Source organism: Miniopterus natalensis, chromosome 9, assembly GCF_054644295.1.
Source record: "Miniopterus natalensis isolate mMinNat1 chromosome 9, mMinNat1.hap1, whole genome shotgun sequence".
NCBI classification, from domain to species: Eukaryota; Metazoa; Chordata; class Mammalia; order Chiroptera; family Miniopteridae; genus Miniopterus; species Miniopterus natalensis.
The window spans coordinates 54401301-54689658 of NC_142089.1; the positions used below are offsets into that span (position 1 = coordinate 54401301).

General features: G+C 39.0%; 2 protein-coding genes and 1 pseudogene across 3 annotated transcripts; 1 reads left to right on the plus strand and 2 right to left on the minus strand.

The window, feature by feature from the left end:
- Positions 1-1077: 1077 nt before the first annotated feature.
- Positions 1078-29756, minus strand: SELENOF (selenoprotein F). Its single transcript, XM_016220642.2, has 5 exons — positions 29652-29756; positions 22123-22290; positions 8647-8710; positions 2445-2494; positions 1078-1957 (listed from the first exon to the last, which is right to left on the minus strand). Exons 1-5 carry the CDS (start codon positions 29739-29741, stop codon positions 1826-1828), a joined length of 504 nt encoding a protein of 167 aa, XP_016076128.2. The 5' UTR covers positions 29742-29756; the 3' UTR covers positions 1078-1825.
- A 783-nt stretch (positions 29757-30539) lies between these two features.
- On the plus strand, positions 30540-180637 carry HS2ST1 (heparan sulfate 2-O-sulfotransferase 1). Of its 2 annotated transcripts, none has more exons than XM_016220640.2 (7): positions 30540-30812; positions 145478-145716; positions 156261-156346; positions 166211-166349; positions 173593-173690; positions 175427-175584; positions 176721-180637. In XM_016220640.2, exons 1-7 carry the CDS (start codon positions 30689-30691, stop codon positions 176948-176950), a joined length of 1074 nt encoding a protein of 357 aa, XP_016076126.1. In that variant the 5' UTR covers positions 30540-30688; the 3' UTR covers positions 176951-180637. The 2 variants fall into 2 exon arrangements, with proteins under 2 accessions (XP_016076126.1, XP_016076127.1); XM_016220641.2 differs by having other exon boundaries at positions 176724-180637.
- LOC107543164 (small ribosomal subunit protein eS24 pseudogene) lies at positions 54969-57844 on the minus strand (annotated as a pseudogene).
- Positions 180638-288358: the final 107721 nt, after the last annotated feature.

Genomic DNA, 288358 nt, shown 5'->3' on the forward strand with positions numbered 1-288358 from the left:
GGCTTCTCTTCACTTTTTAAAAAATCCCAGTGCCGGATACTCATTTAACAAGCTCTTCCTGCCTGCAGACCAGCCCAATTAGTTTTCTATGCCAACCCCATAAATTTTGCAGGTTTAGTCCTTCTGTCCCACTATTCTTGTGTGTGTGGCGGCAACTCCTCTCAGTATTTTTCCACTGTCCACGACTGACTTCACTTCCCTCTTGTTCTGAATAACCACCATTAGGGATTAGTGCCAATTCATCCAGGGCCTTGTGCTCTGCAGGTGATGGCCCTCTCCATCACTCTAGAAGGATGATAAAAAGTAGACTATAATCTGTTTGCCAGGACTTCCCATAGTATTTTATTTTGACTAATCAAATTGCCCAGGGCTTAATCATTCTCTTGCTGGCTTAAAAAATATACTTCTTAATTTTATATATAACATGACACAAAATGCTGATCTCTATTAAAAATAAACATTTTAAAAACATTTCCTAGTAGAGCTGTCTTTGAAGACTTCCAAATATCCTTCAATAAGATGTTTTAATTTAAAACAAAAAATTAAGAAACTTTCCAGATTATAAGAATTTATCCTGACATTAAGCTACATAACAGGATTTTTTATCAATTTTTAGTTAGCAGTTGAAATGACCTAAGTCATTTGGATGAATGTTGTTTTTAGTGAACAACCTTTTATGAAGCGAAAAGTCACTTTCACCAGAAAGAAGGTTAAGCAAAGAAAAATCATTGTTTAAAATTTTTTATAAAAGAGTTTGAATCAAATTGATGACACATGCCAGGGAGCAAGATCTCAAATGCTCCTGAAAAATTATCATTTTTAATAGCTCAGAAAATTTCTATATTTTAAGAGATACTCTTTATGTAAGATAAAAATGTGTTCATAAATTAAAGCACTTTGAAAAGTAAAAAAGTTGCTAGACAAATATGAAGCACTATTACCCACAATATGAAGTTATAAGTTTTAAACAGTGCAGCCATTTAACATTTTGGCTAAAGAAAATAAAGGCTTATATGAAAAGAAAAGTGTACTGAGAAAGGTGTCATTTTTAAAACATGAAAAGACAAATCAGAAGAATTTCAAATTCAGATTTTTGAAACTTTTTATTTATATTTTGGTCTTACAAATAAGCATTTTTAAATGACTTTCTGTAAGAATGTAAAACACAAGAATTTGCCAACTATTAGAGCCACACAAATCCTCAAAAAGGTTTCTTGTGCAGTCTTCATTAACGCAAATCTGTGAATATTTCACTCTTACAGATCATGAATCTGTTTCACAATAAAAAGCCATAAAGTTTTTATGCAGTTCATTCATTATATGCTACAGCGTTTCTATTAAAAGGAAAGCTGAGTAATAAAAATATATGAGAAAGTCTGAGGCTCGAGCAACCTGTTGAGGCTCTGTCTACCTTATTTGCTTTGTAGTTTACTGTCATCACTTTCAAAGAGCACAGAGCACATGAGGCACAGTCGTAATCATCTCCCTTATTAATCTCCCTAATTTAATAACCTGTTGTTCATAAAACTGGACCAGTGATCTCAAGCTATCATTTACATAATTCATCACAAGTCTATTACAAAGCATATGTTAGTGGTATCAAAAAATGTAGGAGGATGGAAATTTATAGAACAGGAATTTTGTTAAACTTGCCATGTCCTTAGATGTCACAGGCTGTGCTGCCACTTCAACTTTTAATTAGATGTTTAATGCCTCACAGTAAAAGATTGATTGAAGAATGGAAGCAAAACTAAATTATTTTCTAGGTGTTGTAATATTTCATTTGATAAGGTAACAAATGGATAGGACACAATTTAATCAAGATTTATATACGTTCCAACTTTTCACTCAGAAATTCTTCGACACTGTCTGTGTTCCATTTGAGGATGCTTAGTTCTTCAGCAATGTTCCCATTGTCATCCAAAAGCTTTAGTACAGGGTCTGAACCACGAACATACTACAAAATAAGAGGGACAGCATTATAACCCGCTTAGAAGAGCCTTTTCAACCTCCACCAAAATCCAAACCAATGCAATCCAGGTTAACTAAATTTAATGGGAATACAAAAAAGCTTTATGGATATAACATCACAACAGGTCTTAAAGGAAGTCTTTTGGGAAAGAATTGCATAGAATTTCATAAAAAACGACCATTTACAAAAGAAATCCTAACTCTGGGTAAATGTAACAACAAACATGACTTCATTCCTTAAGACATCAATCTTAAAAAAAAATTAATTCTGGAAAAAAGGGATTCCATTAAAATCACCTTACCTTGGGGGGGGGGCGGGCAGGGATCAACAAAGAACTTATGTGCATATGTGCATAGCTTAGGGCCACAGACAACAGTGTGGGGGAGGCCTGAGGGGCTGGGTGGGGGGCTACAAAGAGGGGAAATGGGGACATCTGCAATACTGTCAACAACAAAAATAATAACCACCTTACCTTGATTTGTAGTCCTCTGAATAGTTTGGGTTTATCACTTCTGACAAAAGCTTGAAAGAAAAGAAAAAGGTTTGAATCGTTCATTTCCAAATCCAAGTTAGTTACAAAGGTCAAAACACAAAGCAGAAACTAACTCAGCAAGTGAAACTTTAGGTCCCATATGGGAAAATGAAGGAGGCAAACAGAGATACACATATGGAAAGACACATAATACACTTCAATAGGAAAACAAAATATTTTAAGGTGTTGTTTTAAATTAATCAAAATCCCAAATTCCAATGGGATTCTGAGGCCTTGACAAAATGATAGTAAAGTTCAGCTAGAAGATAAGTATGTGTGAGGAGAGTCACAATTTAGAAAAAGTAAAATATGGAAGGAAAATTTGTTCAATTGCTTTTTAATGTATGATACTGATACCTGAATAGGTAAATCTAGAGAGATACAAATATCTGTAGGAATTTTCCAATACAGTTAAGCTATCAAATCAGAGGGAGGGAGACACTGATTATCAGTGTGTGAGTCTGGGGTATGTGTGTCTGTGAATTAGTAATTCATACTTCTAAGAAAACTGCCAAACAATCTGAGGAAAAAAACATGGAAAAATAGTGAGGTGCCTACATAATATCTTATATCTAAATAAATTACAGATGGAGTAATGTTTTAAGTTTATTCAACAAATATTTACTGAATACCTACCGTATGTTGCACAACAGAGATAAAGCTATATAAAACACATAATTTCTGGTCTTAAGGAGTTTACATTCTGGAGGGGAAGATGCTAAACAAGTAATCACACAATTAATACTTTCAGTGAAAAAGTTTAAAAAAAAAAAAAAGAGAGGTTCAGAATACTACCCAGAATTTAATACAGACAACGTCTCTGGGGAAAAGGACTATTCTAATATCTGCTGTATGCATCCATAACAGAGCCTAGCACATTTAATAACTTTGATTCATTTAACAGATTTTTAACAGGCTGGCATGTGTCAACAAATTTAAAAGAAATATTAAGATGAGTCACTAATGACTATTTTCATAGTTCTCTGCCCTCTGCTAAGCATAGATTCATAAGCCTCCTAATTCTGAATGAGGAGAATATCTGTTAAATGCCCTATAGCAGCAAATCATATATTACAGGCAGTAAATTAATCATTTAACAGATATTTGAATACTTATTATATACACACGCCACTAGCATAGGCTATATGAGACTATAAGGACATGCAAAAAGACCTCAAGTAATTTATTTTTTAGTTTACTTTCTGCTATATAAAAATAGAACAATGATATCAGTTTGGAGATTCCTAATCTAATTTCTAGAAAATGTTCTTATGCCAATTCCATTATTTGTCAGTTAGATAGGCAGTTTTGTTAATAACATTTCAAAGTAATGAAAAAATACAGAAGCAATTAGAAAACATTAAATATTTCAGAGTTTCCCTTGGGATTCTTATCAGCATCAGCACGTCATTTGTGCTAAACCCTAGAAGAAGTTTTGCTAGTCACGCTGCCTGGGAAGTCATGGGACTCTTCTTGTAATTCAGAGACTCTTTAGAGTTAACTATAAGGAGTTGTAAAAAAAGCCCCATCCTTTTCTTTGTTCAAGAAAGAAGATAAAAGTGGGTATAAAGGGGTAATAGAAATGATATGTCTTGAGGTTAAAGTTAATGATATTTTCAAAGTCATAAACAAGTGAAAATAGAAATAAAAAAGAGACAAAATATACTCAGTTAGATCTAATAATACACCTCTGATCACACTGTAAGTAGCCCTAAAGTGTTCTCTATTGGTTTTAAGATTTAGTTTGATTATAAGGGCTTATGGCAGATATGATTAAGACTTGTGAACTGTCACATAAAATTACATGGAGTGAAAATTAGATGTCTTCCTGTTGATTAAAAGTAAATATACTTGAATCAGAAGATATTCTAAATAAAAATGTCATATCATACCCAGAAACAACAATAAAAAGAGAAGAACAACAAACAACAGTGGAACTGAATTCTCAACGGTGTTCAATGAAAGCTACTGGGTACCTAAAAGAGTATTTCTAAAATAGGAAAATTTACTATTGTATACAAACCATCTGGAGCGCAAAATTACATAAGTCATTTGGGTCCTACCAACAAGACAATTTAAAAACACTTAAAAACATTCAGAGAAGGGCAATTTAAATAATTAAGAGAATTTGGGGAGACTGGAGGTACAATAATGAAAACAAGACAGACTAAAAGGATTATGACTTCTCGGTCAGAATAATAAATCCAGAAAAGGAATGTTTGAAGACTATAAAATTCATCAAGGGCATATCACCAATGTAAACAAAGGCTTTTCACCAGATTCATGTCTGTCAAAAGTGGGGGCACCCTTTGATAAAATAAATTTAGTAAATCCATTCATTCATTTAATATTTGAATTCTGATTAGTAAGACATACATTGTTAGGTAGAGTCAAGGTATATTAATAATAATAAAAAATTAAATTCTGGGCTGTAAGGTGTTCTTAGCTTGGTAGAGGCAAAAGGACAGTAAGCCAAAAAACAAAAACAAAAACAAAAAAAATCATATTATGTGAGGAATTGCTATGGAACATAAAGAGGAAAGTGAAAAATTCTGTTCAAAGGTCACCGAAAATTAATGCTTGAACTAAACTTTGAATGAATAGGAGTTTGCCACAAGAAATAGGAAGAAGCGTAAGTCAGGAGGTACACGTAGTTTGTGCAAAGACTTAGAGTTCAGAGAACTACAAATAGTTCTGCACAAGGTCTAGAAACATGAACCTAAAAAAAAGTAACCATGCTGACCAGCCAGGTGTGGCTCAGTGGTTGAGTACCGACCTAGGACCAGGAGATCACGGTTTGAGTCCTGGGCAGGGCACATGCCCAGGTTGTGGGCTTTATCCCCAGTCAGGGGCGTGCAGGAGGCAGATCAATGACGACTTTCTCATCATTGATGTTTCTCTGTCTCTCCCTCTCCCTTCCTCTCTCTGAAATCAATAAGATGTGTGTGTGTGTGTGTGTGTGTATGTATATATAAAATTAGAAAGGAAGAAGAAGTAACCATGCTGTGATGGGTCTCATATATGATGTTACTGAGTTCGGTATTTACTCTGTATGTGAGAGGAAACTATAAAGATTTTAAGCAAGAAGCCACAGAATCAAATCTGTCTTATGGAAAATGTCTTTTTGTATAAAGAGAAAACAGAAGTGAGAAAAGGAAACAGGTAGATCAGATAATAAGTAACTAATCCTAGTTGCTTATAGAGCTGAAAATTTTTACCATCTAGCCCCCTACAGAAAAAGTTTGCCATGACCTAAAAAATTAGAGAAAATGCACATTTCTTTGGAGAGACAGACCTATCCTTAACATGGTAAAACTCCTGCTGCTTGAGAAGGAAAACATACTTATTTACATTATTACTTTTGATGTCACTACAAGTGATGGAATAGTAGGTCAAGTCTATTGAGAGAAATTATTATACATACTGCTTTAGGAGGCATACCTGGAATTGGCTAAGAATATGAGAATATGACCTGGGACCCCCACCCCCACCCCAATAGTTGTTTAATGTGGATAAAACATTTCAAAATTTAAATCCCCCTCTCTTCTGGAAAAATTTAACATTAATTTACTCTTCTGTTTTATGACATGGATAACTTAAGTAAATTAAAAAAATTACAATGTATTGTAAGTTAAAGTATAATGAAAGTTATCATGCTAATCCCAGAAGCTACCTGATGTTGAAAACAAAGAATATGAAAAATGATGATATGAAAATTAGTTCAGTATTTGTAATTATTGTAAAAACTGGCAATTCTGCTTCATTCCGTATTCCAGAATATGTTTAAGACAATGAGTATGAAAAGTGGGAATGGTTACCAGCTTCTCATGGGCTCAGAAAATATTGGTGTTATATATAATTATATTAAATATGGTTATGCACTATGTAATTAAACAATCATTTTCATTTTAAGTAAGCTTGTAATAATTAAAATATTTATACACAGAATTAAAATTCAACTGTTTTGAAAGGAAAAGACAGTATGACTATATGTACCCAAAGGAATGATAATTTAATTGTACATAAGAAATAAATATAATTAAGTTCAACCTCAAAGATTGAGAAACTATACTCAAGCTTTTAAAGACAACTACAAACTGTACAAATTATTATCATGGACATAATAAAATATGATATCACAAATAGAAGGGATAATTGTAGTATCAAAGCTACTCTTGACTTCATGAAAAGCTGAGTAACAGAAGATTATTAATAAAACAGGTCAGTAAATATTAATGATCAATACAATTAAAAAGCAACCTCCAAACTTCTAGGAATAAGAGAGATCAGATTTTCATTCAGAGAACTGATATAAGAACAACTATGGTACAATTCTGAATTTAAGTGTTTGAGGACAAAAATACAGAGTAATGATTTGTTTTCCCTAAGCAGATGTAGATATTATATATTCTCTGCTATGTCGGAATTTGTGATTATTCTAACAAAGAATGTATTTAATTAGATGTGTATCTGCTTTGGGCCTCATACACAATGTCCCGAGTCAAATTATTCTGTTTCATTTTTGTGCCAAAATGAGCAATATTTTAATATAAACAATTCTAGGTCAGCAATAAAGGGCATATGCTAATACAGGTAATTCTATAAAAAACTAAATCCAAATGATTCTCTTGCCACAAGGTAAACAAGACAAGAAATCATGGGAAAGCCAGCAGAAATAAAACTAGAATGAGGCATGTAAGTACAGACCTTATATATTTCAGTTAAAAAATAAATAAAAAGAAGTCCACTACCTTTGTTGACCTTGAGAATACTTACCATAAAGGGATCCTGGTGGCTAACAGGGCTCAAATTTAAAAACAGAACCTAGCAGCCATTTCTAAATGAGCCTTTCATGCAAACCACGCTGAAGGGAGAAGCCTGCACTAAAGCTGCCTGCCTTCTGCACTGAACTGCCCGCCTGCAGTTTCCTGTCAACTGAGTAAGCCCTTATAAAGGAGTTCCTAGAATCCTATTTTAACCCATAGGACTGAGACTTTCCCTGTCCAAATGGAGCTGTACAACTATATCACTGTCAGCATCTTTACAGACCATTCCAAGTGGCTCCATTCTGCCCAATCAGGACAGTGACTTTCGGACCAAACTGTGAGGATTTGGAGTCCTCCTTTGCCCAAGGATGGACCAATCAGGTACCAGGGGCAGGCACTTCTCTCTAAGTCAGCCCCCCTTTGGTGCAGTGAAGACTTTCCCTGGCTGGAGCTGAAACACTGAAGACATTTTGCTGGACCAGAGCAGAGCAGATAAGAGTGGATCGGACCAGAGAAGGGCAGAGTGGAGCAGAGCTGTCTAGCCTGAGAGGGCCTCCTCCCAGCTGTGCAGTTCCACAGCTGTGTTATATAACAATGGAGTTGTTTGCACTGAACAGTTTCCTGCTTCACCACACCCCAAATTGGGATTCCTGTTGGCACTGTACTGGTACCAACCATATTGACTGACACCTTTAGACGAGTTCAAAGTTCAGTTTCATAAAACTGATTTTCAAGTGACATACAAGGACAGAATAGACAAAAGCTTTAGCCCAAGTATTTCTGGAGCTGCAAAGCTCCATTACTGTTTGATTATTCAACCGAAAGAATAAATACACTTTTACAATTATCCTTTCACATACTTCTCCTAAAAATTTCCTGCGGAGATATACAACATGCATGACTTCCTCTCTTCTGCACCTCAGGTTTTATGGTAATTAATTCTATTCTTGGCGATTTGTCATTTAGGACAGGTCTAGCCTCACTAATGCAATTGTTCCTTAGGAGTTTTATATAAATCAATTTACATTTAGAATATATTCCAATGAAATGCTATTTAAAGGGATGACATTTACATCTGGTAAAAAGAAATGTTCTTGTAAAAAAGGAAAGACTCTCCTTTCAAAAAAATAACCACCTCATCATGTGTAGTATTTAAATCTAAATTTCATATATTATGCTTGCTTAAAGTAACCTATTATTCAACAATTACTATAAAACTCCACCTCCATGAAAAAAGATGTGGAAAAAATTCATATGCTGTTGAGAAAGTATAATCCTAAAATTCTAATTCATGGGAATAGCTAATAAAGTTATTCTTGCAAAATGTTGATTTTAAACTCTAAAACTGAGAATTTACTAGAGTTAATTTTACATACCTTGGACTTGTGGGAACCTCCCCAATTTTCATCCACAGACTTCAAGAATAGCTCCTGCATATAGCTGCCAAAGAAAAAACCAGAAATTAAAAAAACTAGTATAAATGTAATTTGAATTTGAATAGGTAAGATGCTCTAGAGAGTTCTTCACATAATCTTAAATATTTCCTACAGTATTTTTAGGATACTAAACTGAACACAGGTATGTATCCATGTAGCCAACATAGATACTTAATGAGAATTCATTACAATTGCTTTAAAAATTAAATGATCATTGTTTTAAATTTAAACAAAACAAAAACACAATACCTTTAAAAAGTAAATATAGTGTGTACTATGTAAAGATATTATAGGAAAGCCAATAAAATCTTATTATAAAAAAACTTAAATGCAAATATTTTCTCTTAAGGAATTTAAGGTGAAATGAATTCAGTGGTAAATATTGCTTTTCTAGCTATAGACCTGCGTTCTGTTTACAGTAAAAGCTCATTATAAAAAACTCAAACACAAATTTTTATTGCAATTAATTTAGCTGAAATGGATTCAATGGTAAACATCTTTTTTTTTGGTAGCTATAGAGCCTGCCCATTCTTTTTGTAGTGACTTGGGAATGCTGTGACTCTATGAGAAGGCAGACAATGAATAATAGGAACACATTATATCCGTTTAATTTTTAATTGGCGTTTAAACTTGTTTTTTTAATTGTACATCCATGAGCTAAAGAAGGATTTTACCTTTAAAATTCTAAAACAGCATAAAAATCACATGCACTATGGTTACTTTAGGTACTTTGGAAAATAAAGAAAAGCACAGAGCAGAAATTTAAAAATCACCTTAATTATATCTTCCCAAAAGGTATTGACTTTTTCACATTTTGGTGATTCTGGGATATATCAATTATTCTTAAGATTTTTAAGTATCAAAATACTTTTGAGAATCTGATGGAAGTCTGCTTTTTTTTTTTTTATATCTTTATTGATTTCAGAGAGAAGGAGGGAGAGGGGGAGAGAAAACCAATAATGAGAGAGTCGCCACTGATAGGCTGCCTCCTGCACACACCCGAATGGGGATGGAACCTGCAACCTGGGCATGTGCCCTGACTGGGAATTGGACCTCGATCTCCTGGATCCTAGGTCAATGTTGAGCCATGCCTGGCCGGGTGGAATTCTGCTTTAATTCAGGCTATTCATGGACTCTCCTGAACCACTGATGGATTTCAGATGAAAAACTCTGAAGATCTCTAAGATTCTTTGTAGCAATAAAAACTTAAGATCAGGCTAACTTAATTCTATAAAATAAGTTGCTTTTGAATAAGATTTGGTTAATCTTAGTTAGACAAGTCTCCCCACCCACAAATATCTTTAAAAATATCAGGCAATATTACCAAAAATATCATAAAGATGTTCAACATCACTAATTATTAGGGAAATGCAGTTCAAAATCACAGTGAGACAGCACTTCACTGGCTATTATAAAAAACAACCAAAAAACAAGTGGTGGTGAGGATGTCAAGAATTTCATCAGAATTAAGAAAATTTAAAAAGGCCACTTTAAAATTTGGTTATTAGATTTATCTTTCATTTGCAAGTCTGTGACCCCTTAGGTCTCTAGTGGAGATTCCATTACCTTATATAATAGCATTTCTCTACCCCACTATTTCCAGTGCTCTTCATATCATCACACGTGGGAAATGGTAACAACCGTGGAGCACTGGGCTAAAAGGAGGCTGCTTATAACTGGCCCCTGCTCACTTAGTCCCCATTTGGTTGTCCTAAGCACTGAAGGACTCAGTATCCTAGCACATTTATAAGTCATTCATGGAAAGCACTTCTCTGCACCACAAAACACCAACTAATTAATTAAATTACAATCTCTAATGAACAGGCAGCAGCTCAGATGTGACCATCTCCAGGAAAACTTTCTTCGGTCTCCTACTCTCAGTTGGGGACTTTCACAGAATTCTGTTCTCATCATAATGTACTATAAATAGTCTGTAACTTCACTGTGGACAGGAAATGTCTTATTTATCATAATTCCCTCAGAACAAGACACAAAGCTGCTCAATGTATGTGTGCTGAATGGAGAGAATTATTCACTTAACAGAATTAAACATTTCTTTTTTCATCATGTAACTTCCAAAATACTTCAAGTTCCTTTAACATACTTTGTAAAGTAGATTGTGCTTAGTTCCAGTCTTCAGTAAACAAAAAGAAAATGTAACTCAAAGCTGCGTAACATTATTAAAGTAAAATTCTAAAAGATTTAATATGTGATGCTAAGTTGGCATTTTACTTATGAATCTGTAGTGTTTATAGGAAAATGTTTGTTTTTCATGGTGAATAAATGAATTAACTACAAATTGTGGTAAATTTTCAATGCCTTTAAAGTAATCATAGGAATCTTGGGCATCACACAAATTCACACCCAAGGAAATACATGCTATGTAAAACAGGAATTCTCAAAGGCATAAACTATGAAAGGAGCAGGAAAGGTAAAAACAACTTTCAATTCCTTGACTTTCACCCTTATCATTTTTACCCTTTAAAAAAAAAATGACTTCAGAGAGAGAGGGGAAGGAGGGGAGGAGGGAGGGGAGAGAGAGAGAAACAGCAACGAGAGAGGGGTACATCGATCGGCTGCCTCCCATATGTGCCCCAAGTGGGAAGCAAGCCAGCAACCTAGGAAGGTGCCCTGAGGGAAACTGAACCTGTGGCCCTCTGGTGGAAGGGGGGACACTCCAGCCAACTGAGCCACACCCCCAGTGCTCATTTTTACCTTTCTTTTTGTTAATCCTCACCCAAGGATTTTTTTTCATTGATTTTTCAGAGTACGGAAGGGGGGGAGGAAAGAGAGAAACATTGATGTGAGAGAGACACACTGATTGGTTGCTTCCCACACGCGCCCCAGCCGGGGCTGGGGATTGAGCCTGCAACCGAGGTACATGCCCTTGACCGGGAGCTGAAGCAGGGACCCTCAGTCGTGGGCAATGCTCTAACCACTAAGCAACCTGGCTAGGGCTAATTTTTACCTTTTAAAGTAACATCACTGGCTTACAAAAATGCTGACCTTCAAACATTTATGCAAAAATACCAATAGAAGAGAAATCAAAGAAGCAAGTTATATAAATTTTATATAGCAAATTTGTATTTTTTTATAGCAAGTTGGTGGGCCTCTTTTCTATATGCATTAGAGAAGCCTTATTTGTATAGAAACTCTAACTCTAGGCACTATAGGTCATTATTCCATTGGGCTTCTATAGTACTAGCCAAATAATTTAAATGGAAATACACAGATACCTTTAGAAAAATACAAAAATGATACTCCAAATTGCATTTTCCCCCTTTGGAGTTCATAACTATTTCCATATTACTTACAATTTCCAAGTTTTCCTAAACTTCTGATAGAATCCTCTAGGTGGGAAGAAGACATATCTAACTCTTTCAGCTCTATAACTAATTTACCTTATTTGTAACAAGATTTTTGTATATACTAATTTTCCTCTCATTTAAAAATAAGTGACTTTTATTTATTATTCTTAAAATAACTTCAGCTTTGCAGTTAGCTAATTTTCCCCTGGTTTAAATAAATATACCTTCAGTATAATAAAGATTTATTTGTATGCATATCAGTTTTAGCTTCTGTACATTTCATATATTTTCACTGTAGAAAGGTTTCCCTCATGAATTACTGTTGGAATATATGATCACCAACCCCCCCATACCCACCTGAAAAACCTCTTGTTTATAAAATTTTAGTGAGGGCTTACAATGAGGTTTTTTATTTTGTGGTGATAACTTTGTTGTAAGTAAAGCCTAACTGTGTTGCTACCAAATAGTTCAGATTAACAGCAAGACAAAAAAATGGACTATGCTATTTCTCATATAGCTAGATTCCAAAATAAATTAATTCATAACACTGAGCAAAGGGAACACTTGTGAGTTATGTACATTTCCTGAATTTTTAAAAAAGTGCTGCATTTGTTAACTTTTACTGACACTATCACACCACCAACACAAATCTATAAACCTGGTCCAAGTCAGAAATATTCTACTACTTTCCAACACTAAGCACTTAATATATTTTTGTTGGTGACGATATCTATGGCTCTAAAGAAACATGACAGTAAGGAAATCTTGAAATAAACTAAGTCGAACTAAATATCAAAATTTTAATACAGTACGGTACTGTTAAATTAAACAAGGAGGCCGTTAGACTGGGTTGGCTCTAAGGCATTAGCAGCCTATGTAAGCAAACCACACCCTAAGTGTGTAAATCAAGGGTGGGGGAGCCCATGGCCTGCCAGTGAATTGATTTCTGCTCAAACTATTAAAAATTTTAATATGCTTGTTTATCTTTTAACAGTATAGTGAAAAGAACTCAAATTATAAAATCAAATGTGTATGTAATTCAATTTTGGCTCCACTATTTACAAGCATGTCCCCTTGGATGAGTCACTCTCTCTGAGCTTCAGTTTATTGTTTGAACAAAATATATTCCCTACCTCCCAGAGCTGGTGTAAGGAGTCAACAAAAAGCAAAAGGCCTGGAATGTTTAGATGCTCAGTAAGTAACAATAGCTATTATGATAATACTTTCATACTATTGGCTAAGTTTAAGATGTGTATTCGAAATCTGTTTTCATAGTTGATAGTTTTCTGTTCTGGGACTATTCAGGGCTATCATTTGTTGTTCTGTAATTAGAATGGCCATTCCAAAAACTTCTCAAGCTTTCAAATTCAAAAATATGTTAGAGCAGTGTTTTCAACGTTGACTGTACACTTGAATTAGCTGGAAAGATTCTGAAAATTGCTGATCCCTGGAACCTACCCCTAGTCCCACTACATTTGAGGGTGCGATCCAGTCATCAGCATTTTAATTATTGTTATTACTTTAAAAGCTACCCAAATGATTGTAATGGGTAATCAGGGATGAAAATAGAATCATTGCCTTGGACTATAGCCAACTATTAATGAGGCAAAAATCACAAAACAATCAAACAGTAGGCTTTTGCTCAACAGACTAAAGAAATTAATTCTAAAATTTAAATCAGGTAAGGACTGACTAAAGCAAGACAGCTGCTGCATGATCTTGTCTCCCTTTATAAAGTACCGCTTATGGTCATTCTTATTTTCAAAGTCCTCTTTCATTTAAAGGCAAAACTTCAGTATTACTGAAATTCAATGGTATGATTAGAGAAAACTGGAAACAAGTTGCAATATGAAGAAAATGCTCTAATATTAGGTGAAACAAAAGGAAAATTTAAACTGCTGAACAGAATTCAGATCTGAGGAGTATCTATTTTATAGGTCTACTGAAGGCTTGCCCTTGCATGAAACGCAGGAATTTAAAAATGAGGAAATATGACTATCGCACGATGAAATCTGAGTATTAAGTTACTTAGAGATCCTAAATGAAAAACAATTATGATATACTCAAATATAAAAGTGAGCCACTCCTCCAAACATTAATCGCATCCAGTGTAATTTGTCAAAATCAACTTTACTCCTTTCAAACACGCAGAAGCTATTCTTAGCAAAATCTGGCCAGTTAATTCTCAGGGCAACAAAATAAATGCTGATATTTTAAGTTTTAATTCATTATTTATTATCAAATCATTTCATATTTTCTGATATTTTAAAAAATGCCTTGCATGCTAGAAACAATATGCTACAATTACACATGGACAAATAATTAGGGTAATATATTTTTTGTGATCCAATAGCAAGCTTCTGTCAAGACTTCACTTTAAGTCACTGAAGAAGCTATATAAGGCGAATGGTGGATCTGTTGACACTGCCATACGCACCCTGACTGATGGTATTCTTGCACAGGAACAATAAGTGAATATGGAGGATTAGGGAAATAAATTTAAGTTTTACAATTTTAGCAAACCAAGCTGGAAAATAGAATTCTATAATATTATACCCCTGAGATTACACTTTTCAATTTTAGGTGCTTTCTACTGAACTCTGAAAAAATATAAAGCAATGAATCACTATGCCTAAGGAAGCTCCTTAAATTTAAAACTTATTCTTCTACACTATTAAAATGCTATTCCTTTTTGTATCTTAGGTTTCTACCTTAAGATTGAGAAAGCTGCGAAACAAGCAAGGTAACATTTACTTAACTCAGATTAGGCTCTAAAGAAGGCATGAATACACTGGGAGAATTGTTCCATAAACGTACAATCACTGTTCCACTAAGAAAGCTCAATAAAAATGTACCAAAAAAAAAAAAAAAGTTCTTTGACATTACCCCACTCTAAATTAGAACATCAAAACTCTAAAATCTGAGGGAAAAAAAGAACAAGGTTTCTTTCAGTATTGTGAAGCGGAATAGAATTTACTATATGCACCTAAAACAATTTCATCAGCAAAAGGTGAGAATGTTTGATTTAGTCTTTCAGCCAGAAACAAAAACAACCCATAGATAAGGACATCCATTCATCCATACTTCAGCTGCAAGTTTGAATAATCCAGGCCATCACTCAGGAACAACGCGTTCAATTCTACAGATACTTAGGAAATATACAATGAAAGGAAAGAACTAGACACATCACCACCAGGTCAAATTATCCAAAGATTTGGTCAAAATGAGTCTAAGCTTAAATATCATAGTAAGTCGTTTTTAATAAAAACCACTGAGCCCTTTCGTAATAAGTAAAAATATTTTAGAAAATGGCAAACTATTTAGTATAGAGTACTCAATAATAGAAATTCAATGTCTTTTTGCTCCTAAATGTTAAAAAATACAACCTATCTCCTCTTAATTTGAAAAACTAAGATCTAGATAAAATACGGTTCAACACCCAAACTTTCAACAGCCTCAACAATGGAACACGAAGGTCCTACATATGGCAGCAAAAGCTGCTTTTCAAAAGAGAACATATTTCTTTGTGTTGGTGCTGCTATTACCACTCCATTACTGAAAAAACTGTCATAAAAAAGAGGCAATTATGATCATCTTAAAGAAAGTTTACAAATATCTGAAATAACAAAAAACGAGCTGGCACAAATTATGGTTTCTCTCAATCTACAGAAAATAATCACCTAAGATATTCCAAGTGGAACAGACACAGCCTGGCGGCGGGCCCAGCGGGTCCCACAGGGTCGTCCTCTACAAGGATTCCCTGTGAGGCGCGTGCCTAGGTTGCGGGTTAGATCCTCGGGGATCGTGGGGGAGGCAACCGACTCATATTTCTCTCTCACATCCATGTTTCTCTCCTTCCCTTCCCCTTTCTCTAAAAATCAATGAACATGTCCTCAGGTGAGGAGAAAAAAAATTATTAAAAAAAGATACAAAAATAAGCCTATAATAATAACAACCCAAAAGCTTAAATAGTATTATTCAAAATTTAAGAGCAACGATAACGATATAAAATTTGAAAAGACTAGACCACTACACATTTTACTTTTGCCCACTGGTTGACAAGTATACCATCAATTTTAGAATTCCTAAATTAAAACTTTTAACATATTTCTTCAAAAAGTAAACTGAAAAGACAGTCTGTTGCTATGGAGTATGCTTTATTAAAAGTTACCCTCTGTGGCTGCCGTTTCTCCCACCCTCCATTGCTTTACGGGGCTGCCTTGTAACTAGCTGAAGTCTATCACAGCTTTCTTGTGTTGGGGTGGCCAGTTTCTAAAGTAAGAACACTGGGAAGCATCCTCACTCATCCCTTCCCCCTCCAATCCAGGTAGGTCAATAAATCCTTTAAGTTTTATTGCCTAAATCTTTTCCAGAACTGTCTCTTCTCCATTTTTACTATCAATGTGTTGGCTTAAGCCCCTATATAATGCTATATAAGTTATTTTTCTAGCAACAGTATTCCCCTCTGCCCTATCAACTATAGTTTACACCAACAAATAAAGTTATTAAATTACAAATCTGATGCCAGTCTATTGTTTAAAATTCTCCCCTGCCTATAGGATAGAGTTCAAACTTCTTATTGAGCAAGAAGGCACACAGGTCCTACTTAAGAGTCACCATCTTTTATCATAACCAAGCTATCTGATTTATCTTAGATGACTATCTTTCCCATGTCTCTGCCTTTTCATTTATTTTTTCTTCTGCCAGAAATGACTGTTCCCAGTTATTTTCCAACTAATCATAGGCATCAAGTTCTATATAAGCAGGTGGTAATATTTACCTGACCAGTAAAATGGTTATACCCTTCCTTCTGTGTTTTCTTTTTTTTTTAAATATATCTTTATTGATTTCAGAGAGAGGAAAGGAGAGGGAGAGAGAGAGAGAGACAGAAACATCAATGATGAGAGAGTCATTGATCGAGCCTGCAACCTGGACATGTGTGCTGACTGGGAATCGAACCCCGATCTCCTGGATCCTAGGTCGACGCTCAACCGCTGAGCCACACCTGGCCCGGCTCTGTGTTTTCTTTTGTGTTGATTTTAGAGAGAAGGGGGCGAGAGAGTGAGCGAGAGTGAAACATCAATGTGAGAAAGAAACATCAACAGATTACCTCCCACACATGCCCCAACTGGGGATAAAACCAGCAACCTGGGTACCTGACCTGACTAGAATAGAACCCACCACCTTCTGGTGTACAGGAGGAAGTTCCAACCAACTGAGCCACACCGGCCAGGGGACCTTCCTGTGTATTTTCATAGCACATGAGTATTTTTTTGTTTACAGTACACATCTCATTAAATTCTTTAAAGAAATCAATGCATCTGGAAATAACAATTAAAAAAACCACACAACGGTACAGAAAGGTATAAAATAAGTAAACATTTTCCTCTGCCCTTCCACACCCACTCAATAACTTTTAAATTGTTTATTTTTGGTTCTTCTGTTGGTCAGTCCCATAATGATTAACATGGTTTTATCTATAGTTCTCAATATGTCAACTTTAAGAAATTTATGGATTCCCCCATTCTTCCAACTTTTATTTCTGATTGTTTTGGTGGTTATCTTTATAACATTGGATATTAGGTTTTAGCTCAAGAGAATGTGCTGCTAACTACATTCTAGCAGTCCAATTTCCATGTCTATTTCTTCTACTTTTCAAGGACAGTGACTATTGTCTTATTTTGGCATTCTCAGAGCGAATAATGGAAAGTTTATTTTGACTCTCAGGTAGATATGTCTAGGAAACATAGTTGTAAGATAATCCGAGGATAGATAATGAATTACTTTAAGGGCTTATGTCCTTTTAAAAATTATAATATGCAAATGTGCCAGAATGTTTTAATATGCTTAGAAAGCAGCTGGTCCTAGTTTGTAAATACCTAAAAAAATTTACATTTATTGTTCATATTAAAGCCAGATGAAATGCCACATTTAGAAAACAAAAAATTTAAATATTTTCAGTTCAATTAATTAACTACACAAATAAACTTGAAAACTTCTGTTACACAAATATATGATACATATATTTATTATAGCCACTTATTAGCTATGTGACCTTAGGCAAGACTTCTATGCCTCAGACTCAACTATGAAATGGGAATAATGGTACCTACCTTACAGAGTTGTTACAAGTACTATATAAGTTAATTTACATAAAGTGCTTAGAAAGGAGCCTTCATATAATAAGCACTTAATGAATGCTAGTGGCTATTATTATTAAGTAAATATTTGCATCATTACTTAGTATTGTTGCTATTCAGGAGCTTCAGTGATTCTTACATGGAATTTGAACTGTTGCCAACCATTATTTAGATAATTAAAAAAAGCTTCTTTGTGAATGTTTTTATATTTTAATTAGAATAATCTGTTGAAGACAGTTACATTTAGTTTCCTTTAAAGAAATCAGTTCATGTAGAGATGCTACAGACAATACAAAAAAGTGCAGCTATTTTAAGCAACTGTGAAATTTCTTTAGTGGCTACAATTTCATGCATAGTTACCTTAACCTCCATTGCATCCTCCTGGTATATGGTTTATACACTAGTAGCATTCTATTTCTGATAGGCTAAAGCTTAAAATTTGCCACTGTGTTGAATAATGCTGTTTAAAATTACTTCTAAAGTACTCTGAAATTGGCTACACAATTTCCAAGTAAACTGAAAGTAACTAAATGTTTTGATTCTTTTACCAGAATTAAAAAAAGTTACATGAGTTATTTAAAATGTTCCGTTGGTTGGGACTTAAAGCCAAATAATAATTTTAAATAAGAAGTAGTAAAGGAATTGTGTTAATAAAATTAACTATAAATGCTACAGGGAGCTTCGGAAAGCCAATCTGGTGTTTTACACTTTATTCATTCATTTTCTTACAGTAACTCTTGAAGTAGGTATTACTACTAACATTTTCAAGATAAGAGGCAAAATAGTGTAGAGGTTTAAAAACTTGGGGCTCTCTAGAGTCAAATATACCTGAGACAAAGCCAAGTTGTGGCACCCAATTGCTGACTAAGTTTGAGCAGGTTACACCCTAGTTTCCTCTTCTGTTAAACAGGAATACAGTATTTACATTATTAGAGTTATTGTGAGGATTAAATAGATAACATAGGTAAAATACCAGCACATAACCAAGATAAGAGAAATACTAAAGGTGAGACAATGTAAGGACTACAACAAAGCTGAAAATCTTGGAATGATTTGCTGGCTAGAAGTCACAAAGCTCGTAAGCAATGAAGCTAAGATGAAAATTGCACTCTTCAAAAACTCTCATAAAAGGAGAGAAAGGGATAAACTTCTAATGAACTATATACATGTTAATATTATCTCTGGACTCTCCCTGTCTTGCTTGAAGTGCAGCTAATGTGAAGGCAGAATATTATATATATAGAAAATAGGATTACTACTATATAAAGGTGGCCAATGAACATCAGTCTAACTCCAACTAGGTAATGAAATAAGAAGTGGAGAGGAACTAACTATGTTCTTAAAATTATTTTATATACTACATACTTAGGTCCATTTATTCAAATTTAGTGAATTATAATAATTATTGAGAATAAGTGCTTTTATTTTTAGTATTATCTATAAAGTAGATTTTTAAGTGAAGAAGAAAGGGAGGGGGAAGCCCTACATTAAATGCCTGAACTACTGAGCTATTTTCCAGAACCAGTAACGGTATAATTTGGTGATCTGCAGCCTAGGCTTCTACTGGGTATTCTGTGATTGAGACCAAGATGCTCCAAAATTCAAATAAAAGAAATCTCTTCTCAATCTGTAGAGTTAAAAAAACCCACTTTTAAGTTTTCTCTTCCAAAATTTTCTTAAAACTTCTAAAACCTGTTATCATGTATTAGATTAAAAATACTACTGAGAAAGGGCAAGAAGTAAAAACAGCTTTTAGATGCACTTAGTTTACAGCTGATTTCAGTCAAAGGGTAGAACCTCTCAACTGACTCTTAATTACAAGAGTGTGTGTCGTAAAGATTGTTTATCATAGAACACCCCTTGTTATTCAATCCTTTAAGTTTTATGTCTCAAGAAATAATAATTGTTGGTTGGACAGTGTAAGGAGCATAGAAGGCCGTAGATTAATAGTTTAAAGATGAGAGGATAGCTCTTACAGATTCCTTCAGCAATTTATCCCATCAAAAACCAAACAAACAAAAAACAAGGGGGAAGGGTCCTGCCAAACTAGTAAGTCCCGTGCAAACTTGTTTAGATTTCATTTTCAGACAAAAAGACTAACATAAGCATGGAAATCGTCTAAACATTAAACTATATATTGGTATATTTGAACCAAGAAAATGAAAACCACAAAGACTTGAAAGCCAATTTTGGGACACTGGGAATTTCAGGTTCACAACTGAGAAATCAAGTATTAAATTACGGTTGAATACTAACATTTTTAAAGTTTGTCTGCTTGTTTTTCTTTTAGAAATATAAAACTGTACTCAGTGTTAGAAATAAACTTTTACTACCTAATGAGAAGATACAATTACTGTCTGAAAGCTTTACAAACATTAACACCTCAAATGCATGTTAATACCTCAGTATATACAAGTGAAAGAACATCAAAAGGAAACATAGCAGAGAGATGCCACCATTTGTCTTCTCACCTCAAACACACAGATCTCACTAATTCAATTTTATTTGAATAATATAAATGATCTTTTCAGGCTACTTTACAATTTAAAGAAGTCGAAGAGCTGTAATAAAAAGATTTAAAAATTAAGGCAGTTTATTAATGTATTGAGAAATATTTTAAGTTCACTGTATTTTTTTCAATGAATAAGGCTGTTTAATGATTTAGTATAGATTAAGAATGAATGTCTTGTCTAGAAACATTAAACAGGGCATCCCTCATGAAGATGTCATTTTGGATAACTGGAGTGCTAATCTGAATGTTAGACAATGCTTGTACATCTACACCTGTTTCTGTATAATGGCACATCTGGCTCTACGGGGTGGTTTTAGGGCACAATACGACCATGTTAGGTTCCTTATATGTATATTTAACCAGAACCATTCCTATGTAAAATGTGAGTATATGGTCCGACTGGTGTGGACCTATGATACAGGAGATCATGGTTTGATTCCCGGTTAGGGCACATGCCCAGGTTGCAGGCTTGATCCCCAGTTGGGAAAATGCAGGTGGCAGCTGATCAATGAGTGAATGACCCTCTCATCATTGATGTTTCTGTCTCTCTCTCCCTCTCCCTTCCTCTCTCTGAAATCAATAAAGCCATATTTAAAAAAAAGTGTGTATATGGATACATTCTTATTGTGAACCTGTACACTGTGAAGAAGTAGTTTGGAAATCTTTAAAGCACTAAAGCACAACCACAAAAGAAAATGGTGTGCAGCTATTAAACTTGATGTAGCTTAATTGCAACGTTTAGTTTACAAAAGGTTCTTCCTGTTTTCTATGGCAAAGACTTTGGCACCTGAAAAACAGAAGCAATACTCGATTTACTTTTGTATATATTTAGGATATTTTAAATAAATGATTGTCCATTAACAGTAAAAAGAAAAAAATTAAGGAGTTTACTATTAATTTCAACAGTGGGTCAAAACATAGCAAATTTTATTGAACAATTAGAGACACCTAACCTTGGCTATTTTCAGGTGTTTAAAGTTGAGGTTAGGTACCTGGAAATATTAGTAACATGTGTAAATTAACAGACCATATTCTTTGTTAACCAGATTAAAATTTATAATTTATTGTCTATAATTTTGTGCCAGGTAATGGGTGTTTTATTTTCATCCCAAATTTCGTTATAAAAGTGGGTTCTTATTACAAATGAATAAAAGCATCTATTCAATTATTCTTTGACTTCATGTGGCCATAATTTAAAAAGAATGGGGAGCTCTAGGATCCAAGCATGCTATAGTTATTCTGTTCCCCCTCTGCTAGACAATCATGGTAGCATGGGGTCCCGGTAGGTAACCCTGCTTTTCCTTTCTATTTGCTTTTATGGGCAGGCAAGAAATCCATCTGATTTTCTAAAACTACAAAATGTAAAAGCTGAAGACTTCTGTATATTAAAGCTAATCTAGTATTTTACCTTATCTTAACTAAACCATCTATTGGAAGAGATACTAGAAAATAACACCTTTTTGGTTTCAAATTGTGCTTCTTCCTGACAGCATCCTCTACAGTCAGGATCCAGCTGAAGAAGGTTGAACTGTCCAAGAAGATCACAGGAGCTACAGAGCAAGTTGCTTGAGAAGCCTAACTCTCTGCAAGCGTCCGATGAAAACTCTGCCCCAAAGGCAGACACCTGAAAATAAAAAATAGAAATAAAAACTTAATTCCATATTTACATTATAAAGCTTCTAAAAAGGAAGAAACCAGGGTTGTCAAAATCTAACACACTGGAGATAAGTCACTCTATAACCTTATATGACTTTTTGGTCCACCCTGCCCCCCAAACAAATTTTTCTTTAAAAATGTGTCATTGTTCAGCTTAGGTAAAATAGGGATTAAAAAGATACTGTATATTATTTCTTTAGATAGGTATATTACATAGAATACCTTTTATTAAACATTCAATAGTTTTTAAAAACAAATTTCTATTACATTTCAAAAACTTAACACCTGTTTATATGGGTCTATGAACATTAACTTCTAGTCTAGGCCCCGACCACACCCTTCAGACTTATCTTCACTCACAGGAAGCAGGGGATGGGGTGGGGAGAACAGGAGCACATCAGAAATAAAAGTCTGGGGTTTATGTACTAGCTCCACCACTTACAAGGTGTGTGACACTGGGAAAGATAACCTCCGTGTTAATTTTCTCACTGACAAAGGAACAGTACTTCCTAAATAAAATGAAACAAACGCCTCAGGCACAGTCCGAATGACTGGCAAAGGCAGGCTCCCAAACTCAGTCCTCTTCTCCCGGCACTCCTTTCCTGTCCCAGGGAAGTGGCACCTCTGTCCGTCCACACGCAATCCCTCTGCCTGTGAGTCAGTTTCTGGCTTCCGCCATCTCCACAGGGACTGAACTGTCATGATGATTCTTCAGTGTATTCAAGCCCTAGACTCTAATTGTTCTCTCCACATTCCATCATTTCTAAATCCCTCCTCTAGTCTGGTTTCTGATCCTACCACTAGACTAAACTTGCCCCAAATCACTAAATGCAACGGCATTCAAAACTGTTCTCCTCCAGCTGCCCCTTCCATGGGCTTGTCTCCCCTCCTTCCTCTCCTATGCATCTCTTACATGTCCCTGTTTGCCATTTCTATTTTTGGTTCTCTCTTTAGTTTACATACTTTCATAGACAACAGTATCGTTTCCATGGCTTTAAATACCAATTTACTGAAACCTCCCGTCTTCTTCTTGAAATGCAAGCTTCCAATGCCAACAGCCTACTTGAAGTCTCATTTAGACGGTGCATAAGGCATTACAAATGCAAAATCTCCAATGGTGAAAGAAACCATAACAAAGCAAAAACCTCCCCAAAATATCCAACAGTGGAACTTAAGTTTTCTCCTTAAATCCATTCCTCTCCAATGTACTCAGTGTCTTAATAAAAAGGGTGTCATTTTCCCTGACCATGAAGCCGCCCAGGTCAGTCATCCTAGATTCCACACTTTTCACCATTTTTACAACCAATTAGTTAACAAGTTTTGATAATTCTCTTATAGAACTCTCAAATCTTCTCCTGCCTCAATGGCTTAAATGGTCACTGACAGTCATACCTCTAATTACTTCTCCAATCCCATTCTACTTTTTGGCTATAATGAATTCCTATAGTACCTGCAAGTATAAACTCCTACTCAAGCATAGACAATCCCAGAATTTCCCAACAATACTGTCAACTCTTGAGGGCAAAAATTAAGTTATTTCTCTGTATTTCCAGCACTGTGCTAGTTCTGATGTGTGTGTGAGCTTCAAGTAGGGGGAATTTGTTTGTTTGGCTGCAACTGTTTGATCTTCTAGACCAAGGGTCTGCAAATTTTATATAATGGGCTAGATAATAATCACGTAAGGCTTTGGTGGCTATTATGGTTTCTGTTGCAACCACTCATCTCAGCTATTGCAGCACAAAAGCAGTCATAGACAATAATAAATGAATAAATGAATGGGTATCTGTGTTCCAAAAAACTTTATTTACAAAAACAGGGCTGGCTGGATTTGGCCCACCAGCTTCAGTGTGTCAGCCTTTTTCTAGACTAAGCAGACAGATTAAAACCCAAAGGCATTTTCCAATGTAAAAAACCTTAAGTATTTTGGCATATTCCTTCAAAATACTGATCATCCATTGGTCTTATGTTAGTCAACACTCTAATCTGATACCTTATACATCTTTTACCTATATCAGTAATAATGTGGAATGTATATAATCTTCAAAATAGATCAAGTTTCCCAGCCCCGTGGAAGGAACCTAAGACATCTGCTACTATACTAGTACTCTGAGTAATTTCTCCACTATTAAAGTGATCTGCTTGATCTACTTCACAGAATAATTTGTAGTTTCCAAAGATAAATGCACCAATATATATACACATCATCCCACGTGTTCTTCCAATGTGACTGGCAGTTCTCCACTGGGAAGTGGGAATCTATGTTTCCTTCCCTTGAATCAGGGCAGGGGCTTGTGACTGTTCTGACCAACAGAGTGTAACGGAAGGGATACTGTGTGATTTCTGAGGTAAGTCCCTAAAAAGGAAATAGTCTCTGTTAGGCTAGTGCTTGCATGTACTCTGTGTCTCTGTCTCAGGACACTCAACTTTGAAAATTATCTACCATGTTGTAAGGTAGCCTAAACTAGAGAGCCAAGAAGAAGACGCCCATGTAAAGAGCAACTGAGACCCCCCAGCTGACAACCAGGATCACTGACTATTAGACATGTGAGTAAAGGGCCTTCACATTTCAGTTGACGTCCCAGTATTTCAGCTGAGGTCCGAGACACCAGGGAACACACAAGCTATCCTGCTGTGCCCTGAGTTGCTGACCCACAGTTGAAAGTAAAATAAACAACTGTTTTATACGACTAAATTTTGGATGATTTATTTTGTAGCTATGGTAACTAAAACAGGTAATAAAAGTGAAATCACTTTGAAACTGTGAACTGCTTAACAAATGTAAGAAATTGTTACCAAAGCATGTTTTAAAAACAAGAACCTCAGCCCTGGCCAGGTGGCTCAGCTGATTGGAACACTGTCCCGTACACTTAAAGGTTGTGGGTTCGAATCCTGATCAAGGCATATATGGGAGGCTACCGACCCATGTTTCTCTCTCACATGGATGTTTCTCTCTCTCTCAAATCAATTACAAAAATACCCTTAGGTTAGTATTAAAAAACAACCAAAAAACAAAACAAGAACCTTAAATGAATAATCATGTGATTATACTACTTGGTTTTACTCTGGCACTTATTGAGCACCTACTGACAGGTGGCGTGACTATACAAAACATGTATTGAAGTCTGATGACATCTTGATTCAAATGCCAGCACAGAGCAACCTTACTTTTTGAGTTTATGAATAGGAATTACCACTTATCTCACAGTTTTGAAGACTAAAGGAGAAAAAGCACTAAAAGCATCTAGTATCCTACCCAGCACACAGTGGGTACTTAATAAATGTTGGCATTATTCCCACCTTCCACTGTGAAAGTACGCTTAAAAACTACAGAACACCACTGACGGCCCTGACTGGTGCGGCTCAGCTGATTAGAGCGCTGTCCGGTGCATGGAAGGGTCCTGGTCAGGGCACATACCCAGGCAGCGGGTGCGGTCCCAGCAGGGGGGGGGTGGTGCGGTCCCAGCAGGGGGTGTACTGGAGGCAGCCAAGCAATGTTTCTCTCCCATATGATGGCTCTCTCTTTCTCCCACATCGATGTCCCCCTCCCCTCCCCTCCCCTCCCCTCCCCTCCCCTCCCCTCCCCTCCCCTCCCCTCCCCTCCCCTCCCCTCCCCTCCCCTTTTCTCCTTCTCTCTTACTCTCCTTCTAGAATCACTGAAAACATAACTTTGGGTAAGGATTGAAAAACAAAACCAGAAAGCTATTATGTTTTAATCAGTGTAGACATGGGAAAGGGTAAGTGCATGGGAGATATACGGCATCTTGAATTTCATGAGTGAAATGTTTTTTTCCTGGTTCTTCTACCGTTGGTTCGGCAGACTCAGGCTTTGAATCCAAGGGCTTTAGAACGTATCTTTAAGCACTTCACAGATAAACACCAAATGCTAAACAATACAGAAGAGGAGCTCCAAGTTATAAATTATGCCTGCCCAAGTTTTTATTACCAAAAAGTAACTGAACAGCATTTAAATGTGCACATTAAGGTCAAATATTAAATTTAAAAATAGACACACTTGTAAAAAAAAGACATAGACTCTAAGGACAGGGTAGGATAACCCTGAATGGGATAACCATTTAACAGTTTAACTTTCAAAGTAGGATTGACAAGCTAAGAGACTCCATTCTCTCCTCCCTGCATTATTCATTGATTTTTTTCTTTCTTTCTGGTGTTACTGAGTTCCCTGTGGATGAGGGTTGTTAGCAGGGAAACTGTGTTAACTATACTGTAACGTTACCTTTTCAGAAAAAAGTCTGGTATCACTATACACTTCGTTATACTTACACCTACATATGGTTAGCCATCTCTTAATTGATCCTCACTCTAAGAAAAATAATAGGTTTCTCACATAATTTCAAAAATATTTCAAATTTGAGACAAAAGTAAACAGATGAACACCATGAAAATGAACACAAGAAAAATCAAGCCCTTACACCACTTGTCTCGCTAAGCACTTTACATCATTATTTTATTCAATCTTAACTACCCCATGAAGAAGGTATTATTATCTCCATTTTATGGAGAAGTAAATAGAGGCGTAGGACAGTTCAAGTAACTTGTCTAAGACAACAGTGCAAACAACAGGTGGCAGCATCAAAATTCGAATCCTGGCCTGCCCGCCAAACCCTGAGCCACTGTTATTAACTACCGTGTTTCACGGAATCCACGACGCACCATTCAGCGTGTACCACTAAGAACAACAAAACCGCTGACAATTATAATTGTGCCACCCACTAAAATAAGACTGATGCAGATGTTAACTTGTGAAGAAAAGGGGCTGGAGGTGGGGGGTAGTGCCAGAACCAATGACACAGTATCGTCCATACTGCTCTCAGTGCAACGCCTTTCTGAATGCAGAAAATTAGGTATGAGCTGAATGAAGAACTGAATACCACTTAGTTTTGGGGAACTCTAGAAAACAGCTCCCTTAGGCCATACTAAAATATTACTTTCCTAATGCTTAATCATACTCAGAAAGTATTTTCAGATTAAATCACTTCATATCCTCCCAGTTGTCACCTCATTGAAATGCTGATAACTACGCAAGCTATTAACTTTAAATTACAGCTATTCAGAGGCAGAGACAGTGATAAAAACTCAACTTGTCTAGTTTAAGGACTCAGAGGTGTGAATTAAAGTAAGAGCAAAATTCTCTATTCATACCAGTAGCTCAACCTCAAGGCGCTGAGAAATTATTCTCTTATTCTTTTTTTATTCAATCTGCACCAGTCAGGTTCCAGATACTTGGTTTATTTTTATTAAGGAAAACTACTTATTCCACCTGGTCTTTTCACTCCCTTAGGCTAGCTGTGAAATGCAGTTTTTCTAACTTCTAAGTGATTTTTCAACAATCCTCCTCCCACACTTTTCATTTTCAAGGATTTTACTGCCTTCTTTTCTTAAAAACACTACTCATTACAGAAGAGACAAGAATAAACCTTAGGGAAGTCAAAACAGTTCAACAACGGCAAATTGCTCAGGACTCTCTATTTTCAGAGTCATTCTGTATTTGCAGGAGTCGGAGGGGTTCATTACCACTCTGTACTTACCACTCTACTATACTCATGGCTTTACACAAACTACAGATACCCTGATGACTTTAATAGCAAGGGGCAAACAGGAGGCTATTCACACTTCGGGGGATTTAAATGAACAAGTACGCGTAAGGTGTTATATAAAAGAAAACAGTTCCTGTATTCCCTATTTCTATTTCCCCACCCTTGAAATCTAGACGGGTCTTGTGATTTGCTTTGACAGATATTGTGAGGAGGAAGTGATATAAGCGATTTCCAAGGCTAGGCTTTAGGGGGCATTGCAGCTGTTGCCTTTTAGGGGTGCTGCCCTAAGGCTGCCACGGAAAGAAGGCGGTCTGGCCCGTTGGAGGAGAGGTCACATGCTGGAGAACCAAGTGGCCTTAGCTCACTGCAAGCACCACCAAAAATGAAGCCACCTTGGACCTTTAAGTCCAGCTGACCTACTAGCACAGCACAGCTGCAGAAATGAGGCCAGAGGAAATCCACGAAGGAACTGATCAGCAGACCCACCCAATCATGAGAAATCATTACTTCAAGCCACTAAGTTTTGGGGTAATTATACAGCCAAAGATAATGAAATAGTCAGAGACAGGGAAATCAAGAGAAGGCAACTTGGAACGTTACTCCCCTTTATCTCTGCACGAGGGTGAACTCAAATCGCCTAACATTTGCAAGACAAAAAAAGAAAAATCTTGAGTAGAAAGTTTAGAGAGGGGTACTTCCAGTAATTTGTAAGGCACCAAACAGTTGGAAGCAAACAGGCAGGATCCCCAAACTCCTTGATAAAGGAAAAGGAGAGGTATTCAGAGAGGGCTTCGGTTGGCCCTAACTCGCCCAAATCTTGGATAAATCAGCTGAACCAGGTCTTCTAGGCGAAAACTTCCCAGCAGGCTCAGCAAGGAGAACACCTGAAGAATTAGGCTGATACAAGAAATGTGTGATCGCAGCACAGTGTCTACTAAAAAAGTTCTATTCACATAGCAAAACACAGATTGCAAACTTTTTAGGAGGAATTAGCCAATATTAAGTTGTTCGTGGTGAAAAGGTAAATAAGTCAAAACTAGCCTTTCCCCCTTTCAAAGACTAAGAACTCGTCTGCTCTCTTAAAGAAAACGAAATTAAAAAACCCCCACAAACAACAAATAAAAAAACTTGGTTAATACCGCCCGATTTTAAACGAGGTGAAGACTATCATTTTAGAAAATCAATTTCAAAAATAAGTTATGCTTTAGTACAGAGTAACCCCCCTTTATTGCAACAACGTTGTTTAAAACACAAAGTAACACTTAAGTGCACAGAGGTATGTAAATGCCAGAGAGCGGAGGGCAGAGGCTAACAGTGAATTAAAGGAATACTAATAATTGGGAGAAAGAAATAAATAGGACGCACACCCTGGACCGAAGACTTGAGGGCTTTCCTCCAAGATCTGGGAACCTTGTCATAAGGAACGGTTTTACTTCTTCCCCTTAAAAAGCAATTTTCACTCCTTTCCAAGATTTATTGCCTTTCTCCCCCAACCGTGTGATTTACAGATTGTTTTCAGCAGGATCTGTGCAAGAGAAGATAAGTACTCGATAGTCTGAAGCCAGGAGAAAAAACCGTTAGAAACCCCGAGCCGAGGATAAGCATCAAACGAGGAAATAAGCCACGTCGCACTCCGGCCGCAGGAGTGGCTAAGGAAACCCAGTCTTTCCACCCTTTTCAAGCGTCGCTCCCAAATGGGGCCGAATGACCCGTTTTCCTCAGCGCAATCGCTTCCACTCGCTCTGGGGCGGCGGCAGAGGTGCCCTCCACTCACCGTTTGCAGCACAGCCACCACCAGCAACCTCAGCGCAAACGCCGGCCCCAGCCATGCCCCCGGCCCAGCCGCCATCGCCAGCGTTACCATCTTCCGTAGGTCTCTGGCAGCTCGAAGGACCCCTCAGCCAGGGGAGTCCACGCCAGAGCCTGATCTAAAACAGGCTGCGAAGGGCGGTGGCGAGCAAATCTTTTAGTCTGTAGAGAAGGATTACCCAAGGGTATACGGAAGCTTAAAGGTGATCAAATATCTTTACACTTGATATAAATATAAAGTCGCGGGTTCTTTCGATATCCCATGTCAGGCACTTTCCTAAACTCCCCAAATATGTGCTTCTCCGGGTACCTTCCTTTCATTCACGACATTTCGTCAAGCAGCCAAGAAGCTCCGCCTTCGTCAGTTTCGGCCAGCCTCCTTCTCCAATTTGCCCAATCGAATGCCGCTCTGGCTGACGCGTGTGGCAAAGGAAACCAACCATAACACGAACCGAGAGCGAAGCGCCGGGGTGCTTCGACCCAATAAGCACAACTGAGCGGGAGCAGGGGGTGGAGCCTCTGGTTGCCAAGCAGCGTACGTCGATGCGTGCGCCTGGTGGCGGAGGGGGATGGTCGGGGGGCGGGGCTGGGGGCGGCGCAGCCGCAGCCGCAGCGCTGGTGGAGGAGCGCGCGGCCGCGAGCAAAGGAGGGAGGGAAGGAAGGAAGAGAGCGAGGTAGGCAGGCAGGCGGGCGCGGGGTCGGTGACTGAGGCAGCGGAGGAAAGCGAGAGCCCGGCAGCCGCTTCGCGCCGCGTTACGGCGCGGGCTGTTGGAGGGGGCGGCCGTCGAGTCCGAGAAGAAGCGGGCACCGGCGGCGTTGGTGCTGGCGCCTGGGGGCGGGGGACTGGGGAGGCAGAAAGGGGGGTCGCTGCGGTGCTTCCCTTGCTGTCGCGCTCTCCTTGCCTTTCTGCCGGCTCCGCGGGCTCCTCCCGGCGTCTCCCTCGCCTCCGGGGCCCCGCTCCCCGCCCCCCGCGGTATGTCTTGATCCCGAGCAGCGGGTTTCATGGGGCTCCTCAGGATTATGATGCCGCCCAAGTTGCAGCTGCTGGCGGTGGTGGCCTTCGCGGTGGCGATGCTCTTCTTGGAGAACCAGATCCAGAAACTGGAGGAGTCCCGATCGAAGCTAGGTGAGGAGCAGAGGCACGCCGGGCTGAGCGGGCGGCGTGGAAGGGGCCGGGCCGGGGAGGCGGCGCGAGCGGGGCTTCGTCTCGCCTGGGGTCTGGCTCGCGGGCTGCCGGGGGAGCTGGGGCTGGGGACGTCGAGAGCACGGGCTCCGAGGAGAGTGTGAATTCAGCTTGAGTGGCGCGCTGGGCTCGCGCGGCGCGGGACAGAGGTTGCAAGGTTGGGCTTCCCGGAGCCAAAAGGTTCCCCCGAAGTAGGCATTCCACGGGGAGAGGGCGGGAGCGGAGCGACGGCGGGGGGCGCTGGAGGGGACCGGCCCGCGCGGCCCGGGCGTTCCCTCGGAGCCGCCCGGAAAGCCCCGCGGGGCAGGCGAGGGGCGCGCGGATTTGAGCTGCGGGCACCTGGGCGCGGAATCTGTCGGGGATGGGGAGGCGCTCCAAGGGGTAGATGCGCGGACATGGAGGGAGATGCTGGGCACCACGGAGAGTAGGAGCAATCACACTGTAGTGAGTTGCACTCTTGTGCTGGGGGCAGCAAGGGACCACACAACGGACGGGAGGAATGAGCTGCCCAGGTAGTACAGGAAAGCAAATAACACGCTTCAACGAGGTGCTGAAGCGAGGCGTCCAGGCTTTTAAGTAGATTTTTAGTGGCACTAAACCGATTCGTAGTTTTGGGCTTAAGATAGGGATATGAATTTAGAAGAGGAGGGAACGCCGAAGGGGAATTTTTGAGATTCTAGTTCGCGAAGGGAAAGGTAGGATTATGCAAAAAGTGAACCGTACGGTTAAGTACCTTAAGGAGTTAACAGTGTTTGCTTTGATGGTTCTGAAATACAAGAAGTTGGATAGTGAAGTTGCAGGAGACCGGAAAAATGCACAGATATAATAAGTACTTTCAGAATAGTAAGGAATTTCGGCATTTGGGAGGAGCTCAGGATGGGAAGGGGGTGTTAAAAGAATGTGATACATTTTGATACAAAAATGTACTTGGCACTTAAAAATCAGCTCAAGAGGCCATACTTTGAATATGGAAAAGTAATATGAAGTGTTTTTATGCATATATTTTCACCTCAGCGTCGTTTGAAATACTTTTTGAGAAGCAAGCGATAAAATACCAGCAGCAGTATCGTTTAGACTAAGAAGTAACAGCTAGATGCTACCGTGGGTGATGATTAGTATTTAAGACAAATGTATCAGAAAATAATTGTAATATTACCAGTGGTAGCTATTTGTTGTTTTGGTAGGCTTTGCAAAAAGCCTTGGAGATATTTTGAAGAGCATTCTGGCAAAGGGCATCAAATGTAATGGGAGCGCAAGAGGAGCTAAGGATAATTCCAGTCCTCAACTCTAGGGTAAAACTCACCCTGTACAGTTTTGAAGAGATGTCAAATTTATTTACTATGATTTTATTAATGAGTCTTGTATGATGGAAAAATACTCACTTTAAATACTGAAGATTGGTCAATACACCTTTTCTTTTTGTTCAGGTCCATTTAGCAGCATCCAGGGTCATATTCTGTCCTCATTAATGATTCAGCTTTACAGAAAAAAAGTAAGACTCTTAGGGAAATTTGCCTTATATTAAAATTTGTACTTATTCTTTGTATTGCTATGGATTTCTTACATTACGGTGGGTTAGGATAACTTCAGTTTTTTTATTTTCTTTCTTTGCCTAATATTTTTTTCATAATACCTGAAAGTGGTTTTCATAGACACAACCTGAATGATTTTAAGAAGAGAGTTATCTGAAGGTGTAGAAGGCCACAGCTAGAAAACGTTGCATTTTTATTTGTTTTTTTGTTTTGGGGGTGTGTGTGTTTTTTTGTGTTTTTTTTTTTACAAGAAAGAAACTTTTAAATTCCATGAGAAATAATAAATATGCATCAAACTAAATACTTCTAAAAAATGAGCCAGGAAAAGGAGCCCCAAGTATAACACACTTGAAGGAACTAATACTCTTGAGATGCAGAAATATGGCAAATAAAATGTGGTGCTTTATATCAGCAATCTTTGATTTAAAAAGTCTTATAAAAGGGCAGTACTAAAACAGGTGTTGCCAGTTAGTAATCTTCCGTAGGAAAGGAAGGCAGAAGAAGGCATAGTTTCACAACTGGACTCTGTACTAGGCACTTTTCATATGTGATATTTTTATTTAATCTTCCAAGAACACTATAGAAAGCCATTTTTACAGATGCAGAAACAGGCTCAAAGATTTTGTAACGTGACCACATAGCTAGTAAGTGTCAGAACCAGTGTTGGAATCCAGGCTATGTCTGATTTCAAATCAAGTGTTCCTTTAATTGTACCAGGCTGCTTGGGACTTTATAGTAACATTACACTAAGATTTAGCAGTTTGAACAGAATTTTTTTAACTGTAGTACCATGTTAATTGCATTTATTGTGAAGAATGAATATCATTTTGAGAAAATCCAATTTCTGACACAAAGGAATTGGTTTAGTGTAATGTCTGGCCCTTGTTTATATCTGTATAATGAACATAATTATATTACCCAATGAAGCAACTGAAATAGCTTATTTCTGTTATAGGAAAAAAAATCTAGTTCTTTTCTGTAAGTGTAAAATCACAGTATTAAAAAGCATTTTTACTTTGTCATTAGAAAACCTATTAAACATTTTTGCTCCTTATTTTTTCTGTTGTGTCGTTAGAAGATTCTAAAGGAATGTATTGTCTGATAATGCCATATGCACCTTGATTTGAGAGTATTTTGATGGTGATGCCCCAAGTAGAGCAATAGATGTGCTCAAAACTTAGGTGTATTTATTGACTACTTGGGAAATTAAGTATATAAACAGGAGTTCCTAAAAAAGCCAATATCACATAATATAGTTTAAAAAATGAATATGGGATCATGGTATACATGTTACTCTGTATTTTGCTTTTTTTCATTTAATATCACTGACAGCTTTCCAGGTTCATACATAGAAGTTTGACTTACTTATTCTAATAGCTGTATAATATTGCATAGTTCGCATCTACCATCAATTAGTAAGCTGCTATGCAAATAATGAACATTCAGTCCTACCCCACCCCCACTTTTTTTGCTTTAAAAAATTTTTTTTGTCTTGGTATTATATACAGTGTTACAAAGAAACATCCTGATATGCCCAGCTAACTCCTTGTGTGTTGGTATCATTTTCACTAGGATAAATTCTCTTATCTATGGGATTGCTGAGACCAAGGATATATGCATTTTATAATTTAAGAAATTTAAAAATTTACTTTTCAGAAAACTTGTTTTCCAAAAGTTTACAGTAATCCACACTGCCAACACACACTCACAAACACTGAATACTGTAAGCGTTTAATTTTTGCCAGTCTGAAGCTGTGAAATATGTTGTTGGATTAATTTACATTTCCTCAACTTCTAATTAGGTTGAACATCGTTTACTTGTTAGTTCATTTTCATTTGTCTGTTGGGTAGTTTATCTTATCCAATTTTTGTTTTAAGTATTAGAATTAGTAATATATTTTTAAAAAATATTTTTATTGATTTCAGAGAGAGGAAGGGAGAGGGAGAGACAGAAACATCAATGATGAGAGTCATTGATCGGCTGCCTCCTGCACGCCCCCACTGGGGATCTAGCCTGAGATCCGGGCATGTGCCCTGACTGGGAATCAAACCCCAATCTCCTGAATCCTAGGTCGATGCTCAACTTCTGAGCCCTGCCAGCTGGGCTAGAATTAGTAATCTTTTATCTGTCATATGTTTTACATCTGTCTTTTTCCAAGTCTGTCATTTGCCCTTTGACTTAATGGTACATTTTGATTATACAGAAGTTAAAACATTTACACAGTCAGATACATCAATTTAAACAAGATTTCTTATGTTGTTTAAGAAGACTTCCCACAATTGAGATTATGTACATTCTCTATATTTTGTTATAGTATTTTATAATTTGTATTTTTTACTTTTAACTCATTAAAGCAGTCATGTTTATAGAGATTTATTGCAATATCTCTCAGTGAATAGCCACTTATGGCAAATATTATGTTAATAAATAATCAGTTTTTCTCACTGTATGTTATGGTACTTCTTTTATTTACATACTAAGTTTTTGTATGTTCTTGGATCAATTTTGGACTCCATTCTTTCCCACTAATCAGAGATTCTTTAAATGTTAGGGACCCATAGGTAGATTTCAAGGCATCCATTAATTCCCTGAAATTATATGCATAGCTTTCATCAGATTTGCAAAGGAGTATGAGATCCCGTTAATGTTAAGTCACTTATTTGTAGTAGATGGTTCATGTTTAATGGAGTATGTTTTTTGTTTGTTTTGATATTAACATGTTACAACATGTAGCTTGTGAGTTACATTTAGGATATAAGCATATGAGTTAAGAAAAAATTTCTTTGGATGTTACATAGAAAAAACTTCAGTTTTTTAAAATGTATACATAATTTTCCTAATGAGATAGGGAAGATGACATGAAGTCAAAATGAAAAGTTACTTAGTTTACTAGTTACTTACTTAGTTCTTTACTTAGAACTGTGTGTGTCAGAATTTGATGCTTTTTTTACAAAGGAGTTCTTTGTGAATCTCAGGAGCACACCTGTTGCTAATGCTCACTGTTGGAACAGTGCAATGAAACCGTTGTTTATGTAAATGTTAGAATTATGTGCTTGATAATTTTATTTTCTTTCTATAGGGCCTAAGAATTTAAGATAATATTTTTTGTTCATATGCTTAAATACTACTACATAAATTTATAAATGCTTTAGGACATAATCTTTTCAGTGAGGACAGTAATTCAGAATGGGTTATGTAGTTATTTTCATTGGTGAAAATTATGTTAGTCACTGTTTATAAAACCCTGCTAAATTAATGAACTAATCATTCCAGGCCACGGTTGAGACTGCTCTTTGGAATTTCGTAGTTTTTTCAAGTGCCTGAAACCATACAATACCTCTAAAATGTTCCTGGGAATAATAGATTTCTCTACTTATGAAATTGTTTGGAAACCTCACAGTAGTGACTGTTTAGAGGACTTGGGATAATTTGAAATGCAGTTATTCTAGATTTGCTCATTGGTGCCTCACTTATGAGTTCTAGATAGACTATGTAGTGCCTTGGAGTAGTTACCTGAAACAGTTGATTTCAATTAAGGTAACCCCAGGATGTCTTTCTACCACTCTGTTGAGCCTTCAGAGAGGGCTTTTTGGCAGTTAGTGAAATTGAAATAATAATGAATATTCAAACACCACTCTCCAGAAATATTACTTTTGAGGGATGTCCTTGTAGATGGACTTTATAATCATGGTTCACGATGGCCTAATTATTTACAATTATCTATCCACCTGCTTGTAACAGCATTTATGTACTCTGCCTTTCTGCCTGTTAGCTACAGATTAAATGCTTGTTGGGCCACTTGTGCATCTGATCCTGTTCCCTTACCTACTTAAAGACATGGTTCCAGAAGTTTTCCGTCATTCTCCTATAATCATCATTTCCTCTCTTTGTGCTGGATTATTCTTATTAGCATATGAATATGCTATTACTTCTCCCAACCAGAAAAAACAAAGCAGTACTTTCTCTTGACCAATGAGCAGTTTTTGGTCTTTGTTGTATTGGACCTGTGAGCAGAATTTGACACAATTGATCACTTCCTCTTTTTTGATAGACTTCCTTTACTTTCCTTCCAAGATACTGTGCTCTTGGTTTTCTTCCCACTTCACTGGTCACTTCTTTGTTTTCTGTGTTAGATTCTTCTTTTCTCCTGAAGCTCCTAATGTAAGAATACCCCAGGGCTCAGTTCTTGGAAATCTCTATTTACTCTCTCTTTGTTGGTGATTTATATGCTCACAACTTCCAAATATGTATTTCTAATTCAGACCTATTTCCTAAACATTAGATTGATGTAATTTGGCTGCCCACTTTAAATTTTCTTTAATTGGTAGACTTCTCAAACTCAATGTACAAAATGGATCTTCTGACATCTCTGTCCACTACCTGACCCCATCTAACCCTAACCCATTTTACCTCTGACCTTCCCTATCTCACTCGATGGCAACTTCATTCATGTAATTGCTAGGGTTTTACTTGTGTCAGAAAAATCTTGTTAGTCTTATCTTCAAAATATTTCTAGACTGTGACTACTACTCAGCACTTTCACTGTTATCACACTAATTCAGGACCCTGTCATCTCTTCCCTGGATTACTGCCATGTCTTAACTAGTTTGTCTCCTTCCATACTTGCCTCCCTATAAACTATTTTTTTAAATTTTTATTATCCTCGCCCAAGGATGTTTTTTCCATTGCTTTTTCAGAGAGAGTGGAAGGGAGAGAGAAACATCATTGTGAGAGAGACACATTGATTGGTTGCCTCCCACATGTGCTCCGACTGGACTGGGGATTGAGCCTGCAACCGAGGTACGTGCCCTTGGTTGGAATCGAACCCGGGACCCTTCATTCCGCAGGTGGGTGCTCTAACCACTGAGCAAAATGGGCTAGGGCTATAAACTATGCTTAATAAAACAGCTAGAATAATTCTTTAAAAATGTAAATCAGCCATAGCTGGTTGGCTCAGTGATTAGAGCATCAGCCTGCAGACCTAAGGGTGCCAAGTTCTATTCTGGCCAAGAGTGTGTACCCGTTGCAGGCTCCATCCTCGCCTTGGTCTGAGCTCCTGCAGGAGGCAACCAATCCATGTGTCTCTCTGTCACATAGATGTTTCTCCCTGTCTCTCTCCCCTCCTAACCCCAACTCTCTCTGAAAAGCAATGGAAAAAAATATCCTCCACTGAGGATTTAAAAAAAACAGTAAATTAAATCATATTACTCCTCTGCATAAAATCCTTAGAAGCTTCCTGAATTAGTTATGCTACCTGCTTTTTAAAAACAAAGTCTGCAATTTTATTGGCTAAACGCAATAAATAACTTTTAAATTCTCACTTGTGCATTAGATGATCATTTGGGGATGATTTTCCTCTACACGGGTGATTCAGGGTCTTGGGTGCCTTCTGTCAGGTAGTTCTGCCAGCCCCTCAGACTTCAGATTTCTCTGCCGTCAGCCTGGAGAAGAAGCGAGACAGGGTAAGGAGGTCCCCCTTTCTAAACTTCTCTGGCCTCTTTTACTCTCAGTTTATTGACAAGGACTAGTTACCATCTACATGCAAAGGGGAAGGCTGGGAAATTGTTTTTTTAGGTGGCAGTCACTAGTTAAAATTGTATGCAATGAAAAGGGGGAGCATATACGTATTTGAATCCTTTTGAATAAATATATTGTAAATATATTTAGTCTTTTGTTTTATGACTCAGAATGTAAACCGTCTTGGTAAATGTCCTGTGTGAATGTGAAAAATGTATATTCTGTTGCTACTGGGTGGAGTATACTGTAAATGTCAGTTGGGTCCTTTTGGTTGGGAAAATTGTTCCGGCGTTCTATATCCTTGATTTTCATTCTGCCGACTTGTTCCTTCAATTATAGAGAGAGTGGTTTTGAAGTCTCTGATGATAATTGTGGGTTTATCTATTTCTCCTTGAAGTTCCATTACTCTTTGCTTCATGTATTTTGAAGTACTGTGATGAGGTGCATGAACATTTAGGAATGTCATGTATTCTTGATTAATTCACCCCTTTTTCATTATGAGATGACCCTCTTCATCCTTGCTAATATCCTTTGCTTTGAAATCTACTTGGTATGATGTTAATATAGCCATTTTTGATTAGCATCAGCATGGGGTATCTTTTCTCATTTTTTAAAATATTAGCTTGTTTGTATTTTTTAATTTAAAGTGGATTTCTTGTAAACAGTATGTATTTGGAGCTTCCATTTAATTTCACAATCTCCCTTTTAAAGGGGGTGTACTTAGAACATTTTCTTTTCTTTTCTTTTTGGAATGTAAACAGAGTTTATTGGAACTGTGCAATTACAATGTATACACAAAACTAGAATTCCAGAAACACTTTACAGTTATGCTCCACATTTTCATTTGTTCACACAACAGCTCTCTTGCTAGTGAAGCAAAATGGTGGGGGGAGGGGGGTGAAGAGAAAACAAAATGAGAAAAACCTTCCTCCTGTTCAAGTCATAGGAGAATTAAAAAAAATAAAAATGGGTGCTTATTTTATTGATAGTTGTACAAAATTCCACATAAATTACAGCAAGAAAATTAAGCAAATTCACAGTTCATCCTTCATAATCTCTTATAAGTATTTACTTTGAATGTAATTATTGATATGGTTAGGTTTATATCTCTGAGTTTTTATTAGCTTTCTGTTTGTTCCAGTTGTTCCCTGTTACCTTTTCTTTTTTTCTGCTTTCTTTAGGATTAACTGAGTATTTTTAAATTCCATTTAATCTCATTTGATGATTTATTAGCAGTGCTCTTGTGTGTTTTAGGTTTTATGGCATATGTTATAGTACTTTATGTGTAATATGAGAACCTTAATCATTGTACTTCCATTTACTCTCTCCTGGCCTTTTGCTATTATTATATATTTTACTTCTACATATGAGCCCTGCATATATTGTTATTGTTATTATTTTTGTTTTAAGCAATGTCACCTTTCAAAGAGATTAACAAAATTTTTAAGTATTTTAAATTTATCCATACATTTTTCATTCCTAATGCTCTTCATTCCTTTGTATAGATTACAGTCTGGTACCATATTCCTTCAACCTGAAGGATTACTTTTAAAATTATAATGAAAGTCTACTGGTGATGAATTCTTTTCACTTTTTGAATGTGAAAAAACCTTTACTTGCCTTAGTGTTTGAAAGATATTTTTGCTAGGTATAGAATTCTAGGTTGACATTTTTTCTTTTAGTGCTTTAAAGATACTACTCCATTGTCTTGTTTTGTGTTGTTTCTGATGAGAAGGCTGCCATCATTCTTGTCTTTGTTCAGCTCTACATAATATCTTTTTTTTTTTTTTTTAACTTTCACTACTTTTAAGATTTTCACTACGTTGTAAGTAATGTAATTATAATGGGACTTGCTGCAGGGTTTTTGTGTGTGTGTGTGTGTGTGTGTGTGTGTGTGTGTCTGTGTGTGTTTTTATGTTTCTTGTACTTTGGGTTGGTTGAACTTCTTGGACTTGTGGTATTATAGTTTTCATTAATTTGGGAATATTTTGGCAGTTTTTCCTTAAATTTTTTATGCACTCTTTCTCCTCTCCTTTGGGAACTCAGTTTCTAAGGTATGATGTAAAGGGATAATATCTTAAGTATTCAGTGATAAAATATGTAATATAATATTTTGAATTTAGGGAGGAATGTTGGAGCTTTGAGTAAATTGAGTTGTTGAATTAAAATAGAATCAGTAAAATTCTCCTTCAACCTCATAATTGACTTTGTTGGTTATGTTAAACCCATGTCAAAGTGAAACTGGTTCAGCCATTAGTTTTGACACTAAGGTTCTCGATCTAATATGACTAAGAGATTTGTGATTATTTTGTATTTGGAGTTAGGAAGCGGCCTCTAATTGCCAGCATTTAAAAAAAATTCACCCTAGTTTTATTACTTTTTAACAAAACACACCCATCTCTTTAATAAAGTGTTGCACGTTCCTGGTGTGTTATATACCATTATCAGAAAACCAGCTTAGCTCAGGTGTTTTCTCTGTAGAAGAGCTGATAAGAAAGACTGGCTTGACATGATCTTAAAGTATATTTTGATAGACATCGTCTGTTTGTTAAATAGGATAGAATAGATAATTTCACTATTGTCTTCTAGAATAAATTTATCTTCCCTTCATGTTTTGATGGTTAAAAAAAGCAAACAAACTCTGATGATATTTTAGTGTCTCAAAATAGGTTTCTCAGTGAGGAGAATTAGGGTTATTTGTGACTTTTGCTTCCGAACCTGGGAATTACTAGTGATAGTCTCTGAGTAGGGATGAGCCTGTCCAGGAATGTCTGTTGGTAAGATGCCATTGTATGCCCTTTTCCTTTTTTCTTAGGTTGGAACTCTGACTAATTAAGCCTGTGACTAGGTACAGCCTCATTCTTTCTCATGACCACTCTGACTTCCCTTTGGCCTTTTTTTTACTTGTTTAGAATATCTTCCTTCTTTATCCATGTTTCTTAAATGGTATTTTGCTTTTCCCACCAATGCAATCCATCCTGACCATTGAACCTTCAGCTGTAACAGACCTTAATAATGAACCATTGTTGAATACTTATTGTGTAGTGGGCATATTTTAAGAGTTTTACATGTATAAATTTAATGTAAATTATGCTTATTCTGCTGTCCTCAGAGAGTTATTGGGAAAATCAGATGATCTTCAAAAGATATAATGAATATGAAAATGTAAACTACAAAAACTATAATTATAAGTTGTTGATAGTGATGATAATATATCTATTTTCTCTTTGGTGGTGTTGCCTTTTTGGTTTAATGTAGTTTAGAGTTTACATTTCTTGCTGCGATCCCTAGTGCCTCACCTAATAGGATCACACTTGTCTGATAAGTGTTCAGGTAAATCAAGTGATGATGCTACATGAGTTATAGATTTAACATTATGATTAGTTGTTTCTTTCTTCTCTTAGGAAAGAGTAAAAGTCACTGGTGATTAATATTATTTGCTCCTAAAGATAAGCGGTCTCCATAAGTTTATTTTTATGTAAATTATCAAAATGCCCTGTTTTTTTTTAACAGCTTGAACTCTCTTCACTCTTTCCAACTAATCCTTGCCAACTTGGCATTTTAAGAATGGATTTTTATAAAATGCAAAATAAGTTTGAATTGTGACGGGGAATTTCCATGTATGTGCATACATGTATAAAATAACTCCTTAGCTTCTAGATTTTTTTTCAAGCACTAATGATAGTCAAATTAGTGAAGGAAGAGGAACCCACGCCTGTTTCTTTACAGTGGAAAAAGTTTTATGTGATAGTTCCTTTACTGTCAGTTTCCCCACAGTGATTCATTGTCATATCCTCAAACAGAGGGGGAAAAATGTGTTATGTATCCTTCATTTTAATTTATGAATTTCAACTTTAAAAAAAATTAAAATATAAAGAATAGAATAGGTTGTACTTTTAGAATTATTCCTAGGATTATGAGAATCCCAAAGAACAGAGTTCTTGAATCTTACACAGCTTCAAAGGCTTTTTAATCAGGTCAACAGTGATTTGCCATTCTGCAGTCAGAAATTTGTTAGGCCAGAATGATAGAGACAATGTGAGATAAATTGTGTTGTGATCACCTCTTTCATCATATAGTTTGTGAGTATCTCTTAGTTTTCCTAATTAGCAGTGAAAAGATTTTGAATGAGATGCTGGATTTGTTGTGAGCTCTATTTACTTGCATTTCAATTGTGCCTTTAAGACTTTTCTTAATTCACTTCTTAGTGAGTTTACTAATCCAGAATTGAGGATGACAGAATTAAACAACTTTCATTTATCCTCATATGAAGTGTAGTACCCCATAAGTTCAGAATATGTCTTAATTTTCATTTGAGTTCCCCCCAATTTTTTTTTTTTAAACATGTCTTTATTGATTTCAGAAAGAGGAAAGGAGAGGGAGAGAGATAGAAACATCAGTGATGAGAGAGTCATTGATCGACTGCCTAGCCTGCAACCTGGGCATGTGCCCTGACCGGGAATCGAGCCCCTATCTCCTGGATCCTGGGTCAACTCTCAACCGCTGAGCCACGCTTGGCCGGGCTGGGTTCCCAAAATTTAAGCATATGTTAGTCTAGGCCTTTGAGAATTACCATCTAGAAATTGATCAAGGGACCCTATAATTTTCTAAGTAAATTTTATTCTGAATTTATAACAACATTGGAAGAGTGGGCTTTGTTTTGTTTTCTCCTTAAGCAGTGTCATAGAACAGTTGTCTTCTACCTTGGATTACCAGTTTAATTAGAAAACTTTTACCTGCCTGCCTAACTAAGTATGCAAGGTTTTGTGTGTTCTTACATGAATTAACAATCTCTTAACCATCAAAAATTGACTATTTATTTGTTTCATCTACTTAGGTGCTTATAGTAATATTGGCTCTTATAGGAGAAATGTTATGAGAGATGAGGCAAAGAAGTAAAGAAGAGAGCTTTTTCAAACTATAAAATAAATGATAAAAGTAAAACTTATGGTATGTTGAATGAATGCTTTTTGGGAATGACCAAAGAATTAATGGGGGAAAATAATGTTCCTGTCCCTAAAAATAATGTTCTTTGAGATAAGAGGTAGTTTTAAAAATTACTTAGTAAAATTAGTAAGTTATTTTATAGTCTCCATAAGTGGAGTTCTATGTGATGTGTGCTATAGCTGGTTTTGAGATTTTTGACTTATTTAAATGGTGTTCAGTGTAGTTAAAAGTTTGCAATTGACTTTCTAATTTGAATTATACATTTTTTTCACATTTAGTGTGCATTTTAATCCCATCTTTCCTGAAAAATTGTTGAGAAGAGTTACAGATGTACATTTAATATGGAATGCATGAAAAAGGCAGAATGAGGTAGGAAAATAAGTTAAATATTTGTGTAGATATTAAATAACTGCCAGCTTAAATTTTTTAGCCTATTTTCTTTTCTTTTGATGGTCATTGAACTGTTAAAACACTAAAGAGATGTCTATAGATTGTCTTTTCAACTGCAATGAGATGTAACACTTCACGTTCTGAGATAAATTTTGGAGTGATAGCATATTTGTTGCCTTTAATTTATGGAGCCAGGGAAGGCACATTCCATACTTTCATTTTGTTCACAGAGTAAAAGTGAAGTGGGAAAGTCTTGCTAATTTTTTTTTTTTTAAATATATCTTTATTGATTTCAGAGAGAGGAAAGGAGAGGGAGAGAGAGAGATAGAAACATCAATGATGAGAGAGTCATTGATCGAGCCTGCACCCCGGGCATGTGCCCTGACCGGGAATCGAACCCGATCGCCTGGATCCTAGGTCGACGCTCAACCGCTGAGCCACGCCCGGCTGGGCGAAAGTCTTGCTAATTTAAATTTAACTTAAATCTAAAACAAAATCTCCAAAGCTTAAATTAAAGATAGTTTTGAGGAGAGCTGTTGCTTTTTTTTAAACCATTGCTCTGGTTGTATATGGTATAGTACATACAATATCACATTGTTAATGTAATGTACCCATTTATTTTATACTCAAAGCAATGACAGCCCAAATCTTGCCTGGAGATTAACAAAAAAAACCAAACAACAAAAAAATCCCTGCCCTAGCTTGTGTGGTTTAGTTGGTTGAGCTTCGTCCCATGCACTAGAAGGTTGCTGGTTTTGATTCCTGGTGAGGGCACATGTCCAGGTTGTAGGTTTGTTTCCCAGTTGGGGCACATGCAGGGGAGGCAGCCGATCAATGTTTCTCGCCCACATCAATGTTTCTATCTTTCTCTTCCCCTCTCTCTAAAAAAATCAATGAAAACATTAAAAAAAAATTCCTGCATAAATAAAATGATGCACAAAAGTCATACAACATTTTATTTTAGGTTAGGATCATGATCAAATATATTAACTTATGATTTATTAATTTAAAATTACTGATTTAATAAATAGTAATACCCATCAGTCTTTTCCACTGTTTATATAGAACAGTAATAGGAAATAAGTAGTATAGGTACTAAAGGCATTTGCACTGTCAGGCATAAGAAATGGGAATACTTTTAAAGGGAGGAGACAGAAGAAGTCAGGAAAAGTGCAACAATGTATGTTAATATGCTGAACCTGTCTTCCTTAAATGCTTCTGAGTATAGTTCTGAAGAAGGTACCATAATTATGGTGTGTTCATAAAATATGGAACAAAAATGATATTATTTGTCAAAGTAGACATTTAATAAAGTTATACATTAAAAAAATACAGTTGCTAAAAACATTTTGGAACTCTTTATGGAATGTTTTCAGAACCTTTAAAACTACACAAGATTATTTTTATTTCTTTATAGTCATGGTTTAAAATTATAATTAAAAAATTTAAATTACAAAAGTAATTAGAATATTGTGAAAAAAAAAAGAAATAAGAAGTAATCATTATTGCACATACTAAAACATGCATTATTTTTGCAAAGTTCTTTCATAGGGGTTCCTTAGATAGAAGTGATTATAATATTTTATCTTTTCATTTAACATCAGATCATAAAAATTTTCCTAGGTTGCTACCGTAATAGCTAACATAATACTGGAATAATAAACCCTCTTTTTGAGGAGGGGAAGTAGGAGTCTTGTCTTTAAACAGTTTCAGCTTTTTATTGTGGTAAACTATGAAGTCACCACTTGGACTGATTTTGTTTCATTTAGCTATAATATTCTATAATTTTGATAGTAACTTGTGTGTTTCAGGAACCTTCTTAGTTGGACTAAAATTAAAGATTCCAATCTAGAATGTATTTGACTTTATTCTGCTTTACTCCTGGGTTTCATCCAGAGCTGATTGAAATTTTGTGAGAGTTTCAAGCATTTATAATTTTAGGGGTCTTTTTAAAGAATATAAAATCATGTCTAGGACTTTTGGAAGGGGTCCATGCCACATGTATGGCCCTAAATGTTGAACTTGATTAGCTTCAGAGTGTAAATCCATCTCTGATTTCATCCTTCTGATACCTCAAGATACTCAGTGTCCAAGAAGAAAAATGCTCTTTGATGTCCTATAGCATCTTTTTTGTTTAAAACAAATTATCTGTACTCATCTATATATTTTTCTCTATATATCTACACTTTAGCCCTCTTAATTGTGAATACTTGGTTTGTGAAACATTTAGATTAAGTTATAAAACGTGGCTAATATTGGAGATAACTGCTTGGATCTGGGAAGCAGATAATTGATACCTTTCCCGCTATGAATTCTGTACCAGTTGAATAGATATATAAGGGAATCAGATGTAGATCAGAATTTTGGTTGGGTAAAGTTGAATTTGGAAAAACTGGCTTAAATATGTAGCCACAATGGCTTTCCCAATACTTCATCTCTGATTAAGATTTGTCTAGCCAGTCACTGCACTGGACAACTGCAGGCATCTTTATAGGGCCAGAATGTGGTCTTTTAATTGTTTTGACCAGAGCAGGAGAATTGTGGGCATCTGCAGATAAGACTGGCTGTAAATGGAAAGGAATCTATGAGACACTGAACAAAGCATGCTTGGTTTCATCTCCCAGATTCACTAATCAGAGAAGTCAACCCTTTACTCTTCAACTCCCCGATCTGTGGATGATTTTTAAAAAACAATGTATTAAGACTGCTATTTGTCATAATTTTTTCTATATAGTAGCTGGCTTTTCAATTTGGTTTATAGTATTTTTATGTATGCAATAGATTTTGATTTGCATACAGTATTCATCCTTTAGACTTTTTGCTTTTGGTAAAAATACATATTTAAATAAAGATATATATAAATATAGCATAAACACACATAGTTTTATAAATGTGTATGTGCTTAATGGTATCTTATTTTACCTTCATTTATTTCTTTTAGTGTGTTCCTTTCTTATGTAAATCTAGCTCCTGACATATATAATTTCCATCTCTGAAGAATTTGTTTTAATTTCTTGTAGTGCAGGTCTACTGGTGACAGATTCCCTCAATTTTTTTCCCTGAGAAAATCTTGATTTGTCCTTCACCTTTGAAGGATCATTTTGCTGGATACAGAGTTCTAGGTTGGTGGGGGTTTTTCTTTCTTTCAACACTTAAAGTGTTATTTCCCTTCAGTGTCTTCTTGTTTGCACAGTTTCTGAAGCGAAGTCCTATGTAATTCTTAACGTTGTTCCTCTTACATAAGGTATTTTTTCCTCTGGCCTTTTTCAAGACTTTCTCTTTCATTGATTTTCTGGAACTTCAATATCATATGCCTAAGTGTAAATTTTTTTAGTAGATATCCTGCTTCATGGTCTCTGAGCTTCATGGATCTATGTCTTTCAGAATTTTTAGAAAATTCTCAGCCATTATTACTTGAGATATTCCTTCTGTTCTTTTCTCCCGATATTCCCATTATACATGTATATACATGCTACACCTTTTGTAATTGTCCCATGGTTCTTGGTATTCTCTTTTTTGTTTTGTTTTTTAATTATTTTTTCCCCTTTGCTTTTCAGTTTGGGAAGTTTCTATTGACATATCTTCAAGCTCACTGACTTTTTTTCTCCATAGTTTCCAATCTACTGATGAACCCATCAGAGGCATTCTTTTTTTAAATATATATATATATTTTCTTTTATTATTCATTGATTTGAGAGAAAGAGAGAGTGAGAAAGGAAGGGAAACATCAGTTTGTTGTTTCACTTATTTATGCATTCATTGGTTGGTGCTTTTATGTGCCCTGACCAGAGATCGAACCTGCAACCTTGACATAGCAGGACGATGCTCTAACCAACTCAGCCAGGGCTGAGGCATTCTTCTGTTACTGATTTTTGTCAATTTCTTTTGATTCTTAGGTTTTCCATGTCTCTGCTTACATTGCTTACATTATCTACTTGCTCTTTCTTGCGTGGTGTCCACTTCTTCTATTAAAGCCCTTAGCATATTAATCATAGTTATTGAATTCTCACTTTGGTAATTCTGAAAATCTGTCATATGAGTCTGGTTCCGATGCTTGCTTTGTCTCTTCAGAAGAGAGAAACATAAGGGGATTTTTTTTCATTTTAATATAGGTTGTAATTATTTTGTTGATAGTTGGGCATTATGTGTTGAGTAAATGGAACTCAGGCAAGTAGACCTTTAGTGTGAGGTTTTATGTTATCTGGCTAAGGGTTAGGCTGTGTTTACCGATTATTGTAACTGTGGTGTCAGAGACTGAAGTTACCTATAGTGTCCCTGTTGTCTTTGAACTTCCCTAGCTAGTTGCTGAGGCTTGTAGTTTTTTCAGCTGTACCCTTTTGTTATATAGGAGACTTATTGATGGTCAGTAAGGTGTGGGGAAAGAGGAAGAGTTCTATAATCCTGTGATTAAGTCTGTCTTTTAGTGAGCTTGTGTCTCTTGGCTGTGACTTTCCAGAAATAGCTCCCCTATTTCTCCGCCCCTCAACGCTTACTTCAGTGAGGCAGGAAGGCTAGAGAGGACCAAAATTGGTTATTGTATTTCCCTAACCCCAGATAGATAAGCTTTGGTAAAATAGTTTCCTTTGAGGGCAGGACTTTGCTATGGAGAACAGAGAAAGCTCTGGGCTATTTCAAAATGGTTACTTTCTCCCACTCTTACAACCCTTTGCTGGAGGTAAGAGGGAATTTTCCTCAGATCTTCATAGTGTGAATCTTTTGGAACACCTGGATGTAAAACCCAGGCAAGTTCCCCTCCCCAAGACTCCCCATTTCCTGAGTTTTTAGCTCTCAAGCTAGTCCACACTTAGTTTTCATCAATTCATAAATTCTAGTTTAAGTGCCCTTAGGGATACTGGACTCAACTGTGGACCTCTGCTTCCTGTAAGCTGTGATTCTGTGTTCACCTGTCTCTCCAGTTCTTAGGCTAGTGGTTTGCCTTGGACCTCAATTCTCTGATGGATGTAAGAAGAGTTGTTGATTTTCAGTTCAGCTTTTTTCTTGTTGGTGACAATGACTTCTATACTCTTTACATGTAAGACTAGAAACCTTTAATAATATTTTTATAAGTTGTCACGTAATTTTATTGTTATTTTATTTTTTTGACTTTTATTTTTCAGTCCATCTGGAATTTAGGTTTGTAGGAATATAAGGAATAGGGTGTGTTCTGGGCCATCTTACTACACTGCTTTGTCTAACAATTCTTGTGTTAGGATTATACTACTTTCAATTCTTAAAGCATTATATCCTTTCATACTTGGTAGGGATAATCCTTCCTGCATGATACTTTGGTTTACTTGTCTATTATTTCAGTTGAGCCCCAGATTCATTTTGTTAAATTAAGAAAATACATTAGGATTATAAATTGAACCGCTTAATATTAATAATATGATTAGAATGATGGTGTTATATTTGGACTTCCCCATATGGAAACATATTTCTCTTTATTCAGGTCTTTTTTTACATTTTGAAAATATATAATTTACTTAGTTGCACAGATTTCTTGAGAGATGTATTTTCTGCATTTTAGAAATCTTTTTATTTTGAAATAATTTTGTACTCACATGGAAGTTGCACAAATATAGTACAGAGAGTTCCTGTGTACCCTTTACACAGCTTCCCCCAATGATAACATTTTATAAAACTATAGTACAATTATCAAAGCCAGGAAATTGATATTGGTCTAATACTATTAACTAAACTAGAGTTTACTTGGATTTCACCAGTTTTAACATGTACTCTTTAAATCGCTTTCAGTATATACATATATATCTGATATTATTGGAATGTCCTTCCACTACATACCTTTCTCCTTCCACCTGCTGACTGATACCCACCTCTCCCTCTTTCTGCTGTAGAGTGAGAATGCTGTTAATTTCCAGGAGGCTGCTTTGCTAGTAGATTTTAAATTCTAAAATATTTTCAAGTACTTTTGTGAAATTTTTAGGAAAGTAATCTTATTTACTGATAATGTTATTTTTCTATACCATTGCATTAGCTAGATTTTGAAATTATACTTACTTTGTGCCTGATTTTTACATAGTTTTCATTGGACTTCACTGTTAAGAGGAAAATAAGAGATATATATATAATTTGTGGTATCAGAATTAATCATTGATATGTAATGAATGCTTTTACCATGTTTTGGGAATTCTAATCACTATAAATGAATCATCTCATTTAATCCTCACAGCCTTCTAAGACAGTTATCAGTGTTTTCTCTTTTTATAGATGCGTAGTAAATTGGCTTAGGTTAAATAATTTGCTTGCTTAAGTTCACATAGCTTAGGCACTAGCTCAAACCTAACTTTAAAAAAATTTAATTCATTTTGTATTTAACCTTTTATATTTCCTCCTATAGCAATAGAAAAGATGAATTTTAAGCTACTCAGATGAATTTGATTCTAGGGTGTGCATTTATACCATGGAAGTGTCATTCTAGAATTGATTAAATTAATTCCATATTCAGATTGAACACTTTTTGCAAACTGATATTTCAGTGTTTAAGTAGACTTATCAAAATTGTATGTTTTTAAATGATAGCAGTATTAAGCCTGCTCCTCCCTCCTTCCCTTCTTTCCACAGGTACTTTTTGGGAGGTATAGTCACTATTGAGTATCTAAATGTGTCAAAATTGATTTAGTTAGATGTATATGGAACTAATTGTAGGAGTACAAAGAAGTTAACATGTAATTATGAAGAACAATGTATAGTTGGCCTTTTGAAGAACATCAGATGTTAACTCCTCTGCAGTTTAAGTTTAGTATGCATTCTTTTTCATTTCTCATGAGTTTGATGACTTTAAGATGATGTCAGTTTTACTGTGACTTCAAGTGAATGAATCATAAAATAATAGAATCTTTTATTTGAAAGGAGTCTTGAAGGGTTTTTTAGTTAGGTTCCTTCCCAAAGTAGGAATGCTTCCCTCTATGACAATTTTTAGCATGTTATTTGTGGAGAAAGGGTTCATTTTTTATTCCTAGCTACAGTCTTTAGCAATTTTCTTAACTCGGCATCACTCTTATATATTTCTTGTCAGGGGTTGCTTTTTCTTTTATCTTGTGTGTGTATATATTCCTTTCAAATCTGAGCCAATCCATTTTAGTGTTGCTATATTGTTTTCTTTAGGTACCTTTATCTTCTGCATTGGCATTCATTGGTGCCTGTCCTACACTTGTTTCAGTAACTTAAGTAAAAGCTATAAAACCACACTTACAGATATTAACTATATAATAATTCCTTTAAAATGCATTTTATTTTTGTCATCATCCTTTGTTACATGTGTACTCAAACAGCAGCCATTCTCTGATATCTAACTAGATCACTTGTTAAATATTTTTAGCTTGCATGCCTTGCACTATGCTGTTACTGTAACATTAATACTCTGAAGTCCTCTGGAAGAAAAGGTAAGGTTGATTTCCTCTGGTCAACTGGAAGGTGCGTTGGTAGAACGGTGTATAAAGTATATTCTGTTTTATGTTTGAAGATGGATTGTATCTAGAGACATTTTTTGAGGAGTTCTGTTCTAAGTTAATGAGAAGTTGGTGGGCTTATTTTCTTACTGAGGTAACAGCTTGAAAATTTGAAATTAAAGTATACATAGACCTTTCTGTGTGGGAATGGGGTTATTTTCTAGACTCAAAGCACTGTTGCTTAATATTTTAATTAGAATCCTTTTTCCCAGTCCTTAAAATATCAATCACTTTTAATTAAGTTGCTGTGAATAATTCCTCCTGCCCATTTCGCCTTAGTTTTTTTATTCTCTTCCCAGTTGAGGTTTTTATATTTGCTCTCCTTGACAGCATTTTGGGCGGGGGGGCACTCAAGGGAGACAGGGACTCCCTAGGTAGCTTTTGTTGTAGCCAGTTATGAAAAACAGTTGGATAAATGATCACATGTTATAACTTTCTTTTATTGACTGGGGTGGGATGGGGTGGATTAGTGTAAAAAAAACCCCAAAAAAACAACACAAAAAAACCCTCCAAACAGTGAATGTTGGCAAGTGTTCACTTCTTTTGTCTCATTCACCTTGGCTCAGCTCAGTAACTGCTTATGAGTAAGATTTTCACAGTCTTAGAAATAAGGAGTTGAGAACAATATGGTAACTGATTAGTATCCACCTCACAGAGGTGTTGGATGGATTAATTGATTCTTAGAGAGCATAGGAAATGTCAAAACAGTATAAATGCAAGCTACTATTATGATAAAGTAAAAGCTGCTTTGAAGAAAAACATAATTCAGCTGGTAGGAGAGACTTCCTTTAAGGGAAAGACTGAATTTGAGTTTCTGTATGGTCTTTCATTCTGAATACTAATTAGTACTTGAACATATGTATAACCTAAGTGTTATTTTAAAAAAAAATATGTAGTTATGAACTGTTTATGCAAATAAATTCAATGTAAGTTTTTTGCCATATAGCATGTAGCAGGGCTTCTTGAGATTTGCTTTCAAAATTGGTGTTTTCTCATTGATAGGGATGAACAGTTTTCATCATTACCATTTGGTCATTTATTTTCATTAAGGACAAGAGCTAAATGTAAGTCTTTAGGAAAAATAAATGTTTATTTATTTCAGGGTACAGATTAGTTGCAGCTATGTACAATGATCAGTTGTAGAAAGGTGTTTCTATTGCTACCAGTTTTGTGGCCTCTTTTACCTGATCAATTTGCTGTGAATTTTCCTTTGTGGTGGGACAATTAATTTGTTTGAGCTAAAATATGTCAGGATGACTTAGAAGAGACTTACACTATGTTGTCCCACCAAAAAAAGCAGACTACTTAAATTTTTTTACTCCATGTCATGTATGTGTTTGTATTTTCTCTTTGTGGAATACTGAATCAAATTTATACTGTGGTATTTTTACAGCCATGGTTCTCAGTCTTAGTTATTTATTGGAATCACCTCTGAAGCTTTCAAAAATACTTGAGTCTGGGTCCCACCCTCCGAAGATTGATTTGATTGATTTGGGGCTTGGCCTGGGCCTCAGTTTCCCAGGTGATTCTCTTGTACAGCTAAGGTTGAAAGCCTCTGTTCTAGAGACTCAGACTGAACCTACTCAGTTCAATACAAATGCACAACATTTTCTTACTAGCTCCTGAAAATAATTTTGATAGTTACAAGACTAATATATCATGAATATTTTAAATTATGCTTTTGAGTTTACCATGGTCACTGTAAAATGAGCATTGTTAATTCTGCTATATTTTGAACGTTTGTTTTTTTAAACCAAATTTGGCCAAAGACCAAAAGGCTTAACAGTGAACTGCTTTTAATGGTGAGCTGTTATTGTCTTCAAAATGTAAGAAGTGGGGTGAGGTGGGGTGGGGATGGAGGAGATAGAAATGGGGATGGGGTTGGGTATAGAGGGGGTAAATGGTAATGGAAAAAAAATAAAAAAAGTATAAGAAGTTACAAGATAGAGAAATACTGCTTTCTTGGTTAGCTACATAACTTACTTAATTCAGGGGGATGAATGAAATCTCAGTCCCTTTCTGCTAGCAATGTTTTCTTCATAAGATGTTTTATAAATCCATTTGCATTCCGGTAATTTTTCTCTCACATTCTTAAAACTGGAACAGAGATTTTTGAAGTTGCATATGCAGGTATTATTAAAATAGATCCATTATTCTAATAATTACTGTTTACTAAAGCTGCATGTTTAATATTTTTTTAGGTGACATCACATGTTATTCTTAAATTCAGTAGGCTACGGTGGGAAGTACAATTAGATTTAAACTGATATTTAATGTTCTACTTAGAGTAATTGATGCCACTTAGGAAAAGGTTGGTTGCTGTCTATATATTTCAGCATATTTGGGTATGGGGAAGTTAAACCAAAATTCTCATATGCCATTAAGAATACATAGTAAGTTAGAAAAGCTGCTCACACAATAAACAAAGGTTGTGGCCCAAGCATCTGTATCAGATATAAAACAAAAAAAAAAATGATATTAAGGATAATTTTAGAAGCATCTCCACGACAGTTACTGATCCAGGCTGATTCTTGGCAAAATCATAATCATAGTTTGTATTTGGTGTGGGCCTGTTTTCTGGAGTCTTTCCTAGACTGTTTCTTTTGCTGGGACACTGTTCCTCTCATTTACCTTGTATAAAGTATTTGGATTTGCCTTCCTATGAAATGTATAATATTTCCAAACTATTTCTTCTCTCCTCTTGACCAACATTTTTCTTAGCCATAGAACTTTCATTGGGGGGTAGGGTCTGGGATTGTTAAAACCTTCTAAAGTGTGTCAAAATGTGATTATGGCTTGTTGACAAGGAACGAGTGGGTGAACAGAATTCAGTGTTTATCTGACGAGGTTGTTGGTAGAGACTTACAAAGCAGTTTATACCATTTTCCCCCTAACCATATAGCTTGTGCACCCACCACTTGGCTCTATTAAATATTAATATTCCACATTTATAGTAACACAGGTATATCAAGGCCTCTGGTACATCTCACTGGACTCATTTTCCTCCTTTCTTCTGCACAGGTAACTACTGTGTGGAGTTTATCTTTCCCAGAAATATTTTCATGAACCAAATCAATTTCTTAATAAAATCAAAATGAGTGAAATTGGGGAAGGAAATGTTTATGAACAGAAACTTGAAATACCACTTACAGGTATTAATAGTGATAAAACCAGTTCTTAATCTAGATTTTTTTCATCCTTCTGTATCTGAATGTTCAGTACTGATTGTTTAAAGACTTTCCTGTTAAAAATTGTAAAAGCTTGTAAACCTAGGCTATATGGGGACACAAAGGATTAATTCTACTTTGTTAAAATCTACTAAAGTGTGTCAAAATGTGATTATGGCTTGTTGACAAGGAACCAGCGGATGAACAGAATTCAGTGTTTATCTGACGAGGTTGTTGGCAGGAACAATGAACAGTGCCAGCAGCACTGAAACCAGCCAACTCTTTTATCTTTAGTAAATCCTCTGTCAAATAAGAGATCAGTCTCTTTAAATTTTAGATAATGAATAGAATTCAGTCAGACTTTAATTTACAATGCACAGCTAAAATAGGTTATGTTGATTAGATTATTGTGGTCCTTTATGCTTTTTGGTTCACATGAAAAGTGCTTAAGTGATGTTGAAGAGGGTGGAACAAAGATTGTACGTCAAACCTTTTCAGAGTTCAAAAACATAAAATTATTTCAGAAGTAATGAGAACATTTTGTATTATTTCTAAGAAAAATCAAGTTTTTGGAGGACTGTTCTTCTGGGGCACTAATTCATTTATCTATGGAAAATGAAAAAGGATCTATGTATGGAATGGAGACAGAGAACTCTTACTTGAAGCTGAGGCAGTGAGTAGCCTGTTTTCCTCTCCACCCTTAGCCCACCATCTCTAAGAAGAAATAAACTTTTCTTCATTGATAAGGTAAGGTGTTAATGTCATACTCAGTATATTTAAAACAATAACAAAACCACCTTTTCTTACTCCACTCTTCTGTCCTCAAAATTAGTTTCCTTCTGAATACCTCTGTCAGCAATTCTTTAGTATTTCCATGTCTCTTAGGCTTGAAAATTCTAGGTGTCATCCTCAATTCTTCTTTCTTTATATATTGTTGATCACAAGAATCTCTAGGCTCTACCTTTTTGTTTCTTCTGGGCTTATTTTAAGCTTTACATTTTTTTAAAGTTCTTAGTTTATTAGTCCTCTCATGAAAAATCTGCACAATCATCACAGATCAAGTCACTGAAGAATCTTTACCCCTTTTTGCCAGCACCAGCATTGGCCTTTGTAGGCCCCCTGACCTTCTTCGTTCTGTTCTTGCATTCCTCTCTCGGTTTCCTGGAGGTCATCTTCTCACACAGGCCATGCATTGCAAGTCTGTTTGGGTTCATTTTTCCTTGCATAATCCAAGGAGTCATAAATCATGCCAAAGCTAGTTGTCTTGCTACCACCAAAATGGGTTCTGAATCCAAACACAAAGATGACATCTGCTGTGGTCTTATACATTTTGGCTAGTTTTTCCTGAATTTTTGCCTTAGGTACTGTTACCTTCCCAGAGTAAAGGACATCAATGACCGTTTGTTTCTGCTGAAGTCCTCTGTTGGTCATGAACTGCCTGGTCCGAATAGTTACTGTGTTGTTTATGATGGTGGCTGATCATCAAGCAGCCAGGGAGGAAAATCTGAACTTTACATTTTATAACAAGCATGAGATGTTCAAGGTTTCTTCCAGCTTTAAAATACTATGATGACCTTTAAAATCTAAAATCAAATGTAGTGTTAAAAGCTTGTTGAAGGAATATTAATAATAAATTTTTAACAAAAAGTACTGATCTGATTCATCTAACTAAGATTCTAAAAATTCAGAAAAAGACATTTAGAACTTTGTATTTAGTTTGGTCTTAGTATTAATATTACATATGAATAATTGAGTATTTATTAATGTGGTTTAAATATCTCTAATACTGAGCTTTGCATATTTTTCTGAAGAAAAAATTTTGGGTTCTTATTGAAGAAAGAAGAAAAAATTTAATATCTTATCAATCAGCATCTGGGCAAGTGTGACCCTCCAGCTCCTGAACCTGGTCCCCAAAGATAAAGATTTTAAGTCATAACTGTTATTTCTGAACGCTTCTTAGAAAGGATTTCAAAAGTTACTTTGAATGATTTTCTGTTATTTATTTCCTTTGGGGATCATAAATTGTAAAGAGAGATTCACAGCTTGGTCTTGTGCAAATACTATAACATTAAGAAAAAAAATTATTTGATAGTGGAAAAAGATTTTGGGAGAGTGGGTAGGAAGCATAAACAAAGTTTTGAGGACAGATAGCTTTTGAGGATTTGACTTTTGAGATAGAGTGAGAGGTAAATTTGGGTATATAGATTGGAAAATACTAAGTGCCAGAATGATATAAAAAATTTTGACTTAGTGATTTAAAAAATGAAGCATTAGTAAAAATTGACATGTTTTTCTAAATGATATCTTGGTATTTAGAATTTTTTTTAATGGTGGAAAACATTTGTTTGAAGGCTATAAAGGCTGTAATGAGCCTTTTTCTCTAACATAGGATAGAAGTGTGAAAAAATAGCATTAAAAAATTTTAAAGGCTTTTCCTTACAATCATTAACTCAAAAATAGTCATGAAGCAACTCCTGTCTGTACTGGACAGTCTGCTGTCTTTGTTTTGCTTTCATTATAAGTTTAGCTTCAAAGTGAAGATTTATTCCTTTGGCCTATTTCCAGTGTTCAAACTGCTAGTTTCTACTTTCTATGAAGCCAGCACCTGTTATCTCTTACAGCCTTCTAAATTTTTATGGAAGTTAATAATTTGTTTCCCTTGAGCACCAGCTGCAAGCACCAGGGGTCTGACTGACTTTCTGAAAGGAATACATATTTGAAGTTATCTTGAAGGAGAATGAATTGATCAAGGATTTTAAGAATGGATAAGGATCTGACAGGGAAAATTCAGGCTGAGAGTATGACATGATCAAAGGCATGAAAATGGAGGCCCATAAGGTATATTCAGCATATGAGGTATGATATGGTGGATGAAAAAGTATTGATAGGATATTGTAGGGAATAACATTGGGAAGATAGGGAAAAGATCATGGAACTCAAAGAGTTCCAGGTCAGTTAGTAATATTATCTATCATTTATTGAATGCTTACTGGATGTCCAAGTCTGTGTTAAATCCTGTATAAAATAATCTCATTTGTTTTTACAAACAATAGTCCTCTGTGTCAGATATCATTTTCTGAAGAAACTGGGGCTAAATGAGGTTAAACAGGTTGATAAGACTCAAAGAGCTAGTAAGTTAAATTTGAATCCACATCTTTCTTAAAATAAGCTGCTGTCATAGGCTTCTAGCTAATTAAAATTGCTTTGCAGTGACCTATAGATTTTATACAAGAAATTTATAACAATCTTGAACTTGTTCTCATAGAGTAGGTAATTACTTTTATGTTGGATTGAGGGAAGAACCATGATTATTAATATGCAAAGTTTTAGAAGGACTTCAAATATAAACCCACTATTACAGGAACATAAACCAGTGACCCCCAAAAGAAGACTTTTTATTTTGAATTACAAAATAACTTCTCGATATCTGAGACTCTTTAAAAAAGTAGAAATCCTCTGAGCCAAATCCTCAAAGCTGTATGTTCAGGGAGACCCTTGTCACTCTATCTAGTTTGTAAGTATTTGACAGCTTAGGTCTGGGTCAAAAAGCATCTAGCCAATATTATGGCTACCTACCTCTTGGTTCTTTGAATTTAGAATCTCATCTTATGTGTTTGTTTTAATTTTTTTCTAGCCCATTGTTTGTCTTGAAGAAATGCCAAACTGAGATATATTTGCCATTGTTGTAGGAGGTGAATGTCTTCCATTGAACCACAGCAATTTTAGTAACTAGTAGCATGTGAATTAAAGAATTTTAGAGTTGAAGGGATCTTAGTAATTGTCCAGTGAAGTCTTCTTGTACAGGTAAGGCAAATGAAGCATGGAATAGATGACGTGGCTGCAGTTATTTATTTACTTAAGGTTGTTAGAACTACAAGTAGGAGGAGGACTCTTTTTACCAAATTGCACTACCTCCAGTGTTTATCAGAAGGTGTATGTGGACCACCTCCATAGCAGTAGGAGTCACTTGCTGGTTATGAGGCTGGATTCCTAAAGCAGTGGTTTTAGCTGGGTGAGATATTGGTATTTATATATATCGGAATCTCGGGAACTTTCACAAAATACGTCTACAGAAAACTACTTGGCTGAAAAGTCCTTCATATCAAAGGCATCTTTAATGTAAGTATAGGCCCTGTGGCTAGAAAACATGCAAAATATTCTTGCCTTTTGGAAACAGGTGTCTAGAAAACAGGTAGCTTAATAACCTAATTAAAGATTGCATTGCAGATGGATACCAGAAAGTTATCCTTTCTAGTGTTCACAAAAGGCATTTGATTGGGTTATCATATATGTTGTGAAAAATTATTAAGTAAGAAAAATTAGACTTGCAAGATCTGATTTTTCCACACGATTGTTTTGATTGATGTATAGATGCTGAGAATTTTTTGCAAACTAACAGATTAGCTTGACATTGTTCATGGGTGTTGGTAAGAAGACATGATTATCAGTATTTTTCCACCAGTTTCCTGAGCTTCACTTACCATAGGGCGACACAAAGTGGCCTGGATGACTCCTGCAGACCTAGTGTGATGCATTGCTGGAGAGGAGCCCTGAGTTTAGGGAGCACAAACTTTTGCTCCAGAGGAAGATAGTATTTCTCTCTTCCAAGGCTATTGTTTTTACAACTACCCTTGAAAAGAAAGTTTGGAGCAAAGAGAGGTCAGTGCTTCTGCTCACAGGGCATGCAGAAATGCGAGAGACCAATGGAGAGTTGTGTCCCAGTACGTATATTATATTAAGCAAACTAGGTCATTGTTTATTCTCAGTGTAAAGGAAATACGTTAAAAAAAACAAATGGTGTCAGAAGTGTGACTTCTGTGCACTTTGTTTTTATTTTAAAACTTGCTGCTGTTTGCATATTACATGCCCCTATAAGTATAGTAGCATGAAAGTTAACTTACTTAGCTTTGGCGAAGAGTATTCTAGTTAACAGAATTTTCTTTCGACGTATTCAGATTCCTTTATGCCATAAAACATACCCTGTTTCTTTATCTTCCTCCTTTTTACCTTAAAACATTTTCCCCCTGTGTTTTTATTTTAGCAAATGCTCAGAGTGTGTGCCTTTCCTGGACTAGATACTGTATGCTAGCTGGGTATATAGATATGAAAGATTGTGTGTCTTTTATTCAGAGTTGTTATATGCCAGGTATTTATATTTTTATTTAATCCTCACATCAGTCCTGTGCCATTTGAGGGAAGGAGACAGGGTAGGCTAAATGTTAAATGGATGTTCCTGGTAGAGTGAACAGCATATACAAATGATTTGGAGAAGATGAGGGATAGGCAGCAAAGGGCATTCCAAGAAGGAGAGCAGTGTAGACTATGTGAAGAACCAGAAGAGAGAAGCAATATGGATTATGAATACTTCATGATACTGATACTAATTTATTTTTTATTGGGTTATATACTTTTATTTTTGCATTATTAAACTTTTTCTTCCCTCACCCGAGGATATGGTTGTTTTCTTTCTTTTTTTTTTTAATAGATTCTAGAGAGGGAGGAACCTTTAAAAATATTAGTGCCATGAACGACTAAGTAAATAGGGAAATTGAAGGAGACTAAAGAGACCTGGCAGTTAACTATTTTGTGCTGGATTCTTTAATTGGATCATGGATTGGATGGTGAAACATATAAAGGACATTATTGAAATGATTGGTGAAATTGAGAATGAATGGTATAATAATAATAATAATAATAATAATAATAATAATAATAATAATAGATTTTCTGAGTGTGATTGTATTGTGACTATAGAGGAAAATAGCCAGGCTCTTCAGTGGGTACATGGTGATATATTTAGGAGTCAGATGTCATGATGCTGCAAGTAAATTTCAAATGGTTCAATAAAAAAAAAAAAAATGCTGTGTGTGTGTGTGTGTGTGTAAAGGGAGAAAGCAAATGTGGCAAACTGTTAATGGTCAATGTAGACTTCTCAATTTTTTTGTAATGTCTAAGATTTTTTCACTCGCCTCCAAGAACCAGTTTTGCCCCCACTGAAATGAAATGAGCTAGATGAAGGATGTAAGGGTTTTCATTGTGCTTTCTTTCAACTTTTTGTGAAGTTTGAAAATTTTCAAAATAAAAAGTTAGAGTGAAAGCTGTGACTCCTTACTTCTTCTTAGCAGACAATTCCAGAAATGCCCCTTCATCTTTTCTGCTATATGACTGCAGTGGATTGGACTTGTCAAGTTTCTATAGCCCTTCCAAAAGAGAGCATTGAGCTGAACCTCCATAAGGAGTTGTAAGTGGTTGAACCAATTAGTAGGAGGACAGGCATTTCAGGCAAGGAAACAACATAGTAAAAGCATTTTTGTAGTTTATATGTTTTAATAATTTGTTTCAGCCAGAACTTAGACACCTTCAGATTCCTTCTTTATCTTTATGGCAATTTGGAATGCATATTAGAAGTATTTGCATATATCAGTTTTTTTAATAGTACTTTTCACTGACAGATGCCCTGAGTATCTCAGCAGGTAGGGAACACACATAGATTCAATTAGGGATTGCCTGTTTCTGCTTTTTTTAAAAAAAAAATTTTATTGACAGTATTACAGATGTATCTCCCATTTTCTCCTCCTTTGCCCCCCTCCACCCAACCCCCACCCCTCTCCAGGTTTCACTATAGTATTGCCTGTGTCCATGGGCTATGCATATATGCATGTAAGTTCTTGATTAATCTCTTACAGTCCATGCCCCCCCTTCCCTCTGAGATTTGTCAGTCTGTTACATGCATCCATGCCTCTGGACCTATTTTATTCATTAGTGTCCACATACAAATGAGGTCATGTCTCTCTCCGACTGACTTATTTTGCTTAGCATAATAATCCCCAGGTCCATCCATGCTGTTGCAGAGGGTAAGAGAGCCTTCTTTTTTACAGCTACATAATATTCCATTGTGTAAATGTCCCACAGCTTTCTTATCCACTCATCTACTGATGGGCAACTTGGGCTGTTTCCAGATCTTATCTGTTGTAAATAACACTGCTGCGAATATAGTGATGCTTATATTCTTTCTGATTCAGAATTCTTAGGATATATTCCCAGAAGTCGGTTTAAAGTCAGTTCCATTTTTAATTTTTTGAGGAATCCCCATAATATTTTATGTAAGTGGCTTTACAAGTCTGCATTTCTATCAGCAATATACTAGGGTTCCCTTTTCACCACATCCTTGCCAGCACTTATTTATTGGTTTATTGATGGTAGCCATTCTGGCAGGTGTGAGGTGATATTTCACTGTAGTTTTAATTTGCATTGCTCTGCTGATTAGTGATGTTGAGTATTTTTTCATATGTCTGTTGGCCATCTATATGTCTTCTTTGGAGAAGTGTCTATTCATTTTTTTTCCAACACTCTGTAGTTTTCCACGTACAGGTCTTTTACCTCCTTGGTTAAGTTTATTCCTAAGTCTCTTAATTTTTTTTGTTGCAATGGTAAATGGGATTTTTTTTAGTTTTCCATTCTGAGAATTCATTTTTGGTATATAAAAATGACATCATTTTCTGGATGTTAATTTTGTATTTGCTGAATTCATTTATTAAATCTAATAGTTTTTTGGTGGAGTCTTTAGGGTTTTCTACATACAATATCATGTCATCTGTGAATAATGACAATTTTACTTCTTCCTTTCCAGTTTGGACACCTTTTATTTTTTCTTCTTGTCTGATCACTGTGGCTAGGACTTCCAGTACAGTGTTGAATAAGAGTGGTGAAAGCTGACATCCTTGTCTTGTTCCTGTTCTTAAGGGAAATACTTTTAGTTTTTGACCGTTGAGTATGATGTTGGCTATAGGCTTGTCATATATGGTCTTTATTATGTTGAGGAATGATCCCTCTATTCCCACTTTGCTGAGAGTTTCTATCAAAAATGGGAGGTGGATTTTGTCAAATGCCTTTTCTGCATCTATTGATAATGATCATGTGATTTTTATCCTTCATTTTGTTTATGTGATGTATCGCATTTATTGATTTGTGAATATTGTACCAGCCTTGCATCCCTGGAATAAATCCCACTTGGTCATGGTGTATGATCTTTTTAATGTATTGCTAGATTCAATTTGCTAGTATTTTGTTGAGGATTTTAGCATCCATGTTCAGGGATTTTCTTTGTAGTGTCTTTTTCTGATTTTGGAATTAGACTAATGAGGCCTCGTTAGAAGAGCTTGGAAGTCTCCCTTCCTCTTGAATTTTTTGAAATAGTTTGAGGAGGATAGGTGTTAATTCTTCTTTGAATATTTGGTAAAACTCACCTGTGAAGCCGTCCAGTCCAGAACTTTTGTTTTCTGGGATTTTTTTTTTTTTTAATTCTTCAATTTCATTAGTTGTTACCAATCTATTCAGGTTTTCTGATTCTTCCTGATTGAGTTTTAGAAGATTGTATGTTTCTAGGAATTTGTCCATTTCACTCAGTTTGTCCAATTTGTTGGAATATAGTTGTTCATACTGTTGCTGCCTTTTTAACATTTTGGTGACCACCTAAATTCAGATATTTAGAGCAAATAATATCGTTTTAAGATTCTTGAATTGGAATTTTAAGATAAAAATACATTTACTTGATAATAATGTCACCATGCACAATATGAATACATTGTTTATAGGCTTATCAAATTACTTATTCAGTGTTCAATTAATTATAAATATTCTGTATACTGTAAGTAACCAGTTTGAATTTTATTTTTCTTCTCTAGGAAACTGATGGTAGTTTACTAGTCAGGATTGGTTATGTCAAAATTCTAGTCTGTTTTGTTCTGCTTTCCTCTCTTGAATGTTACAAGGGCATTTTTATATTTTTCTCTGAGAGCGTCTCAGTGAAAGACAAAATAGATGAAAGAGAAAGAAAGTTTTAGAATTGGTAAAATACATACATTAGAATAGAATGTCAAGACCATAGGAACAGTGAGAAAACATATATGCTGTCTTAGAGTCCATAATCATTTGCCAAGCTTGAGCTGAAAAGTTTGAGTTAAAATTTACCTACAGTAAAATGTGTAAATATTAAGTATACAGCTTAATGAATTTGAGCTGGGGATTTGGTTATGAGGGTTTCCTTCTGTTGGAAGCCAAAAATCAAAACAAACCAAGAAAAACAATTCCACACTAGTTCCTTGGAGGGGGGGGCAAAACTTTTCCTAGTGTATTTTCTGAAAGAAAGTTCTTGAATGGGGCCGCATATAGGGAGTATTGAATATAGTGGGTTTCACAGAGCTGTTTTCTTACAGTATTCTAAGTGAAAGCTGAGGTGTGATTTTTATTGGGAGTTAAGGATGGGGTACTAAATAAGCAATCTTTATCTAAAAATATACCTAGAGTCTATCAAGAAGTGTTTGACCGGTATATCTTTCAAATAAAAGTTCTCTCTTTCAGTATATATATATACACACACACACACACATATATTACATATATAACACACATCTATAAATTATATATGTATAAATATGTTTGTATAATATTTATGTATAATATGTGCACATATGTAATTTAACTTTTTTGATAAAAATTGGGCAGAAAAAGGGCTTGAGCAGTAATTTTTTGGGGTTATCAACTAGGAGTGTACTTACTGCCTTAAGGAATAAATATGCAAGCGATAATTTCCTGTTCTAAAATTCAGGACTTAAAAAAATTTTTCATTTTGAATCCAAGGCTGCTCCACATTCATAGGAAAGTAGGCCAATAGAGAACCTGCAGGTAAAGCCAGAGTTTTTCTGAAGGAACAATTTTATGTCTGACTCAGTGCTGAAAAGAAATCAGTCAGGTCCTCAAAGTTCTTTAAAACATAGCATGACCTACATATTTTTAACTGGAAGATAATTTCAAACAAATATTTTCAGTTGGCCATTTGTCTGTAGAAAAATATCAGTAATGTTCCCATTAAAATCTGGTTTTGAGCAATGTGAACCTACCCAAAAGGAACTAATAGTAAACGGAACATTTTCCCCCCTTCAGATTATCTCCCTGTGATGCCTTTACTTCCAGTCAGTTTCTATGATCTGACTTTTTGCTTAGCTTTCTTGAGTTGTGATTTTTTAAAGGAATACATATAGTTTAAATATTGCTTCTTTAAAGGGTGCTACAAAGAAGATTTTCCTACTAGGAAAAATATCTCCTTACTTTATGGTACCTGATACATCTCTACTGTAAATTATCCTGCATTTAGAAAGATTCATACTGCTACATGATGTTTTCTCTTCAGGCTTTGAGTAATATTTTCTTGTTAATTACATACAGATCCTTAGTAGTTGAATTTAAGGAATTTGGGAGTGTATTCAGAAACTGTCAAATAGAAGTTTTCTCCTCATTATTGAATCTTAGTACAGTAAAAATGCATTGTATTTAACATTGAAATCATTTACAGTTTTGTCATTTGAAATTACAGATGCTAATGTGAAAAGATCTGCCACGTTTTGCTCCTTAGGTTAGGAAGGGGGATGTATTAACCTAAATTAGCAAGAGAGTGTGGACTCCAAATTGTCAGTATGTAAAAAGTGAATTTTAGGTAACTCGCAAATTTCTGAACATGTAGAGTCTTAAGTTTTTAAAATAAATTTTGTTATCTTAAAAAGCAATGGCAAATTATTTTAAAATATCTGAGTTTTACTTAAGTTCTTTACATACGCTAGGCTATTTAATTTGATAATTTAATCCTTACAGAAACATTTGAAGGGCAAGTAATCATGCCATTTTACAGAGAAGCAAACGTGGCTCCCATAGGAAAAATGGCCCAGAGTCACACTTGTAGGAAGTGATTAATTAAGATTTAAACCTGAGCAATCTTACTTTTAACCACTGTGTTGTATTTCTCAAACTCTATGGAATCAACAGTATTGTGACATGTTACTTCCCATTACTCTCCTAAAGCAGAATTGCCAAGGTGTCTGCTCTTTCATTCCCTTTACTTCTTTTGCTTTTTAACTCCCATTTTTTTCTTGTTTTAATAATAATAAAATCTAGAGGAAATAGAGGAAATGTTGAATTAAATATACTTAGGTTAAAACACCAAATCTTTATATACTAGCTGTGTGACCATGGGCAAGGTACTTACTTTATTTGAGGTCTCTTTAAAAAAATTGTATTAAGGGAGTTAATAACTCATAAGTTTGTTGAAAATATTACAAAGATACCATTTTTTTAATTTTGCTAATCCTCACCCAAGGATATAATTTCCTTTTTTTTTTTGAGAGTGGAAGGGGATGGGGAGAGACAGAGAGAGAGAGAAAGAGAAAGAGAAAGAGAGGGGGGAGAGAAAAACATTGAAGTGAGAGAGACACATTGATTGGTTGCCTCCTGCCCCGACCAGGGCTGGGAATTGAACCTGAGACCCTCCAGTGTATGGGCCGATGCTCTAACCACTGAGCAATGCTGGCCAGGGCAAAGGTACTATTTTTAAAATATTAGTACCAATGCCTGGAGGATATTAGGGGTTTAAAAATATACAACTACTGTTGCCTCCACATTTCTGCCTGAAAATCTAAATGTTTTATTTTTTTTAATGCTCTTGACTTTATTAAACATTCAAGGAAAAAATATAACAATTATCTACACTCTCTTCTAGAAAACAGAAGCAAAGGGAATACTTCTTACTTATTCTATGAGGCCAGCATTAACCTAATCAAACCAAAGACAGTATAAGAAAGGAAAACAACAGGCTAGTATCTCTTGTGAATATACATGCGAAAATCCTCAATATTTGCAAATTGAAGTAAAAAATGTAGAAAAAGAATTATATATTATGACCAAGTGGGGGTTTATTTCAAGTGTGCAAAGCTGGCTAAGCATTTAAAAAGCAGTGTAATCCATTACTATTAACAGGTGAAATAAGAAAAATTATATGATCATATTAATAGATGCAGGAACAGCATTTGACAAAATCTAACCCCCATATATGATAAAAACTCAGGAAACTAGGAATGAGGGAAACTTCCTCAACTTGATAAAGTACATCTACAAAAACCCCTACAGCTAACATCATATTTTGTGGTGAGAAAGTGGATGCTTTCCAGTTAAGATCAGGAAAAATGACAATGATTTCCCCTTTGACTACTCCTATTCTACATCATCCTGGAAGTCCAGGTTAATGAAATAGGACAAGAAAAGGAAATAAAAGATATGCGGATTGGGAAGGAGTAAATAAAATTTTGTTTATAAATGACATGATGGCTTATGTAGAAAATCCCAAAGAATCTACAAAAAGTCTACTGGAACTAACACATAATTTCATGAGGTTGCAGGATACAAAGTTAATGTACAAAAGCTCATTGTTTTCTTATGAAGTGGCAGTGAAACACTGAAATTTGATATTAAAAGTGCAATGCCACTTATAGTAGCACAAAAATGAAATAGGTATAATTCTAATAGTTGGAATTTGAAATCAAAGTGTGAACATCATTTATTTACATTAGCACAAAAATTTTTTAAGTCCTTAATATAAATCCAACAAATTGTGTAAAAGATGTACATGAGGAAAACAAAATTCTGATAAAAAGATCAAAGGAGACCTAAGTAAATAGAAAGATATTCAATGTTCATGGATGGGAAGGCTCAATATGGTTTGGATGTCATTTCTTCCCAACTTGATTTATAGATTTAATGTAATCCCAGTCTAAATCCCAGGAAGTTATTTTGTGGGTATTGACAAACTGATTCTGAGTTAATGTGGAGAGGTAAAAGACTCAAAATAGTCAACATAATATTGAAGGAGAAGAACAAAGTCAGAGGACTGATATTACTGGACTTCAAGACTTACTATGAAACTACAGTAATCAAGACATTGTGGTATTGATGAAAAATAAACATGTAGGTCAATGAAACAAAATAGAGAGCCCAGAAATATGCCCACATAAATATAGTCAACTGATCTTTGACAAAGGAGCCAAGGCAGTTCCATGGGAACGGACAGTTTTTTCAATGTATGGTGCTGGAACAACAAGGTACTCTCATGCAAAAAGCCAAAAAAACAAAACACACACCTTACATCTTTTCACAAAAATTATCTCTGATAATGTTAAACACAAAACTATAAAACTACTAGAAGTTAACATAGGAGAAAAATTTAGATAACCATAGGTTTGACATTGACCTTTTAGAGACAGTGCCAAAAGTGCAATCTGTGAAAGAAAAAAATTGACAAGTTGGACTTCATTAAAATGAAAAACTAATGCTCTGTAAAAGACACTTTTAAGAGATTGAAAAGACAGACACAAACTGGGAGAAAATTTTTGAAAAAAATATGATAAAGGACTGGTATCCAAAATATACAAAGAACCCTTCAAACTCAACAATAAGAAGACAAACAATCTAATTTAAAAAATGAGCAAAATATCTGGACAGACACCTTACCAAAGAAGATATAAAGATGGCAAATAAGCATATGAAAAGATGCTCAGCATCATATGTCATTAGGGAATTGCAGATTAAAACAATGGGATATCACTTCACTATACACCTGTTAGAATGGTGAAAATCCAAAACACAATACCCAGTTATGATGTGGAACAACGGGAATTCTTATTCATTCCTGGAGGGAATGCTAAGTGGTACAGCCACTTTGAAGAATACTCTGGCAGTTTCTTACAAAATTAAATTTACTCTTACTACATGATCCAGCATGACTCTTTGATATTTACCACAAAGAGTTGAAAACTTAATGTCCACACTAAAAACCTGCACAAAAATGTTTGTAACATAATTGCCAAAACTTTGGAGCAGCCAAGATCTTCTTCAGTAGGTGAATGGATAAATAAAGTGGTACAATCTGTTAATTACCAATAAAGAGAAATAAGCTATCTAACCATGAAAAGACATTGGAAGAACCTCAAACTCATAAAATCTGTTAATTTTTAAAAAACTCCCTTGACTATATGAACAATAAAGCAAACTATGGGTACATCCAACAATGTAGACAAATCTTACAAATATAAAGTTGAGTGTAAGAAAGGCTAAAGAATTCGTAACAGTATGATAAAATTATACTATGTTGTTTAAGGATGGGTACGTAGATAGTAAAAATATAAAGAACATCTAGGAAATGATTACTAAAAATCACTGTAATGTCTATGTGGAAAAGGGACGATCAAGGAAGAACACTTGAGAGGTTTCTAGGGTACTGGATGGAAGAGTTCTATTTCCCATTTTGGTGGTGGGTTGTATAGGTGTTTATAACTTTAAATTGTGCATATAGTTTTTCTTAAAAAATGTATTTTTTATTGAAGTCAGATTCACATAGCATACAATTAATCATACAGTATAGTGTTGTTTACGTATTTTTAATGTTGTGCAACCAACAGTTCTCTCTAGTTTAAATTTTTTATTATCACCCCATATCCATTAGGTAGGTCACTCTTCATTCTCCCCTTTCCTGTAGTCCTCTTGTAACCTTGAACCTGATTTTTATCTCTATGGATTTACCCATTCTGAATATATCATATTAAAGGAATCATACAGTATGTGACCTTTTCTGTCTGACTTCTTTGACTTAGCGTAATGTTTCAGAGATTCATCCAAGTAGTGGCATGTATTAGCACTTTGTTCCTTTTTGTAGCTGAATGATGTTCCATTATATGTATATACCACAATTTGTTTATCTGTTTATCCACTGAGGAATATCTGGGTTTCCACCTTTTGGGAATTATGAATAATTCTGCTATAAACATTCTGTACAGTTTTATGTACTATATTAACTATAGTGGATGTAATATATATATCACATTGAAAAGAGAAGGAAAAAGATCTCATTGGGACCGTATGTATTATCAGCAATGGCATTGTGCTAAATACTGAGAGATACAATACTTATTTAAATATGTCTTTATTGATTTTAGAGAGAGGAAGAGAGAGGGAGAGAGAGAGAGATAGAAACTTCAGTGATGAGAGAGTCATTGACTGGCTGCCTCCTGTGCGTCCCCCACTGGGAATCGAGCCCTCAGTATGGACATGTGCCCTGACTGGGAATTGAACTTCAGTCACCTGGATCATCAGTCAGTGCTCAACCACTGAGCCACGCCGATCGGGCAGCAGTGCATATTTTAAAGAACCTCAACATAGAGTTAGGATATGATTGGTTAAAATATTAAGCTCACCTAGATGCTCTAGTCAGCTAGTCACTTGTGATTACAAGTGAGTTACAAGTGAAAACCTCTGATGATTGATTTCTTCTCTAACAAGGTTGTGATTCCCTTCTATTCCCCTACCCTTAGAAGAAGGTGGTGGTATAGAAAAAGGTGGTTTTACTATATTTATTTTTGAATAAACTAAAGGGTAGAAAGCCTAAATTTTAGCTTAAAATAAAAAACCCTGAGTAATTTCGGGTATCTTTCTGTATTTTTTTCTGTCAAAAAGTCAGAAACATTGTGTTAATTTAATATTAAAGCAAAATATTTTTCAGAATACTCCAACCAAAATAATTATTTCTTTGTAATTGAAAAAACAAAACAAAACAAAAAAAGATAATGAAAAGTGACAGTTGGCTCAGTGCCAGCCTGAGTGTTAAAGGTATCATTATTGAGTTCCATTTATTGTTTTTATTATTATGTGGTTAGTAGCAGAGATATTACTTGTAATAGATATGCTGTCATCATATATAAAGAATGACAAACTCTTATGTGCTTAGAGCTGTTGTTTTTAGTAGTCATGATGGATTTCTACTGGTAAACTTACACTAGACACCTTTTGAACATCACGTATTTGTAGTATTACTGACAGTGCTTACAAAGTACTAAGTGATCTGATAGCAAAGGGTAGATGAGTCTGGGTTATATTTTAGTTGACTTCTTTAATCTCAGCATCATTTTAAAAAGGATTTTATGCCTTTTTCAGTGATGCAATAAGACAAAGGAAATAGCTAAGGAAATCAGGATGACTGAAAAATGAGCACAAACGCTGGATAACTAAGGATAATATTAATACACAAAGACTCTTAAAAGTTTTGAGTTTCCTAGTGGCCAACGAAAAGAGGGATTAGTCTGAAAATAAGAGAGGTGGTTTTTTATCTTTTTGTCTAGATACATATAGTTTATAAATAGTTGTAGATAAGTGCCTGAATTGGAACATCTAGGTTTTTATCCCCCCCCCCCCCCAGCATTCTGTAGAAGAGCAATATGAAGTAATAAACCCATTGCTAAAGGTAGTAAGTTCTGTAGTTTCAATTTTAATATTCTTTATTGTGGATCACTGTGACATCTCATATTGGCTCTTTACATTATGCTGTTCAAGGTTTTTTTAAGGCTATTTTATGCTAAAGTTATTCTATTTTTGTGAATTCCAAAACCACCTCTCAAGATTCACTATTTTTCTATTTCAGCCAGGATTGTTATTGTGGAAGATGGAGACTTCAAGAAACTGTTCTAACTTCTGCCTTATTTTGTAGAATTACCTTTTGCTTGCTTGTGACTCTAGTCTTAGGTTCTTCATCTATTGAGTGGTCTTTTTTTGTAGCAGGCACTTCTTTGACATTTCCTCGCTCTCTTTTTCCTTCAACTCAGTCTGTTTGCTGGCTTATCTGTTTGGTTTCTTACCATTTCATTAATTCCCACTTGAGGCGTAGCATTTCTCCCAGAACACTTGAATCTCTGTGGGGTCTTTCCCTGAGGACAGTCTTAGCACATTATTTTTCTGTATGTGGCTTTCCACAATAGCTCCTTGCTGCCCTCTTCTGGCTGTGACATTAGGGTGTCATTGATCATATTTTAGTTTTTAATCCTTAGAATTCTAGCAATATCTTGGATAGACCAGTGGTTTTCAGCCCTCGCTGCACATTTGAATCACTTTGGAAGATTTTTTAAAAAAACTACCAGTGACTGGGCTCCACTTGAGGATTCTGATATAATTGGTTTAGGGGGTGTTGGGCAGGACTTTTTTTTATTTTTATTTTTTTTAACTCCTTAGGTAATTAAAATCTAGCCACCAGGATAGATGACTCTTGGAATCCTGTAGAGCTTGAACTACTTAGATATAGTCCTCATGTTTTTAGATATCAAAAATAACATTAAAGTGAGGAATAGAGGACTATTCTACCCTCTTCAGGAAAGGTGTAGTTTAGACAAGGCTATGATATAAATAAGTGGTAAAATATAAGGTCTGTATAATATCTACTAATACCTGAAGAGATTTTTGGGTATAACCTATGTCATCAGTTGCCTGTTTGTTTTTAGATTCGTTTCTCAAATTTCACGTCTTCTTTCTGTCTCAGGGGCTGAGCCCATCCAGAGGTTTCTGCCTGGACGTGGTCATTGGGAGATACTCATACTTATGAGTACCGGGGATATACTTGTACTAACATTATTTCTTAATTAGATTAGAAATCTGATGGGAAATAGATCTTTATTATGAACTAACATAAAATTTGTTGTTAAATAACACTTGTAATCGTATTTTAAATAATCTTGTTCATTAATTCTTTTTTAAGAATATTGTTGGAACTGCTTTTCATTATACATTTTAACCCATGGTACACATTTCTCATACTAAACTTTAATTTGGATTATTTTTAAAAAGTAGAATGTATTTCATTCTTTAGGGATTTAGGATTAGAACTCTAGTGTACAGGGTTTCTCGTTTTCCTTTTGAAAGAAAAATTATGGTAAATTAAATTAGCTAATTTGTTAGAGCATATTAACTGAGAATTAATCTAATTGATTCTCTTGATTTTTAAAACTATGAAGGATCTTGGGGATACAATGCTAAACCAGCTGACACTTTAGACATTTGCTAAGTTTGTTAATATAATTATAGTTCTTTATTTAGTCCTTGAACGAATTTTAGGATCTTTAGTTGTTTAAGTGGCATGTTAACTAGTTCACTAAGATGTGGCCATTTCACCGCATTTCTTTTGGTATGGGATTTATTTATTCAGATATAGACTTTGCATGATATCCAAAGCATATATAAGTATTTGGTAACAGAATTATTGCAGTCCTGACAAAAACGTAACGGATATTTTTATGGTTGTGGTTTTGGTCGTCTTCGGATTACCTATTTCTCCAAGTCTTTGGAACATAAGTGGTTCCTCTAAGTTCGTCTATTTTCCTTCTCTATGGACTGTTTAAAAGTCTTTAGTTTGCTTTTTAAAAAAATGTCATGTTGCTAGAGTTTAAAATTTACAATGTCAAATCATATATTTGGAAATTTAATTTCAATCCTGTTAAAATAAATGTGGTAAACTAATTTTATTTTTTGTTTGCATAGAGACATGGATATGAAATCATTAGTACCATTCAGCTGAGTAGTGCAGAAAACTAGATTTTTTTGCTGAAGGAGTAGAATAAAGGTATTTTCATGAAATTTTTCTTTGTACCAGTTCAGTGTAAGTAAGGTGTTCCAAATCTATGATTCCATGACATATATATCCTTTAAGTAGGAACATCTATTTGTCCTTTTATCCCTTATTTACCCCACGACTTCATCATTTTCCCCCCCTTCCTGATTATAGGCTTCCCTCCAATCACTTAGCTCCAACTTTTCCAAAAGCAGGGCAAACACTTCCTAGATACTACTAGTACCTACGTATCTTACCCCATTTCCTGATCCAGTCCATAGGATGTTTCTAATGTGAGATAAAGAAAAGGAGAAAAAAGACTCTTGGTACCTGAGCAAATGAGAAAAAGACTTCCTAACATTGAACTCTAAAACATTTCCCTCAGGAAAAAACCAGTACTTTGTCATTGTCATTGCAGCCTGTAATTCTCAGGCTCAATATGTCTTTATGCAGTGGACTGAGAATCTGATCTATCTACCATAAATAACTTCATTTCTTTGTTAAAATGTGTTTCAAGATCTAAACAAATTTACAGGTGAGCTTTTGAAATGTTTTCTTTGAAGATGAGTTATGCTTGTTTCCAGCTTTTTATTAAAAATACCGTGTTTGGGGGTGGAGAGAGATGGGCCATGGGTCCTTATATCTTGTGTGCTTTTTGGAGTTTGGTATAATTTTGGGTTTTTAATTCTTTGATCTTTTTCATGTAGATGTCTTGAACTAAGATAATGGGACTTGATTTTTTTCATGTGTGGAAACAATACATATTTCTCTGCCTCTTTTCCTGTCATTTCCCTTCCTTCCCTCTTTTTTACATTCATATACCCCAGCCTGATTTTTTTTTTCCATTGCATAAGTGCCCCAGTATTGTCCATTTTATTTGGTCTTACATTTTCACTTATACTGCTTCTGGATAATTTTTCTTGTGCCTGACAAAATCCTTTACAGGCATACCTGGAGATATTGCAGGTTTGGTTCCCAACCACCACAATAATGGGAGTCATAATCTTTTTTATGGTGGAGAGTCTTGCCTTCATTCTGTAAAAAACGCAACATCTGTGAAGTGCAGTAAAGTGCCATTAAAGAAGATATGCCTGTATTTTTTTCTTAAATATAGATCTTTATCTCGTTTTATAAGTCTACTGGATTTTGTGGACTGACTCTTAATGCTTTTGGAAAATACATAGCCATTATCTCTTCAAATATTGCCTCAGCCTCATACTCTCTTTTTATTCCTCTGAACTCCTTTTTAAATTTATATTAGAATATCTCTTAGTTTTATCTGTATCTCTTTTGTAATTTCACTATTATCTGTCTCTGCTTCTTTCTGCAAAGTTTCTTTTGACCTTTTAGTTCAGTAACTCTTCAGATGTATCTACTTTGCTGTTTAATTCATCCATGGAATCCTTAACTTTATTCTGTTTCTCATTGTAGAATTTCTAGTTCTTTTTCAAATCTACTTAGTTGCTTTTTAGAGTTTTCTAGTTTTGTGCCAAGTTCTTCCAGCCTTTAAAAAAAACCTCCTTGAACATAGCGTAGTTGTTTTGTAATCAGTGACAGACAACTCCAGTACCTGGAGTCCTAGTAGGCTGTTCTGGTGCTTTTTTTTTTTTTTTTTTTAAAACCCTGTTGTTGGTTCTTGTTAGGTAGCCTTGTCTGCTTTGTCTGTTGGGGTTTGTATTTTAAAAATTATTTATAGAGATAATTTGAAGCCTTGGACATTGTTACTTTCTTCCAGGGAGGGTTTTCCTGTGTTTCCCCAGGCCAGGCACCTGGAGGTACTAGCAATCACAGTCATCTTTAGTTGGAGGACTAGAGATTTTCGAGGCCATGTAGGTGACTTAAAGCCAGGCTGCTGCAGCCTGTACAAGGGCTGTTTTATTTCTGATTCACTTGATTACTCTTCAGGTGCAGCCCTTTGGAGTCCCAGCCCAAAGTACTGACCCTTTTTTTGAAGCCCTCTTTCAGAATTTAAGTTTTTCTGAGGTCAGGCTCAGGGGCATTCCACTTTAACATTTATATCAATAATCAACCAGTATCCCAAAAAGGAAACCAGCATCTCAGCTTGCTCTTATCCAAAGGATAGAGCTCTGATCTTTGACCCTAGAAATAGATGCTTCATGGACCTATCACCTTACTACTTTTAGTCTCATGACCTTGGTTAGTTCTAATACTTGGTCCCAGAGTCGTGTTTTTCCAGTGTTTCCCTTACCTAATCAGTTTACAAATCCGATTCTTAGTTGCTGACAGTAACTGCTGAAAATTCATGTAAATTGTCTCCTCTGACCTCCAACCCTCACTATTTAAAGCCATGATTCTCAATCCTGTTTCCCACTAGAATTAATTGCCTGAAGAATTTAAAAAATATATATCTCTAAGCCCCATTCTCAGAGATTCTGATTTCATTGAACCAGGATAAGGGTAGCTGTTAGACTGGAACTCTGGGGTTGGGACCTTGGTATTGGTATGTTTTAAAAGCTTTCCAGGTGATTTTTAATATTTATCCAAGATTAATAGCATTGACTTAAAAATTATTATAACCTTTGTTGGCCACATCAGAGTTTGATGAAAAACATCTGTATATTATCTTTTTTTTGAGTGGACCTATGGAATAGGTGTTGCAAGCTAAGATTAAAAACAATACAGAAGCTCTCCAGAAGTACCAAAGATATAAGATATAGCCCAGTCCAGTCAAGATAGTGACCTGCTTTTTTGCTATGTTAGCTGCATATCCTAATGGTTAAGAACATTGGTCCTGGAACTGCATGGGCTCAAATCTTGGTTCCTTCCCTCTCTAGCCATTTAATTTAGGGTGAGATATTTTATCACTTAGTCTCTCAAGTGGAGAAATTAAAATGATCTCCTTTATAGAATTGTGGATTAAATGAATTAATATATGTAAAGTACTTAGAACAGTGCCAGGAAGTTAGTAATCATTTGAAAATTGTTAGCCATGATGATTTTGGTGGTAGTGGTGGTGATAGTCATTAATTACTATTTTACCCAGCCCTCTATTATTAGACATTTATATTATTTCCAGTTTTCAATATTATAAACAACGCTATGATAAACAACCATTTACATGCTTTTTTATAACTCTCTTTAATTCCTAGAAGTGGTATTAGTTCATCAATTTTATTTGAAAAATTAGGGTTAAAAGGAGCTTAGAACCAACTCACATGAAGATTACTTTGTTAGGTTGGTGTGGTTACCGTTAATCTAGGTTTGAGCTTTATATGGGGACAACTAATTGGTCCTTAGAAAAATGCCACAGCAGTGTCTTTATGTAAAGTTAAAAATTCCACTTTACCAATTTTAGAAAAAGCACTAGCTAATATTGAGGACTGTGTGCCAAGCACAGTTCTGAGCTGTTTGCATGCATTGATTACATCGATATTTATAACAAACCTATGAGGTATTTACAGATGAGGAAACACATAGGGAAGCTAAATAATTTTCTCTAGGTTATACAGCTAATAAAGGGTCAACCAGGACCTGAAGGCAACTTGATTTCAAAATTTGTGCTCCAAAATCCTAAGTATAAAGGAATACTTCTCTTACCTGACTTACAACAGTTTTAGTTTATCTACACAGGTTCTGTCTTAAAAATCTGTTTGTAAACAAAGTTACATTAATCGTTCATGTTTAAAATTACCTTTCAGGCTTAAAATTTTATTTCTTAATTCTCTACCCAGTTACAAGTATCTACTTAGGTTCTTCTGAAACCTCAATTAGGTTTTCTTTTAAGGAAAAATTTTATTCTGTGCCTTTTCTTTCTGAAGCAAATATTTAATTTGTCTAAGGGAGATCATTTCTCTAATTCTGACTTGCTGAAGTAGCTTTATAAACAGTTGTGCATGTGTACAAAGATGTTCGGGTTGAAGGGATGTAGCTTCAAGTTATTCCTTCTCTGCTAATTTCATAGAATTTTTCTCAGTTTGAAGGTTGGAGTGATTTAATGGTTTTCTTTCTAAAGGCTAGACTTTTATTATAATGTTATATTAAACAAATAGATATTTATATCGGTATTACCAAAATTTAGAATTATGATCCTGTGAAGTAGAGGAGCTAATTTTATAAATTTATAAACACAGTTTAATAAAATTGTTCTTTGTTTAGTTGACTTTTTATCTGTAACAATTAGATTAAACTTGTTTATTGATAAGACAGTTATGTAAAATCCTTTAATCCAGTATTTAAAGAGACAACTTTAACATTTCATAACAGAATGATAAATCTTGTTTAGCTTATTTTACTCTACCAGTGCACATTTTACAGTTAATAATGTCTTAATGCAAATAAACATGATTAAGATAATTTCCTATATAAGCCATCTAACAATACTGAACAACCTGAAAGAAATATAGGTCAGTTATGAATCAAAAAAGTGAATGAATAAATCTGCTTAATGAAATCCAAATTAAAAGATTTTAAGCCTAATTTTAGATTTTTATTTAGTTTTGCTAGTGATGGCATGGATGTTTGTCCATGTTTAAAGTTATTTTGGTTCACACATAGCGTTTGGCTAATATTTATGAGGGGGAAAAAGCATAAGAAAATTATACAAGTAAATTAAGAGATTATACAAATATGCAAATCTAAAGGCCTTAAAATATATATATGAACACCTTCCTTTCATGTGATAGAATAATTTACAGATCACATATTGTAATGCTTGTGTATCTAACAGGTACCGGTTAGCATCATTTACAAGTGTCTCCTTTATGGAAAAGGCTCCAAATGACTTCTACTGATCCTAGATCAGTTGATTGATAAAGGGGTAGATTTCTGAAATAAACTGGGCTAATTGCATTTTTTTTCTTTCTTTTTGTTTTTTGTTTTTAATCCTCACCAAGGATATGCTTATTGATTTGAGAGAGGAAGGGAGAGAGGGAGGGAGGGGGAGAGAGAGACAGAGAGAGAGAGGGAGAAATTGATTGGTTGCCTGCCTGCCCTGGTACTCGCCTGGATAGGGGGTCAGACCCGAAACCAGGTATGTGCCCTGACCTGGAATCAAACCAGTGGCCTTTCAGTGCATGGGATGACACCCCAACCAATTGAACCACACCAGCCAGGACAGGCCAATTGCATTTTCTTACCCAGGAATTACTTTGTTAACTAATTTTATTAGTTCATTCAATTGGCAAATTCTTATTGAGGGCCAATTTAATACATGATAGACATTGTTTTAATTGCTAGAGATAACAGTGGTGGAAAATAGAGATAAATGAAGTTCCTGCCCTTCTAAAACAAATTGTGGCTTGACAGAGATGGCGTCCACCAAGAGAGAAGGCCCATAAATATATGCTATTAAGGTCTACAGAAATCCCTGGTTCTGCCATCCGAAAGCCTGATGATTGAATTCTTTCTTCAGTTCTGTGAGCTACCTCCAGTATCCTTCCAAGTTTTTCAATAAAGCTGACTTCCCTCCCTCCCACTCTTATTTTTAATTTTTTCAACTTATTTTAAGCTAAAAGAGCTTAACTATGATATAAATAAATTGGACCTCAAGTGGGGTTTTATGATGGATTGTGCTTAATTTGTATGTCTACCCCTAGACCTGGCAGACAGCATGGCCATGAAGGGTTGGGACTTGAATACAAATGGTCGCTTCTGTACAATCCCAATCTTAGAGTAGGGAAACCATCATTTACAGCTGGAGTATTGGGCTATTTTTTTCTCTACCAACAAAAACAATGTCCCTACAGTATATACCTATAATAGATGCTGTGTTTGGTTAGAACTTTCAAATTGTATTCCTTGGTATCTCATGTTTTTATTAAGAACTTGCAGGAATTTTGTGCAAGGCGAGGATTTAGTACTTATATTTGTCCGAAGTGAAATTCTTCATTCTTAAAAGTCTAAAAAGGTGAAAATATTCTTATCTCAGAAGGTGTGAAAACTATTACTTTTCACAATAACTGATTTTGTGTTTTGAACTAGCTGTTTTAAGATTTTGACCTTCAACTTTTTTTTTTTTGTCATAGATAACTTAAAAATAGCTTGTCATAAATAGCTTGAAGGCAGTTACCATGCATCACATTCTATGGTAGCTTATATAGAGGTGATGTTCAATAAATTTTGATGTGATCTGAATTTAACCAAAATTGACCATATATAGTTTCATCACAAGTTTGGTTATTATTGCAAGATTATGAAGTATGTTGTTTGAGCTGCAGAAAAATATTCAAGGTCTCCCTTTTTATAAACTTTTAAATTTTGAACTAATTTCAGACTTACAAAAAAGTTGAAAAAAATAGTACAGGGTGTTCATATATCCCTTACCAGCTTTATCTAAAGTTAACATCTTGCATAATGATTGGACAGTTATCAAAACTAGGAGATTAGCATTAATACAATACTATTAACTAACCTACAGGTCTTATTTGAATTTCACCTGTTTTTCCACTAATGCCCTTTTCAAATCATGATCCAATTTGATTTCGTTGCTATTTCATATTTATTTTCCTGCAGTCTGTAATAGTTCTGCAGTTTCTTGTTTTTTTATGATGCTAATTTGGGTTTGTCCAGTGTTTTCTCATGATTAGACATGCATATTTGACAAGAATACCACAGAAATAACCTGTCTTTTATCATGGTGTTCATGAAGAGTCAGTATGTCTTATTTACTAGTGATGTTGATCTTGATCACTTAGTTAAGGCAGTTTCTGCAGGGTTTCTCCACTGGAAAGCTACTATCTTTCCCTTTGTAGTTAATAAATTTATTGGGAGATACTTTGAGACTATGCAAGTAACACCCTAGGACCCCTTTTCTTTGTTCCCTTTAACTAATGAAAAATATCTGATTTATCATTCAAAGTGGCTCTTTCTTTGTTTGGATCCCACCCAATTCAGTCAGCTTCCTTAAATTCAGTTAATTGTTCAGAGCCAAGTATGCAAAATATTAGAAATGTAAAAATGAGCAACACCCAAATCCTGTAATGTCACCTAATAGTAGCTTTGGCATCAGACAGACCTGATTTCAAATCCTCAATTCATATGTTGGTGGTATATGTGAAATTGAGCAGGTTGCTTAATGTCACTGAGGCTCACATTATCTCACAGAATTATTAATGAGGAGTAAATATGAAATTCTAGAAAAGGCAAACTAATCTGTAATGATAGTGCATCATTTGTTGGGTGGAGCTAAGGATGGGAAGTTAAGAGGGGGCTGTGGGAACTTTTTGAGATGATAGAAATACCCTCTGTCTTAATTATTTTTCCAAAACTCATCATACTGTACATTTTAAATTAGTGTTTTTTGTTATTTGTAAATTATACTTCAATGAAATTAATTTAAAAATGCATTTCTTCTCCTCAAACTCGGTTTTCTATATAATAGGGCAAAATGTGATTGCTTGGAGTCCATAAAGGTCTTTGGGTTTTGGAAATCATCTGGCTCTCCCTTAGTTCCAAGGAGCCTTGTGACTGACGCCTTTGCATTTGCAGAGCAGTCTAAGTTGAGGTCCCTATTTTTTACATTTTAGCATGTCTTAGGTCTAAGACTCCTCACTTCCTCTTTTCCTTTGATGGATTTGAAACCCTTAGGATCTTTGGCCTCCTTAGAACCCAGTCTTTGGTCTTCGGAGAGCCTTTCATACTGATTGGGATAGGGGAAATTATTATCTAGGGGTCAGATGAACTCATGTTCACTTCTTGGGACCCTGAGTGCGGCATTTTATCCCTCCCTTTGCCACTGCAGAACTGGCTGCATCCTGACAAGCTCTTGGAATTTGTTATTTGGTAATCTGTAATTCATTTTTTCTCAGTACTTAATGGACTGTGGTAGTGTGGGGAGGAAGGAACTTTCCTCTACCCTCCTAGGTTCTTTTGGTTGGTATAATAATTAAATCTACAGGAGACAGATTAACAAGAGAAAATAACCAGATTTAATTACATACTGATACATGGGAGCCCCTACATGAAAGAGTCAGAGACAGAAAGGGAAACAGAGTCATATGTGACGTCCTGAGCTAAGGATGGGTTAAGGTGGCTGGGGCTCCAGAGCAGGGGAAGGAAGATCATTGCAGGAAGATAAGAACAAGTGTTCAGTAATTAGTAGTTTGCCCCGTTGTGTAGCTAGGTCAAAAAAAGTTATTTTTGTTGATAACTCTTATTATGCTTAATTTAAATTCTTTAAGGGAGAGGTAAAGGTTTCTTGTGAGCCTGCAGGGTCTCAATTGCTTTTAGCTCAAAATAAAGAGGCACATATCTTGGGGTGACTTGTTATGAACCCCTACAGTTGAGATACTTTTATATGTGTACTTTAAAATATTGTTACTTTCCATGAAATTTAAAAATCATATTCTATGGAAAGGGTATCAGTGTTTTATAATACTAGCTTTTCTTATTTTGATGCTAAGCAAGGGAAAAAGTGCTATTTGGGGCTGTAGTACTCAAAATGCTAATTGACTGCATATAAAAGGCAGGTTAATTTTCTTTTCCTTTAATGGAAGTAAACTTAGTTGGTAGTGCTCTCCATAGAAACGGCAAAGGCCGAAAGGATAAGCACAAACAATGACGCAGCTTTTTAGATATATTTAAATAGAAATTCTGAATCTGTAGATAAGCTACTGGATGATAGACTGCTTAAAGGCAAGGGCAGAGCTTTTGACTCACAGGTGGTTGGTGTTTAATAAAATTTTGTTGATATCAAGATGACCTTGAACTGTGCTGGATAAATCACAAATATGTGTTCTATTTAAATCTGAACTGAAAAAACAGGATTGGATTTTTGCCTCAGATTCAAGTTCAGTTTAAGGCACTGTATATTTCATACCTTCTGTCAAATGTTATTTACTCATTTAAATGTAACTGATGGCATTAAGTAAGTATATCAGTAATCTTTATATATTTAAAAGCATTGTTGATAGAGAAATCTTATAAATTTTGTTCTCAATTATATTCCATTGGGAACCTAACTATTTTAGAGTGGGGTACAAGGGCTAATACCTAAAAATATAATCTTTTACTAGCTATTTCTACAGGCTATACATTTTGACCAAATCCTTTGGAGGATTTAAATAGCTCTCATGAAATCTAGCTTTACAAACCCAAACTTAAAATGCCGAGGCTAATGTATCTTTAAGATTTTTTTAACCCAAATTTTCTAGAATAAAACCAAGATACACTTTTATTAAGCACTTGATAAAGATTAGTCTCAAATGCTGTAATTTAGTTGTCTGTAGATGAAACATAGTTTGGAATGATGAATTTTAAGCTTCTGTTTTTGTTCAGTATTGGATACTGTTACAAATTACATTCAGAGTTGGAAACCTTCAATGTGATAGATTTTGATTGAGAACTTGTCAGTCATTATAGCAGCTGCTTTAGACCACATTTATATTTAAATAGGAGAAAGTGATCTGTTTAGAATTTTAAAAGTTGTTGCCATGGCAAAGTAACTTGCTATCTCATCTTTTATCTTTGCCATTGAACTGATCTGGCTGCTTATTCCCAGGAGTGGGAAGGATGAACTGTGCTTTTGGAAAGCTTTCATTAGGACAATGCTGAATGCCTCTAATGGAATGTAAGTTAGAGAGACTGAAGCTTTCTGAAACCATTGGCTTTGGTTAGGTATAATTAGAATTGATTCTTCTCAATTGAAAACAGGCAAGATAAAACTAGAACATTTTTAAAGAAGAAAAATAGCTTAATTTAACATTTCTTTTGACTAATTGAATAACATCTAAATTACATTTATGAAAAAGGTTTTCTTTTATTTGAATGAGTATTATTTCTAGAGTTGAGACAATGTATAAATTGATCTTTAAAGAGAAAGTTGTATATCTATATTTTTAAAAGAAAGTAATATACCAGTGCCTCCTTTGCCCCACGGCCCCTCATTTTTTCACTTCTCTTGAAAACCATGACATCATAATCTGTTGGTGTTAAGTGCTTTTTGAAGACTAACTGAATATTTTGTTTTACATTAACTTTAATAGGAAGAATAGCAATTCAACTCTTCTCAGACTAATAATTATCTATATGATGGGTATTAATTCTAAACTAAAACTTAGTCTCTACTTGTTTTTTGTTATCAGACAGAATTCCCTGGGAAAATCTTCTTACTACATTTTGTGTGTCTCTGAAAGTCACACTCTTTTACTTGATAGACTTTGTTGGCATACGACTATTTGTTTTGTACTATTACCCTCAATTTTTGTGATTTTCGGCTCTTAATATACATGCAGTATTGGAGTGTATTGTAAGGCTAACAGACATTTCTTTAATTTGAGATATTTTGTATCATGTTGACTTGACAGCTTTAAGACATACTACACATTTGTAATGTCATGTTTTGAGATAATGCAGCCATGGTAGTGACATTTACTGAGACAGAATTATGATTCCTTGGTCACCTGAGCATGTGAAAGACCATCTAATAAAGTATCAAAAGTCTCATATTTAAATGAGGATACTAACTTACTACTTAAATAGCCTTTCAAATGGGAAAGGCCTTCAATCTAAAGCCCCAGAGAAAGCAAGACAGTGTCATCAATTTATCAATTGATGCTGGCTTTTTGGTAATGTTTTAAAGACTAATTACTGGGGAGAATGAATATATTAGCTGAAAGTAATACTTATTTTCTGTTTTTGAGTCTTGTGGAAATGTAGCAGTGTGCACCAGAAATTAAAAAGTAACTAAGTCCTGGCCAGTGTGGCTCAGTTGGTTTGGTGTCTGCCTGAGCTCTGAAAGGTTGCCTGTTCTATTAATGGTTGGGCATGTACTGGGATTTCAGGCTTGATCCCCTCGTGGGGGTGTGCAGGAGGCAGCCAATCGATGTACCCTCTCACATTGATGTTTTTCTCTCCCTCCCTCCCTCCCTCCCTCTTTCCCTCTCCCTTTCTCTCTAGAAATCAATAAAAATCTTATAAAAAAAAAAAGTAACTGAAGAAAAAAAATTTTATGCATTGATTTGTGTGTTGGTAAAACACACATAAAAGCTAATAAAAATCTTAGAGAACACTAAATTTTTTTAAAGTTTTTAGAAAAATTTAAGAATTTATCAACTATTACAATACCTTGCATGTTCTGGGCAATAAATTATATTGAACAGTGTCAAAAGGTAGAGCAAAATAAAATGTATCTGTACTAGCCAAGCTTTATTCTAAAAGGTAAGAATACCTAATATATTAAAAGGTAGTTTTCTATTTTTCAGGCCTAGAATATCAATTTTGAAACCCTTGAGAAATGTTCTTTTCCTTGAATTCCAATATCCATATTCCTGTATGGCAAAGAGTCAGACTCACTGTAGTTAAAAAGACTAGCATCTAAATTATCAGATGATATTGTAGTTGAATATTTAATTAATCTCTGATTGTATAATTTGGCATCTTATAGAAGATTTAAACATTGAGAATATTATTTTGTCATAATTACATTTCTAATTGAATAATTATATGTGTACAGTATTAGAGATGGAATTATTTTTGACTGAGAATATCATATATTGATAGTGGTAAAATAGATATTGAACAGTATGTCAGTTCCTTTTAACAGTGCTTTACCTAGAAGTGAAATCCTTTAACTGGAAAACACTGATTCCTAGGGTTTTTTGGTTTTTTTTAAGAACTAGGAATCCTTATCCTCATTGAATTTTGTATTTTATTTTTTATCGTGAAAAAATATACATAACATAAAACTTTACAATTTTAACCATTTTAAAGTATACAGTTCAGTGGCATTTAGTAGATTCGCATTGTGTACAACCTATAAAGTTCCTATTTACATTTTCAGGAAATTAAAAGATACTGAAAATTCCCTCAGTTCCCTAAATGTTGATATCTGTTCATTTTATTTTATTCTTTAATTACTAATATCTACTAATTACAGTTAAATACATTTTATATTATACATATAAATTATACATATATGTTATATGGAGATGCTTATTGAAATGGTCATTGAAAGATAGAGAGAGAGACTCCCCTGTCTTAGCTTTGTCCATTCATTAATACTGTAACTTGATATTTGGGTTTATAAATTAAGTCCCTCTCTGCGTGTTTAATGTGAATTAGTTCCTCAGAGTTGTTTATAAATCTATGTAAGGCCAGTTCTTGGTTAATTTTAAGCCACTAATGTTTTTGCTCCAGTGCTATTCAGATAAAAGTGTTGGAATTTAATTTAAACCTATTCTATAGTGTTGCTTCTAGTGTTTGTGGGCAAATAGTTTCTAAAAGTATACATATTCTTTTTTTCTTTTTTTTATGCGACAGCATAGATGGACCTGGAGAACATTATGCTAAGTGAAATAAGACATAGAAAGACAAGTGCCATATGATTTCACTCATATGTAGAATCTAATGAACTAATAAGCACATTAGAGACTGACTCAGAGAGAGCAGGCTGACAGCTGTCAGGGTGGGTGGGGCCCAGTGGGTGGAGGTGTTGGAGGGACTGGGAAAAAGAAAAGCAAAGGAGAAGGAATTTGTGGACCGGGACGACAGGGTGGCGATGGCCCGTGGGGGGTGGGAGGGTGGAGAAGGGTATAGAAGAAATGGTGATGGGTGGAGCCTTGACTTGGGGTAGTGAGCACAACACAGTGTACAAGTGATGTGTTGTAAACTTGTGCACCTGAAGCCGGTATAATTTTGTTAACCAGTGTCTCCCCAATTTAATAATTAAAATTAAAAAATTAAAAATATATATTTCTAACACAGGATAATCTCAATTTCAATCTTGCTACATATTTACAATTGAGTTTTTGAATGCGTTTGAGGTTAATTCCTCAAAAACAAAAATCCTACATTGCTTCACAGAATATTTGACACTGTCTCATATTCTAGAGTGATTTTATCTGTAAGATAAGCATATTTTCAAAGGCAAAAGCTTCTAAACCTTTTACAATATTTTACTCTATGCTTGTTCTCCCTCACTTCTACCTTAATTCATTCTACTAATAATTTTCTTTAACATCCATCACCATGTATAATGACACTTTTTTTTCCACATGGGATAACTTTCAAGATCCCTCTTAGCACTTTCTAATAAACAGTACAGTAATGTTCGCTGTAGTGCATTATATCCCCAGGACTTACTCGTTTTATAACTGGAAGTTTGTACCTTTAGGCTACTTCACCCATTTCACACACCCCCAACACCTAATAATTTTAAATTACAGCAGCCAACAAAGGAAATCAACCATCTGTTCACCTGGAAGGTAGGAATTGACACCTGGTTTTTTAGAAAGTAAGACAAATTATTCTCCTTTTGTAAAGTCATCTGAAGTTTATGGCATATGAAGGTATTCATTTCCTGTTTGTAATGTATTAATGAGCTTGGCTTTATGTTTTCAAAAATTAAGAAAAAAATCCTCCTTCCAGATTTTTCAGAACAGCTCAATTTCATATAATCAAGTATTATTTTCTCTGATATATTTGCTAAATACTGTTTAAGTTCGACATTTATTTTATTAAAAATGAATCATTTAATATGTGACTTAAGGTTTATATCACCTGGTGGGTTTTTAAAAGAACTTTATATATGTGTGTGTGTGTGTGTGTGTGTGTGTGTGTGTGTATACACATATATGTTTATATATGTATACACACACACACACACCTCAAAAAAACTTTTCCTGGCCCATGATTGTTACAGTTACTTTAGCTGCATACTTTGTCAACTTCAGGGTTGAATTAGTTCCACTAGTTTGTTATCTTAGTGCTAAGCATCATTCTATCTTATGCACCCTGTTACCCAGCCAGTCTTCTGATTCTCTTGCCTGTGGTAGGTATAATAATGGCCACCCAAGGATGTCTGTGTCTAAACCCTTGAAATTTATGAATACTGTATTTATTTATTTATTTTTACAAGGCAAAGGGAATTAAGGTAGCAGGTGATTGATTTAAGTTTATCAGCTCACTTTAAAATATAGGGAGATTATCTTGGGTTATCCAGATGGGCCCAGTGTTAACCCAGGGACCCTTAAAAGTGGAAGAAGAAAATGGGAGCATCAATGTCAGAATGATGCCATGTGAGGAAGAGTTTACTGGCCATTGCTAGCTTTGAAGATAGAAGAGGGGCATGAGAGGAGGAATAGGGGACACCTTCTAGAAGCTGGAAAAGGCAAGAAAATAAATTCTTCTCTGCGGACATCAGGAAGAAATGCAACCTTGCTCACACCCTGAGTTTTGCCCGGTGGGACCCGTTTTGGACTTCTCATCTCCAGAATTGTAGGAGAATAAATTTGTGTTTTAAGCCACTAAATTTATGGTCATTTGTTATGACATCCATTGAAAAATAATACATGACCTTTGCTTTTTGTTACAGTAAATCTAGATAGATACTCCCTTTTCAGCCTAGGACTGCTTTTTTCCTGCTGACTACAGACTTCTCCTCCATTATTACGGTTGTATTGGCCAGGCTACTTAGTTGCAGACAAAAGAATCCACTGTAGCTGGTTTGAGCACAGAGGGATTTTTAAAAGGTTTCATAGCATAGAGAATTGTTGGGAGGGCTAAAGAAACAGGCTCTCAAACCACACTGCAGAACCAGACAAAGGAGCTGCTATCTCTGCTTTGATCTGGAAGCCACAGAATCAGAAAGCTGGTTCCACAGCTGCCGGCTCCAGATCACTGTGCCTCTGCCATGATCTAAAGCTTACTGTGATCCACATGGCCATAAACTGTCGGACTCCGCCATTACCTTTCTCACCTTACCTCCTATTACTTTGTTCCTATTAATTTTGGTCTAGAAGCACTGACTTGCTGTTTCTAGACCTTATCAGTCATGTTCCTGCTACAGGGCATTTATTTACATTTGCTGTGCTTGCCGCCTGAAACCCTTTACTCTCATACTTGGATGTTCTACTTCCTCACCTTTAACTCTGGTTGAAAAATGCTAATTGCAGTAAAAGACCTTACCTGCCCTCCTGTTCCAAATTGCAATCCTAATCTATCCAAATATATCCAGTCCTCTTAGCTTTATTTTTCTTCTTAGTATTTATCATCTTTTAGTATACTATGTAATTTAACATTGGGACTTTTAAAAAATCATCTGCCTCATTCCACTAGAACAATTATTTTTCTTTGTTGATATATCTCTAGTGCCTACAACAGTGTCAAAACATTGTGGGTGCTCATTAAATATTTGTTGAAGAAATGAGTACACATTCCTGAAAATGGTCTGGTTTTTCAGGAATTGGAAAGACTGCATGACCCATCCTGTTGTTTTTAGTCTCTTGAGGTTCTTGATTCAAAATAAGAATTCCATTGAATGTGGCTTTAGTAATCTTTAATGTCTAGATTAAATGAATATTATTGTAAAATATAAATAGCTTACCAGAGTGTTCTTTTGTGTTGGAGGAATTACTTTCCATTTTACTTTTAGTGCTGTATTTACTGCCATGTGTCATACATATCAAAATTGCTCAATTTAACACAATATGGGGTCACTTCTCCCATCTTTGCACACAGCTTTTCACTAGTATTATATAAATTCTAGTGTTCATTTGTGGTAGAATAGGATCTTTTTATTGACATAATTTGTCTAAAAGTATGGTAGAACAGTTGAACATAAATTTCAAACAATGCCTTTATTTTTTATTTTGTAAAAGCACCATTATTACTAGATTCAGATTTTTTAAAAAAATGTTTCTTACCCTGGAGGAAAAACATAAACAATACTGACATTCATTTTATAGTAGACACATGAAGTGAACCCATTGTATACTCAAAGACTTGATTATTCAAACTGTAAATTAAAAAAAAAAATAGAACTTTTCTTTCTTATTCTTATGACCTGTCTTTCTGTGCTTATTAGTATTTCAGAGGTTAGCAGTGAATGGGAGTAAAACATAAGTCAGTCTTATAACTTATTAGCAACTGAAGAAAGTTTGTGATTGCTAAATTAGAAGATAACGGTGATAATTAAGAGGGTTTTGTTCATTTCTGTTTTAATTTTTCAATTATATTGAACTCTGTTATCATGGATAATTGAGTAGGTTGCAAGAAATCTTGACTTATGCTCTCTCCTTAGTTTCATATTAAAATTCTCTCAACTCTTTGCCCTTTGTACGTGTTCTCTCTAGTAGAAGGAACACTCTGCTTTATCCTGTTTGTTTTCCTAAATGCTACTTGTCCTGTAAGTGATGTTGATCTGTGTAAACCAGAATTAATGGTAGTGAACAGGTTTATTCCTGGTCTCTCTAACCTATCTACATGTACCAAAAAATTAAGCATTCAATATCAAGAGCTGTTTATTTCCCGTACTAGTCGGAAAAGGAAAGAGCACCGACTCTTCTTTGCCTTGTTCCCACCACTGTTTTCAAGGCTAGATAATATTTATCTCAAGATTAGTTTCTTTATAGATGTGGGTGATGGAGGATATGTTGTTAAGAAGGTTGAACTATGATTTGACTGCATCAAAGCTCCTGTGAAGGATCACGGTGGATCTCAGACATTCGTAAAATAAAGATCCAAAATTAATAGACATACTTCATATTACTTGAAGTCCATACGCTGACCTTGCTCTTCTTACTTTATTTTCCTAGACATATATTTTCAAACAGAACTCTGAGAAATTTTACAGAACAGATGTTTATTTTTTTTAAGAGTAGATGTTTATGCTTAACATCTAAGAGTACTTGTTGACCTGTATATATTCTTTTGTATTCTCTTGAGATATTTCGGGTCATTCTTTTTTCCTGGAATGTTTTCATGCTACTCAGAACGCTCTTCTACTAAGTGTTAAGATTGTGCTCAAGGGTATATACACATAGCTGCTGCATAACAGGTCATTCATTTACTTAATGTGTAAGGGAGGTCACATGATCACTTAGCCAAGCACACACACACCTACTTCCTTCAAATTTATAGCATTATTCCTTTGCCTTTTTAAAACTCCTACCTTTTTGCTTTTTTGATTCTTTGGCCACTGGGGTCACTTCCTGCCCCCCCCCCCCCCAAGTCACATTTCCAGGATGAGAAACATCCCACATCCCCGGCTGATCCAAATGGGGTTGCTATTCTCTCTCACTTCAGCTTCACTTACAGTGGAGGTGAAGGTCTGTGTGAAAATCAAAGGCTTTCCTTCCGAGGTCACATCAAGAAGATGGAAAATAAGATTTAAAAAAATAGTCTTCCAAATCTTATTACTGTGATTAGAAGCAAAGGGGCTAGGGATGGTGGCAGGGTTGATTGGAAATGCCATTATGGCTGTTGTGCAGGACTTTTTCCTGCCTTATCTGTTCCTGTGAGAAGAAGAAATTGTAGGTCAGTTCTAAAGCAAGCATTTGAAAAGGCCAGTATGCAAATGCCAACATAACACATCTCAGTGAGTATTTCCTCTGTAGGATCTTTTGTATATGTGTGTCCGTGACCTCTAGGGTATTTATTTCCTCATGTAAGAGGTTCCCCCTCCTATATTTTTTAGCACTTTAAAAAGTCTGCTTTTTAAAAAATATAATTGATTTTGCTACACTTTTGAATTTTTCATCTCTTTTCTGCTCCTTGTTTCCCCTCCCTCTTCTCTTCTCCCCAGTCCTCCTAGATGTGAGTTACTCTCTATTTTGCTCTCTAATCAAGTTAATAGACCACTCTAATTCTCATGTGGTGGTGGATTCAGAAGGACATGGTCCATAGTCTTAAAGATTTGCAGTTTATTTTATATTACAAATATATTTTACCTTTTGTTTGCACTAAGAAATATAAGGAATCTTTAGAGTGTAACATAACTTCTGTTTTCTACTCTTTCAAGATTTTGACTCTTAGTATATAGCTGGTCTGCCTTTGCTACTGAAGCTCTTTGTATATGCATGTCAGATAAAAACCATGTAAATAGGTTTTCTTTTTTAATCGGGTGAACAACTTACTTTAAAAAGAACTTGTAATTGGAGTTAAACATGCTTAACTGTAAGTCCCAAGTGTGCTACTTCCTTTCTCAAGAAATTTAACCTTTTTCTTATCTGCAAAATAGAGCTAAGACCTGTGTCATAGAGTTGTTATGTGGACTAAATGAAAAAATATATAAAAATATCCAGCATAGTTTAGTCAGCTCTTTGATGCCTCCTATATTAATATAATATGGAGGAGAAAAAAATTAGAATGTTCCCTCTACCCTTCTGAGTTCTTAACTGAGACATCTGTAATAAAAGGCAGATTAATAAGAGAAAAACAAACTGAAGCTTTTTAACATGTATGCCTCACGTATACATGGGAGATACCCAGGGAAAAGTGAGTAATTCCCTGTGGTAGCTTAGAATTAGACCTAAATACCATCTTAATAGGGAAAGGGTTGAGAGGATGTAGGCCTCTTAGGAGAGAGTAAATGGTTTTAGGAAAGGCGAATGGGCCCTTAAAAGAATAGATGGGAGGTATGATGACTGGTGGCAAAGTTTGTTGGGATGTGGTGTGGACTTCTAGTTCCCTCTCCTGTGGTGAGTCAATCCTCCCTGGTTGATGAAACTCCAGGGAAGAACATTTATGACAGTTGAGTTCATTTGGGAGAATTTGTCTTTAGGCAGGTGAGGGAAATTCAGAAAAAGCCTCACCCTGCATTTGCTGTCTTCAAGTGCCTATAGCTCAGAATAATAACTAAGGCAACATATTTTAGAGTGGCATGTCCTGAACTCCCAGTCATATTTTGGGATATCATACTCTGCTATTCTTCAGTATCAAGAGGATAAAGTGTGTGCAAAATACTCTTAGAAGATACATTTTAGAAACCAAAATTATTAAATATATTTTTGTTATTGGTGGAGAGTGCTTCTAGTCCCCACCTGTTGCTTGTGGAAGTGGGTTTCTTGCGATGTCAGGAGGAAAAGAATTTTGTGAGACTTGCACAGGAGAAGTGAGTGCCATTTATTTGTGTGGGATTAGACCCCTGAGTTTTCAAGGTCCCATTTCCCCCTGTCCCACCAAGGAAAAAGTCTAGCTGTGTTTTTAGCAGGGCTAGAATTAAAACGATTGCCCAGAGTTTCCATTCCATGTTGACACAGTCTAATCCAGCATCAGGGCTAGCTTAGTTTGTGTTTCCAGCTGCAGTCTATCAGTCCATTGTGTGTGGGGTCCACAGGGCCACATGGCTGTGGAGGGAACATGGGCAGGAACAAAACCAGAGGAACAAGAGAACCAAGGGCACCAAGAGAGACAATTCCTTTGTCTTGGGATTATGTATCTCCAAATATTCATGGGCTTGTAGTGGCCCCAGCCCCTCTGGCCATTCCATGGTTCCCTAGGCTAGACTGAGAGGCAACTTCCCTGTGTCACCCCTACTTCACTGCACATGCTCCCATCTCCCCTTTGTTGGTTCCCTTCCCCCAGTGGTCTGCAGGGAATGGACTGGTGGTTCCCTGGGGAATGTAAAGTTGCAGCTTCCTGGTGAAGCTTCCCAGATGGCCATGCTTATAATGTCTGGCCTGCCTTTTGCTCCTTTCCTATTATTAATAATTAGCTAGTTACAATGATACCACTTTGAATGTCAAAGAGATTCGATTTTAACTATCTAGAAAACACTTCTATTTTAAGTAACTCATACTCTGAAAGTTACTTGAAGTTTCGTAATAATTTAATTTTGTGTTCCTTTATATGTACTGCTTTCATTTCAAAAACTTTTTAATCCTTTTTGATAATAGGTCCTGTTGGTGATTTATGCAACCATACTTAGAAATATGAAAACTATCAGGAGTATTTGAGGGATGGGAAATTGGACCTATGTCTACTACATGTGTTTATATAGTAACTTAGATCAAAATTGTTTTCCCTTTGCAAAAAGACAGTGGTATTTTTTGCTCTTATTTACATGTCTGTTGGAGCATGCTGTTTTAAAGTTTTGTTGTCCTTATTTCTAGATACGTAAAAGTTGATTATATACACTCTTCTTAGGGGCTTATAAATGCAGTCGTATCATTAAGATATGTGTATATATTTACTTTGTCACCCATTTAGCTTCTATATAGGTCATGTCCTTGTATCTTAGCAGTACTTAAGAAACACACACAATTGCCCCAGCCGGGTGCCTCAGTTGTTTGAAGCGTACAACAGAAAGGTTGCGGGTTTGATTCCCAGTCAGGGCACATACATGGGTTGCAAGTTCGGTCCCTGGTTAGGGCATGTAATGGGAGGCAACTGATTGATTTTTCTCTCTCATACTGAAGTTTCTCTCTCTATCTCTCAAAATAATAATAATAAAAAACCACACAACTATATTGATACTTATAGTTTATAAATGTAGGGCTTTAAGGAATATGTTAATGCAGGACCTTAGTCCCATTTCTGTGTGAATTACATTACTTAAGAAGCATCATTGCACATTTACATAAATTCACATTTGCCAAATTACACCAAGAGGGAGAACTTAATATAATCATTTCAGAAGTCACGTAATTTATTCAATATGATTACATTTTCTCTTGATGCAATTTAGTAAACTGGTGTTTATATAGATGCAAAGTAATGTCCACAGATTATGCAGTTTTATACATTTTGTTTTTCAGTTTTTCAGTGTGTGTGTGTGTGTGTGTGTGTGTGTGTGTGGTGTGGAGAGAAATTGGATGAGGTGCATTTTTTCTCTTAACTTCATGATGGGCAACAAAATTCCTAAGCTCTGTAACGGCTTGGGAGGTCTCATAATAAAAACAGCTCCAAACCGACTGTTGGCTAATTCTAGGGTACAAAAGTACTTGTGATAAAAGCTGTAATGTGAGATTGAAATTTTTAACTGCAAGATGTTTTTTTCCCCTTTGAGGGGGGGAGATTCAGTTTCTTTAAAAAAAAAGTAATAAATTTTTTAGAAGGAAAGTGTGAAAGTGCACTGTAATCTTTGAGTGTAAAATGTGACTTTGTAGTGGGGATGCAATATTAAGCCTAATGCTGGGACAAGTAAAGCTAATATTTTAGGCTTTGCTTTTATTATAAAATGGAAGCTGTATTGTTTCTTGAAGAATTAAACTAAAAATGCACGCTTATTGCTTAATACCTGATTTGCAGTACTTTCCCCACTTATCTCCAAATAACAGAAAGTAAATTATTTTGTTAAATAATGAAGTTTTCTGGAATTCCTTTCCCTGAGTAAGGGTACTTAGAACAGGAATGCAAATATGTCAAATTTCTAATTATTTTCTTTTTGACAAATCTTTCTTTGTAGCATTAACCATACAAATTCAGAATGAAGAATAAAGTTAGTTATTGCTTGCTTAAATTATTTTTTTTTACATAAAAGGTGCTATATGTGTTAAATATAAAAACTTTCAACTTGATAAAGTTGTAGGAAGTTTTTTCCCCTTTTCCAGCTCTCTTACCTTATTATTGCCCTTGAGATGAAAGAGTTCACACCTGTATGGTTATTTAATTGTTGGATTTCTTGTTTCTTAATTGGAAAATTAAAGCAAAAATGTACAGTTAATTTTATAATTAACCTGTTTGTTTTCAAAAGTATACAGATATAAAAATTTAAATGTATTGTAAACCATTTGCCCTAAGCATTAACATCTCTGTGTAAAAATAACTACTCTTATTACATGTATGATTACCCTGGTGTTTAAGTGTTTTGATGAGCTTTAATGTACTTACCAGGATATAATCTGCAGTCATTTCCACAGTCTGAAACTTGAAAGCTCTTAAAAACACCAACATTATATTTTATTTCTTTCTGTATTTAGCAGTTCCTTGGCAACATAGAGATGACATGAAAAGTAAGATAGAGATTAAATTTGGCCACTTGGAATCAAGCTATTAGAAACTGGAAGTTTGTCTAAAGAGAGAAATGAAATGAAAGGTCTGTTCCCAGGACTTACTGGTTTATTTGGAAATCTCAGGTTTGTAATCTAGTTACCAATTTAACATACTCCTTTAACATACATTGGAACAAATACATTAGGTCAGTAACTGCTTGATAAATTCTGGGGATATACAATAGACAAGTTTCCTGATTTATTGGAGTTTCATTGGAGCTTGCATTCTATTAAGGGATAGCAAAAAATATGTAAACGAGATAATTTCATATAGTAACAAGTACTATGAAGGAAACAGTGGAAGAGAGAGTAATAAAGAGTGATTGGGGAGCTATTTTATTTTAGACTCAGTGCTCAGAGAAGGTCTCTTTGAAAAGGGGATCATTAAGATGAAGAGAGGACAACAGTGGTGCCTGGTTTCTTAAAATGGTTAGCTAAATTATTCAGGTCAACTTTTTCACTTGAACTAAAGAACTCTATTAGATAAAAAATATTTTTAAATGCTTTAAAAATACTTAGGCTCTGAAAAGATAAATCACTTTTTTAATAACAGCCAGTGACCGGATTTGTACTGAAAGAGGAATGTTTGAATGCTGAGCAGAATAGAAGAATAAAATGGAAAGAGGTTTTTTAAAAGAAGTAACTGAGAAGTATGACCAGAGACTGCCTTCATACATAAATGGGTCACAAGTACATGTAGCCAAACATGGCTAGAGATGTTCTAATCTGATAGTATCCCCCAAAGAAAATGTAAGCTTCTGTAGATGAATCACATTATCTTACAGTGAACCCCTTCAAATACATTTTCAAGCAAGTTGTCAAAGATAACACGGCACATGAAGAAACACAGTTGAACAACAACCGGCAAGAGTAAATAATCGGAACCCCATAGACTTCTAATATTGAAATTATTAGACATAGATTTAAAACAACTGGGTTCACAAATTATAACACACATGGAAATACCTTCATAAAAAGCAACATAGCAGATTTGAAAAGGAACCAGATTAAGTTTTTAGAAATGAAAAACCCAATAGCAAAGTTACTGAGCCTTCTGGTTCAGGCTGTGCAGATTAGCTTGTATCAAGTGAACCCTCCTACTTAATTAAACCTATTAAATAACTTGGGCCTGGCATATAAAACAACTAGTTGAAAGCCTTGGAGGGCAACCAGTGTAAGCTGGAATCAAGGGGCTATGATTGTTGAGAATGGGAAAGCTCATGAAGTGATCCCCATATTTATTCTGCTTTTTCCTTGAGGGAAATTTTAAGTTTTCATTGCCAAAGAGAGTTCAAGCAGAAAGCAGCAATTTTACTGGACTAAATTAGGTCCAAAGAAGGTGGGAACTGAGGCCAAATCCCAGAGGTGAGAGAACTGCAGATAATTGAATATTCTGCATAAAATATATACATATATTATACTTATATAATACATACAAACTCTTCCTCAAGTATGGTAGTTTAATAACTACCAGGCCCAGAACTGAACTTCAGAAACCCACCAGACACACTGACTTTGAAGCTAAAGAGCTGAGCAGAAATTTCATCAACCTTGGGGAGTACAGGATCAAATCCATCAAAAACTACTACATGGTGAACTGAAACCATTATCTAAAAAACATATACTCGCTGATATGACCGCCTGTGTATAGTTACTTTGTTTTGAAGAGCTTTTAAAGAGGATAGAATAACCTGTTTAAAAAAATTAATAATGGCCAGATACTGTGATCTTTTATAAAATATAGAAGAGTTAGGCTGTGTCTCAAATGCAAACATTACTTGAGTTTTTAGAGATTAAACTAAAATAATATATCTTTGGGTCATAACTATACGTTATATGAACAAAGCAACATATGATCCTTACTAACTCTTCATTTGCTCTACCTGATTGCTACAGGAGGTAAGAAGTACTGAGAGGTCAAGGTTATTCTGTGTTGATCTATGCATAATTCTTTGCCCTTTTTTTTTTTTTTTTTAATCTAAGTTTCCAATTTATCTTTGCTCTCATATACAACTGACTTTTTACTGCATAGGGAAATTTAATGTAAGCACTAAAATGTCCTCAGAATTGACCAACACAGTTAATGCATGACCAAATGCATTCAGCGCCTACAGGAACATATAGCACTCAGGAGCATGTGTTTTACAGGTCAGTGACTTTTCTACAGAGCTATTGCTGAGAAGTATTTTTAAAATACTTGCTCAAATATGCTTGTCTAAGTCAGTGAATCTGTTGTACTAGGAAGTTTACAGGCAATGCATAAAGCAAAACACTAAACAAATTGTTGTTCTCGCAGGTGACATAATATCTCTATTTTACCTGCTGTCCACAGTAATTTTACTTCAAAAGCACAGAAGCCATTCCTGTTTTCTTAGTGGGAATTACTAGTTTGTTGTTGTTTTTTACAAGATTGATTTCATTATTGGGTCTTGAGATCTTCAATTTTCTTAGCTTTCTTTTTACACACATGCACACACATATATAATGTGGCTTTTTAAAAAGTGTTCTTTTGATCAGAATTCGTATTTATTTTTGCCATGTTTCAGGCATCTTGTATTGAACTTTTAAGTGAAATTCACTAAGTATAATATTTTGCTAACACCCTTCCTGAAATCGAATTTCATGGCCAGTTTCTAGGAATTTATCTAACACCTTGGTACTCAAACTTTGGTCCTTGGAATATAATTCTGTGGCCATCTCTTGAGAATGTGTTAGAAATGCAGGCTCTTGGGCCCTACCTAAGATTCACTGACTCATAATCTGCATTTTAATATACTTGGGTGAGTCCTATACACATTAAAGTTTGAAAAGCACTGATTTAAAAACCTGCTTCATAGTGCTTATATTTAATCTACCTAACCCTTACAGGGAAAGGACTCTTCTTAGTGGGAATTACTAGTTTGCTGTTGAAAGAACCCCTTCTCTTTAAGAGCCTTCTGAAAAGAATACAAAATTTAAGAGTTGGTTACTGTATAATATGGAAGCTTCATTAACTGTAAAACACAGAAACTTAAAAATTAATTGTTCTCTTCTGTCAGAGGAGTACATCATACAGAAAATATTGTTTATAAGCTTATATAAAAGAAATTTTTACTTCTGTATTGAAGTTACTGTCATCTGAAGACAAAATTTTATGCAGCAGTTTGATTGTGTTCACTGAACTAATTGATTCATAGTTTGATATGAGAATATAAAAGAATAAATATCCTATTGGCAGTGGTTTCATGGTAAACACTAAGGTGCCTTCACCATGACCAAGTGGGATTTATTCTGGGGATGCAAGGCTGGTACAATATTCGCAAATCAATAAATGTGATACATCACATAAACAAATTGAAAGACAAAAATCACATGATCATATCAATAGATGCAGAAAAAGCATTCAACAAAACCCAACACCCATTTTTGATAAAAACTCTCAGCAAAGTGGGAATAGAGGGATCATACCTCAACATAATAAAGACCATATATGACAAACCTACAGCCAAAATCATACTCAATGGGCAGAAACTAAAATAATTTCCCCTAAGAACAGGAACAAGACGGATGTCAGCTTTCACCACTCTTATTCAGCGTAGTACTGGAAGTCCTAGCTACAGTGATCAGACAGGAAGAAAACATAAAAGGCATCCAGATTGGAAAGGAGGAAACAAAACTGTCATTATTTGCAAATGACATGATACTGTACATAGAAAATCCTAAAGACTCCACCAAAAAACTACTAGATTTAATAAATGAATTTAGCAGGGTAGCAGGATACAAAATTAACACCCAGAAGTTGATGGCATTTTTATACACCAATAATGAACTCTCAGAAAGAGAAACTAAACAAACAATCCCACTTACCATTGCAACTAAAAAAATAAGATACCTAGGAATAAACTTAACCAAAGATGTAAAAGACCTCTACTTGGAAAACTACAAAACACTGAGAAAAGAAATAGAGGAAGATATAAACAAATGGAAAAATATGTGATGTTCATGGATTGTAGGAATTAACATCATTAAAATGTCCATACTACCCAAAGCAATCTATAAATTCAGTGCAATTCCTATTAAAATACCAACAGCATATTTTATAGATCTAGAACAAACACTTCCAAAATTTATATGGAACCAAAAAACACCACGAATAGCCATGGCAATCTTGAGAAAGAAGAACAAAGTTGGAAGGATCACAATACCACATATCAAGTTATACTGCAAAGCCACTGTAATCAAAACAGCCTGGTACTGGCACAAGAACAGACATACAGATCAGTGGAACAGAACAGAGAACCCAGAAATTGACCCATGCCATTATGCTCAATTAATATTTGACAAAGGAGGCAAGAACATACAATGGAGTAAAGACAGTCTCTTTAATAAATGGTGTTGGGAAAATTGGACAGGTACATGCAAAAAGACGAAACTAGACTGCCAACTTACACCATACACAAAAGTAAATTCAAAATGGATAAAAGACTTAAATGTAAGACACGAAACCATAAAAATCCTAGAGGAAAACATAAGCAGCAAAATCTCAGACATCTCTTGTAGCATTATGTTTGCTGATACATCTCCTAGGGCAAAAGAAACTAAGGAGAAAATTAACAAATGGGACTGCATCAAAATAAAAAGCTGCACTGCAAAAGAAACCATCAACAAAACGAAAAGGGAGCCCACTGTATGGGAGAACGTATTTGCCAACGACACATTGGATAAAGGGTTGATATCCAGAATATATAAGGAACTCATACAACTTAACAAAAGGAAGACAATCCAATTAAAAAATAGGCAAAGGACCTAAATAGACACTTCTCCAAAGAAGACATACAGCTAAGAGACATATGAAAAAGTGCTCAAAGTCACTAATCATCAGAGAGATGCAAATTAAAATCACAATGAGGTATCACTTCACACCTGTCAGAATGGCTCCATCAACAAATCAACGAACTACAAGTGCTGTCGAGGGTGTAGAGAAAAGGGCACCCTAGTGCACTGCTGGTGGGAATGCAGACTGGGGCAGCCACTATGGAAAGCAGTATGGAGTTTCCTCAAAAGATTAAAAATGGAGCTGCTTTTTGACCCAGTGATCCCACTTCTAGGAATATATCCAAAGAAACCTGAAACACCAATCACAAAGAACTTGTGCACCCCTATGTTCATAGCAGCTCAATTTACAATAGCTAAGATCTGGAAACAGCCCAAGTGTCTATCAGTCGATGAGTGGATAAAAAAGGTATGGCACATTTATACCATGGAATACTATGCAGCTGGGAAAAAGAAGGATCTTTTATCCTTTGGGACAGCATGGAGGAAACTAGAAAGTATTGTGGTAAGTGAAATAAGCCAGTCAGAGAAAGACAAGTACCACATGATCCTGCTTATATGTGGAATATAATAAACGAACAAAATGGATCCAGAGACTAGAAGTGTGGAACAGACTGAGGGATCTCAGAGGGAAGGTGGGGAGGGGGTGTGTAGGTGGGGAGAGATTAATCAAAGAACTTATATGTTTATAAAGCATAACCCATGGGCACAAACATTGGTATGGGGAATGCCTGGGGGGTGGGATGGATGCAAGGTGGAGGGGATCAATGGGGGTTAAAAGGGGACATCTGTAATATTTTCAACAAGATAAACTTAAAAATAAATAAATAAATAGAAAGCTACACGGGTGGGGGGGAGTAAACACTAAGGTGCCATAGGGCTTCAAGTATTTCAAAGAATAATAAGAGACAGAGTAGGAAGCCATGTAGTTCACTGTCTCAGCCAATATAAAAACCTACTCCATATTGTTTTTGATAGGCTGGCATCAGAAACAGTATCGTTAGTAAAGGATCATCAATTTTATTTTTAAGTAACTCTCATTATTAGAAAATTCCTTGTTGAACTAAAGGTGCCTCTTATTTTTCCAATCTGTGTTACCAGTTTTGACCTCTGGAGTTAACAGTTTAAGCATAAGTCTACATGTTTTAAGAGAATTATGTTCCTCCAGTAAGCTTTGTTTTTTTTTGTTTTTTTTAAAATAATAGTCTATATCTTTTACTATAAAACTCAAATTCGGAATGATTCTGCATGAATTTTCTTTTGCCCACCAGAGACAGAATTCTCTCCTGTGTATTTCACTCTGTTATTTTTCTTGAGCTTCTCATGTTTTATGCCTTCATAGTTTGAGAACTTTATATTTAATGATATAGTGAATAGTCTTTTGAATGTTAACTACATTAGAAGCCAAAATTGAGGGGTATTAGAAGTTTAAGTGGGTGTCAGTGATTTACATGGTTGGCAATAACACTGTAGAATGATCTCTCTGTAGCATTCCTGGATTTGTTAGCCTCCATTAGTGGAGAAAACTAGGGGGGAAAAAGATTCTTGCGAGATGCAGAGTAGCTGTAGAGAAGAATCTTAAGAAAAACATAGTAGCAAAATTAATTGGGTGTAGGCATTAATAGCAAAGTTCTGTACATTTGCCTCCAATGTTTTTCCAACCCACTCAATCATAGATTGTACAACAGGAGTGAGATAAATATTTATATAGTCTTCCATTGTAAATAATTACTTTTGTTTGGTAGTTGACTATTTAGATTGTCTCTTGCCTGTTTAAAAGATTATCTTGCTAGAACTGAGATGCTCTTAAAATGTAATTAGTGAGACAGCACATGCCAATTCTTGTTCTTTAATCACAATACCAGAACTCGGTATATTTGGAGAAATTCTCTTCTGGTAAAATAACTTTTTATTAGATTTCTTTTAGGATGAGAATAATTTCAGAAGAGTGGATTTCTATTAGTTTTTTTTTTGATCAGTGGAAAATTACATTACCTTTGCCTCTACTTCCATGTAAAGATTACATTTTTAATTGAGTGAAGAGAAAAATGTATTCCTAGAACTATATTATTTTTATATTAAAATAGGAGTTTTTATAGTATTTTAAGTATTAGAACAGGAGAAATTTTTGTCCAATCTTTTATGTAAACAGAATTTTAGATAAATATTTTAATGAAATTCTTGAAACATGCTGGCAAGTTTCATAATAGGCTATTTAGTGTCCCAGGGAGATTTGGGGAAATGCTTGCTGTTTTCCTCGTAATGTCTTCCATTATCTTAAAATGCATCACTAATGCTTAGGGATAGTAGTGAATTAATAAAAATTTTTAGCATTGACATAAATATCCAGAAGACATTTAGTAATGCTGTAAGCCTTAGGAGTTGCTGAGCTAGTTCACTACTGTAGCACTACCCAACCATACAGAGGATCCTTAAATTAAGGGCATCAAAGTCCGTAATGCACACAGAGCACTTAGTTGTCATATATAGGCAATGCCTGCCTGCTGATTGATGATGCCTATTTCCATGAGATTGTATTTACTAAAAGCAACACCAGTAATTCTGTGCACAAATTATTAATAGCCAAATGACTATAGATTTCAATTAGAATGGTCAAGACAAATTCTGAATGAAATAGATTGCATTATGATAAAGTTTAAGATTGCTACTTAAAGTTAAGTCATGCTATGAGTATTCTAAGAAGAGTTTGAATAATTTTAGTCAATTCTCCAAATACTAACATATTGTGAATAATCTGAAATGAATCTTCAAATATTTGCTAACATAAGGTAGCTTAATCCCTTAATTAGCAATACTTTTGTTCACTAGCAGCTACTGAGTTGAAGACAAGTCATTATTACTAACATTCTGTTGTATAATTTTTCTAGTCCTTTCATTATATGGTTACTAGTATTTTAGTATTTTTTTCCCCTGTGCATCTATTTTTAAAACTCAACAATCTCAACTATGTTATTTTTATTTTCTATAAAATAAAATTGTACAACTTACTCTACCTTTTAAACTGGTTTGCAAAATTAATCTAAAAGTAAACATTGCTTCTTTGAATTGTAGCATATAACAGCTAAAAAAGATATTCAGATTTCTGAATTGCAGAGAAAAAATAAATCCTGTATTAGAAAGAAAGTTACTTAAATTGGGCATTCTTGGGCACTGCTTTAGGTCTAGTCTTCCTAACAAATGGTTTAAATTGAATGTCTCCCCTTTTAAATCTCAGAGAAGTTTATGTGAAGTCTTCCCTACATAGAATCAACACATATGGGGTGACTATAGAATAATTAGCGTCAACAAGTCATTCATGCAGATCTGTCTCGTCGTTTCTCTTCATAATGCATGCTCCTAGGGGAAAATAATGTATGACATGTTGAAGGACGTATACCATTAGTTAATGGCTATTTGAAATTTGGTAATTAAATTATATGTAGCACTTAAGCAAAAATAAAGACTGATTGCTTGTGTCATATTTTGACAAAGCGTTTATATACTAATATTTTGAAATGTAATTGCTGACCAAGAGATGACACTGAGTGCCGTATTTAATTGCACTTACTCCATCATCAGTTATCTGAAAGCTTCAAAACAGTTCCTTGGTGAACTTTCTAAATTCAGCAGTGAGTAACCTTTTAGTCCAGTACATAAATTAATGCTTTGACAAGCTTTTTAAAATGGCAAGTAGGTGAATTTATTAGGAAACAATGCAGAGTAAAATTTAAAAGACTGAATGAATGTTTATATTTCGCTGGCTGTCTCTTAAGAAAGTTGGGCAAGTCCCATTATGTTAAAATCCCTCATTTGCTGAAACTTGGGTACTAATTCTGTAGCTACCCAAATGCAAAATTCAGAAGGAGTGTGAGACTAGAAAATTACTGTGTTCAGTATTGCTAATGTCCAGATGGCTGCTACTTCCTCTCTTGTGTGCAGTGTGTGTTGTGTGTTTACCTTTCCCCATTTCCTTGCCCTGTGTGTAATAAAATACGTGCAATTATTGACCTCCTGTAATCTTTGGAAAGTAGTAGAAAGAAAAGGTAAGCTGGCTAAAATGAAGTGCAGTAGGGACATCAGAGGGACATCCAAGTAATAGGAGCACCTGCTCTTGTTATAGTAGCCGCCTGGCATTCAACAAGGGTAATCCTTAGGGATGCAGCAGTAGACTTTATATTGAACAGTTGCTGTGGTTATGCACTGTTGGACTATTTGATATCGGGCACCTTTCTCACTTGACATGGATGGGGTATATTCGTAGCTTTTGCTAAATTGTGATAGCAAACAACTCCAAAAGCCCAGTGGCTTATTTATTCTCATTTTACATATATTTTGTGGATCTGCTGTGGCTCTGCTCTGCTTTCTTCTGAGATCTAGGCTAAAGGAGAGGGGAAAAAGATGATAGAACTTATTAGATGACTTTTAAAGTTTCTACTTGGAACTGGTGCTTGTCACTTTCACATTTCATTAGTAAAAGCAGGTCAGATGAAAGGGGGAAATCGAACTCTCAGGAACTACAGGAAGAAGCCCAGCAAAGGAGGGGCAGCTGATGTCAGGACAGTAATACAGTCTGTCGCATTAATGTTAACACTGGTCTCTTCCTCAGCCACTGCCCCGGCTCTTACCGTTTATGGTAGAGAAGTACAGAATTTTTTCTTAGCTTTTATATGATTCTTGATTTTTTTTCCATAATTACTATTTACATATTGTAGTTGGAAGTAACAGTAAAATCGCTGACACTGGTGAATTTAAAGAGATTAGTTTATAAAGCGTATTACGTTATGCATATCCATACTGATGACTTCTGAGTTACTACAGTAAAATGATCTTTTATTTGCTTTTCTTTTTGATAGAGTCCCTTTCAGGGGCTTAAGGAACCCTAGAGAAATTTAGGTTAACAAATTATTTTGTATTTTACACTTATATCTGTTAGATTTTTTTGTAAGTAGACTAAAAGTAGAAATTCTGCTCCTGTATTCATATGAATATAAAAGTGCCAAAGCTTTTAAAGTAAGGTTTCTTGTTTATTATTTAATATGCAATAAAGCCCTGGCCAGTATGGCTCAATTGGTTGAGTGTTATCCCATGCACCAAGAGGTTGACGGTTCAATTCCCCATCAGGACACATGCCCCGGTTGCGGGTTCAGTCCCCAGTCGGGGGCATGCAGGAGGCAGCCGATCGATGTTTCTCTCTCAAATCAGTAAAAACATATTTAAAAAAATAGTTTGAAATGCAATAAAAGAGACTCCTATGCTTTCCTTTGATAAAGTAATATATATTTTCTTATTTTTACTATTAAGCATTTATTTTTTTCTTTGTATTGCCCTCTAGAAGCTAACCTGCATTCTGCTTACTACTTGGTTATTACTGTAGAAATGTTACTGTGGTAATGTGAACTAACTTCAGTTATTCAGTATTGTGTGTATTATGTTAATGAAACACTCCGCCTGGTCCTGATCAGAAAAGGGGTATATTTACATAATGTTAATCAAATTTTGGATGTAATATTTGGAAAAGGACTGTAATTTTATTGGTACATGTATCTGTCACACAAAGTTAGCAACCAACTGCTTAAAATACAAATCACTGTACCCTGGAATTTGTCAAGCTTAATTATAAGTCCTATTGTGTTTTCTAAAAAGCATACCTTATGGTACATCTTAATATATTTTGAGTTTTATTTTATTCATAAATTGTGGAGTTTTGTTTTTTAGTATACCTGAATAGTTTTCTGCATTCTTTGTTCCATCATTTCCTGCATCTGGTTTGGACACCTTGAATTTCTTTTTAATTTAAATAGTATTATTGAATTTTTCTTATTTTCCATTTATTTGGCTTAAAACCAGCTAGTGCATTTTGGAAGGTAGAATCTTTCAAAAGTTCTTTGAAAAGTAAAACCATTCATTAATTCAGCAGATTAGTGACTGATTACGGTCTTTTAGACCATGAGTTATTCTGAAAAAGACTAATAATAAATAATGTAAGTGCTATAATGGAGGTTTGTACTTGCTATTTTATGTTTTAGAAAACTAGGTTTCATTTTAGTTGTTATTCTGTTTTTGAGATTTGGTGACATTATAATGGTCTTACACTTTTGTGTGGGCTTCTTGAGACTCACTCCTGAGAGACTACAGCAGTTTTCCCTTATCTGTGGTTTCGCTTTCCAAGGTTTCAGTTATCTGCATTCAACCTCAGTCTGAAAATATTAAATGGAAAATTTCAGAAGTAAACAATAAATTTTAAATTGCATGCCATTCTGAGTGGCATGATGAAATCTTGCTCTGTCCAGCTAGTCCTGCTCAGGGTGTAAATTATCCCCTTGTCCAGCTTATCCACGCTGTATATACTCGCCGCCTGTTCGTCACTTAGTAGCTTTCTTGGTTGTCAGATTGACTTTCTGTATCACTGTGTTCACAGTTACTTGTGTTCAAGTAACTCTTGTTTGACTTGATAATGTCCCCAAAGTGCAAGAGTAGTGATGCTGACAATTCAAATATGCCAAAAAGAAACTGTCAAGTGTATATATGTGTAGGAAAATACATAATATATATGGGGTTCAGGCATCCCCTGGGGATCTTGGAATATATTACGCACTGATAACGGATGACTACCGTACCTCATTAAGATTTTACCAACGCCACATCTGAAACAGTATTCTCATAATTTTCAGTACATTTGCATCCCCAATGTAAATGGAAAACATGCTTCCTTTATCCACACAGATTAATATGAGTGTTGAACTGAGGTCATCCCATTTGAATGAAGTCCAACAAAGCCTAAAAGGGTACTCCTTCTATAGCAACTGGGACTTGATATTGATGTATTTCAGATTATCCAGACTCTTCTCCTGCCCATCTTTCATTAAAACAGTAACCATGCTTATGCTTCTTAAAATTAGTCTTTCAAACAGTTTCTCCTAAGATTAGAGAAGAAAGTTGGCCTCAGGATATCAGGTGTAGACAGAAAACAAAATTGGGGTAGTCAGAATAAACCTTAATAAGCCACATTGTAAATAGATAGCTTTTTTATTTCCCTCCAGATCCTTGATGGTTTTAGTTAAAAAGTTACAGCACATTTCAGATGTTATGATTGTAATAATACTGTGTTTAGTTGCTAGGGTAATTGAAACAGAATTTTTGGTTTACTTGATGCAGTTTTCTTTCTAAAATTAAATCACTAAATCCAACTCTCATTTTGCATCACTGCAGAATGTCATCCAGTTAATCCAGAATATTTGTGGAAATTAATTTTTTTGAGAAATTTAATTAGTTTTACTTTTTAAATGTTCTTTTAAAACAGTTATTAATAGCTTCTCTGAATACACAAAGAATTTGAGGCAATGTACTGGGATAAAAAAGGCAATCTAGACTAGAATTCTGTATTAATTAGAGTAAAAGATAAAGATGAAGGGAAAGACTGGACTCGTAAATTCAGAAGCTACATTTATTATTATAGATAGCGTTTAAGAAAATGAAAAGCTGTGGACACAGACATTGGTATGGGGAAAGCCGGGAGGTGGGGTGGATGCAGGTGGAGGGAATCAGTGGGGGAGAAAAAGGGGACATCTGTAATACTTTTAACAATAAAGGTAAATTAAAAAATAAAATAAAAAGGAGTCTAGAAATTTTAAAAATAGCTTTTGTATTAATGTTAAGTGTTATGTACTGTCCAGGGATGGGGCAAAAGTAGGTTTACAGTTCAATGGGAAATAATACAATAATAAATAACAATACAAGAATAAACTTTTGTATACTCACAACTATCTACTTTTGCCCCACCCTGTATTAACATTATTATTAAAATGCTGAATTTTCTGCTTAGAATTAGGAACATATCATTAACAAGTACTTGTCACCTAATGAATGCAAGGGGCTTTGGATTCTAGGATATGGAGTTACATAATGATATGAGATAATGACAGGATTTTTCTCTTAGTGCCTGTCTAGGGTTATGTTCTTGGTGTTAGCTACTTTGTGTAGGGAGGATTGGTACAGAAGATTGATGCTATATAAGAAAAAGTAATTAAGTATTAGATAAATGTCAGTTTAACTAGAATACGATGTACTGAAAACTGATCAGTTTTACTATTAAGTAAATAGAAAATAACTGTAATTGTTCTAACATTTTATATGTGATACCAAAGCTATCCAGATGGCTGAGATTATCTGTGACATAAAATAATGAAATTCACATATTACAGTAGAAATGAGCAATATATGAATGTTGCATGAATATAATATATAAATATTACTGTTAACAATATGTAACTGTATAAACCTATATTATTGTAAATAACTTATCTCTGACTTTATAGTTTATAGTGCACTTTTATATTCATTGTCTGATTTAAGAGCATGTTGAATTTAGGGTTGAGTTTGATTGTTTGTTTGTGAATGGTCCCAAGTTATTTCTCTTTCTTAGTGAGACAACACATGCCAGCACTTGAGCTAATATGCTCAAGCTCAATGATAGGTTACATTTCTCAATAAATCAAATTCCTTAGTACTTCTTGGCTTAGATACTGAAGTAATAGTTGTTTCTAAGAATTCCACAGAGAACTTTGACTCTTAAATAGCATCCAGAATTTGGGGTTTTCAGTTCCTATCATGTGCTCCCCTACTCCCCATTTACCCCTTCTTTATTTATGGTGTCTTTTTTTGTGGTTATTGCACAGTGAAAATGATCCTCAGGTGCCTGTCAAGTGCACAACCCTATCAATTAAGAATAGATTTTCTTTCCCAGTTCCTCTCTGCTCAGATTTTAAGTATGTTTCCTTGTGCTTACATATTCTAACTTACCCTTAACAGTAACTTGACACAGTCTTCATTCTGGTTAGTATTCCCAGTTTGGAAGTTGTGTCTGCTTATAATTTTTCTCTCTGGTAAAATTACACATTTCAGTTCTAGCAACCTGAACCACCTGTTACTGGCAGAGCTATAGCAAGCTCTTTGCTTTTTCCCAAGGTAGTCTGTAGAACTTCAACAGATACATCATCAACATTGTAATTTTTTTTGGCTGGGGGGGAGGTGATGAAAAACACAGCATGAGAACTCTACCCTCTTAAACTTTTAAAGGTACAGTATAATATTTATAACTATAAGCACAATGTTGTATTTCTAAATCTTTATCTTAAAAAGTATCTTAACTGAATCTCTATACCCCGTTGAACAGCAGCTTTCTATTTCCTCCTACCCCCAGCCCCTGACAACCACCATTCTACTTTCTGTTTCTGTGAGTTTGTTTACCTCAAATCCCTCATATAATGGAATTATGCAGTATTTGCCCCTCTGTGACTGGCTTATTTCACTTTGCATTATGTCCTACAGGTTCATTCATGTTGTTGCATGTGACAGGATTTCCTTCTTTTTTAAGGTTAAATAATATTCAGTTTTATGTACATACCCCATTTTCTTTATCTGTTCATCCATCGATGGACATTTAGGCCATTTCCACATTTTGGCTGTTGTGAATCGTGTTGCAATGAACATGGGAGTACAAATATCTCTTCGAGATCCTGATTTCAATTCCTTTGGATAAATACCCAGATGTAGGATTGTTGGACCATATGGAACTTCTATATTTAATTTTCTGAGGAACCTTCATACTATTTTTTTACCCATAGAAAATGAATCATTTTATATTCTCATGAACAGTGCACAAGGTTTCCAGTTTCTCCACATCTTTGTCAGCACTTGTTATTTGTTCATTTTTTGATAATAGCCATCCTAATAGATGAGGTAATATCTTATTGTGATTTTGATTTGCGTTTCCTTGTTGATAAGTGACATTGAATGCCTTTTCTGATACCTCTTGTGTCAGTTGTCTGCCATCTATATGTCTTTTTTGGAGAAGTGTGTATTCAAGTCTTTTGCCCTTAATTGATCTGTATTTTTGCTGTTAAGTTATTGGAGATCTTTCTATATTTTGGATATTAACCTCTTATTAGGTATATGATTTGCAGATATTTTCTTCCACTCTGTAGGTTGCCTTTCCACTTTAATTGATTCATTTGCTATGTAGAAGCTTTTTAGTTTGATGTAGCCCTACTTATCTATATACTTGTCTTAATGCTACAAACAGTGAACACTAATCAAGAACCTACCATATGCCAGGCTCCAGATTAGAAGTTGGATTATAAACATGAACTAAATATGCTTGTTATCCTTAAGGACCTCCTCTGGTTTAGAAGACAGACATAAATAGTGAATAAACTATAAAATGTGTTCTGCTGGAAACAAGTTGTAATAACTTCATGTCTAGAGGACAGTTGTCTTCAAGGAAGGCAGGATTTGAGCTGGACTTTGAAGGTGGAGTAGGAGGTTTAGAAGGACATCCCTGGAAGAAGAGATAGCAATTAGAGTAGAGGGAGCCATACAAGACTATGTTAAACAGGGCATAGGGAGAAATCCACTGAGGGCAAGGAACTGGGGATGGATACTGAAGATGATAGTTTAGGGCTTGATTACTAAGAGCTTTGTTTGTGAACTGAAGGAGTTGGGATTTATGGCATCAAGTTTTTAAAAAATAAAAATAACTGCCCTCCTCATAAAATTTTATCTCCCTTGTGGAACATGAACAGCAATTAAGCGTTGCTGCATTTAGGGGAATTAGTTGTAACATCCAAATTAAAGAAGAAAAAAAGGTGAGACTATGACAGTGGCCTTGTAGATGGAAAGATAGGATAAAGCCAAGAATTAATCAAATGAAAGAAGAAAATGAGAGAGATGATAAAAGGTGGCTTACAGGGCTATAGAAGATTACTAGAGGCAGGACAATGGAGAGTAAGAAGTAACATGGAGATTTTAAGAAATCAAAGGTAAAAGCATTAGAAAAAACTCGTTTCTGTTGTTTGCTCTAATTCTTAAGTTTGGTAGATCTTCAGAATGAAAGAAAACAGAACAAAGTGAACTGTGAATTAGTAAGTACTTGAGTCAGCCTGAGTTGAATTATGTGCCTGCAAGCTCAACAGCATTTATTATAATGCCATCGTGCCTGGCTCTACTTTTCAACCTTCCTTTGATATATCTACCTGTGTATTATTCCCCAAGCATTATTGCATCCAAGAAAGTAGATGTGTACAGAAAGAGTTCCCAACTTACAGAAAAGGCTTTGCTCTGTAAAATTTGTTATTGATAATTCATAATTTGTTTTCATGTGGAAATGGCATTTAACTAACAATATCTACTCTCCCAGAAAATTAACTGCTATTACTATTAATTACACAGGAAAACGGGATAGATAGAAAGCAGAAACTTGTATTTTAGGCTTATCTCTCAGCACTATTCCTTATCAACTTTGTCATCTTGAACAAATTTCTAAACCTCTTCATGGTACAATTCCCTCATCTGTAAGAAAGTCCCAACCATGTAGCATTGTTAAGATTTTTGAGGAAATTTTTAGGCAGGATAGTGTCCTGATGATAACCAAGTGAGATTTAAAATTTTACCCTGCCTTAAAATATATTAGGATGTGTGGCAATACTGGCATCTTATAATCTAAGTATTTTTCAGGCTTCTTTAAATCTGTTATGGAGAAATATTCTTATTAGTGATCAGAAAATCACTGTGAACATAAAACAGAGATCCTAAACTCCTTTTTGTCACCTCATCAGAACACCAGTTTTATTATGTTTTTGTTCGGTTATTAACATTTACTTTTTACCAAAATTGAATCTACAGTATTCTTAATACCATTTGAAAGGTTTAATTCTATAAACTTGTTCTCTTCCCTTTTCATTACTCAATTCACTCATCAGTAATAGAATCAGGGCATTGTGTCTTGTATTTTATAGGACTGCCATCTGTCTTATCTAGAAAAATCAGCATAATTTAAATCTTAATATCACATTAAGCACCTCTATCAGCATAGACAAGAATTTTCCTTACTTGGTAGTAATACAGTCCAAAGCCAAAGGTAGTTTGTCAACGTGACAGATTTAGGTCTCAAATATGTACTTTAAGAAATTGATGTTGTAACATTCTTCTTCATACATTGTTTTGGAGATGCAAGTAGCATACGTAGGACCTATGAATTTATTTACTTTTTAGTGGCTCAGGAAGGTTATCATGAATTTTTGCTCAGCTCATTTTTTTGTGTCTGCATAACAACATATAGTTACCAAAGTGTTCCTTCAGTATACCTGCAGTGCACTTATTTATAACTGTTTGAGTCACACCTCTTCACAATATTGTCTTTTTTTGTTGTTTTTATTTTTTTCTTTGTTCTTTTTTTCACAACCTGGTCCTTTACTGCTTTTAGAGAATAGAAACTGTCAATGATGCTTAGACGTTTTCCACCTTTTTCGCCTTTGTTTGAGGGTTATCCCCATCAGTATTTCACGTTTTTACTGGTGCTTGTATCCAAATCATAGCTTTTTCTATCACTACCAACATCCATTTCACAAATAAAATTTTGGAATAGCTTTCTAACGTGACTTTACTCAGCAGTACCTCCCTTTGGTATCGGTTTTTTTATAGGTTGTTTTCTAGACGGGCATTTGGAAAGAAGTGTCGTAAGGGGTTTATCTTACCCTAAAGGAATCTTCCTAATCTGGACTGTTACAGTTTTGAATTTCTGTCATAGAGTTGGAAATTAAAGCCAATGAAAAGTAATTTAGGTCTTTTTCTCAATAGAAATGAAGGTTTTCCTAGTTATTATATCTTCATTTAACTCAGCATTGAAAGCTGAATGTGCCCAGCCACTCTGAATCGACCCTGGTACAGCAGAATGGCACAGCTCCCAGGAACCTCAGCTTCTCATTGGTGATATTTAACCTTGAGGTCAATACCTCTTCATCTCCCATGAGAAACCTGGATGATGGGAGAAGTCAGTTTTAGGAAAGAGAGTGTAATGCAGTTGTTTTCCAAATTAATTTATCGGTTAATTAATGTCTCTTTCTTAATTTCTTTTTATTTCCTTTCTCCCTCTTCTTTCTTTCTCTCCTCCTCCACTTTCCTCCTTTCAGTAGACTTTTTTTCCAAATAAAATGTTACAGAAACACAACACAATCTATTCTACTACACTGTTTGTTTCAGAGAATAATTTGACTTATACGCAATTAGTAAATAAGGAATGTCAGTGTAATACGGAAGTAGAGTTGGTCTGTAGTGATATTTCTGAGCACTTCAGGTGATAGCAGTTGAGTGCAAAGCAGACTAAACTGAATGTTGACACTGAATGCCTGCAGCCCGTTCACTCCATAGACTCTGTTTGGCCACATGCTCTGAAAGTATTTATTCTCTGTGCTCCAGTCTTCATTCACTTTGTCTCTTTTCCATAACTCATCTATCTCATATCCCTTTCTGTCGTGATCTCGTCACTTCTATTTAAAAAATAATGCTACATATTTGCTATAGTAATTATTAGGAACCTAACATCTTTTCATTAGAGTTATTATTAGAGTCTGTTATTTATTATTTATAGTAATTAGAGTCTGTTATTTATTTTATTAGAGTTATTAGAGTGTTATTTCTCTGGTTCAAATTGCATAGGTTTTGAGTGGATTGTACTCATCCTGTTTTTCCTCCTAAGGCTATTTATTTATTTTTAAGCCTTGTTCAAACAAGGTCACCAAAAATTGGGTTGCCTCCAAAAAAAAAATAAAAATCTAAGGCCAATTATTTATAATACATGACAAATAAGCTTTCTTTTGGGGAAGAGAGGATGCATATGAAAACATTCGGTACATAAAAGTAAAGGGGCTGGAGGCAGAGAGACTAATTAGTAGACTCTTCAATAATCTGGCCATGAGATGACGAGGGTCTGTTTTGGGGGGTGAGGAATCAAGTAGAGAATTGTTGTATTTCTGGTCTAGTAACCAAGGCACTCTGGAGCTATGATCAAAGGAGTTGGATGAGAGAAAAGTAAGGAAGAGGAAAAAGTTCACAAAATAACTATATAAAAGTTTGCATGTACATATCTGATAACCTTAAAAACAGAAGGAAGAATAACATTGAAGATGAAAGTATTAAATTTGGTTTTTAGATAAACTAAACTTTCGTATGCATTGAAACAGTAATTTTCTTTTTCCTTTAATTTGTTAATGTAACACGTTATACTAAGAAGTTTTTCAGTTAATAAACCATCCATCATTCCTAGAATTAAACCTTTCTTAGTCTTTTTTCCATCTTTATTGAGATAGGGCATATTTTATTAGATTTTGGTGTAAATAGTGTTATGATTTGACATATCTATATATTGTGAAGTGATGACCACAATAATTTTAGTTAACATCTATCACCTTACATAATTACAGATTTTTTTCTTTTGATGAAAAGGTTTAAGCTGATGAACGTTTCTAAGAGAATCTTTCAAATATACAATACAATATTATTAACTATAGTTACCATACTGTGCATTACTTCCCCTTGCCATACTTACCTCTATATGGCAAGGAAAAATGTTCTATAAGCTACTCAACCTTGGCAATGCTTGGCAGGCATGGTGGCGAAGGGGAGTGGAGGGACAGTCATTAGGTCTCAGGCCTCAATTAGAGTAGTCTTGGTAAAAGTTATTTGCATAGTAACTAGGTATAAGGTGCATGTGTTTGTTTTGGTTTTGTTTTATTTTATGTGTGCCCTTTCCTCAGGTTTAATGTAAGTTTCTAGGGGAAATGGGCTTTAAATCAGAATCTTCAAATTTTGTATTTTATTAAACTATTCCCCTCAAATAAGTCTTAAATAAGAATGGTTGTTCCTATATTATTAGGGAAAATGATGTTCAAGGAGTGGATTTTATCTAATGTTTTTCTGTCCTTGACTCATTCACTTATATCTTTAGTTTTAGTTTTCAAAGTAAAATGTATACTATTTTGGAATTCTAGCCTTATGTTCCACTCATTAATTTATTACCTCTGAACTCCGTATTTACCCACTGCTCTGGGGTCTAGAGTAATTGATAGGAATCCTTTAAGTGTTTTTTCTTTACCAGTTGGCATAGTGTTGAACTTTGTCAGTCGATGGTGCTAGAACAGTCCCACTGAAAGAGGAAGGGTCCTTCGTAGTGTCGAGTTTTGTCAGTTGATGGTGCTAGAACAGCCCCACTGAAAGAGGAAGGGACCTTCTTTCATAGTCCTGGAGTGCTTGCAGCTTCCCTGGTTCCTGCAGTGCACAGTGGTCAGCAGTACCCGACAACCAGCAGCCTTCTCCTGCACCCTGGACCTCCCTCACCTCCAGCCACCAGGTGGGTTTGTAGCAGAGTACTTCTGCTGCCTATAGCACTAGCAGCACCAATGTCTGGCTTCTGCAGTATATGGCAGCTAGAGCTTCTTTCAATGACTTCATATTGGAGTGCTTCCCATAAGACACCTCCCCATGAATGGGTTTCCTTAACACCCTAGAGGATAGATTTCCAGCAAGTTCTACTGGTATGGCACCCCAGCAACTTCTCTACCATTCAGTGAGCCATAGCTGTGACCTATCCAACAATATCTGGATCTTAGCCAGGCATGGGATATGGGGTTCTTTCGTGGTCACTCTATTTCAGTCCTAGGGATGGTGGTTGCTGCTTATATCTGCTATTTTTATATATTTTTTAGAGTTCCCTTTACTTCTTAGTTCCCAGTATCTCATTACTTTAATTCTTTGTTTAGTTAATAATTCTTTAAATTGAATTTTCCCTGTTTATATTGCTGGGTGGTTTCTAATTCCTGATTGGACCTTGACTGAAACACTCTATGTTTGTAAAATGCATGGAGTCTAATACATATAACTTACTAATTTAGATACTTCTTTAGATTGCATTCTTTAGCACGTGAGTGTGGAATATATTTCACCATAATGTTAGTTTTGATGACTTTATTGATTTTCAAACTGTAAGTTCAGAATTGAGAATTTTAGATACAGTATATGCATCAGCAGTGTGATCTTATGTCATGTGGTTAATAGATTAGACCTTCATTGACTAATGAGTTAAAAAAAAAACCTCCACGGGATTAGTCAGTTTGTAATATTTAGTATTGTACATAAATTTAATAATATCCCTTGGTAACTTCACGAAGTAGGTTGCAGGTATCATCACCCCATTTTCTATAAGAAGAAATTAAAACTCTAAAGTTCAAAGGGTATTTCTTAATAACCTTGGCTATTTCTTAACCTTTAAATGGTTAAGTTCATTAGAATGTCAGTTGATCGTTTAAAACTGTTACGTGTAATACCAGGCATGTTTGTTGTAGATGTCTTACATATCACCCCTCCTCTAGCCCGGTCCCCACAAATCATAACTTTACTAACTTTGTGAGGTTGTCACTTTTAATACCACCCCCCCCCCCCCGAAAGCCACAGTACATTAAATTGAAGGCATTTATATTCCTATGTCACATTAGCATCACTTTAGCTTACTAGATAGTATTTTGTTTTTAGTTGATTGCAAATGTTGGTTTTCTCCTTTTTCAGTTTGCAAAACTCTATGACAGGAAATCTGTAGCTAAATATCACTTTATGATTTCCATCTGTTCAAGTACAATAGTGTTTATGGCACAGTCCAGATTGCAGTGTGATGGAAATATCCTATTACAGCAGATAGAATTTAAAATGATCATTGTATATTCTAATGAGAAGACATTTTTAAACAAGTACTTCACTTAATTTCAAAATAGAGTAACTGAGTACTACAATTTGATGACAGCATCTGCTTTACAGTGTATGTTTGTGCTGTCAACAATAAAAACTTTTTCTGACTCCCATAGAAATTGATTAGTTTGCTCATATGTATACTAATAATGGAAACCAGGCAGGTGGGAAGATTGTATAAGTCAATTTAAATATCCTTAAATTTTTTTTCTATTACCATGGAGCATATCTTTCATTATTTTGTGTGACTTAATTCTGGAGTGGGGTGAGGGTGTTATTTTGAGGTTTAAAAAGTATGTGGCAGTATAATTTTTGCTAAATTTTATTCTTGGGGGCATGTTGATATTAATTTTCCTTATCACATGGATCTCTAGCCATTTCAAATCTCTTTGGCTCTGAAGTTAAGGGGTAGAAGAAATGAGATAAAAATGATGGTCCCTGGAGTGTCATAAATTGTTGAGTTAATGCTAAGGTTTTTAGTTCCCACAGTGTGTGTTTGGCTCTGATACTAATACATCTTGAAATTCAGCCGCTCTCTGGTCATTTTCTTATCTGTTTCCTACTCTAGATACAGTACTAAAGTGAATGAGGAAAACCACACTTCCTTCCATCAAGGTTCTACTGCACTCTTAAGTAGTACTGTGTTTCCTGAATTTCAGACAGACTTTAGATACATATAGTTCTTAATTTGATTAATTGTTTTTATTTATTTTCTTTAGGTCTGATCTGTATTTGTTTGCTGGGGTTGCCATAACAAAGCACCACAGATTGGTTGGTTTTAACAATAGAAATTTATTTTCTTACTGTTCTGAAGGCTAGAAGTCTGAGATCAAGGTGTTGGCAGGATTGATTTTTTTCTCTGAAGCCTCTCATCTTGTCTTGTACATGGCTGTCTTCTCCCTCAGTCTTGTACATGGCTGTTTTCACATAATACTGGTCTGCTTCCTAACCTTTTCTTATAAAGACATCAGTCAAATTGGATAGAGGCCCACTCATATTACTTTATTTTACGCTAGTTACCTCTTTAAAGACTGTATCTTTAAATCCAGTCTCATTCTAAGGTACTGGAGAGTAGGACTTCAGCATATGAATTTGAAGGCTGTAGGGGACAACTCTTCTGCTTTATGTGACTCTACTGCATTTCAGATACTAGATGTGTGAGTTTTACTACACCAACCAATTTTCCAACCTCTAGACACCAACTGGGTGTTGTAAAACTTAATTATGACAAGAATTTACCTGGAGTTAGCATCAGCGCTCACAGGTTAAAGACTCAGTTCCACAAGTCTACTTGCCCCCCTCACCTCCCATTCAGGTGTCAATTGCAAGTTCAGGTTGTCACCTGTTGTTCTAACACACCAGCTATAAATTGGAGTTTCCCCAACCCCTCCTCAAGTTTGATAATTTGCTAGAAAAGCTCATAGAACCCAGAAAAGGTTTACCTAATAGATTACTTATTTATTATAAAAGGATACAATTCAGGAACAGCCAGATGAAAGAGATGCATAGGGCAAGGTATGAGGGAAGGGGTTTGGAGCTTCCATGCCCTCTCCAAGTGAAACCGAACCCAAGTTCAGCTGCCTGCTGCAATGAAAGCCAGACTTGTGAGACAGGTGCTGTTGAGAAGGAAAGTGGTTTATTCAAGTGCCAGTGACTTGAGAAGATGGGGACTCATGTCCTCAAAAACCCATTTAACATATCAGTGCAGACAGAGGTTTTATAAGTAGTGAGAGAGAAAGCGGAACAAAGAGATCAGGGAAGGGGCTGTGAACATGCAGGTGGTGTCCTTGCTGGTTCCGATATGGATTTTCATGCTCAGTGTCCTTGAGTTGGCCATCTGGATTCCTGTGTCTGGGCAGTTGGCATTAACCAGGGCCTTGAAGGTCAGGCTGCTCCCTAGTTTCACATGGCAACTGAAACTGCTAATTCTAGTAAAGTATACTTAGAAGAGAAACTTTTAACATGTAAGCTGTAGTTTTGAGAGAACAGTATCAGGTTAGAGTAACAAGCTGGGTTTAATATCCATCAAGATTAATGTGGGTTGCTTTGTTAGTACATTCTTATTTTAGTTCTATAATTAGTTAGACTAATGTAAATAGTATAGGGTTTTCATTGCTCATTACACAAGTATGCCATCCTCCCAGCACCTTGATGTATTCATCAATACAGCAGCTCTCTAAAACCCCTTTGGTGAGAGTTTCTTTTTGTTGTGTGTTTTTTTTGTTGTTGTTTGTTTTTAAATAGAGGCTTCATTATGAAAGTATGATTGATTAAATCATTGACCATTGATTACTAACTCAACTTTCAAATCTCTTTCCTTTTTCCTGTCGGCTGGGCTGAAACTTCCAACCTTCTAATCACATGGTTGGTTCCCCTGAAAACCAGCCTTCATCCTGAGGCTATCTAGCTGATTTCTAAAAGTTGCCTCATTAACATAAATTTAGATGTGGCTAAAAGGGGCTTGTTATGAGAATAACATAAGACAAATTTTTGCTGTATGGCTCTGGAGCTATTTCCAAAATATAGGACAAAAGACCAATATTATAGCAAAAATGCTCCTTTCATTCTTTTCACTTAGGAAATTACAGGAGTTTCAGGAGCTCTGGCTAGGAGCTGGGAGGAAGACCAATTATATATCATATTATCACAGGGTAAATATAGTTCAGCCCATAACAAGATGTTTAGCCTTCATCAACAGTTTTTGTTTCGTTTTTTTTTTTACTTTTTTTTTTAATTTAAATAAGGAGAATTCTTTTATATGAAAAGAGTTAGTACAATCACATATTTGAAAGGAGAAACAATAGGTACTGGACCAGAGGGAAAGCATCAACAGTTTTGAGCATTATTCTATAAAGATATACCTAGTCCTTTCCCCTAGTTTTACTATCTTTGTGTCCTAGGCGCACCTCCCCTCCCATTTAGGATGACCTTTTTCCCTATCTTAGATACTAACTAGGAAGTTAGTTAAAAGGGGTAATTTAAGAGACTTAGTGGAGAGTGTTTACCTGAAGATTTCTACTAATTTGTCTGTAGTTTTATGTTGTTTCATTATATACAAATGATATGGGGGGATGCAGGCCCATCCCACCAGCCCTCCGGTATACTTGTTTTGAATTTGCAAGAAGTACACAATTTAGGCCTTGTTCAGAGACCACGTGATATTGACTCCTCCTTTTAGCCATTAACTGTATTTCCTACAAAGATATCTTCATCAGTGAATCCCTTTTGGGGATAAAATGAAGAATGGCTTATCACCTTTTAAGTTAGGGTACTCAGCTTGCTTGTCAAATGCATATCTTTCAAACAAATGAAATAAAGCTCATCAGATAGTTGGTAGTTGACAATATTATTTTAATACAAATGGTGATATCACACATTCATCAACTCTGACTATATTTCAACCAAAAGTTTTGTTCTCATTTATTTTATGCCACTTAGAAAATGATGTATTGCTTCTTATAATATGTGGTGTTCAAGATCATGGAACAGTCGAGGGGTGACAGTTTTGTACTCTGAGATAACTTATATGAATGAAGGAACCAGGTGTACTGTTTTGGTACAGGATTTCCACATTATTTTGAGAGATTAGAAAGGAAAAGTAGTAGAATGGCTGAAGTCAGTAGATCTATTTTGACAGAGGTCATTTTAATTTGACAAACAATTGACTAGTTTTATTAAGTAGAAAAGTGTATATCAATTTTTTAAGATAATTTTTTTCATATTAAAAACATGAACTGCAAGTTAACCCTAAATTACATTTTTTAAATCTATCTTATTAATGAGATTTAAAATATTTCCAACAAGCTATTTTAATGGGAAAACAGACATTCTCATATGTTGTTATGAGAGAGCATAGTTTTGCCATGTTTGACATATGTATTCCTAAAATTCACTGTGCTAGGCAAAATTGTGCAATAAAAAACACAGGGCTGTGAGAAAAATGAGTTTGGGGCACAACATTCATCAGTGGCATACATGAAAAATGTAAGAATCTAATAAATTGTAAAAAAAAACACAAGTGTTATACATGTTAAATGGTTAAACTACAATAAATATGGCAGTTACCTTATAAAAAGACCTGAAGGTTGCTTGTGTAAGTCCATGTTGGAAGAGTTGCACCTTGTGAGTTATTGTGAAGTGGTGGTGGACGGAAGGTTATCTGAAATGGAATGAAAACTTGTAACATTGAATTTGAATGGGATCAATGAATGTGTGTGTGAATCAATGTCTATAAGAAAATTTGATATACAAAATTCCAAATGTAGAACAGACTGAGGATGATTGAGTCATTAAGATATCCATTCATGTTACTGTCTTTTTTCAAGCAGTGCGTTTTTCCCCATACGGTACTTAGAACATTATCTGTTTCAGGATTTTGATTTAAATTAATTTTGGGGGTCAAGCTACTAGAACATACCCATCTTAGAGAAACTAAATGGTGAAAAGCCATTAAAAAATTTCGAGGACAAAGGGAAGATATGTTAAGTCTTCAATGTTTGAAGAACTGTCATTAGAAGGCATTAAGTTCTGTGTTTCACAAAAATAGGACTAATGGATATAGAAGATATAGGGAGACTGATTTCAGCTTAATATAAGAGCATGCTAATAGTTATTAACAATTGAAGGAGCATTGTCATAAAGTTCATTGGTGGCAATTGTCTGTACAGAGATTTCTGTCAGGATTAATGGTGAAATGGAGAGATATGTGGTCCTTTTTTGGAATCAGGCCTATCTGGGTTTGAATGCTGTGCCACTTAGGAACTATTGTGACCTTGGGTAATAAACTTAGCTTTTTAAATTACCTTAACCATTATAAACTGTATCTCATAGGATTGTTGTGAGGATAAGAAAAGGTAAAGTACCCAACACCATATTATATTAGACTTGATAAATTAGTACTGTTGCCGTTGAAATAGAAACTTTTTTGGATACCAGGTTATACTATTTGGCTTCTAAGATCCATTCTAAAGCTGATATTTGGTAAATTTTATTTTACTTTTTTTAAAAAAATAAATATATCTTTATTGATTTCAGAGAGAGGAAAAGAGAGGGAGAGGGAGAGGGAGAGATAGAAACATCAATGATGAGAGAGTCGTTGATCGGCTGCCTCCTGCACGCCCCCGACTGGGGATCGAGCCCGCAACCCGGGCATGTGCCCTGACCAGGAATTGAACCTTGATCGCCTGGATCCTAGGTCAACGCTCAACCGCTGAGCCACGCCCGGCCGGGCTACATGTTGTTTTAAGTATGCATTTATATATGTCTGGGATTGAATTATCATAGCAAAAAAATAATTTTGACTTTTAGAAATTATTTAGTAAATATCCCTATAGTGTGCTGATTATACTTAATGTACATTTTAATAATTAAAAGATATGTTTTGCAGTTAAGATGATTACCTAAGGTTAAATAGCTACAAGTATCATAGTAGAGACTATATCAGCCAGAGTTCAGACAGTAAAACAAATTCACTATGCATTTCATCAGAGGGAATTTAATATAGGGAATTGTTACATAGGTGTTGGGGGGTTGAATGAGCAAAAATAGTTGGCAAGTCCCTAGCCCTAGAATCATAAAGCAGAGTACAGAATGGTAAATTTGGAATTAAGAGACAATAGCTTAAAAAATGGCACAGAGACCTCTTTATGAAGTATTTCTATTATATTTTTAATACCATTTATATATATATTTCATATTGAAAATTTGCAATTTTGAAATCCTTTTTTCTCTAGAAGGGAATTAAGCTGTACATACACTTTACATCAACGATTTAATATGTGTTCTTTTCAGAAAGAATGACTGAGTTCACTACGAATTTCACACAATTTATTCCCACCTCAACTCTTTACAATTTTGATCTAAAGTTTCATGAGCCTCTAGAAAACCTTTCCCTTCTTCATTGTTTGTTATATTTTCAGGAATTAAGATTTGTAGAATGTAAGATGAATTAAAAGTTATAACCTCGAATATGACTTCATTTTTATAATAAAAAATTTGTCACATGAGTAAAATTACAAATTTGTTTATTTTGTTTCTCGCAGTGAGAGCAGGGTGCACTTGTAGAGATAAGTCTGTCTTTATTATTTAAAAGATAATACTATGTTCAAAAATATGTTCTTCTCTTTAACAAAAGTGAGTGAACAGATTACAGTTGCATTTTTTGTTTATTTTTAGTTTTTGTTTACAGTTGCATTTTTTTATAAAGAAGACTTCGGTTTTCTTATTTTAATCCTCACCCAAGATATGTTTTTATTGATTTTAGAGGGAGAGGAAGGGGAGGAGAGAAAGGGGGAGAGAGAAACATCAGTGTGAGAGAAAAACATCCATAGGTTGCCTCTTGTACACTTCCTGACCAGGGATCAAACCCCCAACCTAGGTGTGTGCCCTGAACGCTCCAACCAACTGAGCTAGGGCAAGAACAGTTTGGTATTTTTGAAGAAAGTAATTTTTTTTCCCAGATACTGGTATCCATAGCAGGTGTACTGCTGTGATTAAGACACAGTCACAGCCCTGCTATAACTGCCAATGTCCATTAAATTTCGGTTACTTATACAGCTTCCAGTGAAGCCTTTGTTTATTGGCCTTTGCTTTCACTGAGATATGTTCTTGTCTTCTAATGAGGAATACTTGTAGTTGTTCTGAAAGCAAACTTTAGTATGTAGCTTTTGTAAAAATATGGTAGGACTATACTTTCAAAATACCTATTCTTTTACCTAATGGAAGGCGTTGGGGGAATTATGTGAATTGTTCAGACATAGCACTATAGTGATTTATAGAAGTTAAGCAAATGTTAGTAAATTGTCTTAATACCTTAGTACCTTTGAGTTAAGGTTTTACATTATTAAAACAAATATTTTATGCAAATATTTTACAAAGTTATTCAGAATTTATCGTTTGGTTGCAGTTTTTGTTAAATAAGGAATATCTTATTAAATAAAAAGCAGAAAACATATTGACAGAGTTTCCTAGAAGTTCTTTTTGATGTATCATTTCATGTTATAAATTCTGAGGTTTACATTGTCTGCCCTACCTTCACTGGCATTTCAGGGTTGGAGTTCAGGGGATATTTGGCAGCTTTAGATGTGTGAAGTCTGCACTGCAACCTCTGGATGAATGACAACATAAAACTGGGATCTTCAATTACCAGCTCAACAGAAAAAAGATATTAGTTATAAAGATCAGAAAACTCTTAATTAAAATATTCTTTAATTTAATGGAATCCACTTGTTAATGTGTTTATTTTAATAGCAAAATTAAAGTCAACTTGGTTTTCTGATTTATATTAATCATAATGAACCCTCCACAACAATGTTATATACATTGGTAACAGTCTAAAACAGACTGAAATATGTGTAGAATTATTTTTCTTTATATTTTTTACCAGCCATGAAAATGAGGAGGGTCAATTAACTCTAATTGAGAGCAGTACAGATTTTTGGTTATGGAATTCCGTTGGAATGCCAGTGTCAGTTTTCAAGCACTGTACAGCTCCCTCTGCTAACCCTTCTCTCCAACTGGAATTCTAACTAGCATTTATGCTCATGAGTTGCTTCCACACACTTCATTTAGCATCCACTTTCTTCTTTCAAACAGGTTACAGTTGCATAATTAAATCATTGTGGTTTTATGTCATAACTTACTCAGCATCTTGGAGACTTGTAAGATAAGCACTATAATTGAATCACTTGACCACTGATCAGGGGGAGGGACGAATATAGTAGACAACATGTTTGTAAATTATAGGAAAGAGGCATGATTTTTCAAAAATCATGAATGAAAACGATAGAGAACTTAGATCATTCTCTCTCAACTAGAATCCTATCCTAGAGGTAGATCAAAATAGGTGGTGATATGGTTAGAAAAAGCATTTTTTAAATGATAGCATAATTTTATACTGAGAAAAAGAAAATAAAAATATCCCATTTTTGCCCCAGCCGGTTTGATACAGTGGTTCCGCATCGACCTGCGGACTGGAGGGTCCCGGGTTTGATTCCGGCCAAGGGCATGTACCTCTGTTGCAGGCTTGATCCCCAGCCCTGGTCAGCATGGTGTGAGCGGGAGGCAACCGATCGATGTGTCTCTCTCACGTCACTGTTTCCCTCTCTCTTCTTCTCTCTCTCCCTCTCTCTCTCTCTCTCTCTCTCTCCCTCCTTCCCTCTCTCTTCCTCTCTCTCTCTCTCTCTCTCTCTTCCTTCCACTTTCATGGACAAAATATCCCTGGGTGAGGATTTAGAAAAAAAAATCCACTTTTGTAATATAAACCATAGGACTAAAGTTGAATAACTGGTAGAGGTGAAGGTTATATATCCTTAATTGAGAAGGATGGCAGGTTTTTAATGTTGATCAGGATAAGACATAAGTTTTTAAAGCGTTAAGAAATACTGCCTTAGATTATATCTGGGTGTTTTGTGGCATTACATCTTAGGTCTAGTAAGATTCCTTTGAAGGACCAAACACTAGAGGCCAACAATCAAGAATACCTACTTTCAGTAGACCATTCAGACGTCTCTACTAGGCAAGTGATTTTCCCGTTAGAACTTCAGATTGAAACTGCCCGTGAGGTAGTATGAGCAGTGATTTCCAAACAGTACCAGGGAAGCTCCGAGTCCCACACAGGTGTGTCTGCGCCAACTCCGAGAGCCAGGGTAGAAGCCCGCTGGGCTCAAATCACCCTCAAACCAGAGCATTTCCACATTTTTTGTCTTTTATTTATTTGGTTTACTTACCAAAGACTTTACTAGGGGAAGAAATAATTCCACTGTCTTTAAAAACATAATTTGGACCCAGCCAGTATGGCTCGGTGGTTGAGCATCAACCCATGAACCAGGACATCACATGCCTGGGTTGCAGGCTCTATCCCCAGTAGGGAGTGTGCAGGAGACAGCCAATCGATGATTCTCATTGATGTTTCTATCTCCCTTCCCTTTCTCTTCCTCTCTCTGAAACCCATAAAAACATATTTAAAAAAAATTAAAAACCAATTTGGATAACCATTGAAGAGCGTTCCTGCAAATAATACCACTTTTCCTGTTATGGTTAGCATACTGTTTTGGAGTTGTGTTTTTTTTTCTTGACAGCTTTTGCTTTCTGTTCTTCCACATGAAACTGGCACCATTGTGTTATGTTCCATCTTGTAAATAAAGTGTGGGAAAATTAGAAAGTGAATTAAAACCTTACATTTTGGATATTTAAATAGTGGATATCTACTATATATCGGATACACACATATACACACTTTCAGAGTCCAATTTTGAGAGGATAGCAGCATATTTTTAAAGAATTTCTAAAAAGCCGTTACTTTGAGTAGAACAACCTATGACTGAGATATTGCCTTTCTTTCCCCGGGGTAAAAGGTAATACTGGCCCATCATTTTTACACTGGTTGGTTGAAGAGGATTATATAAAAAAACAGCAACACACAACTAATTTAAAAACAGAAAAGCTGAGATATATATATAAAGTTTACTGCCACCATTTTTAAAATTATTTTTCTGTTGAAAAATATGTTTCCTCTAAAAAGTATAGTGTTTTTTTTTAACCTTTACTGAAATCAGAGGCTATTTTATACAAAGGTGACAAAACGCAATTTGCCCTAGTGTTCTATTCCTGTTGAAGCCTCTGGATATCCATATTTTAGACACAAGAAACAAACCTTCCCCAGTGTTTTCTTTTAGATTGAATTCATTGTTGTGGGGATGATGGTGCAGGGGGTACTTGGTTTTTGTTTGTGTTTTGTTTTGAAGGTGATAGAATGTGTTGCTCTTTGAAAGAAGTTGATCAAAAACAAGGCTTGCCTGTGAAATAAATTATCCAGGGAGTTCCTGAGCCAGATTTTCTACCTGAATTTGTTCTACAACTTCCATGACATCTGATACAAAATTATGGGTTACAGTGTTCTTTACATCTCAGTTCATGCCTATCCCTAGCCCACCTCAACTCTAGGGTCTCTAGGGTTCTCATATACAGAGTTACTGTGGGCACATGTTGCTTTAAAGTTTTTTGGTTTTTTTGTAACTCTTACTAAAAGCCAAGCTAATCTTAAAGAATGTTTCCCTTTTGTCACTGCTTCACTCTGGAACATACAGATAGTATCTCATTTGCTGCCTAGTTAAGTCTTAAACTTGCTTTCTAGACCTTTTGTAATCTTATCACGTTCTTTTTATCTTCCGGATAAATATTTTCAAGAAAATCACAAAGTATTTAACTTGGTAATATTCATTTTTGGATTTTTCCTGAGTAACAAGTTAATTTACTTGGTATGATTAATTCTTCAGGTAACATAAATGTAACCATGTAATGCTTTCCTTATACTTTATTATCTCTTACATTAGTAATAAGAAAGCAAAAATTTTACAAATGTTCCTTTTTTTCTAGTATCCTGAATATAGAATGGTGCTGTAATAATTGTAAATAATCTTATGCATATGGTATACTGGAAAGCCCTTACCTTTGGGGGATACTTTCCAAGACCTCCAGTGGACGTTTGAAATGGTGGTTAGTACTAAACCCTATGTATGTTACGTTTTTTCCTATACACGCATACACTTTATAGTTTCTCTTTGGCATTTTGAATTGTCAGCATCACTACTCTTGCATTTTGGGCCATTATTAAAATAAGGGTTACTTGAACACAAGTAATTAACTATGATACCCAAGCAGTTCATCTGATAACCAAGATGGTTGCCCGAGTGACTAAGGAATGGGCAGCATATGCAGTGTGGGTATGCTAGACGAAGGGATGATTCACATCCCGGGCATGAGATTTCATCATGCTCCTCAGAATGGAATGTAATTTAAAACTTAAGAATTGTTTATTTCTGAAATTTACACTTAGTATTTTCGGACCATGGTTGACCTTGGGTAACTAAAACTGTGGAAAGAAAAACTGTGGATAAGAGGGACTACTGTACTGAATGAAAGCTCCTTGACTCTTGGTCTCATAAACTAAGAATAAGTATTTGGTTCTCTAAGCCTCAGTGTTCTCATCTGAAAAATGGAATTGGCCTAGAACAGCAGAAATATTTATGCCCTCACCCTAACCAAGACCAATTAAATCAGAATCTCTGAAGTGAAGCCCATGTGTTCATCTTTTCTAAAGTGGAGCCAGGGCTGAGAACCACTGAACCAGGAGATGTATAGGACAGTGCTACTCAGAGGGTGGTCCACGGACTGCTTGCCAATCTACAGACTTTATTTCAAGTCTGTGAGGACGTGTAGAATTTGTGCCAAAATGCAAATCAACTAAAGTACTGTTTATTTTGGCTGATTTTTTGTTTGTTTGTTTGTTTTTGTTGTTGTTGCGGGGAGAGGGGTAGCAAGACTTTATTGACTAAAGAAGTAATGAGTTTAATTTACACTCATGCACAGGATCCTTCTTTGGTCTTAAAGGAACACTTTGGCACTTCCCTTTTCTAGTTCTTAAATTCTGTGACTGAATACTTAATATTGAGTTATTTAAAATTTGCTAATTCAAGTCATTATTGCAATATTAATTAAAATTATAATAAACAAAAGAATGTTATTTAGATAATAGAAATGGCAAAGTTTGAAAAGTTAAAAATACAAATGTTGGGTGACATTTTAAAAAATACGTTTTTATTGGTTTGAGAGAGAGGAAAAGGGAGAGATAGACACATCAATGATGAGAGAGTCATTGATCAGCTGCCTTCTCCACACCCCCGACTGGGGATCGAGCACGCAACCCTGGCATGCCCCCTGACTGGGAATCGAACCATGACCTCCTGGTTCTGAGGTCGACACTCAACCACCGAGCCACACTGGCTAGGCTGGTGCCTTTTTTTTAAAAGAACAAATGAAAACGTTAGGTGTTAACTTTTAAAATGGAAAATGTTTCACTCAGTCACCATGATATTATAATTTAAATATTTTATGGCATAATTTACTGCTTCCATGCACCATTCTTTCTTCATTATCTCAAGAGATAATTGAATTATGCATAGTTAATTATTAAAAATTACTACAAGGTAGTTTTAAAATGTAAAATATTCTGACATATTTAATAGGACTTCAATAGTAACAGCTAGAGAAAATTAAGAAAATAATTGCTCTTAAATGTCTCAGTTAATCAATAAATATTATTCTGCAAATAACTTATACCAAAAGAATTGTTCATGAGTGGACTGAGAATACCAGGCTCATGAGAAAGTTTTGACTACTATAGAAAATCATTTAAAATCCATTGTGTGATGTGAACTTTATAAATTCATAAACTCCTTTGTATTTAATGATAGTAGTAGTACTAGAAACAGTATTGGCTTAAAATCTATTTGAAATAACTGATGTGTCATTCCTTTTTTCCAACTCTGCATAATTTTATATATTAAAGGTGAAAAATAGATCTTAATGTTAAAATGATAATTAAATTGAAAGTCCAGTTTGATCCACTCACTTCTAATTATAAGATCAGTATATTTCTGTTATTGATACATTTAACACTTTCTTTTTTATTTTGATTCATTTGTATAGTGTAGGAAATTATTTGTTTATCTCAGAGCCAAGATTCATAGATTGTCATAGGTTATTCTAGATTGGCAGTGGCAGCTCTTTACTGTCAGGGGTTAATTTTCAAAATAACCAGGAAACTCTTTTCCATGGCCCCGCTTACGATTTGTGTACTCTGATGTTTTGTTTTTAATAATAAGGCATTTTGCTCTGCTTTCCCTTGGCTACTTTTCCCCCCCAATTATTGTGACAGTGAAGGTAGCCTGAACAACAGGTATTCTTGGCCTAAAAGGCTATGAAATGTCTGTATATGGAAGACCAGTGTAATTAAAAGCTTTGAATAGGCTACAGATTAACTTCTCCAGAGTTTCTAGATGAACAGCTGGTTCAATTTGACCATCTGTGATTACTACCCTTTATATAAATAATTTTCTCCCTTTCATCTGACTCATTCCCAGTCTTTGGTTTTTCCTAATCCATTTAAATGTGTTGTAAACCCAATCCTTTAATCATGATGAGCCTCTGGATTGAAAAATAATCGTTATAAATGCCATTGTTTAAATGTTTTAACAAATTGGGGAAGCTGATATTATATGTATTTTTGAATTATTATGGCTGTTTTCAAGGTGTATATATAACTAGAATAGTAAAATGAATTCCTATATACTTATCACCAAGCTACAGCAGTTACCAACTACATGAGTTGATAATTCTATACCCCAGCTATTGTGTATCTCAGACATCATATCATTTTATCTATATTTCTCATGGGGATTATTGACACATAACTGATAAACTAGAGTGGATGAAGTCCAAGAACCCTGTTGGGTGTTCAAAAGTAATTATAATGAAGAATCTTTGCTAGAAGGAAATACGAGTTTTCTGCTGGAGTTAAACTGTGTCACATAACTACATTACTAAGATGCTGTAGTATATGACATGCTCTCACAGCAGCTCCACAGTAAAACTCTGAAATTATCTTCTTTCTCTGATTCTTGAATGCAAATTTTTATTTGAAATGGTAAACGTTTTAGTTTACATAATGCCATTTCTGTTTTAAGTGAACTTATAATTCCTTATAATGAATCATAAAATTCAGTGCCACAGTGAGCAATTATGAGGTTAATAGTGACACAGAGTGAAAAAACATTGGTTTTACTGGTTTCTCGGGTGAGACACAGTAACTGAACTGATTATATTACCTATCTAATGAGTAATATTTCTCAAATGTACAGGGATTAATTTTCAAATATAAAGAAGTAGCTCTTAATTTTGATTATAGTTTAAAAATGAGTACATCACAAATGGAATTAGTGGTAAGAACGGCTTAATGAGATAACAATGAAGCAGGTAATAGTAAGTTGTTATTCCATGACAGATGAAAATACAAGGTCTTTAGATTACAGATAGCAGTATTATAGGAAAATGGCCAATATACAGTATGCAGTGGAAAGTCAATATTCTAGAACAGTTGGGTTTTTTTTTTCTGCTTTAATTTTTGTGATCTTTGGCCTCCAGGGTAACTTATGTATGGTTTTCCCAAATCCTTGTATTCATTGATATTTTAAATTATTCCCTAAAATTATCCTCAAGTTGTAAATGTGCTAATAAGTATAACCATTTAATGAACTACATTTTCAGAAATGCAAATATAGTGTTCGGGCTAGTAGAATGAGGCTTTAAGAAATCAAAATTTCATTTTGAAAGAACCTTGAAGATTTAGAAACCTTTTAAATTCTACCAGTTGAGAAACTATTACAGTTTTAACCAAGTATTTGTAGTAAGCTTTCCTTTTAAATGATTATTAAAAATTGGATCAAAGAGTTAAAGTGTCAGTAATCTTTACAAAATTAAAGAGATAAAAATACCCACTGTGGTAGGCTAAATAATGGTGCCGCAGCCCTAGCCGGTTTGCTCAGTGGTTAGAGCATTGGCCAGCAGACTGAAGGGTCTCAGTTTTGATTCCAGTCATGGGCACGTACCTCAGTTGCAGGCTCCATGCCTGGCTTGGTTGGGGCATGTGCCGGAGACAACCAATTGACTGTCTGTCTCACATCAATGTTTCTCTGTCTCTTGTCTGTCCCACTCCCTTCCACTCTCTCTAAATGGGAAAAATATCCTTGGGTGAGGTTTAACAAAATAATAATAATGATGATGGTGCTCCAGAACGAGTGAATATGTTATTTTACATGACAAAAGGGATTTTGCAGATGTGATTAAATGAAGGATGTTGAGATGAGATTATCCTGAATTATCTAGGTGGTCCCAGTGTAACACAAAGGGTCCTTGTTAGAGGGAGTCAGCAGTATCAGGGTCAGAAAAGATGTGATAACAGAATCAGTGGTCAGTCAGTGAGAGATTTGAAGATGCTATGATGCTGTCTTTTAAAGGTGGAGGTAGAGGCCATGTGACAGGAATGCAAATAGCCCTTAGAAGCTGGAAGAAGTTTCTAGGGAATGGACTTTACCCTAGAGCCTCCAGAAGTAAAGCAGCCTTGATTTTAGAACTACTCATGTCCAGAACTATAGATAAAATTTGTGTTCTTATGAGCTACTAAATTTGTGATAGTTTGTTATAACAGCAATAGGAGGCATATACTCAGTGAACAACTTTCAAGAGTGGCACTGACCTATTGGTATTATAAGTATTCTAACAATTTTTTTTAAAAATATGTCTTTCCTTGAAAAGCCTATTCTTCTTTAGAATTTGGACTTTTTATGTACTCAGGGAAAATAAATGAGCCCTATTCCAAATTAGTTTTTTCTCTTAAAGATATTACATAGATGAGTTCCATAGTTCAGTCGCCCAGAATATTTTGTGATGCTCCTACATGCCCATGAGGGTTACTGTCATGATAATTTTGCAAGTGGCTTCTTGACCTGGTTTTCCACTGGTGGTGTAGATCATGATATTTATCAATTTTTATGTATCTATTATGCATTCATCATTGACATATATACATATATAAATAAGTTCCTCAATAACCTTGCAGGTTTGATGTTATCCATATTTTACAGGTGAGGATCCTGAGTGTGACCCTGTGACTCATTTGTTTGAAATAAATTAATATTCGTTGTGTTACTATTTATCTCCCAGCAAGATTTCAACTTCAACTTCCAGTACTGTTGTTCAGGAAGTAAAAAAGGTTGTTCAGAAAAGTGAGTATCTTAGATTTATAGCACAGGTGATTTAATTGGGAAGATAAAAAACACACAGTATAGTTGAGATTTGAGGTGGGCTTTGAAGGACGAGTAGGTTTTGACAGCAGCTGGAGAGAGACTATTCCAAGTGGAGTGAATGCCGAGCAAAGGCTCAGAGATGTGAACACACGGACTAGGTTATGGTGAGGTAATAGTTTGGTTAGAAGATTTATTTAGGAAAAAGGGAAAGGTAACAGCAATGAAGTAAAAAGTGCATAGGTATTTTTGTTTTTGTCAAATTTTATTTTCAATTCAATTGATGAGATGATTTTAAAATTACCTTTATCAAACTATTTAATATCAAGATACGAATATTTAGATTGTAAGCTCTTTAAAGGCAGAACTGATTTGCTGAATGAGTGAGTAAATGAGTGAATGCTGACTTACAGTTTTCAAGGAAACCTTGGTAGTGTTCAATATATGTATTTTAAACAGGGAAGCATGTAATTTTTGAGAGATTTTCATTAGAATGGTTAAATGGGAAGGTTTTGATATTTAAGTGATAAACTCCAGTTACCTAGAAAATTTATTTGTACATGTCAGTTCATTTCTCAACAGCATTTATTAAATGAAGATTTATTCATTTTGGTAATTTAGTGTTTTTCCCCCTCTTCTGATATAATGAGTAATATAAATTAATTTGTTTCTTTGGTCGTGTAATTTACTGCATTCATGGATACTAACTTTTTAATATCTGCTGCAAACTTTTGCTCCTTTGTCATTTGAATATGCTCATTTTCTGGTTATAAAAGAGTTACCTGAATATCTACTGATTACATAACATTGTGAGATGTGAATATCTTGGTGCTAGTTCTCTTTTTGCACCAAAAAGTGAAACATCTCTTCCTGTGGTATAAGATAGGCACTGAAGGTTGCCAAGTTGGTTTATTAGTTGGATTACTGTTGTAAACACTCAACATATTTTGCGGTTGAAAAACACAAGTTAAAATGTTTTCTATTCATTTTGTTTATTCTGCATGTTTGTAATTATAATATAAAGTAAAAATCTCTGACTCAATAAATCTGTGCATAAATTTTCCTCAATAGTTTTCTTTTAAAAACAGTTAAAAAATTAAAAAAACATAGGAAAGCACAAAGAAGGAAATAAATCACTCCTATTCTGTCAGAATTATCAAATATTAAAATTTTGGCATATTTACTTTCAGACTTTTAGCCATAGCATGTATGGGGGGAAGAAGGGGGACATCTGTAATACTTTCAACAGTAAAGATAAATATAAAAAATTAGAAAATAAAAGCATCTGTGCTTACTAAATTAGCATGTGTGAAACCCAGCTGTCTTCGTGGTGGCCATTTGAAGTGCAGGTGAGAACGAGCCATGTTATTCTGTTCATTCTTTTTCACCCTTTCAGGACTAGATTTTGCTTGTGACTAGCGGACACATTTGTGTAAGGGGATACATATAATAAATCTTTCCATATAGAGTACTGTTTCATTAATTGTGCCTTCTAACTCAAAATATGCTACGAGGCAAAGAAGTGATATTAGAAAGGCAGGGTCTTCATAATATTTTAAGTTCTGTTTTGTGGGGAGAGGGGCTGATGGGAAGAAATAATGACCTAGATCTATCCTCAGAATTAATTCCATTTCCCATTGATGATTTTGGGTAGACAGTAAGCAATTTTGTAAATTTATGAACTGTTAAACTTTTAAGGTGAGCATTGTAAGGATTAGCCTATAAGATTATTTTATAGGTGGCTGTAAGTTAAGCCTTTAGATTGAACCAGTTTGAGAGACCAAATAAACCTGTTTAAAGTAACTTTTACTTTACGTAACTGATTTAATAACCAACAAAAAATGTATTCTAGATTTATGGTAAGCAATACAGTTACTGGATTTTTTTCTTCTTCTCCTATCTCGAGGAACCAACTGATGGAGATTTGGTGTGGACTAGGTTCCAATGTAGTCAGAAGTGAAAGTAAATAAGGACTTTGTTGTTACAGTCCTGTCCTGTATTCTGCATGGTTAATCTATGCCCTGCTATGAGTATGGTCATTGGAACCAAAATGACACCTTTCTCGTTGTAAAAATGATAGGTATGTTTTTATGTGCATTAATAATGATTTTAAAAATAGGACTTCACTAAATGCATCAAGTCTTTGTTCTGTTATTAGCTTTGGTATTTATCAACAAATGTGCATATGTAGCTACAAAAAGCATATATAGAAATATATATTTTGTATTTTAGCTGGGTGGCTGTGTTTGTGCCATAATACATTCTGTGAGGATAAATTTTCTTTGGGTTCCAAAAATAGTGTTTATTTTAGAAAATTTGGGAGATGACTGAAAGTGCCCTTGTATCCTGAATCTCAGAGCAATTAAGGTAAAAGGCGTTAAATTTTATGTAGAGCCATTGAAAGTTGGGCTTAGAACATAGTTTCGGTAAATAATCAACAGCCCAAAACACTCGCCAGGGAGAAGGGTTCTGTAATATTTAAGTCATAGCACACTATTCAGTCATATAATTTTGGAATGTGACATTACTTTTGTTATATGGAACTAGAAAATAAGAAAATAGAACCCACTAAGTAACCCACATTTTTAGACATTACATCTCTATTTGTTCTTAGCTTCCTAGTTGACACCATTACCATTTCTGTCATCATTATTATATTTATTCTATTGATTCCCCAGAATGCAAACATAGGAAAACAGCAGCTAGACACCAGGCATAAAATGTCAGGATATATTTCTGTCTTAACACATAAGTGAGGAATATTTTTGAAACTCCTTTTAAAAACTCCACATAGGTAATTGTTTTCATTGGGAGATAACTGGTTTTGTGAGTCCATCTTTTTCCTTTGAAGTGGGAAGTATTTTGATAATTTCCATAGGTTGTTTTTTTGAGTCAGCAGCAGTTTTCTGGTGGTTTTAGTTTCCTGAGAAGCTGCTATTATCGATTTGAATATATTGAGGTAATAAGTGAGAATAAAGGAGAGAAATAATAGGACAGATCTCTTTTTACAAAAAGAAAAGTAGCAATTATTTGTGGTGTCTTTATCAGGAATTCAATTTTTAGCTCTTCTCAATCCATATTATCTTTAATTCTTACTTTTCAGTTCCAGAAGAGAAATGAATGACTCTTTTTGTACCTCAGTATAACATCAATAGTATATATGTGGCTCCTGTAATTTTAAAACCCTGTGCCAGATGAAACTATTTGAAATAACAATGTTTCCAATAATGTGGGAGAACTAGCTTGTTTGTAAAGTTAAGGAGAAAAGGCAAGATACAGCAGTGTTCATATATTATGATTACTATTTAATAAAAGCATAGGAAAAAACCAGTAAGGAAATGTCCCCAGATATGTACTGTAGGTATATTTGGATGGTGAGCTATGTTATTTTTCCTCTTTTTTCTGGTTTTGTGAATCCATCTTTTTCTGGAGTATATTAGCTTTTACAGTAGAAAAAATGAATTCAAAAGACCCTAGGAACCCTTTTTATTCAGTGATATTAAGCCCCTCTTTTGTTGTCTGATGCTTGTAGAAATTGAACCTTAAATATTTTAAGTCAGAATATACATGTGTATTCATTCATGCATGTATCCAAAATATAAAAGAATGTTTTTTTCTTTGAATATGGATCTGCTTATAGGAGTTCTGTATTACTTTTGTTTTTAAAGCACACTGATAGTACTTATTCTGTATTTTCCACTTTGGCCTTCTTTAAAATGTAACCAAAAAAAATTTAACACCTTTAATAGTAATCTAGATCTTCAGATTTTTTCCTCAAGTCTTTTGCATTGTTTTGTCAATATCTGGTTCAAGACCAGTTTTTACAGGGTCTTCTCTGAGTATTCAATTTGATTTTCAACAGTCCTCTTGCTCTTTGCACTCATGTATCATTGGTGTATATATACAATTACAATATTAGATATAACTGGTGTAAAATAGGTGAACGTCATGAAACTAGCAACTTTGTTGTTTATTACTGTATATATTTATACAGTATGTATGCTTTTTTGTGGGGAGATGGGGTCTGGCTTCTTCAACTCAGCTTGAGAGTGGAAATTTTTTTCCTTACTTCCAATCTTAAGGTGAAAAGATCCAGTCTTTCAATAGTGATGTTAGCTGTAGATTTTTCAAAGATACTGTCTTACCAGTTTGGGGAAGTACTATTACTAGTTTGCTGAGATTTTTTATCATAAATGGGTGTGGATTGTGCCAAATGCTTTCTCTGCATGTATTAAGATGGTTGTCTTTTTTTTTAATTTTTTTTTTTTAAGCTAGTTAATATAGTGAATTGCATTGACTTTTGAATGTTAAACCAACCTTGCATTCCTAAAGTACCCCCAACTCCCAAGACTCTCAAATTTATGAGTCTGGGTGACCTAAAAACTGTATCAATAGGAGCCATTACAAAGCATACTAGAACAACACCGGAACTTGTCTAATACATTTTTGTTAACTCTGGTTCATGACCCTGTATCATTCGTCATTTCATCCATGACTAACATATTATGGAAGAGTGAGCTGTAGCATGATTTCTCATCTTTGGAGGCCATTTTATTTCTAATGGACTCCCAGTTTGTTTCTTAATTTTGGCCTCCCTCCCTCCCTCCCTCCCTCCCTCCCTGATAAACTGGAAATAATCAGTCTAAATAAAGTGGTTTGTAAGGATAATTAAAATTTAGGAACAAGGTCACTTTATAGGATCTCCTAAAGTTATTTAAAATTTTAAATCCTTGTTTATAATTTCAAAAATTTATATTCACCCTTTAAGAATAAGTGATCTGTACTCCCAGTGAAACTGGAGAAAGTGGGAAGGCAGGAGTCTGTATTTTAACAAATCCTGCAAGTCATTCTGATGCATGCTCAAGTTGCAGACCACTGCTCTAGAATAGGATGTATTTCAAGCTCTAGTGAAATAATGGCAAGTTTTCAGCATCGGTAATTCTAATTTTCAAGCAGCTGCTGCCCTGGGTTTTGGTTACTGATCTCCATACCCAGCTGGAGTTGAGTCCTGGTTACTCCTCACTCTTTGTACTTTGCTAGTCAGTGGAGCGCCAGGTGCAATTGTTGAAGCGTGAAAGTAATTCAGCTTTGTAGACAGCATTGGCATTTCGTTCTTGACTTTGAAAACGCTTTCCTCTCTTTGGTATGGTATTTATTTAAACAATCAAAGCACATCTCTTTCAATGGCAGTTCAGACTTCTGCTAAACACTGAGAAAATTTATGAATCTTCTTGCCAGTTTAATATCAAAATTAATATTTTAGCTGGATTACAAAGCTCACATATAATTAGTCCCTCATTGTGTTTTTCCTTCAGGGTTTCCATTTTAAGAAAAAAATTTTGTCTCTTCCCTGAATAATTTACTTTCCACCTTTTTCACATCTTCCACATTATCATATCTCTATTTTTACTCTAAGAAATCCTAGCAGAGGTTTATTTTATTAAATGCATTTTTTAGTAATAAGGCCCAAATATGTGTTTTGTGAATTACAAAACTCACCCAACCCTCAAAAAGCATTCCAACGGCATATTGGTAAAATGCGAAGCAAGGGTATACGTCTTACAAATGCTGTGTATGTTAAAGTGTACTAAATACGGATAGTTAAAAGTTGTCAGTGTGGTCAAAACTGCAAAATACTTAGTAGGGAAGCACATGATTTTGCAGTGATATTGCAGGATTGTTTTTGTTTGTATTGCACATGTGTTATAAGTAGGTAGTGTGGTAAACGAGGTCAAAGGCTGTTGGTCTTGAAAGTCTGCTTTGATGTTCTTTATTTTTAATTCTTTACTTTGTCTTCATGTTCTCATTCAGTTCTTTGACACCAGCGGCTGCCTTTGTGGTGTGACTCCCAATTTCTATCATTAGTTCAGAACTTTCTCCTGAAATATGTCTTCAGCACCCTACATATTAGTACCTGGGTGTTCCATGGGCACCTAAAACTATGTCCCAAAACTAATAATCGAGATTTCCCTTGCACTAACCCCTTGAATGTGTATGGAATCAAGAGTTATGTAATAGCCCAATTTATCGCTTGGTCTTGACCCCAGATGTTCACCCAGGACCTCATTCTCAATTGAAATGACATTGATATTTCTGGAAATCTTCCAGAGAAGTTTCGCATGTGTTTATAAAAAGAAAAAACAGAATCTCCTCTACCTCCAGGCATCTGCTCGGTCACATTTCTGTCCACTGGTCAGCCATCTCCAATCGAGTATCATTGTCTGCTGCTGCCCCAAGAGAAAATGTCAGAAAGTACTAGAATCCTCATATGCCCCCATCCATGTCATACTTTATCATTTGTGAATCTGCTTTGTGTGCCTGTGTGAGGAGATGGCTATTTATACACTAGCTATTTATTCCTGTCTTCTCATATTACGTACTGGGAAGCAACTGCCTGCCCAAAGACTAAATTTCTTAACAATCACCGCTACACCTAGGTATAGCCATATGATTAGAGTTTGACAAGATAGTTAAGAAATTATTGTGTTTTCTCCACTCTGCCTTCCTGTGTCTGCTAACTGGATGCAGAACTCTTTAAGGTCCTGGGGGAATGTCAAGGTCACAAGAAGGAAGGATCCTGATTTCCTTGAATCATTGTATAAAAGGCCACCTACCATCCAGGAACATGCACATTGGTACTTGAACAAGAACAAAACTTCTGTTGTAGTGAACAATTGAAATTTTATTTATTCTGGTGCTAATGTTTCCCTAGCTTAAATAGTGTCCCTGTGTATTACAGTAGATCCTTTATCATCTTTTTTTTTTTTTTTTTTAAATCATCTTGCATGCCCTTTCTCCAAAAACTCAAACACATGGTGTACGGCTGCCCATGAGGCTGGAAGGGAACAGGTGTCCTATTGTACTCTCCAGTCTAGATTTTTTTTGCTGTTGTGCTTTTTCTACCCTGTCTTCCAGACCTGTTATATAAGTTCAGAACATAAGCCCTTGTGAAAACAAATGCTTCAACAGACTACCTATGTATTTGATTTCTCAGTTTGAGCTTCATTGTAGATTTCCAAATATCCTGAATTCCTTTCTTCTCTTGCCCAGATTGTTCTTCCTCCTGTCCCTACTTCTCAAACTCAGTGAATGGCTCCTTCCTTTTCCTCAGTATAGAAGCCTAGAGACAACACCTTAACCTCTTCCAAGTCCCTCATCTCCTTTTTCATCTAAGCTGCTATTCCATTTGCTTATCTCCTGCCAATCCCCAAGCTCTGCCTTCAGGTCTTAATCCTCACTATGTCTTCAGGACATTAACATTCAACTCTAAGGGGTGTCCGTCAAATGATGCCTTGGGGAGTCTTGCACTGTGAAAGCGCTACATAGGCTGTTACTTAAAACTTCAAAAATGGCTCCACGTTGCTTATGGAAGATGGCCTCACGTGTTCCATGGACCTCAGGGGTTCTCAAGGCCCATTCAGAGGGATCACAGAATAGTTCACAACTATTTTTATAATAACTCTAAGGTGTTACTTCCCTTTTTCACTGGTTGACACTTGTACTTATGGTACAAAAGCAGTAGTGGTACCAAATTGTACCACTAACCATTATATTCTTTAAAACCTTGCACTCACAGTTACCCAGCTCTCCCCATAAAAACCCATTTTCATGTAAGAATGTCCTTTATAAAGCAGCCAAAATTATTAACTTATTTAAATCCTGACTATTTAGTACATGCCTTTTTAATAATATCCCTGACAACATGGAAAATGCGCCAAGTACCTCTGTGTACCCGAGTACAATGGTTGTCCTGAGGAAAAGCTCTTGTGTTGATTGTTTGAGTTCTAAGCTCAATAAGCCACTTTTTCCAGATAATACTGTTTTTACTTGAAAGAACAACCAACAAACTGTGTTTATTCAGACTTTGGTAGTTGGCAGAGAGTTTCTGAGAAATGAACAAAGTGAACTTGTCACTTCAAGGAAAAGAATTGACAGTATTTGTTGCCGATTATAAATTTGAGAGAAAATGTGTATCTGCCACCATGAGCATGACAGCTCCCCAATACTTTTCTGATGAGATTGGTGGTGATATAATGATGTGGGTTGTTTGTTGTTTTTTGAAATTGTATAATTTAAATTTGTTAACTTTTAGAGAATCTGCATAACTTCTTGACCCAGTATTTTCCAAATGCTAGTACAAGGTGGGTCAATAAAAAGTGTAGGAAAAGTTTATTAATATGGTTTTATATCACCATGCAACTAACCTTAAGAAGCTAGCACTTCTTGAATTTTAGTACAGTGTCAAAAAAGAATATCTCCAATTATTTAAATTTTTTTTTTTCCTTTTTAGCCAATTAATAAGACAAATTTCATTGCTTGATTTTATACTGTTGAACCTTCTTTGCATCCCTAGAATAAATCCTACTTGGTAATGGTATGTAGTTCTTTTTATATATTGCTGAATTATATTTGGTAATATTTTGTTAAGGAGTTTTATAATCTTTATTCATGAGGAATATTGGCCTATAGTTTCCCTTTATTGGTCATGTCTTTGGTTTTGTATCTTATGGATAATGTCCAGGGACCTTAGTTATACCTTGCAGGAGGACTAGCAGAGCACAGGCCTACTCTGTCTTCCTTGAGTGGAAGGTGCTTCAGCTCTTTTTTATTGTATGATCCATGTAAGTTTTAAGGGTAACACATGCAGCCTTTATGTGCTGCCTGGAAGCCACACAAGAAAGCATTGGCCAGTGTTCAGAGTCCAGCCTTCAGCCTTCCATATAGAAATTTATTTTGTCAGTTCCCGTGGTGTTTGAATTCAAGGAGACTTATTCAGGCTAAAACTGTTCATGAGAAAATGATGTATTCAATCAGACAACCAATTTATTTAATTCATATGATTAGAAAATGCTAAGGATCCACTTTACTTCAGGTATTTGGTGGCACCAAGCTCTTAGAGCCCAGCTTATCTAGCTCTGAAACAGGCATACTTGCCAGGGAGTCCTGACAAGTCAGGCTTTGTGCCAAGTCACCCTCACCCATAAACATTTCTCAGGTAGACACTGCCAGCTTTCTCTGTGATTTCTCTTTGCTTACAATTCTTATTAGGCCTTGTTGTCCTGGGAGCCATTTTTCTAAAAGTAGTTGCTGTGGGGTCACCTCCCCGCCACCCTGCATGGCTATGGTTGGGCTTTAAGAGGAAGTTCATAACCCAAAAATCATTATGAGCCATTAATGCGTATTTTTCCTCTGTTCCGTTATGCATTCGTACATGGTTTAAACCTCTTACGAACAACCCTATTTTATTATCTACCGAAGTCTTAAAATTGTTATGCCAATTTCTATGTTTTCCTATAATTATAGATATTAAAATTTGGTCATTTTTTCTTAATGTTCTTTGCCTTTACCTATTATCTACCTATCTATATACTTTTTACTTTAACATGCAGAAATTTAGGTATTTGAAGGCAGGGCGATGTATTGCTCTTTTCTTTCATTGTTTCTTTTACGCCCCGCGGTCCTAAGCTGTTACCTGCAATACAGAAATGCTGCACTTGTGGGCACTTGTGGGCACTTGTGGACTGTTTATTCTCTGCTCAGACCGTTGCAAAACTGATCGTTGGAGAGTGAGGAGGTTATATGGGTCCTTTAATGTATACAAGACACATAGCTTATTCCTCTCTGTAAATTATTTAATGTATGGAACATTTAACTAAGTGCTCAAAGATAAAAGGCATTACCCAAAACAATAATCTCAACGTTAAAAATGTTAGTCATTACAAGATACATTGTGGTTAAGAAAAAGATATTTTCTTTTCCTTTTTTTTTTTTTTTAAATATATCTTTATTGATTTCAGAGAGAGGAAAGGAGAGGGAGAGAGAGAGAGATCGAAACACCAATGATGAGAGAGTCATTGATCGAGCCCACAACCTGGGCATGTACCCTGATAGGGAATCGAACCCCAATCGCCTGGATCCCAGGTTGACGCTCAACTGCTGAGCCATGCCCGGCCAGGCAAGAAAAAGATATTTTCTTCAGTTCTCTTTTTTTTCAGTTTTCCTGTAGTCTGATACATACATACATACATACATATGTATGTATCTTGGTGACTTTAATGCTGTGTAGAATTTAGATTGGTCTCTTTAATGCAGTGTTTTATACTCAGCTTGGTCATTGTATTCTTTCAGTACATGAGGCCGTTAATGCACTGTCAGTGACACAGTAGGTATTTATTGCTATTTTAAAAGACATGAGTTTGTTGATCATCTGCCACAGGGCAAGTTGATTAAGTTGAGATATGTGCCACATTCAGTAGGAGCCCAGAAAAACTAGAATTCCCATGGAGTTCAGTGCTGATCTTCTGTGTTGGGCACATTAGTGCCAGTGTTGCCTGGCCTGCCTGCCTGTAATTTTATGGCTCTCAGACTGCACCCAGTGTTGTTTGTAGGCTATACATTTTGTGGTGGTTCTGAAATAGCTTGCATAGTAGAGTCTATATAATTCATTAATCAAACATGATAAAACGATACTACTACAAAATGCACCTTAAGTATTTTAAATATACTGCCTGCTTTCTCTAAGTGCACTACAAATGTGCTGTAATAAAGCTTCCCCACTGATTTAAGAGAGTCTCAGAAGAAGCTGTACTAACTAAATGCAGAGCATCTTTGGGAAAAAAATGGAACTATTAGATACTTAGTAAAGATATGTCCATATTACAAACAGTCTTAGTAGTTTTAAGTATTGTCACAGAAGAAAAGAGTAGTTTACCATTAACAGTAGTTACTGTTATTGTTCAACTAACTGAGAATTGATTTTATAAACCTATATCACTAGCCTTTTTTAGGCATTACACTGTGGTAATAATTATCTTGTTATTTTAAGCAGTATGAAAACACTTGAAAAATAGAAAATGCATATAAATGTTATTTAAATGAGGAAACTAGTGACTCCTGTATTTGTACCTTTTCATAATTTAAGAAATTTTTAAAAATCATGTGAACTACACAGTATGTGTAATTTGATACACATAATGAATCAAGAACAATGATTAATTTTGAAAACATATTAGTTTCATGGCCCAGCTAGAGTTTTTTAGCACCTTACAAAATAAAAATTTCACAGACTAAATAGTGTCTTCTTTTAAAAATACTTGTAATTAATTAATTTTCAAAGCATGTTAGTTTCATGGTCCAGCTAGAATTTTAGCACCTTACAAAATAAAAATTTCACAGACTAAATAATACCTTCTTTTAAAAGTATTTGTAATTAATTAATTTTCAAAGCAGCTATTGGGCATGTGAAATTTTTAAGTGGAAGGAGTAATTACAGAAACTTAATATTGCAGTTTTTCTTTAATCACTGTGTTTTCCATAGGTAAAATGAGTATTCATTTGGGAAATAACATAAAATCTGCCTTTCTGAATACTTGATTTCAGAAAAACTAGTGAAAGTAAATTTAGTATTGCTGATTGCAGGCGAATCTTAATTTTAAGGGCAATTTTATGCCTATCTGGGCTGTTGGAGAAGCCCTCACACCTCTGTCAGCCTTTGAATGGCAAACACGCAGTTTCATTTCTTTGAACAGGAAAAGGAGGGTGTGTGGACATAACAATACCATAATAGTTTTGGGTTATGTTTAAAATATTACAGATGTCCCTTTTCTCCCCCCTGCACCCCTCCCCCCAGACCTTCCCCACACTATTGTCTGTGCCCATGGGTTATGCGTATATGCATATAAGTTCTTAGGTTAATCTCTCCCCACACACCCACCCACCCCGCCTTCCCTCTGAGATTCATCAGTCTGTTCCATGCTTCTGTGTCTTTGGATCTATTTTGTTCATCAGTTTATTTTGTTCATTAGATTCCACATTGGAGTAAGATCATGTGATACTTGTCTTTCTCTGACTGGCTTATTTCGCTTAGCATAATACTCTCCAGGTCCCACCATGCTGTCTCAAAGGGTGAGGGATCCTTCGTGTTTACAGCTGCATAGATCTCCATGGTGTAAATGTCCAAGAAGATGCTTGGTGTGATTTCAATCTTCTTGAACTTGTAGAGACTTGTTTTGTGTCCTAACATGTGGTCTTATCTTTAAGAATATATCATGTGTACGTGAGAAGATTTAAAAAAAAAAATTATTTAATAGAATAATGTACATAGACTCTCATAAATACTTGCTCGATTTACTCTGAGACAACTTCCAAATCCCTTGTAGATGCTTATAGCATCATACACTACCTTGATTTATAGGTCCATTTGGAAAGCACTGTCTGAAAAATATTATGCTTTCTAAAATGTGGTATGTGCTTTTTAAAAGTCTGTCCTGTTGCTTTTTCTTTCTATTTCTTCTTAGCTTCTTTCTATGGATTGTCTTTTTCTACTTGCCCTTTGGGTGTTGGTATTTCCTAAGATTCTGTCCTATGGTCCCTTTCCATGCTACATATTCTAGATTATCTAGGCAATTTCATCCATTCCCATGGCTTTCCAGGATAAGTTTCTTCTACTTGTCATTTCAGACAAAGTGGGGAGTCCTCTTCCCCACTGGGTGCTGCTGGCTGTGGACTTCTTACAATATCCCAAGAAAAAGAATTTCCCAAGACTTGCACAGGAGAACGAGTGGTTTTTATTTGCATGGAATTAAATCCCTGTTTCTAAAGTCCCATTTCCCTAAGTCCAGTCATAAAAGAAGTGTAGCTGGTGTTTCATTAAAGCTAGAAGCAAAGCCAGTGTCCAGAGTTTCTATTCCATGTTAGAGACAGGTCCAGTACAGCATTAGGCCAGTTGTAGTCCATTAGTCCATTGTGGGGGTCGGGGGTCCGTATAGCCGTGGGCCACAGGGGAGAATGCCAGGAAGCCAAGTGTGACCCATGAGCCAAATGTGCCAAGAAGAACCAAAAGAGCGAACTTCTTTTTTCAGGGGATTATATATATAAAATTTGCACGTGCTTTCAGTGGCCACACCCATTCTGGCCAGTGACCTCTGTTCCCAGGTGTGACTGACAGCAAGCATCTTCCCTAGTCATCCCAACTTTACCAGGCATGCATCTGTCTTCCCTTTGTCCAGTCCCCTTCCCCCAGTGTTTTGCAGGGAACATGCCTAGAATGTCTGGCTTTCCTTTTACTCCTTTCCTATTATTAATAGTTAGCTAATTACAAAACATCTCTTGATTTCTCAGGCAGTCCAACAGTATGTTCCACATTAAGCTCATCTTTCTCCTCACATTTCCAACCAACTCTCCCAAGGGAAAAACAGGATACATATGTATGCATATATATAGAATATAAGTACTTTTTCTGTTTTGGAAAGCCCACTGCTAATAAGCAGCAGGCCGGAAACTTTAATTCAAGTCTTCCTAACGTGAATCCTCAGCTCAGAATATACTCTGTAAAATGATGACCTTATTTTCTGAACCAAAAAGTAAGATTTGTGGTTCGACAATATTTGAAGCCTGAACTTGTTACTGTAATTATAGCACATTGCTTTTTCATGTCACTTGTTAAATCATAGACATAGTAGGCAGACACAAATAACAATACATATAATGTAAAGTTGCAATTACAGTAAGTACAAGAAATGTAGTGTGAGTTACACTGTGCATACATACATGCGCATGTATAATTCGACCTAGTTAAGGAGAGCAGATAATGTTTTCCGTGCAAGTGATGATTAAATTCAATGTGAAGGTTGATGAGTTCCCCAGGCAGGATTGGGATAGTGAGAGAACGGAAGAGTGTTTAATTCACAAAGATCTGGTGATAGTAGGTATATACTATAGGTGAGCACTATTTCTGTGGAAAGAAATTTGCAATCCTGTTAGATTTCCCCCCCCCCTTCATTTCTTCCTTCCCTCTTTCTTGTTCTCTTACTCTAAAAAATATTTGAAGCTGAAATGTGTATTAAATTGGGAATAGTAGAAAGTAAAGTGTAACTGCTTTTCAAACTGCGTGGTACACAGGAATTTGAATTAGAGGAACCATAGGATTTAAAGAATAAATTAGCCAGGATTTATGTATATTGCAATACCAAAAAGAAACAGGTTTTGTGATGGGGCTGTTTCTACTTTTGTTACCTAAAAACAACACCAGCACTTATCATCATTGCCCTGATACATTTTGATAAACCAGGGAATAACTAAATCCTAAGTAATAAATTTCAAAATCTTACATTTTAAGTGATGTATTTTCTAAGTGCATTTTTTACTATGAAATTTAGTATTCCATATAATCTGTCTTTGAGTATTTGAGAATTAGTTCAGGCTGTGAAAATTCTATTAGACCGTCAAGTGACTTTTGAACTACACTGAAGAGCTCTCTGGTCTGTGGTATTCTTTTGTTCTGCATATGTATTATCCTTCAAAGGTAGTTCTGAAGTTTGGTCCTCATAACATTACTTCAGCTCCTCTTACCTAATTTTTTTTTTTTTTAATATATCTTTATTGATTTCAGAGAGAGGAAGGGAGAGGGAGGGAGATAGAAACATTGGTGATGAGTCATCATTGATCGGCTGCCTCCTGCACGCCCCCACTGGGGATCGAGCCCGCTACCCAGGCATGTGCCCTGACCAAGAATCGAACCGTGAGCTCCTGGATCCTAGGTCGATGCTCAACCACTGAGCCACGCCGGCTGGGTGGTGTCGGACATTATTTTCAGTGTTTTATAACTTCCATATAGTTTCTTTGAAAACTGAGTTCATGTCTGTTTTTCTTTGCAGAAAGGGCTATTGCAAGACATGAAGTCCGAGAAATTGAGCAGCGCCATACAATGGATGGCCCTCGGCAAGACGCAACTTTAGATGAGGAAGAGGACATGGTGGTCATTTACAACAGAGTTCCCAAAACAGCAAGCACCTCTTTTACCAATATCGCCTATGACCTGTGCGCAAAGAATAGATACCACGTTCTCCACATTAACACTACCAAAAATAACCCAGTGATGTCACTACAAGATCAGGTACACACCTCCTAAGGAATGCGTGTTTTCTGACGGGTCCTCACTCAAATTTTGTATCTCAAGGGGACACAGCATTTTTAGGGATATGTGTGCTTATCCCAATGAACTGTCAGTCTGTTAGGGGAAGGGATCAACCACATTCTTTTGAAATTTTACATTCTTCACAGTAGTTGGTACATTTCCTTGCATATAATATGTATTCAAATATATGTGAAATAAATGAATTAATAGCTTGAGTTTTTTAAGAGAAAATTGATGCTCTTCAGTATGGTATACTTTTAAAAATATATAATATTATTAGCAAGATACTATGTAATAAAAACCATTATATTTTCTCAACTTATGATAGAAAAATCTTTGTTTGATGAATACCTGTATTCTGTATGGCTCAATTTTGCGAATTTCATCCTATCTTTACTAGTAATTTATGTAAACGTTAGCTATAAACTTCTGGAAAACAGGGATTGTAGCTTATATTTTAACATAATCTTGCCTTTTAAGTTGTCAAGAAACTTTAGATGAACAGGTGGATAATTTTATGGAATAGTTTTAAAAGTAGAGGAAATTATCTCCTGAAATGAAATACATTCACCTCTTTATCAGTAGTAGCACACATTTTCTCCACACCTAGAGTTCTAACTATAATTATAAGCACATACAGTTCTTTCTACAAGTATGGAAGAGAATGGGTATTTGGCCTCATGAGAAGAAAAGATAATATTTGAAATACTGTCTAGGATTAAACACCATATTGAGATAGCCTTATTAGAAAGGTATTTGTGATACTCATATAATTAGAATGCATCTACTTGAAAACAGCTGAACTCGTTTTAGTAGTTGCAGAATTGACTCTGTTATCCTGTTATTTAGCATATCTATAACCTTTACTCTGAAGCAAGAGAATAACATTGATACACATAAAGTTCGCTTTCTTGCTAGAGAGCTGTTTGTAAAGGCCAATGGTATATGGCATATCATCTGCCCATGTAATTCTTGGCTCTCTACAGCATCCTCAATTACTCTTTTTCATAGAACCAAAAATCTACATCTGTCAGCCAAACCAAATAACTCATCTATAAATGAGAAGGAACATCAACTTATTTAGCTAAGTGGGTCGTAAAAGCTATTCATTATGTAATATTGTATATCTAAAGGGAAGTATCCTCAATAATCAGTTTTTATACAGTGTGTGTACATTTTAAATCTATTTGCATGATTGCTTTTCAGAATATATCTTGGCTTAAGAGGAACACTTCTTAATGCCCATATAATTTTAGCTTTCTTTAGTAGTATTTTTTAAAAATATACAGCTTGCTTGTTCAATTTTTAGAGTTGTTTTGTGTCCAGTATTACAGAATCCCCTGGCAGCTACATGATGTCTGACAGTGACATTGACCATTTTTTCAGCAAATATAAATCTACAGAAGCTTGCCACATATGACATTTATTGACATCATGTAGTGGTACATTTTCCCAGTTGCATTTGGATGAGATAAGACTTCTGCTTTTCTTTCAATAGATAGAAAAAATTCCCAGCAGAAGAGAAGCATAAACGCTATCTTAAAAGCAATTCGATTACATAATGAACAACACTTAAAATATATTTGTGTGGGGAGTGTAGAGAAATAGTCATTAGCTGACATACTTCAAAATGGCAGCTGGTAGGTGAGAACCTGCTCTCAATCAGGAGTGGCTTATACACCAGATGTTCCCTAATACACCATATCTAAATCACTTACTGGTCTCTTGCTCTATATAGAAGCAGTTGTCCAAACAAGTTATAGTTACTGCTTCCCTCCCCTGTGCATGACATATTAGATAGCATTTTTTTTCACATTCAATCTAGTAAAATTTATTTAAATGTTAACTTCTAAATTATACTACATGCCTTGGAAATATTTTTTTTAATATTCCCTGAACCCTATTTTGCATAACATAGGGTTGATTTTAATGCCGTATTTTTGTTCTTGTGTAGTGTCCTCAACTGCTTTATTATTATTTATTTATTTATTTATTTTTAAATATATCTTTATTGATTTCAGAGAGAGGAAAGGAGAGGGAGAGAGAGAGATAGAAACATCAATGATGAGAGAGTCATTGATCAATCCCACAATCCGGGCATGTGCCCTGACCGGGAATTGAACCCCGATCGCCTGGATCCTAGCTCGACGCTCAACCGTTGAGCCACGCCTGGCCGGGCAACTGCTTTATTATTTAGATAGGAATTGAATGACCGATTTTGCTCTTCTTTCTTCTCTGAGAAATAGTTTCTAATCAATATCTGACTGAAGTAAGACTTAAAAGATTAGATTTTTATTATATCTGCCATTGTCTCAATCTTTCATTTAAAACCCAGTTTACTCATAAAAATGTTTTGGGATATAATAGGTGACCACTCTCTTTATCCTTTCACCTTCCAACCTCAGCAGTTCAGTCTGCTTAATATCCTCATTTAGCCTTAGCTCTTTCCTGGATGTATTTTGGGCATACTACTAGGTATTATGCTAAACTGCTTTACATGTGTAATTATTTCTCTCAAAAATTTTAGAGGCAAAGCCCAAATATTTTTAGTCGAGTATAAAACTATTCATTGTGTAATAGTTACACATATTCTGCTATTTTTTTTTAATATATATATTTAAATATATTTTTATTGATTTCAGAGAGAGAGGACAAGAGAGAGGGAAAGAGAGATAGATACATCAATGATGAGAGAGTCATTGATTGGCTGCCTCCTACACCCCCCCTGCTGGGTATCAAGCCTGAAACCCGGACTTGTGCCTTAACCTGGAATCAAACCGAGATCTCCTGGATCATAGGTCAATGCTTAACCGCTGAGCCATGCCAGCTGGGCAATATTCTGGTATTTTAAAAACAGTTGTTAACTATGCTTTTAAGTTTTCATTTATTGAGTATTTAATATATACAGAGATTGTTCTAAGGCTTTGGGGAAATACCAAAGAGATAAAAAGCAAGACTACATCTTTCAGGGAGCTTATTTATAATTTACTTGAGAATGTAAAACAAAGACACAGGAGCTATGAGGACTGTTCAAAGAAAACATCAATATATGGTGTTGTCACCAAAATGTTTAACCAAAAATATTTCTCACCCAAATCTTTAACGTGGACCTTTTCTTGAGGAAACAGGCAGATCTGTGTTGTAGGACATTCCCTAGGACATCTGTTCTGAACTCTAGTTTTAAAGTGTCAGTGTCATGACAACCAAAAAAGTCAGGGTCGCCCTGCCTGGTGTGGCTAAGTGGTTAGAGCATTGGCCTGAGGATTGAAGGGTCATGGATTCGATTCTTGGTCACGGGCATGTACCTTGGTTGCAGGTTCAGGGCCCAGCCCTGGTTGGGGCATGTGCAGGAGGCAACTAGTCAATGTATCTTTCTCACATTGATGCTTCTGTCTCTCCCTCCCTCCCTTCCACTCTCTAAAAATCAATGGAAAAAATATCCTGGGGTAAGGATTAACAACAACAACAACAAAAAAGTCAGGGTCAGGGGTTGGATAGTATTCTCCAGACTCAAGGAGACTAAAGGGACATACAAACCAAAATAATGTGTGATCTGTGATTGGATCCTTGAGCAAAGGTGACTGCTACTTGCTTTCAAATGGTTCAGGAAAAATTGTGTGTGTGTATATCTAGATTATATCTGTATATCTAGATATATATAGATTCTTTTAACTTTTCTGTAGATAAGGAATTTTTAAAAATTAAGAAGTTGAGATAAAATAAGAGAGAAAGTTAAAAAAAAGAGATTAAGAGATAAACATTTGAGAACATAAGGTGTGAGAATGCTGAGTAATAGGAATCAGGCAGATTTAGTCATGAGGGGTATGGTTGTGAGATGGACTTCATTCAGTCAATTAACAGGAATTCCCAGGAGACAGGTACTCAATCAGCTGCTCTAATTGGAAAATGAAGTTTATTCTGCTATGAAAATACCTCTACATTAGAGTGCATTGTGTCTTTAAAGTAACTGTGTCAGATAGGAAGTGGCACTGTCTTTTATGATATTTCCTAATTCTTTTCTGCTCTCATATATTTAGATCTGTGGTTGTATTTTACCCCTTTCTGTTAAGACATTGAAAATATGTAGAATTTGCATTCTGTGTAGGACAGCATAGTAATTTTTTATTCTTTTTTAGTTCACTGTTAAGCCAACTTCTGGTCATTTGCATTGGATCCCATGGTTTAATATTAGTTGTACATACTGCTTTTTCAGCACAACACTTCAGATGAGTGCTTCTCAACCTATAATGTGCATCTCATCACTAGTTAAAACGCAGATTCTGATTCAGAAGGACTAATTTGCAGCCTGATACTCTGAATTTCTAAAAAGCTTCTGTTGGGTTGAAACCTCCTTAGAAGGTAATCTGAAACTGGCCTCCTTACATGGAGGGCAGGGAGAGACAGGAGGCCTTCACTGGATTTAGTCATGTACAGTCCAGATAGACTGATTACCAAATTTCCATCTCAAGCCTGTGTCCTTGGGCAGCGGAGCACAGGTTTGAAATACAGGGGAGGGAGTGGGAGCTTCCAGTTGCCCCATCCAGCTTGTGGGTCAAACCAGCAGTCAGGTCTTCTTGATGGCCTTCCCCAACAACTTCCACTTGATGTGAAAACAGATGCTTCTGGGCCTTGAACCACAGTTGGAATAGTGAAGATCTAAAACATGATTCTCAGTGGGGTTATGGGAACATGTGTATTATAACCTCCTCAGGATGGTGAAGTACTTATATTTAAATTCATATCTCTACCTCCCCAACAAAATCCAAATTCCTTACCTAGACCAACAAGTTCCTTTTAGTCAAGTCCTTGTCCTAGGCTCTGACCTCTTATTTACCGCCACTGGCTTTTTGGTTCATTGAATGCACCAAATGGACCTTTTCCATTTAAAGGCCTCTGCTCTTACTGTTTCTTCTTAGAATGCACTTCTGACTTCCCACGATTTTCTTCATGTTATCCTTTTAAGGTTTCAGCACAAATGGCATCCTCTTAGAAAAACCTCACTTTGTCATCATACATATATCTATACTACGTTTTCTATCTATCTATCTATCTATCTATCTATCTATCTATCTATCTATCTATCTATCTATCTATCATCTATCTATCTATCTATCTATCTATATCTATACTACATTTTATATATATATATATATATATATATATATATATATATATATATATATAAATATAAATAAAATTCCTCTTCCAAGTTACTGTCTTGATTCTTTCTGTACCTTTCCTATTACTGATTTGTGTATTGTCTGTCTTTTCCTCTGTTATGATGTAAGGTCTTTAAGGGCAGGAACTTGTCTGTCTTGTTCAGCACTTTGTCTCCTGTGCTTAAGAATAGTGCCTGAAACATAGTAGACATTAGATAACTTTTTTGTTAAATGAACAAATGAACCAACTTTGATTCTGAAAGTAGTTCTTAAGCTGCTGAACATAATACCATGATGATACTTACTAGCAGAGTGAGCCACTCTGATTGATGGTAAAAATGTAATCTACCCTTACTTCAGGACCCCCACCCACCCATCACCACCACTGCCTTCCCACAAAAAAAAGGGTTGAATGACACAGTTAAGAACTTTAGTGAAGATACTGTATTCTGTTGACCTTTCTTATATTTTTATCTAACAAGTACTCAGTTTTCCTCTTTGTGTAGAAAACTCCTCTAGTTTAGTCTCATAAAACTACCCATGCTGTACAATGAATCTTTATTTTAAGTATATAGTAATTACCCAAGTTAATGGTAGTATTCATTTAATAGGTAGTAATTACAAAGTTGGAATTTGGCCAGAATGTTCAGATTCCATTCTTACTTTTAGATAGTGAAAACAAGTTCTTTTGTGATCATAGATAATCATAATGTTGAGATTAATTTTATTAAGAATAGGTCTGGATACACTGTTAGTGAGATGGTGCCTTCTTAGCTTTTCCTGCAGCACTGGTCCAGGCCTGATTCAACCAGCAAATAAATCACAGCACTGCTCCCCACATTGCTTGTGTTTCCCCTGAAGGTCTTCTCTGATTACTTGCTAGGCTGACTCTGCTTCAGTTATAAAACCTGACAAAAATCACAGTTTAGGATCTGCTCCAGGCTAGACATAAAAACATCTCTTTTCATCTACTATAACTACTGTGCTGAAACATCCTTCTTGACAACCTATTTCAGAGTATGGAAATTCTCTTTGAATAACGTCACTACGGTGACTATTTTTTCTCCCCAAGTCAGAGTTTTCAGTGTCTTCAGTTTCCTCAACTTCATTTGATACTCTTAGTTTTGCTCCTTTTTGCCTATCACTTGACTTTTATCAGTGCCAAGTATAGTCAATAAGAATCCATCAAAAACCAAGTAGATGCTTGCTCACCTATTCTGCATTTCCTCTTACTCCTCTGTACTCCAGAGCTTTATCTCAAGGTCTTGGGCAGAGTGCTCCACTGTAGAGAAAAACAGAAGAAATACTGAAAGACAAGCAGGTGGTGTAGGAGAGGTGAGAAGGCAGAAAGTGATGGGGCAGGGACTGCAGCTGGACTGATTAAAGGGGAAAAAATGAAGGTGAAGAGAGGAGAGACGGGAAATTCCAGAGAAAAAAAAGGATAAATATTAAACATGCTAAAAGGAGAAGTGGCTAAATTAATACTTTGAAAAGAAAAATTAAAAATACTGTTCTTCAGAGAGGGTTATTTACTTGGTTTTGTGTTTGGAAATCACTTTGAAAGAAGAGATTGGGATGTATAGACTTTCAGTGGTATGCGATTGACCCTTGGGAAGGCTCAGACTGTTCTCCGGATCGGTCTGAAGAGCCACTTTAACCTTATTGACATCATTTGTTTGCTTAGCACTTTTTTCTTTCCTATAAAGGGAAGGTAAATCTCAGCTCAGCATTTTTTGATTTATTGCAAATTGTAAGTCAGCCACAGTTTTATTAATGAGACTTGAACATATTGCCTTAGTTGAATGTTGATGAGATGGAAAAAAATACATATGCATCAAGTGTGTAGCCTTCAGTATTCTATTAATTGCAGAGTAGAGAAAGATTCTGAGTCTTTTGGCGATTTCAGCAATGAGGAGAGAATTTAAAAGTAACAATAATCCACCTGAATTCACCTCAGAATGAAGTTAGGAAATGAAATTCAAAGTCCTACATCGATATTTAGACTATGTCTCTGTTTGGACTGGCAGTCTTCAGCAACTCCTGAGTTTACCCAAGACAATAAAAAAGGGCAGGAATAAATCAGTGGTCATTGTTGGCAAACGGTTGTCCAGTATGAGAGTAGTGAACAGGGTGGTGTGGAAGGCGAGATTATAATGAATGTACTGAGGAAAATAAGCAATTGAGAGAGATATCAACAGAACTTTGAGATCCTGGAGGTCAAGGAGTTTTAATGATTGGATTTGAGAGGTTTCCTTAGTGGATAAAACCTGAAATCCTCAATGTTCAAGTTTTTAAATCAGAATCGTGGTGTGAAAGATGGCTGCTCTTGTTTCAAATTTCTTCTAATTTTTTTTTTTTTTAAGTCTTCTGTAAATTGGACAGTAAAGTCAAGGAAATTAGCTAGTGGTGTAGAGCAGGAGTGGGCAACCTTTTTTCTGTAAAGGGCCATTTGGATATTTATAACATCATTCACAAGCCATACAAAATTATGAACTTAAAAATTAGCCTGCTATATTTGGTCAAACATCTAATTGAATTTATCGAATTTCAAGTCCCACCTGCAGTTGCCTTGGCAGGGCCGGACCAGATGATTTCGAGGGCCATATACTGCCTGTGGGCCTGATGTTCCACATCCCTGGTGTAGAGGGATGCTTGGACCAAAACCTAAGGTTCATGGATCTTGGGCTTCAGTTTCTTTATGTATAAAATAAAGAGTACAGGATATCCTAGATCCTTCCACCTCTGAAATATCGATTCTGTAAACAAGAGAGTTTGAGATGATAGCAATGGAAGATTCATGCCTTGTTCTGCTCTCTCCCTTTATTTAGCGTCCCTGAATCCAACTAGAGACACAACCTTTTTCTTATTTCATTAGTTTTCAAACTGTTTCTTGGAGTACTTTGGTTCTAATGTACGTCAAGTATCACTGTGTGGGGAAGGAGGAGACTGAGTAGTCAGGGTTCATTCTGCTCCTTTCCTCCCTACTCTTTTATATACTGGGGTAGCTTATAATCTTTAAAATTTTTCTCTATTTCAGTATACATTTTTCCATATCATAAAAGCAATGAATATGAGAGAATATCCTTACTAAAGAGCTTCCGTAGACGTCAGGCACCTTTGTAAGCGTTACAGAAACAAGCTTCACATTATCAAGACCAAGAGTTAGCTCCTGGACCTGCATATGCTGAAGCTTTGCTCCTCAGTGTGGCTCATGAACCTGGCAGTTATGTGGAGACTTCTAAAAAGTGCAGAAGCTGGGGTCCCCCTCCAGTCCTGCTGAATCAGAATCTCCTTTTTAACAGGCGTCATTGGCACATTGAAGTCTTAAGAAGCCTTGAAGCAGTCCAGCTATTATCCAGCTTCCTGGGCTCTTTATCCCCCATCGAAGGACACATGTTGAATAAAGTGTGTTCTTAGGAGGGTTTAGTTTTATCTTGACCTTTCTGAGGAAGAGTAGAAGAAAAAATACTTGAAGCTTATACCTAACTCTTATTTCTGCCTGAGTCTTTCACAGCAGTGTACTTTTAAGTTTGTACCATTATGATCTTCTCTAACATTTGGTTTGTATAACACTGTTTTCTCAGACTTCAATCTAGCGCTTTCTCTCATTTCCCTCTTACACCATCACATTCATATTAAAGATCTGCTTCTGGTAAACAGAGCTGAGTTGCTAGATGTGTGTTAAGCACCCTTTGAATCACCACCTCCCATTCCTGTCCTTTTTGCCTTCTACTTCCCCCTCACTTTGAGTGGAATACTGGAACTTATTTGTACAGAACCAAAGGCTTATCTGAAATAATTTACCATTAAGTGGCAACTGTAAGGACTCTTGATACTCAACATATAAAATTTCTTAAGGATTCACTTTCTGGATTATCTAATTTTTTATTTTCTGTTTCTTTTTCATTTTCTCTTTATTTTCATTCTGTCTGTTGCCTTACTCAAAGAACAAATAGGAAAGAACATGAGAACCTAAAATTGCACATTTATTTGGCTCTTTGTTTTGGTGGGGAGAAATGGAAAGCATCTGCTAAAATATTTTCTAATGCAACATAATTTTATTTACTTTCAATTTTCAGATTTATTTTAAGGGAATGTGAGTGTGCGTGTGAGGAAGAGAATAAATAGGGTTCATTTCATTTTCCTTCTAAAACTCCATGATTTCTGTAGAATATGAATTATTAATGCTTCCTCTAAAAATGAAATTTACTTTCAGAACATTCCATATTTTCCTAGTTCCCATTCTCTGACATATGGCCCCTTTTGCACTGTTTCCCTACTCTGCCCTTCCAGTAGCCCTTAACCAGGAGGCAGCCTTCATCATTCATTGCTATTAACTTATTGACTAATCTGCTAAAATGTATACCAGAATATCTCCATATAACTAACTTTATTCTAATATGTAAATGAAAGACTGATAAATTATCAAAAGTATCTTGTTGACAATCTTGTGCTTTTGGAACTGAAGTCCCAGTTTGCAGATGCTTTCAATTCAGTATAGGGTGCTGGGCCCCCATCCCTCACCTCATCTCTACCTTCTGCTTTACCCCCACACTGTACCTAGCCTCAAGAAGAGATTCTCAATCACTTGCTGTTCATCAAGTAGAGATTTGCTTATCAAAAATATGTATCATTTTTCTGAGAAATTGTGTATCACTACTTTTGTAGCTGGTGATACTTAAGGTTATCAGGTTCTATATTAAATAGTTGATAAAATTTTAAAAATATATTTGCACTTAAATAATTTTTCATATTAACTAATTTTTGTATACTTTTAACTCCAGTAAATTAAAAGAGTGATATTTAGATTTTTAAAACATTTTATTTTACTGTATTACATCTCTTATTTTTTATCAACAAACTTGATATCTGCTCTTAACTCTGTAGTCTTCTGATAATCCTCTTGTTTTCTTTAATCATTTTGGTTTAGCAGTTAATTTTTTTTATTTGTTGAGTTAATAAAAATGAATTTTTAGGAATAACAGGTCTCTGAGAAGAAAACAGATTTGCATAGAAACTTCCTATACTATAGTGTGTCTGCCTCATCGCGTGTGTTGGTACCCACCCTCCCTCACCCCGTGTGAATGTATGCTCTGTACAGCACTGTGAACGATTGCATTGTGCAATTTTGTTTTTAGGGTCCTCTTTCACTCTTTTCTGACTGTGCCGATAGCTCTCTTTACGATAAAGTAGCAGTTACAGATCATACTATACTTTCCTTAGTTAGAAACCTGTGTTTTAAGCTCTGTAATTGTCAAACTGGTATGATTGGTTTTAAATGCCTACATGGAAAGTATTTTGCTATCATTAAATTTTATTTTCTTTAAATTATACTGAAGTAATGAGTGTATTCTCCTGTTTTAGGTGCGCTTTGTGAAGAATATTACTTCCTGGAAAGAGATGAAACCAGGATTTTATCATGGACACATTTCTTACTTGGACTTTGCAAAGTAAGTTATACCTAAAATGACACGCCAAAGGATGCTTTGTACTTTAGCAACCTAAAAAGGAATAAATTCATTAAATTTTTATGATTTTGATTTTTTTAAAAAATGTACTGGCTTGCCTTTGCTACTTAGTTATGTAATATAAATATACCTTCTAGTGTTTTACTGCCCTCTAGTGTTCATAAATTGATAATCGTGATATTAATTTTAGAAATTGAAGGTAGTCACATTTAGGTAATATTCTTTTAAAGTTATTTATCATCATTACATTTATGTATCTTGTACAACCAAATGAAGCTATTTTAGGAGAGCCCCAAGTTTTAACTTGGAGGCCAGTCCGATTATGACTTACCATGTCATTGAGCACTGAGCAAAGAAAGAGGCCGTCACTCAGTTATTGGTGCCCCAATGCTTCTGCTGCTCAGCCAAGACACAGTAAAGTATACACATACCCTTGGACAACCTTTTTGCTTTAAAATTGTGATTATACAAAGGAGACTTTTTAAAATATAGTGATCCTCCTTTATTTTTCATTATAGTTCTTTGCCTGAAACTGGAGATGAATAACACTCATTTTCCATATTTTTTGAGAGGAATGGGATCAGGGTATTTGTATCATAATTCTCTCAAGAAAAGTTCATCAAACTACAGGTCTATGTACAGGATCCAAGCACTATGTGGCTCCCCCTAGAGTCTATGCTTCATTAAGTACTAATCAGAAAACTGGTCAAAAGGAATATTCGAAACATAGGCAGCTCGTGAATCCATTTAAATGTTTTTTTGTAGCACATAATATATCATTATAGTAAAACCCCAAATCCAAATATTTTTCCTGATAAGATTGTGCATCAACTTCAAAAACATTATATTTAAAAAACTATTTAAACTTAAACATGATCCCTCAGTCTTTTCACTAGCACTCATGATTTCAAAGTAATACATTTGTCAACTTTAAAGAGCAACCTGTGTAAAATTTGAAAATTAATATCCCACTCTCAATTTAATTTCTTAAATTTGAAATGGAAGAGTTGAATGAATTTTTGACTCAGATTCATAATAAATCTTAACTTTTTTGAAAAGCATGTAAATAAAAAGGAATCTCCAAAATAGTACATACACAAAACAATATATTCTTATTTCTAGTTGTTCTCACTGTACTCAAGATCTTCAGTAAAATGGTAGCTTTAAAGTTACATATGCATTTTTCTTTTTCTCTCCATTTTTATTGAATTTATTGGAGTGACACTGGTTAAAATTATACAGGTTTCAGGTGCACAATTCTAGAAGACATCTTCTATACACTCTGTATTGTGTGTTTAGCACCCCAAGTCAAGTCTCCATTCATCACCATTTATCCCCTCTGTACCTCCCTCTACCTCCTCCCAACTCTCCCCCCAGTAGATGTGCTTTTTTCTATAAATAATTCATACTGCAATATTGAAAACATTTTATCGGCAACTTTAAAATAAACTAATTATTTTTTCTTTGCAGAGGCATTGAACCAATTTCATAAACTTCATTCATATGCATATTTCCCCTCAGGGCTGCATTATCCTTCAATTGAATGTTTGTTACCCCTTCACCTAAGTGATTTATTTTCCACACAGAGTTTAGTTTCTAATACTTGAGGTTTTCATTATTAAAATAATATATTGAGTACTTTTGCTTTTGGCAAAAATCTTGTACTTAGAACAAAGCTCTAGTATATGCTGGAGTTCTTGCAGTTGAAAAAGTATAAAGCTTCTTGAAAAAATTAATCTCATTTATTAAATACAAACGTTTAAGGGTTTGAATATTTTCATAATGATTTTCATGTTATTAGAAGTGAAAAGTATTGTGAGAATTTTTAATAGACTTTACAGGATTTTAAACAAATAACTAAAAGAATCAACTAGAGGAAATATATCTTTATATATGTAGTCAAGAACTACCATAGATATAACTAATATCTTTTAAAGTAATTTTTAGTTTGATCGTCATACTCACCAGGGAGGGCTGAAGAAGAAAGATATGTCACCTTACCAATTTTTAAAATACTTCGTTCTTCAAAACATATTCTTGACTGGCATAATGCTTTGTGGAGTGCCTTAAAATACTTGCCTTTAGGAGAAAATGGTCAAATTTGGTGAAAGAAATATTTAATCACATAGCTTTTCAGTTGCCTTAGCGCGGAGTACTCAAAAGTGGAAACCCAGGAAACCCATGAAATAAGACAGAGAAATAGAGCGTGAGAAGTGCTTCCTCACTGAGACTGATTACTAAGAAGCACACATTTTATTTGCAGGCCTATTTCTGCTCAAGCCATGTTTTGGTTATATTTATGTGGCTTTATTCAGAACTCTAGAATAATAACAAAAATACATCTTTGTTTCATATTTGTATTCTTTTCCTGACTACTACTTTCTGTCCTAATCCTTTTTTTTTTAAAATTTATTGATTTTGAGAGAGAGAGAGAAACATCCATTTGTTGTTCCACTTATTTATACATTCATTGGTGGCTCCATGTATGTGCCCTGATCGGGGATTAAACCTACAACCTTGGGTATCGGGGATGACCCTGTAACCAACTGAGCTACGCAGCCAGGACTCCTAATCCTGTTTTTCTTTTTTTTCTTTTTAATCATCACCTGAGGGGACATTTTTGCTGATTTTAGAGAGAGAGGGAGAAGGGAAACATTGATCAATTGCCTCTTGTACACTCCCCGAGTGGGGATCAAGCCTGCACCCTGGGTACGTGCCTCACTGGGAGCTGAGCCCACAGTCCTTCGGTGTGTGGGACGATGCTCGGCCAGTTGAACCACCCCAGCCAGGCCTAATCCTGTCCCTGATTTTTTTAAAGCACATTTTCTAGTTTTTTTCCATTTTTCCCTTTAGTGTTCAGTGACTGTTTTCTTTTTAATTAGTAGACAACACAATTTAAAAATAATATAAATGTGATACATTAATGTCATAAATGTATAAATTGTTTCAGTTGAAAAATTGTATAGGTTGGACATTTTCCAAATGCCATGGGGTACAGTTCTTATCCTCTTAAATAAGTTGTAGCTCTTATCCTCAAAGAGTTCACTGAAACCCCATTTTTTTCTGTAATTACCAGTTCATTATGTTTCTTTATAAGGGACTGAAAATATTACAGGTTACCCTCCCTTTTAAATTTATATTATTCATTGATCAGCAGCATCTGTTACCCCTACTTTGATTTTCTTCAAATGATACAAGAGAAAAACATTATAACATCTCTTCAAAAACCTTTTCAGTAACATTTTCTAAAATATAATGAATAATGTTCAGCTAAAAGAAAACTGTTTCAGTGCTGGTTTTGATCAGACTCTGTTGAGATTTTTTTTATGATCTAGTGACCAAGGGGTCACAGATCAGCATCTGTTTTAAAAAGACCCATGGAAATTATTTTTGATACAGCAGTCCGTTGTATTCAAGCATACATCAGGTGTGTATCTTTGTGGCTGTCCCCAGGAATGAGTATGGGTTTTCATCACTGTCATTTTGGTTTCTCCATATCACCCCTGCTGTCTTTTTCAGAACAATTGCTGTGAATCAGTAAAAAACCTTATATGTCAGGATAAGAAGCAGATAACTAAATGCTTCAGTAAGTCTGAAATATCCTAGAGAGTAATCAAGTGACAATGTTTTAGGCCTCAATAGAGTTTGTTAGTACTGTGTAGATTCATGTGAGATTGCCTCTTTTACTTCTCTGCTGAACCAGTTGAAGTTTGTACCGTTTTCTACAACTTTCAACAAATATGTCACAGAATAATTTTAATCATTACAGGCACTATGTGAGAGTTGCGTTTTTATTGACTTTGTACTTACCAGCTCTTTGTACAGCACTGATCCCCTAGGCTGTTCAGGAGCAATCTCTGAAGTCATATCTGCAGCTAAATCTACGCAGTTCCTAACCAACTCTGTGGCCTCAGCCACATCGCCTCAAATCTTCAGTTTCCCCATTTGTAAAATGAGGATAATTAATGCAACTACTTCATGGGTGGTTGTGAAGATTAAATACCATAATGTACGTGAAGCACTTAGCTCTGTGTCTGACACAGAACAGTTCTTTTGTTCTTTTAAAATTCTGTCTTCTTTCAGTTACCCTGTTGCCTTCCTGGTGTTTTCGTCTCCTCCCTGTTTGAACCTGCTGGCCCTTCTTGTTTGAAACTCTTAATCAGGCATTACTCAAGACTCCGTCTTTACTTCCATCACTCTCTCCTGGGAAGTTTGCCCAATTTTTATTTATGAAAACATCCTAGCAAAAATCTTTAGAGTCATCTTGAACAACCCTTTTCTCCACCACATGGATCTAATCAGTTACCAAGTCCTTTCGGTCTGGCTGCTTTCACATGCATAACGCTTTTGACACCCAGTTTGATGCCTGTATCTACCAGTAGTTAGTTAGGTACTGGGTAGTATTCCGTTGTATGGATGCACCACAGTTTCTACCATTCAGCGGTTTCTGGATACTTGGGTTATTTCCAGTTTTTGGTGCTTATTAGTGAAGCTGCCAAAACATTTGCATATGGGTTGTGTGTGGACATATATGCCCTTATCTCTCTTTGGTAAACTTAGAAGTGGGATTGCTGGAGTGTCTGGTAACTCTGTAAGACGCTGCCAAACTGTTTTCCCACGTGGCTGTATTGCTGTGCAGTGTCAGCAACGGTATGTAAGAGTTCCAGTTGCTGTTGATCCTTGATCCTTGCCAGCATATGGTATTGTTAGACCTTTTTTTAAAAATTGAGGCCATTCTAATAGATGCGTAGTAGATAGATGCCCATTTTAAGAGATAAATAATTACTTTAAGATATTACTTATTCACAGCATTATCGTCAGTGGGACCAACATATACCAACAAGTAATTCACTGTTTTTATGGGATTTAGAATTTTTTTATTTACTGATTTGATTGAGAGAGAAACATCGATTTGTTGTTCCACTTATTTATGCACTCCATTGGTTGATTCTTGTATGTGCCCTGACCAGGGATCGAACCCTCAACCTTGGCATATGAATACAACACTCTAGCCAACTGAGCTACCCAGCCAGAGCTGTCATTCACTGTTTTTGAAACAAGACAATAGGAACTTGCCACTAGAAGGACTTGGAAGTTTCTGTGAACCTTTTGGTCTCAGAGAGTCCAGAACGAATTTGTATAAGATGTCCATGTCCTCAGTCAAACTGCTGTTTAACTAGAGATGTTAAATCTAGTATAAAGCAGAAATGTCAAAGCCTAATGCTTCCCAAAGGCTGTTCAGCCTTCTTTCAGCTTTATTATCTTCCATTTAGGTTTGTCTGGCCAATTGACAACGTTCCCTTCAGATGTTCTGAGGATGTACTTGTTCTTTTAACCATTCTTGATCTAAGCTATGTAAGACTGTAGTGTAAAGACGGGAGTCTGGTGTGTGTTCCTTGCTTTGCCATACCACATATGCTGACATGTAAGAGTGAGGTTCCTAAAATGTCTTTTTACCAACCTGCTGCTCAGATTGTACTTTTCCCCTTTTGATCCTTATATAACATCACATGTTCCTACCAAATATGTTGTACTTTTCCCAGGAAGATCATGTTCTAACAGATCAATAATAATTTATTTTCCTGGAGTAAAGATGGGTTTTCTGCTCTTTCACCTGAGCCCTCCTGAGGAGCAGCTCAGATGACTGGCCAGGGTTAAAGGTGGAGTCTGTGACCACAGAACATATTTGTCCCCCTGTACAAAACTACCTGGTTGGCAAAAGAATTAAACTTACAAACCTAAAAGGGTGCTTGCTTTTAACCAGCTGAGCTGAATGGCCCAGATGCTATTTTTATCATGCCTATGTTAGGTTATAATCTTTTGCTTCCGTGTCTATATAACCATACCCTAACTTATAAATAATAATTCATATCCATTTTCTGAATAAGTTCACACAGTATCTTATTAAAATCATACATATAAATGTCACCCAAAGGCATGCCCCAGAAAATCATTTCCTCAGTAGCAAGAAGAATTTTATAAAGTGCCATATCCCCTTTTTACTGCTACTTAGAATTGCTGTTCATTCCACATTTCAGTACCTAAGGGGAAAGGAGGAAAGAGGAAGCTTGGTAGGAGATGGTCTCCTGGGAGAAGGTAATTCCCAAGGAAATGCTCAGAGCTGGTCCATAGCTAATAATGGAGAGGTTAAAGGCGGTTCCCAGGGAACCACAGTTTTAAGAATGGTGTCATTGCTCCATTATCCCGTGTTTTTCCTTTCTTGTAGATTCCTTTTATAAGACTCTCAGCTCTCTCAGTTAAGGTAGCAACTAGGTATTCCTGATGCCTCCCTACCCCACTTTCCCACAGAAAAGCATTGTAAGTGGCTAATTCACAAGTCTATTCAACCTAATTCTACTAATATTCAACACCTGTGTGTCCAGCACCATGCTGAACACTAATGCTAAAGCCATGAGCAAGAGGGAAACAGTCCCTAACCTCATGGAACTTATGCTCTAATACCCAGTGTGACAATGCCATGTATTTGCAGCAGTACTATTTCCTCTTTTAAAAATTGTGAAAATTTTTTTACTGCATTATTGGTTTTGTAGGTTTATAAGTTGTTCAGTGAAAAAAAATGCATACCAGATTTTGATCAACCAACTCACAACTGTTATATTATAATAACATTTTGCAAAAGGATTCTGTGTAGTTTTCAATATTTCCATATGTACAAAGAATTTACTGACTTAGAACTATTTAATGATGAGAGGACTAAAATTCAAGAGAGCTGACCCCTTTTTACCTACAAAGCAGTGCAGCCTATTTGTAAGTTAGGATGTTCCTATTCAGTTAATTTTCAGTAATTCACTGAAATAATCAAATTATCTGGGCTCCTTGCCTTTTGTCGTCTCTGGTGTCTTTTCACTACTCATTTGCTCAAGAATTTAGTATAAAACATCTATAGAATGCCAGCTGTGTGTAAGACATTGTTTGTAATAGGCAGAAGTAAGGGAAAAAATATGAAATTGGTTAGTTTAGCCATATGCTTTTTAGTGCCTTTGGGAAAATATTTTAGTAAGAAGGGAAGTTTAAGTTATAAGCTATTATCTGAATTGAGGGTTTCTGAAGACAGATTTGTGAGCGTATCAAGAGTGGTTAAAAGAAGAAAAATAATCTCAATGTCATTCCCATTTTAAGAGAGATTGCTGATATTTCTAATCTTTCAAAATAGTACTAATCAGTAGGCAAGTATTTATATATACTAGGCTCTGTGAAATATATAAAAGAAGTGTAAAGTACTTTGTATACCTTCAAGTGGCTTATAATGATGTTGGGGAGAAAAGAGACTTGTAAGAGAAACACTTAGAACAAGCTAAGAGTGAAATTTCCTAATTGCAGGTGACCCTGGGTACAGGTGTGAAATGAAAGCAGATAGTACTGTATGCTGAAGTCATCAGGAATGGTTCTAGACTTCACCAGATTTCCTTATTGACCCTCTACAGTTTCTTCCAAAAAAGCAGCCAGTGGCCTCCCCCTCCTCCCGCTTTATTGAGATATAATTGACATATAACATTGCTTAAGTTTAAGGTATACAATGTGATGATTTGATGGATGTATATATTGTAAAATGTTTGCCACAGTAAGGTTAGTTAACACATCCTTCACCTCACATAGTTACCTTTTTGTTGTTGTGAGAGCATTTAAAATTGACTCTCATAGCAACTTTCAAGTATTGTAATAGTGGGAATTGTAACCCACCCCACCATTCTTTTGACATTGTTTCTGTAAATATCGACTCTGACTAATATGTAGCTCGTAGATAAACAGCATGTTTGTATAAGAATTCTAGGCACTAACTCCAAAAGATACAGACTCTGACCTTCAATCATCCCAGCTCTGGGAGATTTGCTGACCTTCAACCATAAAACCAGGATGACACACACCAGACCATTGCTTTACCAATTTCAAGATCCTTACTGGAATGGACTGTGCTGGTCTGCACATAGAGAACTTTTCAACCCCTTCCCCTTGATCTCTTTCTTTTGCTTTCCCTGTCCCTCTTTATAAAAACCTGTGTCTGTACTGAGATATTGAGATTCGCTTTGGGATGAGAGTCTCCTGTCTTCTCAAGTGTCTGGCACTTGAATAAACCACTTTCCTTCTCATCAGCACCTGTCTCATGAGTTTAGCTTTCCTTGCGGCAGGCAGCCAAACCTGGGTTTCATTTACAGTATATTATATAGTATTGTTAACTATAGGCATTATGTTGTACATTAGGTCCAATATCATGGCACTTCTCTGCAAACTCAGGACTCCCTCCTAATTCCTATAGTGGCCTACAAGACCCACATGATCTGCTCTTCCTCTACTCCACCTCCATCTCTCTATTTTCATGTTCTGTTAATATCCCCTTATGATTCTACAGCAACCAGATTGATCTCCTTCCTGTTCCTCAAAATTTCCTGGCACTTAGCTGCTTCAGGGCCTTCATACTTGGAAGTCTCATCTTCCTGGAACACTTTCCTCTAGATATTTCCATGGCTCCCTTCTCATCACATAACACCAGTGACTCCTTCCTGAAAAAGCCTATTTTGAATTGTCCTCTCCCCACCTCTCCTGGCAGTCCCTATTCCCTTTCACTTCATTATTTTTCTCCTTAGTACTTTTTGCCATTTGACATATTTATTTGTTTATAGCCTGTCTCCCTCAGATAGAATGTTAGCTTCAGAGGATAACGAATTTTTTTTCACTGCTACACCCCTAGTAGTAGAATACAGCATGGCATATATTAGGTACACAGAAAAGCATTTTTTGAGTGAATTAATGTAATAGAAAAATAAAGATGGCATTCTAGTTAAGAAAGGCAATGAGCAAAGGCATGTAAGAAGAAATAGGAATCAGTATAATAAATATTAACAGGAGGAGGGTAGAAGAGGCAGGCCTAACTATAACAGATCAATGGTCTCTTATTTGAAAATAAAGTTAGATCATTAAGGTGGTTGCTAAGACATTAAGGCAAACAGATATTAACAGCCAGGCAAGTAAGTTTGGGTTTGTCAACGTAAACCATAGAGTTGTTTCAGGTTTCTAAAAGGAGTGATCTAACAAATAGTGCTTTAGGAATATCAGTTGAGAATTGGCATGGAAGGTAGGTTGAAAGAGAAAGAGACTGTATGTAAGAAAACCACTAGGCCATTGCACTAGTCTAAGCAAGAGACCTAGGGAGAAGGCAGTGGTGAAAGGGAAGGGAATCATCAACAAAGAAAGGTCAAATCTGTGAGAGAGCCTACAAAAGAAAAAATCAAAAGGACTTGCTGACTAAATGCAGAAGAAAGTAAAGATAACATTAAGGTTTCAAGACTGGGACAATTGAGGATAATAAAATAAGAAGCTAGCTGGACAATTCTAGGGTCTGCACAGGTTGCTAATGGAATAGCCTCATGTTCCTTAAACTCATTCTATGAGGAAATAATGCTGAAAACATGTCTTTCACTTTTATCTTGTCTTTAAAATCAGCAGTAGTAGAAAGCAGACTCATGGTCACACTTGTGTGAACTTATGCTGTATCCATTGATAACATTTATTATTTTCTGAGCTAGAAATGAGAGATCATTACTACATAAAATTAAAATGTCTTATGTAATCTTGTTGGTAAAATTCTAAATTATTTTTTATTTAATTTTCCCTTCTCTCCTTTATCTTCAGCCATGATTTTTAAATTCTTATTTACTTTTTTGTAACAAATATAAAGTATTTTCTAATCTCCACATATTTTCTTTTATTTAAATTAACTCGTGTTCTTCTTTTCATATAAAATCAATACCTTAAACTTACAGTTTCAGTACACTCCTAAATACAGAGAGAAGTGTCAATTTTACCTTTAAAATTTTTGTTCTGTTTCAGATTTGGTGTGAAAAAGAAGCCAATTTACATTAATGTCATAAGGGACCCTATTGAGAGGCTAGTTTCTTACTATTACTTTCTGAGATTTGGAGATGATTATAGACCAGGGTTAAGAAGACGAAAACAAGGAGACAAAAAGGTAATATTTTAGTTTTAAGATTTTTGTTAAGATAATCGTTTATGAAATGCAATGAACAGTGTGCTTTTAAAATTTATTATTAATTATAAATGTACTATTGCTTAAGGTAGAAATTTTGAAAAGAGCCCAAAAGTATAAAAAAGCAAAAGTAGAACTACTTATAGTTGATATTTTGGAGTGTACATTATTTTTTGTCATTAAAAAAATACATATTTTACTTCTGTTGCAAGGTTGAAGAGTTGTTTTATTATAGTTATTATATTAATAATATTCTATGAGACCATCATAATTATTAATTAATATGATGTATTTGTGTACATACCTTGTTTCTCTTAGTCTTGATGATCATCAGTTTAGCAGTTTAGGGACACTGTTTTGCTAAAGTAGCTTCTCTCTCTTTTTTTTTTTTTTTAACAAGGAGAGAATAGTGGTTCAACAGAGTTCTCACTTAGCAGTTTCAGCAGTGGGCTGTGTCCTGTTTATGTGCCTCCTCCAGAGGAACACCAGACTTGTTTTCCTAAAAACCCAGACTGATTTGTCAACTCCTCTAGGGGAACACCTTTACCGGAACCCCACCGCTCACAGGGCTGCCCAAGGCATAGGAGACACAGTCTGATGTAACCTGAGACCTGCCTCATTTCCTTTGAGGCACCCAGTGCTTTAGCCACGTGAAATGTCACTGCCCTCCAGACTTACCACTTCTTATTTTCTGTGCATGTGGTGTTCCCTATATTTGGGATGTCTTTTCGTCACTCTGGAAATTTGTCTACCTTTAAGGTCCAGCTCAAAGGTTACCTTTGAGTGCCCACCCAGGCAGTTAGTCATGTCCCTTTCAAGGCTCCCAGAGCATTCCATTCAGGTCTCTTTCTCAAGCATTTATTTTGTGATACTTGAATTATTTGTTTACATATATATCTTCTCCAGGAGGTTGTAAACTTCCTAAAGCAGGGGCTCTATTTCATTCATCTTTGTTTTCCCGGTATTTAGCATAGGGCCTTGTTCATCCGTATGTGCTTAACAAATGGCTGAATGGGTGAATTCTGCACCTTTTAGTTCTAAAGTGTTACCAAAGTAGGGATGATACTTGATGTATTAGAACACTTAACATCTAACAGTTTTTTTCTAAGTTAGATGTGCCCTCAGTGTCACATGAGGAGGCAATATTTTTTGTTTACTTTTTTATGTTTCTAGAAATTGCTGTTCCTTTCCTTAGTCTCAAAACTTTAGGCAGAAGGTACTAATCCAAACGCAGATAACTTACCAAACATTATTTTAGTGTCTACTGATGTCTTAGCATTATTTACTCTCCTAAAAAATATGTGTATTTATGTTATTATAGAGATTCTGCAAAATTTTATAAACTCTATTAATATAACTCTTTTGCGACCCAGTACTTTAGAATGTATTGATAGTTATTTCTAAATTCATTTCAATGCTTACTACTTTTTTAAAGCCCCATCATTTACATTAGCTCTTACTCAGTAAGTGTATCCATCTCCTTCCATCCACCAAAGCAATTTTAATGTTGGTAAGAAAAAGGTTTGCGGTCAGGTAGGTTCCTATATCCACCATTTGTCATTGTCAGCCCTGGATACCATGGTTTTGTGGTTTGGAGAATCAGATAGTAATAATACTTAATAATAACATAATAATAACAATAGCTCACATTTATTGAGTGTTTATTGTGTATCAAGCACTGTTTTAAGTTTTATGTATTTTTTCAGGCAGCGTATACAACAATTCTATGGGGTAGTTGCTGTTATTGTCTCCATTTTACAGATAAGGAAACTGAGGCACAAAAAGGTTAAGTACCTCACTCAGTGTTAGCTGAAATTTAAACCCAAGTGCTCTAACTCCAGACCTCAGTTTTAACCCCTTTATGCCCTTTAAAAAGGAGGGAGGAATACAACATGCTACTCAACATTTCTATGTGAGAGATATTCCAAAGTAGCATATTCAGTACTCAGAAGCAGATATTTAACATCATTTCTCTTTTATATTTGGAGGTGTTAGGTAGATATGCTCTTTTAACCATTCTTCGCCGTGATGTTGACAAGGCTTGTGTGGGTTTTTTTAATGTCGTTATAAAATACATATTGATACACCTATTGATTTAGATGTAATAGTAGTAATATCAGCAAAATACTGTTACATTACCTTAATTCTCATGAAGACAGGGCCATCTATAAATGCTTTATTAAAGTGGAAAATTCCTTTGTTTTATGATTGACAAAATGGACCTTTTCATTCTTAAATTGAGACATACACAATTTTATTAATTTGGCTTATTTCTTATGACACAAATGTTGGTAACATTCTGGGTCCCAGTGAGTTCAATGATGATGTTTTATTGCAAATAATTCCATAATATCTTTAACTTGCAAGAGTTTTCATTAATCAACTCACGTCTGTAATGTTGATAAGACTGCATAGCATATAACATTTTTGAAAATGGCAGGGTTAACATTTTGAAAATGGAAGATAAATAGGGATTAAAAGGTGGCTATAAAGATGTAGGAAATAACTTGAAATGGTTTCATTTTCATGAAATTGTATATTGTATGCACCTCAAGTGATAGTTTGAAGCAGATTAGACAATATTCAGTTCAGCACTCATAGCAGCCATTATGTTTTAAACTGCAGTACCAAGCTGCTCTCTGTTTACACTTCACACAAATACGTTTTAGGCATTTACACCTATGAAAGCTTTCAGTTGATCTTGTTAGGAACACAATTTATTTTATTGGGGAGATTTTAAATACTCTGTTTTTCCTATTTTATAACTAGAATTCTACTTAATTTAATCTCTGTCCAGTACCTGGAAAATAGGGATATTAAATAATCCAAATGTCAGCATTGAAAAACTATATAGAGAAATCAATGGTCCTCAAACATTTTAGTCTCAGAACTCCTTTACTCTTAATAAAATTATGGAGGATCACCAAAGAACTTTTGTTTTATGTAGGTTATATCTACTGATATTTACCAATATCAGTTAATTTACCAATAAATGAGAACTTTAAAAAATATTAGTTAACTTAAAAATAACAGTACAGTAGGAAACCCATCATATGATAACATAAATATTTTAATGCAAATAACCATTTTCAAAAAATGTGGCATCTTACATTTTTGCAAATTTAAAAAATATCTAGCTTAAAGTAGAGAGTTGGTTTCTCATATCTGCTGCTGAACCAGTCAGTTTAACCAGTTTTTTTTATTGAAATGGGGACAAAAAAGGGGCATCTGTAATACTTTCAACAATAAAGATAAATTTTAAAAGAAAAACCAGCTTTATACAGATATTTAATTGGAAAAGGGAGGATTTTAGCCTTTTAAGAAAATCATAGATCTTCCTCTTTAATACTACACTAAAACTTGACAACTAGTAGTTTCTTAAAGTTGTTGAAATGTAGAATCTGAAGCCATAGCAGTGAACCATGATATTCTGCTACATTAACATTGATATATTTTGGACTCTGGATGGATTTGTAACTGAGCTTAATTTTGTAATATCATGCATTGGTCATTTGGATCATATTAGTTAACTGAGTTATGTGGACCTTCCAAATGTTGACACATTTTATTATACAATATTGAAAATTTACATTGATTAATATTACCACTGATCTCATCAGAAAGGTCTTTAAATATTGGGAAACAGTCAAGCTTATGGTGGCTTTTAGTTCTTGTAAGAACTAAAAATGTCTTCAAACATTTCCAAATGTCACCTGATGGCAAAAACAGCTGCAACTGATAACTGCTGGGTTACTAACACTGTCAGGTGTTTCTTTCAAGTGACAGACAGGCACACTTTGTTCATTCTGAGGAAGTCTACCAAATACTCAGTTTGCATAGCCCTAGTTTGTCTCCATGCCCTTCTCTCAGCATAGGCCTTCCTAATGGCTTCCAAATAATATTAACTGTACCAACAAATCTCATCACTCACATCCTCTAAATATGTAAATATATATTTTGTGTGATTTTTACCTTTGTACTGCCCTGTAGATTATTAAGCACTTTTTATGAATTATTATTAACAGAACATAAGGGGGGTGTATAGTTATGGGAAGAGTAAATAGTTATGTGCTCTAAATAACAACAATCTAAGGAAGAATCAGTACTCATTGGTCCCAGAGATCCCAGTTCCTACGCCAATTTGCTTTTTGGTTTTCTTTCAATTAACTAGGCTTATTAACAGCTATAGGAATTATAATGAATTTAAACTACACTACCTAAAAATATAGAGTAATTTATAAAAGCTAGTAAATAAGGTTGAGAAGAAACCATACTTGGCACTACCTGATCTTACTATTGCTTACAGAATACTGCCTCCGTAGTCCTTAGCAATTCACCATTCCCTGACAATGGTTTGCTTATTGAACATGAATTTTACTATTCTGTCTCACAAAGGCATTTAAGAACTTGCTGTTTGCTTAGAAAGTATTTTAGATGTAAAAAACACCACAGGAAAGCAATGCAATATCTTTTGCAGTTGACATATTTACAAGTTCGGTAACTTTTCTTGGTAGACCAGTTTTCTCTATCTCAGTAAAAGGTGTGTGACTCAGAGTCAGCCCTGAACTGCCTTCTTCCCAGGTTTCTCATTGAACCATAGGTGGTTTCTTTCTCTAGAAGAGAGAAAACAGAAGAGTCATTTATAATGGAGTTGAAGAAAGAGATGAAATTGGATGTTATTTTTTAGTCATGTATAAGTAGGTGGAGGTATCCACTAAAAATTGTGCATCAAAAAATAGGTCTGAACCAAATCATAGATTTGAGAGTCACCAACATTAGGTGGGAGCTGAAACAAGGGACTGAATGACGTGGCACTTGGGGACACATAGAGTATGAAAAGAGGTCCAAGTGAAATAGGACGAAGCAGAAGGGGGTGCAGATATGTAGCTTTGGGCAATGCCAGCATTTAGAGGAGGCAGATGAAGAACAGCATGCCAAGGAGGCTGGTGTTGGAGGATCAGAAGACAGGCCTGGCAAGTTCTTGAAATGGATAGGAAAATAATTTCAGTTGCAGAGAGGTTAGTGAATTGAGGATTGAAATCTGTCCCTTCCACTTGTCAATGGGCCAAGTCCATTAGGGATATCAGAGAAAGGCGTTCAGGAGGAATCCAAAGGGTTGAGAAGCAACTGAGAGACAAGTTAAGACTGACCCTGAGGAAAGACTACTCTTGAAATAGAAGTTTGGCTTTGAAAGGAATAAAAAAAAATCAGGAAATGTTTAAGATGATAGGCACTTGGGCATATTAATATTATCTGAAGACAGCAAGGGGTGATCCTACAAGGAACTGGAGAGAAATCGGTGGAGCAGGGTCTCAGAAGGGGGTGAGAATGGTGTTCAAAGATAGGAGAAGGAAATGTCTCTTTAAAGCTGAGGGCAGTAGGGGGCTGCAGATGCAGATAAACTTTTATCTAAGCAGGAAATTGAGGGAGCTCATGCTTAGCTTCAGTTTTCTATATAAAGTATGAAGCAAAATTATTTGCAGAAGAGGGTTTAATGTAAATATAATTGCCATTACCACCAGGCATCAAATTTTGTTTGATTTTTTTAACCTTCAATTTTAGGAGTTAAATATCTAAATTAATAATCTAAATGGTCTCAGGAATATTTTGATATTTCATGCTTTTAAAAACATTTGTGTCTGGTTCACAAAGAATTGCTCTTTCTAAAAACCATAAATGGTCTTTAAGTGAGAAAGCTAATCCTAACTTTTTGTTTCTCTGGTGATTTTTGTGGGCGAAAAGAGTCTGAAGTTTTTTATTTCACTTGTTTTTGTGTTTTATTTTAAGGGCTTGAAGTTTTATAAGAGAAAAATGCTTATTTATAAAAAATCCTATTTCTGAAATGTGACCAAAATGTAAGGAGTAGGCTAATAGAAGTTAGCAAATAAGCAGGAAATGTTTGGTGACCAGGCGTCCAAGTGACAGTCCTCTGTGACATAAATAGAGAATCCCAGGTGCTGATGTCACTGTTGGAGTCAGCCCATCAGTTTATCTTAATTTAAGATCTCAGCAGATTGAGTCATCAAGTTGTATGTAGTAAAAATGATATCGAGTTGTCTGCATTTGGTTTCTCTCACTAGGAAATACTTGTTTTACTTTATTCAAGTATTTATATAGAAATGGGAGAATTTCTTTTATATACTAAGATCCGACACACTCATGTATGTTCAGCAATTTTTTATTATTCATAGTTGTTTTGTTTTTTCCTCCACATCTTCCGTCCCATCTTTGGGTCGTTTCTTTTAGCTGATGGGAGCAAAACGCCTCCCCCAAATAAGAAGAAGGAACCATAAAGGAGGTGAACACCCAAACTACTTTTCTACTTTTGTATTGTCTAATAAAACATTTGGTATGTGAATTAGTTAGAGTAGCTGCTCAGCTTCTAAAACAAAGGAACCCGGGTCTAGAAACTCAGGATCCTGGACTCTGGGCAAGGACTCTTTCTGCTCAGAACTGCTAGGTGGGATTGGTAGATGCCTCACTTCAGCAGCCACAGCCCCCAGGTTTGTTCTCTGGTATCTCAATATCACATCATGTCAGGCGGATAACACCTACTGGTAAATGCCTGTGACAGACGGGAAGTGCTCAAGAAAGTGAAACAGTGATTTTAGATACGGAGGCTGTGAGTCACTTTCCCTTTTAATTACTTCAGTCAGGTGCATTTGGAGAGGAAGGCATGCAAGTCATGAGGATCTGGGGTCATTCTGCTTTGTACAGTGAGTTAGCTTATTTTAATGAGAAAAGGAGAAAAGACTTCCATGTAGTCCGACTTTATATTCTTTTCAAATGATTATTTCACAAATGATTGTAATCAAATTATTATAAAGAAATGATAGTATCTTTAGCCTTGTTTTTTTGTGTGTGTTTTTTAGCCTTGTTTTTATTTAATTACCCTTTAGTAAGAGATTAGAAAGTATAAATGCACGAGTTTAACATAAAATCCAGTACTTATTTTCAAGGACACATTTTTACCTGAGGGGTTTTCATTTATATAGTAAAATAACTCATATAAACATTGGCATAAAACAAAAACGTGAGAAAAATCCATGTTTAATTTTCCTCGGCATCGCAGGTACGTGTTCGTAACCTGCCTATCCCTTTAGTTCAGTATCTCAGCGAATGGTAGCCACTGCCACCCATTTACTTAATAATGTGCCACATTAAGATATTTTGCAGGTGAGACTTGGGATTATGGCTCACGTGTGCTGCTCTGTCTTCTTTCCAGACCTTTGATGAGTGTGTAGCGGAGGGCGGCTCGGACTGTGCTCCCGAGAAGCTCTGGCTTCAGATCCCCTTCTTCTGCGGCCACAGCTCGGAATGCTGGTAGGGAGAGAAAGTTCGCTTAAATTTTAATCTTCCTCGTTATCTTTGTAATCGGTATTTCACAAACGTGAATGTGCTGGTCAGGGGTTAGGTATGAGGAAATGAGTGCTTTAAAAAGATTCTTCATATATAAATATCCTAGCGATGTTTCCTCAGATGCTGGTTTTTGAATTTTTTGTTTTTTAGTTTTACATGTTTGGCTGTGTTCCAGCAGAGCTCTTAATTAGAGGTCAGGGATCGTTTCTAAACATTTTCCCCTAAGCTTACTGTGTTAGCCGTTCATGTTAGATCAAGTAGGACTGGGTACATTTTTCACCTGGTTTTACTGTTAAACTGATTTTGAACTGGAGAGACAGTTATGGTTGTGGTTTAGTCTGCTAATGAACATGAGGAGAAAATAAAGATTTTATCTTTTATAAAGAGTTTATTTCCTCTGAATGTGCTGAGTTTTCAGTTTTTAAAAATAATGGTATGTCTTCATTTGATCTAATCAATAATTTTCATAGGAAAAGTTGGAAAAAACAGGAACACATGGAAAGTTAGTATCTTTCTTAAAACTGTGAGATGTAAGGAAGGCCTTCTGTTCTTCATTATTTGAGATTATTTGATTACTATGAACTGTAAAGTCCTACACAATAGATTATATCAAAGTATAATAATAGCATAAGAAGAATTGGAAGCATAGGAAGAATGTTTTAGTTTTTAATCATTTTCTTAGAACAGGGATTGGCAAATTGCAACCTGAAGACCAAATTTGGCCCATCACCTGTATTTATGAAGTTTTATTGGAACATGGCCACATTCATTTGTTTACTTATTGTCTGTGGCTGTTTTCATGCTGCAAGAGCAGAATTAAGTAATCGTGACCAAGACAACCTGGCCTGCAGAACCTACGATATTTTCTCTCAGACCTTCTATAGAAAGTTTGCCAACCTCCTCCTTAGAACAATAAAGAGTGTTGCTCTATTGGCATTATTGAGGAGATTTTAACTGAACTTCTTAATTATGTTTTACAGATTCATAGAACTGGAAGGGACCTTAGAAATAAACTAATTTATTCTCCTCACCCCTCACCACAGCTTTTTAGTGGCTGAGAAAACAGAGCTAGAAAGGTAAAGTCACCAGTTCACTATCACGCTGCTTAAAGACAGAGCTGAAATTAGGGTTAGGGAATGTCAGTGCTGAAAAGAACTGTAAAGTATAGTTTATTTACAGCCAAGTCTATTAACAGCCATTAGCTGACAATGAAAAAAATGAAAGGTTCCTGGCAGTGCCATTTCTTATCTTCTGTTGCTCAGAAATGACAGAAAAACCTAAGCTCACAAATTAAATTAAGATAAGCACTAAACAAATTGCTTAGACCTTACTAGATAGCTTTTGAAATGAGCGAAGCTAGTTTAGTAAAAAAAAATTAAATGCACTCACACTAAATCAGATAAGAGAAATATATGTAATATATATACTTTTTTTTTTAAAACTGCCCTTAAACTAGACTTTGTTAATATTAAGTTAACTGAAAAGTCTGAGTTTGCACTACATAGTCGAGCAGAAACTGGGGATAAAGGCAAAGGAAATTAAAAACAGGGGCGCCTCCCAGAGGATGTTAATAAAAGTGTTTAGGCTTTGGATGGACATGTATTTATCTGTTTTTTTCCATAATATATAGTGATGAGAAGACATCAAATATACTTAGCAAATTGAACAACCAGGTTCTTAATTTCTTTTCTTGGTTTCAGGAATGTGGGAAGCAGGTGGGCTATGGATCAAGCCAAGTATAACCTAGTTAATGAATACTTTCTGGTGGGAGTTACTGAAGAGCTTGAAGACTTCATCATGCTATTGGAGGCAGCTCTGCCCCGGTTCTTCAGGGGTGCTACAGAACTCTACCGCACAGGTATATACACGATGGGTTTCTTTGTAAGCTCTCCTTTACTCTCTTTGTTTGCGAATGGAGAAATACGTGTGATTTGGAGTTTCTTGAGTAAAGTACAAGAAATAGCTCCAGAAAGGCAGGAAAATTGCCTGCCTCTCCTCACCATTTTCAATACAAAACAATTCCTGGCACACAGATGGTGTTCAGTAAATATTTTTTGAATGAATGAACGTGTATTAGGTGATAATTAGTAGGTATTATAGGAATAGTGGAAACATACAAACTATAGAACTAGCCTCAGAAATGTGTAATTTTTTTTTTTTTTAAATATATCTTTATTGATTTCAGAGAGAGGAAAGGAGAGGGGGAGAGAGAGAGAGAAACATCAATAATGAGAGAGTCATTGATCGAGCCCGCAACTGGGGCTTGTGTCCTGACCGGGAATCGAACCCCAATCGCCTGGATTCCAGGTCGATGCTCAACTGCTGAGCCACGCCCGGCCGGGCAGAAATATGTAATATTTTATAATTCTGGATACCAAACATTATGACTGTGTTCCGCCCTGAGACCTGCGTAATGCCGTTTAGAGCAGAGGTGGACAGTAGGACTCAGTCACTTTGGCGATGACCTCCGTATGTGTCTGGTCTAATCCTCCTAAGAGTGTAGCCTCAGCAGTATTTCACATCTGCAACTGATGTGCTGGTCCTGTCTGATTTGGGTGGTTTTGTTTGTTTTTGCCATTCTCTGGTAAGATATAGTCATAGGAACTTTTTTTTTATAGCGTATACATATGTCCTCGTTTCTAACATAGTTATATAGAGTATAGGTAATGAAAAATTAGTATTAAGCTTGAAAATAGGTATTTTATCATATTTTCCGAAATGAACTAGCCAGAGCTCCTGAGAATACAGCATGATTGTGACAGCCTACACGTCAGGACTGGCAGCCCTTGCTTGTCCTGTTTGACAGTGTATGACAGGGGACTGATCACAGCTTCAGTATGATTAGGGCACTGGTTTTCTTGCCTGAGTGATAACAATATGAAACAGTTGTCACCCGTCCTTCAATGTTAACTTAAACCATCTCTTCAAACGAAGAAGCATTGATCTTTTGCGTGCTCTTAGAATTTTTTACCTTTTCTATTTTTCCCTTGTAAGTAGGAAAGAAATCTCATCTTAGGAAAACCACGGAGAAGAAGCTCCCCACTAAGCAAACCATCGCAAAGCTGCAGCAGTCTGACGTTTGGAAGATGGAGAACGAGTTCTATGAATTCGCCCTGGAGCAGTTCCAGTTCATCAGGGCCCACGCCGTGCGAGAGAAGGACGGGGACCTGTACGTCCTCGCGCAGAACTTTTTCTACGAAAAGATTTACCCCAAATCGAACTGAGGACGAGGCCTGACTCTTCGATTTTTGAACTGAAACTCTGACCCTGTCTTCACCTTCGTTCTCAGCTCCATGGTTCGTATTGAGCCAGGTTAGGAAACGGACATCGACACCAAGGAAGTAGGTGCTGGCTGGTACGTCAGTAGTCTGAGAAGTTTAAGTTTCAACCTTTTGTTTTCTTTTTGTGTGTGTTTTTTTCCCGGTTAAATTTTGGTGGGAGTTATAACCTCCTGCCTGGGAAAAACCTACATATCCCCTAAAATAAACACATAGCAGTTCTAATCAAAAGGCTAAATACGATCTCAGAAAAAGTTCTGATACTCTGTTTTTTGATAAAGCAATTTTTTCAACTAACCATTAAATTTTCAACTTAATTCATGAATAAAGATGAATCCATTTGCTTCTCTGCCTTCACTTGGAGGGTTGGGCTGCGCAGCTCTACTGAGCAGTGTTACTACTGTTGGGCAGTGTGTGCTTTGTTTTGTGAATCGCCTCTCATGAAATTTATTGGAATGTTTGATCATGTTTGCTAGGAAGTGTCTCTACTGTAGTTGGAATTGCCCTTGTTTATGTAGGTCATGTTAATTTCCTTTAAATATAATTACCATTCATGTTAAAAACCAATTTAAAGTAGTACTAATACTGTAAAAAGTCAAGGCAGTATTTCTCATTCCTGTCTCCCCAGTATCTAAGATTGGGGAGATGCTTCAAAGAACATTGACATTTTAGTTAAGGCTTCCACACATTAATATAAAAAAAAAAGCCAGTTTTGTATTTGTTTCTCCATGGGTTATTTGTAAAGCTGTAAACAGGTACCGGTGACTCTATATTATAACTCCATTAGTGAGCTGTGGTGGGTAGGATTTTCCTACTTCTGTACTTTTACTTGTAGACTATTTTTACTACGGTGCTTTATAATGTGTTTTAAAGCATTGCATTTACAAAAAAAAAAAAAAAAAAGGAAAATGCTGTAAATATTGCATATTTTATGTATTTGGACCAAAAGGTATGAGTAATTAGACAAAAGTGGTTTTGCACCAATTTTATTATATCAAGTAAAACCATCAGACCTACTGTTCTTGTATTTCTCATTTAACTTTAAGATATCACTGAAATTAACTTTAATAACCTTTCGATTTTTATACAGAGTACATTGTTCATAATTGGGGGCAGTATTTATAGTGGAAAGAGTACTGGACAACAAGGAATCAGAAAGCTTGATTTCTGGTCCTGGCTCTGCCACTAGTCAGCTGTGTGATTTTGGGTAAGTCACTTAACCTATTTTTGCCTCAATTTCCTCATTTCGAAATGAGGGTAATAGTACCTGCTCTCCCTACCTCGCAGGGGTGTTGTGAGGATTAAACCAGATGGGATGTGAAGGCACTTTGGAAATTGTAAAGCGCTGTATAAATGTAAGGTATTATGGAAACATCTTTAACCTATAGTTTCATACCATTTGTTTTTTTAAAAAGAAAGAGAAAAGTCCACTTACAAGCTGGTTGAAAAAAATTTAATATTGATATAAATTTGTGTTTGATAAATATCTTCTCAATGTTTTATCTTCCCTGTTTCAACTATTGAAATGTGACACACCTGTGAATTCTTAAAGATTCAGGAGCAGCTGCTTGAGTTCAGGAGGTTCCCTGTTTGAAAAAGACTTCATTAGCTGACTCGGGGCAGGGGGCATTTGTTCTTCAGATTTGGAAGAGTTTTCTCTTTTTATTTCACATTGCCGTTCAGAAATGGTACTATTTTATACCTCTGTTTTTTAAGGTATATTTTGCAGAGTTTAATTTCTCTGGGCATTCTTTACCTTCTTCCCCTTCTTAGAGGGACAGAGGTAAAGAATTTTACAGACATTTTTCTAAAAGAATAATCTTTAATATGTATAGTTTAAGTAAATATTCCCAAACAAGGCCTCACCAAACCATGTAAGCATTTTAGGCAGGTTGCTTTCAAGGTTATTAATTGTATGGGAGGCAAGGAGGGAGCACTACTTATAAAAAAACATTTACTAACAAATTTAAAGAAAAGGTCAGGGAAGTTGACAGAATCATTTTCATACCCTTTCCCCCAGTGATAGGAAAATATTAAGAGAACATTGACAGGCATACTTTTCATATTCAGCTTTCTTTTTTCTGTGTATTAACTTTTACGGATATTTGTTGAAAATATATACAAATTCTCTCCTTGCCCATAAGTAAAGCAGCACCTCAGGGTGGGGCGTTTGACATTTATCTGCTAAGGAGCCGCAGTATGTAGGTCATTCTTGGAGTACAGGCTGCAATCTCCCTGAGGGGCATTAATTAACTCCTAGGAAACTGGAGTAGCACAGAGTGCACCAGGTCAGGCAGTCAGGGAACTAACTTTGTAAAGGTGCAGAGAGTAAATGTTTTAGGCCTTGCGGGCCACGTGGCCTCTGGCACAGCTCCTCAACGATGCCATTTTAATACATACGCACCCATAGACAACATACGTGAATGAGATGGCTATTTTCCAGTAAAGCGTCATTACAAAAGCAGGTGACATGCCAGATGTGGACCAGGGGTTGTAGCTTACCAACCCCCGAAATAGAGAGATCGTTATTTATGGAGAAATCATTTTGAATCTGTACTCTCGTGGCCTAAAAGAGTTTATATACTTCCAAAAGCTCCTAACTTATATCCAAAGAATAGCTTTCTGATCCAGATTTTCTCTCCCACAGATTCATAAACTTTCATAACTTAGATTGCTTCCAGGTGGGCATGTTTTCTTTCCCAGTTTAACAGAATAGGGGCTTATTCTGTCATCTTTTAGGGTGGGTTAGGAGTATCCTTCCTGGAGGCTGAGAAAGGGTTAGATTTAATTCCATCTGGTCCAATGCGGCCCTAGGAGTCTGCACGTGCAGAGTCCTTGTAATACCTAACTTTGTAATCAAATATATAGAACCACTGAGACAATAATGTATTTTTTTAAAATGGCAAATGTGGTTTTCGTTTTTTAGCCTTTGCGCTTTTTCAGTATTTTGATCATAGGGAATTTTTTTTTTTTAATAATACAAAAGCAAATCAACCACTTTGAATTTCAAAAGATGATGTTATGTGTGTATGTGTGTGTATATATATCTATATATGTTTATTTCCTAAAAGAGGAAAAAGTACATTTTTGTTCAACTTGTATCAACTCCTGTTTTCTAATTGCTGTGAAATGGCAACTGTTGATAAATTATTGTGACTATTTTAAAATGTGTTGGGGAGGATACATTTGGATTTTACCCAGCTTTAATCTGTAAAGTATCACTTAAATATATCCGATAGCAACACTTAAGATATTGCATGGGGATTACTTTTCTATCATCCACACTCATTTGTGCAACTATGAACATATTGGGTACTTCTGAATTCCTGATGATTGGGTTTAAAATTTTTGAAAATCAGAGAACTTGAATTTACTGACTTTTAAACTTTAAATTTTATTTTCTATTCTTAAAATTCAGTTTTAATGCCTACAATTTGAAATCTACTGTTGTTCTTTCTCTATGTATGTCCTATTGAAAATTCCTAAAGTTGTTGGTGCCATCAGTGATTTACAAACAGTATTTTGATATTGCAGATGATTTGCTCATTGTATTTGCATAGTTAGAAAGAAAATAGTTTGTAGACAATGATTCTCTCTTTTTTCTAATAAAATGAAATAAAAGTTCTAAAAGCACTAGAGAATTTAACTAAAGGCTGGTTCCCAAATGCATAGCTGGTATTTTAATTTATATTTAATTTCTACATAGAGAACATCTGTGTAAACCATCGTATTTGGGGTTTTCCCAGCGATCATCGTCAAATACACCTATGGTCCTCGAATCCTTAATTATGAGAAGCACTCAGTACTGTAACCTTTTGGGAAGTTTGTCTTTAAGAGGCCCAGGTGGTGCTTCCAGTTTGCGACTTGAAAACTCGCCTCTTCATAAATTAGTGCTATTTAGTTTGAGAGGAAGCAGGGCAATTGCTGTTAAATTTTGCATCCATTTACCCTATGCAAAGCTGCTGTCTGCTGCCAGCTAAACTGCTGCTCAGCAGCCTTTGGAGGGGAAAAGCAGCCCTGCGTCAGCTGTGCTGCCAATTCAGTGCCTCTGGAGTGGAGCTTGCTTTCTGATTTCCTGGAGTGGGAATTTGAGAGATTGAAATGGGTGATCAGTTAGTCAGATTGATCCTATAATTTAAGTTCACGCAGCTTTGTGACCTTTGCAGTACTATTTATTAAAGGCCCCCCGATGGTGATGATCTCTTTAAAACACAATACTGGTAAGCCTATGATTTAGACACAGGTGCTGTCTGTCTGATTTCACAGGCAGCTTCTGTAGCTTTCCATTGAGAGGTGGGTGAGCATCTCTAAAGCAGTGTTGAATGTAACTGGGAGAAACATGGATTGTATATTTTGAATTTTAGTTTATAAATACACAAACAGCTAAACAGTGCCTTTTCCCCCTCGCAGTCCGTGTTGGAAGATGCTCACTCCTTGCTCTCTCTCCTTCCCCTCCCCCATTCAGTTGATTCATTTATGCAACACTGTTTCCAACTTGAAACCATTTTGTCACATCTGCTGGAGAGATAATGGTTCCTTTTCCTTAACATTCTGCCAGCTTTCTGTTGTTGAAGTGTTTCAGTTGATTACCTGATGCAAAAGCTATAAAATAAACACTCAGTGGGAAGGGGAAAGTGTTTTGGTGTCCTGTTTAATATTTTTCTTGGTAGTTTTGACGCTGGTGGATCTTTTCCAAGTGGACTCAGTGTCATCAACCTCACTCTCGGATATCGCTGCCACCAGAAAGGTATCTGGCTTATTTTTTTTTTTTTGACAATCTTTTATCCAGATGGGCCTGCCTGTGCTGCTTTTTGCTTTGTATTTCATCCCTGGTCTTGAAGCGTCAGAAAATTTACAGGATATACACTTAATGAGAAGAAAAAGGAAGTAAGGAAAGGGCTAACAACTTAGGATAAAAGGGCAATTTGAAAGAAAACAGCCTGATTACCATTTATTGCATAGTTTTAGGCATGTCCATAACGTTTCTTTGAGAATACACATTTCTACTGATCATGTCTTTTCACCCTTCAAGGAGAAACTCTCAATTACATAGATTTCCGATTCCCAGCTACTGGCTCATTTTTGAGCAAGTAATTGATTCTTTTTATATTATATGATATTGGGTTGAATAAAATACCAGTTCAGTGATACATTTTCTAAACCGAGAATTTGCTCTGTAGCCACAGAGGCAGAACAGAGAGCTCGGATTTGAGATCAACTAGACCTGCGTTTAGCAAAGTGACTTGAGTAAATGGAGAGGACGTACTGTTGTGAATGTTGGAGTGACGGGCGCCGAGTGCTGGCGCGGGGAGACTTAACGACGGGCAGCTGCTGTGCGCTGTGTTGGAATAGTGTTGGGGAGCGGACCTACCCTTCTGACCCTGCAGAATACCTGTGCCATTTTACACAAGATGTTTTTACAAATATTTTTGAATGCCTCTAGATTCTACTTTTTACGGACAACCTGTCATCGTAATGCCTCCTTATGTGTCTGTAGCGTAGATATTCTTGGTTCTGCTACCTGCTGCCTGATTGTTCTAAAGGAGGCGGGACTTGCTGTAATTTAGCAGCGTGGCCTGCCAGGCGGTACACCTGTAAAACTCAGGAAACCTGGAGTAAAATGTCTTGCGTTCTTTTAGCAGAAAGGAAACTGCATACTCGGTAAGAAAAGAGGACATTTGAAGGTGGCGGGTTCAATTCCCAGCCGGGGCTCGAACGGGAGGCAACTGATGTTTCTCTCTTCCTCTCTCTCAAATCAATAAAAACATATCCTCAGGTGAGGATTTAAAAAAAAGGAAAAAAAAAGAAGAGAGAGGGCATTTGCCTTAGAGTTCTAAGTTAGTCGATCCTGTTAGAATTCAGGGCGGTTAGGGCATCTGAAAAGTAAACTTGGCTTTCGGTGATCGCCGCCTGAAACCTGCACATTTTCACTGGACTCTCATCGCCACCACCTGTTTTTTCTAGCAGCAGTTTCTGAATTTTCTTTCAGTAATAACAATGGAAAAATGCAAATTTTGGGTCCCCGTCCACTTGTTTTTCCCTGGAGGAATCCTTCCCACCCGTCACCTTCCCCGTCTTCCTTACACCGCGCCTCACCTTTGTCGCCGCGGAGCACAGGTATGGCCCCTTGCAGCGAGACAAAGAATAGAGCATCAACAATCAAACTGACTTCAAAATACACATTTCCCCCTTTCTACTTCAGGGATCACCAGTTGAGCAAACAAGGAGACTTTTTATGAAGTCACTGTACTCTTTTCGGCTGGTTACGTTTCGTTAGCATGGGACCAACCGCGAGAAGGTGCCGGGGCTCTTTCGGGTGCAGTGGACTTCCAGATGAGACACTCAGCACTTGGCACTTGTGAGGAAGGGAACCCACAGGAAAAAGAGAGGAGTTTTTTTGGTTTTGTTTTTGGCTTTCACTGTTTCATTCTATGAGAAAATAAAGTCTCTCGAATAGATTAGATTTTGGTTTGAAAACTGACTGGGAATTCATGAGAAGGGAATCCCTGAGAGCTGGCTAGCCTCTCCACCCTTTGCCATGGGCTCACTCAAAACCGGATGACCCGCGTGGCGAGATCGTCCCACCCTCTTTTTGGAAAAAGCTGGTACCCTTGCTTTTTACCTTGAGAACTGAGCTCTCAGACATCTTCATCTCTCCCATTCCCGCGGGATTTAGTGGTGCCTCCTTCCCCCTACGGTCCTGGACCATGTACTGTTGCTCTGGAGACCCCCACAGCTGGACAGCTGAAAGTCACTTTTGAAAGATTCAATTGCAAGGTATAGCGAGGTCTGTGAGTGGCCCTAAGAGAGGCAGTTTGTATGGTAGTTATGGACTCTGGAGTGCCACCGCTCGCTGGCTGTCCGAGCTTGAGCAAATTAACCTTCCTAAGGCTGACTTGCCTCATCTGTAAAACGGGAATAGCACTAATATCAACCGGTAGTTTGAGGATTAAGTGAGATACTATATACGCGAACTTACTTAGTACTTATGTAGTGCCTGTTACTTAAGCACTAAGGAAGTGCTAACATTGCCCTCTGATAAATATGAAAGAAAAAGATGAGGAACCATCTGTTTGGGCAGACTGTGTTGAAGTGTCTGTCCACCGGATAATCCACTAACACATGCCAGGCATGAGGGATGTGAAAGACGAACAGGCATGGCCTCCCTTGGTTGAGAAGAGAGGGGTAAAGAAGAAATACAGAGCATTCTGCAGAAATCAACCTTACTGATAAACCACCTCTTTTGTTGTTTTTGTTGTTAAGGAGTCATAACCACCAGCACCCCTGGACCTTTTAATTTAGTGCACTTAGTTTCTTACTTTTAACATTAAAATAGCAGAAGCACCAACCTAGCCCCATGACCACGTCCTAGACACCTTGGACCCATTCGTTTGCTCAAATGTAACCCCCTCTATCCATCTGTATCATAGGCTCAACCTCATGACCAATGAATCTGTCCTCGCACTTCTCCAGACACTTGCTTGGGTGCAGAGGTTAAAATGATAAGGTTTTCTATGAGAGGCATTGTTGACATTCAGATGCAATTTTTAACTCATATTTCAGTTCCAAAGTCATTTAAACAATAAGAAATGCAAATAAAGCAATACGCGTAGTCCCAACTTTACAAATGAGTTGTGTTCTCAGAATTCATTGTACACTAATTGTTTGAAATGCATGTAGAGCCAATATGATGCATGTGGGCCCAACCCACAAACGATAGTTTAAGATAAACATCCGTGGATGATCCCTTCATTCGAGCAGAGGAATCTAAGGCTGTGTCCTTCCTGGGGGTTATGTTTTCATGGAGGTTTTTTGGTCTGAATCCTAAGCTAAGTGGTTGGTATTTTAATTCGTGGTGACGGGGTTGTAAGCAGAAGATGTGGTGGTCACGGTGAGATAATTGCAGTGATGGGGAGAGAACTCTCCGGCTTAATGCTGGGAACCTGGAAACCTCTGCGGAGGCCGCTGCAGTTCTCAGGGGCAGCCGGGATGAGGTTGGGGAGAAACAGGTGGATCTCAGGGCCCGAAACTGCAACATTTAGTCAGTCTCATGGAGGAAACGCTGTGGAAGAAGCTCTGACACTTTCACACCTAATTTGTGATTTTTAAAAAAAAAGATTGTGCCTGTTAAAGTACCAAATCAAAGCTTTAACTGGCATCTCATGGAGTTACAATCTGGCAGAGGGTAGATCTACAGTCCCCAAGTCACCTGGCTTCTAAACCTTGGTTTTCTTTCACAAATGTGAACCAATTTGACCTAAATCAGGGTATTTCACGTAGCATCCCTACAGATTTATTAGTGTTTATGGCAATAACATTTAATTTGTATCCATTTTAGTGATTCTTGGTGCCCCCTTAATAACACTGTCAGGTCGAGGAGTAAAAGGCAATGTAGAAAGTTTCCAGTCTTTCGTGTTAGAAACGGATGCGTTAAGCATCTCTCAACACTGACTGGAGCACACCTTTTCCAGGTAACAGCAACTGCCTCTGGAGTGGGCAGCACCTCTCTGAAAATCACTGACTGGAAATAAGTGATGTTCTGTTCACCCCAGAGTAACCAGAGAGGTGTTTTTGTGGTTGGGTTTTTTTTCCCCTTTAAAAGTAATTTAAATTCTCCAAAGAATCAGTAATTAGGTCTCCTGGCATCCCATGGTTATCTGATCAGACTCTGATGCTTATAAACGGTGCAAATGCGGGAGGTTGATTCACTCCCGTGTTTTTAAAGGAGCGATGGGCTGGCTTCAAGCTCCCTTTTTCTGCTTTCTCACCCCTTCTCTCTCTTCATCTCATATGAGGGCTCTTCAAATAAAACCTTAGACAAGAACAGCGTTTCAAAAGTGGGTCAGTTATATTTTGCTTCTCTATTTCTGCCATGCTAATGGCTCCCTACTTGATCATTTAAACACTGATCCAAACCCAGATGGAATCAGATGCCCCTTCCTGCCGTCAGACAGTCTGTAACGTTTGATACGGATCTTCCGAGTGGACAAGATGAAATTAGATTGGTCTCTCTGGGAGCCAACACTATTCATTTTGTAAGAAAGTTATACTGGAGGCCTGAGGACTGCCAAGAACAAAGTGGAAACAGAGCCCAGCCTTTTCCTCTTATCAAGATCCACAGTTGGTTCCACATTGAGCGTGGAGCACTCTGTGGTAAAAGGATTTGAATAATGAATTGGATCAGAAGCCAAGAAGGAGGTCCCCGCCACCCACAACGGGAATATAAATTTCCTGTATTGTAACTTTGTTATCATTTTTGTTGTTGTTGTTTTAATGTATGACAGAGACAGAAATCTCTGGCTTGGAGTCAGTGGCTATTTTTAGTTACTAGGGTTTTTTAAAATTTAATATTTCTCGAGCCCCATTATGTGCCAGGCACTCCACTACAGGCCTCTCCATGTACTATGAACTTTAACCCCTGAGAATAATCCTCGTGTTCAATCCTGTACAATTGTGTAGAATGTTATACTTTACAAGGCACTTTCACGCTGCCGTCTCATTAGATTCTCATTTGGAAGGGGGATGTCATATCCCTTATTTTACAGTTGAGGAAACGGACGGCTAGTGAGAGGAAGATGGGCTAACCCAACCCTCGCAGTCCTAGTCCACCCACTCTAACGCCCTGCCTGCATGTTCCTGCCTCCAGGTGAGCAAGGTGCTGACTCTGGACCAGTAGCATCAGCATCACCTGGGAACTGGTTGAAAGGCAAGTTCTTAGGCTCCAGACCTTCTAGGTGGGGCCTGTGTTCTGTGTTAACAAGTCCTCCAGGTGGTTCTGACACAGCCTTACCTTCAATAACCTCTAGACTGAAGAGATGACATGCTCACCTAGACTGAGTGACCCATCTAAGGCCTCGTAGCAAAAACCATGAGCAAGGATTTGAACCCAGGTGTGTCTGGCTCCAATGCTACCTGTTTTCTACAGTGGGCTCCTTACTGGGCGCTCTCAGATTTTCCATTATAGGTAAATTCCTCTCTGAAATCTCTGGGGAAGAGGAGAGGCCAATAAAAAGAGAAAGGCCTCTGGGTGTGCTCTTCTGGAGGAAGGCGGGAATTCTGCCCCATCTGATTCTGCTTCCTAGGTGAGATGACTTGGGGTGGGCCTCAGAATGGCCCCTAGGATGCCTGTGGCAGGGAGATTCAGGAACACAGCTGTGGGTCCAAAACACTCTCCAGAGCGAGCACATTTCACCCAGAACACTTCCAGCCCCATGTGCCTTGGGCATACCTGATACCTTACTGTGACGGGTTTAATGCCAAGAGGGCACCTTGCTCCCTGCCTGGGCAGCGTCCGGAGCTCTGCACGGAGACCCGGGGAATACGTGCAGCTACTTGGAAATCCCGGCTGCCGTCCTCGCTGGCAGCACTGTCCCAGCTGAGATTTACGGCCTGTGGTTGCATGTGGACTCTTCCAGCTGTGTGGCGTAAACAAAAGTGCCCACCTGTTTCTCATGAATTCCATCTGCATTTTTTTTTTCTTCTTGAAGCAAGAGCCCAAACCAAGGCTCAGTCCATAGCTCAAGGGACTTCAAGGAAATCAGAAGAGATTCCTTTCCTGCGTGGTGAGGCCTTCCTGACACAGGCTCTAGAGATCAACACAGGAGCAGCCCCAGCCTTTGGGTGCGATGCATTCTCAACACATTGTTTCTGGAAGAGACAAACTTGCCCCTGTAGAGAGCACTTCCTACATGCTGGCACTGTGCTGAGGAGGGATTACTGTTAGCTCCATTGTACAGACGCAGAACGTGAGGTCCGCGGAGGCCCACTTTCCCACAGTCACACAGCCAGGAAGTGGCAGAGGCGGGACTCAAGTCCATGTCTGGCTGCAGATTTCCAGCTCTTACTCATGGGCTCTGACAGCTGGCATGGGCAGGGGAGAGGGTTGGTTTTGAAAGTCTTGCCACATGTCTTTCAGCCCCTCTCGTACAGCCCCACAGAGCTTGGCAGCAGAAGTGGGACCCTGAGCCCTGGCACTCATCCATGTGGGCCACAGCTGTGGCTGTAACTCACAGGGGCCTCCGACTCCAAGGATTACAGCTGGAAGTCAGGAGAGGCATGCTCAGGCCATTTTTTCTTAATGCTTCCTCCTATTCTTATTTCATACTTCATTCTCAGGTCAAGAAATGGTAGTTTGTTGTTGCTATTAGTGTCTAAAGAGTAACCAGATTCCCAGCTGTGGGTTTGGAGCATCACTGTAGGTGACTTGGGTCTGTTTTCCAATATGCCTGAGAGTGGGTGCAGGCCAAGTCCCAGTCCTCAGCTCCCTAGGGTCAGCCAAGGTGTCTTTTAAAATCTACTGGGGCTCTTTGGTACCAGCAGGGTCTCCAGGTGCAAACCTTGCCTTTGCACAACAGCCACCATCGCAGGAGGTTGTCCAGCCTGCTCTGGGGAGGCAGAGGGTGCCCAGCAGCTTATGTCTCCTCCCAGGCACCGCATGGAGCAGACTTGGCCCAGATGGAGCGTGAGAACCCAGCAAAGTCTAGATGTCTCCCAGTATCCCTCCCCCTCCTTCCTGTCACTCCTAATTGTCCTCTGTAGCTCACTGTTCACACACTCTCCCTCTGCACCGTGGGCCTTTCTGCAAAGAGGGGTTTAAAGCTATCCATGATGAGTGAGTCCAGCCTTCCCAGGGTGGAGAGCAGAGCTGAGTTGCTGCAGTGTATTCAAGGCCTGAAGCCAAAGGAATAAAACTCTGCCTGTGGGAGTCCAGCATCCTGCCCCCAGAGATCTCACTTCCCAGGTGGCACCTGCTCTGGACTCTCCTGAGCCCCCCGAATCTGTAACGCCCTCTGTTACTGCCTCTCCCCATCCCCCTGTACAACTCACCTCCCCCGGGGGCCCCAACATTCCCTTTGTGTTTTAGGGAGGTTTCCCAGCCCCTCCCGGGCTGACAGATCAGACCCATCTGAGTCAGACTGGGCCTCCCATTTAGTCACTTAGGCCTCTGGAGTCCGGGTGGCCCAGGCCTCATGCCAAACCCGCTACTGCTAATAGCAATATGATTATAATGGCTTTTATACTTAAATTTCCTTTCTTCCAGGAGCCCCCAGGTCTTTAACAAATGCAAGAATTATGCCATAAGCCAAAAAGTAGAAACAAAATCTACACCATATTTCAATTCGCTGCTGGCGCCATGGCCCTGCATGGCTGCTTGGAAGGGTGGATATTAAAGGCTCACGAACTTTGGTGGGCAGGTGGGGGTGAGTGAAGGAGACCTGAGGCTTTCTTCCTGCCTCAGACCCTACCAGCTGTCACCATCTTCCCTTTCTCTGGATTTGCAGCCCAAAGACCTTGGAAGTCCATTTGGATGAGTCTAATAAACTTGAGTCTTAGAAGAAGAGATGAAGTTCAGTATCATTTGTTGATTTCATGTCCCCAGAGGCACTCGCCGAGCCCAGCTTCTTGTCATGTGGCTTAGGACAGACAGTAAGAATGACTTACAACAGAAGCCTTAAAGGATTGTCCAGCTTAAAAGGCAAGAATTCGATTTTGGCCACACATTCCCATCCTCAGCACCCGTGAAGATAATAGAGGGTGAAAAGAAATACAGACTTCACCCACTCCTCTGCCTGGCAGAGTGGTGGCTTTGGCCAGGACTTTCCTTTTATTCAAGGCTCCAGTCATTTTGTTTGATAAAAGGGAAAGGGGATTAGTCTTGGAGTCAGGCAACATAGCTTCCAGTTCTCACCAGGGGTTTGGGCAGTGTAGAGGATTTTGTTTTCTTTCTGTTAAAAGAGAAAATACTATCTAACTTCAGGTATCAAGATTTGATATTGTGACTCGAACTTACTCTTCACACTGACGACAGAATTGTCTCCCCAAGAAAATTTGCTCTCTCCCTCAAAGAGTCATTGGCTTTCCACCACTGTGGGAAGGAGTTTCTGCTCCTTTAATGAAGCATTTAGACCTTCTATGATATGTCCCTCAATTCCCTTTTAGCCTTGTTTAGTACTATAGTTCTCTAGTAACCTAGGCACACCCAGACTACTCATATATACTTTCATGCCTTTGCCCATTTTCTTCTGCCAACTCTCATAGAAATGCTTCTCATCTTTCAAGGCCTGGTTCAGACAGCATGCCCCCCGGGACAGTTTCTTTAATTCTGAGAGTCAGAATCTATTGTTCCTGCCACTACACCCACAAAGCCCATTGCTCGTGCCTATGTTCAATACTAGCGATATGTGAAGCATATGCTGTGGAATGAGACAGACTTGGAATTAAATCCTATCTCACCCACCTGCCATGTGACTTTTGGAAAATCACTAATCTCTTTGTGCTACAAAAAGTAAAGCCAGTACCTACTTTACCTTAGAGTGTTGTGAGGGTTGAATGAAATCATATTTATAAGCTTGGGAGAAGAAAACTGTGGGAGAGCTGAAGGTGTCCATGTCTCCTAATGTTGCGCGCCAGGTGTCATCAATACCGGTCACCTCCACTGGGTGGCAAAGCTCTAGGTCAAGGCCAGAGTCATCCATGTGGGCACTTACCCCACCCAACTGCAGAACCTCGTCTTGTGCATCGCAGGCGTTCAGTAAAAACCTAAAACATGGCTAGCAGTTAATTTGCCCGTTTCTCAGTTTCCTATCTGGACAGTAGTGACAAAGAGTGGCAAAAACGCATATTCTGGGCTTTAAAGAAAACTTCCCAAAGCACTCCTCCCAGGACAGAACCTATTGTTAATTGGAAAATAAATAGCTCTCGTCTGAGCACGCTTCTCCTTTCATGGGCCCCCTGCAATGCAGAGGCTGTTTGGGAGACAGTTACACCTCCTTTGAGGATAATAATGACTGCCCCAAACTCCTTTGGAAGAATGTTGGGAAGATAAATGAGATAATCCACACGACAGCTCTTTGAGCTCCTCTGAAAAAAGATATCCTTGAAATAATAGGACACAGGTGTGCCTTGCTTTGGTTTGTGAATTTGGAGGATTTTATGAAAATCTACACCTACAAAACAGACAAATTAAGGGGTGAAAATTAGCATCACAAACAGCCTCTTGGCTTGACAAAAAGATTCACAGCGGGATCCCTTTAAATAGCCAGCTCCCCTAGTGCATTTAAAATATGACTCAATTTATAAAGAATTTGATTTACATATACCCAGTCAGGAACACGTCTACTACAGAGGGGGAGGCACATATGTTTTTTATAATAAAGATTGATAACTGTGGGGTTTTCAAAAATATAAAATCTTTCTTTCTTCCCATGATCTTTAATCATGCAGTTAACACTTCCACTGCTAGGAAGCAGCCCTGAGAACCTGCAGACGCTGCTGTGGAGGTTGGGCCGAAGCCTGGAGCACACCTCGGGGGGAGGGCAGGCATTAAAGGGCTCCGCTCAGCTGACGCCTGAGTGAAATAAATAAATAACTGGCTTGAGATCACATCGGAATGCAACACGCTGTTCCTAATTGGGTTAAAGCATTTCCAACTTTATATAAGATTAAAAATCAGCAAGCTGTGAATCTCTGATGTCTAAAAAAGTAAAAATCAGCCTCATTTAGAAGAGGGACCATATATAACAGATGCAGAAACCACTAGATAGGAGTGAGCTCCTTGTTCAGATTTCCTCTTTGGGACTTTTGAGCTAGGGTGTGTGTGTGTGTGTGTGTGTGTACGTGTGCACGTGTGCACGCACGTGCCAGGCCCCGCTTGGCCTGGTTGAGGAGAGTGTGCTAGTAGAATAATGACCTCCCAAAGATATTCATGTCCTAATCCCTAGACCCTGAGAATATGTGTGTCACACTGCAAGGGAGAATTAAGGTGGCAGGATTTAATTTCCTAAGCAGCTGACCTTAAAAAGGTAGATTATCCTGGATTAACCAGGTGGCCCAGTGTAACCCAGGGGTCCTTAAAAGATAGAAGAGAAGAAAAACCAGCATCAGGCAGTGTGATGTGAGAAAGAGCCCACTGGCCATTGAAGATGGAAGAGGCCATGAACCAAGGACTGTGGGCAGCCTCTGGAAGCTGGAAAAGATAACTGAACATACTCCAGAAAGGAACACAGCCCCCACGACACCCTGGTTTAGCCTAGAGAGATCAATTTCAGACTTCTGACCAGAAGGATTGTTAGATAATAAATCTATGTTGTTATAAATCCCGATGTTTGTGGTGACTGTTCCAGCAGCCGTAGGAATCTAAGGTGTAGGAGATGGGGTGGTCACTGTAGCTGCACTGGACATTTTGCGCTAATGAGACCTCTGTAAAATCTCTGGGTGTAAGTTCAGCTGCATTCTCCAACCCAACTTTTTCCAGCCATAGAGCTGATGTTTCATCCCTCAACTGGCTCTAAACCTACAATGCAGAGGGGTGCAATTAATTGGCCCCAATTGTTATTGTAAGTAGAGTTTCCTGATAGTAAACGCTCTGAATTCCCAAATCCTCTATGGTGAGAGAAATATAAGTGTGAATGTCTGATCTTTTACCAACTGTGTGATTTGCCACCAGCTTACTTCTTCCAACTTCAGTCTCTTCATCTCTACAATCCGGATAACAATAGTACCTACCTCATGGAGTTACTGTAAGGCTTAAATGAGATGCTGCTATAAGTCCTCAGCATAGTCACTATTTTATAATTATAGGAAATTCCTTTCAAAAGAAATGTTTTGTGTTATGTACCCCCCTCCCCCCCACCCCCCCACCAGCAAAGTTCCTGACAACCTGAGGGGTCCCGTGGGAGGGGGGCCAGGAGCTGTCCTCCAGGTCTAAGAGGATTTCTGGAGGGGCAGTGGGGCCGCAGAGGAGACCCCTGGGGGAGTGGGGAGTGATCGCAGGCTTCCGGAGGCAGGAGGGGAAGGTGAGCCGCTGGGCAGAGGGGGCAAACCTCCTGGGTTAGCAGATGAGAGAACCCAGGCTGGGGGATCCACCAGGGCCAAAGTCAGCTGTAAACAGGCTGACTCCATGTCAGCTTTGCCCAGGCCAGTCTAGTTGGTTTCTGTTGTTCTGGTGTAATTATAAATAGCGCATCTGCTTTCACTCTCAAAACTGTCCCAACTTGGACAGGAAATGACAGAGTCACCCTCCACCAAGGTCAGAGGCAACCACGTGCAACCCCAGGGCAGTCCTTGGGCCCCTCTTCTTTTCAACGCTCCTTTCGCCCTCAAAGAGCCTGTGACTGATTCCATGAGGACCAGGGGGAGGAGCAGACATGCGGGAGCAAGAAATAGAAAAGCTGAGCCCACCCTCCATCCCCAGCCTCCCGCCTTCACCTCTGGAGCCTTCCCGTCCGAAGCAGGCCCTCGCTGCAGGGTGGGAGCCCTGAGCTGGCATTTTCGATTGTTACATGGAGCTGGACATGATGCTTCCTGAGCCGGGTGTGTTCCTGTGATTAGAAGTGACCAGAAGACTCAGTTATCTCGCCTGAGAGGATAAGCTCTGGTTGGCCTGAGATTTCACAGGATGCAGGAAACACTGGCCCGCAGGCTGGCCAGGGGCAGTGGGGAGACCAAACAGAAGCATTTTCTGATGCCAGCCTTTACTTCTTATTGTTAAAGACACTGGCTGTGTTATTATGATTGTCATTCCCACAGCTCCATGGCTCCACGGACGCCAAGGCGAATGACCGGCCTTTCTACCCAGAGCTCTGGCCTCAATCATTGGTCAGCCTCCTATCTGGGGAACTGCCAAGGGCTTCACGCAAACTTCCAGGAATTATTCTGAACTGCACATTCAGGGCCTCGACGAGAGGCCAAAGGTGCCGGATGCCCTCCAAAAAGGCCAGCAGAGGAAGGAGAGAGGAAAGGGAAGAGTTAAAAAAACAAAGCCCCAGAAGACAACAATCCTGCTTGTGGAGATATACTGCTTCTTCCTCCAATGTTAATACGCAGAATTATAGGGGTTACCCAAACATTCATTATTCGAGTCTCTGTAGTTACAAGATTGTGTAGGAAGGGAAAATCAGGATAGCACAAAAATATTTGCTCACCGACATCCCCCATCACCCTTCTTCCACCCACCCCAGGAACCCCTTCTGTCTGGATCCAGATATTATAAACACCTGACAGGACAGTGACAACTGTGCAAATCTGCTTCAAAGTTAGCTTCCAAATCTTGCAAAAGATGGAGGATTTCATGGTGTTGAGGAGAATGAAGTTGTAGAATTCCTCAAATGTTAGCAAGGTGTTAAAAATAGGGGCGTGGTAAAGGTGTGCCAGTAAACAATGGGAAAGTTAAAAAATCATCAGAGATAGTAACCCCAGAGGCACCTCGAAGAGAAAAATATATGTAAAAAACAGTTATAAGAAGCTGCTGGGAAAATTCACTAAGGTCCTTCGTGCTACTGTAGAAATGTCTCTTCATATGATTAAATATAAACGTAAAATATAAAGCAAAGGATGTAGTGCTGTTGAATTCTTCCTAAAACAAGTGATACATTTCTTTGTTCAGCTGAAAAATGAATGCATATTTGTAATAACTTAAATTGTGTTAAATATAAGATTTAGAAATCTTAATTTCATAGTTTTATTTTCCAAGTTCAAGCCCCCCCCCCCCCCCATTTACTATAAAACTGTCAAGGAGTTTTCTATGAAGTGAACATCTCAGAATTACTAACCAATAAAGACTCTCAGCTCCTAACACCCCCATCTAAACTACTGAGTGCTCCTCTGAGGTCGGGACCGGAGGAGGCACCTGACTGACACCTGCATGGAGAGTCACTAAAGGGACCCCCCAGAAGGGAGTTTCTGTCCCCCAAACAAACTCCAGCTTCTACCTTTAGGGACAGAACAAGCCAATTTTCTGTTCATTTTGAAGAGGTCAGTTTGTCCCTACTGTTAGCCACCAACATGTGGAATGATCAAAACCCCATCTCAGAGGTCCCCACTACAGGAGCAAGAATTTTTTAGACGACACCCCCCCCTCCCCCCGAGTAATTTTATATCCCCTATATATTTTTTATTTTTACTATTTGCATTTTCTGAGACTGGAAACCAAACTCCTTTCAGTGAAATAGTAGGAGCTGGTCTTTCCTACTCTAGGCACCTGCTTGGCCTCCCTTCCTCGGCCCTGCCCACCCTTGACCCTGAGGCCTCTGAAGGCAGGAGGAAGATTCCAGCCCCAAAGAGGTGACAGGACCTGGCTTCTCAGGGAGCCTGAGGACAGACCTGCCAAAGCCGCCTCTCCACGCCTGCTTTACTGTGGAGTGTTCTCTGGGGCCTTCCAGGCCTTCTCTGGGGGTGGGAGGGGGGACAGAGGCTGTCTCCCACCTGTCTCTGCACCCCACCTCCCGACATCGGTTGCTCAGTGGTCCAGGATTCTGTGAGGAGAGAAACAGTAAAAGGGGATTGTCCCTGTGCTCCAGTTCCATTCACAATCCCTGTTCCTTCAGCTGAAATCTGCACCCTGTCCACCCCTCTCACCACCTCAGCCTTTCCTTGAAGACCCAGATCCAGTTCCCTTTCTTCCTCGGGGTGGAGTGAGGTGGGAGGAAGCTTCGACTGCCTCCTAGGTCAGGGTATGTCCCGAGCAGCCTGAAGGACATGCTACCTCTGACCCACTTTGAGACCTCACGCAGGCCGGGAAAGGGCAAGACTCTCCCACCGCAGCGCACGTGGGCAAGAAACGCGACTTTTTGTTTAAGTCGACGTAATTTTCATTTCAAATCACTCTGCTTGGTGGCTAACAATCTCGGTTACCGCCGGATAGTGTTTCTGTCCCTGGGGATTGTGTCTGCATTCTGGATGGCTCATGAGTGCCGCAGCAGCGTGGCTGGCGGGGGTGAGGGGCAGCAGAGAGCGGGGCCTCTGACCCAGGCCCCCCGCCCGCACTGGCCTCTCAGGCCTGTGTCACCTGTCCCATGCTGGGCCCCTGACCTACCCAGGCTGTGGCTGCACTCTGTCCCCACCGTAGGGCCTGTGCAGGTCTGACTCTTTCCTAACTACGTTCGTGCCCCTTTGGAAGAGGCCTGGGGGACCTGCTGCCTCCCACGCCGCCCCTGGGCTGTGGAAGCTGTGGGGCCGGCACAGGTCCCCCCGGGGCGGACTGACTTCTGCTCTGTTGCTCCCATTCACGCCGGGACCCAGTGCCTCTGTGAATTGTCTGCCCTAGCAGCACAGGACAGAGGGGCAGAAGTGTCCTTGTTTTTCAGTCCCCCAGGCTCTTTGGCCACTCCCTCACCCCCTTCCACCCTCCAGGAGGCAGCAGCAGTAGGACTTTGTCAGGGACCCACTCCAGAGCCTCGCTCTCCTGCCTTATGGTCTCCGAGCCAGTCTGGGAACCCGATCTGATCTCGGGGTGAGGGCCTTCCAATCTCTTATGTCTTCGCTTTTGAGTCTCAAAACCTAAACGTTTGGATCTTGGGAGCCCCGGTCTCCTGGGGACGACCCTCCTTTGAGACAGTAATGCCTCCTGGCCCACTGCCACCCGTGGAAGAGCCACCATGCAGCAGAGGCACTCGTGAATTTACCGATGTATTGTCCCCAGGCACACAGATGTACCCATATACTAGTCGTGCAAAGACAGACTAATGCTGGGGCAGGGCCTGTGCTCCGTGAATACGCAATTACAGGCTTCAAAGCTTGGAATAGTTCACTTGGTTGCAAGTGTAAACACATAGGTATATCTCCTTGGCCCAACTGGAAAGGTAGATGTTTTCTCCCTTTTGTGAGTGCCGTTACTGGCCGTGTCAGCTTCCTAAGGATGTTCGCCTGGAAAAGAATCTCAGCTTGTTGTGAGTAGTGAAGTTTATTCAACAAATAAATCTCTTAAAACCCATACACTTAAATGCTTGTGGCTATGTGGGGTATTATCAGTGTCAGGGATGGGCAGAGTTGAAGGCATTTTGGGTCAGTCTCCTTTCTTTAAATCTTCTCCAAACGGTTTAGGTTTGGCAAAACCTGAATTGCATTTGCCAAACCCCCGTGCCTGTAATTTGTAAACCCCTGTGTATTTTCAGGGAAATGTAGCCCATATGTTTCTGATTGATTTACACTTAACTCATCTAAGCGTTGTTTTGCTAGTGCTATTTGATGTCCAAAGGGCCTCAGAGCCTGTTTACGTCTGTCTAAGCTGCTCTCTTCCCCCCTGAGACTTGGAAGATCTGCTTTGCCAAGAGTAAATTAAGTTGAACACTGCGCTGCCCCTCCCGGCCCCCAGCCCCCATGTTTGGATCAGACTTGGGTTGAATATGAAATAAAGATCTGAGGAAGTTGCATGCGCCTTTGAAGTTGACCAAACTCTGCACCCCCGCCTTTCATTAAGAGGAATCAGAGCCTAAAACCTCCCCGTTGGGGACTGTGTCCAGTGACATCAGCACAGAACCAGGCCCCAGGCAGGGCCAGCTTTGCAGCCTGGCCCTGTCCCCCATGGCAGTGGCACTCAGCTGCCACCAGCCACCACCCTCCCTCAGGGGCCCTTCCATTAGGCCGAGGTTCGTCCATACTTCATGGGGAGCATGGGCGATACAGCAACTGCAAGCCCTCAGCCCTCTAGACCTGTGATAACCATCTTGTAGAGCAAGACTGTGGTTTCAAAACAAAACAAACAAAAAAATCCTCCTCTAGCACCACACATCACGGAGCCTTAATTTTAGACAGTTTACATTTGCCTTGCAAATGAGTCCAAAAATTACCCAGCCGCAAACATGTAGAGCCATCCCGCCCGCTGCCAGGAGGAGCGGGCTGGGCAGAAGGCACCAGGCCTGGCCCCTCTGCTCCCTCCGGGCGCTGGACGTGGGAGGTGCTGCTGGGACTTAGAGGGCGCCCCACGGCGTTGGAAACATGGTAGGTAACTAGACGTGGAGACGCTCATTGCAACTTTATGACTCACGGCTGAGGGAGATGGAGCCTTATTAGGAGGAAGTGCCTTCATGGGCACTGGGTCATGTTCCAGTAAAGCCTACTGGGAATGGCGATGCCTATTTGAGACAGAGGGCTAGGTGACTCGTCAAATAGCAGGCCGGGTGTCTTCTCTGCGCGCAGACTTGCATCTGTGAGATTACTGTGCTGACTTGGAGGCCACCTATCTCTTGGTTTCTATTTCTCGTTGGGCCCTGAAAGTTCTAGGGAACCTAGGTTTCAGTAAAGGGGACACAGTGAAAGCATTTAATTGAGGGAAGCATTTAATTGGGGGACAGTAGGCTGGCCCCTGAAATGCAGGGGCTAACTAGGGGCTAAGCAGAAAGACAGCTCGGACTCCCTACCTCCAGGGCTTCAGCTTTTTGTTTCTAGTTTGTAATTCTCTTCTGCTAGCTTTGAGCTTTCAGAAAATCTTGATCAATATTACAGATTGGTCTTGATTATGTTCTGGGGAAATAGGAGAGGGACCTGCATCGATGCTATGGGGGAGCCAGCAACCTGTGGGGAGCCAGAGGAGACTTAGAGGGAGTGGAGCATGGTCCAGGGCAATGTGACCAGTGACACCCAGGCCTGACCTCTGGAACGTGGACGCATTCCTCAGGAATTCTCAGCCATCTGGGAAGGGAAGGACATGCTGAAGACTGGCTTTCCTGCAGCCTCTTGGCACAGGCTGAGTTGAGGGAAAAGTTCATTCACCAGCCTCACATCAGTGTTAAATCTGGTAATGGTCAAGTGGCAATATCTGCACGTCTCATTTAAACTGGGCTCGGGTGGCGCTGTCACAAGGTCTTTCATGCTGTGGCCCATGAAGGAGGACAGGCAGGTGGCTATCCCCCAGCCGTGTGAGCGGATGGCTTCTCCTGCCCCCTTGAGCTCAGGTGGCTGATCAGAGCACTGCTGATCTCTTTTTTGGTGACGACTGGCTCCACCCCAAAGTCAGTGCATTCAAGTTCTGGCTTAGGAGCCCAGGAACTTCCCTTATAGGCAGATGTACAAATATCTGCAACATCCAAGTCCTTCAGGGCCTCCACTTAGCACCTCCTGTCTAGAGAGCTGTGTATCTGGTATGGGTGGCCACTTTAACCAGGGTGTGTGGGAAGTTTGGGGTAAGATTGGGGTTCAGATTGGGATTGAAGGTGAGGGGTGTAACTTGAAGAAAGGCCTAGACTTCTTATTTAAAGCTCATATTACCAGGCTGGGATCTGAGTTATTTTCCTCAGAGTCCTTTTCCTACAGGGGAAAGTTGTTGGTGGCCGTTAGGCCCCAAGGAGTCCACTTCTTTTTGGTCATCCTGGGCGTCCTGATAAGCCTGAACCTGTGCTGGTTGGGGTCTTCAGAGCTTCTCCTTCATAACCTTTACCACCTTCAAACCCATCGTCACACCTTATCTAACTTCAAGGAGGTAACTTGAAGAGGAACTGGTCCACACCGGCTGTAAGCATTGAGGATGGTAACTGCAGTCAGGAGAGCCCCAAACCCATCCCCGGCCCTCTCCAACGGTGTGGCTTTGGGCCACTTCACCTCTCTGAGACTCCATCCCCTCCTCTGTAATGAGGACTCTAATCCCCTTCTTTCTGGATTGTTTTCAGATTAAGGGGGAAACCACACACTTAATTACATGTTGTTATTATAATAATTATCACGGGAAACAGCAGATTATTGTACATTATACATTACCGTCTGAGTCCATGGGATGGATGGTACCCAGGCTCTTTGACATCAACTTTATTTTTCCTCTTTTGACCAAATTTTTAAAAAATCTCAGAAAGTTAGCACTGGATCCTTGAAAGGTCACCTGGACCACTGGTTCCCAGAACTGCCCCACATCAGAGTCACCTGCTGAGCTTTTGAAGGCACTTATCTCCCTGGCCAGTGTGGCTCAGTTGGCTGAGCATCGTCCTGTGCACTGAAATTTGCCAGTTCGATTCCTGTGTCCCCGGTGGGGCGCATGTGGGAGACAGCCAGTCGATCAGTGTTTTGCTCTCGCATCGATGTTTCTCCCTCTCACTTCCTCTCTCTCTCTAAAAATTAATTAAAAATCTCTTTTTTAAAAAAAGCATGTGTCGTGGATGCCGAGGAATCTGCATTCTAAAGTTGCTTTCCTAGAGGTTTGGCTTTGTGCATGGGTGGGGTTTGAGTGAGCCTTTGTCTAGCTCCTCTCTCTCCTACTAGGCAAGAGCTCCTTTCTGCTACCCAGGCAGGTGGGAGCCCGTCACGTGTCCCAGACTGGAACAAGCAGGGCACCGCCCCCCAGGGGAGCCCTTCCAGTGTCTGATATCCTGTCATTGCTCCATTTCCCCCATTGCATTCTCTGCTTGTTTCTCCAAAGATCTTGAATAGCTTGTGATTACCATCCAGTCAATGTCTTTGTTTCCCATCTGGTTACTATCTCTGTCCCCTCCTTTGGGAGGTGGGTTCAGTCATTTGCCTCTCTTTGTTATCCTCTGAGGCTAGTTTTCCTAGACTCTCACTCCAGCTCTCCAATCCTTCCCCACACTTTCTCCTGTCTGGGATTTGGGTTTATTTTTCTTCCTGCCTAACTACTTCTAATATACTAAGTCAATAAACAGATTCTCTGTGGTTACATATGGCAAACGGCTGAAATTTACAGTTGAGAGTAAAATTTCCTCATTTGGGGAAAAAAAAAATCATTTCACAGATTTAGAAAGTGGTCATTCTGATCTCCAGGGCAAATAAAAGTGTTTTATAACCTTCCACAAAAGCTTATGCCTTGATTAAATTTTTATTATGAATTATTAATTAAACCAAGGAAACACAGAGGTCTAAACCTTTGCTTAAATTTGCTCCAGATTGAGACACAAACCAAACGCGGCAAGAAACCCTGAAGGGGAGGTTTAATGATGAGTCACACACATAAAACTATCTGAGCACTTTCATCTGCCAAAGTCTCCAAACCAGCCATGTAAATGTGCCCACGTGCCCAGGCCTGAACAGAGGCCAGAAACAGGACCTCCTCAGCCTCGCTCTCTGGATTATGTGTTTGGGTTTCATGGGGCATTGTGACTTTGGAGACACACAGGCTACCCCTTGATGAGCGGCTGTGGTTAGTTAGGTGGACAGTGGTAGGAAGCGAAGTAGAAAAGCAGCCTGGTGTCTTGGAAACTGAGCCAGAGGCCAGGGGAAGCGGGTCACTATGCTCATTGCTAAGTGACTGACTCAACCAGGGCCACCAAATACAGTTGTGCAGGTTGGCTGGAGACAGGGGCAGGTGAACACAGAATGGAGCCCATGTGCTCCTTGCCACGCCTGGCTCCAGCTGCAGAGATGCATCCACTAGGGGGAAGGAGCGTCTTCGTCTGGCCAGGACTTACCTGGAGGCTGAAAGTGTACAACGGAGGTGGGTAGGCAGGTGGGCCTGCGCTCTTCCAGAAGGGGCATGTTTTTCTTAACATACAGAGGGGGTGTTTGGGCAAGTGGTGGCCTAGAATTCAACCAATAGGTGCAGGGGGTGCAAATACGAACAATGCCCTGTCTTCACAGAGCTCACAGGAACTTGGGGAAGCAGACAAATAAGCTAAGCCCTATACAACACAGTGGTGACATGAGATGCGAGACACCCACGTGCGCGGGCGCCCACCCAGGGGAGCCGGACAGGAGAGAGTCAGGGAGGCTTTCTTGAGGATGATGTCTAACTGAGTCTAGAAAGGTGGAAGGGGGTTTGGAACGCGGGCGTGGAGAGTGGGAAGGACTGAAGACAAAGGGACAGGCATGACCGGAGTGAGGGAGCGTGAAGCAGGGTCTGACTAGAAGAAAGACTTGCCCTCAGAGAAGAGGGGGAGATCCTTTAGGGGCTCCCCACCATATGTGGCTCTGGTTCAAGATGTTTTCAAATATGAGCATTTATTCAAATGGGAAAGAAGGGTTGATGCCCATCCCCTTCCCCCACTGGCCAAGGCTGGAGGACTTGGGCAGAGCGCCACATTCCCAGCGCAGTGCTTGGCACCTGACATGTTCCAGGGCTGGTTTTGTCCCTTTGCCACCTCTTCCTGCCCAATACTTTTAAACATGAAAATGGGTAAAAGACATATATCTCTGTGCTTTTGAGTTGGCTTCGAAGAGCACATTGATGCTGGGCTCCTGGATTAATCCCTCCAGAGAGGAGAGGAAGGGCGCGCTCTTTGCCCACTAGCTGAAAGCTGTCTTATCTGGTTACCTGTAGGGACTCATAACCTCTCTGTGAATATCGAGGCTCCCAGTCACGCCTAGAGAAGATTCTGCATGGAGACACCATGGCTTTTATTTGGCTCCTATTTCTACTGAATTCAGTGCTCATGGAAAATGGCATGTGGACAACACTGCTCCCTAGATGACATCACATAAGTAAGTTTGAAGACCGTGCTTAATAAGAGCCCTGTAACGGTAAGAGAAGCGGTAGAAAGAATTGAAAGATGCTGCTTCCTCCCTAATGTCTGCCATGAATCACCTCTCAGAGGGAAGGCAGGGCACGGGGGCACCCAGGGACAGCACACTGGCCCAGGGGGCAGGAGAGGGGCTGCCTTGGCATGTCTTAGCTTCCTCCCTTCGCCTAGGTCTTAGACTGGGCAGGGAGGGACGTGGAGAGCTGTGGGGCTGGTGTGAAGGTTGGGGAGAAATGGTTAGCCTTTGCCAGTATATCGTTTTATAATCTACTGTACTGAATAAATCATCAGAATGCATTGCATCCACTCAATTAAACAGCACCTGAAAATGCTTCAACCCTCAACCCTCTGGGATTCCTCTTTCCAGAAAAAGGCAGTACTTTTTCCTTACCCTCTTCTATAACCAAAGGGAAAATAGATGCAAGATTCCTAATTTACCTTGAGTTTTTGAGGGAGAGAAGGCCCTTGGAAAAACAGTGCTTTATTCCTTACTTAAAAAATTTTTTCCCCCTGGATTACAGTTTAATCGTGGGTTCCCAAAGGGCTCCTGAAGTAGTTGTTGTTTTTTAAGGAGACCAGGGCTCCAGGGCAGCTGAAGGAGACTTTGGGTGGCTGCCCGCTGAGTCCATTGCCTTCCTAATGGGAACCCCTGTTCCAGGGCTGAAGTATGAGGGAGGAGGTGTGGCTGAGGGGGGGCTGGCTCAGCATCTGACCCCAAGTGATCTTGTCTGAGGAAGATTCCTGCGGTCCCCCAACAGAACGTAGTAGAAGCCGAAGAGTCTGCTGATGGGAGGAGGGAAATGACAAGAGGTGGCCTCACTTCTTGATAACAGGTGGAAAGTAAAAAGCGTGTCCTCAATCCAGAGAAAAGTGCTCAGAGGTCCTCCCAGCGGGGCTGCTTAGGAGGTGGATGCTCTCCTGGTACTCCTCAGCCGCCTGGCAGAGCCAGCAGCTACCAGTGGGAGGAGTTTGGGGATGGAGGGGTGTAAGAAGGGAACAAGAGAGGAATGCCCGGGAACCAGAGGAGGGTAGGCTGGGAAGGGAATGGAGAAAGAATGTAAGTGAGGAAGATGGTTTTTCAGTGAGACCTGTGGCCTCTTTGAAACCCTAAAGGGTACCAGCTGGTTTGATTCAGGTCCATGACATGGTTCAATCGGGTCTTAGAGATTATTTAGCTTCAAGCCCTGAGTTTACAGTTGAGGAAACTGAGGACCAGAGAACTTGTAACTTGCCTTTGGCCACAGCGGGAGTTTGTGGCCCAGCAGGGTCTAAGATCTGATCTGCCGTTCCTGGTCTTTTCTTTTCTGGGGATGTTTGAAGTTCTCTGCCACTCTGAGGTAGAGAAAGAACCCATGAGGAAAACATTGACTTCAGAGTCAGGAGACCTTGGCTTTGGGCTCTAATTGCCCAGTTCTCATCTTGCAACACATTTTCCCAGGCTTTCCAGACAAGGGCAGAAGCCCACCCCCTCGCTCTCAAGCTGGCGACGGGCGAGGGTTAGCAGGAAGAGCAGGTTCAAAGCCGATTCGGAGCCCCTTGGTGTGTCTCTTCTTTCCTTCTTTTGAGGTGGCAGTTACTGGGCAGCGTGACCCTTGAGGGGGAGATAAACTGCCTCAGATAGGAAGGGTTTATCTTTGACGTTATTGCAAATGTGCCTGACTCCTTAATCTAGTTCTGTCCAGATCTGAACTGGTAGCTAGATAAACTGTTGGCTGCCCGATTTCATGTATTTATCAAGTCCAAACAATTATCAGAAGGCAATTATCCCCTGGGAGGCCAGTGGCTCAAGAGATAAGCCGTGCCCCGCAGGTCTGGTTTCTGCCACTGATCCATAAGTTGTCGCTCCATACCTCTTGTGGATTTTCTCTTCTTTCCCCACTGTCCTAAATTTCAAAAGAGGTTTGATGTTTCAACACGCCTGTTTGGGTGTTCTTTGGCGCACAACTGAAAATAAAATCCAATGGTTTTTATAGGTGGATAAATCCTTTTTAAAGGCCCCTTTGCTATCACCACGGGGTTTGTGAGCACTAAAAGTGGGTTTGAAGGGACCAGGGAGACCTTAGCTCAGAGTTTGCTGTATCTGGAAGAGACCAAGTGACCACGTGGCCCAGCCCCTTCATACTGTACACCAAGAAGCCAGAACACAGAGGGGTTCAATGTCTTGGGAAAGCAATGCACTTGTTAGAGTTGGGCACATGTGGGTTTGGAGCTTGGCTTTGACTCTGACCTGCTGTCTGACCATGGATGATCTCCTGGAGCCCCTATTTTCTCATCCATCATATGGAGATAACAACCTGGACCTCACAGCGTTGCTGTGGGAGGTAACAACTATTTGCCCCCGGTCCAGGTCACACAGATAATTGGGGGCAGACAGCACCCTGGCTCCCAGATCTCTGTTTTTTCCATTACACTGTGGAACTTCTTCTCTGGAGGTCTTCAATTTACCATTAAATCACGAGAAAAGATCCTTCTTTGTCCTACCCAGATCTCCAGTTCAGTGTTTCTCAGAGGTGGCCCCTCCAGATGTTCTGAGGCTCAGTTCTGCTCGGGACTCATGTTTGTACGATGACAGCATCTATATTTTTTCTGGATGGATTAATAATTGACTTCCCATTGTATTTAGGAAAAACCAGACATCACCTCATGGATGTCTCATCGAGAGAGTCATTTATTCCACTCATCTTGGTAAATTTTCTATTTAGGTTCGGTGGCTGCAGGAACAAGGGGCTTGGGAGGCATTCTGCTCAGTGGAAGGGAGCTACTGGTCCACGGGATGACAGCCCCATTCCTAGGTCGGGGGCCTGAGTTTGAGGTCCTCGGACTGTTTTCAAGCGATTTCAGCCCGTCTTTGCCGCCTCGCCCCGGCGTTGTCTGCGCCGCGAACGCTAGGTGGCGCCACAGGCACATCCTCGAGGCCCCGGGCGCGTCCCGGCGGGGAGGACCCGCCGCGGAGCCTCGGAGCTCTCGGGCTCTCACGCAGGGGCGGGGTTCCCACGGGTCACCTCTCGCCGCCCTGTCGTCCCAGCAAAAGCACCTTGTCCTCTCCGGGGCAAGGCCTGGTGGTGTCCTGTCCGGCGATGGGCGTCGTGACCTGTTCGGTGTTAGGTTTTTCCAATTCAGCATTTTAAACGCCAACGGGGCTAATCATGTTTGTCCCTCACCAGTCGCTGCCCCCTCCCCGGCCCCCTGTGTTATTAACTATTCATTTGCTTCGAGGGGCAGCCTTATAAGGCTTTGGGGGCGCGAAAAATACCCCCCTAGTTTTTTGTTTTGAAAAGACTGCAGACGTGACACAAATTCCTCTTGCATGATGGGCACCTTGGAGTTGGCCTGGAGAGGCTGGCGGGGGGCTCTGGGGCCGGAGGGAGCGCCCGTGCCTGGAGCAGGGGACGTCCCGACGCTGTCCAGCCGGGGGCGCCCTGGGCTCACCTTCCCCCGGCCCCGCCGCCGCGAGCGCCCCCTGGCGGGGGGGCTGGGAGCCAGCGCCGCGCGCCTCCCGCCGCAGCCCGGGGGCCGCCTCCACGTTTCCGTTCCCCGCTCAGGATCCCGCGGCGATTCCCAATTGCCTCTCAAATCGCAATCAAGTTTCCTGCCTTCAGAGCCGGTGGCTGTCCTCTCGTGTCCCCGTCTGTGCGGCTGTTTGCCTCTCGCCCCATTCCCGCTGCCCCGCCAGACCAATGTCTTCTCGGCCCCCCGGGACCCCCGCGCCCAGGAGTCCCCCCGCTTTCCTAGTCTGAAGAATCGGGGATTCAGCCAGCCCCGGGCCCTCTCTTCTTTCTTCGTGCCGAAAGCTCGCTTCAGGCTTTCTTGCCCCGCTTACCGGGGCGGTCGGGTCTGCAAGTGACTTGAGACTAAGGGCAGTTCCTCTCTCTGCCCCAGAAGTCACAATGTCCCGGTTCGGCCCCGGGAAGTTGATGGAGATTTCAGCTCCATTAGCCTCAGCCGAGAGGCCAACGGAGACGCTGGGCAGGGCGGGAAGAGCTGGCCGAGGAAAGGTGGGGGGGGGGGGGCAGGAAGGTGACGGGGAGCGAGGCCCCACGGCTGCAGGCCTCGTGGTGCCCGAGAGCCCTGGGACTTCCTGAGCCTCAGTTTCCTGCTCTGTAGAATGGGAATGCTACTGCGGCCTCGCAGGGCTGTGGCGAGGGTTGCGAACCTTTGCATGGGAAGTGTCCTCCTGGCAATACCACAGGCTGATAGATGGTAGCTGTTAGCAGGGGGCCAACGAAGCCGCTGCTCCAGGCGTCCACCAAACTGATTTTACAGACAGCCAGAGTACCTGCTTTCCCCACTGTGTTTGGGACTAGGAGAAACTTTCCCCAAGTTATTAGTGTTTTCTTTTGTTTCATGGGCTATAATGTCCTCTCCTCTCCTCCACAGAAAGGAAGAGAGGGTAACTGGCTTATTTTCTCTCCCAGGATCCTGAGCAAGAACCCCTGACGGTATCCAAGCCACTGGGGATAAAGGGTGTAGTGGGAAGGGGTGGGAGAAGGGCGTCTGTCAGCTCCCTCCTCGTACCCTGGGGATTTCACACAGGCCCCTTCCTTTCAAGAAATATTCTGGGACAGCGACTACTGCTGCTCCCTCTCACTGCTACGGACCTGTGAGCTGCAGCAAGGCTTTGCTTTCGGTGAAGGTCGGTAGAGTTTTTAAAGATTTCTCAGTATGAGACTGGTAAACCATCCCTTTGACTAAAAATGTAAACCAGGCATTCCTTTGCCTTTAAATGCCTCTTGCTGCCAAAAGTATAAAGAAGAGTCCTATTTAAATTCCTGGTTTTGTCCTGCAGAGATGCTCCCTTTGCTGTTCGAGGATGACTACTCTCTTCTTTTTCCTTCCAGTTTTTTTTTTAGATATAATTGATATAATATATAATATAAATATATAATATAATATAATATTATATAATATAATATATATAATATAAATATAATATAACTTTGTATTAGAGGAAAGTGTACTGCCCTTGTTTGAAGAGTTGAGAATATTAACGCGGCAGCTCACATTTCAGTAACTCTGTCTGTGTTTTTATTTTATTGATATTATGGGGCTGACAAGCACATATCTTCTTCTACTGTGTAGATGAGGAAACTGGGACGCCCATCTGCTGCGCCCCCGGTCCAGAAACGGGACACCCAGAGGTGCTCCAGGGAGCTCTGAAGACCTTACCAGCCCTTTGATGGGTCACCTTGTCATTCCATGGGCAGAGCAAATGGACTTGGATTCCTGCTGCAATCCTCTTTGAGAGGAAACAAACCTTTCTTCCAGCTCAGGACCCTGAACCCTACCACAGCTCTGAGGACTATCCGCCTCAGTGAACAGGAGAGACCTGGCCTTGCTGCTCTTGTCTCAGCGCTCTTGACCCTGTGGTCCTTGGCCCACGGCAGGGCATTGAGCTCGTTTGTTGATAGCCACTATGAAAGTGACTGGTACACCTAACTATCCTCTAGTGCTAATGACTCAGTTTATTAATGCTCTGCGCAAGAGGATCCTTTGCTTGCCAGCAGCCTTAAATAGTAATCCATTAATACCGGCTTAATTATTTTTAAAAGCCTAATTAAAAGCTATACATTCCTCCTATGTGTGTGTTTATACATAGAAATATATATGTGTGTGTGTGTTTATATATATATATAGTGTGTGCATGTGTGTGTTGTGTGTGCTGAGCAACTTAATTGCATGGTGCAGATTTTTGGAAAAAATACCCAGGAGCCAGCCCCCTTTCTGTTGCTAGATTCAGAGTAGAGACCACCCCATGAAGATGTGGCACTGGTGGCTTCTCAGTGACCCCACCGTGGAAGTCCCAGCTGCACAGAGCCCTGCCCCAGTGTCAGGTGCCAGCAGCCTTGGCAGGGGCAGGTTCTGACCTCTGCTCTCCTATTGGGATGTCCCTTTCCCTTCCCAAAGGTGTTGAGACACTTGAGCGGGGGGATGCTGGGGGAAAGTGTCCTTGGCAAAGGAGACACGGACATGAGCTTTTGTTTCCGGAGCTGGCTGCCTCGCTTTCTTAATGAGCAAATATGTTCTCTTTAAGGAAGCAAACAAAGCAAAACACCAATTCATCTGGATTTTATTCATTTGTTTTAAATACAAACAAACAAAAGGAAAAGAGAGAAGTGGTTATTTCTGCACCAACTATTTCCAATGCAAGTTACTCCATTGCTCGGGGTGTTTGGATGGAGCTCGTCACCATAGGACCCACAGGGCTAGTTCCAACCATATTCGGTAAGGCTTTTTTTCTTTCCAAAATTCCCAGCGTTCCTTTAAGGCCCATTTAGCTGCGGGTTTTGTTTATTCTCCCGGCAATCGGCATTTAAAATAAGACAAACAAGCATTTTTCCTGGGCTGTGAGTCCCCTCCGGCCGGCCTCCACCTGCACACCTGAAGCCAGCGTGTCCAATTGAATTTCTCTGTAACCCACACCCCCTTCAGAGACCTGCCCCCTCCGTATCCCTAGCTGGAAATAGAGAACTTAAGCAGGGCAAATGTGATTGTAAGAATTGCTAATGATGCTAGAAATCTGCAATGCAATTAGCGTCATTGGATTTGGCGCCCCTCCGAAGGCACAAAACTCCTTGTCACACCGCAGCGGCGGCAGCCGAGGGCCTGGGCGCGGGGTAGGCTGGCAGCCGCTTCGCACCAAAATCTGATCGTTTGGTTAAGCTTCCTCCCTTTCTCTCAGCTACTGAGTTCTTTGTCTTTTCTGAGTTGCAGAAGTATGACTATTTTCTGTTGATTAAATCCTTACTATTGGATCCTCCAGTGAAGTCACAATTTTCTAGGTAACTGGGGCCCCCACTTTGTGAGCGCGTTTTGCTCGGCTGAGTTACAGTACTGCTGCTCAACCCATGTCCCCCCTGTCCCAGGACCCCAGTAATTCTGGCTCTGCTAATTGGCACCTCAGCAATTATGGTCCCCCCGCCCTTCCCTCTCACCTACCATAAGATGTACTTTCTCTTTTCTTCCCTAATTTCCTTTTCTTTGTCACTCTCTGTGGTTCAGAGATAGTATAAAGAGTTAAACATAAGACTATCAAGAGATCCAGGAGGAGAAAGGGAGGGGGAAAGAAAAAAAAAAAAGAAAATGAATTATTGGATTCAAAATAAAGCTTTACTTTTTCATAAGAAAATGATTTTTGTTCTCTGGAAAAATAACGTGGGCCAGGCACGGAAACTATGTTAGCTGGCTAAGAGGTTGCAAAATCCAGAATATGATCTCGCTGGGTCTGCTCGGTTTAGCAGAGGTTTCTACTCTGGGGAGCCTCTTGCAGATACCGAGGCCCAAATCAGAAGCTTGCAGAGGGGAGCTACTCTTCCAAGATTCCAGATGTGTCTGCGAGACAACATGTTATGGGGCAAATTGATTTCACCCTTGGGAAACAGGAGATTCTTTTTCAAAGTTATGTCTGCAAAGGCAGCTAATGCAATTCCCCATTAGTGCATTAAAGTGTGCCCTTATTAATTCAAACATAAAGGCAACAAAATAAGCTGTTAAATTTAAAATATAATACATATATAATGAGGAGAATGTGTGAAAGCCTTATTCAAATGAAAATACAGGAGTGTTTGAACTACTGAGGTATCTTTTGTATTGAATTAGGAGCATATGTAATAGATTTAATTATTAATTTCCCCCATTGTTCTATGCACACAGACAGGGTTCAAGGCACAGTCATTCTCTGGCTTTCATAGATCTAATTTGTATAATTATTGCCTGAATAAAGCATTCTCCAATCCCTAGCTCCCTTTCTCCCCCCCTTCTAAATACTCTTTCTATGCTGCATTCCAAAAGGGGACACCTGCCACTTCTTCAAAGTCAGCTGATCATTTGGAATGATGGACGGCACTGCTGCCGATGACGTCCCCTTTCAAGTCTCTTTGTCTAAGTGAATTATCGTGCATCCTTTTAATTTTATTGAACAAATTACATTTGTCAAGGTCTATCTTTGTAAATAAATGATAACTAGAGACACATGGATGCGTATTTCTGCTGTTCAAGGGCTCTTGTTCCATTTCTGGAAGCCAGATGAACATGGAACAAAGGAGGAACTTTCCTCTAAAAGCAATTATCTTTCTGCATTCCCATCAGGATAATTATATTGCAGGGAATTTTAAGAAGCTGTAGAAGTAGAATTGAATGCTTAAAACTGTGTTTGCTGAATTGCTATGCAAAAGTTGAGCAGGCGGCATTGCATCACACGGAATAGTCTAACCCTCTCCCGGCCATGTCCCTCTAAATGCAGAGTGTGCCTGAAGGATGGAGGAGGTCTGCAGAGGGTGGCGAGGAGGTAGGTCACATTTAAGGGTTCGTCTGTTTCTTGAAAAGAACGTTTAATGGCATTTCTGGAACCTGAGGGCTGTTAGCATGGTGGCTGGGGAGGTGTGCACACTACCCATTTCCAGTCCATTTGGAAAGCTTCTGACTTGCAGGTTGCTCTCTGCCTGGAACAGAAACCTACTGGCTTATTAACTAATCCATTAATGGAGGTGGAATAAGGAAGGGATTGTTCATCAAATCGCGGTAGCAGCAATTACACTGCCCCCAAAAGCAAGCGAGCAGCTGGTTTAGAGAGATATTGAATGTGGTTTGTGTGGCTACTGTGTCAATACTGCATGTCAACAAGGATCATTTCTTTATCATCGGCTCCCCCATACTTTAGTGAAGTAAACGGTATCGTCTCATCACTGATGGCTATCAATAGTCTCATCCCTCCCTTTCCCAATTTTCACTAAGCTACATGATGGACATTCAGAGGGGAAGAAAAGCATTGGTGAGAAATGACAATAGAGAATGCCAGAATTGTGTTAGTTTAGTGTGTTAGGTTTTGAGTTATCAGATAATCGATGGGATAATATTGTGGCCTAGAGATCCAGAAGCAAGGATGACCTTGATCTTCAAAGAAAGATGGGTAAAAGAGATCAAAAGCCAGGAAATAATAGTCCCAGCTCACAAGAGACCCTAGGGAGCCATGGAAGGAGCATGGGCGCAGGGGTCAGAATTAGGGGCAGCCACTGGGCCTCCTGCAACTGTAGGGAGGGGTCTGCACCACGTGAATGAATAGCCTAGGTTGACATTCTAGGTCCAAGATCATAAATGCCATCATATGAGGCACTGATCTCATAGGAAAGTGGTGAAGGGAAGATCCATATACTGAGGTTGAGTTGCTAGAGCTTCATGAATATCCTGAAAAGAAAAAAATGGTTTAGTCTCTTAAGAAAATGAGTCCAGTGTTTTCTATCTCTAATATCTGTGGTGGATGTTTGGTGATCAGCAGAGCTGAAAACCAGGTGTTTCATGGGTTTGAAGGTAACATGGTCCAAAAGTGGTAGGTCTATAAATTAGGCTTAAAAAGGTGCTTGGGCATCTTTGTTATTAAAAAGACTCCTCTTTCAGTAGAAAGTGGCTGATGTGACCAACTTGTTTGATTCAGATCATCTCACTGAGCAGGCAGTGAAGGGAATGGGCAGAGTGAGCCAGCATGTCCAGCTTAGTATTGAATTCAGTTGCCCAAAAAAGTGCCAGATTCTATGCCTGGTGCTAGAAATAGGAAGTCACATAAGACACGATGATCCTTGTTATCAGGACAAGGTTGCATATGTCTAGTGGAGAGGCCAGGTATGAACATCAGTGATTACAGGACAGAGTGATAATGGTCATGACAAGGATCTCCTGGGAGGAGGGTGGCTGCAGGAACACAGAGGAAGAGCTCTCAACTCAGGCTGGGGGCTGGGGGTGGTCAGGGAAGGCTATGGAAGGAAGTGGGGCTTGAGTGGTCATAGTAAAAGAAAAGTGGGGGTAGGAGAATGGTAATAGAGGGAAGATAATGAGACATAAAGCTGCAAGGCACATTCAGGAAGCTGCTATATATCAGGATGGCCAAGAGGAGGGTGAAGGTGGGCAAGAGGAAGGGAACAAGGCTGAGGAAATCAGCATGTGCCAGATGAGGAAAGGTAAGTGTGGGGGAGGGGGAGGGGAGGAGGGAGGCATGGAAGCTTGAACTTTATGCTCCAAGTTATGGAGAAGCGTTGAAGGAGTGTCACAGGTAAATGACATGATCAGGGTCATGCTTTAGAAGGGTCATATTGGGAGCCAGGATCCAGTGCAGAATGAAAGTGGGACCCTCTATTCAAAAACCAAGGAAAAAAATGCTGTTAAAGTTACTAAAATATAGAGCTTTTTTCTTTATTCTGCGGTCTCTCAATCTGTCATGGTATTTTTAAAATTTGCTATTTAATGTCACCTCCCCCAGACACAAGGATGCTCATGGTACAAGTGCAGACACTCAGACACTGGGGCCCTACCATGAGACTTGGGATATGTGTGCGGCCCATTAGCTGCTGGACTAATGGGCTATACCCCAGTTAGAGGTGGGAAAGTGGAGCCAGGCATTTATCCTTCCTAGAGACCTGGTGCCCAACTCTTGGCAGACAGGCCATTCCCAAGGGAATTGCAATGTCTATGGTAGGTATCTGGGTCTGGTGTGGGCACAAGGCTTGCCTATACCAAGTCACCCGCCAAATACACTGTGGCACTATCAGCCTAAGGTGGAGATAGCCACCGGCATGCCCACCCCTTGGCACTCTGAGGCATGCTCACCCAACCCTGACCCGCCCCACACCTGTGCCCAGGCGCCTGCTGGGGGTGGAGTTGTCAGTGGTCACTGGGAGGGCTTAGGGAGGGGGGAGGCTGTGCAGGGCCTGCGGTGCCAGTGTGCAGGTGAGTGGGTGGCTGAGAATCTGTCCCAGGAAGCAAGAGGTGGTGAAAGGAGTGGCACATATGAGCCAAGGACCTAAGTCCCCAGTGCATGGTCTGTTGTCCCATGGATTTCACTTCCAAAACACTAAATTATTTTATTAAAAATTTCAAGATGGCAACTACTGAGCATTAAACCTTAAGTGCAGGGCCCTGTGCAACTGCAGGGTCACTTACCCATGAAGGTTATTGGCAGCAGGGAACTATAGATGAGCCAGGTACAAGGCAGGGGACCCATTAGGAAGGGAGCTATTTGGGCAATGAGTCATGAGAACTGCAGTTAAGGCAGTGGTGGTTGGAATGGAGAAGAAGTGAGAGGGGCAAAATTAGGAGCCTGAGTGAACAAGGCAGTGGGATAGAGGGTAACTTTCAGATTTTAAGTGAGGAAAACTGGTACTTTATGAATTACTTTCACACAAATTTTATAATTTGATCTGCAAATTAGCCCTGTGGGATATATATTTTTGTTACTCTCATTTTATGGTAGGGAAATAGCTCAGAGAAGCAAGGTAATTGGCCCAAGTTTGTTCAGTTTGAAGATTTGGGACTCAACTGAAGGCATTTGATTCCAATTGCACCTTCTGTCCACTATGACATTAGCTCCTCTGTCACTCTAAATGACTCTGGCCTGGTTGTTCATTCATTTGTTTGTTCATTTGCCCATCCATCCATCCATCCATCCATCCATCCATCCATCCATCCATCCATCCATCCATCCATCCATCCATCGCTTCATTCAGCAAATACTTATTAAGTGACCACAATGCAGCAGACACTAATCTAGGTGTTGGAGGTACGTTGGTAAACCAGCCACACAAGGCCTCTCCTCTCATGAAGTGCACATTCTAGCAGGGCCCAGGTGCCAGATTTAATCAGAGATTTCCATAGGGCTTTAAGGGCTGGTGGAAGCCATTATTTATTTTTCTCTTCTGTTTCTTGTCCTGGTTTCTAATGAATTAGAGTTTGATTAGCTGCAACAGAGCAATCATGACTACAGGGAGAGGAATAAAGTGTCCTTTCAACTACCCCTATCCAAAAGCCATAGGTAATTAGAAAAAACAAGCCCTAGTGCTCACTATCTCCACCTGGGTTGGCAGAGGTCTGCCATTCTGTAGATAAATAATTATGTTGTTTTATTTTTTCATTAAAAATATATATTATCTGTTTCAAAGAACATTATTAATTTCAGGCCAGGAGACTGAATATTACTGATGGAGTATAAATTCCAAAGTATTAAAATGGTGCTGAGCCAAAAGCAATGATTCTGAATACTGTTTAGATGACTCAACAATATGGGTCAGGAAGGCACTTAACTGGCTAATGACTCAGCTCCTCCCAACGTCTTGCACCACAGAAGGCCTCCAAGAAGGCATGTATTGAATGGTGTTAGGATCAACCAGTTTTCTCCCTGGGTGCATAGCTCCTGAACTAGAATGGCTGCCAAATGGCACGGGTGCTAGAACATGAGCATTCAGAGTATGATGAAATTACAGGAAGTTTGGAGATTGAAATCCTTTTAAAGGCAAGGCTTTATTTGACAGGAAACAACAGTATAAAAAGACAGATCACCGAGTGAGTAGACACGCAGAACTAACATCATCATTCTTGCAGGAGAGCTTGCTGGGCCTGATGGTGTCTCTATGGCCTGCCTTGTGTCAGAGATTCTGATGGGATGTAAGATGAAAACCTGTGATAGCAGTAGGCACATGCTGGTCTACACACTCCAGAATGGCTTGGCATGGTCCTGAGCTAATAGCCAAAGAGTGTTGGAAGAATGAAAAATACAGAAGTTGGCCCTGGAATGTCTGGTCTGTAGCAGGCCTGGGGAGAGTAGTGAATCCACATGTCCAATTAAACCAAGAGGCATCGAGTGATCCTAAGACCATCCCTTTGGCACATCATTATCACTCCAACATGGCACCCACTGTGTACAGGCCTCCTTGCTGTGTGTTTGCTGTGTGAGGCAGGACTCTTCCCGAGGGATGACTCTTCCTGAGGGTGTTCCCTTTCCAGCCCAGTGGCATTGCTGTTCTTACACGGTCGCTCTCCGTAGTAACAGAAGCTTCTCCTGAGTTAACACCCATTAAGCTTAAGTGCCTTTCAAAACATTTTATTATTGGCTGAGTGTTTGTGAAGGAGCTTACCTTGGGATCCAACTGGCTTCAAGGGATTTTAACGTGTCTTCTATTCCAGAGGAGCTGGGCCCCAAACCCTGCACAGTCCAGCACGCAGGCCTCTACCTTCCTTTCCTTTCTCTCCAAACAGTGGGATCACACTCATGGGAAGGCCATGAGGAATTTTGCTTTCAGCCTTTGTGTCATTGCCTGGCCAATTCAAAGAGGGACATCATCCCTTTAAAAACATTTTTAAAACATGTTACGTGGATGGAATCCACCCACCAGCATCAGGCAATGAGCTCATGACTGGATGAGTAAGGAGCGACGCTTTCCGTGTTGCTCTGTCCAGTAAGAAACCTATTGGACCATGACTAGGTCCTTTCTGAGACACCCCCCCCCCCCCATATTAAGTTCTTCACCTTCTGTTGGCAACCAGGCACCTGTGTCTGCATTCATGTTGCAATCATGATGCAATAGTTTGGCTATTCCAAGAAAATGATATTCATTTGTAAACATCTTGTTAAAACTACTTAGATAGGCACACCAGTGTTCAATAGCGGTATTGTGTAACAGCCACGACTCTTAAGTTTGACCTGTTCATGATGCATCTGCAGAGGCTCATTTAGTTTGTGTGTGTGTAAGGGGGGATTGGGGGTTCAACATCAAAAGGTCGTGTAGGCGACAGATGCAGCAGGTAAGTTAATGAACACAATAGAATCGTGCCTGGTTCTGTTGTGATTTTCTTCCCGCACCTGACATAGGATGTGCTGTATAAAAACGAATGCATGTAATAAACTGGTAGGTAGATTGAGCAAATACTAGAATAAAGAAATCTATGATAGCAAACCATAGTGCATAGTTGCAACTGGTGAGATAAACTCTGTTCATGAAGAGATTTTGATTTCAGCCCCTTATAAGAGAATTGTAAGATAGCGGCAGCATCTAATCTTGAGGTAGGTAGATAGCGGTGAGATGGTTAATAATGAGTAATTTTCAAATCAATCTGTGGCTTAATGTGGTGAGCTTCAAATCACCTTACTGCTGTGGGCTGTGGGGTGAGGGAAGCCACTGTGGTGAAAGGGAGTAAAACTCAGAAGTTGCAAAGCTCTCCACATGCCTTGCTCCAATCCCATCCCTGCCCTTGAATTGCTCCGAGACCTAAGATTCCTTTTCCTAAAGTTTCCTGAGCTATAGAGAACCCGTGTCTTCCCCAGCTGAGTCCGGCTGTTGCCTGCCTCACTCCGTGGTCCCACTGCTCCCACTTCATTCTGGAGGTGGGTGGGAAGCCTGGGAGAGACTGGTTTCTGCCCTCTTGGACATCCCTGGTGACCTGCAGTCCACCATGGAGAGGCCAGTGAAAGAGTGGCTGTCGTCTTGGGGCTCCTCCAAGGCCCCACAGCTTTTGGAGACACAGCAGCAAAGGAGAGATCCACCGTTCTAGGGTTCCGAAGGTCGTTGAGCCGGAGCGTGATGAGGAAAGCCACATCAGGAGGAGCTGGAGAGGAGGGCAGAGTGGTCCCAGCCGCCGCAGGGGGGAGGAGTGGTGCTGGGCAGCAGATGTGTTTCCACCTAATCGGAATGCAGGGAGCTGATGGGTGGGTAAGGCAGCCGTTTGCATTTTGCAAATCAGGCACTTTTCTGAAAACTATCTCCCATAACCCCCTACCCTCAAGTGTGGCCTCAACCGTATGAACCTAAAACATTGCAATAGTATATTAATGCCAGCTACAGTGCCATGGCACAGCTTCACATTTATTCGAGCACTGCCTTTCAGCCATCCCATGGATTCTCTGTATTTGCAGCAAAATGTTTTCCTCCACGAACAATGGCACGCATCTGTTTTCTCCTTCAGGTCTCCTTTGTGTCATGTCCTTACAGTGATGATGATGATAGCTGGTAACATTTGCCTAATGCTAAGGACTTCTCAAACATTAATTCATTTCATCTTCATAAAAGCCCTCTGAGGTGGGTACCATTATTATCATTCCCATTATACAGATGAGGAAACAGAGGTACAGAGTTAGGTAATGTATGGTCACACTCTGGTTAACGATGGAGTCAGGATTCAAATCCATTCTCTCAGGCTTTGCTGTCTGTCCTCATAGCCACTTTGCAATAGTGTCCTCCCACTGCTTCTTTTTCTAAAAATATGTATTTATTGATTTCAGAGAGAGCAAGGAAGAGGGAGAGAGAGAGAGAAACATCAATGATGAGTCACTGATCAGCTGCCTCCTGCACGCCCCTTGCTGGGGATCGAGCCTGAAACCCGGGCATGTACCCTGACAGGGAATCGAACTGAGATCTCCTGGATCCTAGGTCGATGCTCAACCGCTGAGCCACGCCGGCCAGGCTCCAACTGCTTCTTAAATGTCATAGGAACATGAGTCACAACCATCATTTATAGTGTCCAAAAGTTGTGGAAATTTATGTCAGCCATGAAGTATTTCCCTCCTTGCATTCAGATGTTTATCGACCCCCTAGCACCTGCCAGATCACCACACCAGGAATAAGACCAATACAGACACGAGGTCACAATCATTTTGGAAAGTCAACAAATTAAATAAGAGTCGCAGCGATGTATGATAAGGATTGTGCTAGATGAAATATAAAATAATAGATGAAGTATAAAATAACAATAGCTAATAGTTATTAGGCATTTTGCTTTGTATTGCTAGGCACTGTTCTCTGTGCTTTTTATGGATTCTCTCATTTAATTTTGACGGCAACCGTGTGAGGAAAGTACTATTTTATCCCCATTTTCCAGATGAGAAAACGGGGGTGCAACAAGGTCACATAATTGCTGAGTGACACAGCTATTTAACGGTGGAGCCAAGACCATAGGAGAACACATCTGGAGGGTAAACAGCCTGGGAGTTAAGGAGTCCAGTTCCAGTCCACTGGTGAGCAGTACTTATTGGGATAATAAAAAAATGGGAAGTCCCTTCTTCATTTGCTCATTCAAAAGCATTTATCAGGCTTCTTCAATATGCAAAACATCAAAGGAGGGGGTGGGGTCGGTGGTGGGTGGATACAGAGATGGATAACATGGAGTGTTTGCATTTAAGGAGACACAATTCAGTAGCCAATACTGAATTAAGTATTTAAGGATATAAAAGATAAGAATTGCTCCTTTGTCTCAAATTGATTAGCATTTTAACCGAGGAGTGGAGGCAGGCAAGTTGGCTCATGCCTGTCTGCGCACACAGTGCGATGGAGAGACTGCTGTGGCCCCGAGAAGAGAGGAAGCTGCAGCTCTGTCCCCAATGTTCGCTCACTCTGCCTGGGTGACCTTCAGCAAGCTGTGGACTTCAGAACATTAGAAACGAAGGTGCAGAACCCTCATTTTACAGATGGAAGTTGTTATAAACTAGAGAAATATTTGAAAACTGACAAAGTCTGTGATTCAAGTGTCCCTTCTACACCCTAAGAGTGTATGACTCCTAACTTGTAAATGATTGTTGAAGTTTTCAATACTTAACATACATGTCAGGGGCTTTGGTGAGCTACAGGTTTGGGAATATAGTATCATGAAGCCTTCCTAGAGTCTGTGAGAGGAACTTCAAAGGAAGACAGGAAAGCAGCCCGGAAAACACATGGGAGAGGCTCCCAGCACCTGGGGATAACTTGGGCTGGAGCTTGGAGGTGACGTGAAGAACGGCGGGGCTGCCAGAGCCGCTGTGGGCTGGGGCTGGGGGGCCGCAGGGAACAGTGCACCAAATGGCGCATTTGGAGGTTTGGGCAAGAAGGGGAGGGAGAGCAGGAGGAGTGGCTTTCCAGGTTTAAAACTTTTTCTTATTTGTTAACATAGGGCTCATGTCTGGCGTCGGTTCCTGCATGCGTGTGCCTTGGGCTTCTCGTGCTTGGTTGACTTGGGTAAGTGGACGGGAGTGTCTAGCACCAAGTTCAGGAAACTGGCAGAGGTCAAGGCCCCCAAAACCTCCTACGCCGAGCAGAATTTTTATAATCTACTTACCAGTCTTTTACACTCACAGCCTTTAAATTGGGCCCCTGTTTACCCGCCGGAGTTGGGGGGGGGGGGGCAAGAATGCAGGGAGAAGGAGACTGTCTTATTTCCTTTTAGACAGTGACTGTCTCCTGAGCATCATGCATAGTGAGATGGGTAAAAGGGGAACAAGTCTGAGAGGGGGGCAAAGGTATGTGGAGGCCGCCGCCTGGCAGCTCCAGCTCCTTTGGCTCCTGCTCCCCTGGCTGATGCTGCTCTAAATGCCGTGCTGGCTTATTTATTATGGTTTATTTTATTATTTGTCTGCCATTCAAATCTGTACATGATTTTTCTCTCTCATGTTCTTCTTTTGCCACGAATGCACTGTGGCTCTGATTCCAAGCACAGTCAATGAGTAGCAGCTACCAAGAGGGGATCCTAGAAGTCATCTGTCTTAAGAATGTCATCCTGGCAGCGCTGTTGTGTCTGTACCAGTCAGGGAGGAATACAGTCAGAGGCCCACCACATGCACTTTAGACATAGACATAGTCTGAGGGAGGTCAGGACAGGCTGGTGTTTTCTGGAGAACTTTGCCTCAAGCCTTGAATACGTTGTCTCAAGAGTAGAGCATGGAGACTTCCTTAGAATGCCAGAGTATTTTAGTGTTATCTGAATAGTACATAACAGCTACTTGCTGTCATAAAAAAATTACACCAGGCTCGGAATCTGAAGACTTAAGTCTGAGACCTGGCTCTTTAACTTCCTAGTGACAGCTAAGCTGCCTTCTTCACAGCATAGTTACAAAGGGCAAACCAGAAATGTTAGGACAACACTTTGTAAATTGTAAAGTTGTGCAAATATTAGTTTATTATTGTTACCTAGCAATACTCAGGGATTGTCCTTGTTCGGGTTCCAGTTAAGTAGCCAGGGTCTGTGTGGCAAAGGCTTGGCAGGTTCCATTACAGCTGAAGGGTGAAATTAGATGATAAAGGTTCTAATACAGGTTTCACTTTGAAGACCTAGAATAACACTATGGAGGAGCCATGAACAATTTTCCTGAACAGTTGCTTTGGTGCTAACTGCTAATTCCTTTTCACCAGGGATTGGATGGGAAGGATTGTATTTTATACCAGGGACTGCATTTAACCTCTGTCCCCACCCCCACCCCAACATTTGGTCCTGGGTGTCCCTGAAGGCTTAGCACCCTCAATAGCTCTCTGTCCTCCCCTGGGCTCAGCCCCAGGTGCGTCAGCCCCCCCCCCCCCCCCCCGTGGCCTCCCTCCTCAGTGGTCTGTCTGGCCTCTGTCTTCCAATCCTGCTCCCACAGCCTGCCAGGCTCAGGGCCTGACCCTTGCTTCCATTTCAATCCCTGCTCTCCGCCTCCTCCTTGGACTCATTGCTTCAGAGTCCTGGCCCCTCAGGGCTCTCTCCTCTCTCATTTCTATCACCTGAGAGGGGAGGCAGGTGATGTGGGTTCCACATTCCCATCTTGGGGCGGGCGGCCTTCTGACGGAGCGTGTATTTAGAAGTTTGGGACCCGAGGGTCTTCTGATGCTCACGCTCCTTAGCATTTACTAAAGCGCATTTTCTGATGTACCAGGCGCTCCTCGGTTCCTGTGACCCTTCCAGAGTTCACTGGATAGTCTCTCTGAGGCTCCCACAGTCACATATCACATTATTCTGAGAACAAGGAGCCACCTCTCTCTGTCTGGGAGGTGACCCCTGAGTCTCAGTCAGCCCTGGATGCTTTTCCTACTCTTCACTCACTGCGCGGCCTGCTCACCTACATTACCTTCTTACTGCTGTTTTGTGCATCTTCCCAAGACAGATTTCCTATTACCACTTGTGCCTAAGGGCCAGTCTTAAGCCTCCAGATCCTCCCAGACAACTCACCTTGACCTCCAGGATAACTTTCTCACGTGCTGGGCTACATCCACTTTCTGGCCTTGCCTCCCTTTCGGGTCCCTTTTGCCTCTCTTGAGTCTTGGGGCTTCTGGCCCCCATCTCAGGTCTCACTTCCCCAGTTCCAGTGATCGTTTTGCTTCAAGCACTGGGGACTGGTCTGCTGATCCTGTCTCTAGTCCCCTGGTCAGAACTGTGAAGAAAGAGCTTCAGGGCAAGATGACACTAGCAAGCCTGTCTCCCTAAGAACAGCAGACCTGCTTTCTCTCTAGTTGTTTAGAAACCCACCCCTTTCCTCACAGCTGCGTGAATAGAAGCCAAATGCCCATTCTTAATGTGAAACAACTGAGGCTCATATGCAAACTGCTGTTATCTCAGCAGGAGAGCAATTTGCAACCATTTAAAATCCTTTCACTCTCCTCTCCTCCTCAGTGTATGGTTGTGTACACACCAGTCCATATTTATTAGTGCAGATGGTGAGAAACTTGTCATTGAAAGGGTTTACAGCACAGAGGGAAATGGATTTTTGGCCTCACTATGGCCTTATAAACAAGAAGGCTTGAGTGATTTTAGGTTCCTGATTCTTGCCTCAAAAGAGCACAGTTTGCTTCTCTCCAAACACAAGAGGTTGTAAATTGGTAATTCATCTCAACCAAAGGCCACATGATGAGCAATTGTAGAAGTATTTTTTTCTTTGTGTGCAAAGGAGGAACCCGACGTCTGAGTGTGGGTTCCAGCTGGTATTTGCCTTTCACCATTTGCAGCCTGAAGACTCTGTCATGGCCAGCCCTGGGCTCCATGCACCTCCTGCCTTCCACCTGCCAGGGCTATCACAAGGGGAGAGAGAAGTCAGCTCAGCATTTCCATGTGACTTCTTCTTTTTTTTTTTTTAGCTAAAAAATAAATCAGTTCTAATAAAAACATTTATACTATATTCTTTATTGTCAGCTAATCCTGCCTGAACTCATTAAATGGCAGTGTGTGGGTTATTTGCTGTCAGTGAAATTATCAAAGGCATTTTTCAGCTGGGGCACCAGGAAAACATATGCTTCAATGCCAACTAAAACAATAATGAGGAAATGTTATGATCAGTCTTGACCAGATGACCCTGCCCGTTTTAGATTAGTTCTTAATTTCAGCACAAGGGTCATCCTGTGAATTCTTACAATAAGTCACTGCTCACCACTCACATGAAAAAGATGTGACTTATTAGAAAACTCACTGTACTCATTGCAGTTAATGAGATGTGGAAAGCTTTGTAATTTGATTTGCTGGGCCATATGCTGTAAAGGGATACTGCTGATTTCATTCCTCCGTATTTAATTTAAGCAGTATGCAATCCCTTCTTCATATGGCTACTTATATAATAAAAATTAACTTGGGGTATAAAAAATACACCATTGTGGAGTTTATTACTTGGTGTGGTTCAGTTTCAAGTGTTTTTCATGGAAACATCTGTAAGTAATGTGTGCGGGTCTAATTTTAAATCCCGCCAAATATTTTCCATTTAACATTTGGTTTAACTGACAAGCTTGCTGAGGTGGTTTTCAGAATTGTCGGTAACAGATATGTATGCTATTCCCAAGGCTATAGCCTTTTTTTAAATGGAAGATAACAGTAATGCAAAACTTGGTTTGTTGACTTTTTTTTCTACATTTCAGTGGATACAAACAGTTCAGAAAGGAAGCCATTCTAGCTCTTAAAGAGCCAGCAGCAGTGTAATCTATTACCCCCTAAAAACAGTTACCTTGGTTGTGACAATAGTTACTTTGTTGTGTGAGCAAGGACCAGTGTCAGGAAGGCTGACTGTGGGAAAGGGACCCTTCAGGACAGGGGCCTGGCCCCTCTGGGGAGATAGGGAGGGAGGAGGGGAGGAACAGGACTAAAAGTCTGAGAAATGGGCCAGTGCCCAGGGAGGTCTGAGCCTCTGGAGAAGTCACTAGAATCATGTTCTTTCTATTTTCCTAATCTTAAAAAAAAAAAAGTCCTCGCCTAATGCTTAGGGCGCAACCAGGCCCCTGGATTATCCAAGGATCTGGTCAGAAGCTGACCTGTCAAACCTCAAACCACAAAACAGAGCCTTTCCTTTCTTCACCAGGTGGGGTTCCCAGATAAAAGAGCGAACCCCGAGCTAAATTTGAACTTCTGATGAACAACATATATTTTTTGATATGACTGTGTCCCACGGCTCCTGTATTTTGGCCTGCTAAGTCCAGAACCCTACCCCCAGGGTCAGATGTGTTTGCTGACTCCATTCTCCTCATGGCCACGAAGCTTTTTTTTCAGGTTGGTTTCAGGGGCGGAGGACATGAAACAGCTTTACCTGACAAGCGGGACAGCAGCGTCCCTAAGTGCCCACCTGCGGGCGGGGTGGCTGGCAGCCGTGTCCAGGAACCCGCGCCCCATTCCCACCGCGCTCCGGGGAAATGCTGACTCAGCGCCGGGGCAGGCACGAGGCGAGGACCCCACAATCATAATTGAACTGTTCCCATGAAGGACTCAAAAATAAAATCGCGTGTGGGAAGAGAAACTTGAGGGGGAAGTTCAACAACAAATGGAGAGGTGTGGAGTGGAAACCTCAGGGAAACTGTTGGTTTTGCTTCAAGGGAATTGAATTGTGAAACTGGCAGTTGCGAAATTTCTCTCAGTTGATTTCTTGTGAGAGCCGAAGTTTGTTTTAACTGTCAATTCAAGCCAGGGGTGCCTGGGTCCCCGGGGCCTAGGGAACCTTGAGGCTGTTGGAGAGTGGGAGCCGGTGTGGGTCCGATGACAGGGCTGGCCACTGGGGGTCAGGATAAGCTTGCAGAGCGCCCCTGCTGCGGTCAGAACTTTCTCTGGAGGAAAACCCAGCCCGCCCTAGGAAACCAAAGGCCTGCCCGAGAAGCTGAGAGATGCACACCCCAGAACAGGCCGCCCGGAGATTCCCTTGGCAGCCCTATTTGTAAGGCAAATCGAAGCCCACACACACATTGCTCGGCTGTCAGGTACTAAATTGCCTTTATGAGAGTCAGGCAGGCTTGCCGATGACAACACTCTGATAACAAAAGAAGTGTGGCCTTCTTGAAGATTTTATGTAAAAGGAAATGATTCATTTGAATTCAGAAGGAGTTTTAAAACAAGGCGGAAAGATCCAAGCCCTGGATTTTCTGCCTTATGACTTGTTTCTAAGGACTTGTTTAAGAAAACAGAGGCCAAAAAAAAAAAAGAAAAGAAAAGAAAAAAAGGGGAAAACTACCCAAATATCCAACCAAGGTTTAATTCTCGTTTGTTGCTGCTTTTTTCTTCAGACCAAGGTCGCCTTCTTGTTAACCCTGGACTTCAGCTGCAGAAAATTAGATTCCCCTCACTGAGGGATTAACCGTCTAGAAGAGTTAGGGAATGTGAGGTCTTGAGAGACTTGAGATTGATGAGTTTGAAATGTTTGAAAGAAAAAATCTTCAGTGGTTTAAGAGCTTCACTAAGATACTTTTAAAAAAAAGAATAAAAATTGCCCTTATTTAAGAGCTTTGGAGATCCAAATACAAGTCCCTTTTCTTTGGCCAAGAAGCCACTTACCCATTCTGTGTGTCTTTAATGCTTAATAGAAATGCTGGGATTCCTATTCAACCCCCAGACAGGAATCTTACGGCCCACTGCTCCTTCTGGTGATGGCTCATTGTAGACTTGGTGCCTTTCTCAGGACCCAAGTGAGAGAGAGAAATGCCTCATGTCTTTCGACCGAGTCCAAGTGTTTGTGAGGTGGGGCTGCTGGGATTGGGAGTGATGCTAAAGGGCTCTCTAACAAACTGCTGCTTGGTTTAGAGCTCAACTACGTATTTTGAACATTCATTCATTCACTCACTTATTCAACCAGCGTTTATGAAGCACTCACTGTATGTGGTGTGGTGCTAGGTGTGAGGGATGTAATGCCTAGTGACACAGTGTCCCCGTCTCACCTTCCAGGAGCTTGCAGTCTGGTGGGGAAACAGCAGAGAGACAGAGGTTATTCTATTGTAGTGGAAGAGGCACCCATCTTGTCCTCTCTTTCATCTGGAAAATGAGAAAAAAAATCCAGGTTGTCAACATGGTTTATTAAACAAGTGGTACATCAGCAATAATAAAGTCCAGCTTAATTTGGCAATGACAGGTATCCATTCTTGTTGACTGACTGCTTCCTTTCTCCAGGTGCCCATCTTCTTTCCCAGTGACCCCAACTGCCCTTTGAAGCCACGCTCTCTGCCTGCAAGCCAATCGGATAAAGCGGAGATGGGGGCAGAGAGCAAGCTGACCACTCGCGCTGTCTGACTTTGTAACAGCTGTTGGATGGCTTGAACGTGGCTTTACTGTGAGATTGGGCGAACCGTTCTTTTCCTTCTGGAAGGAGGAGAAGCCAAAAGTTTATTTAATCTTTTCTAGGCAACTTATTTTATTGCATTTTTAATTTCCTCTCTTGCATTAACATGACCCTTTTCACTGGCTTCCCACGCCTGGTGCTTAATTACTTATCATTAGCAATGTACACGGGGGCCTCGCTGCATATTTATAAATGTGATCATTAGTACATGCAAAGACAAAGGCTTCTTTAAGACTGTCATTAGTTATTCTGTTTTCATGGAAATGTTCATTAGGAGAAACTACCCACCTGGTTAAATAATTATAATTAAGAATTGGTAATCTCCTTTGCATTTTTAACTTGATCTTCCGTCTGTTTGCATGGAGCTAAACAAGCTGTATTTGGCCAGTATTCTTTCTTTCATTTTCACAAGAATTGTCAACGAATACAGGCTCTTTGTTTTTAAACTATAGGTGGTGACTGATTTGCAGCATGATCGATGTAGTTTGTGTAATGCAGCCGTTATCTCCAAACCCATTAACCAGCCCTGGAATGGTGAGTCGGCAAATGGAGTTAAGGATCTCTGGTTGATTTTATTTTTTGGACTCCGTCAGTGGTGCAAATTGAACTCCAGGCTTCTAACCAAACTTAGCAAAGAGTCCCCGTTAGCTCCTCAACCACAGAGACACCAGGCTGGGTGGCCGGTGGCCACGGTTCCCTTGTCTGCGCCAGGCCGGGCGAGACAAGTGGCAGTGGGATGGTGTGCGTGCTTGTGTGTCGGCATCTGACTCTCTATGTATTTCTGACTGAGGGTAATCGCAGCAGCGTTAGAGCCATGGCCCTGCCAGTGCCTCGGCAAATAGAGTCCATGAGGAGTCTTCGAATTGCTAGCAAATGTCTTTGAGGCCCATACATGGTTACGTGTCAGCTGAGCCGAAACAAATGAGGTGACAGAAACACAAGAATGGAAGCACAGTCATGCTCTGCCCACTCCCCTCTGCCCAGACTGGTCCTCGGCGAGCCGCCGCCCTGGACTGATGAGAATATGCCAGTGATAAACCGCAACTGTGGGAAACGCTGGGTGGGGGCACACGTCTCATCTGTAAACAATTAGGCAGCCACTGCTCATTCAGTGCCGTTTTGAGAAGCGAAGGAAGTCTGCAATCAGTTATATCTCCAATTACCATAAAAATATATTAGCCATTCATTCATTTATTAATGATTCATCAGTTAACCACACATAATGAGCAAATAATTAGCAGTGCTGTACGGTTGCCAAAATTGAAGAAGTGTTGGCATTTTAAAGATGAAAGGTTGCATTTATGCAAAAGTCTGGTGATGATAAAGTTAATACGGAAGATAATTATAAAAGTGGCTGTCCTATATTACAGGCTGAGGTACCACAAAACTTGCCTAATTGAACTGAAATTAATATTCTTCTAGAGTCTGCGTGTTGCCACACACAAACTGCTGGATTTCTCCCGAAGATCTCCCTCCAGTAAGGTGCAGTGCACAATACAAGTTAATAAAATGCCAGACAGCTAGACTGTGTTCTTTGTTTGCTTGGTTCAGGGCCTCGTAGAAAACAATAAATTGCATTCATGTCAGCTGAGGCCCATCCCTTTGCTAATTACCGTTTGGTGCTGAAATGACTTCTGTGAAATTGGGAGCATGAGGAAACATACAGTCATACAAGGAGGCTTTTCAGAGTTTTGCAGTAAATGTGAGATAGGCCTCAGGCACACAGATGTTAAAACAGTGAATTCCCCCACAGATTACACTAATGGAAACCCTGTCAGGGTAAGTCAAATCCGGGTCTGTGGTCAAAATCTAATTAAGGTTTCTGTACTTAAAAAGAATATGAATGCCTGGAGGTGGCGATGAATGTATAAGAAACTCACTTGTTTGTAAAATTGTTAGCATGAATAGTAAGTACCATGGGGCTGTTACCTGCGATGTAACACCTGTTTTCTGAGTCACTCTCTGCTTTGTGGAATGTATCAGGACGGGTTATTTCAGAGGTCAGCGAACTCAGCCCAGGCCGCAGTGGCCTTCCATTTTTGGGGCCTGGTACAAGGCATGGTTTGAGGTCACAGATGAAAACAGATCCTTAGAAGTCACCCTGGAATCCCAGAGGGTGCTTTGCTTTGCCACATAAAAACCACCCCAGATGATTCTGCCCAACTGCCTGGCGCCACTGAGGAAATAGTTCCTGCTAAGGGTGTGGGGCTGGCCAGATCTCCCTTGTGGGGAAACAAAGGGTCGCCTCTCACGGGGCGGGCCCTCGAGCCTGTCGGGGCTGCCTCCCCGAACAGCTGCGGCGTGCAGGCACGGCCCTGCTTCTAATAGAGGAAATGAATTTATAATGCCGCAGTCTCTTCATTTTCACCATGCACAAATTTCCCCTTAAATACTAAAAAACAACACCCAGAGCTGGATATACCTTAAATTTCGAATAAATGAAATCTTAATCCAGTCTGTTGCTGAGTCTGAGTTGTTATTAAAGAAATAAATTTGAAACAGCAAGTGGCTTGAGAATTTTTGAATTTAATTATTTAAATCTACTTAGGGTAACTCTCGTGCGCTATTTCAGTTTCCCATTGAGAACATGAATTCTGGGAAAGGTATCCCATGCAGGGCCCTGGAAATATTAACTTTCATGCACAACTGTGGGCTCAGCCACAGACAGACTGTGCCACTCTCCTCCCCCAAAAAGCAGAAGAAAGAAACTCTAAGATTCTTTTTTCCCCTGTAAATTTCAGCTCAGTGATACAGGACATATTTTTCAAAGAAGGAGTGAAGCCAAGTCTTCTTCTTTAGACTTTCCCAGCCCTCTTTACACGCACTGTTTACACGTAATCATTTGAAGTTCTTTAGAGAGCAATAGGTTTATATAGCCTTTTATTGAGCAAAGTGAGGGAGCAAAGGTAAAGGGAAATGATAACTTGGGTAATTGAAATGGCCAGCAACTTAACTAGGGTGTATTCTGGCCAAGTGTGTGTTTAGGGTCTGATTTTTGATATTTGTGGGAATGGGCCTTCTACAGTGACTGTCCCAGGGGCAGTAGCTCTAGGACTAGGGTGGAGCACTTGGACATTTTCATGCCACTTTGCTCCTCAGGCTTGGAGACAATATGCTTTTATGATTAGGACCAGGTGTCACCTCTGCCTTCATCCTGAGAACAAAGGATACCTTCCAGATATCAGCGATCCAGCTTTTTAATGGCGTCCACATTGGGATGTGGGAGGGGGAGAAGGTACAAGATTCAGGCACAAATTGGTGACTTTATTTTTTTCTCTGGTTCACTAGATTTCGGTCTGGCACATGATAGGTTTGTTTTGGACCCTGTGAGAAGGGGTTCAATTACCAGACACCTGCGAAGAATCTCTCTGGAGAGTGGTCTCACCCACACAGTGAGACCCTAGGGCCTGAGTCAGAGTGAAGCCTTCAGCTCAATTTATTCCTGTTTTCTGCAGGCCATTTGATAGCAGCCGGGACCTCATTATAATCAGAACTGCCAAATGGAACTTTCCCACACCCAACCCAGACTAACAAGAGAATATTGACTTGGAGTGATTTCTAGGTCCAGAATTCTGTTTTTCCGCTCAATATAAAAATCTTCATAGAAGCCAAAATCTTTAAGAAAGAAGCTAATCTTAATGTGGGGCCCAGCCTTAGCCTTGACCTTGTCTCCAATAAATGCAAAGAACTACAGAAATTGCATAATTCACAGTGTTCAGAGAATGAGTGCTTTATTGTCTAAAAGAACAGACAGAGGAGCCCAGATGGGGGTTTCTACAGGAACTGAGGTCCAGTGACCAGCAATGGCTCAGAAGTTGAGAGTACCTGGGTTTATGTTTTTAATAACCACACCATAGACTTACAGCTAATTCTAGGTATTTAATTTTAAAAAAAAGTATGCACATTTATGGAAGAACTCCTCTTTTCCAGGGCAAGTGCTGGGCCCTAGGACTTTGGAGAGGAGAAGTCCTACTTTTGCAAGCCTCTCATTTCTGCTGGGGGAGGGCAGATGCTCCAACAGCATGAATCCAACTCCATGTAGCCAAATTTCTGCATCGTTACAATGCCTGGCATGTAGGAGCCCAATAAATGTTTGTGGAATGGATTTATCTGTTAAAAGGGGAGTGCTGTACTTCTTGTCTTCCTATTGTGTGAGTTAAAGAGTTAACATTTATAACTCATTTGAGGCCCCTACATGCTATATAAGTACAAATTATTAAATATCATCATAATAAGGGTCCTAAAGAGCCAATTATATTTTCTTATGAAGTTAGTGGCATTTAGGTTCTTTCGTTGGGCAGATGGTATCCTATTGCACCTGTTGGAAAATTAGGCATTTTGAGAAGGGACATTCATAATACAGGAACTATTTATAATATAACAAAACATTGGACTTCTTAATACAGGCATTTGTATTGTTTCCCAGGGAAGTAACACAGCTGACCTAACCCTAAATTATGATGATTTCTTGCAACACTCTTTGAATTGGAGCTTCTGAAATTAGAGGACCATAATTTCTTACAGCTCTACTCGATTTCTTCTTCATTTCTGGTTTTCTCTTTCACTGTCTGGATTGGCTTTGAACCCAATTTGTTCCCAGCCTCTGCTCTCCTTGACATGGCTCTCTCCTTTGTGTTCGTCTCTCCTTGGCCCTCTCTCTTCCCTGTCTCCAGCCTCCTCTCTTTCCCTCTCCTGTCAACGTGTTTCATTTCTTGGGGTCTCCAGAGCAGCATTTGTGACTAGATTTCTAGGCGCCCCCCCCAAAGTCTACTTCTGGGCAGGAAGCACTGTAGCAGCCAGGACGACTTCCTCAATGCCCTGCAAATGCCATTGTTGCTTCTTGGGCTTTGGCTCTTGTTAATATCCTACCTGAAAGTTGTCCTCTTCTGCTGCACCTTCTTAAGCGCCAAGTATCTATTGACCATCTCCTCTTTGTTGCTCTTCTTTGTTTCCTTGATCTTCCCCTCTTCTAAACTTCTGCCCCCAGTTTAGCAAGTCTGTTGTATCCTATAGTCTTAGCTTCCCACATAAACACTAAGCTTCTTATAGCTACAAGAAGCTACAGTGTTTACCGTGTACCAGGCTCTGGACTAAGGTGCATCATATTATTATTTCATTTAGTCTTCATGACAGCATTGTGAGCTTGGCATTATTGTTATTTCTGTTTTACAGATCAGGAAACTGAGGCCCAGAGAGAATACTGGCTTCCTGGAGGTCATATGGCTAAGAAGAGGTAGAGCTGTTCTGTAGTAGACAGTATGCTGTACCGCCCAGATCCTTTTAGGATGGAAGGGCTTAATCCTCCAGCTGCTAGGCGTGCTGCTGGCCCACAGCCTCAGCTGTCAGCCCAACTGATTGCCTTTGCTTAAGTTGGGCCTCTTCACCCAATGTCACATCCCTTTGCTGGGGAAACTTGTACTCAAAGACTGGTTTCCAAAATCATAAAGGTCTACCTCACCCCAACTTGGGACAATTCCTAAGTGCAAACCAGCTTAGAGTTCTCTGCAAGGTTGGCTGAGGCCTTTGTTATGACTACATCATAACCCAGCTTCTCCCTTGGCCCAGTCATCTTTCCTTTCCCTCTGAAAATGGTGATTTCCAAGAGCATGCACTAATAAACTTCTTGTTCATAAATTGCTGATTGAAAGTTGGATTCTCAGAGAACCCAATCTAAATAGTTGGTACCAGGGCTGATCTGAGAAAGGTGATGCTAAAAAGGGATTCTGGAGCTTGATCACCTGCTAGCCACTGGTCACAAGGACTCTGTCTCTAGGGTTAGATAGAGTAATGATAGATCCCTGCACAAGGTAGCAGAGGTGAACTGCGATGGTGTGCTGGTGGAAGGGAGCGCAGTAGTGGGTGAATGTGTCAGGCGCTTGAGAAATATGGGGAAATAATAATTATAAGAATAGTGGCACTGAGTGACTATCGCTGAGGGCAATTAATGCTTTGGGAAAAAGAGCAATAAACTAGCAATTAAAGGCTTGGTGTGAAAACCAGAAGGCCTCACTGATTGGATATAATGTGAGCCTCATTTCTTCTAGTTAAAGTTGAAGATCAGGGCTAGGACTTAATTATAAGATTAGTGGAGTTTCCGTGAAGGTTGAATGCTCATCCTTGGTAGATGTGCTATGCCAGCCAGGATTCTGATTGGAAAAGAGAAGCACTTTGAGATAAGAGATAGTGACATCTCGGCTGAGGCATTTGAACATTTTGAGTCTCCAGGTTCCCCTAAGCCCTTTGAGCCTACAGAGGAGGCCCACTCTACTCTGTTAAAGACTAGCACTAGTCTTCTCTTGCTTGAAGAAGGTACAGAGGCCTCTGTCATGCACGAATGTGTCCCCCTCCCTTCAAAATCTGCCCTATGTCTCCTCTCTTAGCAGCCAAACTAATAAATAGTATTAAATCACAATATTGGGGAAGTGCTGGATCTGCTAGGGGTGGAAAGGCACTATATCTTGAAGGAACTGCCAATAAGTACTGGCAGGATCTGGGACATTACTTAAGGAACTGGGTTCTGAGAGTACTGGATCAAGTGGGTGGAATATAATGTTATATTACAGATAATTCATCTATATGAGAGCACTGTCCTGGGATACAGGACATCTGGCAATGGTCCTGGGATGCGGCTACTATTCTGCTAGGATGACTCTCAAAAACTTGGAAAAAGTTATAGTTCATGTAAAATAAAGTAGAAATGATTGACCATGACAGTTGGTGGGAGAATGAAAGCCTCAGAGAAATGCACATGAGAGAACGGAAATACCACATAAGGTCAGAAATCCCACCAATTCACTATGCTCAGCGGGAGGGCCCAGAGGAGAGACTCTACACATTTTGAAAAGCAGCTCCTGGAATGGTCTGGTACTCTGCCTACTAGTCATCAAATGATTATGAAGCTAGAACTGTCCATCATACACTGTTTTCTGTCAGACCCAACAAGTCATAGGTGGAGTGGGTAAGCCCAGAAATAATCCATCGCAAGGTGAAAGGGGTGCACTCAGGACTGGACATGAGCAGGGCCAGAGGGTACAAGTAGACTGCTCAGTCAGGTGGCCCGGACCCCATGTCATCATCCCCCACCACTGCACTGACTCTTCTTCAGTGCACACCTGTGGCCACATGGGGACCCTTATGATCAGGTGATGGAGAATATAAACGGCTGAGCTTGGCTCATGAATGCGTTGACTTGGTATGTGGATGCAGACAAAAAATGGACTGCCATTTTTCTAAAGCCCTACTTAGGGGTGACCTTGATGTCACTGATTAGTAGAAATCTTCCCTATGAGCATAGCTTCAAATGATGTACCTGCTCATCTACTCTGTGAGGAAAGAGAATATATATAAACTATGGTCAATGGCAAATGGTTTGGCTGAATGATCAGGAGCCAGAAAAAAAGATTGGAAGACAAGAGATTCTGAGGAAAAGATATTCCTGTGGGAACAGGTGTGAAGTGTGAAGATCTTTGTACCAAAGGTTAACATCTACCAGAGAGCATCTAGCACAGAAGAGGCATTAAACAAACAAGAAGATAGGATGACGAGGCCAGTTGACATCAGCTAGCCACTACCATTGATCATCCTAGTTCCGATACAGTGGCACATAAATGGAGTAGCCATGGGAGATTTGGAAGCTAGACATGGGTTCACAGCATGGCTCCCACTTACCAAACTAATATAACTATTGCTACCGCCAAATGTCCAATCTGTCCACAACAGAAAGCAAGCCCTAATATGGCACTATCTTTTGAGATCACCAACCAGCCACTCAGTGGCAAGTTAGCTACATTGCTAGAAGGGGCAGCAATTCATTTCAACTTGGAAAAATGATATTCCAGAGTTTGCCTTTCCTGCCTGCAGAGCCTCAGATGGCACTACCATCTACATCTGAGGGCTTACAGTATTTGATCATTGACAGGGATCCCATATCACATCCTGTCACACTAAGGGACCTACTCTATGGCAAGGGAGGTGTACCAGAGGGCGCATGGCAATGGATAGCCTTACCTATCTCATGTAGTACTACCCAGAAGATGCTGGTCTGCTGGAGTGATGGGATGGCCTCTTGATGGCAAAGCTGAGGTCCCAGCTTAGGCCTGTTATTTGTGAAGATCAGGCACTATCCTCTAGGGTGCAGAGTACATTCTAAATTAATGGCTATTAAATGGAGCTGTGCCCCAATAAGAAAAACACATGGGTCTGGGAACCAAGGGGTGGAAGTAGTGTGGCTTTGCTTACCATTACTCCCTGTAATCTACTCAGGGAAGCTGTACTTCCCTTCCCCCAAACTATGGACTCTGCAGGCTTAGAAGTCTTGGTTTCCAAAGGGAGAAAGCTTCCACTGGGGAACGCAGAAAAAGTCTAAAACGGTTAAACAAGGCTATAACTACTGGATGGACACTTCAGACTTCATGTGCCAAGGGCGGGATTTGTAAATAGCAGCATTTGACTGACCAAGAAGAGATAAGGCTGCACTTACAGTGGGGGCAGGGAGGCCTATATTTACCACCCAGATGAACCACTTGGGCATCTTTACATCTTCTCTTGCCCAGTTTTGATGGGAAATGGACAAGTGCAACAACCATAGCCTGAGAAGAGGCTCAGGGACTCAGACCCCCCAAGGATGAGGGTGTGAGATATCCCACCAGGTAAGCCGCCAAGCCAGGAGCGTTGAGGATAAAGGGAATCTAAAACAGTCACGGGAAGAGGGAGGTCATGATATCAGCTGCGATCCTGAAACCAGCTGCAGATACAGACTGCTCCAGCAATAGGAGAGGGCGTTGTGTCTGCAAGCCTGGGACTGCTAGTCTTAGGGGCTCCACTTCTCTGTCTTTCAGGCTGCCTGGTCTTTTGCCTCAAAATTAGTGCATCCATTTCTGATACACCAGGTAAGTCTGCTGGATGACATGTACCATCTCTCCACAGGCCATTTATATTATTTGAAGCCTATTATTTATTCATCATGCATTTTGTTCTTGGTACAAGGAATAAGAAAATAAATAAGAGAAATAAGACGTAGCCAATTGGAGGAAAAAGATACTTAACCAAACTATTACAAACACTACGGTCAATGGAGTGGGAGAGATGAGCATAGAGAAAAGATGCCTTATCCAGCCCGGTGCTCAGAGAGGAAGGTTGGGAATGCAAAGTTTCTAGGAGAGTTGATGCCTGAGCTTAGTCTTGTAGAATAAGGAAAAGAAGATCAGGATGCAGTAGAAGAATATTCCAGGCACAGCAAAGGTACATGGTGGAAATAGTGTGGCTGGATGTTGCTGGAACATAGAGGACCAGGTCAGGTAAAGCAGGACTCAGAGAAATGAAGGCTCTTCTCTTCCATGCTGAGGAGTATCAGTTCTATCCTGGGGATGATGTGGAACTATTGATGGGGTTTCAGTGAGGAATGGGGTTCTAATCTGTCCTTCAGTCTTTTTACTTCTGTCTCCTGCTTGAAACTCCCTCTCTTAGTTTTTTGAAAGGCAGCTGCTTGAGTATCTTTTGGTTACTGTACACGACACCTTACGAAAGCGTTTTACATGGACAGCAGATCTCAGTCCTGCCAGATATTAGTAAATCTGGCGGCTGAAAAGACATCCTTGGACTTGCTGATGATGCCTTTTCAGCTTTTCTATATTGCTGAAAATTATCCTATTTTCTCCTAATTACTTAAAACAGCAATGTCCAAAGGCACAGCAGGGAAAATTGATGATGGATTGTGGGCTCAGAGCTTCAGGAGAACATTGGTTCTTTGAAACAGCCTTCCAGAAGCTTCTGCATGTTGTTGAAGCTTGGAGAGGCCTCGGCCGTGCGGGCTACTTGACTGAGTCAGTAAAACTCACTAATGACCATTCTGAGGACAGAGAGCCCACACAAGATTACCACCTAATTTTAGTCACAAAACCCAAGATTTCAGCATTCCGAGGAAGCCTAAAGAAGGCGATGAACTCTAATGATCAGACAACATTGTATCCAGTGTTGAACTGATGGGTAAAGAAGGAAAAAAAAGTCAAGAAAAACCATTGTGTATTGGGAAAAAAGGAGACATGTGAACTACTTTGGCAACAAGTTCCTGACCAAGTTAAAAGTCAACACTGGATTCCAGGTAGAATCCAACATTCTAAGTAGGTAAATTCAAGTATGAGGTAGAGGTCACTTTTGGTTTCTTGATTGTTTCATTCACTAATAACCATACAGAACACAAAATGATGGTTTGGGGAGAAATCAGCAATCAGATTAAGAACTATAGCCAGCCTACAAGCATGGACACCATGCTTATTTGCAGAGGTGTGGTATTGAAAAATGATGTCACCAGAATGTCCCACTTGGGCCAGCTGTTCCAAATTAGAGATCCATAAAAACCTCTAAGAACTGAACAGTTTGTATCCTGGGTTAGCACTTGGTCTTCCCTCATTTCCCATCTAGTCCACATAGCTCTAATGCCAAATTTGTTCCAACATAGCCCAAGGTGTCAACCTACATACTACACACAGAGAGAGACTCAGAGCCGAATGGCTGTGATGGGCTGCTACTGAAAAGCAAGTTTGAAATCAGACATGATAATTGAGAGATACAGGGTATCTTTTAGAAATTAGATAAAAGTTTAATACAGTTAAGACTGTATAAGACAACCACAAAAGGTGAGTGCTACAACTGAAACTGTGGGACTATCCTCTTGTGAGTAGCTTTTTGTGAGCAAAACACCTGCTATACATCTAATGTGGGACAAATTTTAAAAAGTAGTTTCTTTTTAACCTATTAAAACCACTATTAAATTTAATTCAAATGTTGTAGATCTGCATAAAAATGGTCAGATTTCTAAATGGCTGGAAGAACTGAGAGTTGAAAGTCCTCTGGGGGGTCTTTAGGTTTCTAATCCTGTCTCTGTCCCCGCCTTCACCCAATTGCTGCTCTCTCCCCTGCAAAAGCCCTTTTCAGTCCCTAGTAAATTGGATTTTTTAAGCCCAGTATAATTTCCATCCTGTTTCCATTAGAAGCCAGGTGGTTCTCACAGTGATTCACTTGGTTGCCCTGCCCAGAAGGGACCGAAGTACAGAACATCAGCTGCCAATATTTCTTGTTGAGCTGGACTGAAAGATTAACCAAAAGCTGCTTGGTTCCCAAAAGACATTAGAATGAAAAAAGCATGACTTTTTGGTGGAGAGGACAATTTAAAGTGATAACATTAGAACCAGATAGACTTTCAGCCCCAAATCTGGTGGATCAGTTTTATTAAAGTTCAGGTTATATAAAAAGAGGTAGAGGGGTGCAGTTTGCAGGCCCAGCTCTGCTTCCAACCTAGGACCTCGGGTTCCTTACCTGAAGCATGGGAGGGGGGTGTAATGACCTCTGAGTTTCCTTTCACCTTGAAAGTCTTATGACAAAGAATTACCTACGGCCACCCTGGATGGCAATATTGCTACTGTATGTTTTCTTTAAGCTGAGTCTCAAATCCATTCAATATGAAATAGATTAGTAATGGGAACCAGAAACTCTGAGGAGGCCACCCTCACACACAGGGAATTTACTGACTTGCCCTGTGTATTTGTGTTTATTTCTGCTGACTCCTAGGTGGGGGTGGATTCTAGAGAAGTAACATTTATGTGAATCCAAGTGGAGAGACAAGTTTGCTCCCTAGTCTCCCCTTCCCAAGCAACCCAGCTTAGTTCATCATCTTGTGTTGACATTACTTATGAATGCTAATGAGCTCATAAATGCTAATTAATAACTCCATGTGCTTCTATTTACTGGCAAATATAGGGATCTAGGTGCAGTGTAGAACTGGCCCCAAACACAGTACATCTCTCAACTCTGAGCCGAGAACATGTGTGGGATGACTCTTCCAGCCTTCCACACCTCTTAATACATGCAGGAGCTAGAATTAAACTCTCACAAAAGCATCGTCCTCTGATTTCCCACCGAGAAAAGAAACCAATGTCAAATCCAACACATAGCAACATTGGGTTGTACTCCGAATCTTTGGGGCGAGGTCAAAGTTCAGTGGTAATCAGGGAAGCTTCCCCAGCCTGACATGGAGGTGCTGTCGCCTTGACCCAGAGCTGGAAAGCAGCTCCAAGGGGCAGTGTGGAGAGCTCCAAGTGGCTCCTCTGGACAGAAAAAAGGTCAAGTGCTTTTGTTCTCTTATAGGTGTCACTGTCTCTGTCTCCTCCACAGGGCAATGAGCTCTGACTTGTGCTGCTTTGACTGCTGATTGAACTTGTGCTCCTCTTTGGGAGACCATGAACTTTCCTCAGCGAACAAGATGGGGCCTGACCTTGGTTCTAATGATCACATTGTTTGGAACTTATCAGACGCTTAATTACCATGCCCAGTCTTTTGCACTGAATGCCCCATGACAATGCTATCGCGCAGTTAACTATTTATTACTGCCCCATGTACACATCAGGTAAACTGAACAAAGTCAGTAAGTAAGTAGCAAAGCTGAGATTTGAACCTGGCTGCCACTTGAATGAAGCCTCTCTCTAGACTGCCACCCTGGTGCAGCTCCCAGGGCTACTGCAGACTCCGGTGCTGGGGCCAGCCCTACTCAGGTGGCTCTGTGATGGCGTGATGGTGGCAGCCCTGCTCCCTAGGGGCCTGCATTCTCTTCTTGTACAAGACCAGTTCCCTCCGAGCCTGCAGAGTTGGGCTGGGACCCATTTCCTCTGCCCAGCTGCAGTGGCCCCAGAGCCCCAGAGCACCTCCTGACTTGGAAATCACCCTTTTCCCCACCGGTGCTCTGCCTTCTTCTCTCTTCTCTCCTTTCAGGGCCCAACTCCATCCCCTGGAAGCTATTGGCCTGGCCCTATTTTTAAAGTCACTGCAAAATCGACTTAGGCTCGCCCCTTAGGAGAGAGCTTGGTTCCACGGAGCTCAGCAGCAGGTGAACACTCCCCTCCTTTATTAACCCGGGCTGGGGAGCAGCACCAGCCATTGCTTTTGGATGAGCTTCCCAGGAGTGGAGGAACTTTTCTTTGTAGAGAAAAAGAGGAGCTTTATAAACCCTGTGCTCTTTTCAAAGAGGCCTTATGGGTGGCAAGGCACAGGCACTGTGTTGAGGAAAAAGCTGGAGAGGCAGCAAAGTGTTGCTAATTATAAGCCGGTGCAGTGTGCTTTTTCAGGGTGGGCTGTGGGACGCAGGAGGGGAGGTGGCCCTCAGTCCCTACCTCCTTGGGCTCGATGACCACATGGGCGATTGACGCCTCTGCCTCTGCTCCCTTGGGCAGCCCAACTCCTCTGTACCCCGCTCCTTGCTCCGGGTGGTGCTGGCGGAGAAGGGCCCAGAGCTGCGTCTGCCAACCCCAAATGCCAGCAGCTGCACAGTCCTGGATAATTGCTCATATCTGTTTCTTCTCTTCTCCAGGCCTTGAAGAGTGTTCCAGGAACGAACTTTCCGCAGTGTGATGACCTGCAGAAGCAGCCCTTCCATTTACATTTCAAACTCTAAGTCAGCCGTGTCAAAGTTTGAACCAGGGCTGGGAGGGTAATGGGTCAAATGCAATTAGCAGGCCGGAGAACTGCGCATTGCAGTCTGATTTATTTTTTGCCCATCAGATTCCAAGAATCCTAGTGCTTAAAAGCAATGAAACAATCACTCTATTGTTCTGCAATAAAGCCCAGCTAATTCAAAAATCAATCGCCCCACCAGGTGGGGCACACCCTGGCCCCAAACAGATGGGGTCGAAAACTGCCCCAAAATGCAGTCTTGTTAAATTAAAAACTTGATTCAGGAGTGGAACAAATAGGGAGCCCTGAATGGAACAGAGTCAGGTCCACTCAGGCGAATTCTTTCTTCTCCCACTCCTTTTAAAGAAAAGAAAAATCCACCATTCCACTTTCATCAGTGTTCGCATCTCTGTAGAAACACAGCCGTCCACCCTTTGCAATTCAGTGTGTTACTTTAATTAGTCTGAAAATTAAAGGGCAACTCTGGGCCAATGTGAATGATCATGAAAATACATGTGCATCCCATGCAATCCTCTCATTTAATTAATAGTCCTATAAACTATATGGCTCACTTTAAGGCGGTCTCGAGCTATAACAAGTCCATTTAAATATCCACTTAATACTTAACAGGATGTGAGGGACACACTATAGCATACGGTCCCTTCTCAAGTTTCACTGTCTGAAATTTTTCAAAGCTGACCCAAGTCAACCCGAGAAATGTTTAACACCCTGGGCTTGAACACAAGAAACTCTGTGATGAACAGACATTCAATTACATTTTTTAGAAGTGAGAAGCATTTTTGTAAAATAGCGACTCTGGAAACTAATTGGCAGCCGCGCAACTTGTGAGCGGAGGCCAAATCTTGTGGGGAACTTTTACTACAGTAACACGACTCAAAGAAAATGTGAATAAAAGGCATCTTTGTTTCCCAGTCAAATTAGCTGATTAAGAAATAAAACATCTTAACGTGTTTTTAAATGTAGAATTAATTATTTATATGAAAAAATTAAAGCCACATTATATGAATTCTACTCTGTGCGTGAATTGAATGGGGCAGGAATTGTAATACGTGTGGATCCGCGGCCTCGGTCATTAAGCAAAACGAAATATTAAGAGCCCAGGTTATTGAAAAAAACATTGAATTCAGGTCACATGTTGTGCTTCCCATTTTGATTTTGAAAGTCCAGATTAGTTATGGTACACATGAAAAATGCGATTCAGAACAAGAAAACGACTTTGTATAGGCTGAGGAATGACAGTTGAGTGGAAGAAAATAGTTATACAAAGAGCAAAGCCAGCTCCTGGGAGAAAACAGGCCTTTTGCTCTGAGGGACCCAGGGAAGGATTCACAGGAAGAATTTGAACAGGCCGCTCTTTATTTTGCTAATGGGTGAGTATGGAGCTCATGAAAACAAGAAAACCTAAGTTACTGGTTAGACTCAGAAAAGATGTGGCCAGGTGACCTTTGACATCTCAGGCCCCCTTGTCTCAGCCAAAGACCTTCGGCCCTGACCTCTTAACATTCCAATATCCTGAAGCCAGGCCCTGCTCGAGCCAGGGCTGCAAATTATCTTTGAGATGTGGATAAACATCTACTGGGTCAGTGTTTTGCAAGGTGTGGTCTAAGGACCACCTGCATCAGGATTACCTGGGCCAGATGGGGATGGGCCCAGGATTTTGCATTTTGAACGCATTGACCAGACTCTATAAGAACAGTGAAGTTTCAGACTCCCTGTACCAGTGTCCACTTAGAGATGACTAGAGTCAATTTCACAAAGAAATTTTTAATGCGAAACATTTATTAAAATGTGGAAACTTGTCCACAAATCCTTCAGTAAACCAAAGAAAAAAGTCCTCCAGTCTTTTCCTTCATTTCTCATGGCATCCACAGAGGGAGCATAGGAAGGCTTTGTCCTTTAAAATAAGTTCAGGGAGTACTTGAAAAGTCATTTGGCAGGAGATGAGGGATGAGACAAAGGGGGAAGATTAATGACGAACAGAATCAGAGTCCTTGCTAAAATAAAAATGGATTCACACCCAACTTCTCATGAAGGGTAAGACATATGGCAGCTCATGTGGGAAGCGAGCGTGTTTAGTAGGAAGAGGTCCTGCTGGGGAGCTGCGTGCGACAGGGCACAGCTTTCTCAGCCAAAAACAGAGCATCACGTGCTCTGCGGAGATGTGCCGTCTCTCCGATGTGATGAGAGAGGCCGACTTTCTAAAATCTGAGCAAGCGCTGCCTGAATGGCTTTAATAAGTTTAATACGTTTCTCAAGATGATCAGGTTTGGGGGTTTGGATCTTGGTTTTGCTCTTATCTTTTGGGTGGCCTGACAGCCCTTCATCTTCCGTGACTGTTCATGGAAGTCGCTGATAGATTAAGGTTCCTCATTTGTAAAATGGAAGCCACAATCCTCTATCATTTCTAAGAATTGCGAGGCCACTGGAAATTGGGTCTGAGTTTTAGCTACAAACTATGGATGCAATATTCTTCTACATCCTCTTTCGAGCTTGTTAGAGTTTTCACCAGAAATGCCAAGACACACAAGGAACTGTTTTGTTTTTAGGAGAGGGAAGAAAGGTAATCATTTGTATTCAACCATGTTATGCACCAACCTTAAAGTAGCAAGTGCCCAATAAACTTCAGGCTTCTATTTCTAGGATTCATTCAAAATTATAAACATATAGATACACAAAGGATATTTACAAATATGGGTCTTATTATACTTACAGTAGCAGTGACAAGACTTCAGTTTTAGTCCATGGAAAACTGCTACTTAATAAGAGCTTTCCCAAGCCCATGTCCCCTTTCAGATAAAAATTTCCATACTAAGTTTCATCGCCCTACTAGAATTTCCTTTGGAATGTTTGTGCTAAATTCCTTTCTCCCTGATCGAAGTATACAACGCAAAATTGAGCTTCAGGACTTGAAGAAAAGTAATGCACCGAAATGCACAGAGATGTAGAAAAACTTGGGAGAGGCAGTGGGCAGGAGGGAGGCAGAGGAGAGTTGGGGAGATGAATTAAACACCCAACTAATTAAGAAGTGATTTACTTGGCACATTTAAAATTTGGAATGCTGGAACAGGAGGGCAGTGTGTAACTTTATCATATGCCATGGGCAACCCCAGCAACTCAGTTTTGCTTCATGAAGCTTTTTTTCCTTTCTTTTCCTTTTCTGGTATTTCCCGACTTGGTATGCGTAGTTGTGAACTTAGTTAACACACGAGTGATTCTGCACCCTCAGGGAAAAAATGGCAAATTTTGTAAAATGTAAATATAAAAATAAATAAATAAAAAAGAAAGTTCCTTTCCTTCCTGTCCCTCATAGTCTTTATTCCCTTACTTACATTATACATCAGGAAAACATGAAAGGTACACGAAGCTTTCCAGAGCCCAAGCCTGGGACCCCACTACGGCACAATACCCAGGGATTCCTCTACATCACTCTTGTATCTTATAGACCATCCTAACTGCTTTAGTGTGAGAGAAGCAGAGTTAATAGGTAGCAAAAGTTAGCCCTTTGGATGATAGCATTACATCGTATGTGCCTTTTTGTATTATATTGCTCTCATTTGGAAGTAGCTTGTACAATTCCCTTTTGAATCAAGCCCTATAAATTTGATCAATATCATTATTTTCATGAGGCAAGTTTAAACCAATAAAGTTGTTTTGCTTCCCTCTTCTCTCCCACCCACCCTCTTAAAAATAAAAAACAAACCAGGGAGAGTCACAACTTTGACGTGTAGCTTGAGTGTGAAGCTCTGGTATGGAAATGTCTATGAAAAGATGACATTTATAGATGTGTACATATATATTTAATTTCTTGTGTGTGTGTGTGTGTATTTCTGCTTCTGTTCACTGAGGATATGACATCATAATTAAGGGCATTTTATTTTATCCAATGAAGAGTTTTCTTCAGTTCCCTTTAATTGGTAATTTAATTACAGAGCTAATTAGGAACAGAGTGGGTGTTGGGATTACAATGATTGTCTTTAGCTGGAAATTCTTACCACTTACAAAGCAAGGAAGATTTAAAATCACGGAACACTTAAATAATGGATTAATAAGTCGATAAATACAACTGTAGGAAGGTAGACCATTCACATGCCCTTCGATTGGCAAAATTGAGTAGCCTGATCTATTCCGCTAAGTAATTAGCACTCTGCCTTTAGAGCCTTCTGGGGGGTCTATGCTGAGGCCCCATGGAATTTATGTGGTAAACTCCAGCACTGGAATGCTTGGGCCAGAATTTAGGCAGAAGATGGATCAGCTGAAAGCTTTTGGGGAGGAAGTACTCTATGGCCCAATACTTAGAGCAAAGAAGTCTATTACTAGCCTTGCCACTTATCATGGAGAAAAGTGAAGAAAGAGTTTCTGTCTCTGCCTTAGTTTTTCTACCTGTTTGCCCACTGCAGATGACACCAGTGCCCCAGGGCCACAGAGTAGCATTTGGAGGTGGTCGAAAGATGGCCTCGGGCACAGGTGTCTCTTAGCACATGCTGGGTAGCCTTGGGTCCATTAGACAGAGAGGGCTCCAGCTGAGTGAGCAAATCCATCCTGAAAGCCCGCTGAGGGCTGAGCTTGGACTGGGTGCCATGGGAGGGACTAATCACTGAAGCAGAGCACAGCCCCTGCATTTCCTGTATTTTGAGAATACTTGTGACTGATCTATTTAGGAGGAATCATTTGTTCATTCATCAAACATTTAGGACTGTGTGGGGCTACATGCACAAGATGCTCACACAAAATAAACCCAAAATGCCAAATGTAAATATGTTGCCTCTTTGAATACAAGTGACAGGGAGTTCCTTAGGGGACAGATTTCACAAATATTTGAAAAAACCCTAGATCAGAATCCCATCTCCTGGGTCTCTTTCTTGGGAAGGTTCCATTGGGAAAGGTGGGCTCCCAAAGGGCCAGCAGTTTGTAATGGAAAATGCTCAAGGCCATCTGGGTCCAAAGGATACATCTGAGGAACTACCAATTCTTAGTTCCGCACAGTGACTGCAGGGGAATGTGGGGTGGGGGTGCGGGGAGGAGATTACTGGGGCTAAGTGAAATCCACAGATAGTCTCTCAATTCGAGTTTCAGTCCATAGCCTCCCTCAAGTTCATTCTCCCCCAAACCTTGGACCTGAATTGCCATCTGTGAGCTGAACTGACTTGAGCTTTGCTGGTTTCCTTGAGCTGCCCACAGCAGGGCGAGAAAGGCCTCAGTGGCCGGGTCAGGAAGAGGCTCACACAGACCAGCTGCAACCCACGCCCCTCCACAGAGGGTGGCCTGAAAATGAAGGCGAAAAAGAATGGTCCTCTCCCTAACCAAAGAGTTGGTTGACGAATGGGCACTTTTATCAGCCTCAGGCTTTAGAACTATTATCGGTTTCTCTTCATTCACCAAAAGAAAGAACTTCCTGATGTGTATTTTTATACTCTCACCCTAAATAACTCTTTTTGTGCTAATGCTTCCACACCCTGGGCTGAGAAGGACGGATCCCTTATGGTTTATTTTATTTGTTTGTTCTCTATCTCGCCTCAGAATGACTTAAGCTGAGTTCCCCATGCTCTTCAGCCTAAGGGAAAGGAGACTGACCACCCAAATGGACAAAGGCTGAAAGAAATGAATCAAAACCTTCCACGCTTAAATATTATCTTTTCATTAAATTCACAGTTTCATCATAACATTCACCCCGTTAGTTAAGGAATCTGCAAGTCTCTATCAAGAGCTTAGGATGAATGAGGGTCATATAATTTTAATCCACACCCTGCTCTCTGTGAGTTTCTAGCTAGACTGGAGAGATGGTATGTGCACAGGGTTATGTTACATGACAGAGTATAATATGTTCCATGTGTGTATGACGGAGCCAGGAGAGAGAAAACCTTCTTGCCACTGGGTTAATCAGGGAAGGCTTCATGGAAGGGGAGGACAGGGCTTCAGCTGGGGCCTCCATTATGGAGGAATTTGATAGGCAGAACGGGGGGAGGGCATTCCAGACTTACTTTTTGCCAAGAACTGTGGTAAACACTTCACACATATACAACTCGTTTAATTTTCACTGGGACCCAATGAGGGAGGAATGATTATTTTTCTCAAAATGCAAATCATAACAATAATGAAACTTTATTAAATATTACTGTGTATCAGGCACTGTTCTAAGTGTTTTACATGGATTAAGTCTTTTAATCATCAAAGCAACTCTTTGAATCGGGTACAATTATTATTATCATTCCCATTTGACAAATGAAGAAACCAAGGCATGGAGAGGTATGTAGCTTTGCCCAGTTTACCCAGCAAGTGAGGGGCAGTGTGGAATAAAACCTAAAACTCTCGCTTCAGAGCCTCCCTTCACTTTTATTATTTATTTTATTTTAAGAAGTAAATATTTTAAAAAATGTGATTTTAGAGAGAGAGAGAGAAAGGGAGAGGGAGAGAAACACTGATGTGAGAGAGAAACATCCAATGGTTGCCTCCCACATGCACCCCAACCAGGGATCGAACCTGCCACCTAGGTATATGCCCTGATGGGGAATTGAACTGGAGACCTTTTGGTGCACGGGGATGACACTCAACCAACTGAGCCACACCAGCCAGGGCTCCCTTCATTTTTAAGCGTGATCTCATGCTTCTCATGGGAAAACCACAGGAACAGGAAGGGCCAGGGAAGATGTCTAAGAACTCAGTTCTGATGTTTCTTTGTAATGTGTTTGCAAAACTCACACAAGTTTAAACATTTTCAGTAGGGACCAACCAAAGAAAGTGTTTAAATTTTATATTTAACAACTGATGTTGTGACAGAGGTAGAAAGATCACTTTCAGCTCGTGATTTCTGGTCTCTGCTCACTTCCAGAGCTGCAGAGGGTGCTGGGAGCTCCGGAGGAGAGAGTGGGGGGAAGGGATGGGCATGAGGAGGGATGTGCATAGGGGAGGTGCTGGAGAAGCACCCCTCTAGTAATCACCCAAGTAATCGGCCTTCCCCAGAGTACAAACCTCTTTCAGGCAAGAAGGATGGGAGTGAATTATTTAAGCAAGTCATTCTGTTGAGCTTGGGAGGCAGAAAGGGTGGAACGGGATGCTCGTCTGGGCACCTCTTCTCCAGGGTGAAGCCATTTGGGGGCGTGGTCCCAGGCTCTGGACCTAAGGAAGGTGCTGGGCTCCAGTAAGGAAGAACTGTCTCTCTGCTGCTCAGTTTCCAATCCTGTAAGAATGACCTTGGCAGATCATTTGGTCGAAGAGTCACCTGAGCAGTGAAGGATTAAAATAGCAACCTTACAGGGTAAGTGTACTTTTGTCTTAAAATCCTTGTCTAGTGCTCTACAGTTTTCAAAGCAGTTTCCCATGTGTTCTATCACTGGATCCCACAGACTCAGCAGGGAGAGCAGGGCATTTTACAGGTAAGGAAAGAAGGTTGAGGGAGTTGAAAGGCTAATGACATAAGTCTCAGGATTAGGCCTGGTGCTCTGCCTCCCGGTAGCTCCTCTTTCAGTGATACTGCACTGTGTTTACAAAGGCCCTGTCCTCCTCTGACCAGCAGGGCCTGGATGATGGCGTGGGGCAAGTGGGAAGCTGAAACTTGATAAGGGCTGAAATTCCAGAGGTGACAGATGACCAGCCTCCTCCAGGTGGCACTGGAGAAGGAGAATGAAAAAGGGGAGGAAGGAATTCAGAACAGAGAGGTAAGGGCTTCATTTTTAAATTGGGATACACCATGTTCAAAGTCCTAGAAATAAAATCCCAAAACCAGAATCCCTGAAGCAGAGATCTTATGTAGCCACCTCCAAGGGAAGGAACCCAAGTGGGAAAGGAAACTAACATTCATCTGTTTGTTCAACAAAGTACTTGTTCTGCCCCTGGCCCTGGGGACACCAAGATGAATTAAGATCTTAGTCCTTATGGAACCCATGAGAGAGTATAGGACTTTTAGAGAACGAGAGTGGGGATGGGTAGAGGGACAAGTAAACAGAGATAACACAGGATAAACTAGAGGAATGCTATGAGCCTGCTGTGAGAGGACAGAGGAGGGGCACCAAATACTCACAAGGGGCAACTCTGTGCCAGGACCCTCTAGATGACTTAGTGCAGGATACCTCAGAGTAGTCCTACATCATGTGATGTAGGCAATATCATCCAATTTTCAGAAGAGAAATGAAGCTCAATGAGGTTGAGTAACTTACTCAAGGTGACCTGGTCATAGGGGGCTGAAGAAAGATTCAAACCCATATTTGATTGACTCCAGAGCTTTTGCTGTTTGAAGTGTCCACATTCCCACTTTCCAAGTGACCGAAGTGCTGTGTCATTTTTGCCTGTTCCACCTGTGAATGCTCATCCTATTTTTCCCCTTGTCTAGGAGAGCGGAAAGGAGGAATAGGAGTGGGCTTTGGGTAAAGGGTAAGCAGATACATTGCAGACTGTAAGTTGCCTTGCATTCTGACAACTAACGAGTAAACGTTGCTGATTCTGGATCCCGCATCTCTGAGGGGCAAGCAGAGAGTCCCAGAAAGAAAGCTTACCACCTGGTATGTGCTGAGTTGTGGCACTGTGCAATTAGGTTTAGGAAGAAATAGAGAATTTAAGGCATGGATTACAAGAGCCATTAAGTCTGTCCTTCTGCCCCTGTTCAACCTCTTAACTATCCCTTTAAGGGGGTCTGTTGGCCTGAGTATATTAAGAAAAACAAATGCTCATTGGTTCAGTGACCTTCATGGACAAGTCATGACCGGTTGTGGCCCAGTTGTTTTATGGAAGGAGGCCTGTGTTGAACAGGCTGGACATTTTCTTGACTTACGTCTGCCACTAGCATCTTGAGGCCCATGGCTGGGGTGGGGGCCTGCAGAGAAACTGCTAACAGACACCTGGCCACCTGAGCAGGGGCACTCTGGGGGTTAACTCCAAAACAGTTTCCCACCCTTGGATAATTATTTTGTCAGAAATGAAACCTCTGGTGTTCCCTGGCCTCATTTTGATACCTGCCATCCTTCCTTTCCCTCTTTGGAGTCCTATAGTAATGTAATTAAAGTCCCTGGAAAATGTCAGCCGAAACCAAGGTTTCTGTCGGTTATAACCTATGAAAAATGTATTGGATTTAATATGTTTGGTTTGGGAAATCAGTTTTTGTCCACTATAACCAATTGTCCATAATAACCATGTCTGTTGTAAGTGGTGTGCACTGTAATAACCCTCATATAAAGGGTAAAATGAAAGACAAACCATTTCAGATGGTAGCTGGAGCCATATCAATATAGATCACTGCCTACGTATATCAAATGATTGATGGCCATTTTTAAGGCTTTTTCAATTCAATGCCAGTGCCGTCTAAAGGCAGTAAAGCACACAGTGTTTGCTGATACCCTTCCTGATAAACCGTCTGGTTGCAAGTGGGAACAAGCTTAAGGAATGAAAACGCACCGGGAGCCGTTTCTTTCAAATCATCCATTCCCAGTGTCCTGGCGGGAGGACAGTCCCTGTTGCAGGAGATGGAACATGCTGAAAGCAGGCAGCAGACTTGCAGAGGGACATGGCCCCTGGCCAGGAGGGTAAGGGGCCATCTCGGCAAAGCTGCAGATGAGATTTGACTTTGAGGAAGAGACAGGTTCTAGCTCCCCTTTCATGACAGCCAATGCTGATATACACAGTTGTAAGCACTTTATACTTGTTAATTCATTTAATCCTCAGATAAAGCTCATGAGATCTATATTTCTATTAGTCCCATTTTACAGTTGGGAAAGTGGAGGCACCCAGAAGCAAAGTGGCTTGCCCAAGATCATAGTTAGTGAGTGATCAAGTTAAGTACCACACCAGGTCCTCTGGTCCCAGAGTCTGTGACACAGAAGTGTATATGGTCTCACATGTGAAATCTGAAAGAGTCAAACTCATAGAAGCAGAGGGTAGAATGGAGGTTACCAGGGGCTGGGGGAGGAGGTGATGGTCAGAGGGTCCGAAGTTTCAGTTATGCAAGGTAAGTTCTGGAGACCTACTCTACAGCGCGGCGCCCGTGGCTAACAATACTGTGCTGCACTGTCTACTTAAAATTTGCTGACGGTACATCTTATTAGGTATTCTTGTGATGTAGGCATCATCATCACACACAGAAAATAATGATGATGATAGTAATAATAATAAAAGGGAGTAAGGGGAAGCTTTGGGAGCTGGTGGATATGTCTATGGCCTTGATGGTGGTGATGGTTGTTTCACAGGTGTAATTTTATCCCTAAATGCATCGAGTTGTATACATTGAATATGTACAGCTTTTTCCATCTCAACCATACCTCAATAGTGCTGTTTTTTGAGTGCATGGCTATTTAACTGTGATTTCTTGGAATAAATATGGAATGTTTCATGAGGCTGTTTGCTGACGACATCCACACCCACCAGCACCTGCTAATAGCCTTATCTTGGCCGAGGTGCCGTAACTTTTCTTCCAAGGCCTGCCTCACTCACTCCACGGTGCCAGCTGACAACCTCAGGAACATGCGCCAAAATGTGACCATTCAGACCAGGCAGGCTCTCTCCATGCACCCTCACATAGGAGCCTGCACCTCTCCTGCGCAGTGCATTCATGTTTTATTTTAAACAATTATTTGCATAATTATATTTTAATATTCATCTCGGAATCGACTGTAAGCTCCTGGAGGCAGAGATCATTTGTCCTATTCATTCATCACTGTCTCCCCTTGACAGCCCAGCAATGAGCCTTGCACACAGTAGGTTCCAGGAATTGTTAAAGAGTAAGTAAAATGAGTGCAGTTCTTCAAAACTGAAACAGAAAGAAGGCATTTTATCTGTCCTCCCTGCCCTTTAGCCACTCTGAGAAATGTGATACATTCTTTTCAAAAGGATCACTTTCCTTAAAATATCCATGTCTCTGTTAAGGAAATGAAATTTCACAAGAGCCAGGACCCTCCAATATAAAACCAGGGCAACTTTCAAAAATCTCAATTCCAGCACACACACGCACGTGCACACACACGCACCCCCAGTGTGCGCCCCATTAAACCAACCATGCCCACACCGCCGCTCTCGCATCTTCTGCGAGGCTTCCTTCCTCCCGGGGAGCACGCATCAAAGGGGTTATCCCACCGTCTCGGAGGAATCCTCCTGATGTTCACTTGCTTTGGGAACACATGCAGACACTCGCAGTTTAGCACAGGGGCCCTGTCTTTTCAGCTGTCTTTTAATCTTTGGTAAATTGAACAGCGTGGAGAACTTGCAGGTGACAACCAGCTTGGCTGAGGCTGCAGGGATGAAAATCGTGTCAGTGGAGTCCCTAAAAGTCCTCCAATGTGCTTGAAGCATATAAAGAGAACCCTTGATCCCGGCTATCAAAGGGTGCAGAAAGATCAAGAAGAATTAAAACTGATGGTGTGCCAGAAACCACCTGCAACAGAAGGTCATTACTTCTCCTCGTTAAAACAGCCTCAGTTCTGGGGCCTGATCTGAAGCTTAATTGAAATGTTTCAAATAGTGGATTATAACGAAGATGAGACATCCCCTGTCCATTTCATGACCTTTGCTAAGAAAGGCAGATTGGTAACAAGGTAAAAAAAAAAAAATCTGAGTGATCGCCTGAAGACAGCCAAGCCTCTTAATGATACGAGCCTTGACACCTTTCTTGGCAAGGGGGGTGAGGGGCTGTCTAGGATGCTGAAGGGATAGAAAGGATCGATGGGAAGGCAAGAGGACCTGGGCCTCAGGATCCCAGCCATTCCCTGGGAATGTGCTTCTCTGTCACCATGTTTGTGACCTTTCCTTTTCTAAATAAGATTGGAGGGATACCAGATGCAACCCTACCTCTGGGATAGTAATTGTCTGTTGTCTGAAACGTTATTCTTGTGGTGCAGAGGGTCCATCTCCCTGTCATGGTTCTTTTGCAATCTTTCTATCTAACTTGTGTAATCACACATGAACCCTCCCCCCCCCCCCGATAGATGAAGATGAGCAGAACCTTCCAGGTCTGCAAAGGATGGGAGTGCAGTGGGACAGACACTGGCAGGAGATAGCTCAACTGCAATCTTATCGATGTGTCTATATCCTGAAAAAAAATCACAATGCTGTTGCCACTTATGCTTTTCACATGATAATAAATTGCAAGTCATATTTGCCCAGAGATTTGAATGCCTTCTGGCTCTCTTCCTCTTTTTGTTATGATTATCTGCCCTGGCAATAAAGTCCATGTCTGAAGTCCTATGATTATCTTAACCTCCAGCTGGCACGTTGTGAAAGTCACTGTTTTGGGGATATTGTTGCAGCAGCTGATATGAAAGCTTTATAAAAGTTCCTATATCTTAGGGTCATTTCTGCTCTGGACTCACTTGTCTTGACCTAATGCATGTTTTAAGTTTCTTACATGATTGCTCAGATGCTGGTCTTTGGGGACCCTAGAAAACCTCTCAGCGCAAGGTCTGGTCCACAGCATCAAGATCATGAGTGCACTTGCTAGAAATGCAGTTTCCAGCCCCAATGATCAGATTTGTATTTTAGCAAGATCACTAGGTGGTTCATATGCACATCAAAGATTGCGAATGACTTTAGGAGGAGGCAACTCTCTTGGCTGGCTGGGTTGGAGGAATCGTGTTCAGCATTCTTTGGTGCAGAACACCTCTCTAAGACTGGATTTAGTTCACCCGGTGTTGAGCCGGCCTAGAGGGATGTTTTGTTTCTTTTGCATGGCTCTAGTGAGAAGGGGTTAATAAGTCTTCCAACAGCTGGAGCTATTTTGCAATCAAGAGCCAATAAAAAGACAGCAGGCCAGGCACCGAAGCCAGCCTGCCAGAGCCATTGGATTAGAGCTCCTAAGACAGCCTGAGAGAAAGTACTAGTCGTTCCTCCTGACTTTATTAAACTTTTGTGTGGTGGCAAAGTTTGTTTGAACTTCACTAAGTCCTCCAAATAAAAGACTAGCTTGGACCATCTGGTTCTCTAGGATGAAATAATTTAATCCAGGTCAGGCAATTATCAGTAATTGTTTTGATATAGTTAAGAGTGGAAACTCTTAGTCCCACCTGCTCTCTTTCCCTTCTGAAAATACGTTCTTTTTCACCAAAACTTTTGAGTGCAAAGTTGAACTAGAAAATTTAGTTTTATTTTTACATCTTGTTTTGGGTGTCTGATTCTATCTAATTTAATCCTAGTATAACTTTTCCTTCAAAATTCAATATTTGCTCCCCCTGAACAAATATACATACACTTACCCCATTTTCTGTTTGTTTGTTTACTTTGCTTTCATTATTGTCTACATTTCTGCCATCTTTGCCTTTGCCCTTTACCCCTTTCTCCCTGAGTTTCAGCCCCATGATATTTCGGGATTCTCTTCATCATATTTAATTCTTCTCCCAAAGTATTTTCCTCTTTTTCTTGACCATTAGTTTTTGAACACAGACGTAACTTGAAAAGCATTTTTTGAAATGGTCAAAAGGACTCTTCTGTTGAGATATATCCTGATGTAATTTTAAATAATTCTGTACCTATAGTCAAGAATCCCAATTTTCTTCCCCAGACTCTAGAGTTTTGGGGTTACTTTTTCAGGTATGTCCTCTTGAACTTTTCTATGACAGTGAGCGAGGACAGAGAAAGGTCACTGCACTGTAGACCTCCAAGTCTGAAGTTCCGAATGACCTCAGGAGCAAGTCCTGTAATTCTGCCAGGTGCCATCTCCTTGTCCTCAGGAATGCAAGAGGGCAGAGTGTGGGCACCAAGGCCTTTGAGCTCTTTCTCTTCAGAGACGAGAGCCCTGAGCCTCATATTTGTCATGATGTTCTCTACTCCTGTCTCACCTCCTGGTCCCCTCATTGGAACTTGGAACCCTTTATAGCTCCCTATACACACCAGGCGGCTTCACCCCTCTCATGTTTGTGTGTGCTCTTCCTTCTGTGGGATACACTTGCCCCTTTTGTTCACACTAGACATGCTTAAGATTTCTTGTCATCATCACCTTCTTTGAGCATCCTTCCCTGATGTCCCCAGGTCAAGTTCACTACCTCTTCCTTTGTAACCTCGCTGTTCATGACACATTCCTTCATCGTCGAATCTGCTACCTACACTGTGTATTTACCTACATTGTGTATATTTTCAAGTTTCTTTCTCTGTCTTCCTAACTAGACATGAGCCTTTGGGAGTCAAATATTGTGACTAATCATGTCTACGTTTTCAGTGCCTGCTTTGGCAAATGATTGTAGAATAAATGAATGCATGGCCTTCTAGACCAGGCTGCATTTGATTGTCTTAGAGAGAGTTTTGGATAGAGCTCTTTGGCTGCAAGCAACAGAAACGAACTTGAACTTGATTTGACAAAAAGGGGAGAATTTATCGTTAGAGTTCTAGAGTGTCTCATGGAACTCAAAGGTAGAATGCAGCCAGATTCTTAGACCAGAATGGAACTGGAAACTTAGAAGAAACAGGGATCTTTCTATGTCTCATTTCTGCTCCTATTTATTCATCTGCTGTCTCTCCTCTTCCTCCCCTTTCGTCTTCTCCCCCCTCTCCCCTTCCTTCCCTCCCTTCATCCATCCCCATGGGTTTCTCTGTTTCTCAGATCAAGTGAAGAAACTGTTATATGTCCAGATACCTACAGGGTCTGATAAATGTTCCCTTGGTTCTAACTCCAAATACCCAGTAGAGAATCTGATTGGCCCAGCCGGGGTCAAATGTCTACCTCTGGACCACTCATCTGCAGCCAGGGAGAACAACAGGTTGCAAGGAGGCAAAGTTCCAAGGAACCTTAGATTTTATGAAGCACTTTTGTGTACATTCTCTCATTCATTCTTTGCTACCCTTTGGAGTAAGAATGAATTGCTTGGCAGTGGCACATGGAATGGCCCACAGATTGGAAAGAAAGGCTGTAGGAAGAACAGCTGGGAGTCTGTCAAAATAATCCCACACATCTAATCCACCATTGTACCCTGTTGGCTTAGCCTCATATACCTCTAAGATGCACCAATTTCTCTCCATGTCTACCACCACTCCAGCTTAGCTGGTCTTCTCTCACCTGGACACTGCAATAGCTTCCAAACCAGTTCATTTGTATCCACTTGTCCTGCCCCATCCACCTTTCAGACACTGCAGCTGGAATGTTCATTTTGAAATTAAAATCTTATCACATCACTCTTTTGCTTTTCTTTTTTCTTTTTTTAATTCTCACCCAAGGATATATATTTATTGATTTTGAGAGAGAGAGAGGAAGGGAGAGAGACAGAAAGAGAAACATCGATGTGACAGAGAAACATTAATTGATTGTCTCCCTTATGTGCCCTGACCAGGGATCGAACCCACAACCTAGCTATGTGCCCTAACTGGGAATCGAACTGGCAACCTTCTGGTGCATAGAAACAACTCTCCAACCAACTGAGCCACCTGACCAGGGCCACTTTTCATCACCCTTAAGATAAAGGCAAATAGCCTGATGTGACTTTATGTGACCTGGTTTTGCTCTACCTCCCTGAAATGGTTTTCTCTGGGTCTTTTGAATGTGCCATGCTTCCTCTCACCTCAGGGCCTTTGCATATGTCTTTGATTTTGTCTGACAGATTCTTCTTACCATCCTCTGTCTTTTGGAACTCAGTCTATAGTCAGTTTTTCAGGGAAGCATTCACTAATTTCTCTAGTTTAGGCCAAATACTATTATTAGAGTTTTCAGAATCCTACATTCATTTCACTACCATGGTTTTAATCAATCATTTATTTCTATGATTATCTAATTAATGTCTGCCTCTCTTACTAGACTGTAAACTCCATGAGGAAAGGAATATATCTTTTTTGCTCCCCATTGCATTCTCAGTATATAGCTCAGTGCCTGGAACTCAGTATTTACTGAATAAGTAAGTAAATAAATAAATGATTAAGTACATGAGAATCTGAACAGTGACAGTGGCACTAGGAATGGGAGACGTGGGATGGATGCATGCAAGACTCGAGTACTGACTTTTCTACCAAATGGCATAAATTATTTTGGGCCATTTCCTTAGCTGTTTTTAGTCTCTATTTACTAACTTTTAAATGGGAAACAATATCACTTATCCCTAAAAGGTAGCAAAGAATGAATGAGAGAACATACCCAAAAGTGCTCTATACAATTAAAAAAAATGCAACAGCCTACCAAGCAGAGATTATGTCTACTTTATAATTAAGGAAACTTGTCAAAGAGTGGGGGAAGCATCAAGCTGGTATGAGAACTCAATCCTGGCTTCTGTGTGGCAATGGACGTTCAATTCTCTTAATGTGGGGAGAAGAGGCAAGAGTCAGACACATCTTCAACTCTCCAAGCTGGAATAGGCCGCTGTCAGAGATAGGCGAGGAACTCAAGGTGGGAGGAATGAGTTTTTTTTTTGTGAAGCTAAAACTGTGATATTTTAATAGGACCAATTTTTTATAAGATTACTGAGGTTTCCAAAGCAAAAGACAAAAGCCCTTGGGAGTTACTTAACTGGCATTTCTAGTTCTTACAAGGATTTTAATTCCACTTATGGAAGACAAGAAATGTTTATTATTGTGAAGTTCTTACAAGACATTTTAAAATGTGAAACTTCTAATCTTATTGCCATATTCAGTGTTAAATACAAATAGGTCCTGATTGTGAGTTAAACAAAGGACAGTGTTATTTTAACCCCCACCTCCTATTACTATTCTGCCGTTGTTATTGTTAGCTGTCCCCAAGGACAGGAGGGCATATTCTGTCCCTCTCCCCTCTCTCCCCTCCTCCCTCTCACACACCTTCCTCCCTCCTTCCCTTTCTTCTTACTGTTTTCTTCAATTCTTGCTTTTTGTATTTTATCCAGTAAGATTTTATTTACCAAAATATGCACAAGGCCGGTGCTAGAAGTAGCCAAGAGCATTTCACTCACATGTTCTCTCTCGAGGATACGGTGGCTGTTTTGCAGCAGGAGGTTAGTAGCCTGGGAATTTACTCGCCCAACAAATATTTATTTCAATCACTTACTCTGAACAGTGATTGAAGAGGAAGGTGAAGGACAAGGAAAACGAGGAAGAAGAGAGTAGACAATGGCATCCAGCTGGAGAGAGACCATGACCCAAACCACCACCACGCAGAGCAGACCTAGAAGCCTCACCTCAGCAACAATAGCTCAGCCTTTTCCTCATGGACCAGGCATTGCTCTGAGTGCTCTTTACTTCTCAAAATGACTTTATATCATGGATCCTACGACGACTACTTTGTGTTAAATGAGCGCATGAGAAAACAGGCACAGAAAAATGAAGCAATTTACCTAAGGTAACAAAGGGTGGAGGGGGTAGATCTGAACTGGGGCGGTCTGACTTTGAGCCCACGCTTGTAACACTGTTCTGTGTCACCCTGGTACAAACCACATCTCTGAGCAGTGAGAATATATGGTTCCTTTTCAGAGAAAGAGATCAAGGAAAGCAAGGGAGGCTGGAAGGCCAAACCCTGTCTGAATAAAACCGCTAACCTAGTTTTTGAAGTGCGTGTCATTCTAAGTAGCTCTCCCTGCCCAGGCTTTGAGCTGCTGTGTCATGAGCCACCTGTACTTCCGACCTGGAAATGGGCACGTTCATTACTCACCCAGCCTTTGATTTGGGAGAGTAATGTGCAGAGACGACTATTGAGTGGCTTCCACCTGCCAGATTCTCTGGTTATATTTGTAGTCATGTTGGTGCATTAATATTTTATACTTAACTAAATTGTGCGCATTGCATTTAAGACCAGGTTTGCCTTGTGTGAAAACATCCAAATTGGGATTAAGTATTCAGGCTGTAATCTCTTTAGTGGGCGTCTGTCCATTGGATTTGTATGACATCAAGCGGGTTATTGAAATACTGTAACTTTAATATTTTTTATCTTCTATACAGAAATGACTCTTAAATGAATTTAGAAACTAGGGAAGACGTTGGGCAGATACCAACGAGCAGAGCAGCTTGCATTAATTTTCAGGCCAGTTGTAGCAGAGCCTGTGTCTGTGTAAGCTTTTCCACCTAGGTTCTTCCTTTTAAGCCATAATACTCTATGCTCCTTGCTACAGGATAGTGAATTCCCTTGGGGTTTCTTATGTCTCCCCTTTCGCTGTTTGTGATGGTGTTGTTCCAAGTTGATACAGTTTCCCTCATTTTTTACCCTTGAGTTGTTAGAGAATTTCATGGATTCATCCAAATCTAGAATATTCCCAGGAATTTGGCAGGGGCAGAGTGGGCCATGGGTTAGGAAGCATGACTTGAAATCTACACATTTGTATTTAATTGAAAAGTGAGCGGTTCTAGTTAGTGTTCTGCAAATATTGAATATGAATAATCAGAGGAGACACTTACCAGTATAAAGAAACCAATAAATTTTATTTTGTGGTACATTAAAATCCAGTTCAGATAAAAATTTAAAATCATAGCATATCCAGAGTAACCATTTGATAGCTCCGTATAAATCTATCTTAGAGATGTGTGAGTACAAATTATGGAACGCCAGAGCAGGTTGATTTAGGCTGCCTTTCCTCTAACATAAATAATGCAAAGTGCCACAAATATTCAAGTACACTTAACTGAACATAATTAAAATATTGGAATATATTTTTAAAATAAATAATTAAGTAGTTAGAAGTATCTGCAATACTAATTCAAAGTGATAGTCATATGGTGATTATATTATGCAGTTTATCCAAGACTTTTGCTTTAAAGTGCACTAATAAAATTTGCATTTAATAAAAATTGCGATTCGGTAATGTTTGAGGATATGGGCAGATTCTATTTCAAGCACAAAACACAACCCTGGTCTCTCTGATCCATCAACAGATGGACTGAGAACAGACATTTTCGGCTCTGCTGAGCAGCTTGCCTGTGGAGACGCCGCTCACACTCAGCATCACATTTGCAAATGCTGTGTCGGGAGTTTAGCTGGCCCGTCTCCCTTTCTCGATTGTCAGCTCCTTGAGGGTAGCGACCTCTGTATCTCTGTACACCCAGTGCCAAGTATGATGCTGGCGAGTAGCAGGTGTTTAATAAATATTGTGAAATTAATGCACCAAAGAATGAAAGCTTCTACTCTTACTCCCTGTTTTCAACACAGTCCTAGGCTAGGCACACGGCAGCTTGGGAATGGCCTATGCTTCCCCTCCCACCTGGGGGCTCTCCTCCCAGGTATAGATATACCTTTTTCACGTCTTTTTAAATGACACCTTCTGTGTGAGGCCTCCTCCAACGATTCTATCTGAAATAAAATTGCCCCACCTCAATACACAGTTTCTAGCTCCATGTGTATGACCGTGAGAGATACCACATAATTCACTTGTTTATTTTGTGTATTATCCTATCACTCTCACTGAAATATGTAAGCTTCCTAAAGGTCAGGATTTTCTGTTTTGTTCACTGCTGTATCCCCACAGTAGATGCTCAGTAATAACTTGTTCCATGAATGAATAAATGAATGAGGGAGTCAAAGATGGAGAGAAAGGATTGCCCTCAAGCGTAAGGTTAATGGGTGTAATTGTAGGATGTATTTGACGTTTTGGGGCCCACAGAATAGGTTCAGACACAGGTGCATCTCTTCCTGCCTCCCTGGCCATTGATGGCTCCTCAAGAGAAGATGGGAACTGGACATTTTAAGTAACTCAAAATGCTTGCCTGAAGCTCCATCGATTTCTCTGGAGATTTGCTCTGCTCTGAAGCGTTGGCCCAGACGAATGACACTTTATTAATCCATTCGGGCCAGAACGGATTCTTAGCCTTCCCGGGGACTTGGCTCAGCAGCTTCTCCCCCAGCTGCTTGTTGTCCTTGTTCGTGCCTCGTGTTTTTCCTCACGCCCATCCCACACCCCACAGGCCCAGGAGCACCAAGGCTGGTGCAAGTCCTGGGTCTGCTGCCCCTGTGTGATCTGGAGCAACATCGTAGATTAAAGGGGGTTGCAAATTCCTTGCCGTCCTCGCTGTTGGGAGGTAATCCTGCATCTAGGCTGGTTTTGTGGCTGGCTTTGACCAATAGAATTACGGTGGACATGACTCTATGTCAGTTCTGGTCTCACCTTTAGGGCGACTGGCAGCTTCTGCTTCCTCCTCTTTGAATCCCTGAGCTATGAGCTAAGAGCCTGGCTTTCCTGCTGGAGAAATAATGGGGAGAGAGACAGGCCCTAAAATTACATGGAAAGAGGCCCAGCCTCCCCTAGCCTTGTAGCCATGCCCAGCAAGGACCAGTCCTATCAGTGAGACGTCTAGGATATTCCAGTCCTCTCTGTGATCTAAGAGACCCAAGGAAATAATAAACTATTGCTTTAAGCCACTAAATGTGGGACCTGTTTGTTACATAGCAATAGATAATTGAAATAGTCAAGTTACAGAACTTCTTTGAGCTTTAATTTTCTTATCTGGATATGGAAACATATGTCTGTTCTTGGGGCTGCTGTGTGGCTGTATGTAAAGTACCAAGACAGTGCCTGGGAGACATAATCAATCAATAAATGTCAGGTTCCTTCCCCTTCCCTGGACAGCGCCTTGAGCTCCAGGCACGTCCCTCCAATTTCATCACTCATCAAAACTTTCCTCTTTCTGTCTGGCCATTTCCTTTTACAACTTATTTTGGAGAAGACAACTTAATAAGCTCATCCCAGAGGATGTGGACAATAGCTTCATTTGTTAGTGCTTCAGGGTTATTTACATTTAGGACAAGGCTCAATAAAGCACAAATCTCTTTCCCAAGGATTAAAATTTTAGCTGCAGATTTCAGGCTCAGCGACAGAGGACAAGTGCTGGGATGTGAGAGGAGAGTTGGAGAGAAAAACATGTTTTCTTGGAGGCCCTCCAGGTTTCTTGTTTGTAAGCCCTTAACCTGAGGAGTAAACATAGCCCAACTCAAGATTCAGCCACGCTCAAGCCAAGGGAAGCTTCTATTTTCTTCTACCCAAGAACCATATCAGCTTTACTCTCAGGCATCTTGGTTGCTCTTATCCTTCCCTTAGCTTTAAGCCCTCAAGACTGTTCATTTTTGCAGAGTGGTGTATAACTGGAAAGGAAGGCAAACTCCACTTTGCAGCTACCCCTCAAGTATTCAGTTGTGAAACCAACAATCTTCCCCTGGGTGTAAAGGAGGTAGGAACAGTGGAGGCTTGGGCCAGAAAAGAACTCACCAGGCCCCAGCTGATTAGTTTTTTTCTGGACAGACTTTTTATCTTTGTTCAGGGATACCAGTTCTGTTTTAGAGAATACACGTAATATCCTTTTATTCCTACCCCCCTTTTTATTATAAAACGAATATAACAATATTAAAGAAAACTTTCTCACACCCAAATAGGGGAAAAAAGTTCCCTTGCTAAAGATCAAGATTTATTTTCAAGTTAATGCTATTCAAATCTGATACAATTGTGAATAGAATAGAATAGAATAGAATAGAATAGAATAGAATAGAATAGAATAGAATAGAATAGAATAGAAGCAGAGTATGTCCAACATTGACTCTTTTGTTGTTGCTGGTGATGTGGGAGGATGCATAACTGAGGGAGATGAAATACCCAGAAAATAGCACAAACATAGTGAACTTTATTCAATTAAAATTGTTTAACAAAACAAATAGTAATGATGATTGAGGAAACTGGGAATGGTCTGAAAGGGTAAAAAACAAAAGAATAAAATTAAAAACATTAAATAAAAGAACACATTGCAAAAAAGTCTGGATAGTGCACCAACTGCATAAGTGGTCAGCAAAAAACTACAAACTGCTTATGTCTAAAAGCATGTTTTTATATCTATGCATAATAGAGAAAGAGGTATAATAGATACATTGTCTAAGGTCACTTCAACTTACAGAAGAATGTTTTGGTTTTTTAAATCAAATTATTAAGCTAAGAAAGAGGAGTCTCTTATTGTTTCCTCCCAAACGTTTGTTAAATTGAATTTGCAGACATATGCATGGTGGAGGCTGGTGGTCTTCTCATCATCCTCATTGTCATCTAGTAAACAAATGCTGTAGCCTTTTCATTTCCTTGCCTCTAGCAATGTAAAAATCCATTCCTCCCCTCTGAGAGGCATGAAGGAGTGTGATGAAGTTAGGGTACCTGGGTTTAAGGACAAGTTACTTAATCTCTCACCCCCTATTTAATCTGTACAATATGGGGATTATAATCTTGTCCATATCTACCCCAGTGACATCATTCCTGCAGGAGAAATCAATGCACTTGAAAGGGGGGAGTCTCACCATGAGAACAATTTTTTGGATGCTGATTGTCCCTGTCACCACAATAATATGGAAGGTAGAAGGTAGATGGTAGCTTGCCATGTACAATGTTCTGGGCCTCCTGATAACTTGCGTTCTGCCACCCAGCCTAGGGAAAGCTGGCTGCCCAGTCAGTGATGGGTTTTCCTTAGAGCTAAAGTGAATGATTTCAATTTGGTGGGTGGACCCATTTGTCAAAAATGGATATTTCAAAAGAGATCACTTCTTTTGGTCTCTGGGGACTGTGGAAGGCACATAACCCAAAGCTTTTACACTAATTATTTTAAATTAGAAAAGTAATACAAACACCTGTAAAGAATAGTAAAAAAGACAGTAACGTAAGTTACCCATAGGTAATCACTGTTAAAAGTTTCTCTCTTTAACTCTTTCCATAGTTAACATGAAAACTTTAAACAAGGTACTTCTACCTATTGATTTATAAACTTTGGGCCACATCTGTTGACTCCTTGCTATGGAGTATGTCGTGCAATTGCAGTGTTACTCATTTCCCACCCACTCCACCCTCAGGTTTTGTTGGTTACATTTAGTTATTACAAAAAAAAATCTTTGTAATTTTAATTAATACATATTAAAACTTCTAGTTTTTGATTTATTGAAATTAGACTTCTATTTATTTTCTGCTATGAAAATCAAATTAGTTTACTTCTATGCTCTTGTAGCTCTTCTCTTTTCTCTCACTTTTGACTATATGTCATTTGCACTCTGTTTTGTAATTATGTTTTCTTTACTTAGTTTGTAATTTGATTAAAAAATTAAAAAACTAATGAAATATTTACTGCAAACCAAGAAATTCTGTGGTTGGGCCTAAATAGAAGTAAATTAATCCTGGGTCACCATCCTATTTTCCTCAAAAGAGAATTTTCTGAATGTGTTAAGGTAAAATAGTTTCTTTAAAAATGTATTTTTAGCTTATCAGTTTCTTCTAGCTCAAATGCGTTTTTTCTTTTCTGGAACACCTCTTTTTTCCCCATGTAGAATTCATGGTGGCAAACTTTTCAGTCTTTGCATTTCTGTAAATATCTTTATTTTGTTCCTATTCTATATTTATAGTTTGATTGGATACAGAGCTCTAGGTTCAAAATATATTTTTTATATATTTTATATTCTAGCATCAAGTGTTGTTGATGAGAAATCTAATGTCAATCCAATCTTTATTCTGTGTGGGTAGCCTATTTTCTTCTCTCTGGAAGTCTGAGAGGTTCTCTTTATCCTTAGATTTCTAAAATTTCATTATGATGTATCTTGAAATGGGTCTTTTCTTTTTTTCAATCATACTGCTCATCATTTATTGGGTCTTTTCAATCTAAAGACTCATGTATTGCCTTCTGTTCTGAGAACTTTTCTTGCATTATGTCTTTGGTTATCTCCTCCTTTCTGTTGTCTCTGTCTTATGCTTCGAGAATCTCATTAGCTATTTACTAACCCCATAAATCTCTTCTTTTTCTCATATTTGCTTACTTGTCTTTTTGCGCCGTATTTTGAGAGATTTTCTGGTGTTTGCCACATCTCCATTTGTTATCTGTGACACATTCAATTATACAAATTGTCCATTGAATTTCTTCTTTAGACATTGTGCCTTTCTAATTCAAGGATTCTTTTTGTTGTTGTTCTCTGAGCACTTTAAGAAAAATAGTACCTTGTTTTTGGCTATTGGATACATTGTTCTCTTGAACCTTTTCTAAAACTAATTAAAATTTTAAAAAAGTTATCTTCTGTTTTCAAAATAATTTATTTCTTGTGGGGTAAATTGCTCCCCTTCCTTTTTTCATAATTTCTTTAAATATTTAGTAATCCTTTGATTGTGTCCCCACATACAGGGTGTATACACATTTTAATTTTAAAATTTCAATTTTGAAAATGAAATTTATTTTAATAAACACTGCCTTTATAATTATTCAAAATGTGTGCATACATTTTTTGGGGGCATCTTTATATATTCTTAGAAGTCCATGAGTCCTCTAAGAGGTTTTAGAAGTTGGCTTTCATTTTAATGATAATCTGTTAAAACGTCAGTTGCAGATTCTGAAACACTGCTCGTGGCCGGCAGTGTCAGGACCCGCCTGGGCAGGTGTGTTTGCGCTACGGCTCCCGTGCCTCATGCTGCCTGGTTGGCTCCGGAGCCCTCTGCATGGCTGCTGACTTGCACAGGCGGACCAGTCTGGGGGGTGGGGGGGGGTGGAGCTGGGGTGTCAGGTCCTCACAGGGTGCCTAGGCCCCAGTTTGAGAAACATGTGTCAGTGTCTCTCACTCATGATAAGGTGACTAAATAATTTATTACACTGCGACACTTTTGAACATGAAAAGAAAACTATTACTAATGGTGTGGGGATTATAACGTAAGGGACAGTCAGGGCAATCCAGGATGACTGGTGATTCTGTTCAAGCTGAGAAGCTTTCCTGTTCAAGTTGACTCCCTGGCTGCTGTCACAGAAGTCCAGAATTGTGTCTGGCTCCAATCTGCTTCTCAGCCCCAATAAAGGACCACTCTCTAGGCAGATTGCTGTCCTTCTCTAGGAAACAATTCTCAAGGCAAAAGCCACTAACTTAGCTGATTTGCTGGCATGGGTGGGGGGAGGGGGGAAGTTTGCCTCATTGGTTCAGCTATTCCAAATGTAGTTATTTTAATTAATTGCTCTCATGATTTCTCACTCCCCTCCCTGCCATCTCCCCCTACCCCTCCAGCTTTGCATTTATTGACTCTGAGCTTGGAACTCGTCCAGGATTTCCTTGCAGTTTCCTCAGTTCTCATTTCACCATCATTCCAGTTTCATGTGCTCCCTGTCTTCCAGAAATGCCTTCATTTCTAGTCCGCTGATGCTGCACTCTACTTTTCCCAAACAGTTTTCGCTTTATTATTTTAAAGCATCTCTTTTCTATCATTTCTTTAGGACCTTTGGGGGAAGGAGAGGCAGATATCTGTGCTCTGGACACCATGATGAACCAGAGCTGCTCTCTGCTCTATGATTTTGAATTTGAACCTGAATATGGGATATCTGCTCTCCTGGGTACATACACCACCTCAAAGTAAACAAGTAGCACTGGAAGGACCTACTTAGGAACTACCCCTTTTTTATTTTGTTCTTTCCTTCCCTAAGTAAACTTCTAACCCAACAAGCTATGAAGGCATCAATTCTCAGGAGAGAACATTCTTAAGTAAAACTCCATTCACTCTCTAGTGCCCTATCTTTAAAGCTCGTACCTACCCTGAATTAGAGAGGGAATAGTTAAGTGGTTTAAAATAGAAGGCTGTTTCTTCTAATGTCATTCAGACATAGAAGAAAAGAGTCAGATGTTTAAAAAAAATATATGTTAAGAAACTACCACAGTTCTGGGCTAAGTTGTGTAGGGAATACAAACAAGTAGAACATAAGATTTCTGCCCTCAATATACTCATTACCCAGCAGAGTTGAAAATATATGCAGGGGAAGTTTGGGGACAACAGAAACTAGGTCACACCGTTCAGAACCTATGTGCCAAGTCAGAGGTCAGCCCTCCAGGTCGTGATTTCACAGGCTGGGCTCTCTCTGTAGGCCTGCAGGCTCACGGAAGGCAGCCGGAGGCTGTGAGCCGTACTCTGAGCTTTGAAGGGAGGGTAGGAGCTGGACTGGTGGAGAAGAGATGAATAATCTAGGCAAGAGGACGTCGTGGCCAAGAGGATGGAGGGTTTTGTGGGCCGTGTTTGGTGGGTGGATCTTTCAGGTGAGCACAGTGTCCATGTTGTGTTAGGGAGGGAAAAGTTTAGTTAGCAAGGGGGCTGGCACCTTGTGAAAGTTCTGGAAAGTAAGCTAAGGTATTTGAATTTTAGCTCAGCCAGAAGATTTTGAGGAGGAGAACATGATGAGGGTTGTGTCTGAAAAGGCTACAATGTGTTTAAGAAATGTTTATGAATCAAAGCTGTGAAGGATGGGGACAGTGATGGTGTACGGGCCAGAAAGAATGATAGCTAGTAGTTAATTATATCAATGGTATTAAAAAAGTTACCAATTTAGGTTATGATGTTAACAGGAGACTTTGGGAAGTAAAACAGATGACAGTATCAGCAATTCTTTTGTAGCAAGATTTATATTGATAAGTCAAAATTTTAATGAATTTAAGAATTAAAATAAGCATTCTTAAAGTTTCTTATGACTGCTTGAGTATTTTAAGACTGAGGAATATAAAATTTTCCTATCATATCCAAGAGGGATTCTAAAGAAAGCTATTCATTACAGAAGCGTGTGTGTGTGTTTGCTCTATATAATTTCATGATGCACAGTTGGGTATGATCACCATATTTGTTATGTTATGGTACCTCGTTTATTAGAAGACTATAGGCTTTTGGCAGACAACAGGAATATGAGTAAGGCCCACATTTAAAAATAGATTTTAAAAGCCTTTTTGTTTACCTTAATTACAGAACCAATAAAGAGATAGGGGAACTCAATCATTATAAGTTAAGTTCTTCTGGAAATAGTGAGTCAGTCAACATGGGGTTCTGTCTCTGAAAGCCAAGATCTCATCAGCTGTGGATCTGCAAGATTAGGTTTGTGAAAACTCCAGATGGGTTGAGGTCCTTTACCCCAAGGGGATTACAAGGAGATAAAGCTAGGTTTCTCCCCCTTGAGGAGCTTCCTATCCGGCAAGGGTATGTAAGCCAATTTGATTCTAACTTTAGAATGAAATTATTCTTACATTGTGAGCGTATACTACTAACAGGGTGGTCAAGTAAAGCAATTCACTTGCCAGCCCCCCTGCTCCCATCTGATAGGAGATTCTGGCATCTTCCAGTTGACTTTCTTGAAGCCTCTCCTCCGTTGTCCACTTCCTGGGTAATGTGCTGTTCTGGTTGTTTCTATGACACACTATTGCATGGACTCAGGCCTAAGGAGGTAGGTGGCTGACCTTAGGTTCACATCCTGCTGGATCTCAAGTAAGGTTTGGATCCTTCTTTGGGTACTTTATGAATTTCTTGAGCAGCCAGCCAAAGCACAGCCTCCATTTACATCCACTATTGTACTGACTGGGAGAGCAAAGCGACTGCAGCCAATGGCCACCATATGCCAACCTAAGCTTTTGAACATGACACTCTTTCCTTGTCCAGAACTCTGGGTATTTCATTGGCACTCAGAACATACATTCATTCATTCATCCACTTGTCAAATGTCAATTGAGCATCTCTATGTGCCAAGTACCAAGGACATACAGTGACCAAGGCACAATAACATTCGCAGGTAGCTTTCAGTAAACAGAGGAGGCAGACAGATGCTGTGTAGTGAATATATATTGTTTTTGGCTATCCAGTCCCCCCTACCCCCTGCTTTTTTCTGGTAACAACTTCCTCCTTCCTATGGGAAGTTCTCTTTTTAATTCCAAGTGGTCTGGGGAGAGCACCAATCATAGGAGTTTTCTTCCCCCTCCATGACACCAGAGGAAGTTGTGGGCAGGTGACTCAGACTTGACCACCAGGCATCTGACCATAGTGATTATCCCAGGAATAAACCTGTAAATTCAAGCCAGGCCAATCAGATTAATTCCCTGGGGGTTAATATGTGGTTGCCAGGAGAAAGCAGCTCTGTTTTCTCTGAGGTCATTGGGATGATGTAAACCCAGTACCCTCCACAGTCAGGCTCTCCCTCAACCCTACCCCCAGTCCCTACTTTCTACTACGTAGAGGATGAGGCCCACACTGAGTGAAGCAGAGCCAGTAGATAGAGAAATAGAGAAAGAGAATGAGGGGACAATGTAAATTGATCACAAACTTTGAGAACAGCTCTACCCTGGCCATTGATGATAAATCCCCTCCTCCCTAGTTTGAGTTGGTTTTCCATTACACAAAGCCCAAAGAGCCCTAACTAACACATAGGGTGACAATTGCTGATTGGAGTTAATGCAGCTGCTGGGGGAACCAAGACTCACCTGGTCCTGCAGAATGCAGGAGGACTTTCTGGAAGCAGTGACATTCAAGCTGAGGCCAACTACTTTTCCAGGGAACCCGGAGCTGGTGGAAGGGGGAGGCTGAGAGGTTTAATGGCTTCAGGTGGAAGGAAAGTGTTGTGTAAATACCTGGAAATAAGCAGTAATGGTCTATTTGAGGAATTACAAGGACTCTGGTATGCCCGGAGAGAAGAGTGCACAGACATCATGAGGCCAAATACAAGTCTTGTCAAACAGTGTTGGAACAATCACGAAAATGAGGACTGTTCTACGTCTTCATGCAGCAGAGGTAGGAGGGAAAGATGGTTTCTGCCCCCAAGGAGCCTATAATTTCACCAGGGATATTGGACACAAATATACACGAGTTAAATCACAACATACAGCCACAGTAAGATGATGTACCGTAATATGAACAGAAAATGCATAAAAATTCTAAGAGAAAGGTCACTGGGGATTACACACAGCAGGAAACATGAGGACTGAGCCTTAAAGAAAGGGCAGAGTGCAGGCGACCAGTAAGGAGACCAGCTGGGCATTTCAGGGGGCTGAGTTAGAGAGACTAGTCGGGAAAAGTTTGGAATAGCAGGTTAAAGCCAGTTGGTGGAGGTTTGAATGTCTAGTGATTTTAGACTTTATTATGAAAGTGATGAGGAGCCATGAATTGCTTTTGAAGATAAGGAGGGGTGAGAAACAAGTCATGCTAAGGAATGATTTGGGGGTATGCAGAAAGACCTGGACTAATTGGAGGCAGAAGGCTGAGGCCTGGGCTAGGGCAGTGGCAGGGACAACGACAAGGGGTGGGAAGGCAATGCTCTAGGAGGACAAATAGATGGGCCTGAGTTCCTAGGGGTGAAGGAGGAAGGATGAGCAGGTCTGCCTGTCTGTCGGGCAGACTGAACTCCCGTTGTCCCAAAGAGAAAGGCCCTCCCACGGCAGCCCCTGCACCCCGCGTGCCCGGCCACGCTCGTTCTCGGGGAATGCGGCCGTTGCCCCAGCGGCAGCAGCATTGTTGCTGAAGGACAGCAGTGGGTGACAGGGGTGATTATGCAGTGAGGCCCTGACTCCCTCGCTCGCTGTGAGTTACACCTTCTGTGTCAATATGCAGAACTGGTTTGACTAAATTCAGCGAAAAGAACACCTGAATGCAGGAAGACAACACATTTTCTGGTGCGTTGGCATGACACCAAGGACCCTCTGTAAATGCTTCTACTTACCTTTTTTCTAAAATAACAGCTCTATTGTTACCCAGGCAAATCAGAATAGTCAACTGGTAGAAGGCCAGGCTGAAGAGGCCGGTTTACTCTAGTTACCCTGATATGGGTCAGCTGGGCCCCCTAGACATCCCTCCCCAATGGCATTTGGCTCAACAAGTGTGAGTCAAGGGTCTATAATGCCTGGTAATGCACTAGAGAGAGCTGGGGGTGCTGAAATGGATACAGTGAGATTCCAGCATCAGAGTGCTGAACCCAGTCGGGATGAGCATGGGTTTGGGGGACAGAAAGTCCTACTTTCAAATCCCAGCTCTGCCATTTACTAGTTGTGAGACCTTCACCGTGTTGATCCTCGATTTTCTTACCTATAAAATGGGGATAATAGTATTTTTTTGGATGATTATAAAAGTGAAAAGAGACATTTATGCATAAAGTACTTAGCACAGTGATTGGCACCTAAGTGTTTAATAAACGATGCCTATTTATCATGCAACGTGGAAAGTACAGTTCCTGAGGTATGTACATGATGCTGTGGAAACACAGAAGGGGAACAGTTAGCCTGACTTCAGGGAGTTCAAAGCAGGCTGCCTGGGGAAGAGGACATGTGTGTTGAAATTGGTGGTGGGAAAGGAGGAGTATGGAAAAGAGAGGAGAGGAAGCAGCAGCGCCTCCTGACACCTGTGAGGCTAGCGCAGGGCCAACCCACTGCACAGCTGGAAAGACAATTCCCAACACGCCGCCTTGCTGAGAGCTGAGTGTCACTTTCACCCTGGACCCCAGAACCCTCAGAGCGCAGCCGCCACCAGCCTTACGTGCCACACACTTTTCTGTGCTTGGTGAAGAAGCAGCTCTGGGCTGGGTCCTGTTCTTCCCCAAACCAGGAACTAGCACGTGTCCGTCTCATCAAACGGGGTACTGACTCCCCAGAGCAAGAGAAAGCTTGGGAGAACCCTGTGCTGAGGAATGTCCCCCAGTTGCCCGAGTGGTTTTTAAAAACCGGAAATTGGACAATTAGTAAAATGTCCTGGTGCTCACGGAGCAAGGCTTTCTCTAGGCCCTGAAAGCGGCTCCCTTCTTTCGTCCGTTGCTATTGATGGCCTGGGGGAGGTTGCTTTGGGACCCCATTGTTATGCCTGAGTTCCAGACGGGGCAATTAAATAAGGACAGTGGGACTGTTATTTTAGTTGCCTTTGGAAAGAATATTTACAGTGCTTGCTTGTCCTTTCCGATTTCCCCCCAGTGGAGCTGTTCCCCCTTCACCTTGGAGGAGACGCGCCCTGGTGGCAGAGGGAGCTGCTCGCTGGGCCGCCTCCGCAGGGCCGCACGCCCCTCTGGATAAAAAGCTCAGCGGAACTCGCAGTCATTATCGTGATCAAGGGCGAAGGGAGCCGCTTCAGCGTGGAAATGCAGATGCTCTCTTGGTTTCTGTGATAGATGTGTTCCCCGTGCCAATGCAGCAGTGTGGTGAATTCTTTTTAAAATCTGAAAGACCTGCAGGCTCTTCTCTCCTTTTCTTAAATCCATTTCCCTGTTGAGATGAAAAATGTAATACTTTTCAGCTTACTTCAGACTTTCTTCAAAAGTGTTTCTGGAAAAGGATCCTTCATGTGGAGCATATGAAAACTGTCAGAGGATGGAGAGAGCGAGGGTTTAAAAACACGTTAATGGACAGCCATTATGCCGTAGGGAGTTCCCCCAGAGAGCAGACAAATACAGGCTGGGGGTGGGGAGTCGGGAGACAGACCACAGAAGCCATGGATTAGGGGAGGAACATAGTCCAGAGATACTAAAAAACTGGATACATAATGAGATGGGGAAATAATACTGGCCAAGATAAAGAAGACTGCCAAGATTTGCCTTAGGCAAACTTAGAAAATGTAAGTTTTGGAGCCTGACAGCCTGAGTTCAAATGTTGACTTTTGTACTTGCTCATTGTGGCATTGGACAAGTTAATTTTTATGTGACTCAGTTTTCCAGCCTATAAAATGGCCATAAAATTGACTTCCACACAAGGTGGTTGTGCTAATTAAATGAGATGATGTATGTAGCATGTCTGCCTTATTCTCTGGTATACAGGAAGTGTTCAGTAAATGCTACCTTTTATTTATTATTATTATTATTAGTAGTAGTATTTGCAGCAGCAGTAGTGGTGTTATTATCACTGGCAGGAGGGCACAGATAGATTCACGGACTGTTTTTGAGGTGGTCGCCAGTTCTAGTTCCCATTCCAGTGAATATGTTCACCCACTTTGTCAACCACCCTGGCACCCTTCTCTCTCGATGGCTGTGAACTAGCACATTTAATCCCATCACTGGGATTTCCTCACACAGGTCCCAGGTTCTTCTGTGAAGCACTGGCCATGGCACCGAGCTGCTCATGGAGCGTGCAAAGGGCTGTGTTCTATCAGCAACATGGGCTCCCAGAAGGAGGCCCTGTGATCCATTTTTGACTCATTTGTCGCCTCGCCCCTACTGCAGGGCTGGGAGGCCATGGGCTGGAGGCTTGTGCTGTGAACAAATCTGAATCATCGACAGGGTATGAAGGAAAATGAGCAGTTAAAAATCTCCAGATGGAAGAAATGGTAAGCAACATGGTTCTTCTGAACTTTCCCGACTCACCCTCTAGAAAAGGTGTCATAAACCTCTGCAGGAGTGACTAAGAGCCCGGACAAAGGCCAGCCTGTTACAGACGTCCCCGTAACTCCAGGAGCAAATCTCTTTTTCCCCCTCCTAAATAACACAAGAACATTACATGGCATTAACAAGTTTCCCAGGACAGGAACTTCTAGTTTATTACTTGCTCACATTGTCATCAGAAATTAATTTTGTCCCTGAAAGACAAATTGGCTGGTAGCTTATGAAGTTAAATGGAAAGAACAAGTGCGCATCTGTTTCTTCTGCATTTTGTCTCCTTGGTGTCTTACATATAAATGAACTCGAGTGTTCAAACTTAAATTAAGATCTTTGGCTAGATAAACAGTTAAAACTGGTTCCCATAGCTACCTCTCACACATAGCTGTGATTGCATTATAATCCCCTAGTAATCAGCTCTAAATGAAAGAAAGATGATAAGGGTGCTCTTTGCAGTTTTCAGTACTGATTTTTATTAGCTCTCTATCAGGCCGGGACGGCTCTGTCTTTCATCACATTGTGGTAGTGTTTGTAGAATCATTAGAGTAATAAAGTGTAAATCTTACTGAGGTGCATTTTTCTCGAGGTGTTTTATATAAGGAAAACTCCGAAGATTACACTGGCTGGTACAAGGAAGATTTGTTTCTGAGACGAAAGTAAGGATGTAATGTATGCTGTGTTCATTTATTCTTCACCCGAGTCAAAACCTAATGGATTATCCAGCCTGGGCACCGCAGCCACCACGAACACCTTTGGACGGAGGCGGCCCCGCATCTCCGTAGTAGAGATTTGCATGCGCTGAGCCAGTTCGAATTGGCCTGGCTACCCTTCCCCAGCACGCTTCCCGTGTAAAGCCCTCCCATTACAGACGCATTACCCACAAAACCACAAGCTCTGCTATTCCCAATGTGATTTCTTTAGCAAATGGGTGTAATCCAATAAAACATCGTGTCGCACCAACGCTGAAGTATTTATTGCGGAATAAATTCCAGCTTAAAAAGTGCGCTCGCCCCGCTTCCTTCTCATATATCACAGTGACCAGTCCTTTTCAGCTTCATTGGGGTCGGTGACTGCTTAGTGGGGAACTGTGGCCGCTGGAGATGATCGCTCTCTGATGCTTCCCGGCATTTGTTCTGGGTTTTTCTAGGCCCTCCCAAGAGATGGGAGCAGGAAAAGAAACTTACGCTGATTTTCTCCAAGTGCTGTAGGAGTTTTCACAGGTTTTGCAGGTGTGCTACACATTTGCAATTAACAGAATACTTAATCCTGACGTGCCTTTCCTTTCCCGTAGGCTTTATTATGGCTGGAATATGTTACAATGCATCATGCTCTACGATCCCTGTAAAAATGCCTGCTTGCTTTAAATGTTGGATTTTATGCATTTTATGTTTATATTAGGCCGCAAGTGTCCCTATATTTTAGTGACAGACATTTACGCTCATCCACAGGGTAAGAAACAATATAATGTTAGCAGTATGTAGTCCCTGGAAGAGTTTATAGAAATGTGGTGGCTTTATATTTAATTTTAAGTTACCATTTTTTAAGGAGAGGTTTTGCCTGAGATAATTAGTACAGTTTTCATGCCCACATGGTGACAATGTGCATCTTTGCAACCAGCAGAGCGTTTGGAAGATCCAGGTGGCCAGAGAGTTAGGTGGTGGCACTGTGAAGACTTTTACCATGTAGCTTTTCAGTTTATATCATTATATGTAAAAATATGTGTGGGATTTAACCTGAAGATAGAATGTTTAGAGAACAAGAAGTCACTTGATGAGGGTGGCTCGAGGTGATAAGGAAAACTTGTTTTCTTTCTTTTTTTTTAAATCCTCACTCGAGGATATTTTTTCCATTGCTTTTCAGAGAGAGTGGAAGGGAGAGAGATAGAGAGAGAGAGAGAAATCTCGATGTGAGAGAGACACATGGATTGGTTGCTCCTGTACTCGCCCCGACTGCCTGACTGGGACGGGGGATCCAGCTTGCAACCAGGGTACATGTTCTTGACTGGGTATCGAACCCGAGACCCTTCAGTCAGAGGGCTGACGCTCAAACCACTGAGCCAGACTGGCTAGGGCGGGAAACCCTGTTTTCAGCCTGTAAAAACCCTTCTATAGTCCTGAGAAAGATCTCATATGTTATTTATTATTTATATTTAAAAAATATAAAAGCCTGAATTCAAGCGCTGGTTCTCTTTTTTTTCATAAAATAAAGCAAATAAGGTATTTTGCAGATGATGGCACATTTTGTGTGTGTTTGCATATTGATACTTAAATGCAATATGTCTGGGAGATATTGCTATTTCACACTGCACGCACAAGGAAGGGTAAATTGTAGGTCCTGATTATCAACAGATAACAAGACATACTGTATATAAATAAATGCTCAGCATCAAAACCCATTATTGGATTAGCTATATAATCATGTCTCAGGCTGTAAGTCTGTGCTGACAAATGAACACTTTTCATTTGGCTCAAGGTCCTCATCAGCAACGGAACTAATTTTACATTCTCACTCATTAAGTGAATAAGATGTGGAAAAAGCTGTCTGCTTTTTGAAGTGTAAATTTGCTGCTACAGGCTGTGCAGACCAAAGCGCTTTTGAAGCCGGCAAATGAGATCATCTCTAGGGACATGTGAACCTCACAAAGTTTAGGTCATTTCTGTTGAAGGGTCTAGGTGTGTGCATCCATGTTCACCAATGTTCATGTGGCTTAAGTGAACATGTGCATTGGGCCATGTGGGTGCTCCTGGGTGTTAGTGATGGACACTTTGTATAAACCTTGGAGAAAATTAGGAGCATGGTCTTCATCTTCTCCAGAAGCCAAGGACCCATAGAATCTGTGTAGATACAGAGATGGAATAATCAGGGGTTGGCATGTTAACCAGTCAGGATTCGCAACCCTCTGCCACCTTGAGAAAAAGCAACAAAGCCTCTGAGCCTTCAGTTCAAAACCTCCTGAAGGTGTGGGGTGCTCCATGGAGATGCCAAGATAAAAGACAAGTACTGCTGGAGCTGGCTGTGGAGCAAGATGTGCTGGGACAAGGGAACTCCATACTTCAGCCACTCTGAGTGATTTGAAATACTCTATGTGCTGAGAACTCCACTTTCATATCCCTAACACAGACTTCTCCTTTGAGCTCCAGATTCTTAAATGCAACTGCCTACTTGGTCTATCTACTTAATTATATCTCAAACTTAACATACCCCAAATAAAACCATGGGGCTCTGGCCCAAATCATGTCTTTATTTCCCCATTCTTCCTTATTTCATAAATTGCATCAGCATCTTCCTTTCTCACTCAAGCCAGAAACTTAAGAGTCATCCTTGAGTCACCCTTTCCCTTCACCAATGAAATAAAATCTATCAGCAGTCATGCTAGTTTGAGCAACAAAACACATCTTAGATCTTCTTGGACACCTAGCCTAGTTAAATATCATCTCTCATCTTGACAACAATGACAACCAGCCTTCAACTTGCCTCTCCACCTCTACTCTAATCACCCCTTCTCCCAGTTCATATGGAGCAGAGAGTGATCTTAAAACATGTGCGTTACATGTTTAATTGTGCTCCCTCCCCTCCATTCTTATGTTGAAGTCTTAACCCCCCAGTACCTCAAAATGTGACCTTATTTGGAAATAGAGTGATTGCAGATTTAATTAGTTAAGATGAGGTCATACTGGAGTAGGGTAGGTGCCTATCCAGTAGGACTGGGGTCCTTATAGAACGAATAACACGTGGAGAAAAAGAGAGACCTACAGAGGGAAGATGATGTGGAGACACGGAGAACACCATCTGTAAGGAATGCTAAGATCGCCAGCAAACTTCAGAAGCCAGGAGAGAGGCATGGAACAGGTTTTCCCTCACAGCTTTCAGAAGGAACCAACCCCATTGATATCTCGATTGCAGACTTCTAGCCTCCAGAACTGAGACAACAAATTTCTGTATTTAAGCCACTCAGTCTGTGGTTCTTTGTTATGGCAGCCCTAGCCGACTAATGCAGTGTGTAATCATATCCTTCCATTACTTACAGCCCCAGATGGCTTCTCATTTTATTTAGATTCAAATTCAAATTCCTCATCAGGAGTGACAAAACTCTTCATGATCTGCTCACTGCTCCAGTCTCATCTCCCAACCAGCTCTTCCCTCATCATCTTCAGCCACACGGGCTACTTATCTCTTCCTCAGTCATGACAAGCTCTTTCCCTTTTCATGGTCTTCGCACATGCTACGCCCTCTCCTTGGAGTACTTGCCTACTCCTTCACTGTCTTTACATAGTTAATACCTTACACCTCAGGTCTTAACTTACATGTCATCCCTCCCACCTCTGCTGTTATTCTCTGCCTTTGCCCCATTTTTTTTTCTTGTAGGATTACTTATCATGGTAGGTACTTACTTTATACTCCTGTATATTTTTTAAAAATCTAGACTATAAAGTCCAGGAGATCATGCCAGTATGGTTCATCAGTGTATTGCCAGTACCTGACATAGTGTCTGGCACACACTAGGTACTCATCCTGGCTTACTCTTGGTATTCAATAAGTATTTGTTCAGTGAATAAGTAAAGAAGATTCTTAGAGAAGCACCTCTCCCCTAAGCCTTTCTCTCTTGGTTACTGCTTGGAAAAGAATGATTCTTTCATTGGAAGCATTTGTTGGCTTGTCCCTATCTTGGAAATGATCCCTTTATAGATCACTTCATATTATCAAGGTTAATCTGTCTAGAATTGGAGGACCTGATCAAGAATTTTGGTGGAGGATATCACAGGAAAAATGGGCAGTGGGTCGTCAGGTCTCTGACCGTTAATTGCACTATGATGTTTATGAATCTTCTCCCAGAAAATCATCGCCTGGGCAGGCCAAAGAGTACATTGTTATATAAGAAATACTCCATGATCTTAGCTTTTGCCAAGTTGAAAAATAGCAAGTTGTGTGGGTGAGTGTGAAGAAACTGTTAGCTGTCCACCACAATCTGTCTTGCTTTCCTCCTGGGCACACAATTAAATTACATTTCCTAGCCTCCCTTACAGTTAAGTGTGGTCATTGACTGCATCTTCTATAATGGTACATGTGCAGAAGTGAGGAATGCCATCTCCAGGCCCAGCCCACTGAAAATCTCCCTTGTGATTTTCTCCCATGATCTTTCCTCTGTGGTTTGTGGGGCTGTGAATGCCCAATGAAACCCTAGAAACATGACTGAAAAAGGAAAACCACCATCAGCTTGGATCTCTCATGACTGTGGAAAAGACCCTCTGTAGAGATCTGAACTGAGCAGGCAATCCTTTTAAGCAGCTCACATGAAGCCACTCAAATTTTGGGGTCTCTCTGTATCTTCAGGCTAGCCAACCCTAACAATATCATGACACCTTTTGTAAGAAGCTGACACTCATGAGGGAGGTAAAACTAGCAACAATAATATTGGCTCAAGAAGGTGAAGGGACTTTTAAAATTGACTCAAACTAGAATATCTTCTCTCTCAAAAGGCAACTGAGCCACAAGAAAAGGGATTTGGAAAGAAACAAGATAATAGCTAGTTTTTCTAATATTTCATGAGATGAGGGAGATCAAGGAAAATATGACATCTTTGAGTTGCGCACCGAGTTCTCTTGATGATGATTGCCGCACATCCCTGGACACTATGGCACTCCAGGTTAGTCCCCTGTCCTTTCTAATCATGACCTGTCTTGACAGCATTGAAAAGACTTTGAAACCAACTATGGGAAGACAAAATATGTGAGGTGAGTACTCAAGACTTGGAAGGGAAAGAAAAAGGTAAACAAACTTTGACTGACATTTGGATGTTGGATCACCTTCTCATGGTTGTATCTGCACGGAGGGTAGTGACTGTGTCTTATTGATCTCTCCCAGCCTAGTGCTCAGGAGATCTTATGTGTTTAATGAATGAGAAATGAATAAATACATTAGCCTGCTTGAACCTCGTAAAAGCTTATGAGGAGATAAGGCTTTATTGCAGACAGTCTTGTTTGCCTACTGGGGTCAAAGCCATTCCTGTTCCATTTTCCTCCTTCAAGTAGATGGAAGAATACACTTTCTAGCCCCCACGCAGTTAAGTGGGGTCATTGCCTGGTTCTGGCCAAAGGAATGTGAGTGAAGGTGACAGAGCAAGAAAGGTCTCTCCTACTTTTCTGTGCCCCTGCAGCCAACCCTGAAACCCAATGCTGATGAGGCGGAGCCTCCATCAGCCTGGCCCTGACTGACTTGTGCTGGGCATGTAGTGTGAGCAAGAAATAAGATTTTGTTGGGCTAGGCCATTATATATGTTATACTCCAACATAACCTGGCCTACGTGGACTAACACATTTACCCAATAGCAATGCCCCCCTCTTTATATTATGTTCCCTGAAACTTGGATTTTGCCAGCCCTTCTCTGGATGACCATTAGTCACAGGGCTGCTAGGCCCCTCAGAGCCTCAAGGGTGAAATGAGGGTGATCTTAGCTGATCATGGTCATCTGAATTCCCTTAGCCAGTGATTATCTTAGGGATAGGGGTATAAACCAGGCCTGCTCAATGTGATGTCTAGAGAATTCTGCTGGGGATTTTTTTGGGGGAAATTTTTCTTAGATACCAGAAGATAAGAATGCTTCCATATCATGTCTAGGGGCATTGTTTTGGGAGGATGTGAGGCTTGGCACTGCTATAACCATCTTGTGGCCATAAGGGAAGGTGCCAACACACTAAAGATGGTCAACTGGAAAAAAAAAAATCCACTGTAGGCTATTTGTTGAGTATTCTGTTCCTTGCACCTCAGAGAATCCAAACAGGTTACTTCCATTTTATTGAAGAGGAAAAAGAAGCTCAAAGAGTATAAATGATTTGCCTAAAGTCTCTTGGCTTATAAATAAAAATTAGGTCTTCTGATTCCAAGTTTTCTCTTTACACTGTTCAGGGGGTGGCAACTAGATTTTCTCTCATGTGCCAAACCACTTAATTGAGACTGGCTAGTTAGAGAATTGTGTTGAGATATTAAGTTCACATCCAGCAAGAAATGGGGTTTTGGTTGATTAATAATTTCAAGGGCAAAAGCTAGGGAAGCAGTGCACTTTTTTTCTCCATCACTGTAGTATATCATACTTTTCTAGATTAATTTTACTGTGGGAAGAGTCATGTATTAGTTACCAATTGCTGAGTAACAAATTACCCCAAAATATAGTGGTTTAAAAAACCCCAAACATTTACCATCTCAGTTTCTGTGGGATATGGGAATATGGGTGTAGATTAGCTGAGTGCTTCTCTCTGAGAATCTCTCTTGTGGTTGAGATCAAGCTGTCTGCTGGGACTGCAATCTAATCCGTAGTCTTGGCTGGGGAAGGATCTGCTTCCAAGCTCACCTGTGGTTAGCAGGGGGCTCTGTTCCCCATAAACCATAGGATTGAGGGCTTTAGTTTTTTGTTGACTATGTCTCAGGCACTTGTCACCTGTGCCTCATCATAGAGGAGCCAGCCCATGGCTGCCACTCTGTATAATGAGTGAGCAAGTGAGAGAGAGTATCTAGGAAAGAAGACAGACTTTTGTAACTCAGTCTTGGAAGTGCACCCCATCACTTACGCAGTATTCCATTCTTTAGAAGCTGTTCAACAAGTCCAGCCACACTCAAGGCAAGGGGATTGCACAAAAAAGTGAATATCAGCAGGCAGCCATTTTAGAGGCTGCCTACCTAGCACAGTGACAAATAAAAAAAACATACACTTGAAATTACTTTTCCTATTACAATTTCTGTAATTGCTGTGGTTAACTACTTTGCCTCAAAAATTGTAGTTTTTAGTTTCTTCTCAAAGCTCTAATCTTTCACTGTGTGTTCAAGCAATAGCATGAGCCCACATAATAATGCCTATGTCCCCTTTCCACGTCAAGGGGCTAGTATGCAATCATCATAATATTATTATTAATAATTGTTAATTATATTTAATACTAATAATCAATAATATTAGAAAAGAGTCCAACAGTGCCATGAATGCCATTGGCATTGTTTTTTCTCTTCTTACTCTTTTTCTCAAATTCTGCTCATATCACATGTGCCTGTTTTGTAATTGAACACAACTAGTGCACTCTCTCTGACTCTCTTGTCTCCTCCCCAGGCAGGATATAACTCAGGGCTGCCTTTAAATCTGGCCTGCCTCTTAGGACTTGCCTGTTGGTGCAGAACCTGAGAAAGGAGAGAAGGGAAGGCATTCTCTAGGGCAAGATCTGTTCTCTACAGTTTGGAAGCACCTTAGACACAAGACACACATTCTCGTGAGAGAAAGACTATTTCAGGGATCCGGGAAAAAGAAAGAATGGAAGTAGAATGGGTTAATGTTAATCAAAGTTGCTGAGCAGGCGTGGAGCTTTTACTAGTCTATCGGGGTGGATAAGACGAGAGGGCAAAAACTGGACTTTTAATAAAGAGAGGCAGATTAAATTAATCATGGCAAGAAAATGAGCAAGAAATGCTTTGACATTGTTATTTAATAAGAAAAATGTGTAATTAACTGATAAAAATAGTTTCCGCAAGAAGCAGGCAGTTAAGTAGTTTATAAAGCTAGCCAGGCCAAATCCTCTGCATCCCTGACTGTTAGCAATCAGAATGCTTTTTATATGGTGTCTTTCTTTGGAAACGCACAAACCATCTCACCACAGACATGACCTCATTTGCTTCCCAGCCTAATGAATGCTTTATGGCTGAGAAATGGTGAAGGAAGCATGTGATATGGCGGAGATGAAGAAACTGAGGCACAGAGGTGGGGGTGGGGAGGAGAGACATTGTGCAGCATTCCCAGAAAGTTACTGTGAGCAGTGCTTAGGTTTTCTCATTCCAAAGCTCTTGCCCCTTAATTGTGTTTTGGGCATTAGCTAATGAGTTTAAAAAACTTGTTCCCTCCAAGGGCTGCCTAAAGGAACCTGGGCTGTGTATTATGGCCCATACGATCCTAGTCTTCCGAATGGGAGGTGGGGGTGGGAAGAGATCCTGGCATTTGCCATCTGGTAAGCCTGTCTTTAATCCTCAGTAAAGTAATGGAATGGAGATGAAGAAAAAAAAAAAAAAAAAAAGCATGAGAATCAAGAGCATAATGCCACCATGAGCAAGCAGCTGTCTGGATTTTTAAAGAGCAAATTCCATGAGACAAATTTAATTGCATTTTTTAATAGAATTATAAAAAAAAAAGCCCTCCACAACATTAGTGGGTGAAGGAAATGAAATGGATCCATCCAGAAATCTCACTTGAAAGATGAATTCTGCAGAGCTGGTTCTCAGCTCTGTCTGTCTCACGGATTGAAACCTGGCTGAAAGGCCACAGAGCAGCGGGCGGGCGGCGGTGGACCGACCGGGAGACGGTGGGCAGGGGCGTGCTTCTGGCAGCTCGGAGATGGGCCGGGTGTATACAGAGCATCGTTATTAATGACTTGCAGGAGGTGATGAGCAGAACATTAATTAAATGTGCACATGTGGCCAAGTGGGAAATTGGCGGCGAAACTCCAGAGAGGCAGACGCATAACACCCAGGTACTTGTTTTTCAGCCTCTGTGATTTGGCCTGAGAGAAGTGGCTTGACTTTGCTTCCCTCCTCCCTCCCTGCTGTCTTGGGCTTGAAGCAGATTTTTGCATGGTGCCACAGGGGATGTGGCAGGGGAGGCACCTAGGAGCAGGCTCACAAACTCCCTCGCCAAACACCAGGGTGTGTGCAAATTGCACCTCTAGTCTGATGCTCTGAAAAAGGAAGCCTACCGAAATTAATATTGATATTAGCAGAGTAATGAAGCAGCTGCAAAGCTGGTTCAGAAATGTTTCGCCCTATTTCATGGCATGTTTACATCTGCAAAGGAGATACAGGGGTGGGGAGACATCTCTTCTGAGTCATCTTCAGGGGAGCCTTTTGTTTTATCTCACCCTTCCTAAGAGAAGCTAGGGTGGTTTGACTTCTGAATACATTCAGGCATTTGAAATTAGGTTGCTTGCCCTAAATCCTAAGGAAAACCATGCTTAAAAGTGAAGCTCAAGCATGACACAGTTTTCACATTCAATCAACATTTAGTTCTATTCTTAAGAGATCCTCCCTAGTAACTCCACTGGCTCGGCTGGTAGCTTTGTCACAACTGAGTCTTAGCATTTGCCTCTGTTGCCAAGGTAGAAAGAATGGCTCTGGGAGAATGCAAGCTCCCTACTCTGCAATATCAAGCACTGTGTGTTCTGAGATGGTAGATTATCTTTTGTGTTTTATTTAATTTGAGAACTATTAGCCAAACTCTTTGCAGATAAGGAGAGATTTGCAATGGTGAAGGTGACACCGCTAACCCTATGCCATTCTGAACCTGTCCTGTGGCTGGTGAGGCAGCCACCCAAGTGTTCAGAAAGAGGGATGAAAACCCCACCCCGCCACTATGCCAACAGCAATAACGTGATCTCTAGTACTTAGTGACCACTGACGTGCACTGTCTGATCTAAGCCATATAACAATGCTATGGTGAGAAGTGTTATTATAGTCCTTATTTTAAAAATTGAAAAAAAATAGATCAAAATTGGATGAAAGCTTTCAGTGTGCAGAGTAAACTCCAAGAGCAAAGCCTTGAGAAGGCAGAACTGCCCTGAGTCTCAAGCCTATTGTTCCAGCATTAGGACAATCACCCATTCTTTTTTTTTTAATATAGAGTTGTTACTTTATTTATTTATTTATTTATTTATTTATTTATTTATTTATTTATTTAATATATCTTTATTGATTTGAGAGAGAGGAAGGGAGAGGGAGAGAAGGAGATAGAAACATCAATGATGAGAGAGTCATTGATCGGCTGCAGCCCACAACCCGGGCATGTGCCCTGACCGGGAATCAAACCCCGATCGCCTGGATCCTAGGTCGACGCTCAGCCGCTGAGCCACGCCCGGCCGGGCAACAATCACCCATTCTTGATCAAAGGTTACTTTGGTGGGGGATTTGATGCCTAGAATAATGGATCCAGAGTCCCAGGCCAAGACAGTGACATATTAGCCTTTAATTATCTTTTTAATATTTCCTTGGAGGAGAGTCTGAAGGATGAGCAGAGATGAAGGTCCCCTAGTGGCAGCACCTGACTCTTTTCTATGCTCTCAAGCTCTTCAGCTCTGGCCCCACACTTGCATAATATACCCAGGAAATCAAAGGTTCTGAGTTGGTTTGGCCAAACCTCCTGAAAAGGCATTTCAGTAACCCTCTGTTGTTACTTAAGCATGCCCCCTTTTGAGTATAATTTCCCACTTCTGGGACCTTATTGAATCATTTATTCCAATGATACACAGCATGCTTCCTTAGAGGACTTCTGAGAAATGTTCTCCATATCATTATGTTTCCAGAGATTTTTCTAGGTCTCAGTGTTATTTTAGAAACTTTTTATAGATTGATGCCTCAATTGCTACCCTGCTGGCCCTGCCAGAGTCACCCACTAACCTCTGACTGGGATGGCAGGAAGTAGGCATTCTGGGATTGAACTGAGTGAACAAGCAACTTCAGATTAGGGCAAAGACTCTCTCAATGGTGATAAAGGCACTTTTGGCCATAAAGCTGTAATTGGATGTTTTAGGTACCCTACCATAGGGAGAAAAATCAACAATTTTTGTCCCAAGTCCCCAATTATAGACCATAATTTGCAATGATATCCCCATTGCACATGTCTTCTAAAATTTGACTTTGTGTTCTGACTTCCAGGAGGAATGTATTTCCCATCCTTTGAATTTAAGTTGACCTTATGAACTTGCTTAGAACCAATAGGATGTAGTGGAAGTGACACCATGTGACCTTCAAGATTAGGTCAGAGAAGGCCTAAAGCATCCCCAGGGCCTTCTTCTGAAATTGCTGGGGGTTAGCATCACCTAAGGGGACTCTTAGAGTACTGCTTGCTCTTCGCATCAGTTTCTCCCTTCCTTTTTCTTTGGGCCCCATGTCCAAGCCATTCTTTTTCCACTCTCTCACCCCTTTACTTTCATATCCATCTACTCCTCTGTCCATCCCCCTGTATTTTCTTTGTCCTGTCCACTCCCCTTCCATCTGGGAAGTAGGGGATAAAAGGAAAAGGGTGATTATCCTGGGGAGTGCTGTGCTGGAAGCTCTACATGCATGGTTATGTTTTATTTCCTGACAAGCCTTTGGCAAAGTGGGATTATTCCCCTTTTATTCAGATGAGGAAACCAAGACTCAGAGAAGTGGAATGACTTGCTGCAGTTCACCCAACAGGTAAGTGCTAGAGCTGGGTGTGTTCCTAGAAGTGTCTAATTCAAGAAACCATTCTCTTTCGGTCAGTAGGGGAAAATCTTAAGAATTCATGGTTCACAGTCATGTTTTAATTAACTGCCTAGCAAACCATAGGGTGTTCTTCCACAGTAAGAGCTTGATCATTTCAGCAAATCCTCTCTTGTCTTTATGAAGTTAAACAAACAAACAGAGCAAAGTTCCCAGGTTTTGATATCTATGTAAATCTGAACTTCATGGTATCTTGTGGTCAAGTTTCTGGGGAACGCAATGGGTAACTCTACAATTACTTTCTTTATTTCTACTTGACAGGGCTGCATGCTACACTAACAGTGTAGGAGCTTAAGGAAAAGAGTACTGACTATAAGCTTAAAAATGTATTGTATTAAAATGGCAGTACCCAGCATATTGTAGGTGTCCAACAAATATTTTTTCAATGAATAAATATGATAAATATTCTTACTTTTTTATTTTTTGGCATGTCCAATGTTTTAGTTTCCGCTGAATTTTGTTACTGTACATCTCACTGTGTGTGTGTGTGTGTGTGTGTGTGTGTAGGGAGATGAGAGCATGTAGGGCAGGGGTGGCTAGGGCAGTTTACAGTTATGTGAATGTACATACAACCTCATGTGGACAAATCATGGTTTCATTCTGGATCTCATTTTGCTCCTTTGCAAAATAAAAGTCAAACTAAGATGACCTCTAGGGCCCCCTCCAGTTCTATACATGACCATTTTGATTTCTATACTGAGACCTATATATATTTTCATTAAATGTTGAATCTGGGAAACTGGTAGCAAGAGTACTGAGTATAATCATACAGTAGGTATTTTTAATCCAAACATTATTTATTCAGTCCTAATCTACAAGTACAATGAAAGGATTTATAAAATAAAAAGCAAACTGAGAAACTGCCAGACTACAAAACAAGCATTTTTCCTCTCTAGCTCTCACAAACTCATTCTAGCACCTGGGGGATTTACAGGTGTTAAAATGTCCCTGAAAAGAGTCTTTTTATTTCCTCGAGTGATGGAAATATATTGATAATTACAGGAGGAAATTAGTTTTTTTTAAATAAAACAATTAAAAGGGATTAGTGTTTAAATGAAGGAGAATGTAATTTTGCTTTATTTTATCTACCATTAAATTGATGCTACAGCTATTAGAAGAGTTTAGTTTAGTCAAGGCTGATTTTCAAATAGAATCCATATTTATGTGGAAAGTCAGAGAAAAGGGTGGTGAAACTCAGCGCCAGGGCACACACATACACACATACACACACGCAACCCTTAGGTGTTTGTTCCTTTCAGGATCAGGAAATACAAATGGTGACAAGAAGTGGCAGAGGGTGGAATTGGGGTAATGTGGGGATTTCAAGGAGCAATTCCTGCTTCCTGTCAAGAGGATATTTTGGATTTAGTGGGATTCTTATACAATATTTCCTTTTGTTGTTGTTGCTGTTGCTGTTATGTGTGGCTATAATTTGTGAGCATCAGCAAATGACATCTGAGCATAATTGTCAGAAATGTGCTGGAGCCACTCACATGGCTCTTGACCGTCCTGTCTGTTCTCAGTTCCACCCAGTGATGCCACATTGGGAGTTTGTAAGTGGCCATGGTGGACATATTGACACCATGGAAGTCAGCACATGCTACAAATCAGGCTCTCCTCTTCCCCTCCCCCAATGCAGTTGTAATTTAACTGTAATCAGTGGTATATATTCACAATACACCATTGATCATAGTTCAATAAAACCTACAACAAAATTAATGAGACACAACACATGTATAATTGTTTGCAATGGTAATTAAATATAAATGATTCATATACATTTTTAGACATAACCAACTGCCCTTTACTGGGCACCCACCATGTGTCAGATCCTGTGCCTTTATAGATTGTCCCTGGTCCTCATAAGAACCCCGTAAAGCAGGTGTTACTGTCTCTATATGATTGGGAAAGAAATGGAGACTCAAACAATTACCTATGGTCACACAGCTAGTTACTTGCTCAATCAGGATTCAAACCCAACATGCTCTACACCTACAATGAGTGAGCACAAGTGTTGCTGAGATCAGCTCATGAGTCTTCAGGAAAGCAAAGGACTCTGAAGTCTTTTGTAAGACTCCAGGGTCCCAAAGTTCAGAGGCTGAGCTGTCAAATGCCTCCTTTCTGTAGCAGAGCCTGCCCATGGCTCAGGAGTGATGGATAAGATGTGCTGAGAGGTCCAGCTTCCTATTGGGAGTGAGCCCTCTTAAGTCTGCAAAGAGCTAAGGGTTAGTTCCGGGACAGCCTAGCTCCAGTGAGGGATTCCTTTGCTGACCTTTCCTTGAGTCTTTGTCACCAAGGTTTTCCTGCAGATACCACTGATTTTTCTTCTCCATGAACATTCCTCAATCCCTGCCCCCTCCCTTACTTGGCATCTGTGCAGTCCAAGTCTTAATCTACCTGTTTAGCCTCTGTCTGCCTTTCCTCCCTATTACCTAACTTCATCTTTGCTCCCAACAGCATCTCAGCAGAATGTGACCTCTTCCCATTTTCTGAACAATATCAGGGTTTCCCAGGGTTACAGGGCAGAGAAAATTTTATTATTCTAAAAATTGGCAACAGAGTTTCTTAGAAGGGGAGTCTTTCATTAAAGAGATGCCTTAATGGCTGCTTGGGAAGAGGTGTCTGGACTGACCCACAGGCTCCAGAGAGAGGGGAAGCTTTTGTGTGCGATAAATGGAGAGTGTTTGGAGCTGGGTGTGTGGACTCAAGGAGTGAGGTGAAGAGGAGCAGAAGTGGGAGGAGGGAGCGAGCATAAACCTACCTGGGGCATCCCAGTGAAGTTTACAAACCTGCACGTGAACTGGGTGAAGGATTTTTACACATTGATTATAACACTGAAGAAGACATTGGATTCAATGCCAGGGTTGATGTGTGTGGGACAGAGGCAGCTGGCTAAGAAGTTGGAGCCAAAAACCTTGAGGAGAGGCCCTTGAACTGAGCAGAAATCTGGAGAAGAGTTTTGGGTTTCCATAGGTCCCAGAGTGGGTGAGGTGGATTCTGGACACATTTCCTCAAATCCACAAAGAGCTGATAGACCTTTGGCTGGCATCTGGGTTCCTCTAGCTTCTAGTAGCAAGTGGTTTCCCCAAACTAACCAAGACTGACACCAAACCTTCTCTCTCCCCTTCTCCCCATTTTTCTCCTTGAGCCATGCATAGGCTTAGGATCGCCAGCTGGTAGCACAAGGGTGGTAGCAATAGGATGCTGGTAGCATCCTCTCCTTGGGGGACATGGAGATCAGGAAAGATAGAGCACAAAGAGATGGAAGAGAGGCCAGATGCAAGAAAAGAAGGTAACTATTAAAGAAGAAAGAAGTTCCATTTCATAAACCTCCTTCTGCCAAATGAAATAAAGCAAAACAAATGCATATCCTAAGCCCAAACTGACACAAAAATAGAAACTTCAAAACTCATCCCCCCACAAAACATCCATCACCACAAGGAATCTTCACTTTCAGATGGTGGTAAGGTGAGATAGGAACAGGCAACTTCAAAGTCCTGATCGCACCTGGTCGCGCCTGATTGCTCAGGGAACAGTGATCATCTAAGAGGGAGCGTTGGGCCTAGAGAGCAGAAGGTGGCCATGGGGATATTTTAAGCCTTGCTCAGTTATTCTTATGTACATGCCAGAGAGAACTGATGTCTTAAATTCTGTCCTTGAGTGTGAAGTTGAAACAGGAAAGCCCCTTAAAATGGACCTTTGTCAGTGCTGTGGAGATAGGATAAAAGTGTGCGACTCTCGTCCATGGCTAACATCATAAAGAAAGAACTGGAGGAGATTTCAAGTTCCGGTTTATGGATTCTGAACTAGATAGCTGATTTCAAACCCTGTGTGCTTGGGAAGTAAGTAAAACACCTCAAATTCTTCAACCATCCAATTGTGGACAGAAGAACAATTGCCCCATTTTTTTATGAGTTGCCTTAGTCACTGAAGGTGATCTTCTAAACTCCCGAAAATTGTTACCAACTGTCAGACTGTGAGTGCCACAGCCTTTAGTCAGATAAATGACCCCAAATAGTAGGAAAACATTCCAACCTCTACCAAAAAGAAAAAAAAGACATTCAACAAAATCACTCAGACTTTAAAAATACACCATTTCTCACTTTGCTTTAGTATAGTAATAGAAATTCTAGCCAATGTCATTCTCAAGTACACAATTGTATAAACTTGCCTTCTGAATGGACAGATTGGAATTTAAGCAGCTGACCTGAGATGGTGTTTATGCTCAAATCCAAGGGAGTGCTGTTGGTCGGTTATGTTTCAGTTGACACCACCCTGCCTGGCACTTCTGTTTGCCAGGTGTGTATAGCAAGATCTAAATCAATTAAAACATATCCCATGTCTCTACCAGTGTGAGCCAGAAAGAAGAATATTTACACTGACCAAGAATAAATTCCAGAGAAATTCAAAGAGATTTACTGGGCCGCCATTTACTAGCTGTGAAGTTGAGGTTGGGATAGTCTCTACCTCATAGGGTTGTTGGGAGAATCAAAATATAATCAGGCCCATAAAACTTTATCCCAGAGCCTGGCACACAGTACACACTCAGAAAATGGTAGAACTTTTGTTAAGTAAGTGATGAGACGTTTCCATAGTGTGGGAAATTTAAAATTGAGTAGAACAGTTGTTTCTTTAGGAATCATCCAGAGGAGGGAGTAGAGAAGGACAGGTCAGCAGATAACTATGATATAGTTAGCACATAGTAAATACAATGTATAATAAATAATAGGAGTATATAGTGGGAACTATTTCAGGAGAAGCTCCAGTGCTCCAGAATGTGGAATCATTAAGGATGAAAAGACCATTTTGCATTAAGCCCGTGAATGTGAGGGCCTAGGACCTAGCAAGGCCAGTGTTGTCATCCTGCTGTCCTAATGATGGATGGGGATTTGTGAGCAATTGAATTGAACCTCTGCCATTACTATCGATTGTTGGGATAGACTTCTTGATTGGAGCCAGTAGGCCACAGTCTGGGTCGGTGGTCACACTGACATTAGGTTTATGACCTTTCATAGGCTTCCCATGCGCCTCGTCACGCGCCCATCTGCCTGGGACCTAGGACCAACCTGGCAGCAAGGGACTTGGGAAATGAGGATTGAATTAAGTGACCGCAGATCTAAACCAGCTGTGACTGGAGCCTCTTTCCTTTTTTTGAAGCATGATTTTTAAATTATTTCCAAAGCTTTGGAGGCAGTTTAGTTAAGGCATAGAGATGCAAATGAGATGCATGGAGGTTTAAATAGTAGCTCTGATGTCTTGCTCTTTGACCCTAAGCAAGTTACTTACCCACTCTGAGCCTCAGTTCCTTAGTCCACAAAACAGGAAGAATGAGACTGGTCTCATCAGGTTTTTGGGGTTTTGTCTTTAATAACAACTTTATTGAGGTATAATTTACATACCATAAAATTCACTTTTTAAAAGTGATTTCAGTGGTTTTCAGTATATTTACAGTGTGTAACCATCAGCAAGCACTATCTAATTCTAGAACATTTCATCACCTCCAAAAGAAACTCATACCAT

What these genes read in the sequence shown, in the direction of transcription:
- HS2ST1 (XM_016220640.2), top strand. Translation starts at nt 30,689, where the DNA reads ATGGGGCTCCTCAGGATTATGATGCCGCCCAAGTTGCAGCTGCTGGCG. An exon ending in GGAGTCCCGATCGAAGCTAG is followed by an intron (nt 30,813 to 145,477) that starts GTGAGGAGCAGA and finishes TTTTCTTTGCAG; the next exon opens with AAAGGGCTATTGCAAGACAT. An exon ending in TCTTACTTGGACTTTGCAAA is followed by an intron (nt 156,347 to 166,210) that starts GTAAGTTATACC and finishes GTTCTGTTTCAG; the next exon opens with ATTTGGTGTGAAAAAGAAGC.